We start from the raw sequence: 262,204 nt of genomic DNA on the forward strand, positions 1-262,204 counted from the left end.
AGGAAGAGGGTCTCGAGTGCAGTTTAGATAGGAAGGCCCCTGTGCAGGTCAGGATGTGCTTGCAGAGGTCGCAGCTTTTAGCACTGCTCACTCCTCCCTTCTGGCAAGGCAGAGGCTGAACCCTCCCAGTCTACATTCCCTTGAAATCACATCCTGGAGCCTTTTTGTTCCCTTTATACAACGTGAAACACAGTGAAACCTCCATGTCAGAAACTAGATAGTATTTAGAATTTTGTTAGAATGATAACCAAGTGTGTGTCCACCAGAAAAATGCCTCAAAACTGTACTTTTTCAGTTTGGTCATTTCACCAATCTAGGAGTACATTCAGGATTAGTTCTGTAGATAATATATTCTATAATGACCAATTTGACAGACGTAAATAATACTTTTAATTTATGTATGCTAATTGGATTAACAAGGGAAAAATGTTTGTTTTGCAGTTGAGGACAGAAGTGAATGAGCTCAACTGTGCTTTGCATAACAGGATTTCTTAGAACACATAGTACAAAACAGAAAGTTGTGTCAGATAATGTAGTTTAAAAATACACTGGAATAACTCATTGAGAAATTGTCCCATATTAAAGAAAAATGAAAGTTAAAAAAGGATTTAAAATCTTCATTTAAAGGCAACTCTACCTTTAAAAGGCATGGTATGTACCCTGTATTGGAGACAGATATATATAGATATATGGTTATTTAAGAGATCTTAGCTCTTCCAATAAAGCAATTCCAATAAAACAGAAAAAGACAAGGACATCCTCTGTAAGTAGTCCTGTTGGTTTGTATGTCTTAACTTGTCTTTATAGATACTTCAGTATCTTGAAGCAGTGAGATTTTCCTTCCTTGAAATCTCATCAGTCCAATACATTACTATATTACATTAAGGTCATCAATATCAAATATGCTTGAAATGTATTCCTGAAATCTGACCAGGAAGTTAGTTTTTGCTCTAGTGAGAGACTGAATTACTCTGGAGAGTATACGTGCTGTGTTTCACAGCAAGTGTTTATGAATGAAGCAGATGTTTAGGCAGTTTTATTTCTAACAGATTTTTTTTTATATGTGATATTAGCAAACACTTTCTAGTGATGTTCTATCAGCATGGAATGTAACATTTTTTCCATATGTGCACTCTGTATGTGGAATCACGAGGCTTTACTTTCACAAATTCTAATGTGACTTTCTATCCTCTCACATGCCAAATGACCAATGCATCTTTTTTTACTTTCTGGCATTAATTTTTGCTCATTTGACATCCAATTTGCCAAATGAATTATGACAGTAATCCTTTCTTCTGTGCTGTTGCTTCACTTTATTCCACACTATGTATTCAGGTTTTCTGAGGTCTTTCTTGTCCCCCAGTGCCCCTTGTTTGGGTAATGAAAGACAGGATTTTTTTACACTGATTAAAATAATTTTGAATGGTTTAACATTCATTTTAGCTCAGATAATCTGAATTGCAAAATTTAAATGTATCTTGTAACCACTTATGCAGAATGTAAGGACTTTCAGTGACAGAATTTAATGGCATTTGGATCAGTATAACCCTTCATTTATCGGACTGCAAGATATGCAAACTTTTTATTTAGGGCTGCAATAGATACTCTGGTTTAAAAAATTAACCCTGAACAATCTGAAGCATACAGGGACATAAATCTGTGACATTTGAGCTAGGAATAAGAGAGTCACTGAACTGAGAAGTGATTGCTGTTTGTTCATGGAGCTTTGTACATGGTGAAGTGACGTATGGCTTGGTTTATACAGGACCTAAAACTCTCTTAGAGTAGTATCTCAGAACATTTTACTTTCTTCCCATAAATTCTCAACAATAAATGTTCCATTTCAGTACAAATACAAAAATAAAATTTATTTGGTAAAACCTAATTCAGATGGGCAAGAAAGCAGATAAAAGATGTTATGCCATCAGCAAAATCCGATCACAGGCAATTATGAACTCCATTGACACTGGAGGAAAGAAATGTGGATGATAACTTCTGGTGCATCTCAAAAGGAAGTACTCTTCGATGTTCATTAAAGCACCTGCAAGTGTATTCAGTTTGCAGAAATGGAACTTATGTTCAGATCAGCCCTACTTGGGGAAACCATCTGCAGAGATACTGAAAGTAATTATTTACTGAGAGGGCAGAAGAAATAAAAAAGCCCCTTTAATTTTTCAAATTTCAGATTGGTTTTTTCAAAGAGAGCAGAAAGAGATATGAATATTTTATGTAGGATCTTGAATACTCTTAATAATGTCCAAAATTGCTATTTAGAGCAGAAGCACATATTAAGTCATGCAGGATCAAGGGAGGGTCAGCTCTTAAAATCCATATTTGCAATTAACTTTCAGTAATGCCTCAATTCTTACTCTTCTGTTAAATTCCATCAATTTAATCAGAGGTTGGATGACATGTTAGGCAACAAACGGACAAATTCTGCCAGCAAAATGAAACAGCACACACAGGTCTTCCTGTCAGCAATGTGCAGTCATGTCTTTTCACCAGCTACCTGCCTGGGCTGCAGGAATTGCGTTGGGTAAAGATAAATTCAGTTGCTGGTATGAAGCAAAAAACTTTGCTGCTTTTGTTTCTGTTGATACTGAATTTCAGTTTTAGTATTGTAATTATATTTAGAAGGCTTTCAGAAAATTTTTCAATCACCAGCTGATCTAAGAAAACAAGACTACTCAGAAGCTGAGCTAAAAGTAATGCATTTTGGGGCTAGAAATTAGCAGCAGAACTTCACTGAACATGACATGTATATAATGAGACCCCATGTGTATTGCACATATCACTACAGCCAGATGCAGGTTATCTTTACAACAGTCATCATAAAGGCCTCTGAGCAAGTGAAATATTTAGGACATTTATTTTCATTCATTGATTATCTGAGATTGTTAGATTGATTAAGAAAAAAATAACTGCTTTGCAAAGAGACAGTGGGATCTAATCTTGTGCAGCTGGAGGGAAGATGTCCCTAGGTCTGGTTTTGCTCCCTGTTGGTTCCATGTGTGGCCTTATCTGTTGGTTTCTGAAGGTTTGTAGAGAAAAGTTCATCCATGGAGAATTCTTTGGGAACCACCCGATGAAAAGGGTCAGTACAATGTCAAACATCCCATTATTTTGATCTCAACCCTTACAGTCGGGGTTCCCAAATTCCTGTAAGCTCTCTGGCTCACCAAGGACAACTCCCTCTCACCAGGCAGCCTTTCTTCTTAAAGTGATGGAAGTGTGGGAGGCTCCAAGCAGACACTGATGTTTTTCCAGGAGTAGGGCTGATCTGAGGGATGTTTCAGCACTGATGTTTTCCCAGGGCAGTAGGGCTGAGCTGAGGGGTGTTTCAGCACTGATGTTTTCCCAGGGCAGTAGGGCTGAGCTGAGGGGTGTTTCAGCACTGATGTTTTCCCAGCAGAGCAGGGCTGATCTGAGGGATGTTTCAGCACTGATGTTTTCCCAGGGCAGTAGGGCTGAGCTGAGGGGTGTTTCAGCACTGATGTTTTCCCAGCAGAGCAGGGCTGATCTGAGGGATGTTTCAGCACTGATGTTTTCCCAGCAGAGCGGGGCTGATCTGAGGGGTGTTTCAGCACTGATGTTTTTCCAGGGCAGTAAGGCTGAGCTGAGGGGTATTTCAGCAATGATGTTTATCCAGCAGAGCGGGGCTGAGCTGAGGGGTGTTTCAGCACTGATGTTTTCCCAGGGCAGTAAGGCTGAGCTGAGGGGTGTTTCAGCACTGATGTTTTCCCAGGGCAGTAAGGCTGAGCTGAGGGGTGTTTCAGCAATGATGTTTTCCCAGGGCAGTGGGGCTGATCTGAGGGGTGTTTCAGCAATGATGTTTTCCCAGGAGTAGGGCTGATCTGAGGGGTGTTTCAGCACTGATGTTATCCCAGGGCAGTTGGGCTGATCTGGGGGGTGTTTCAGCACTGATGTTTATCCCAGCAGAGCAGAGCTGATCTGAGGGGTGTTTCAGCACTGATGTTTTCCCAGGAGTAGGGCTGATCTGAGGGGTATTTCAGCACTGATGTTTTCCCAGGGCAGTAGGGCTGAGCTGAGGGGTGTTTCAGCACTGATATTTTCCCAGCAGAGCGGGGCTGATCTGAGGGGTGTTTCAGCACTGCTGGCTGCTGCAGGAGGAGCAATCTCACTGCAGATAAAGGCACAGCTGCACTGAGAGAGAGACAGTGGGCAGAGAGGGACAGAAGTTTCTCTGAGAGATATTCTTGCTAATCCCTCTTCCCACTCTCACTCTGCAGCACTAAACTTTCCTCCAAGTGAAACATTTTTCCTCAGTTATTATTGGAGAGCAGAAGGAGGGAGAGTTTGTTCGCACTTCTGTTGGAAAGAGCAAACATCTCATTTTAATCCTGAATATTATTTACAGGTTTGAAACTCCAATATTATATGATATTATTTTTGGTACTGAACGAAGTAATGGATGCATTCGGAGCATTTGAAAACGGGTCGCTCTTGCCCAGTTACTTTGCTCCTGCCAGATGGGATCCCTTCCGCCGTCCCTTGGACTCCATCCAGCCCTGGCAATTCAGGCTTCTGGCAGCAGCAATGTTGTTGGTGACCTCCCTGTCACTTGCTGAGAACCTGGCTGTAATCCTGGTAACTTGTAAGTTCAAGCAATTGAGACAACCTGTCAATTATATTATAGTCAATTTGTCTGTGGCTGATTTCCTGGTCTCACTGACTGGTGGTACCATCAGCTTTTTAACAAATCTAAAAGGTTATTTTTTTATGGGATACTGGACTTGCGTGTTGGAAGGATTTGCTGTCACATTTTTTGGTAAGCTTGATTTTGTTTGTAGTTTTATGTTCTTTTTTTTCAACTTCCTTCAATGTATTCTACTGTAGCTTCCCAAGTCACTGACTTTGCATGCCTTTGAATTCACTGGTATTTTCCCCTGTTGCATGTATTCTGTAGTGGAGAGTGAAAAATATCTCTCTCTATCCCTGTCATGTACATGGCAAGTTGCATGTGTAGTGATCATTGAATATGTTTCACAGAATGAGGAAAAGCTTTCCAGTAGAATAGCAGTGCTGTGGGGCTTACGGTAAAACAATTTCAGGGAAAACGTCCTTATGTATAGCTATTTTCAATATTTGTATTTAGGTGTGTGCATATATGGATAAATAAGAGAGAGAGAAAAAGAGTGAGTGGCTGCCCATAAACTGTGGAAAATCTCAGGGCACAGAACATCTTGTTTTCTCTGTGCTCCAGGGGCTCTGAGGAGCAGGGACACACCTGTACACCTGTAACAGTCAGTCTGCACACCAACACATTTTTGTGATTTTCTTTTCATGGCTTTGTTCACTTACTACAAAAAATATTAGAAGTACTCTAAGAGGAAAAATCCTCACACACAGTACCCCGTGTAAATACACCTCTGCAGAGTAAACAGGATATTGGTTTAGAACCGGGCATCTACTCACCTGGGACAGACACTCATTCCGGCGTCCTGTCCCTGTCTCTGAAGCTGCATGGAGACAGCCAGCAATGCTTGTCCCTGCTCTAAATCACACAGTGCTGATCCTCAGCCTGAAAAGGGGTCCCAGAGCTGCTCTCTGCCTGTTTAAGCTACACAGAGGGAATGGCACTGAGGAACAATGCTTCTACATCCGTTTGCGGCACATAAGCTCTGTCCTATGGAGAAGGATCAGGCTATTTCAAGATTTTGGTGTCCCACCAGGTAATATGTGCCTAAATTGATAATTTGGTGTTGTGGGCACCTGTCTGCAAGTTTGAGTTTTCTGATAGCCTGAAATAATTTTTGCAAAGATAATATTTTGAAGATTTTAGTTAATTAATTTGGATGCTACACATAATTTGCAGCTTTTCAGTGTAGAACTAAAAGTGCAGGTCCTAATCACTTAACTGGCCTGATCAGCTGCTTGGTTTTGTAGCCCTTATACTGTAGACTGGCAAACTGGACAAACATGAAATGCTCTTCATTAAGTATTGGAAAAATACACATGAATTGCTCATCCTTTCGTAACTTGTGTTGATAGAAAAGGTGTCTGATATTGTGGGTAGTCAAAGAGTGTAACTGGTTGCCCAGAGTTGTTGCAGAGTCTCCATCTCCAAAGATACTCAAAACCCAGCTGGACTTGGTCCTGAACAGGCTGCTAGATGGTGGAGGGGGCGTGATGATCTCCAGAGATGCTTTCCAAAATAAGCAGCCCGGGGATTCTGTGATTTGGGATGGTGTTTGCTGTTCAGGGATGCGCCCACGTTGGATGCTGACTGTGTTCTCTTGCTGCAGGCATCGTGGCTCTCTGGTCCCTCGCTCTGCTGGCCTTTGAGCGCTACGTTCTCATCTGCCGCCCCCTGAGAAACGCGCGCCTGAGCAGGAAGCATGCAGCCCTAGGAATTGTCTTTGTGTGGAGCTTTTCCTTCATTTGGACCATTCCACCAACAACTGGCTGGAGCAGTTACACCCCCAGTAAGATTGGAACTACTTGTGAGCCTAACTGGTAAGGCCACTCTCACAGAGTATGGTAAAAAAATGAAACTTGCAGTTCAGGATGCCTCAGGGCCAGGAATTTAAAGGACAGGGTTAAAGATTATGTAAATCTCTGGAAAAAATCAGATATAAAGGAAGTTGTAATAAAACTGATCAAAATTCTCTGTGGTCAGTTTCTAAGACAAAAATTTCTAGAGGGTGGAGCCTCCATATCTAATGAAAATAATCACTCTAGACCTTATGCTTTTTGTCAGGAGTCAAAGGACAAAGAGATGGATTTTTTTTTTATTTTTTTTTTTTAGAAGACTGGACAAAGACTGAGCCAGCTAGTCTGACCCCATAGCTGGCTCTGCTTGGAGCAGGGTGTTGGACTGCGTGTCCCCTCCCATGTAATGAGCCCCACAGACCTTTGGTACTGTCCCTTCAGTTGTAGGATCCCCTCCAAGCCCCTGGGCAGGGAGATGGCCCAGGGCTCCGTCTGGGGATATGACTGCAGCTGTAAAGGGGCATGTTGAGTAAAAACATCTGACAAAAATGCTAGTGACATCTTTGAAAAGAAAGATTAATGTTCCAAGAAAATAATAAGAACGCGTAGTAGTAATACACACAAAGGTATTTTGTATTTTATACAGGTACTCAGGAGCTTATGCTGACCGTACATACATTATTACGTTCTTCACCACCTGTTTTATAATACCCTTATTGGTGATTTTGGTATCCTATGGAAAACTGGTGCAGAAGTTAAAAAAGGTAAGAAGAAGCACCCACAAGTAACCTTTTAAAATGCGCATGCATGCAAAAGTTTGGAATTACTGTGTTTGATTTTCTATAAAGATCAGACATAAACAGGTCAGATCTGCAGGCAGCAAACATGGTCAATTACATCCCTTGTTATATAATTACCCTTACACACAGAAATTCATGCTACGGTTAGAAGTGATGTTTTAAAGTGTGGAGTTCACATCACTTGTCAGTACATCTCATTAGTCAAACATCATAAAAGTGAAAGAATGTCTACCTCATAAATAAGTACAATGATCCAGTACTGCTTTATTCCCAATTATGCTTCCGTTCAGTGATATTTCATAAGACTCAAACCAGGCAAATTAGAATGCTGCTTTAAATGACTGCAGTTGTAAATTTTAAGAGTGCTGCCTACTACTTAGTAATATGCTGAAAATAAGAGGTAGCCTTTGCAAATAATGCAATGCTGTTTAATAAACAAAATATTAGATTGTCCAGGAATATTTAAAAGACTTAGAAATGCTTTTGAATTTTCTTTAATGGTTGTGTTTATCTGATCCAAAGGAGAAGCTGCAAAATGTGACAAAGACAATAGAACAGGAAAATTCCTATTTGGTCCAGGATTTGGGAACAAGATTTTGGGACAATATTGATATTTCTATTTACTGCAAAGCTCTGAAAAGCCAGTACCTGCAACACATTCTGCCACTCTATACTGAATTGACATATGATTATATCTCACAACTAAGGTAATTTCTAAGATCTGACTACAGAGAGGGATCCAAGCACCAGGCCTGGTGGCTTGGTGTTCCCAACCATCCCTCTTTGTGCATTTTGTTCCACACTTGTCACAGTGCAGGCTTGTTCCTGAGTGGAATAATCTGCCCTTAGTCCCAGTGACCCCAGCTTTACAATGCTAATTGTGGCTTTCACTTCAACATCAAACTTGATGAAAGAAATTAATCTTTGGGAAAATAACAAATTAGCAATTTACAATAGAAGTAAATTATTATGGCAGTATTCCTTTGTATGGAAGATAAAGCACCGGCATGTTTTTCTTTATCAGTATTTAGAGAGAAAGGAAAAGCTATATGTGAAAAAAGACCAGGCTGATACGAGACAAAGATGAAACCTTTGCAAGTGTAATACAGGAGATTGTGTTCCTTTTCCAGGGGACTGCAATTCTGCTGAAAGGGAGGCTGGGCTGCTCTCTGTGTAAGAACAGTATACATTAAAAAATGCTATAGAAATCTCATGTATTGGCAGAGTCTATCTTATGAGTACCAAACACAGCCTTTTTGATGCCTAATAACTTGCTGTTATTGTAGCAATTCTTTGTTGCTGTTGTTGTTATGTTTATATTTGGTAAAAACTGATGTGAATTGCAACTTTCTACAGAGGTAAGGACATTGCCCTTCCTAGGAGGTGCATCTCTACCTCTTTAAGCACAAACATTGAATTCTCCGTGTGCAGTTCAAAAGTATTGGGGAAAATGTCTCCATAGAGTTCTAACATTACTGCAGGAATTAAAAGGCCATGTTATGCAAACAAATCTTATTTTATTAGAACGTAATATTGCAAGACCTGGCATCAGGTTTTTCTGAAGCCATACAGACTTACTAATTATTTCTCGTGTAAAATAGCATTTCATAACAGCGCCATGTTTCGCTAAGTCATCAGAAACCAAACAGGGATGTTTCCAGAAAGACACTGTTTTACATCAGCTAATTTCTGTATGGACATCTGTGCTTAAGCTTCTTGCATGATTGCTGAGGAAAAGAGGGAGAGCCTTCCTACTGAATGCCCCAATCCCACGTAATTCAGATAGCATTAGATCATAAATGCCCTTCTGGGGAAGGCCATCAGGCAGCGCTGAGCCAGAGGAGCGCCCCGGGTGCATCTGCCCCTCGGTGAGGAGGCGGCACGGTGCTGTCTGAGACACCACGCCAGACCCAGCTGTCTGCAAAGCGGCACGGCAGAGAAAGGGCTTGAATTCAGCTCACGGTCTGCTCGTGACTCACCATGGTGTCCTGCTGTTTCACTTTGACAGTAAAAATAGGCAGATACTGAAGCAAAGGAGAACTGACTGCTGCTGGCAGATGGTGATTGGTGTCCCTCACAGTAACTCGGGCCTCTCCTTCCAGCGCGGCCACTGCGCAGCCCACCACTGCTTGCACACCTGGCTCTTGTTTTGCTAGAATCTTTTCTCTTTTCTTTTAAAAGGTGTCAGATGCACAAGGCAGGCTGGGAACTACCAGGAGACCTGAAAGACAAGTGACTAGAATGGTTGTTTTTATGATCATTGCCTTTCTAATCTGCTGGATGCCGTACGCTGCCTTTTCTATCCTAGTCACTGCATATCCCTCCATTGAGCTGGATCCTCGTCTGGCAGCAGTTCCAGCCTTCTTTTCCAAAACAGCTACCGTCTATAATCCAATTATTTATGTCTTTATGAACAAACAGGTACTGTATGCTCTCAGAGTGTCTCTAACACTCATATTTTGCTATTTTATCTTGATTTATAATTAATTATTTCTACCTACCTATGTGTTTCCTAACAAGCATTACAATATCCAGCATTTAGAATGAAAAAAATAATCTGCCTGGTGGAAGATAGTGTAAACCTCTGAACATAACGGAAATATAAATGTTGGTAATTATTAGGTTTAGGAAAATATATTATATTATAATAAATATTAAAAAGGAAATATAAAAATATAAAAAATATTATAAAGGAAAACCAGCCCATAGGGAACATGAGTTAGCTTCCTGTATGAAAATTATGTTCTCAAGACTGTCCCAATATATTTCAATAATTCTTTAAGAACGCGACATCATTAAGTTGATCTTGAGGTGGGGCGCACATTTTCAAAGCTTGATTTTGTCTTGGGAAAATGCAGCATTTGTGGTTCATGTGCAGGGGGGAAAAGCATTGCACATGCCATTTAACAGGGAGCTTTTTTCTCTGGAATGAGGGCAGAGGATTGGATGCAGAAAAAAGGAATTGACATGGGGATGAACCAGAGTGCTGTGTGCTTACAGTGATAACAGGCATGATAATAAACATGGGCAGATTTCTGCAATGAATGCAGCAACTGAGAGTGGTGGCATTAAGCTCATAAATTAAATAAAGAAAAACAGTTAAGTGACTGTTGAATAAGAAACGTTGAATTTATTTATCCAGTCCTGCAGAGAGAGCTGTTGCTTATCTCACATCCCGTGGGCAGCACTCTGATCTCCCAAACCATGTAGATGTGTGCTACACTTTACCCTGTTTGTGGATGAGAACAGCAAAAACCCATCTTTAAATAGCCAGGAATTTAGTATATGAAAGCATGACTCTAGAGAAATGACCAATCATGTCCATTAGATATGATTACCTAGAAGCAGAAAAGAAAAATTGTTTTCTAGATTAAGATTGGCTCTTTTCAGAACACAATTTTTAGGTTTAGAGTTCTTTGTGGCGGCATAGGCAAATCTATTTTATAGGGTTATTTCTTTATATTCCCAACTGATTCATGAGAGAATTTCCAAGACTTTTAGCTAATATGCAGATTGATTTGTAGAATTGTATTTACATTTCTTATGTGTTTTGACTGATCTCCCGTTTTTTTACCTTTTAAGTTCAGGCAGTGTCTGATTGAATTGTTCAGCTGTAATGCCATAGGACCTGCAGAGTCCAACATGAATCTGACTTCAGAGAGAGCAGTGCTAACCCAGGCCAGGAGAGGCAGCGAGATGGCCCCCATGGCAGTCCACAGCACCATTTCTAAGAGGAAAACTGGAGATGGTCACAGAGGCCGACAGCCTTTGGCTCTGTTGACAGCTTCAGAAAACAGCACGTGTCCCGTGTAGAGGGGGAGATGGGGTCATTAAGGCAATGCTGCAGTGTATTTAACGGTTACAATCGCCTGATATTAGTCTGTGTTGTCCCTGGGGACACTGTGCTCCTGTGGACACGAGCTTTTGGGGTCCCGGGCTCCTCGGGGTGTGCAGGAGCTGCCTGGTCTGTGGGTGCAGGCAAACATGCAGCCACGAGGTGAGTGAGTCCCTCCTGCTCTGCATTTCTCCTCCCAGCCCACAGCAGCTTGCAGCAGGTGGTGGCACCTGCTCTGTCTCTCCCTGCACTCCTTAAGCGCCTGTTTCTGCTCAGGTCACATCCTCCCTGCTTTAATTGGGCTGCTGATTCCAGAATAAATTATTGACTTGTTCCTACACCTCTGCTTTCAGAAGCAAGGACTATTACACAAATACCGCTTCTGCAAACAGTGAAAACGAATGGAAGTTGCCAGCTTTCTGTGTCTGTATTCCATCTCATATTTAATTCACACAATGAAGTGCAGCAATATATTTAGCTTTAGTGGAATGTCACTTGCACATGAAAAGCCAAACCAGGTTATGAGTGTAATAAAAACAGACTTCTGTTTTACAAAGTGTTTGGGATCATTGTATGAAATGTTGCTAAGAACTAAGCTTGTGCTAAGGCACATTGGAATTTTAATCCTTTATAAAATCCATCTTTAACAGAATGCATTTTAGGAGAAAAGGCAAAGGCTGACAGTATTTAAATGCTTTAGAATGGAAAACCATTATTTCTAGAGAAGACATTAGAACAATGCCAGCTGGAACAAATGTTGTTCCATAATGGTATAGAGAAGCTACACTAGTTCCACCTCTACAGGCCTTAGCTAAAGAAATGTGATATGGAATGAATCATCCATGGTTCACTTTTACTTCCAAAAAATAGAATTATTTTACACAGAATAGGTAAATTATGTTTCTATCAGATTTTTTTCCTGCTTTCTGTTAAGTTAATGTTGGAAAAACTATATTGCCTTGAAAGAGTGGGACTACCTGAGATACCTGGGGTCAAAGCTAGTCCCTGAGCAGTACCTTGCTTGCCCTGATTTCATTTTGGGATGGTAAAAGCCAAAGAGAGTAGTTAGTCTATGAATAAAATCATGAGCTGAACATGTGAGAACTCACTGCAAAAGACTGTACAGTTTTCCTATTCATCTCACAAAATTTCATGAGGTGACTGCCTTTTAGAGTGTACTTTTGGCTTGAACTTTTGCAGGCCTCAATCTTAAGCACAAATGTTGATCCTTATTCTGACAGGCACATTCTTTAATCCTGTGTTATCTGTAGCAGAGCAATGAACAGATGTGTGTGCCTTTTTAAAATGTTTTGGAAATACTGCAAGATAGGAAGAATACGGTATTCAGTTATTAATTCTCTGCACTTTTCTGTGCTCATTAGCCCGTTAAAACAGCCAGATATGATTTGAAAGTGAAAATTCTTGCATTTAAGACTCAGATTTTTCTCTTTCAAGGATATATTGACCTAGGTTAATCACAAGTTAATGGTATTACATATATTAAATCATGAAGAATTGGCAGAAGTGCTAGCGTTTAATTAAAAGCAACAGAATTATTTTATCTTTGGAGAAGGTGAGGATATGTAAAGTATAGCTCTGTAGTACAAAATAAAGCAACAAAAATTAAGTAATCGCAAAGAAAAAAGGAATGTAGAAACGCATTGAAATTATGTAAAAATATATGAAAAGCAGTAGAAAACAGCAAGCTGTCTCTATGACATGTAGCCATCTCTGATAGAAACAAGGAATAATAGACTCAATGGGTATTTTCATCTTAAAATGTCTTCATTAATGCTTTTCAGGAGGAGGAGGATACCTTTTTCCCTACTTACTGATCAGAAAGTACATTTCAGAAAGTGTGAACACCTTGACACATTGTCATGGTGGGCCAACCAGAACAGCATCAGCCTGTGAGCAAAATATTGCAGGGCTCCCAGGAGCTGGCTGTTGTCTTTTGATGTAACATAATAAAACATTTTTTAGAACTACAAGCAAAACTAGGGGTTCAGAGTTGTGCACAGGGACTAAAGGGACACATTTTTGCAGTATGTGTTAGGAGCGCGACATGAACATTTTACTGTATACAAAAAGTAATTTAGGCAATGGATGGTTTTAAGACCTTAAGATTTCATGAATAAAAGATGTTAACACTGCCAAAGTCAGCTTGCTACACTTGATTGGAAGCTAATGAACAGCATCTTGTGTCCTTGAATTTTCATTTTGCCACCAAGAGTGTGCCTAGAAATCACAACTCTTTAAAAATTTTTGTAGCATTGTCTATTGTTTGCAAAACTAGCAATGTAACAGAACACCACTTTCTGCTTTGTGATCATTGCATTTTAATGATGTAACCTGGAGAAAGATATTGCCCTTCCAACAAATCTTCCATGATATAGGGGGATAATTGCTTTGTGGTTTTTTTTGGTAATGTCAGCAATACTTCATCAATCTACTTGTTTGTAATGGAAATAGGTTTTGGTTTTTTGTTTGTTTGTTTTTTAATATCATTTGATGGTTGCCATAAGAGTTACTGTAGTGCTATGAGGTCATGTTTGCTCCTTTGGGATAACAGTAAGAAAGGCACTGACACCGAAGTCTAGCTAAATGACTCACTGAGTGAAAACCAGAAATTATGGAAAAGATAACAGCAATCTCAGGACTCTTCTGGTGCTGGACAGCTCATGTTTCAGCATGAAATTAATCTCTCCTTTTAGGTGATGACATGCTACCCAGGAGGAAGTATTCCTTGTTCTTGACATCTTTATAATACGTCCCAGTGAACAGAGTTACCCATCTTGTGCCTGCACAATGCTGCACTTTCCAGCTGGCACACCATGGTTGTCTCTCTCTAGGAATGAGCCCACACAGGTGCATTTTCAAGGCAAGTGCATCCTGACATCAAGCCGATGAAGGGGCCTGTGGAGCTGAGGCCTCTGTGCAAACTCTGCTCAGGCTCTGTCTGAAATCACCATCTCCTCATTCCCATGCCTGCTGCTGTGGCTCACCAGAGCTGCTCTGCATTCATAGCTGTGTCAGCTCTTTCTTGTGGAAAAACTAACACACAAATCTGTTGTTAAAGTTGTATATTCTTGAGAAAAAACCCTGAAAAAACAAGTGGATTTGGGCATGGGGGAAAATATTCAAAATAGCTTTCAAAAATCATTTCAGTAAGAGATAAAATACTGAGGTTTGAAAGTACATTGTCCAAGCTATTTTTCATAGCCTCAAATTTAAAGAAAGGATACATATAAAGGTCATAAGATCAGGTCACCTCATCATCCACTTGCAGGTATGATGGTGAAAGCTTAGGATGGAAAGCTGAATGTAGTGTTGGTGCACTTTACAAAATGTTCCTGTTCTTGCTTTGACAACAAACAGCACAGCTTCTCTGGGGATTCCTTACTGCTTTTTGAAGATACAAATGTCTTGACATACAGATTTTGTTTCTCCTAAAGCCACATGTACTGCAGAGCACTGCTGGAGGAGTTCTTGTTCAAAGTGCAATGGCATGGAGAAGGGTGGAGATTGTTATTGAAGATTGCTCTACCAGAAGTTCACCATAAACCAGATTATTCCATCATAGGCTGGATGCAGATTAGCTTCTAAATCATCTATTTGTATCACATTATAAACAGATAAATTAATGTAACATGATAAAGCTATTATAATTGCTCCTTTTGCAAATATTTTTGCCTTGTGTTTTGGTAAAAATGCACTTAACCACATATCTGAGTTTCTTTCGCTTTTGAGTGATAAGACCTTGCCCTTACCCACACTGAACCTTTATTGCCAAGGGCTGTAAAAGCAAAAATGCAACTATCAATCAAGCCAAGTTTGAGAAACACATTTTTCTCTATTTCTGATTTTGGATGAAATATTATTTCCTGCCTTTTTTTTTTGTTTCCTGATTTCTCTTCCATTCATTTCTTCACTGTGTTCAGAGCAACACCTCCAAAATAAAACACTTCTAATGTTCTCCTTCTGGTTGCTCTTACCTGCAGATCTGAAATCCCACTCAGAGGAGACTCCTTCCCCCAACAAATGCCCTTGCAAAGGAGAGAAGGGCTTGACAGTGAGGTGAGGTCTAAGCTTAAGCAGGCTCAGCATTCGCCGATGTTTAGAGTGTCCATGATGTTCCTCCACCACTATTCCAGCCTGAGTGTTCCCACAGATATACACAGGACAAATATATTTGACATATTTTTTCACAGTCTAGCTAGAGGAATAATATCCATATTATATGGCTAGAACATTTCTGTTTAATTATGACCTTAGTGAAACTGATTATCCAAGAAAACAGAGTCATGAACATTAACAATAATTCTCATCTCAATTATTAAGAAATATAATTTTAAATGATTGGTGAAGAGAAGATTCCTAGAACATTTATTATAATGTTCTTTATTATAATACTTAGTATTATAGATTGTACTATTTTTTCTCTTTATTACATTATATTGAAGTCTCCTTTCCTATGTCACAAATAGTTAAAAATCTGTAAGAGAATTTAAGGGCCTTTCAGCAATTTGGCACACCAGTTTTATCTCAACTATTATCTAGCTGCATCAAGATATTAATGTAGTCATCTCTCTTTAGTCTCAATGAATTACTATAAAAATGTCAAACAATTAGATTATATTGGCCAACACAGCCCTGTTTGATTGAGTACAGATGTAGGCCGCGTGCCTTGAATCACACTGATGAAAAAGCAGAAGGGTTTGTGGAATTCCAGTGCAAATTTATTTCAACATGGATCCCACTTCAGATTCTAATGCCATCTTGCAATACTAATAGCAAAAAAATGCTAAATAGGTATTTAGATGAAATAGATGAAATAAAAGTCAGTGTCATTCAGGAGAAATACCAGTGAACTCTGTTAGAGGAGAAAAAACCGAAAACTATAAAACGAGCAAAGAAGCCAGTGTGCTGGTGCAGACACAGATACTGCCCAGGGGCACAGATGTGACCACACCAAAGGAGCAAAACCAACATCTCCTTTGCTTACGGGAATAGCAGTGCTCAAATTCTGTTTCTGTTTTCTGCTGGACCAGAAAATTTAGCATATGCTTTTGTGTCAGGAAGACAACCAGTGTGCAGCGATACCTTGTTCCAAATGTCTCAGTGTTGGCTTCTGTGCCGTTCTGGTGGCCACTAGGACTGTGTGGACTTTTTCTGCATACACAAACTGTGCATCCTGCTGCACATGTGGGCCCACCAGGGAGTGGCAAGGGACAAATCCTTACAGATGAAATAGCTCTCAGTTACCTGGTGCCCACGCACATAACATGTGAAGAAAAGCTAAAGTTATGCTGTTATAATTTAAAAGCTAGAAACAGCTTCTGTTCCATATATGATAAAAATTCGGAAGGCAGTGATGTCAGTGATATTTTGCTGCAGCAGACATACCATAAGAAACGCATGCTGGCAGTGTGCCTCCATGGTGAAATCTGCCTCAGCTGTTCCCACTCTGTGCCTGCACCTCTGTACCCACAGCTATCTGAGCTTCTTGAGCAGCAGTGCAGGAGAAAGCATGCACCTGTGTTCTTATCGACAGTGACAGGACTACTTGCTAATCATCAGAAAAAAATAATGCCCCAGAGAGGCTCAGATGCAGAATGACACGGTAGGAACTCTATGTCAGTACCATGCATAACTTTGGTTAAAGCACTGTCAGGTTTACCCAAAGTACAGGTGGTCATCTGCACACCTCAGCTGCAGTGGACTCCACACTCAGTTTCTGCTCTGTAACCTACCTTGAGTTCCAGGCTCATGTAAATTCTGAGGACATGACAGAACTGCAAATATTTCTGAAACCCATTCTTTGTTCCATCAGGTAATCTTAGTTAATTCTCTTCACTGGCGTATTGACAGGCAATTAATATTCTGAAGTGAAGACTGTTGGCCTGCTACTTTTGAAAATGCTACTATCATGTTCATGAAAGATCCCACATGCTCTCTATCACTGGCTGAGAAGTATTCCATCAATTTATCACCTGAGTACCAATCTGGGTCTTCCACCAACCAGTAAATATTTCAGGGCACATTAGGCATGCCTTCAATTTTAACTTGACCACATCCTTAAAACCCATGCTGATAACTATCTGTCACTATATCCACATGAAGACACTGCATTTGGAGACCTGAATTAATACCCAAAAAGGACTTTAAGGGATGAGAGACTTCCTGGTGACTTCACAGTGATGAGCTGGTCCTTCATCCACATGCAAGAGAAGAAAGGATTTATACTCATATAGGATGGTTGAATTCCCTCTGATACCCTATTTTGGGAGAGCTTCCAGATCAGACAGCGCCAAAGCACAGGCTGGAAGGCTTAGAAGGTTGTAAAACCACAAAATTAGTGTTCAAACTCAAGATGAATGGTCTTAAATAATGATGGGAATGGTGTGTACACCACACTGAAACCTGCTCTGATTTCCCTGCCCATGAACACCTGCAGCAGCAGCAGCAGCTGCTCTGTGGTGGTGCCTGCTCCTCTGCATCCCTGGCAGAGCAGGGACAGCAGCACCAACCACAGCAGCTCTGCAGAGAGGGACGCACATGTGCCATGAAATCCTTGAATCACTGCTTAGGGAAGGATAATTTTAAAGAGGTTAAACCAGGGACTAAGGACAGAGATTCTCTTATTTTTGTTTGTTTTATAATTTTGTAGCAAACTTGCTGCAGCTTTTTACTGCAGACTCTTTAGAACCACACACTTTTCTTGGACAGCTATGTACAACTCAAATGACGTTCTTGTCCTAGAATATCATCAATAAATTCACCATGATTTTTTTCTTCCTCACATTTTTCAGATTACATAAATTTTAGCTGACCAATTCTTTTCATGCTAAAATATATTATGAAATGCCATTTCTGTTATAAAAGCTAATTGATAGTGTGATTTGTTATGTTGCTGAGACATAATTCAGAAAGTTATTTTAAAGCCCTTGATACATGGAATAGCACTAACTGCTTAATATTTCTTCTATGAATGAATACAGTGCATAGGAATGATGTAGTGCCACGTAGATGAAATATTTTCAGAAGCTCTTATTCTTGTTGTTTGGGCTTGTGCCAATGTCATTCGACAAGAGAACTCATACGTCCTAAGGTGTATCTACTCTAATTTATTTCTGGGTCATTAGTTGTAGGATTTTTTTCCTCCAGGTTGCCGAACACTGTGTAATATTGTAAAAATTAAGAGCTCATAGTCAAATAAATGAATACCTTAGAATTATTTTTAAAAATCAGGTAAGTATTTTAAATTTTAAAATATTTTAATATTTTTATTTCATTAAAACAATTGACTGATTCATATAATAAAAATAATTTCTCACTCTTGTGAAAGTCCAGATGGAGAACTGCATCTAGCTCAAGAGTCCCCAGTATAAGAGCAAGTCCAGAGGAGGTCACGGAGATCCTCCAAGGGCTGGAGCCCCTCTGGAGCCAGGCTGGGACACCTGGGGGTGCTCACCTGGACAGGAGCAGCTCCAGGGAGAGCTCAGAGCCCCTGGCAGGGCCTGAAGGGGCTCCAGCAGAGCTGCAGAGGGACTGGGGACAGGGATGGAGGGACAGGACACAGGGAATGGCTCCCAGTGCCAGAGGGCAGGCATGGGTGGGATATTAGGAAGGAATTATGTTGGGAATGTTATTAAAGAAAAACACAGGAAAATAAAGAAAGCAAAAATTATCAACCATTTTATTTAAGACTAATTTGTTTTCTAATTAAACTACAACTACTTCCACATAAAAAGATCAGTTCATTCAGAATAAGGTCACTTGGTAAATTTTCTAGCTATGTTTCTGATGAATTGTCCATGCAAAAATAAAATACATCAAGGAAATGTTTTTCCAAATGGAAGCACTGACATTGATACATTCCAATTCCATTCATGCATCAAGCCCACTTTTCTTTAAAATATGTTGGTACGTACCAAATTTTTGAAGGATTCACTAAGATAAAAAAACCTTAGAGCACTAACTGAAATTTCTGAGCTATATATGCTATTTTCCTGACATGCTAATATCAAACTGTCTACATCTGAAACAGCAACATGCACATTTTCTTAATCTCACCTCCCCTTAGATCAGTATGAAAATATTGACACAAATTACATCAGAATTATGTTGGATAAACCATAGAGCACACAGTTAAAACACGATGGATGACTTGCAGGAGGATCTGAGGAAGTGCAAAGAGTCTGCTCTTCTATTTTGTCTTCAGGAGAGCTGCGAGAATCTGCCTCCACTATAAAAATGTATTAAAAACCATTGTTATTTCTGAATATGACTAAATATAAGAATGCTGTAAATACTATAATTTAACACATCTTCTCTTTGATTAATACTTATGGTTCTTTAACATTATTTTAAAAATATTAACAACGGTCACTATATTGAAGAAGCATTTTCTGAAAAAGAAAAACAGAAAACTAGGAAATATTTCTGATCTGAGTTCTTTCTTCAATTCTATGACAGTTCAAGCTATAAATAAAATTAATTTTATTAAACCTTATTTTAAAAGATAAGTCTTGTACATTGAAAAATAGCAGTACAATTTTATAGACAGTATATTAGAAATTGTTTTACTCAGAAATTCTTCCCCTCTCTCCAACAAGATGCCAGATATTTCTTATGTGTAGTATGCCCTGTACAATGCAGACTGTCTAAAATCACTGGAGATCCTACTGATCTTTTTGCAGTTTATAATCCCATACCATTTATATTGTCTATGTTGTGCTCCTGATTGACCTTGTTAGTAACACTACCTTATTTGTTCAGTGGAGAAAAAATTTTAGCCTTTAGTCAGCTATGTCAAAGCCTCCCCAGAATTTTATTTATATAAAATATGGCTACTCCAATTATGATATTGTATCAGTGGTCTTCTGACTCCCAGCTCTTTTAAGTAGTTTCAGAGAAAATTGTTAATAGCTCATCTGTAAGGTTTCACTTACACCTGTGAACTACCGATCTAAAGGTTCTAGTTAGTGTTTATAGCCAGTCTTTATACTAAGCCTTTTAATGCTTACCTTTCATGGAATGTCTTTTCCCGTGACTTCTACTTTTCTGAAGAACATGAATTGTCTGCCCAGTCGTTCTACCAAATCTTAGCAAATCTGGAAAAAAATGTTAGTTTCTGTGAGTTTTTAATGAAAGTTTTGAAAAACAGGAAAGTATCAACCACACAGTCTGGTGCTTTCACCATGAAATGGTGAAAACCATGAAATGGTTTTCCATTTAAAAGGCAATGAAAAAGGGTATCTTTACAGATTTGAGCAATGTATCTGTGCAGATATAAGTTACATCCAGGGGATTTTTTCCCCATGGTTAATGTAACTAGAGATGGCCATGTCCTGGGGCAGTGATTCTCACCATATAAATCCTATTCTTACCACAAGACCATAAACAACCCCCCACCAAATCTGCTTTAAGTAGGTTATTGTTCTGTGTGAAAGATCAACCTGTCCAGCACACGGTGGCTGCTGCTGCAGTTCACCTCCTACACAAGCTGCAGGCAGAGTTTGGTGAGGAGCAACGAAAGGAGAGACAGGAGACAGGCAGGTACACACAGTCCCTGGAGCGACGCTCACACCAGCTGGGGCAACACGAACACTCACTCTCAAACAAGGACTCCAGCCTTCCTGCATTCTCCTCCAAGTCTGTGTACCACTGCGTGGCGACTACGGAACCAACACCTATCAGGCTTAGAAGCATGGCTGTCTCTGTTGGTCTCTCTAGAGCAATACGTGGACAACTAAAGAAAGAGATCAATAATATATAAAAATACATAATATATAAAAACGCATAGTATATAAAAATATGACTAAATATACAATGTTTTTTGATAGAAGGAGAAAGAATGTCAGAGTATATTTTCTTGTACGCTGATCATCAAGTGTTTTCCAACACTCATACAGCACTTTGAATTTAATACAATGAATTTATGAATTCAGGTAACCTTCTCTCAACATTTTTTCATTATGCAGTTTTATCACAGGATTTACTCTCTTGTCATGTTACTGTAGTTCTGGACATCTCTGGAAATCTGAAAGGAGTAGTATGACCCTAACCTTTACAAAACACTGCAGAATACCTTTTATAAGACAGTCAAAAAATTGAGACTCAGATGTGAAAAGACATGTTTAGACAAAAAATATTGCAGGAACTGAAATCTTGTTCTTTGTTGTAAGTATGGTGTTGACTCAGAGGCTTAATAGCAAATCATGTGCAATGTGGGTTTCGAGTTTTTAATGCTGAATATTTCGGCATCTTTGGCAAAATTATTTTAGTCATAAAAGGGGAGTGATACTCTAACGTTGAAACTGCAGTAAATAGAAGGTTGCACTTTGGTTTTATTCAGACTTGCTTTTTATAGTAACTTTATCAAAACATGATAATGAAAGTTTTCGGCAATCTTTTGGGGTGATGCTATCTGATTGTCTATGGAGTTTATGTGACTCATTTTTAAAATAAATGTTATTCTAAATTTTCAGGAAGCTTTTGGACTTAAACATGTAACTCTTATTGATAAATTCACTAAACTATTGAATTGAGATTTCAAAATCTTTGAGTTTGAAAAACTAGCTTAAGGAATTGTGTTTTGGTTTACTTTAAGAAATGGCTGTTTGGGATCAAAAAGGATATCAAAAAATACCAGGAGTTTGTTTATACACTCAGACATCTGCATATTTACATATGTCGATATGTATGTAAACTACTTTACATATAACTAGATTTAATTTATGCATTGTTGCACTAATTAAACAGTATTTTTTAGACAATTTTTTTCTATTTCTTCTTCACTGAATGAATAGCTAGAACAGTCAATATTTCTGTCCCCAGGATGTGCTCTGCTCGCCTGCTGCCCAGGCACGGTGCTGGCCCAGCCTCAGGGGCCTTTCTGCAGGGCTGTGCTCTGGCTGCCCCTCTCCAGGGTCACACCTGTGTCCAGCATCACCTGGGCACCAGTGAGGAGTCTGTCATTTGCTCTTGCTAAATTTCATGTCACTGCTGATTGCCCAATGCTCCAATCTATCTGCACCCCCCTGCAAGGCATCTCATCCCTCAAGAGTATGATCAGCTTATCTGAAAATTCAGCATGGTCTAAATAATTCATGAATAGAATTAGGACATGCTAGCATCTGTCAAGAATTCACAATGGACATGCAATAAAAGAATGTAAAACCTGCCAACTTAAAAGCAATGATAATAATGAAATGCTTTTAAAGATTAAAAAAAGCTGCAATTCATACAAAAAAAATCTGAACAGGTTATTTTACATGCTATAATAATTTGTTTAAATAAAAATCTGATTGTTAAACTTGTCCATGTATGAACCCTCAGAGGGACTCATAGCAGTTTATCTGTCAAAGGAAAATTTAGGTATTCAATTAGAACATTTTGAGAATCTTGTACTCAGACTTGTGAGGTATGTGTAATATAGCAAGGTTTCTGTGTCATATTTTCTTATCATTGTCTTCTAACAGAGCTTTCATCCTATTTAGTCCTAAAAAGAAGCTCTTTTTCTTGCAGAAGTAAAGGATAATATTCATAAGTCAAAATTTTAACTTTTCTTTGAAATAATCTACTTTATTGTGGACTTTACTGAAACTGACTTTACCTACCTTTTGTGGACATCAGCATTGGCAATTCTTTGGTAACTTTGCTGTGATCTTACCAGATCCAGGAGAATCACCAAACGGCATTCTGGAAAAAAATATAGCAATGGCATTCGCACTGATAATAATGCCCAGCATAATAATTAAAATAAATCAGGCCTTTTGTAAGTTAATTACTTTCTTGAACACAGTCTAAACCACTAGTATAAAACCTAGATATTTCAGCTGCAATTGTCAAGTACTGTGTGAAAGTACACTAATAGTAATCCTAGCATTATTTCATGTAATTTTGCTACACTTTTCCATCATGTTTTGCAGGATTTTTTCCCCTATGCCACATTAGCATAATTGTTAATGAAGTCCACATACCATCTTATTACAGCCAATGACCTGTATGACCCAACTGTAGTTATAAACTCTTGGATGTTTATGGTATGCAGGTATTGAAATTTTTTTGTACCACAGCTCCTCTCCACAAAGTACAACCAAGTTACATCCCTAACATACCTTATTTTCCTTAAAAGTCTCCAGTAAAACAAGTCAGAATCCTCTCAGAATTAAAAGGTTTTGTCTACTGCTTGGTTTGCTGTAGCTTAAATCTGTTCCTTATTCTCCTATCCCAAGCAGATGAGAAGTAAATTACTTCTCTGCCTGCAAAGTCTTTGACACACTTAAAACTTCTATCACATCTCCTCTCAATATGTCAATCTTTCCTCTGAAAGCATGTTTTAAATGCATATGAACATATTAATACCTACATATTTATTAATAAAACTAAGCACAAAAGCTGTGGTACAGCCTTTTGACCACTCCTAGTGTTCTCTAGCAGTAACTTAGTCTATGTGGTTGATGTTTTCCTCCTGGTGAGACCTTAGGAATATTATGTAGAGTGAGAAATTATTTCACACAGCTTGCACGTGACACTCCTCTATAGCTACCCCATACAGACCTTGGGGGTTTTTTAACACTAGCAAGGGTACGTTGCTTAATTTGTGATCCATCTCTTGAGTCTGCTCTGTAACTCTGCCCCTTAAGCAGTCATACCTTATTAATGATTAATTGATTATTTTCCCTCAAGCATAATATCTCCCACTAGACTCTCCCAAATTACACTCCGCATAAATTTGCATCATAATCTTGCATTTCAGGATTTGCTAAACCACTGTATTCTCTTTGTCAGTCTGGTCTCATGCTCAGATTTAGCAATTATCTATTTTATTTCATCATGTACATGACCAAAACAAATACTTCATAATATTTGGTCTAGGTTAGAGCTTTCAGAAATCTCAGACAGAATTAATCCTGGCATATTTTAAGAGTAAGGAAAAGGGCAAGGTTTAACAACTTTCCAAAAGTTGCCAGACCTGTAAATATTTGGTCTATGGACATCTGAAATACCACCTTCAGTCACGATCCACGAATCCAGAGAAAACATATTTTCTTATTTCTTGTAATATTTACATATAGGTAATAAATCACTTTTAAAATCAAAGCTTCATAAAGAAGCTTCCTGTTTCTCTACAGGGCTTCACAATCTGATGTGTACTGTCCTCATGTCTTTCACATGTCAACACAATAGAGCTACCCTGACAAATTCAGCACAACTCTGAAATCAAGCTTCTTCCAGATGTGCAAGGAAAACAGGAGGAGAAATGAAGACTGTTAATCTGAAAAACCAGTCCTGAATCTAAGCCTTAGGTTACAACAGAAGGACTAATTAGTTGTGAAGAAACAGAGAAAAAATACCCTCTACAGAGGGTACAGAGACTTTACAGAATCTACAAATGCTCTGTAATACCAGAGTAATCCTTCAGCACTAACCTAGCCCTGATGGACAATTCTTGCTTGCCCCAGCAGAGACTTACAAATTTTGGCACTTGAAGTGGCACTGCAGAGGTTGTTCTTACCATTAAAAAATATCTTGCAACCAAATACTAAATTCCAAAGAAAATTAGACGGTTTACTGAGAAAACCATTAGATATTGACTTAATTTTTGAAACCTAGGAAGTCCCAACACATGGAAAGGAAGAAGGACTAAGCTTATTTGTGAGGATTTATGAGAAAGCTGTGCAACAGAATAAAACCTACATAATACAAAGGTTTTCTGACTGAAAACCTTGGATCTAGAAAAAAGCCCTTAATTGCCAATATCAATATTGTGATAATGATACAATAGGACACATCTAGGAATAAAAGTTGGTGTAATTAAATATATTTCTCAATTTGCTTAGCTTACTTGGAATGTTCATAGCCACCAACCAATTAAGCAACACATGAGACATGAATCTCTCCATCCCATAGAACAGAAATGCACTGCAGCTTGTCAGCAGCTGCTCCCATTCAGCTTGGCTGAGAGGAAAGAAGGAAGAGAATAAGTTACTTTTATGTTACTCTTTTACAAGCATACTTTTCAGAAATTATCCACAGCAAACAGTTCAGTGTAATTTACTCCAGGAATAATGATAACAAAAGTCACCATGCAAATCAAGAAGATAAACATGGCTGCAGAATTCTGTGCAGTATAATAATTCATATGAATTATTAATACTATGTCCTTGTATTAAAATGATGACTCAGTAACATCTCATAGTGTGCAAGAGGCATAGTGTATTTTTAGATAAATACCAGCCTCTCCATCAAAAAAATAAAATTTTTAAAAATCATCACTGTATGTACGGAACAGCTTTAAAATAGAGTCTTTGTCCAGCATTCAAAGGGAGCAGTCGTGTGTATGCCCACCAGGACATGAGCAATTGGTTTTTAAAAAGAGATGTGGGTAATCAGGCCAGCTGGCAGCAAAAACTGCACTTTGATAATAATGATCTTCGCAATTTTTATGAAAAAATAGTGGAGTACCTACTCAGAGGTAAAATTCCAAAGGACTGACTGCTGAACTAGCAGTTAGGAAGGAAGGTCCAGTGATGGCCACGTTATCTCATAGGGATTGTCACTGTTTGACCTCTTGAGGTCCCTTTTATTCCCCTGTGGCTATGATCTTAAAAGTGAACTATTTCTATAAAGAACAAAGTGTGTTTATGAGCAGACTCGATAGAATGGCAGTAGCTTCATGGTCAATGTTTGAATTTGGAAACTGTGTGCTGTACCTTCACTACTCTGCTTCTGAAATCTGTGCTCTCATTTGCAGTTGGCTGAAGATGCATGGAGATGCTATGGTTTTATGACTCGGATTTGCAAACAATTATGACCAAAGCCAGAAATTACACTTCTGCTCACATATGTGTATTCATCAAAGACTGCACCAGAAGACTTTCCATCAAAATTAGATTATTTACATATATAGCAACTCTGACAAAACCAGCCTGCTTAAATCACTTTGCAGCACTCTGCTTCAGATCCCTAAAATATTCTGTCTACAAACCTAGATCTGTGTTTGATACAACAACAATGGTGTGCTATGTGTTTATCAGCTCAGCGAAATATGATCCTATTTTATGGACAAATTCTCTGAAAATAGGCACAGTTTTAAACAAGAAATATGGATAAAACAAGAAAGCAGACAGAATATTACATACCTTGGAGCACACATATGGCCAATGACACCTTCCCACTGCACTTTAAATAGGGCACGGTATTTTTCTAGTATTTCCTGAATTTTTCGGGAAGGACTTAGAGCTTCTGTAACAACAGAATTTTATCATTATGAATGTAACATACTACAAACTACTTTGGGCAATCTCAATTTCAATAACTTTAAAATGTCACTATCATATTTATGGGGTTTTAAGTCATCATTAGATTTTATGTTTTTTGAAACCTAAGTCTGGCTTTTAAGATTAAAACAATTGTGACATTTTCAGAACAAAATCAGATGCCCATTTGAATGGTGTCTTTTACAGTGAACAAGGATTATTTGGTAGATGGGTTAAGGACACAAAGAAAAACTTTTAGGTATCCTGAAAAAAGGGAAAAGAATTGAAAACCAGTACTGCTCATACAGTTCTGTGGCAGAGGCTCAGAGAGGACTTAAGTGGGTGGATAAACTAACTGAGTTTCTAGAGTCCTGATTTCAGAAAACAAGACTCCAAAATTACCCCTTCTCTCCAAGGACATTGCACATTTAATGATAAACAATCTTCTCCTTTTGACTACATTTTCATACTAGTATAAAAGTTAAAATCAGATATTGAGCACATGAAGTGTTTTATATTGATCTGCTCTGAAGGAGAACTACAAACACATGGAGACACACTCTGTATGATACTGATTGTTCTGTGGCTTCTTTTGCATGGTGTTTAGAGTTAGTAACTATTTCAACATCTGAAGGGAGCCAACAAGACAGATGGAGAAAGGCTATTTACAAGAACATACAGTGACAGGACAAGGGCAAATGGCTTCACACTGAAACATAGTGGGTTTAGGTTAGATATCAGGAAGGAATTGTTCCCTGGCAGGGCTGGATGGGATATTGGGAATTGGGAATTGTTCCCTGGCAGGGTGGGCAGCCCTGGCACAGGTGCCCAGAGCAGCTGTGGCTGCCCCTGGATCCCTGGCAGTGCCCAGGGCTAGGCTGGACACTGGGGCTGGGAGCACCTGGGACAGTGGGAGGTGTCCCTGCCATGGCAGGGGTGGCACTGGGGGGTTTGGGGTCCCTCCCAACCCAAACCAGTCTGTCTTTCTGGAGCTAAAACCCTCCATTAACTGTTGGTTGTGCTGTTGCACACATGCACCATATACAGGTGATAAGCTGTGCTGTTCTGATGAAAAGGAATGCTTTGTTGATGTCATGACTTCATTTTTTGGTACAAAACAATTCTAAATTCCATTGGTAGATCGTAAATAAAATATTATTTAATATATATTACCTGCTTCTCTTCCTTCATTATAGGGGTCCACAATATCTGATAAACAGTTAATCACAAACAATGTATTCAAACAACAAAAGAAGGAAATTTAGCTGATACACTTAGCCAATAGGTTGTGAAAGGATACATTTTAAATTACGTGTATCAACAGACAAGCAATTAGAAGGTAGATCACGATTAATTGATGCCTACAATTAAAAATAATACATATGTTAAATCATCAATTAAATACTAACAGTATTGCATTATTTGTGTCAAACAACTAAGAGAAAGACACATCAAACAATTGACAGAGTTTTGAATCTGGGTTTAAAAGCATCATGGTGTTCAATTATCAGTGGAAATTAATAACTATTCTGCATTAGGTACAATGCATATACATATATTACACATATATACACACGTGTGGGCACATATATAGATATATATGCAAATATAAATATAAATTTATAAAAACATATGCAATAAGTATATAAAATACAATTTTTTTTTGCAGAAATTATTTTCAGTAACTTTAAACAGCTTCCTTTGTGGTTTGTTAAATATGTCCCATTTATAAAGTGTGATTCTTCAAAGAAAAACTCCTTGCAAAATCAACAGGAAGCAAGATTCTTTCAGACTTATGAGACATTCACTCAATTTCAGAATTCTAGCACACATAATGAGCTTTTATGCAACCCACTTTCACACTTTTCTACGCAAGTTCTCTGGTTATTTACAAAAAATGTGAAAAGTTCACCATTTGGACATTCTTTTTCTGTTGAGCTTTTGTGGTTTTTTCTTTAGATGTTTCAACTTTTTTTTTTAATTCAGTTTCTGTGAAAATGAAAAGAAAAAAAATTAATGTATGGGCAGCTTCGCAAATAAATGTCCTTGAAGGACTGTACATATTTAATATCATTAAGTAGTAGTAGTAATAGTACTGCTAGCAGTAATAATAAAAATAATAACAACAATACATTACATAAAAATATAAAAATTCATTTCAAAACACAGCAAGGTAAGGATCCAAGCCTTCTTGCCTAAAAATGAAGGCTTTAAAGTGAAAAACAAGGAGATGTGATCCCTTGGACATGAAATGCTTCATTACACTGCCAGTTTTGGATAGGGTTGAACAATGATCATCAAAGCACTTTCTAAGTAGTTTACCATATCTATTAATTGCTGATGTTAATGTAATCACTGAAGTTTCTGTGGGACATAGATCTAAAGGAAAAAGGAAGTTTCATATTTGAATTGGATTTTTTATTTCTTTAAGGGAATTTTAAAAAGCATAGAAAACTGTCTTATGTTTCTCACTGTATATATGATTATCACCAAGAGTACACCTCAGCCAGTTATTGCTGAGTGCCCTGCAAGTTCATGGAAGCTTGAGATCATACTGTTCATCTGCCACAATTGAAAGAACAGAGACTTTTCAACTCTGCTTCCTCTCATTTATCTACTTCTGAAATTATGTAACCATAAGTTCCACTGTGAAAAAGGGAAAAACAGAAATAGAAAAAACCTACATGTTCTAAAACTTGTATTTCTAAAAGGCCTGTAATAGTACATAAAGTAAAAATATGCTAATCTCACATTACTTACAATTCTTTCCCTTTAGAAAGGAGTGAAATGAAAAAACAGAATAGGTTATACTGGAGGCTAAATATTACTAAATATTACAGATATGGACACAATACAAATACCTCTCTAGAACAGAATAGTTTCATGGTACAGAGTGAGATTTTCTATACTTGGTCTATTTTTTATCATGGACCAACTAGTTTTAATAATTTTATGTGGTTTTCTCTACCTATGAGAAAAATGCAGCTTAAAATTTTTAACTTTATTAATAGAAGGTATCATTGATTCATACAAAAATGGCTTGGTGCATTTATTACTCACTTCTACATCTAAAAAATGAGTTTTAAGATGCCATAAGGAAAAGTTTAGGTGCTGCCACACTACGTTATTTAACCTCAATTTGCTAGAGTTTATGTAGGGTGTAAGTGCCAGCAGTAGGGAAAGTTCCTAAAGCCTGTGGGGATTTGATTTTGCACAGGTGTAGCACAAGAACTGAGAGGAAAGATTTCAGAGAGTAAAATTTTACATTTGGTATTTAAAGCAAAGTCTTAGAGTAGCGATAAAAAAAAAATTACAGAAGTGTGAATTCTTACTTCCTTTTATTCATTGCAGCTGAAAATAGCTTTGAAGATTTAACAACATGCTTGTAAGTTTCTTTACAGTTCTAGATCCCGCTGAGTTTTACATAATTCTGTAATGTGTCATTGTTTTTTTAAATTAGCTATCACTGCTCCTATAATCAGCCTGTACATTACTGAAATAAGTCTACTGCTCTATCTAGTCCACCTAAGATACTGGAAACCTACTGCATGAGCTTGTCTTCCAGTAAAATATACACCACAATTCATATTTAAATTTTAAAGTATCTTTTTTATGCATCATTATGCTAAAGGAAAACATATTTATCTAATAGTACCTGACTCAGCCCAGTGTAGTCGATTGTAGAGAAACTGTAGAGAAAAATCTCTGGAAAGAGAACTTATTCCTTCATCCTTAAATACACTCAGAGCTTCCAAAGGCAACTCCATCAATAATGTGTCCCCTAGTAATACCACAGACAATCCTAAATCCAGGGGTGTATCTAAGGAGATGTGACAGAACATGATCGAGATTTAGTTCTCAGTTTGTCTATAAACAATTGCAGTTAGATGCAAAAACCTGTTTCCTCCATTGTATGACACGTGAACTTCATTGTACTGTGGATTAAGTGCATTAAGAAAAAATATTTCTTTTTATATAATTACTCTTAAGATGTTGTCAAATTTCTATGCACTTGTTAACACCAATTCTTCAGAGGGAATAACATCCCTGAATTAATAACCAACCATCTCAGGTCCAAGTTCAGGTATATAAAATACATTCAGGAAAACAATATTTGGAAATGCAAAACTGCCACAGAAGTGATTGGTTACAAAAAGTAGAGTTGTAAAGGCACTCTTATCCAATACTGTGTTGTTCTGTAGAAAAATTTTGTTTCTGTTATTTAGGGAAAAAAGTACTAAATATTATGATGGCAATATTTCTGCTCTACAGAGAAAGAGCATATGCATGGGAGACAATTTATCCAGTTTTTGCAGATGTGTATTCTTGAGATGTGTTTAGAGACATACTGTAGCATTAGGTTTGTATGCAACTATCATCCTGTGAGAGTCCATAAAGCTAAAAGCAAAAAAAAAAAAAAAAAGGACAAAACAAAGACATTTACTGATCTACAGACTTCAGAAAGTTCTTTATTCCAGATCTTCTCCTGAAAATTGCTTTGTGATAAAGCCATTCACTTAGGTGTCTACAGACTGTATGGTTTGGAAGACTCTAAATAAATGCAGAAGCATTGCTCCAGCATCTAAATCTGTCTTTGAAAGTATACTGAAACATTTGACTTGATATAGAAAATAAAACAGAAAAGAACAATGCTAAAAAGCCTTTGTCCTCTCCTTGTTTTAAATAAAATTCAAATTGAAATTACTGGATTTTAGTATCAGTTCACACACATACACACAGACACACACACAACTCAATGGAAGACATACCCTGCATTCCACCTTGTTTGGTGTCCTTATCTCTCACTTTCTTTTTTCCTGTTTCAGATGCTGAAACTGATACACACTGGGATTCTCTGGGAAGAGGAAATTATTGGAAAATATTACCAGCTTCAATTTCTGCATCACTTTCAATGAAATTTTACATAAAGGACACTCTCCCTTAGAATTTCCTGTCCTTTAGAAATCCCATCTTTAATCATTTTAATTATACTGTTGCATCTTGAGTTTCAACTTAAATATAACTTAAGCTGGAGAACAATGCTTCTCAGAAATGGCCATTTGTCCTTCACATTGCTCAGTCCCTTAGTCTCACATATCCTGACTCTACTCTCTTTCAAGACATGGAACCTTCATTCAACAGAGTATCCTTTCTAAAATCATTCCTTTATTTGAGGGACTTGAGTCACAGGTCTGTTTTCACAAATGATAATCAAAGTCAATATATCTTACCTGATAGCAGAAAAATCAAACTGTGACAAGGTTGGTTTCAGATACTCTTCCATCATTTCTATTATTTCAGAGAAATCTGATGTCAAATCAAGGTCACTATCACCTGCTTTCTCTGTTGGAGTCTTTCACACACACAAAACCAAAAATTAGAATACTTTCAATCTCCATTCTTGTTAAATACCATATTATTATATACACATTTTGTAATATTTTAAATCAGAGACTAAATAAAATAGTGTGAAAGATCATAAAATGGAAAATACAAATATAAGAAGTTGGTTTCAAAACTACTTTATTTCAAAATTTTGTACCAGCATTTTGCAAAATAACATTCGAATTACTAGAAGGTGTCAATACTTACTATTTAAACAATTAATATACTTCAGTAATTTCAATGGAAAATGGCAGAAAACTACAGCAGAAAGAAATTATAATGTGTTCCTTCAAATAGTGAGAAGAAACTGTATAAGGACAACTTTAAGAAGTGAACAGAAACTGTATGATGAATATAGAAGAAGCAAATGAAAGCATATGGAGAGATCAGTGGAGCCAATTTAGGGAAAAATTAATCAGAATGAAGAAAACGGAGAAGAAGAAAATAGAATCATGCCGGAGAGATAGACATTGAAAACTGAGGTTTGTAAAATCAGCCTAGATGGACAAAAATCCACTAACTGAACAAACTCAACTAAATGGTGAAGAATGTTGCTATTAATGAATCAAATCCTCATCCAAGGCTTGTGTGGCTCAGTATAGGGTGCATGCATAAGTTCTGGGAGTTTAATTCATGTGCTTTTTAAAAAGCTAAGTCACTTGTTTTTTTCACCTGTTCAACGTGACACTATCTTAGCACCTTTTTTTTTGACTTACCCAAATACAGCAATCTTTCCAAACTTGCCAGTACAACAAAGTCTGGCCATAGGCAAGAGAAAGTGATCATCAACACTCCAACCACCTGCAGTACTTGGTATCTTAACCGAAAGATGGTAACAGGATGAATAAATCAGAATTATAATTCAAGAACCAGATTCATCAATGTGCAGGGTAACCCAGACTGTTACTGTACCCTGTATCTCTATGTGCCCAAAATCGTCACTGTTCCTTTCAGGCCCTGCAGCCAGAACCAGAACCACAGGGCACGGGAGTGCCAACGCCTGGTAAAAGTCATCACCCAAGCAGAGCTCTCGCGTGCCGCAGCTCTCTCTCGCCTCTCTCCTGCCCCGTGGCCTTTGCTGCGGAGCTGAGGCGGTGCAGGAGGAGGCTCCCTTTTGCATTTTCTCTCGCATTTCTTTGGGAGGTTGCTATGAGAGCCTCCCCTCCCCGAGAGGCTGCATTTCACACCGCAGGAGTGCCAGTCTGCAGCTGGCACCCAGAGAGAGGGGCAGCCTGGCCCTGCTCTGTGTGCCACCCAGAGTGCTCAACAGAGGTGAATCAAATCCTGCATTTCACATCCCGGGAGTGCCAGTCTGCAGCTGGCACCCAGCGAGAGGAGCAGAGTGGCACTGGTCCGTGTGCCACCCAGGGTGCCCAGCAGAGGTGAATCAAATCCTGCATTTCACATCGCAGGAGTGCCAGTCTGCAGCTGGCACCCAGCGAGAGGAGCAGAGTGGCACTGGTCCGTGTGCCACCCAGGGTGCCCAGCAGAGGTGACAAGGCAATGAGCTTCCCCAGCCAGCTGCCCTACTGTCTGCTCTTGAGAGCAAGGCCCAAGTGCCCGTCGCCAGAAATCTCTGAAATTTGGCCCATTTTCAAGTAAACTGATCTCAACTGCACCATTTTAATTCTGATTAACTACCGAACATTCCAAAGATCCTGAATGACAAATGCAGCAACTGTAGCACAGTAAGATTAAATTCGGAAGCAGAGTACCAAGCATACAGTAACTGTGAAGACTAGGGATGCCACACTTGGAACAAACTGAAAAATACTGCATAAAGAATGTCTATCATATTTTTAGTACATGTTTTTCACCTGATTTTAAATATAAAGTACTAAAATATATTACCACATCTGTTTCGGAGACACAGTCTTTCAAGTTGTGAATAAGAGTTTGTTTAAGATGATTCTTCATCCTTTTGTCCTTGTAAAGACGCATTTTTTCCAACAAAATACAAAACACATCAGGATTTACAGGAAATCGAGAAACTTTTGCCTGCACTGTTAAAAGAAGGATAACACCCTTGTAAGAATATATTTGTACTTGAAGAAATGATTGCATAAACACCATCAGTTTCTAGTCATGGCATTATTTGAAAATAAAATCTAGACAGATAAGCAGAAAACATACACAGATATGTACAATGAAAAAATCTTATTTATTTGTAACAACTTCAGCATTGAACTACAAACAAAAGTTATATAAATTGTGACTAGATACATGACATTTGATAATGAGACACATATTTATGAATTTATGTTCCTTGGCAATTAGGAAGAGTTAAAATTCATTTTAAAAGTATCTAAAATGTTTGCTAACTGCAACAGTGAAAGATATGAGCCCTCTCATAACATCAGTGCAATGATTTTTGTCTCTTAAAAGTAAGAGGTACTTACCCATCCGCTGAGGGGGTTTTCCTTTCTGCTTTGCAGTACTTACTTTGGGCACCTCAATCAATGAACTGTACAACTGTGATCTGTGGAAACCAGAAAAGTGCTGAATAGATTATTTGACTGTCTAGCCTTGTTTATATGACTCAGATTTATTAGATGAGTAATTATTGCCCTCTAATTTAATGTGCTCACAAATACTCTCATGATGCAGTAACTACCCCCACCCTGGATGCAAAAACCTGCAAATTCTAGCTGGAACAAACTGAGAGTGGTAAGGGAAATTCTTTTATCACTGTGTAACCAATAAGGTAGATTTCTATTTGTCCCATGACAAGTGTTAAAGACCTTTTAAACTGGTGAATGCTCTCATAGTCAGTTGCTCAATTTATGAGCTCGTTTATTGCAGCTAATTAGGCTGCTATAATCAGATAATTAGTGGCTTTATAAAGCTAAATATGACCCCTTCTAACATTTCCAAGAGCATAAGCAATAAAAGCAGGAAACTCTCAATAGAACTTAGGAATCATATTAAGAATGGCTTGAAACCTTTCAAGTGACTCTGGGGATTTGAGAGATAATTAGGGAAATGGAAAGAACAGAAAACATAACATTGAGCCACAGGCAGTTTTATTTATATATTAATTAGTTCATTATCCTAAAATTCAAGTCCATCAAAATTAGAAGTGAAAGGCAATATTCAACCACAGAAAAAAAGGACTATATTTGTAACAAACAGTGCTAAATCAAAATTATGAAATTTTATACCTGTCTTCTGAATGCTGGAGAATAACTATGCAGAAACTGAATGGCAATTCATCCACTATATTAAAATGTTCAACAGGAATACAGAGGTTTCTCCATGCCTGTACAGTAGTTCAAAAGCACTATTATTTTCATAGACTTTATAAATCCCATTCTCAGTTCTTTCATTAGAAAATTGATAGTTATTCTAGGAAAGAATGTACTCAAAGTCCACACACTCAGCAGAGGTGCCAGGACAGTAGGCTCTGTCTGAGCAACAGGAAATTCTGGCACAAGCTGTGCAAGGAGCTGTGGGGCCTCCATTTCTGGAGATAATGCAAAAGCCATGTGGACATGGTCGTGGGCAACAAGCTCTAGGTGGCCCTTGCTTGAGGAGGAGGGGTTTACAAGATGACCTTCAGAGATTTTCTATAACCTCAACCATTCCACGATCATGTAATTTTTTGTGCAGTGCAGAAGAACTTATAAATATTATTTAAAACAAATAACAAATACTGTACCTTAGTCCACTCTCCATACCAACATGACCTTTACGGCCACTACACAGTTTCTGAAGTTAAAATGCTATCAAACAATAGCAGAGTATTAGCAAAGGAAATGATAGAATAATTCATAGTAACGTTTACTTTTGAAAAAAGTTTTGCTAGAGACAGTTCACCAACAAACACTGTATAAAATTGTATTTGGTTTACATGGCAAGATGTTGATAGCAGGGGAAGGTGCAGGGGTGGCTCTTAGAATCTTAGAATTTTTCAGGTGGGAAAAGCCCTCAGGGACCATCAAGTTCAACCACTCTCAGCACTGCCAACCCACCACCAACTCATGTCCTGTACACACACATGTATCTCTGTGTGCATTTATATAACATATAATAAACCCCTAATAAGTAGCTCAGAAATTACCACTGAATTAGCAGTCAGCTGCTGTTCCACACATTTTAGAAGATCACTTGTGTTTCTGTTTTGTTTTAACTGATTCTGCAGATGCAGCAACGCTGCCAGCTGAGAGCTGCTCGTGTTGGACGTAGCAGTTAGAAGGATATTCTTCATCATCACAGACACTGAACAACTCTGCAAAATTTTTACATCTGTTTATTTGCCTTCACAAAAATAAAATGAATAAATATATAAGCCATGTTTTTATAATATATATTGATGTTGAAGAGAAGCCCTCTACCTTGAAAGGTGAGATGAACCAGCAGAAGACTTCTGTTTGTTTTTACAGATTAATGTAAACAGTCTGACAATAGCTAAGGAAGATTTCTTAAATACAAATAGCTGGAATTAATTTCTTTGTCTGCATTTACCATCAAGGTTCCTGCATTTAGTCATCTAAGGTCTATGTGGAATGGTGAATACTGTGTTCTTAGCTTAGCCTTTCAAGCAAGCTGAGTCTTTTCTGTTTATGTGCTTTTCTGTTTCTGTGCCCATCATAGCACACAGCAGACTTCTACAAAATGCAAAATAATGGGTAAGACGATATAAACTTTTCTTTCAGCAAACATACTAATCCTGTCATTTGAACTAGGAAAGATGGGTTATTTGTTCCTGATACAGGGAATATAAGCCCTACAGATTTTCTGCATCTTTTCTTTGATGGAGGCACATACTCATATGCATACACCTTCAAGCCATCTATGGGACCATGCTGTGCAGGTATCAATCCGAGAAACTGAACGTAAACTGAATTACCCACTGCAAAATAATGATTGAACAAATCCAGAGAAACATTTTTAAAATTATTTGTTAGGGAAGGATGAAATTATTTTGTGGCAATGTCTTATCTTTGCTAATGACAATATAGTAATTTATTCCTAGTAAAATTTTTTTATGTATGCAATCATCAATGAAAATGTCAGGTCAAACACAGCAGGTGATAGAATTGTTAACAAACCACTGATCTGATGTTCTGAGCTTGGCAAATATACCATATATTTGATGACCTATATTACACTCTGGTTCTTACATGTGGAACCCTACATGTGCTCTCTATGGCCAATTTTCAGACTATGCAAATACAGTTTCATTTTTGCAGGTTCAAACATCCTCCCACTGAAAAGCAGCACAAACATTGGCTGCCTTACCTGATGAAGTGCCAAATACTGGCTAGTTAAAATTGGATCAAACTGTCGAAAGCATTCAGCCATTTCCAAACTAGCAAGAGCCAGTACATCAGTAACATTATAAGTGAATGCAATAGCCACAGACTGCAGCAAAGCCTCATTGGATTGAGAAAGATACTTTTGAGCCATCCTTTGTTGCGTCTAGATGACAAAAAATAAAAAGCTTTATTATTAAAATTAGTTAATATTAAGGATTTGTTATACATATACTGATTATAACATGTTAGAGAAGATAAATATTGCTTTTTAATGAGCAATTTTAATTAATTTTCCTTTTAAGGCACTTAATGTATGATCAAAATATGCAAATACAGATTAATTTTTAGCAGACTTGAACATCTGTTTTACAACATTAAAAAATACTTGGAATAACAAAGAAATTTCTTTTAATATAAAAGGTGTACTCAGCAGAAGAGACTTTAAATTCAAGGCAATATGAGCAGTTCAGAACCAAGGATCAATACAATTGTTTCTTGGACGGTTAACATATTTAGTCCAAATGAACCCACACATTTCTTACCCCAGGTATTTATTGATTTTACTAGCAACACAAACTGTACATTCCCAATTCCTTATGTGCTTTCAACAGCAGTAATTAACAGAGATCAGCTCGCTGAATTTCACAAAGGTTTTGTGACTGAAGTAATTTCTTTATTTGTTCCCAGTCTGCAAAATGTTATGCTCCCTTAAGAAGTCATATCTGTGAGGCAGAAAGAAACTGCCTGTGCATTCAGTCCTCGTTGCTACATGCTCAAACAGTGGGAAACCCCTGAAGGAGAAATTATTTCTTTCTGAGAGAAACTGGATAAGCTCTTCTGGAGCTCCCACACAATCGACTGAGGAGCAGGACTGAGCTACACAGCAGAGAGTAATGGAAAGCTGTTTGTTGGAAAGTGTTTCGTAGGTTTTTTGTTTTTAATATCAAGTTTTTGTTACAACATTTCCATTATCAGTTTAAACAGAACTGATAAGTTGAGTATTATTCCATAAAAAGAAAGCACTCAAATTCTAATGCAAGCTCATAAAGTAATATACCTTTAATTCCTGTATTTTCCTCCTATATTCATCATTTTGACATTTATTAGTTGATAAACCACTCTCTGTCATGTCCCGTTCACTGCATTCTGCTGAAGTCAGCGAAGATCTTCTGGTGTCTGATATAGCATCTTCCTACCCATCACAGTTTAAAAAAAAATGAACAATTAATCACTCCATTAAGTAAGGCAGGCTTCATTTCTTTCATGAAAGCTTTTGTGGAAACTGAATTAATCTTAAAAGAAATCACTATCTTAATTCCTTCATGGTAAGAGATTTAGTAATACTATCAACCATCAAAATTTCTTAGTGTGTTATGAAGGCAATATGACCAACATAAACTAAAAAAGCCCCCCCATACAACTTCTGATAGTTTCACTTTCTCATATTTGTCCTCCACTCATTTCTTCTGAAAACTTTAATTCATCACTGAATGTATAATGCCTCTATCAATTCTCCTTTTTTCACAAGGGTTCTTTACAAGGGTTCTTACTGCAACACAGAAGCAACTTGCAAACCCAAACTTTTAACCTGCAAATCAATACCTGATTGCATGGATTCACAGACCGTACCTCACTCACCCTTTAAGGCATTAGAGGAATTTTTCTATCTCTCTTTTGAAAATGTTGTAATTAGCATACCTCACAAACAAATCAAAAATTAGCTGCATGAGGATAGCATGCAGGCAAAAACATGTTTTCGAAATTACTCATTTTACCATCCATTTTTATTATGGCTTGCATGCAGTATATAAAACCTAGCCCTACAAAAAGAGCAGCTTTTATACAAATGTATATAAAAAATATTAGAGCAGATAAACTTTACACAGAAAAATAAATTTAACTGAAGAAAAGAATTCATACCGTAACATTTGGCTTCCAGTAAATCTCTGAATATATGGGATCTACATTGATGGCAAGTAAATGAAGTGTTTTTCCACTTAGATACAGGCATTTGGATTCGATGTTGGGACAGCCTTTGCAAAGATTCTGTATGTTTGCCAACTGAGCCAGTGCAATATGAGCCATGGTGCGTTTCATATACTTCCAATCCTGGTAAAACACATATTCATATTTATTTGCTCATATATCCCCACACAGACAGAAGAATGCATTTTAAAAAAATGCAACACATATGTATTCACATACAAATTCATATGCTAAATGTGATTATACTTTCAACTACAAATGAGCTATCTTTAATAGATGTACAAATTCATTACCAACTGATTAAGAAAAAAAAGTTCAATGTGACATCCATAATCAAAGTTCAACCAGTGCCAAGGAAAATGTGGGATAAGGGCAGGGAGGCCAGCAAACCATCCCCAAGACTGAAACCACACACTTCAACCTCCGTTGCTACAAAACTACATGACTGCTCTGGGAACCCATTTCCTCAGTAGCGGAAGAAGTTGTGCTATGGAAAACCTTGTTATACCTTTTATGCAAGTCATAGGACTAAACATTTTGTATTACCTGTTCTATTGCATCACCTTCAATGATGATTTCCTCCATAAATTCATGAAATGATTCTTCTCCCAGGTTTATAAACTTTTTCTCAGTAATGACAAGATGAAAAATATCCAAAAGAATTTCCACAAGATTTATTTTTCTAAGGGCTAGTTGTCTCATTAATGGGATACTAACATTTTTACTCTGAAATACAAAAGAAAATACAATTTTAATTTCAAATATTTTTGCAAATTAACCTCATAAGAAGTTAGAATATTGTATTTATTTTAACCACAGAAACAAACATTTTAGCATTACCACCTTGACAGAGCAGAAATGTTGCAATGAAGATATTTAAGTAATTTAAAACAAAAATTTCAATGATGTCAAATACATGACAAGGCAATCAAAGTAGCTCCATAGAGTAAGAGCAGCTGGGTTTTTGTTTTTCATGTTTTATATACCTGGTACAAATATGTAATATCTAATAATGCTACATACACACTAGCAAAGTAGGCTGCAGGCTTTCATTATGCAAAATACACTATTTTGAAGACAGATATTCTTTATTTATAATGTTTTGTGAAGATTTTTTGTTTTTCCTGAGAAGAAACACATTTTAAGGAATTTTAAACTTTCAAGTATTTAGCGAATTAAAAATATCTCCAAATTTATACTTTTTGCTTTTGTAGCTATTAGATAAATGCCAGAATTAAATAAACTTGACAAAGACCAAACAAATGCTCTCTTCATAAATTTTCAAGTGTAATTTCTTTTGGCATGCAATTTTTCCTTCTATATACAAAGAATGTTTATCGTTACAAGAAGATAAGTCCTGGAAGCCCCAAATGAGATTATCCAAGAATAAGTGAATATTACAACTAAACTAGGTTTCCTTTCCACTATTAAGGTAAAAAAAGCCAATACCTCATTAAATGCAAATAAACTACAAACGTTATGAAATACTTCTTCTGTTTTGGATACTGCTCTCTGAGCTAAACTATAAGCATCTAAATAGTGACTGTGTTTGTTTCTTTTGTTCCTTTCCTGCTTGGCAGCCTTCCTGTTAAAAAAAAACAAAAAACAACAACACCATAAACTCAAAAGAACTAACATAAGAAAGTGCTTATTTTTACAGTATCAACACTGTTGAACATACATAATAAAATAATGAATCAATTAATAGATCAAATAGCTTAATTATACATTAAAAATATTAAATTTGTATTGTTTGTATTGTATTTGTTTTTGAAATGTTATCTGCTCTCTTCCATCTTAATTAGACCATAAAAAGTAAACAAGACACTTCATGGACTAGTTTAACCTAAATAAATTTTTTCAGTAGAAGTATGTTCGTACCAACAAATATTTGCACATTCCAGCAGTATTTCAGCACTGTAGTTTTTATGCCCATGATGAAGAAAGTCCTTCTCAAGTTGAACTAATTTATTGTAGGCTTCCTGTAGAATGTGTGGCAGCTGAGCAGAATTGGCATCTATTGTCATATGATCCTGGGCAAAATGTATCTGAATAAGTGTTTTTCTGGAAAGAAAAATGAAATACAACATAGCAATCAGAAAGCACAGGCTTTTTGAGAACAAACACATTTCTCTCTGCCTTCCTTTAAATTCTAACAAGTCTACAAAAAGTACCACAGTTGTGTGTTTTAAAATTATAGTAATTCTGAAAAAATGCAAATATTATATTTTGAGATTAGAGAAGAGGTATCACTTGTTCCATGTATTTAATTATTCCATCTTCCTCCTAATCAATCTTCTAAGAACAGATGAACTGAGAAGACTCCAAACAGTCTTCCTTTTCTAGAAAAGCTTCCCATCTATGGAAAGACAGGAGTGTAAGTGTTGTACACTCACCCTTCACCAACACATTTTAAGGTCTCTGTGCTTGGTTTTCAGTATAACTGAAATAATTGTTTAGTTTCACCAAGAACAGGCTTCTTGGTTCATGTTGAGAGCAGAAGTCAATACTGTAGACTGCAGTAGTGTTGTGGGAGTGTTCAAACAGGTACCTCTGCACAGGCAAATATACACTGCACCTTTAGGTAACCTGCACTGCAAGCTATGCACGATAGGCTGTGGTGTCTAATCTACCAACACAACAGGTAGTGGGGCTACATGCAAGCATTTGAGAAGGAAATACGGAATTTAGGAAAGAAATTGAAACTTTAAAAAACCAAACCACTACATAAATTACTTAGAACATAAATATTTGAGAATTCACAGAATTTGCCATACTAAAATAAGAAAGCATTGTAAAAAGTACATATATTTGCAATGTAGCTGCATTTTAGAAGCTGGGCATATTTTCGAGAAAATACAGCTTACCTGGCTTCAAGGGATGCAATCATAAAACCCAATTCTGATTGTCTGCCAGGTCTCTTCAACAAAGTAGATCGAAGCACACTTACAGTATGTTCCAATATCTCACAAGCCTGCAGGTAACACCAGAATTTTCATAATTCTATTTATGTCTACAGATAATAATAAACATTAATTTAGAAAGCTTAAATTTTGTACACAACATGTTAGTTATCCTGAAGATGGCTAGCTCTTGATAACTGTAAAGAAGTCTAGAAAGTTTGAGTTACAGAATCACAGAATCACTGGGTTGGAAGAGACCTTCAAGATCATCAAGTCCAACCCAGCCCCAACACCTCAACCATAGCACCAAGTGCCACATCCAGGCTTTTTTTAAACACATCCAGGGATGGTGACTCCACCCCCTCCCTGGGCAGAACATTTGAGTACTTGATCACTCTTTCCATAAAAAACCTTTTCTTAATATCCAGCCTATATTGCCCTTGGCACAGCTTAAGACTCTGTCCTCTCTGTGTCATGATCATACTTTGATGATTACATGAATGGTGCACATACATACAAGGAGAGAAGATGGAGCCAGATTCATCTTGGAGGTACACAGCAAAAGACAATAGGAGTTTAGTCAAAATCAAAATAATCCCTCTACATGACACAGCCTTGAACAGTTTATCAAGACAGGTTAGATCATCACAGACATAAGATTTTATTTATGCTGAAACTCATGATAGTTAAGGGTTTAACAGTAAATGGATGTTTTGATGCTATAGGGATTTAGTAAAAAAAAAAAAAAAAAAGTGTTACAGAAGTATCTTCCAGAATCTAGAAATAATATTTGTAAAACTATTTGAAACACTTGGGAAGGAAAAGCATAATAGAAAATAATACTGATACAAAACAATCCAGTTAAGAGAATCAGATCTCTGGGAGTTTAGTCATACATAATAGATTATAACTGGTTTTATTGCAATAGGAGAACATACAGCTTATCATAAAAACATTCTAAACTTCTGTGGGTAGAATCTCATTCTGATTGTCCTGCAGCTGTTTGGAACCTGTAATTAATGTCTGTTATATGCTCAGAGAAAACAACAACATTTAACTACATTTAACTATATTTAACACCTAATTTTGCTTTTATTGAAATGGAAAGGCTGTAATATTTCACTGAGAGAGAGCACTGCTGAAAAAAACTCCAAACCACAATCTCCAAACCCAAAAAATTTCCTTACCATGCTCTGTTTTCCTTCCCCCTCTTCCTCTAGAATTGCTTCTGTTAGACTAAGGGTACTGTTATACCAAAACTGTTCATCTCCTCCCAGAAGCTGTGCTTTCTCAAGGAGTGCTTCAGCTTGTCTGTGGTTTCTTTCCAGGTTAGCCAACACAGCAAGTAAGTACAAGCACTTTGACATATCAGATAGGGCCCTCAGCTCCTAGAAAGAGAGAGACGTGTTCTACACACTAAAAATCCACTACTGCTCTTCATATTTTTGTCTGTCCATATTTTGTATTAACCTTAAAGAATTAAAAAGTGAATGCTATTTCCCCAAGAATCTGCTGAACTTCTTAGTTATTCCTTATGGTACATCTACTTCATATTTCTTTCTGTTCCTGTACCTTCTATTTCACCAGTCAAATAAACTGTTTTTCTGCTATTATTTAGTAAGTATATATCTGCTACTGTTTGTCAGTGTCTGATGAAGAAATGTGATGATGAAAGATTTTTTTGTCAACAGTACAGATACACTAGAGATCCAGCAAATTCACAGTGTTGCTTTACAATAGTTATAAGCTATATAACTGGTCCTGTATAAGGAACAAATATTGTATAATATTTGTGTACTAGCATACAGACATATAGGATTCTGTTGACGAATTACGAAATTAAAATTACTGTCCTCACTAATGTTTTTTGAGCTTTCCTCAATATACAATGCTTAATTAATGCTTTATAAAGGGGCATGTATTATTCATGAATATCATTCATATATTATTATTCAAAGTATTCATGATTGTACTAAATTTACATAGGCTGTGTTTTCTTACAGGAGAAAAAATATTACACAAAATAACAGGATATCAATTACACTTTCTTTAAGTAAACGTTTTACTGCAGTTATTATATTTCAAAAACTTTTATAATGATGCACAGGGCTAAAGTGGAAAATGTTAGATATAGGGAAAACATCTGTAATGTATAATCCTTCATAATAATGAGATGATACGAATCTGTTAGGTGGAACATATGGACACTTATTTCAGATCTGCCAGAACTCTAGGAAATAATTTCAGTTTTATCAAAAAATTGCAGTCAATCCATAATGAAGATCAAAATTAAATAATCAGACTTTCAAATGATCAAAATATTGAGAGGATGGGACTAAATGCTCTCTCTCTCTTCTGAACAAACCTTGAACTTTTCCCACCTATTTAAACGAATAAGGTCGAAATATACCCATATCTTCGAAGGCTACTGCAAAGCAGACAGAAAGGCTGACACTACTTCAGAAATTTATATAACCTTCAGACAACTCCGATAAAGTTGGACTGAAATGCCATATATTTAAATGTACATATTACATATGTTGAAATGTAATAAGAAATTGGTTTGGGGTGGTGGGAGAAGGCTTGGCTTTGCAGTTCGATTATTATTACTCCAACAAACAATTGCATTTTCCCTACACATGTTATTAGTGTTTCTTTTTCTATTTAACTTGTATTGTACCTGAGCTGCAGCATGGGCCTCTGAAAGCAGAAGCCTTGCTGGTTGATATAAGCCTAGCTGAATTAGTACTTCAGCTTTTTCAATCCACAAGCGAGGGAAAGAAAGTGCACTCAGTCCTTTTCCTGTTACTGCATTTACCTCAAAACCCTGAAAAAAATCAGAGTATTACATCTTCATAAATGTCAAAAAGCCTAGACAGAATACAAGTTATTAGCTGTGACATCCCACACCTCAGCTGTATTTGTATTTTCTAACTTCAAAATTTAACATTATATTACAAGAACAACAGGTAGTTTATGAGATTTGGATTTTACAATCCTCAAAAGGCACTGAACTAGTAAGCAGATACTATTTAAACTAAGTGAATGACAGATTACCTACTTCAGATATGCTGCTGTCACAAAGTTGACTTTTGGTAATAACTAAAACTAAAAGAGGAATACTATTTACAACAGCTAAAAGAGGTGAATTGAGAGGGATTAGTAATTAGAAATACAATGCACAAGACTGGGAAAAATACACAAAAAGAGCAAAATGGTGTGATGACAATCCAGACAGCATTGCCATAATAAAGAGCAAAGTGAAGGTAAGCGTTAAAGAATCAGTAAGGCAATTATCTTCTTAAAAAAGAGACAGGAAAGAGCTGAAATACTGGCATGCCCTTAAAACAATATGTAAGCAGAAGCAAAACAGTACATGGTGATGAAATGGAGAAAGAAGAGAAAAAACAAGACCAAGAGTGAATACAGTATCTTTTTTGCTTCTCAGTCTTTTTAATCCATTTGCATTAGTCCCTAAATCCATTTGTAGGAAAGTAGTTTTACTTTGTATGAATAAAGATTCCAATCTTGTTTCTCCTTGATATAAATAGTATGCCAGGCAAACCTCAGCTTCAGATGATTGCTAGCAGAATTTAGATAGCATGCACTTTTTTATTATTTTTGTGTTCATATATTTCTCAAGTATTATCTAAAAACAAACTAGCAAGTGCATTAAAAAAGGGAAAGAGTAACTTAGTATAGAAACTGAAGGAGAAATAAAAACCTTTTCCCTTGAAGTAAGGACATTCTCATTCCTACTACCATTAAGCTCAACATTTTCAAATAGTACTTTTCTTTCTTCTGTCTTCATGCATACATTTTTTTCTTTTTCCAGTGCAATCTCTTGCCTACACCTAAATCACAGGAACAAAAAAGTAAACTCAAGTATATTTGAAATAGAATTTCATAACAAAGTATTAGTGTTTTAGGAGTCCTTACCATATACTACCCTGTAGATAAACACTAACCAAACTTGCACAGAATTTTAGGGCATAGCTAATATACCACAGGTGTGTTCCAAGATAATTTTTTGCCCTGTTTTCCCCCAACAACACTCGTTAACTGTAGGGAAAACAGTCCCAAATAAATACCCCCTCAGAAGTGAAAATACATACATTGCTTGCTCTAATTCACTAATGTATACATCTCCAGCAGCTTTCTCATGATACACAGATGCCTGATTTAGTTTTAAATCTGAGCATATCAGGGCAATTCTACAAATAAAAAAGAAGAAATGTTTAAGAAACAACCTGAATCCTTCATATGTTGCTTCATATAAGTACATTATATATACATAGCACATATTCCCCCTTTGACAATCCTACCTTCTCATGTCTCAATTAATGCTGGCAATAACAAAGATTGTAAATAAAGGCAGGGAAAATTACCTATAGACAGAGGTCACAGAATCAAAGAATAGTTTGGGCTGGAAGGAACTTCTAAAGATATCTTATCTGTAGATGATCTTTGTGAAAGATGCCCTTGCATCCAATCTGACCTGGAACACTTCCAGGGATGGGACATCCACCAGTAGGCCCAGTCTAGTTCATCAAACCTGTATCACTCCAGCTTAATGCCAAAAATTATGCACTAAAACTACGAAAATATTTCTATGGTTTCACAATAGCATGCAACCACCTCCACCCTGCCCCTCCATGCGTATGTGCTCATCTACTTTTCTGTCCTGATTAAAGAGTAATATATTCCTACACATCTGTCTAATCATATATAGACATCAGGTCATAGATATATATAAAATACCATGAAATAAACACAAGTCTTGAGGAATCAACAAAAAAAAAACCTGTCTGGCAAATCTTGGGTGAAAATAATTTCCTACCAGAAAGTCCCTTTTAGTCTTGTAAGAAAGCAACTCAGTAATCAATTGGCAGAGAAACAGGTATATTTATATACATGAACATCTACTCTGCTCGATGGGATCAGTTTCAGGCATTTTAAAGGTTCATTATGTGGTATTTCACAAACCATCAGAAAATAAGCAAACAATTATTGCTTATGACCATTACTTATTAAGCAATCATGATTTAATACCTACCAAAAAAGCATTATAAAATGCTTTAACTAAAATAGCAAGAATTTCAATAGCATGCATATTAAATACTTTTAAATCACAACTTTTAGGGGTTAGCATCCATAAAAAATAACATAATTTTGGTCACAAAGACAAATCTCTCTAAAAATGCACTTACCAGGGCAACTTCTTTGCACCCTTATGGTGGAGAATTTATTTTTGATGCAAATAGGGAGTCTGCCTTTTGAATAGTTAACAGATAAGACTTTTACAGAAATTTGACTTTGCTTTTATCAGTTAGATGACAATAAGGCATTTCGAAAATTTTTCACATGAAAGTGGTGTGACTTCATAATCTCATATGCTTTCCACATGGGAGATCATTTTTTGTAACAAACAAATTTAGTGGCTTTGATTCCACAAACCTATTCACCAAAATTCTATTAAAATGCATTAAAAAAGAAAAGAAAATAAATAAAAATCCATTACAAATATAAAACAGTAAGTCACAAAAAATTCTTATTACTATTGTTGAGATATTAATGGATGGTCCGCTCCATTCAGTTTCTCTTTTATTTAAAATAAATAATGGATACAAACCGAAGGTGATAGAGATCAGACAGACTTCTACACTCCAGCACTTCACTAGCAATAACTTCAGCTAGCTGAAAGACTGGAAGAATCAAGTGGGGGCAAAAAATTTTCTGTAGTTCTTTTGATAAAAGGTCCATAAAATACAAAGTGCAAGTCTGAAAAGAAATTTTTTAAAATTCAGTCAGTATAAACTTAATTTTGTAGAAAATAAATTTTAAATTAATGACTACATCTTCAGTTCCAAAATAAACCTGAAAAGAGGCATAAAGAAACTTTCTAGATGAAAGAGCAGCAAGTTACACAGAAAGTTGGCAAATGCCTTCTCGAAGTTAGCTTCATTTCAGCATGCAGAGAACAGGCTAACACCTTGAAGTATTAATGAATACTACAATACAAAAGTATTTGAGACAACTGTCTGAAAACACACAGACAGAAAAACTAAAATAAAATCATTTTCTGATACTGATTTACTCCTAAATAGTAAATGCTCTAGATTTTTGAGGAGTATACTTACAGGTTTTGGGAAATTATCCCAGTGAATACCATAACTATTCGTTTTCTGTTTAAAAGTATCTCTGATTTCATTGGGACAGTCATACTGGGCCCATTCTTCCACATTTTCTGGTAAGTAATCAACTGATTCTTTCCCTTTAGGTTTCTCCTTTGAAACTTCTACCTATAATAAAAGCAAGAACACTTATGAGATCAAACTAACAATCCTATTGGTGTTAAATATTCAGCTAAAAATTGAACACATTTGCTTAATGTCCTTTGAAGTTTTGTCAAATTTGGGGTGGTTTTTGCATCTCTAGACTGTGGGTTTTACAAAACAGCAGCGTCTTGACCAAGGCAACAAACAAAAGAAAAAGTATTTGTAAATTCATGATCTCTCAAGACTGTGATCAAGAGTAGAGGAATGATCAACAGATTCACAGAGAAATTCTCCCCAGGTTATGAGACTGGGCACAGTAAAGCATCTGAACTATTCACCAAATGAGCCCAGGGAAACACCTCTAAGAAAGAGAGGGTTGTTTCAATTCCACATAAACGTGGGTCTTACCTGCTTCTCTTTCTTTTTGTCCTTGTCTTTTTTAGGAGTTTTTGACTGCACTTTCTGTTGACTTGTAGGTTGTGTTAAGAATGCTTTTGTAATAATCCCTGATGCTGACAATGACACCTAGATTATAAAAAAAATACATTAATTTCAATTTGCAATATTAATAACAATAATAATCTCACTTTCCAGTAATAGTTATTATCCACTGCAAGTCAGTATCTACAGCTATTAACAACTGTCACATATAGTCTGCTTGCATAATAGTTTTCTTCAGTAAAATAACAATTTCAGAGACTCCCGGATGCTTGAATTTTTTGTACAAGCATGGCAATGCAATTAAGCAGCAGAACTGTCAAAAGACAAGATCATCTCTTGGATAAATACTACACTACCTTTTTTTAACTTATATGGTTGAAAATGCAATTCTTTTTTTTTCCAAACCATTAGTCTAACCAGCTTCATTTTCTACAAGGGATGAATTTTATAAGGAGGTAATCTGTAAAACAGCAAAGTCACTCTGTACTCCTTCTGGGTCAGTCTTTTACAATGCTACTACTGAACATTATATTAAAAAAAAATCTAAATATTTAAGCATACAAAAGAATCAATCAAAACTTTCTCTGTAGAAGCAGGAGCACAGATTCTAATTTTACCTAAAATTAAAAAGAAACAAAAAAAAAACCCCAACAACAAACAAAACCAAAACCAACCAAACAAAAAACTAACCAAACAACAACAAAACAAAACCAAAAGCCACATTAATTTGAGAAGACTAATATGTTTTGCTGGAGGAATCAAGAGTAGAATACAAAATACGAAGCAAAAAATAATGCTGGATACTCAAAACAAAATAAAATTTCAAATTAAAGGTGACACATCTTTAAAAAGTCAGAGGCAGCTGATTTTTTTGTAAAATATTTTAAAATCTTCTACTGACCTATTTATGGAGTCCTAACACTAAAGAGCCTGCTTTCAAGCAGATGTCTGCAGTCAGACATCTGTAAAGCCAAAACAAGGTATCCTGAAGTACTTTAATTCCCTTAATACCACATGGTTATTTCTTTTCTCATAATATTGTTCAGCTGTAACTATGATTCTTAGAATTACTATCATTATCTTACAACTGGCACTGATGGCAGCATCAACTCTAAGTTTTAGTTTTAATAGCTTATTCAAACATGAGTACTCTCTTCAGATAGTCTTTTCCCCTAGTACGATGCACAGTCAAGGGCTGGATATTAAAAGTTATGCTTGTGTAAATTTGAAAACACCAATATTCCATTTTTACTTTGCAAATTCCTGTCTCACATCACATGTTAAACTGATTTTTATTTTATTTTAAATTCTTGCTCATAATTACCACAAATAAGTGGTAACAGTTGCAGGCTTTCACTAATAATTGGAGTAAAATTATACACAAGCCACAGCTTACCAATCTACTTGGTAGGTCCCAACTGAGACTGTTCCTATAATGATTTGTTGCATTACTATTATCAAGTACATATTTAGTCCCTTCAAATATTTACTTTACTTAACATATAATTGTTTTCCTATGATCATTGCTGTGATTCTGAATAGCCATTTCAATTGGGCATGTCTATGAGAAGTGAAGTAGATTTGATAGATTTGAAATGCTCTAATTATGAAAAAGTAATCAGAGAAATCAATCAGTGAACACTGCCAGATTCCACAATCCTTTTCAGTCAAATGACAGTCCTTCTGACTCAATTTCATGAAGGTCCACCTTCAGAACTGACAGAAACGTCTTCAGTATGTATTCTGCCACTACTGAGATTCCTTAGCAAATTAAAAAATACAAAATTTGAGAACATATTGCACAAAACATATGAATGGACTCCTGAGAAACAACAGCCCACTGCTTTTACCCTTAGTGCTTCCCCTCCATTTTCCTGAGAGAAACAATTTTCTTGTTTAGTCCTTAAACCTGAGAAAATACGCTAACTGCACCATACAACAGAAAACCCTAAGGGCAAAGCTAAGCACCAAATTAATAGCTGCTACCATAATTACACGAGGAAATGTGAAATATACTAGCTACATTATTATAACACAATGCAACATATAATCTCATATAATCGCACCTGCCAGATACGGATGATACAGGCATATGCCATCAAACAGTGCTGCTGATGAAAAGAAGATCCATGACCAGAAAATACAGCCATTAATGTCTGTGCTCTAAACAAAGCTTCCAGTTGTTTAATATTACTCAAATCTTCCAAATTCATTTGGGATGTGGTACCATTTGCTCCATTGTCCATCTTAGCATTTTCTGTAGGCAACAATTCTGGTATAGCATTGCTTTCTGTTAAAAAAAAAAAAAAGCAGCAAACACATGCTCACAGTGACAGCATTGTAAAAATGCATTTAAAAGTTAAAATTTCTGAATTGAAAATGAAAATACTTAGGGGAAAAAAAGAAAAATGGAAATCCATCTGCTGAAGATGTTAAAGTGATGTAATGCTACTTGCGCCATGTTTTTAATCAACAATGTAACAGTTCTGTATAATAAATGATGTAAGCCTGATAGAGAAATTAAATCCAAATGAGGCTGGCCCAGATGATCTTCTGAGGTTCCTTCCAACCTGGGCTGTTTTATATTTAAACCTAATTTCCCTTATTATAGTACTTGAGTTTCCATTAAGAGCTTTGCAATGACAGTAATCATAAGCAAACTGGTGAAAGTGGGTGGGTTACAGAACTAATAAAAAACCACTCTTTGCTGGGCTCACAATGGCCTGGATGGCCAGCCCAGAGAGTGGTGGTGAATGGTGCTGCATCCAGCTGGCAGCCGGGCACCAGGGGTGTCCCTCAGGGCTCTCTGCTGGGGCCAGCTCTGATCAATATCTTCATCAATGGCATGGATGAAGGGATTGAGTCTTTCATCAGTAAGTTCACAGATAACACTAAGCTGGGATCACGTGTTGATCTGCTGGAAGGTAGGAGGGCTCTGCAGAGGGACCTGGAATGGTTGGATGTATAGGCTGAGTCTAACAGGATGAAGTTTAATAAATCCAAGTGCTGAGTACTGCATTTTGGCCACAATAACCCCCTGCAGCATTACAGTTGGGGACAGTGTGGCTGGGCAGGGCCCAGGCACAAAGGGCCCTGGGGTGCTGGTGACAGCCGGCTGAACGTGGGCCAGCAGAGTGCCCTGGGGGCTGAGAAGGCCAATGGCATCCTGGCCCGGATCAGGAATGGTGAGGCCAGCAGGAGCAGGGAGCTCATTCTGCCCCTGTATGGGCACTGCTGAGGCTGCACCTTGAGCGCTGTGCCCAGTTCTGGGCCCTCAGTTTGGGAAGGATCTTGGGACGCTCAAGCATGTCCACAGAAGGGCAACGAGGCTGGTGAGGGGCTTGGAGCACAAACCCTGCGAGGAACCCCTGAGGGAGCTGGGGGTGCTCAGCCTGGAGAAAAGGAGACTCAGGGGTGCCCCCATCACTCTCACAGCTCCTGAAAGGTGCCTGTGCTCAGCTGGGGCTGGGCTCTTTCTGACACACCCAGAGCACACAGCCAGAGCACACAGCCTCAAGCTGCACCAAGGGAATTACAGGTTGGATATTAGGAAAAAAATTTTACAGAAAGGGTGATAAAGTTCTGGAATGTACTCCCCAGGGAGGAGGTGCAGTCCCCATCCCTGGGTGTGCTTAACAAAGCCTGGATGTGGCACTGGGGGCCAGGGTTTAGTTGAGGGCTGGGTTGGACTCTATGATCCTGAAGGTCTCTTCCAACCCAGTGATTCTGGGAATTCTATAAAAACTTAAATTACCATAGGACTGAAAAAAAAAAAAAAAAAAAAAAAAAAAAAAAAAAAAAAAAAACTAACAAAACCACTAACAGAAAAGCATGAAGAGAAGGTTGTAACTGTTACTAATCAACTGTGTGATAGAGACACTGCATATTTATCTTTCTCAATGAAAATACCAGAGGTACTCGTCTGATCCATGTCATGCATCCACACAAGAAAACCCAGCAGAGCAGATGTTCATTAATGCCACACTGGACAGTATGGTTCCAGAAATCAGATACTTTTTTCCCCAAATAAGTATCAGAATTCTATCCTATCAGAATAGGTCACTACGGTCCTACCAGTAAAAGTGGATATTTGTGTGAAAGGAGCAAGGAATTCTTACAGTTACAAAGTAGTTGAAGCCATACATCTCTTTGAAAGTCATTTTTGAAAAATTAATGCTAAGTTACAAAGTAGTTGAAGCCATACATCTCTTTGAAAGTCATTTTTGAAAAATTAATGCTAAGATACAGCCAAGGAAAGGGTAATGGACTTAGATACCCAAATCTTGCCATAGAAACTATTTCCTTCAGTTTCATCTGTCCCTCTATGAGAACTCACTTGAAGCAAACTGTCCAACACTGCTTTCTGGTAGCATCTCACATCTCAGGAATCCCTGTGAATCCCTGTGTTTATTTGTGAATTCACATAGAATTCACAAATAAACTGAACTTGCATCGAATAAATGACAGTAGGTGCACAAGAAAATACAAGCAAACTTGTGCCATTCCTTTTAACAACTAAGCTGCAAATTTAAAATATCACTTGTGTTTCCTGCTGAGAAATTGCTCTGAAGAAGAAACACCCATTACATACCTTCCTCTTGTGAGGATTGCATAGGGAATTTCATACAAAGCAGAAGATCTATTGCCCACTGCAGAGGTTTACTAACATCATTGAGGGGAAACTGATGACAATATAAGCATTCAGCAAATTCCATCAGGTAATCAACTCTCTGCCATTCATCTTCTTGTTTCTATAAAAGTAATAAAGGAGGAGTTAATTTGTATTTGTTTATGTAAACCATCAAAATTATATTCTAAAGTTTCGTGTAGTCTTAACAGAAGCAAAAAATAATAATTTGACATCAAGCAGTTTTATTGGCATCAGAATTATGATAAACAGAATGCAACAGGAAACTCCACCACCAGTTAAATCTTCATTTTATTAAAACCACTTACTACTCTTAGGCATTTTTCTTTGGAAGAAATCAATGAAAATTTTACTGGATATAAACATTCAACCACAGAGAGTTTTCCTACTGAAGAGTAATCTCAAAGTTATAAAAAGCAATTGCCAAGTATATGGCCTCCCTACCCATTCAGGAACTTGCAGTCCTATGAATCACTTGAGAAAAATCATTCTATCAGCACGGGAACAAACAGAAAGAACTGACAAACCTGCAAGGCAATGATCGCATTTTGAAAACAGCTTAACTGTCCAACAATACTTCTGGAGACCGTCACCAAGTGTCGCCACATGTGTGACAAGTAATCTTCACCTTCTTGACTGGCTTTCTGAATGGCCATCGTAAAATTGCACCCTGATCCTGCCCTCACTGTAGCCATAAGTTTGAAAATCAGGCTAGAAAAAAGATCAAACAAATTACAAATTACTTGCATCTGTACCTGTAAAGTTACTTTGTGAGTAAGACACACATACTAGCTCATATCTGTAACAGTACAAAGATGCAAAATTTATAAACTGGCATAAAAGGGCATGAAAACAACTCAGACAAGATTATATAAGCAGTATCCTAGATAATTTTGTTTCCATTTAATGAAGAAGGGTTTGCAGTTAGGAAAACTAAAACTTCTGCTATATAGCCACACTTCATGCATCTATTTGCTTGGGAAGTAAGATACTACTTTTATATAAGTTTTTTAAAAATTAAATATACAAGTATTAAATTTACAAGTATTAGCAGATTAATAATAGGAAGCACTGTTTATGTGTGTTTTTTTCATGGAAAAGACAGAAGAATATTTTGTCTTGCAAAGACAGACTGCTTAAAAGTAATCATAATACTTTCCCAATGTATATAAAATGAAAAATACTCAAAAGTTTTATACTTCTTAAGAACCAAAATGCTTATTTTAATAAAAATAAGTCAACTAGCTTACAGTTTGTGTCTTGTCTGAGGCAAAACTTGGATAGCTTCATCCAGCAGTTTTAGTGCTGTCTCCCAGTCAGCTTTATCAGCATAGATGTGGAATAATAGACCATATAAGGAGGTTCTTAAGGCCAGATCTTGCTCAGCACCTTTGAAGTATATTCAAATTATTTATTAATATACTGCAGAATTAGAATAATGATTACAAAATATTGGGTTTCTTTTATTACCAGATCAACAGAAGGAAGAACATGCCTGGGAGAAAGCATCCAACTGATAACCCAATATTTTGAAAATCCTTTGTAATCCACTGATGCAAAGGACATGTATCTTTCTTTCCCTTAAAAAAAAAAAAACGAAAAACAATAAACATCAAAACACACACACAAAAAAAAAAAAAAAAAAACCACAGAAACCCCTCTATCTTTCAGTTAACATATGTCTCTAAGTATCACTGAACTTTTGTTTTGTCTGTGAACCAGTCCATATCATTGACATGAACAGTATCTTCATAATAGTTACCTATAACTTAAAGTTTCTTCACTAGATGAAAGCCACAAGCATTTCTCCAGAGTGAGTCCTATACTACAAACCCAATACAAAAATAACCAGACTTAGAAATATTAACTTCCTTACACTCATTAAATAACATTAGATCCTGAAGTGCTCTCAGAGAGTCACAGAGCAGCTGAGGTTGGCAGAGATCCTACAGAACTGTCTGCCTACATGCCTGCCTAAAGCAGGCTCCACTCCTCACCTGTGAACATTTGACAATCACAATTCTCACCCAAAGGTCAAAGATCTGCTGTTTCCTTCTCATCTACACCACAATTCTGCATCTTCAAAGAGAAAATAACTGTCCAGTTTCTCCAATAGATTCATATATGACACACTAACCATTAAATACATGTAGGATGATGCTAAATGTTAACTAAGCTGTAGCCACAACATTTGGGAAGTATTACATTAGCATCATCAAAGGTTTATCAGATTTGGTCTAATAAGCATTTACTTCCATGAAGGCACAAAGTTTGTCTAATTCAGTGTGTCACCTAGAGGGATTGACAATGGAGCGGCTGCACCGACGGACACGAACTGCAGACGCCGCCCACTTGGATTTCTGTAAGGCCTTTGATATGGCCTCCATAACCTTGCTGCTACTCAGCTGGACAGATGGAAGTTTGATGGATGGATAAGAATTACAGTCACTGGCTCAATGTCCAAACGGCTCAGCATCCACAGAAACCAGTTACAGGTGGTATGCCTCAAGGGATACCAGTACCAGGGATACTGGAACCAATGTTGTTCAAATCTTCCTTGCTGACACAGCAAGGGGATTGAGTGCACCTCCAGCAATCGGCTGATGACGCCGAGGTGAGTGGTGTGGTAGATTGATGAGAGAGAAGGGATGTCACCTAGAGGGACTGACAGGCTCAATGAGCGGCCCAAGGCAACCTTTAGAAGTTCAACAAGATCAAGTGCAAGGTCCTGCACCTGAGTTAGGGCAAACCCCAGTATCAGTGCAGCCCAGGGGATGAAACAAGAGCAGTCCTGTGGTGAAGGATTTGGGAGTCCTGGTAGATGAGAATCTGGACATCTGCTGGTAGATCCTTCTCCAGATATGACTGCATTTAAAAATTGACTAGTTATCCTGGTCAAGCATCACTGGAGATCAGTTCCTGCCTCTCACAATGGTTCCTACAGTGTATATGTATTTTAAAAACTCAGTAACTCCAGAAATAATCAAATATAGAGCACTCTGTTAACAGGAATTTTTTTCCTTAACTGCTATCAGAAGTCACTCACTTCTAACTCATAAGAATTACTAACATTTGCAGACAAAAAAATACCTATGCTACCTGTAACTGTAAATTTTCATTATCTACATATAATTATTTTTTAATACTACTTTTTAAGGATTCACTCTGAAATTATGCTGCGGTGGAGAAATAACAATATACACATAATGAAGTACTCCTTTTTACTGGTTTTAAATGTATCTCTACAAATAACAAACTTTAGGACTGTCTCTATGGGCAATTACCATTATGTATCTACACACTGTCAAAGTTCCATTAAACTTACAATTATCACTGTGCTTTTAAAATACACATTGTACTCATCAGTTCCTACATACCAAGAATAATCAGGCCAGTCATCATTACTGATTATTTGTGATTTATACACAGCTTGACAAGAAAGCAAGTAAAGGTTTCTATTATTGTATTATCCTGCTTGATGATCTGAGATGCAGACTCATATTTGTACCACTAAGCTTGGATGCAAAAGTCATCAATAATTGTGCCTATGGAAATATACAGCAGCTCCACTGACGTGTAAATCAAATCTAGAAAGAGAAATGGATAAGCTCCATGGAGTTTTAAAGCAAGAAAAGTTGTAAATGCACATGGAAGTTTCAGTGTGCAGAAGAAATTCCACCTGGTGAGATGTCTTATATGACACACATCACTTGCATAGTGTTTCGAGAGGATAACTTCATTGGAATACACACGCTGTTCATCATCAATAAGTATTTAATTTTATCATAAATTCCCAGCACAGTCTAAATTTTGACTCCTTCCTACTGTCAAAGTCCTAAACAGTCTGTTAAAAACCTGAAGACATGAAAAGTAAAACTTTCCTTTTGCAGGTAGAAGAAATTTGAGTCTGCAGGTGGGAGAAACCTTAACTCAGACAGTAACTTTTTTTTTCCTGAGTTAGTGTTTTAGGATCTATTATCGTATTTTCCAAATCTATTATCAAACTTGCCAGAAGTACCTTTTTTTTTCTGGATGTTGAATATTTTCTAAATTTTTTTTTGTAAGCTTAATGAAATGAAACAGTACAGTGAAAATCAGACAGCAAATTACTTTGCAGAAAACTGTTGAGAGTTTGACAATTGCCCAAAACCAAAAGAATCACCAAATCAAATACAAGAGTATGCAACTGCAGGTAAGAAACCAGAAATGTGTTTATGACAAATAAATCACTTTTGCCTTTTAGGAAAATATCTTGAAGTTTCTTTACCATCAGCCCCAATCACTAAAAACAAGCAATACCTATTAGAAATTCTCACCTGTTTGTTTTTAGATTCTGCTTTAATTATACTCTTAAGAATTATTTTGGTAGGTCCTTTAAACTGTTCTCTGTCATGTGGTGAGCCTAGCAAAGGTAAACATGCATTCCAAAAGTGTGCAGCTGCAAACATTACAAGGGAATAATTTCCAGCTTCAGCTGCATGCCTGAAGAAAGGGAAATAGAACTTTATAAGGAAAAACAGCCACACTTTAGCTACAATAAAGAATTTTACTTTTAGGAACATTTGGGTTTAGCTGATCTATGGATCACCTCAGCAATGAGGACTTAGCATGAGAGCTTCATAGAAAAGCTATTTTCCATTTTTATATCCCAAACAATTTCACACACTCAGCAGAACTAGGAATAAATATGTAGCATATTAATGATAATAATTAATTTTACTGTATTTCTGCGTAATCTTAGCTCAGGAGCATTCATTTAAACAATAGCAGAAGCCTCCTCAATATGTTCTCATTGAAATAATGCACTTTATTTGGCTTTCTATAATGTTAATTTCTCATTCAAAAAAAAAATTAAAAAACAAAACATACTAATTATTACTGTACTATGGATTTTGCTTAGTATAGTACCACTGTAACACAAGTACATGGCCCAAATGCCACTAGCTGCATCCAAATTGCTTTGAGCATATTTCTGCAAATGATACTTTGAATTAATAAAAGTTAATAATCCTCCATATTGTGACACACTACTCATCTGAGTGAGAATGAAGCTTGGCATTTCAGTGAAAAATTACAGATTGATGCAATGCAATCACCAATTGAATTAGTGTTACTGTTTTAAAAAAAGAAGTTTTTTGAAACTGTCAATATGATCACCATCTAGACAGCACTCTTTAGATCACATTTAGACTGCTATATCCAGTTTTAGGCCACCCAATACTTGCCAGACACAGAGAAACCACAAGGCGCTGAGTGAAGGGCCACTGAGATGATCTAAGGACTGGACTGCACTTGCCTTGAGAAGAGGGTTAGCTCAAGAGGTCCTTTAGGAGCCCTAGAGGGGAAGTATACCCCTGTAACCTAATTACCTCAATAACCTAATAAAGTTATTGAGAAGCAACAGTCAGGCTCTTCCCAGTGAATGGCAGGACAAGCAAGAACATAAGTTAAACGAGAAAGGTTCAGAAATGTCCCCATGGGTACAACCATGCAGGGGAGCAGGTTACTCACAGAAGTTGCATATCTCCATTCCTTGAGGTTTTCACAGTCAGACTGGATAAAGGCCTGGACTGGCCCTGCTTTGAGCAGGACTCTGAACCAGATCCCTTCTGAAGATGGTGTGATTCTCTGACACTATAAAGTCAGCTATGTGGAAAGCAGTTGATAAATTTACTGAAGTGCAAAAATCTGTCAAATCCTTTGCTAAAGATTCCAATTCGCAATTATGTTGATTTTTATCAGTCTTGTTAGAAAATATGATGATCCCCAAAACTGTAACTAAATTTTAGATTTGTTTAATGTTAGTTTTCTCTCAACAGAAAACACACCTGGCACTCTGAACAAAGGTTTGTGATGCTGCTACACGCAGATGTTTTCTTCCAGACAAGTTCTCCATTATGCTCTTTCCTTTTATACAGGCTGCAATGCTTAACATTTCTTGTCTCACGCTGTTGCCAAGCCTGCATAAAGGCAAACATTTCAAGAAGCGCTAAGTCTTACAGGCTAAGATCATAACAATGCCTATTAATGATGTATTCAAGTTGCTTCTATATAGATGTCCCTTGCTTACAAAGTTACAGATCCTTTTACTGAGTTTTATTTTAAAATTAGAAAACATTTCAAAAACGGAATATTTTGTAAAAAAGTAGACTAAAATATCTTTTTACACCTCTACAGAAAATAACTGTGAAATCATATTTTAAAAAACTATTATCTATATTCAGCAAGGAAAGAACATAGATTTGTCATTTTCTCCCTATTTTTCACTATTGTACATCAAAAAAATATTAGATCTAAGTCGAACTGATACAACAAGCAATTAAAACCAGAAATCAGGAAAATTAGACAATTTTTGATACTTTATTTTGAGATTTGTCATGCTTGTGTCTAGTAAAGTATGCTCAGGGCTCTGGAGAAACTGATATGGATCCCATCCCACTACACGTAGAAGAAAACAATATAGATTTCAGTTCCAGAGTTAATCAGTTAAAAATTAATACAGAAATAAATTGATACCATTGGTTAATATCATTGATTAATAGCAATTTAGTAAGAAAAGAATAAATACGATTTGCAGGAGTTTTCAGCGTCTCTCACCGAGCGCCGCCCCCACAGCAGCGAGGAGCTCGCCCCGGGAGAGCCGCGTGCGGCCGCGGCTGCGTCCACGAGAGGGCGCCCGTGCCCCACAGCAGGAGCTCACCGGTAAAATTCCGCCTTAACCGCCTTGACCACACACCCTGCCCACAGCAGGAGCTCACCGGGTAAATTCCACCTTAACCGCCTTGACTACACACCCTGCCCACAGCAGGAGCTCACCGGTAAAATTCCGCCTTAACCGCCTTGACCACACACCCTGCCCACAGCAGGAGCTCACCGGGTAAATTCCGCCTTTAACCACTTTGACCACACACCCTGCCCACAGCAGGAGCTCACCGGTAAAATTCCGCCTTTAACGGCCTTGACCACACACCCTGCCCACAGCAGGAGCTCACCGGGTAAAATTCCGCCTTAACCGCCTTGACCACACACCCTGCCCACAGCAGGAGCTCACCGGGTAAAATTCCGCCTTTAACCATTTTGACCACACACTGTGCCCACAGCAGGAGGTAACCGGGTAAATTCTGCCTTAACCGCCTTGACCACACACCCTGCCCACAGCAGGAGCTCACCGGTAAAATTCCGCCTTAACTACACACTGTGCCCACAGCAGGAGCTCACCGGTAAAATTCCGCCTTAACCACCTTGACTACACACTGTGCCCACAGCAGGAGCTAACCGGTAAAATTCCGCCTTTAACCACTTTGACCACACACCTTGCCCACAGCAGGAGCTCACCGGTAAAATTCCGCCTTTAACTGCCTTGACCACAACTGTGCCCACAGCAGGAGCCAACCGGGTAAATTCCGCCTTTAACCGCCTTGACCACACACCCTGCCCACAGCAGGAGCTCACCGGTAAAATTCCGCTTTAATCGCCTTGACCACACACCCTGCCCACAGCAGGAGCCAACCGGGTAAATTCCGCCTTAACCACACACCCTGCCCACAGCAGGAGGTAACCTGGTAAAATTCCGCTTTAATCGCCTTGACCAAAACTCTGCCCACAGCAGGAGCTCACCGGGTAAATTCCGCCTTAAACACACACTGTGCCCACAGCAGGAGCTAACCGGTATAATTCTGCCTTTAACCGCCTTGACCACGCACTGTGCGCTTTACCATGGAAAGACTATCCTCTGCTCTCTGGAAATAGCATTGGCAATACATGACTGCACAATCAAACATTTTATCCTTCATTAGTTTGACTTCCTACATTCAGAAAAACTGCTATTTAAATGGAGTTGATTCTTTCCTCTTTGGATAAAATTAAATTCTGCTTTTGGAGGAAATTATTTTTCAAAATAGAGGGCTCAAAGGGTATCACCTTCTTTATAATAAAGGGCTCCACCAATAGATCCATTTATATGTGCCTTTTTTTTTTTTTTTTTTAAGCCAAGGTTCAAAATATCAGTTAAGTTAGAGACTGGGGTTTTAGAGGAATTAGTTACATTCCTATTGTACCCACATGCATAGATGGCAATTTAACACTGTCAGACTACCTGACAGCAGAGCCTGGAATACAGAACTGCTCATATCTTTCATCACCCCCAGCTTCAACGTGGTCCATGAACTACATAGCCTTTCAGTGTACTAGAGCCAGATGAGCACTGAAAGCAATTTGCTTCATCAAAAGAAGTAGAATCACCTATTTTCCGCCTAGAGATTATAAAAGAGTCAAAATACTGTGATTCCCAGAGATCATTTCAGAGCAGCAGTGCTCCCGGAAGACGCCCAAACACAGAAATGTACAAGCTTCTGACTCCCTTGGATAGCAAGCTTCATCTATCTGAATGAGGTCCAGAGCCACAATCTGGATCTCCCACTGCCTTCTACTTTCATTTTCATCTGTAGCAGCACAATTTTTTTTGGAAAAAAGATTCTTCCATTTTTGTTTGTGACCAGACACATTTACCCTCTTTACTTTCTTCAAAACTTCATTCAAGTACATTACCATATCACAGGAAATTCTATGTACTTACATGCCATATTTCTTAATATTTCTATTGAGGACAGAATTCTCATCTGATTCCAAGATCCTTTTGGAACAAGTCATCACTCTTTCATAGTCTTGTGATACATACGCAAAATACGTAAGTCGTGTCAGTGTCTGCAATTCCACTAAGGAATCTGACCAACTGCATTCTAAAGCCAAATCCAGTAACTGGGATTAAAAAAAGAAAGGTTAAAATTTAAGGTTTTTATATGCTTTTTTTTACAACTCACCTGGGCATGGAACAAGTATATATATATGCCACATCCACACAACATAAGCATAAACTGAATATTTATATTCTAATGGTATCTGATCTTTGGATAAATAAAATCATTCTGTCACAAAAATCTCCTCCCTGCCATAAATATTTAATCTCTCGGTTAAAGAAAATAATGGTACAATAAAAGATTCAAAAATAATTTAAACTCTATTTAAAATTGAATTTGAAATCAAATTCATAGTACACAATTTCTTAAAACTCAAGAGCTTATAAAATAAACCCTAAATACCTGAGATAAGCTAGGAAGAGTGAAATCCATTAGACCCAAGCCATTACACGAATACATTTCCAGACCAACAAGAATTCTCGCCTGAAGATTTTGCACTTCATCATTATTCTAAGCAGAAATAAGAAATTAATATTCAGATTTTTTTGCAAGTTAATATTATGAAGGACATTAATTGAGATAATAATAATAATAATAATAATAATAATAATAATAATAATAATAATAATAATAATAATTTTGAAAACCTCAGTTTGCTCTAAGCAATTTCTGCTCTGTACTGTCTCCTTAAAACCCTTGGTTTTTTGTATTTATATATTTTTAATTAACACTGTGAACTCAGAACTAAAGCCCACATAGTTCAGAGCCCAAAACACTAAAAGCCCACATCAAGAACACAATGAAGGCAAATTTCATATACCACTGAAAGTTTCCAGTTTTAAAGACACTATAAGATAAAAATATAAGAATTAAATATTTCTTTCCAGCTTACTAGGTCTATAATGTATATATATAAAAAGAGGCCATAGTAAATGTTGACATTAATATAGCTGATTTTTCTTAACACTTTTAATGCAGCCATTTTATTATTTTACATTTGTGAATTCAAAATCAATTTTGCTCAACAGTCATCATATGACAAACATCACCATGGCAGCTAACATCATAAGGAAGAGTTAAGAAACGTAGACTCACTGCTATACCCAATGTCAAAAATTTGCTGTGTTCTGTAAGGAGCTGCAGACAAAATTTATTTTTACATTACATTCAAATATACAGAAGAAAATGTACCTTGATAATTTCAGTCATTATTAAATCAATTTATTAATTTAACTTCTCTTTGTAAAGTTTCAACACTATGCAGGATTTCAGGGAAATCATACCTCCCCCCGAGTCCCAAGCTGATGTCTGATCTGCTGCTGGTTTAACTGCTTGGCTTTCACCCAGGTAGCAATGATCTGTTGATGTGCAGCAATAGAGACTTTTTCATTAGGTGTGGTCTTAGTCATTGCATTTAGGGCAAATTCACAAATCTAAACACCAAGAAGAGAAAAAAAAAAGTGAAATACAGGGGAATGTGGAAAGTTTCTTGTATGTTTCTTTTATGGAACATGCTATCCATCGGTTATTTTTAGATTATTGCGCACGCATCTCTAAGCCGAACAACAGCTGCTTCCAGGCAGCCCAAGGCAAACAGAAGTTACACTCCTCAGCCCCAAGCTGGTAAGGAGCTCCAACGCGCATTTGGGGAGGATTTGTGGTGACAGAAGCTGTAAAAGAAGGTAGCTTTAAAAAGAAACAAACTTCTACCCTTGAATTTATAGGAATTCATTCTGCTGCAATATATGACAGCCAAATGAAAGGGACTACAAAAAATCCGGGGTTTGCACCTCTAAGGCAGCTTTGATGTCAGGAAGTCCACTAGGATCTACTGAAAAAGACTGGAGGATATTTTCTTTTTCCTGTTTCTTTGCTGCAGCTTTTCTGCTACTCTCTACTGCTGTATCTTCCATCTTCTCAGCAGGTTTTGGCTTTGGAATCCAAGAAATAATTAGGGCTCGAGCCAAAGCATTACATAACATCAGTAAAATTTCAGTACTTCTGTAGAAGAAAACAAAAATCACAAGTGCATACTGCATCAGATCAAAATAAAAAGGCAGGAATAAAGTTATTGATTTCAAGAAGTAAGCATTACTTGAAAATCTAGTTTTTTCATAGAAAGCAAAATTATGGATATTACCCAAAAAAAATCTGCCTGTTGGTAAAGCAGTTTAGTGATTAAAACTACAAAACCCAGAATCAATTTTCAGTTAACATCCATTTTTCTCATATGAAAAGAACAACTATTTTCTAAAAAGTACCCTAAACCAAGCCCTTCACATTTTTTGTGGTTATCATGCCAACCCACTGAAATTTTTTGGGGTTTTGGGTTTTGGGGTTTTTTTTTCAGAAAACATGAACCTACTTATATCTAAGAGATTATTGCTAGTACATATTGATGTAAGTATCAAAATAAATTAGCAGGTATTGCCAGTCTTCAACTCTGCACAAACAGAAATTTTAATTTTATTCCCCAGTACTGTTAAAAGAGACTTCTTTGCTGCTGGTCGTTACTCTACCTAGTGGTGAGGTCACTCCCAAGGAAGTTCCAAAATATCTAGGAATTTGTCCGATAGTCAGATTTTGACTAGAGTATCTACTCCATAATGGTTGATCATTCTCCCATTGCATTTACTGCAGAACAGGATTTCTCTAAACCACTGTGGAATCCATGTTCCCATTTTCATGGTCTACTAATGAGCACATTCCCTTTATTTCCTTTGTCTTCTATTTTCTCATATTTCAGAACCAGTACTAATCTGCTTACACTGGTTAGAACTATTTGCAATGAACTATCGTTACAAAATAATTCAAGATCAGAGAACCGAGAGCAGGCAAATGCATTTTGAGCTGTTGTGCAAATTCAGTCTCAGAGAATTTTCCCAATTTTCTGACTAACTTAACAAAATACTATTTTGCATGCACATGTTCCTATTCCACACTGAAGAGAAAGTAATATTTATTGGTCCAAAGTTAGCATGGTTTACAGTTTATAGTAACAAAGAACAAACAGAAAGGATTAACACCTAATTTTCACAATTTATCTCCTGAGCTACTCTATATATACCAAAACTCCTTCACTGCCAATGAAAGCCAGCAATAAATATTTCACAGCACAAAGTGACTTTTGATATTTGCAATAATATTTTCTGTGTTTTAGAAAAAAGAGTATGTTCATATCCAAGCATCTCAATTTACCCATCATGCCTGACAGTCTTGATGGCTCCAAGAAGAGTCTGCAGATACTCAATAATGTCCCTCTGTCTTCCTGAAGAAATCACATGTCTGTTATAATTTAAGGTATACACCACAGCATTGTGAACAATCCAGGCTTCATTCAATTCTTCTCCTATTTCAGCTGCACGTTGGAAGTTTTCCATAGCATACTGAGATAAGCTGTCTATCCATAAACTATAAAATTAGTATAAAGAAGCTGTTATTCCAAAGCTTCAACATTAAATATGCAGTACTACCAACAACAAGAACAAAAATTTAATCAATTTTCAGTTGCATTTACTAAGTTCTCATCCACTGACTTATACTTTACTTCAATGAGAAGATGGTTCAAAAAGGAAGTAGTATCAACATAAAATGAGTAGTCTCTGAAACTGAAATGCTATTAGCTAAAAAAACAGTGTCTATGGTTCAGGTTTCATCCGCATGTTTGGGTTTTTTAAATGTGTGTGTGAATCCACCCATCAGTGCTAGAAATCAAATAACCATGTCAAGGCTCTACTTGAACATAGATATGAGTGAGGCATGCCATCTGACAGTCAAGGACATGTCTTTTTTACTCAAAACTGCATGTGTTGTTGCACTCAAAGACATTTCCAGGTGCTTTGAAATGCTGTAATATTTTAAAATAGAATAACATTTTCTTCACAGTCTGTGCAATAACTTTCCTTCAATAAATTTATTTTCTTTCTTAATTATCAAAATGTACTATTACTTTGAAAAAAAATACTAAAAACACAGTCTTGAATGATAATACAGAATTGCCATGGTTCCAAAGTCATAAAGTCAAAAGCACAAACTGACAATGGGTATTACTATGTCAGCAGTGGTACAGGACACAGTACCAGACCAAAGTCCTTTTTTTCCATGGGTTTTTAATCTAATTAGATAAACTCAAAACCAGCTAGTAGCAAATTTTGGAACAGAGTTCTCATCTTCTTTGCCCCTTGGCTCTGATCAGTTTATAATTTTTCCCATTCTACTGAACATTTGCAAGCAGACGGTGTGAGAAACTTTACTTAATTTTCAGATTTCATGAACAGACGTAGGGACACAACTCTGCCATCCTGATCTCCCAGGACATGACCACTGTAAGAGTAAGGCTGGTATTACTATGAATGCGAACAGCAGAGAGTCTAAGCATCGTCTTCAGAAATCTCTCTCCTCCTTCTTCTCCTTCGCAAGAAATAATCATGTCAGACTAGTGAAAAACAGTGCTTGCTATATTCTACTCTCCCAAATTCATTTCAGTTGATTGGATGGAGCACGCTAGATTTGCAAACTGAAATAATTCATCGTATGCATTCAGTACTATATAATCATTATATGTATAGGAGCTATAAAGCAAGACAAAAAGAGCTTTTTGATTTGAGAAAACACATTTTTAAATACAGAATTTAATTATTTATGTGTCAATGTACAACAATTATTTTTCAGCTTGGAACACCAGCTTCTATTTTCAGAGAAATAAATGTTAAATGAAAAATAAAATCCACACTCCAGAATGAAAGGAAACCTAAGAAAAATATGTCAAACTATTTTTTAGATCTTTTTCCCGTTTCCCTGACTACCCACAAAAATGAAGAATCTGGTGACAATTTTACTAAGGAGAAACAGTTTTTGCAGTTATCAGCAGTGTCTCATAATAATCACCTGTTAAGAGTTCCTTGGTCTTGATATGTATTACAAAAAAGTACCTGTATGTTTTCCATTCTGGATCACTGTCAGGAAGATATGAAACGTGTCCTGGACGACACTGGTATGCAGCTGCTGGAGGTACAGCATGATCATTCAGTTTGACTCCCTGCAATCTTAATAAATGAACAGTTGCCTGAAAAGACACAGAGAAATAAATTGTCTACCCAGGTTATCATTGTAAAAACAGATTATTTCTTCCTATTAGTGCTGTTACCTCTTCAAAAATTAAAAAAAAAAAAAAAACAAAATGTTTTTTCAAATACTGTACAGGCATGTACAAGTATATGAAATACAATGCTCAGTACTTCATAAGCTTAAAATTGTCTACAGCTAATTTTACTAAATAATTACATGGAGAAAAACCCATAATTTATATATGTAAGTTTTTCGATTATGCTGGAACTTCATGGATCCAGAAATGTAATGTCAGATGTCAAAAATTTACAGTAAAACTCTTGTAAAGAAATGTTATCAGCACTTGCAGTAAAACTGTAGCTACAGTTACTTTCACACATTATTTTGATAAGGTTGCTTCATGAAACCACTTCTTCCTTTACTTCCTATGGAGACAGAAAATAACTAAACTCAAAATTCCGGTGCTTCAAGATTTGTATATAAAACAAAACTAAACAAATATTAATGACAGCTATGCAATTTATTTACCTCTGCATTAATAAATCTTATTTCTGCTAGGATTCTGAGTAAATCTGCTTCAAAAGAAAAGGATTTAGCAGGCAGCAATGATTTTCTTGATGAGCTGCCAGCTCGACCTCGACCATCCATCATCACAGTTGCATTAACTTTATTCTTCTGTGCTAAAAATAAATAAACCCATTATTATTTCCATGCAAATGATTGTCTTCATTTTCCAATTACAAATCCCTACATATTCTTAAATTCACAAGGAATAGTTAGCAAGAAAAGATTTTTAATTATTTCAAGTAACGAACTTTTACATTATTGCCATTTGTTGCACTCAAAGCCTGTTCTCAAGCAGAGCTGAGGCATTTGTTACCTGTGATTTTGCTGCATTTCAATTTATTTATAATCTTCAATATTTGCAGCAAATAACTTGCTCCATAGTACACATACTGAAATTTCAGTGTGAATAGATGAATAGACTCCATGGCCTCTAGTTCAATTTTATTGCATAAATGGAAGTGGAGCATAGAAGTGGATTATGCAGAGGCTAAAGTCTTTTTACATTTAAATCATGGAATGGGTTGACTTTCTGGTAGTGCACACATTATTAAAGAGGAATTTCGTTTAATAATGAAGAGAAAGGACTAAGATTGTTTTAATACAAACACAAATTTTGTAATTCTACCAGTTTCTACTCATGATGCTTTTGGTGCATGGTTGCCTTCAGTTTCTGGTAGTGTATTTATTTTTCCCTTATTTTGTTTGGAAAGAAGACAAAAGACTAAACATGGCTAGTCTGAAGATGCAAAACTTGTGAAAGAAAACCAGCAAATTGATGTGCTGTTTTAAGTGGACTTTGGAAAAAATATGGAATAAGTTCGATTAACGTTGGCTAGTGAAAGAAAAACCATTTCATCTATTCTTAAATATGAGTTTTACAAATTCCCTGACAACTTTAAAAGCCAGTAAGCAGAGAGTGATTTGAAAGTGCTTTGCCCCAAGTTAAAAACCCTTAACGTGCTAGGTTTCCAGCAGACCCTCAAGGAACAAGGCACAATGCTGGATACCTCAGAGGAACCACTCACTAATAGGGGATTAAGGGGTAAAAATGTTAACATGTGAGCCTCATACAAAGTGGCTTACAACCCGTTTTTCTTCAGCTCATCAGACATGAATGATATGGACCTAGATGACCATGAGGGAATTTGCCTGCATTCTTTAGACAGGCAGATGGATTTCACAGAAGCGCTTCTCTACAGCAATGGTGAAACACTCCTGACAGCAGAGTATGGCTTCTACAAAAAAAGTAATATCTGATTTCTAGAAGTTCAACATGTATGCCAACATGCAGTGCCAGAAAAGAAACTCGGGGAACTTTGGGAATGGGAGGAAATAAAATTATATTGTCAGTCTCCTTCTAGTAACTTAAATAAATGATTAAAAAGTTCCTTACAAGACTGAAAATGATTTGTCACTTACTTTGTTTATGCTTTGTTGCCTCTCTAAACAAAATATCATCATACAAGAGGCAAAATCGACATGCTGCACGACAGACATCCCACACTTCCTGTTTACATGCAACTTTTGCCAAATCTGCCCAAAGTATAATTCTACCAAAGAAAAAGCATAAATAAAATTAGTTAATAAGCAGGATTAGGTTCCACAGTTCAGGACTGACAAAAATAATCTTGTCAATAATGATGGCCATCAGGAAAATAAATTACATCTAATAAAAATAATAAAAGGAAGACTTCTTGTCAGTAGCAAAGGTAACACTATTACTTTATCTATTAAAAATAATCTCTTCATTAATAAGAGACAGAATTCTTCTCTTGGATGGTAATTCTACTAAAGTTCAAACCACGTGTGACAACCCTCATTTTCTATCTCATAAAGTAAACTAAATATTTCAAAACTAATGTTGAGAATTTAAAAATAAGTCTTGAAAACTAGTTTGGATTTAGAATCTTTTAAAAAACAACTGCCTTTAAATTTCAGCACAGGAATTTTTAGTGCAGAAAAAAGGTAGACACATCCTTTCAACTAAAGAATGACAAAATTATATATAAATAGAAAAAAGAAACCTGTCATTTTTCTACAGATTAATCTCTCTGACTCTCAGAATGAACTACTTAGGTTTTTTACGAAAAAATTTGTAGTACATGATGTGCTTCTTAGGTACAAGAACTTAAAAAGACACTTGCAAGTATCAACTCTTCATCAAGTACAAGCCTTAATCCACACACCCCTCTGTATGTTGGGCTCATATCAATAGAACAGGTGAGTTTAAGTGTGCATGTGAGAGAGCAGATTAGAAACAGGCAAAGAATAAAATTCTGCATAGCGTGGAAATATAACAGAGCTTTCTGAACACAAAATTATGTTGCCAGAGGCTGAAATATTCAACCTCTTACAAGGTACCATCCACTAAAAACCTCAGAGACAGAACCTTTCCTCTTAAAGACTTCTACAAAAGATGAAAGAGACGCTTCTGGTCCGTAGCAATTACCTTTCTCTGCCATTTCCATTTTTTAAGTGTTTCAAATGTTCATCAACTTTCTTCACACTTTTGGTATGATGTTGGGCTTTTGCACAGAGGTAGCTTATTTGACTATTACTTTTACCTGAGAAAACTTGGTGAAGAAATAAAATTAACGGTAGTTTTTTGTATATTAGAAATTTTTAAATCCACAAGAATGGCAAGGAATTAGACACATAATTCCTTGCTGAAACACTCAAAATCCAGCCCTTTTCTCATTCCTTCAAGCTTTCACCAAACCAACCAACCAACATAAAACCAACCATCATGTATTCTACCAACATCTATTTTGGTTTTTTCCTGTATCTTGAAATACAGTTGTCCCATCCAAAACTGATCTATGCTTGTTTAGTGCCCAAATACCTTAAATAGACCACTTTTCTTACAGGACATGTAGTGCTCTCGTTAGGTTCATTCAAGAGCAAGTGAACCATGTGTGTAAAGTACACACTCAATCTGAAAATCTAAAGTTTTTTCATGCAACTGAAAAGAAAAAATAACCGTATAAATCTGATGCTCTGTCCTATGTACATTTAATGTAATAAATTTGCATATGTATTTTCTTACTCCTTCAATGCACATGTATAAGCTTATGGCAACTTAAGTCATAGAAAAAGCAAAAATTCACTGCTTGGATGACAGCCTAAGAAACAACTGAAAATTTTCAGAACAAAATAATACAAATATTATGTCAAAAGAAGTCTTGTAATAGCTTCAATGTTGTAATAATCTCACTCATTTTAAAGATTCAGCCTGGAAGGCTAATGTGTGCTCAGATTTATTCTCAGAGGAATCTCAAAAGTAATTGTACAGTTTTCAAGTTGAAATTTAACAGCAAGGAGATGTCCACGATTTTAATTCTCTTCATTTCACAAATACGATAAATTATATCACTTTAAATAATCTATGAAAATGTTTTCCAGCACTATAGTTTTCACATTCTTAAAAGGACTGCACAGAGTCGAATGTTGATCTGTAAACATGACTCTGGCTTCTAAGGGATTAGTTGGTCGAGTTTGAAATGGGGATATGAAAGGTGAACTTTGCGACCTGGCTGAACAGAGAGCATGGTGTTCCACAGCACACACATCTGCTCTGGAAGCAACAGAGCTTCCTGTAGCATTCCCTTCCTCCAGCACAATCTCTGCTGGAGGAGTACACCGGTTTTACTCAAAGTTAGTAAAATTAGTCACATACACACACTTGATTTATTGCCACGATAGTACAAAATAGTTTAAGCAATCTGGAAAGTGTGTTCCCTGCCCATTCTTCCTCAACCAGAAGCCGTATAATCACAAACTGATTTTGTTTTTCTGTGTGGGGCGTAAGGAATGTATCCATTTATGTTGCATGTTTTAGAAAGTAATCAATGAATTCCCACCTAAATCTCTGTGCAAAACTAGAGCTCTCAAAGGCAAGATTTTAGAAGAGAAAAACCCGTACAATATAGAAAGAATACCTGGTGTAATTAACATTGGGTATTATTGCATGAAATTTCTGAAAACACCACTTAAAAATGACCTTGGTTAAAAACATTCAGGAATTGTACCTAGTGAAAATAGAACTACTTACACCACACTACAGCACAACAGTGGGATTCAGAGGAAGTTGGAGGGGAAATCAACACCTTTTCCAGTATCACCATACAACATTTTTATCCCTAATGAAAATAATAGGAAGTCTGCCACAGAATTCAGCAGAACTATCACTTCATCTGTATTGTAATATTCCCTCTATGTTGCCACCAGATGCAATGTCCAGCCTTTAAGAATGTGCAAAGCAAAGTTAGAAACTTTTAGTCACACGCACGTACTTTACCTTTAGCTTCATTTTCACTGTCAAGGACTATTTGAAATGTGTCAGGAGCTAATGCAAGACCTGCATGTACCAGAAGTGATCTCTTTTTCCTCATATTATCCTTTTGTTTTCCCCTTTTAGCCTGCAGAAAGAAAAGAACTCATTGTCATAACGCTCATTTTATATTCCAACTAGATCTTATTTACTAAACATAACAGAATACACATCATATAATTTGCAACTACCAAAAAAATACCCATAGACTTGTGTATCTCTAGGTATCTTACACATAATTCTACAGCATGACTGTCATTGAAAGTGACTGTGGAACTTCTGTTGATATTCATAATTACACCACAGATAATTTAATATGAAGTGCCGTTTCTGCTTCTCATGAATCTTTACAATATATTCCTCAGTATATAACCTGACATTATGTTATACCTTTCCAAACAAAGAACATAATTTATTCACAACCAACAGTAACATATCCAGTGTGCAGTGGCTAGGAATTGCTATAAAATAGAAAAAGATCCCTGTCTGCCAAGAACTAACTAAAGTCAGAGGGGGCATGGGGTTTTTGATGCAACATTTAAACTGAGTAAGCTTGCATGGAAAAGCATTTGAACCAGGAAAACAATCATTGCCAGTATGATTTTTGTTCAGGTGCTAAGGCAGCACAACAGAATTAGATGCAGTCACTCTTGACAGTGCCCATATTGTGACTGTAGAGTATATTATTTAGTGGCATTTGTGAGAGTCACATGATATTGATTTATCTCATAGCCAGCAAGGATGTTTAGCAATTTGGACACTGTGCTTCTCATTAAATAAAACGGTTTCATGCAATGAAATCCTAATTATTGACAACTGCTATTTTTTTTTTTTTGCTGATATTTTTGCTAATTAATAGCTCCCTGCCTTTCCCAAGAAATAAACTTTGAAAGAATGGGGGAAAAAATCCTTTACTATGATCTTCAGACTGTGAAGCAGCACAAGGCAACAAAGCAATGACAGTTTGCTGAAAACAAACTGATGCTGGCTCCACGAATATGCAGTTCTACTAAACAGCAGTCTGCTGGAATTTAATAAGCAAGCCTATTCCAGGTACCGAGTTTGTTCTCCATGCTCACCTGCTCAATCAGCATCACTGCCTGATCCTCCAGATGCTCAGGTGACTCGTACAGCATAGCACTCAAACGAATGCGGTTAAAGTTCAGTCTCAGATGCTCTTGGTACTGCCCACTGCTGTTCAGGTGCATAGCTTTTTGCAAATGTTCCAGAGCAGCCTCTAGTCTATCCCCATCTTCTTCAATACGAGCTATTTCCATATGAACTTGACAACGCAGTAAAATCAACATGCTAAGGATTACAAATTTAAGTGTAAACTGTTAAAATAAAGGACACTAAAATTCTTAGACCTAAAACTCACTCGAAGGTGAAACTCAGTAATTAAAAGCAACTCCAGTATCAAAATTGATATTCTCTTTTTAACTGACTTGTTGCTTTAATTTTCACTACCATGCCTTTTTAACTGAAATTAGTAAGAAAATTTAACTGCATATTATTTTCATTGACCCTGTAGGAGAATGCAACACATCTTCTGGACTAACTGGTCTTCATATATCTGTAGAACTCTTTTTCAGTACTGCTTAGGCATGCAAATCAGGTGAAGAGGTTTTCAAAAGTATTTAACTAACAGAGAAACTATAATGTGCTGAATAAGGACTTTTGACAAAAGTTCACTCTCTGCTCCTAACATTTAAGTAGATGCTAATACTCCCGAAACTGGAGCCCTGGTCATATTTGCTCAGCTCTTTCAAAGATGGGGCTCACCTCAGGCACACACATTCACTCTAAGTACGGTCTCTACCCAGGTGTTGTTGACTTCACTCTATGAAGCCAGCATGCCTTCACCAAAAACTGCATGTTCTCCAGCCTCAGGTATGCCCAGCTCCCTATCCATCCCCTGCTCCAGGAGGCTGCTCACGACAGTTCAGACCTCTACATAATACTACTGATTATTTTCAGGAAGAAAAACAAAAAATCAGATAAATTTAAGCAATGTTATGAAAAAGAGAGAGAAAAAAGGTTTTCAAGCCTCTCAAACATCATGCCACAGAACTAATGTCTGTCCACATCAGAGCCAGCCTGACTGAGCAAGTAGCCACAATTAATGTTGCTATCAAACCAAAAATTAAGACAGGCAAATTAATAGACACAAATTACTTCATTCAGTCTCTAGAGACAGTACCACATCAGAATTGAGGCTGAGTCTGCTGGATTGTTAAGAATATACATGTGACATACTCTCAAACCCTCATCTCTCCAAAATCTCCCTGCAGGCTTTCAGAGAAAAACTGCCATTACTAACATTTAGTACAAATTTCAAAGTTGCCTATGCTGATCTTGAATTCTCTATATGAAAACAGAACAACAGCACAGCAATACAATATAGTGCTTTCATGCATGCGTATATCCACTCTTTATACAACTGGAAAAAATTTTTTAAAACACTGAAACTATCAAAGACACAAAGTAGTATCTTGTAAGAGTCTTTTCTGACATATACTATAGAAGCCATGATTTTTTTCAGAAGCAATTTTTAAAATTTTATTTTTGTAACCAACAAAAGCAATGTTAACACAAGAATCTAGACCACAGTCCAACACTTATGCTGCAGCTTTGGAATTTTCTCATATAATTTTGATTTATTAGAGTATTTTTAAATTCCTAAAGTATTTCAATATTTGTTACAGGTCATTAAACAGTGTAAGATTGTGCCTGAAAGGAACCTATATTTAGATGATTAACAGGGAAATGTATGCAACATGCAGGCACGCATTTATTACAAGCTAGTGGAAAATTCTCAAAGACACTTAATATCACAGAACTTGAGGTTTTAAATGAGTTTGATGCTTTGAGACCTTTCAAAATACTACACAGCGTTGAAAATTACCTGTCAATCTCCTCAAGGACATCAGCAACTGAGATCAATGGCTTTCGCAGGTGTTGATGCAAATTGTGTTGTAGTAGTGGCAAGCACAGATTCCACAGGGTTGCACAAACAACCTGAATCACGCCAGGATCTCCCAGCTGAATGGCACGTTTTAGTGTTAATTCAAGATTTTTGATCAATTTCAGCTGAGCCTACATACATGAAGAATTAATTAGCACCACTGCATAAATAAATAGAATTTCTTACATGTTCCTCCAAATTTTAATCTTAGGACTGTTTTCAGTAGAAAGCAGTCCCTCAGTCAGCAAACTTTGGAAAGTATTTCTTTTAGATGCTCCAGGCTGCTATCACATATTTCTGGCAGAAGTCTGTCAGCTATTCCCCATTCTTATTATAAACAAAAATTGATAATTGTGAATATCTGTGAATTCAGAAGGTTTAGCCACTTTGGGGTTTTTTTCAAATTCAACTACAGATGCAGCACCAAAGAGGAAAAAAGAAATATTATGAATGGAATTTGCCATACTGTCAATTAAATTTGGTTCTTATTAAATCTAGAAGCCAATATTACCTACAGTAACAGACTTGTAATTTATTACATTATTTTTAGAGGTTATGCAAGTAAAAAAAAAAAAAATCAGTAAAAAATCAAACAAAATCCCTCTCCAATTGCATACACTGTAGACTTAAAAATTAGAAATACCTAAATATCTTGTTTTACATTTACTATTAGTAGTGCTTCATATTATGAAGAATTCATAACAAGAGGGCGTTCTTTCAAAAGGTCAGTGGAATGTCTGAATCCCAAAATTGTTATAGTCCTAGATAGGAGTAAGTCTTTGCACTACCAAGTTTCATTAAACTTATTCCTACTTCCCACTGAAGGAACTTAAGGTGACTAACAACTGGTGTAAACTGCTTATTGCAGGTATCTCTCTAACACCATTAATAATATTGATATTTAGGCTTCTGACTTTGATGGTCAGAATTACAGCTGAGCCAACCAACCACAGAAATTCAAGAAAATCCTTCCCAGTGTGATCAGGAACAATCCACATTTCTGATGTAAGAATTTGTATTACATTGACCATAACAGGCAATCACAGTTGAGACGGACTCAATGATCCCTAGTGGTCCTTCCCAACCCAAGATGTTCCATGAAAAGAGGCCCCATAAAGGCAAAATATGAAAACATGCCTCAATGCTACCATCTTTGCTCTTGGAAAGCAATATATTACGAACCTTTACAGTCAGACAGAAAACTTAAGGGAGCAACACACAACTATGGTTTATATTTCCCCATTTGCTTATTAAAAATTCAATTTAAAAGAGTATAAAGGTTAAAAGAATTCCTTATCAGTATAATGTAATTAAGAGACACAGTCAAATGCAATATTCCACATTTAACAAATTAAAACTTTTACTTTTTTCTCAAAGTTCAAGAATGTACCTCAACAACTCCTTTGGTATAAGTCACAATTTCAGTGCCATCTTTCTTCATTTCATATTCATATTCCAGACATTCTATCTCAATAAGTTTCCCTTGCTCCTACAAAGTATTAATACACAAAATGCTAATTTTAATAATTAAAAAGAAATACCATAAAGGTTAAACCCATGCAATTACAGTAACACAGCACTGCACTTTCCTACTGAAAATCCCACTATACTAGTGAGTTAACTGCAATGATACAAAGGGAATGGAATTTGTTGTTTGAACTGCAGTCCCTTAATACTCACTGGAAGGTGCAAAATAACTTTTAAGCTGCTCATTGCCAGAATTTGCAGTAAGAAATCAGTGTACACCTGATCCTCCTATGCTGTAATTTGATTTAAGTTCCGATAGAATCGCAGAATGGTTCGGGTTGGAAAGGGCCCCAATCCCCATCCAATTCCAATGCCCTGCTATGGGCAGGGACACCTTCCATTACCCCACTACACCCCAAACCCCTTCCCACCTGACCCTGAACACTTCCAGGCGTGGGGCAGCCACAGCATTTCTGAGCAACCTGTGCCAGGGCCTCACCACTGCCACAATATCTGACTGAAATCTGCCTTCTTCCATTTGCTCATTAATGTTATTAAAAAGGCACATGCTTGGAATAAACAGGCACGAGTCAAGACAGAAACGATTCAGTTTGACGGGCAGTGAAACTTTTAAGCAAAAAATGAGCTTAGACTTCTAACAGCTTAGGAAAAAGCTGACTATTAAATCATATAAATTCTATGTATGGATCATAGAAACACCTAAGTTATGCTGTATTTGGGTTAAATTGGTGTAGTAAGGAAATTTAGACAGCCTCTCCATTCCTAATTCATTATGAGCTATTATCAAATCACTCAGCATGACCTTTGGTAACTGAACATCCCCATGACTCGAAAAGAGATCATGAAAAACTTAATGACAAATACACACCGAGATGGAATTCATGTTATGATTGAGAAATTTGCCAGTACTGGGCAAAAGACAAGGAACTGAAATTTTGACATAAGATTTTCCTTAGTCTACTGTAACAAGAAATCATTGTCAAGTGATGCTGAGCAATCAGATGGTCACTTAAAAACACATTAACTGCAATGTAGAGCACTGAAATAGAAAGCAAGTTTCTCTGTTGCTGCCACACAACAGATATTCCCCACTACTGTCTACAGAAATACTTAGATTAAATCCTTGTGAATCTTTGATCTAGGGGATTTAAACACATCTTCCAGTGGAATGCTATGGATTTGTATATGATTTTAGACTTTCAGGAAATGTTCAGAATAATGAGCCTGAATCAGACACTTGGAATAAAAAAAAAAAAATCTGGGAGGACAACTTAAATTTTATGAGTAACTCTAAGTGGGATCATTATAACAGAAATTGGAGTTTAACTTCTAATCATATTCTTGCATAGGTAGCATTTCAAAAACATAGCAAAAATTTACAGTTAATATTTATTTGCCAAAATAAACTGCACTGCTAATTACCCGAGTCTACCCACGGCCGACTTTCTGACCTTGCATCTACTTCTCTAGTTTAGGAAGACATCAAGTATCACAATAATTATGTATCAATTAATATATAAACAATACACAGATGGACAGAACACCGTAAAATCATTACTACTATTTTTTAAATGTAACCACAAAAGGGGTATGGGAGTGTGGGTGTGTGTATAAAAAAAATCCAAAAATCCAAACCCACATAATTAAAACTTACAGTAATTGGTGCGCTCTTCAAATCAAGTATACAACGAGCTGCAAGGTCAGTGCAGTTTACTTTCAGAGAAAAACGAGCTAATTCCAGAATCAAAGGAATCCTTCAAAAATACAAAAGAAAAAAATTCAGAGAATTTGATATTGCTCTTCCATGGAATTAAAAAAACACTCTTTGAAAGTAACTATGCAATGCATCTGAAAACCTTGAAGTCATATGAATATTAGAGGAATTATTATTATAATGTTAAATATTATAACTATCAATATTATAATTATAATAGCAATGTTCACAGTTAACAAGGAAAAAAGAAAGAGTTCAAAGTTGGCTACATGAAAAATACAAAAGTTAATCTGTTTATGGAAAATAAAATTAGCATACTCCTTTGCAGTCTGCACAAACAGTCCCCGAAGAAGACAAGAAATACAGAATTAAATGCATGAAGCACAGACATGGTGAAGTAAGAAACTTTAGATTGCAGAAAATTTTGGAAATACAATTCAATGAACTGGCCCACATAGGCGTTAAATCCATCAGTCTGCTACTCTGGAACTAAAAACACAGACACAGAGATGGAGAATATTTTGTAACTGTTTGGATGTCTGTAAATAACCAGATGAGCACAGTGCACTGTCTGGAACAGGAGAAGTGATGAGACACCTGGATATTGTCAGAGTGTTTACCTTAAAAAGTAAAAATGTGATATTACTTCCATATGTAACAGCTGTGATGTAACGATTGGAATAGTGATCAGTTTAGTATTTCAAACTTATGCTGAAGAGTTGGGAAGGGCTCCAGGAGAAGTTAAAAATTAACTACAGTCTGAAATACGTGTCAATTTTAAGACCTTCTAAAAATCTCATTTTATCAAAAAGAAATTATTATGGGAAGATTTAATCACTTTATACAAACAGTTGCATGGAGAAAGATATTTAATCTTGGGTTCTGTCATAAAGCTTAATAAGATTTTGTCCTTTTTTAAGATGACCTATGTGTTAACACAACACAAACAACTAAGTAGGAGTTCAATCTCTGCAAGGTCATCAGGAATTTTGACAGACTTCAATGGAAGCAGGATCAGCATCATCATCAATTTCCAAGGAGCTATGACAAATAAAACTCACTTCACATTGAGAACAGACGCTGGAGGTACATCACATTGTTTCAAAAGCACATATAAAGAATTCAGATTTGCGGGGGCGTCACTTGGAAATACATTTGTGTCCCACTTCCTGCAACATATGAGGAATTGGGTCATAATCTTTGTGCGAAATGTTATTGCATTAAATATTTGAAATAACTCTCCTAACTTCAGAATGGATGGCTCTTATTGAAAGGTATCAGTGGCCTACCTGGATATTGAAATATCAAGAAAAAAAATCTATAAAACCTAACTTCAGTATGTGAATTAATATTTCAGACAGAAAATTTTATTTAATTTTTTTTCAGAAGAAAAAAAACAGGTGTGTAAGACTCCATTTCCATAATGTCAGTAGAGGTTAATCCACTGCTAGCAAGAAAATAATCAATATTTTTAAAATGAGGAAATCTTGAGACACTGAAAAAAATTACATGAGATTTTGCTATGAAGTCTAATTTTCAAATTTTTCTTACACCTTTAAAATGTAAAGCATTTTAAAAGCATTATGCTCCATGATTTGTACATTGTATTTTAGGTGATTTCCCCACTTCATCTTTACTTTCTTGTACACAGCTTGGCGATGGAACTGGAGTCCGTTTGATATTAAAATGTCTTTCAGACCCCAAAATTCTTTCTCCTGGCAATATCTGTATAACACACTAATCCTTATATTCCCAAAGAGCTAGCTCACTTTTTTGATGAGACTGTTTAGACAGACTTGGCTGTTACTACCCAAACTGTCGTGATTTTCCTTCTGAGGAATTAAACTCTGCAGTTGATTTTCTCTACAAGCATGTGGGATCCCTGAACCTGATCCTAGCTCTGTAACATGCAGCATCAAAGTACAAGTGAAAGGACACATTTTCATACTTACAACTTTAACACCTGCATTTTATAAATAACTGAAAGACAGGTGGAATTTTGTGTCTCCTTCTCTATCTGGGAAATATCCATTAGTTTGTGATATACCTATAAAATAATTATTTAATTATTATTTGATTAAATTAGCAAAAGACCAACTCTCAACAGGGCTAAAATAGAGCAGGTATGTAGACTGTTTTCATAGACTTTAAGGGCAATGTGGCTACTATCATAATCTATGTTGTTCTGCACAGATAATACAAATATCACCCAGTAGAGCTATATTGACCTCCCAAGAGTCAGGATCAGAACTATAAGCAGAAATATAAATGTGGAACTACCTTCTGAGTTAGAATCCTAATTAATGCATTTTTAACACGCTGTGGTAGAATTCATTCTGAAATCATCTCATCCAGCTGAGACAAACAATTAAATTTTATCTGTACCTATATATTATAGGCGGGGAAAAAATATTATTAAGACTTTACAATAAACTGCAGTTCCTTCAATTCAGCTGTAGTTACACATTAGCAGCACGCAGGTCATTTGCTCTGACTCTCACACTGAGTGCCCACAGCTATCCAAACTGATCACTGAAGCTGCTCTGGAACACTGAGTGTTGCAGCACTCCAGTGTGCCGCCCCTAAAGCACTCCACAGCTTGGACCAGACTTCTGAAGCCCAAGCACAGCTTTACAACCACTTCATTCTTCTCTTTAAGGACATTGTCAAACGGCTCTGCTCCGCTCAATAATTCTTATCAAAATACAAAAGCAATTTCAAGCTTGCCCCAGGGTGATTCTTTCATTATTATCACACCTCTGGGGTGCTGCATATTGGTTCTCTTAATTCAAACGTTAGAGAAATTTGTAATGTAAACATACACTTTTGGAATGCAGTGATTGCGAAGCAGACAGAAAAAGACAACTGACAGTGTAGCAGAATGAAAGAAAATATGCCTGCACACAACTTCTGAGTTTTATTTGCCTTTTTCTGCTTTTGCCACATTTGTTTTTGCCCTCTTATTTCCTAAATTAAGGGCATGCAAGAAAGGTGAACTATTGCCATATCCTCAATTTTCAGAATTATTTGAAGGGTTCAAGGTGAATCAATGAAGTATTTATCAGCATGAGAAATACTAAATAGATACTAACTATGCCCTCAGTGGCATAAGTCAGGTTAAACTGCCCTTACTACACCTTCTCTTTCAACAGTAATTAGTCTCAAACAGAATTTTTAAGGTTAGCCACAGTTATTCCCATTATATTATGATGTGTCAAAAGAACAAGGAGTAGCAAGGAGCTCTTTAGCTTATACTATCAAAAATATACAATTAGTGAAAATCTCTGCATATCTACTGAATTGTTTGGTAGATCACAAAATTTAAATGAAGAAAACATATAACAATTATAACTATGATCTTATGAAACGTAGAGAGAGCTCCTGTCTTAGTGGGAATTTAAAATATTTTTCATCATTACCATTAAAGAAAATATTTGAGAGTATTTATCTGGAACATTTTCCTTAATAAAGGCTGCTGCAGCAGATGAAAACTCTTTTGCTTCTTTCAGTTTTGAAGCATCAAGGAAGCACTCAAGCAAATTTCTGCAGATCAAATAAATGTATTAAACATTTATTAACACTTTCCAAAATAATCCTTAGTTACATTTTTAAACACTCTTTGTACTCAAGATACCTCTTCTAAACGCCCTACAAGCAATTAGTGCTATAAAGCATTGACTCAAGAAAAAAGAGACCTTCTAATTTCTACATTTTTGCTTCTTCCAGATATATACACATATTTAGTGAAGATCACAATAAGAATCTTGGAAAATTTGGAGGTTTTTTTGTGAAAATTTTCTCAACAAGATACCTGGAATTAAAAAATTAATTATTTAAAAGTGTATGAAAAAAAAATTTCTGTGAGACGTATTTTAAGATTCTCCCTTAACTACTGGAAAGGCTGGTATTTCAAAGCCATTTAGCAAAAGAAAACTATTCATACTGGAAACAGCAACATATCTACTGGATTTTCTATACTTTATCTGATTTGACTAAAAAAGAGCCTGTGACTCCACAACATAAATTAACAAAAATAACAATCATAATTTTAAAAAATTTATTAAGAAATACAACTTAAAAAAAAATCAAACCATTAGTTTTATAACACAAACACACTGTGCATTTTTTTGTTTTCATCAATATCCCAGCAAGAGTTTGATACCAGGAAACTGCATGCATGGTATAGTCCTTAGCACACCCCTTGGAATGTTTTGTTAATTCCCTCCAGTTTCAGTTCATAAAGAAAATGCTACATAGCAATAAACCACAGTCACAGACCACAGAAACAGAATATTTCACTGAGAGAAAGGGAAAAAACTGTGGTAGGAGTGCAAGAGGAGCTGGAATCAGTCTGTTGAATAGGGGATCAAAATATCTCTGCCAAAAGGTTGTGGGGCCTTGAAAAATGACATAGACACTGCTCCTTTTGCACATAAAAATGTTTTTTTCAGTACAGTTATCTCAAGGTTTATGCTCCAGCTTTGCTCAGGAAATGTGAGAATAGCAATACATTGCTATTTATACACCATTTATTTCCAATTACTATCAATGACTCAAACACTACATCCAAAATCACTGTGAAACTTCAGACTCGATCTAGGGCACTGCTGTCTCTGTCACTAAAACTTCAAGCTTAAAGTAAAGACAGAAATGAAGCATCTTTTTACGTTCAGTACATTTATGTCTCTTTAAATTAAGCTTTTCACAATAAATACAGCTACAACATGACCAGTGAAATATACCTTATTAAAGGCTACCTCAGCTAGCTGTCCCAAAAGAACTACAGAATGCCCATATGAAAAAATACAATTAAACTTACATCATAAGTTCTGCTCGCCATTCGAGGTCTTGCTCTTCAATTTGGTTTAATGCTGTAACAATCTGTGAAAGGCTGGGAATAAGGCAATAGCGGAATCCGGGCTTTAGAAATGGCCTCACAAGTTGCCAATAAAGAACTGAGGCATTATATACCAAAAAAAAATACCTGGGAAAACAAGAATGAAAAAAATCCAGTATTTCATGAACTTGAATAAACATAAAAGTACAGCTTGAGTACTGTAAGACACTTCTGAGAAGTTAAAAAGAACAACTTTGACTTTTCATTGGAGGCAATCATGACTAGGAACTGAAAAGACAAATACAGCACAAGAAGAATATGGCAACTCTTGCAACTATACTCTACTCAATAATTCACCACTTAAAAATAAGCTAACATGTTGCTTTCATTCTATAGATCATAACTATAAAAGGGTAAGAAATGCTGAGATTTCTAACAGCTTTAAACAGGACTTTACATTTTGTCAATGTAAGACTGCAGTCTCCTTATGTTGTTACAGCACACACAGCAGTAACAGAAGTTACGAAATGGAAGGAAAAATCTAAAGGAAAAACCCAAACAACACAATTCCATGCTACCTAATGAAAATCAAGACAAACAATTGAAAAGACAGATCACTAGCACTTCCTGGGATTTAGAGTTAATCCCGTCAGTAGAGCCTACCTTCTTTCATGGGTTGCAAAATCTATTGCCTTCATAAAAAACAGCACAAACTTTTCAAACTCTTCCTAGAACACAACAAAGAAAAGCAAGTGCAATTTGAATATGGATTTTATAAATCAGTAGATTTTTTTCCTATTTCAATATGAACATATTTCATAAATTTTATTTTCAGACCAATCTCAACTAAAATATACTGCCAAAATAAGTTGTTGATATAGAAACAGAATAACTAAAAACTGGTTAATAGCCTATGTATAAGTTTTCCTGAATTTAAGATGGTATTTTCTACTTACTTTATTTCTGCCAAATATTAATTATCAGGACTGAAATGTTCCAAAACTAGAAAGCTGCATACTTTTTAAGTTTTCAACAAAGAAAGTTCAAAAATATCCAAGAGCAAATCAAGCAGGGAAAAAAGTTATATTCATTTGTCCCATTAAAAATCTCAAGGAATTATTTTCTTCAAAAAGGCTCCAACAGGAGTTTGTCAACAAAAGAAGTTGTGGCAGGCATGCCCTTTTTATTTTTTGTAAGGGATTTTTGTAAGTGCATGAGAAGGATGCAGTGCAAATAGGAAAGCCAAGGTGGAGCTGAATGAGCAGGAATGGGATGACACCAGAGGGGGTCTCCACAGTATGCTAGAAAAGAGAAACTAAAATCTCCAAGAGAATTGGGACTGACTTACTGGGCTTGGGGACACCATAAAAAGGGTACTGAGCAATAAATGGGAGCTGCCTAGATAAAGAGAAAAACAGAGATGCAATATGTACTAAAGTAGAGAAGTTGCATTTGGTCCTTAAGAATACAAGCATCCTAATTAAGAAGGATTCCTTAGGATGAAAATCAAAACTAGGCCAAATTTATCTTTTAAAGTGAATGATGATTACTTAGTCACACAGCATGAGATGTTGTGCCACTCGTACTTTCATAAATCATCTAGGAACACAGCAGTGAAAAACTTTACAACTGATGCAAAGTGGATCTTAAAAGACACAACAAACAACACAAGGAACCAAGCCAGGACAGTACAATTTGGCACCATTTTTAACTTCAAAGAAGTTAGCAAGATCCAAGAAGAGAACAGCAAATATTGATTGAGATTCACAAAACATGACAGAATAGCTTGTTAATTTAGAAACATAACTGAACATTGGATGTTTCAAACACGCATGAAGTTTTGAAGTGACCGCTGACCAGTTATTCTGCATATGTGCTCACAGAAGAAAGACAATACAGAAAATGTAACAGGGTAAAGATTCTAGCTTGAAAGTTAATTCAAACACATTATTCAAAGAAACTACTAAAACTTTTCTTAGGTATATTTGTGAACACAAATAACACAAACGATGAGCTGCAAAGATGGCAAAGGCCTAGTGGGAAAGCCACGTAAGGACTGGGTGAGGTCCCTTGGTTTGCTGAGCCTGGGCAGTCTGAGAGGAGAGCTCATTGCACGCTGCAGCTTCCTCCCCAGAGCAGCGGAGGGGCAGCACCAACCCCGGCTCTCTGCGACCCAGGGAGCCCCTGCAGCTGTGCCAGGCAGCGCTCCGGCTGGGCCTCAGGGAAAGGCTCCTCTCCCAGAGCACGGTCGGGCACCGAACCGGCTCCCCAGAGCAGCGGAGGGGCAGCACCAACCCCGGCTCTCTGCGACCCAGGGAGCCCCTGCAGCTGCGCCAGGCAGCGCTCCGGCCGGGCCTCAGGGAAAGGCTCTTCTCCCAGAGCACGGTCGGGCACCGAACCGGCTTCCCAGAGCAGCGGTCACGGCCCCAAGGCTGACAGAGCTCAAGGAGCATTTGAACAATTCTCTCAGGCACAGGGTGGGATTTTTGGAGTAGTCCTGTGCAGACCCAGGAGTTGAACTTTGATGATCCTTGTGGGTCCCCTCCAACTTGGAATACTCTATGATGGTAAACATCTGTTAAAGCTGTTTTGGGGGGCTAGATATCATTTACAGATGATCAAAGCTGACTGATCACAGTACAAGGACAAATGAAATACTGAAGACAGAAAACAGATCCCGCTCCATTTTAAAAGCAGCGGGAGATAAAAACTACTTTTCATATATAGGGAATTGTAACACCTCAAAGCAATACACAGAAGCAGAAGTATCCTGCTGAGATGCTACCACCTCCCATTACAAAAAGCCACATCCGAGTACTACATGGACGTGTTACTGATCAGTTGTGGAAGTACACTGCCACAGAAATGAGCTGTACAACCTCTCTGAGGGCCTCTTCAGTCCTCCACTTTCCATAAGCCCATGAAATGCTTCCCAAATAAAATCTGTGATTATTTCAACAGTTACAGCTAATTGGTCTGAAGGTATCATATTTAAGTAAAAAGTTAAGAGGGTGACTTAAAACAATCAACCACCTGTACAAGCACTCTTTCTTTTTTTTTGTCTTCTCCAAAATATTTGAAATATTAGTCTGATTCAGATGGTAAGTTTTGTTTACTCCCAAATAACTTGTTAATATATTCCCTTGGATTTTTGCACAGCCCTGATTATCCCTGTGTATTTTAAATGACTGAAAGCAAGACATAAAAACCTACTAGTAAATACCTGTAAAACCAGGCTTAATATAGAAAACCTTCATGATTTCTCACCAAATTATCCGTAGAGCGTGGAGCATGCAACTGGCCTTGGCACAAATATGCTCTGCCAAGAAACTGGTTCACAGGAAATCTTCCTTTAAAATACATCTGTAGACAATCATTGCTAATTTCCAGATATCCCAGCTAAAACCAAAACAAGGCATTTCAATATTTTAAAAATTGCAACAAATAATTAAGAATTGTTAGCTTTTTTAAATGCATGCCTAATCGAGGGTAACATCTAACTCCTTACCAGTATGTAAGCAATATTCCATAGAGATGCATACCAATTGTGATATAAGCCTATTACCATTTATGAAAGGCATAGTTTTGTCATTCCAAATGTATTTGATAGAAAAAGCTTCTTTATTTAACAAAACTACTCATTCAGTCATAGAATTGCTTACAGTATCCAAAAAGTGTTTCCTTTTTAAACACAATTGCTAACATAAAGAAAAAATTCTTAAAATAATTTTAAGGGGTTTTTTTAAAGGAGGCAGAATTTGTTAGTGCTACATCTCAATTTTCAGACCACAGGCAGATTTTGACTGGATTTCAGCTTGGGGAAAAAAAAAGTTTTACTACAAACTGCCTGTTTAAAACCCAATCACTTATGATCATAAATTGAATATTAACAAATACTTCAAATTTTAAAATCTCAACCACATTTTATAGAAGTAATTTCAATTAGCAACAGCCTTTCATCATTAGAATCGACCAGGGTTATGATTACTTTTATTAGGGTTCTTTTGCCAGGTACAGATGTTCACAAATGTATTTTCTTCAGCTGTAACCAAATTGCTTAATGCTTAGTTTTCCATACCAAGAAAGAAACACGCACAGCAAAAAATTTTCTATATATCACAGTACACCTTGCTAATTTGGGTACGATTACAAAATTCACAAATCACAGAGTTTTAATGGAAAATGCATGTTTAAACAATTGCTCTCCAAAACCAGAATGGTGTAGTACTTTTGTTGGGCAGTTCTGAGATGTTTAAAATAGTAACTGTAACAGCTGTAAATGCAGTGCATCATACACAGGTTTTTATTTAATACAGATTAAAGACCTAAATTACAAACCTGAAGTGCTTGTTCAGCACATAAAACATATAAATAGGTGCTGATGTTATCTGTTGAATTAAGTGCAGATTCTCTTTCACTGGCTGATTTGATTAACTTGTAAGCATGCTTCAAAGCCTGAACATCTGAAATTTAAAAAAAGGGAATAAAGAAATCTTAGTTTCCAGGTGTACTGACATGATTGCATTCAAATGAGCTACACGACATCCAGTCTCACCTCTGCAGAAATAAACGAAGAACGTTTAAGGAAAATAATGACACACACACGTTGCTCGAAGTTAGGCATAGTTCTAAGATGAAGCAACATCATAACAACTAACAACTCTCCTACTATTTAAAGTAACCGACGTTAGCACATTAGGAAGAGAATTTAGAAAACAGATTAGGATCAAGCTGTTTTCCTATCTGAAGTCGGATTTTAATTTCACTTCGTTTTAAAGACGGCGGCGCGGCCGCAGGGGCCGGCCGCCCGCTCACCTCCGGCGCTCTCGGCGGCGAGCAGCTGCTCCCGCACGGCCAGGTCCATCCCGCGGCCGGACGGGCCCCGCCGCCAGCGCCGCTCGGAGCTCTCCCGAGGGAGCCGAGCGCCTGCCCGGGCAGCCCGGGGACGCGGCTGCCGGAGGCGCCCGCCCGGCGTCCGCAAGCGGCCCCTCGGCCCCTCGCCGCTCCCGCAGCACCGGCCCGTGTCCCGGCGGCGCTCCCACGGCACCGGCGCTTATCCCAGCGGCGCTCCCGCAGCACCGGCCCGTGTCCCGGCGCCGCTCCCGCGGCACCGGCCCGTGTCCCGGCGGCGCTCCCGCGGCACCGGCCCGTGTCCCGGCGGCGCTCCCGCAGCACCGGCGCTTATCCCAGCGGCGCTCCCGCGGCACCGGCCCGTGTCCCGGCGGCGCTCCCGCAGCACCGGCCCGTGTCCCGGCGGCGCTCCCACAGCACCGGCCCGTATCCCGGCAGCGCTCCCACAACACAGGCGGACCCGCCCGGCCTCTCTCCCTCCCTCCTGGCCTCGCTCCGGGGGCCGGGCCGGCCGGCAGGGACCGCCCCCGCGGCCCCGGCTGCGCTCGCGGGCGGAGCGGCCGTTCGCACAGCGCCGCGGGCACGGCTCACGGGCGGCGGGCGGCGCGGGCACGGTCACGGTCACGGTCACGGTCACGGGCACCGCGGGCACGGCTCACGGGCGGCGCGGGCAGCGACTGACGCCTTCCTGACGATGAACGCAGAGCTAAGAAATGCTGTCACCAGTCATCTTTGTCCCCGTGTTGAGAGCTTCTAACGTGAAACCTTTGGAAATACAGCATACACGACCTAAAGCAGAACAAAATGACCAAGAATGTTGGGATCACATCTGCCAGTGCAGGAAGAAGTGATAGGAAAGGAAAAAGGAAAGGAAAAAGCAAAGCTGCCTGACTGCACTGACATCAACACATACCAAATGAAGTGTCTAGAACCTCACCACTGCCCCTCACCTACTGAGTCATACCAGATTCTGTGAGAGAAATCACTGCGGTCATGAAAACAATTTAAAGACTTTTGTACATAAATTCAATTTTAAACCTAAACCCTTTGCACTTCGAACTAGACTGCAACTCTGTACCAATAGGCTGTTCCAGTACAAGGGTCTGTAAAGAATTCAGGAGTAGACTCAATCCCTACCTGTACTACGTAACTCTTCCCTGGCCACAGTACTCATTTAAATCAAGCAACTGTCTTGCTTCTATGAATATCGATGAACAGAAATAAAACTAATCTTGAAATTACATGGGCAAGAAAAAAAACCTATAGCAAGCCTGTGTTGATTTCTGAAGCGGAAAGCAATATATTGGTCTTGTGTAATCATGTTAGAAACAACAAAGGCTTACTGGGGCTTACTGTGAGATATATATATAAATATATATATGTTATACATGATCAAATCGATAGCCAAATTTATAAAAAATTTAACAACTATTTATTGGGTCAATTACAAAAAATAGAATTTTGAGCAACCACCACAATCGAGACAGTGTCAGTCCTGGAAACAGGCGCTGGGTGAAACCAGAGGTTCGACCGACAGGGTGACAGCTTCCCCTGAAAGGTTCACCCCGAGTGTTTCCAGCGTGCAGCTTATATACAGTTTATTCTGCCTGAGGCACAGATGACTGAAATAAACAGGCCAGGAGACTTTTTCTCCTTTTAATGCCTTTATTAAAAGTGATCAGCTCAGGACTGGGCAGCTCGACAGGTCTGCAGACTCCGTCGTCGCTCCCAGGGCGACGAGGAGGATGATGATGATGATGATGATGATGATGATGAGGATGATGATGATGATGATGATGATGATGATGATGATGATGATGATGATGATGATGATGATGATGATGATATGCGCAGCTTTGTCCACTAGAGGCAGAGCGAGGGGGTCCCGTCCTCGTGGGAGCCTTTCGGGCGTGGCGCCCCCTGTTGTTCAAAAGTTACAAAAACTAGTCAGACCACTCTTGCTGTGCTGCTGAAGCGTTACTTGTTTGTTATGATAATTACAAGTCGTTGTCGTTAATAGCTGTTTTTGTATCAGTAAAGGCCCCGGCTGCGGCTGAGTTAATGGCTCTGCTCTCCAGACAGTGAAGGGCAGGGACCTCCCCAGACAGCGAGGGGAAGAGACGTAGGGGGGCACATGCAAAATAACTCGGGACCAGCATGCCAGGAGAAGCTACTATTCCAAACACACTGAAAAGACCTCCAAAACAACAAGCCAGTACAGAGTTGGGAAATTAGAGTGATGTCTAAACTGAGGAACAGCGTGCTGAGCCTGCAGAGGTGCTGGAGACCTTCTCACCCTGAGCGCGAAAGTCATCCCGAAACCAAGAGCTTTTTCCCGGGGGGAAGGGGCCCTCTGGGCCCTTTTCCCCGGAGCTGGGCTCCTCTGCACAGTGCCGGATGGGCGGTCACTGCGCCTCTGACCAGAGGATTTTCCAACATACACACACACACGCACACACACACACTGAGCCTTTTTCCTCCCAGCCTTTGGTGCGAGGGTCTGTGCGAAGCCTGGCAGCCGATAGCCCTGGGGCTCTGCTCTCCGCCCTGAAGGTGTTAAGGTTGTGCTTTGTGAATGTCCCCAGCCCTGAGTTGTTGCTTCATCTTATCTTCATCAGCGAGCCGTGTAAAGCCTCAGTCAGGGTGCGGTGGTCTTCCCTTCAGCTTTTGTAGTACAGTTCTGCTACAATAGACAAAAGTCTTTAATGAAAAATTTTAAGTCATAAACTATAATATTTCAGTCTCTGACACTGTGCTAAGAGTCTGGATGTATTATCTCCAATTTCAATGGAAAATTACTGGCTGCTATATAATGAAAAGTGGAATTCGTGTGTGACCCTGAGGAGACTAGGCATATAGATTCTGTTTATTCCCCAACTGCATACTAATGTAGAGCCATGAATGCGCATAAAGGGTAATGAAGGGGGAAAACCAAAGTTTGCAAAGAGATTTAGACAAACTGGAAGTATTATCCATAGACACTATGCATCTTATTCTCTTTGTTCAGAAACTGATCATGATCACATAACTTGTATTATTATTTTCCATTATCAATCTGAATAAAAGTTTAAATCAATCTGGTTTTATTTAACTTTAATCACTTGTTCCTAGAAAGCACTTATAACAAAATCACTGAAGCGGTTAATCTACTGAGGAGTGGGTATATTTTATTTAGAATGACAGACAGTAAATGATAAGTAAATATGCAATGAAACAATGCCTCTGTTGTCTGTGCTGTCCTTACTTGCCAAAATGTAATGGCTTAAGGTATCTCTTCTCCATCTTTGCTTCTGATGAAAATTTAGTACACACTGAACGTAGGAATGAAACTAGATCAGAACAAAGGCCTAGCCAGTGAGCTTTCCTTTGGCAGACATGAGCAGCAGAAGGCTAAGGAAGAGTTTCAAACAGGGCATTGCAATGTTTCCAGAGTAAGGAATCCCTGAAGGATCCAACAGCTAAAAACCAGCAAACTTGAGCAGGCCCTGTTACAGTACCTGCATTTTTGATGACCTTTGGCATGCTTCCTTTCATGAATTTGGCTTATTTGACTCCTTGAACACATACTGACTTTTTAATCGCCACTATATTGCGCCAGTCAGATTCAGATGTTAGGTACATATCGCATGAAAAAGAACCTCATAAAAAGTACCTCAAAAAAAGTTTTTATTGAAAAGATACAACTGTAAAAGCCAAACTCCCCTAGGACTTATGGAGATTCCACTCTAATGTGTGGAATTTTAACTAAGCTCTGGCATTTGTTTGGGAAAAATTTTCATGATGTCAAAATTAAGAACCTTCTCCCATCTGGTCCACTGTGTAGAAATGCTTGTGACACAAAGCCTAGAATTAGTGAAACACTGTGTTTTTACCTAGGCAGCTCTGCAGACCAATTTATGCCCTCTAACGTAAGGTAAAGCAGTGATTGCTTAGTGACCCACTCAATTTGTAATTTAACATAAATTATATAAATGATCGCAGAATAGGGTAGCTCCTGTTGAATGTTAGACACAAGTGCTCTTAACGCAGTCATTATGACGTAACATGAATTCATTTATGGTAGATGAGTGCTAGTAGCTGTCACCGCAGATAGCGGCAGTTCCCTGCATTAACGTGAATTACCTGCATTACCTGCATTAACTCTTTCCAACGCGCTGCTTCAGAGGAGCGCCGCCCCGCCCCGCCCCGCCCGGCCCCGCCCCGCCCCGCCCGGCCCCGCCCCTTCGTGCCGCGCAGGCGCAGTGGTTCCGCGGGGTCTCGCGCCCGTGCGCGGCCATGCGCGGGTCCCGCGCGCCGCCGCTGCCGCTCCTGCTGCTGGCGTCGCTGCCCGCCCTCAGCCCCGCGGGCGCGGCCCGGCGCTCCGGCGGCAGCAGGTGGGTAGGGCATGGGCTTCTGCCGCTGCCGGAGCGGGCCCAGCCGGGCCCGGAGACCGGGCTCGGGCCGCGCTCCCGGCGGGAGCTGCGGCTTGGCCGCCTGTGCTTCGCGGTGGTATTGCCGCGCCCCCGGGCCCAGGGTCATCTTAACGCTGGGCCGGGGACTGGGAAAGGCTTCCCAGAGCCCACAGCACAGTGGCCGAGATGAAGCGAGGCTTGGTTACTCCGCAGTGGGACAGTTGGCGGTGGGAGCTGGGAAGTCTGGGTTTAGGTAAAAGGTACTTTAGAGTGCTGTGAGGAGATGGTCAAACAAGCACGGACCGCAAGATGCTGTCAGTGTGGAAGATGGTTTCAGCTATTAGACAGTAAAATCTGTCTTTGTAGATTGGCCTTGTGGTGAGGACCGAGAGGAGCTGTAATATATGGGCACTGATTTTCTTTTCAATCACTTTTTTTCCCAGGAAGTGTCAGAGTGATTTTTAATTACGCTAACAGAGTGTCCACAAAGTTACTGCAATGACAAGAGAGGCTTTCTGTAATTGATTATCAATGCAGATTGCAAAACAGCTCATCTAAACTGATGAAAACTTTGTTTTCGTCAAATAAAACTGTGTTGCGTTCTTCTCGTTATATAATGTAAAAGATGAAATTATGCAAGTATGGTCCATTTTATAGTTTGCTGGGTGGGGTTGGGGGGCTTGTCTTTACAGGTCTGCGAGTCAAGTGTGTGTGGAAAAATCACTGATTTTCAGAAGTAATACCCCTTATTCTACAGACATCGTTTCTGATCCTGATGGACAAGATCCACTGTTCTGTGTGCAGTTGGATGACTGTAAGCAATCTTTCTTTTCGCATCTTTTGATTGCCTTTGCTTAGGGAATATTTTTTTGAACTGCACGTTGTAATTGTGGCTAATTATTTTGACTGTTACAGTTTCGGAGAGACCATAGTGAATCAGGGTCCTGAGCACCAAAGACAAAGATCATTGCACTGTTATTAAGGGTAGGGTTTCTGGCTGAGTACAAATAAGTCTTTATCAATTGCTTATGTATCTGTACCGTACTTAGTGGGCTACACATAGAGCAGCAGATAAGGGTTGATGTTTAAAGTATCCCACTACTATAATTTTCAGAAAGCGTTTTTCTTATTGTGTCTTGGATTCTTTATTATATATACTTATTTTCATCCTTTTTTTCTCTGGTGCTGGTGATTTTTTTTCACTGGTAATCATATATCCTGTAGGATATGCCATTAACATTCTTTTCTCTTTTTGCTTTCCACATTGTACTTCATTTGAGTGATTCAATGTCCAGTTCCTGGCATTCAGTGCAATTGCTGTGGTCTCACATTTGAGCACTTACCATTTTCTCTTTTGAGTTGTCTGGGAATTGTGACCCACAGTTCCATCTGCTTCTGACCTAAATTTTTGAGTATTTTATGTTGGGAGGGGCTCAGGAGATTAACAGGTACAACAGCTGGTCAAAACAAGGTTAGCTTTTTGTTATCTTGTCCTGCTTTCAGCTCTTTACAGATTTTGTCTGAGTGTTTTGCATACAAGGAAGAGCAAAGAAATTATAACAGGATACCGATAGAAAGTCTGGGGTTTTTTTTAGGATGCCTATTGTCTATTCATACTTATCTTGAGTTTTACTTAACTATTTTGAATCCATTTAATATTGCTTTTTGTGAACTCACAAATGGGTGAATAATTTTGTAATTCAGATTTTACATGTGTCTAATATGGGCACCTCACGGAAATTACAGCACGTATTAATATAGCTGTTAAGGAGTCTCATGCTTTTTGGAAAGTTGCTTTGTGTATTAATAGTTGTTTCCTATGAACTGTATTCATGATATCATCCTGTTTTGTAGATCGTAGTAGCCTATTATAAGTGTTACTATGGATTAATTAATATAAGGCACCAAGTAGCTTACAATTGCTAAAGTTATTTCTTTTAAAAATATTGGCACAGTATTTACTCTTATCTTCTCTAGTAACTTAATGTTGGTGGATTTATTTTGTTTCTCTTTTCAAACTCTAGCAAAGCTGAACTATTTTCAACAGCCGCAGGATGTCAAAGAATCTGATTTTGCGGAGTTCTTAGAGAAGTATGGCAGGCACTCTTTCTTAGCACCATCACAAGTTCAGCCATCATTCTCTGCTTTTTACCGCGTGAGTTGAAAAAAAATAGCAATCAATTTGCACATATGCTTTTACTAACCTGTCTGTAATGATGTCTAATGAGAACAGATTGAAAGATTCTTATTTTGTACCTAGAAGCCATATTATCACAGGATCATAGCATATCCTGAGTTGGACGGGACCCACAAGGACCATCAAGTCCAACTGCTGGCCCTGCACAGGATGCCCAGCGATCCCACCCTGTGCCTGAGAGCGTTGTCCAAACGCTTCTTGGGCTCTGTCAGCCTTGGCACTGTGACCCTTACCTGAGGAGCCTGTTCAGGGCCCAGCCACCCTCTGGGGAAGAACCTTTTCCTGATACCCAGCCTGAGCCTCCCCTGACACAGTTCCAGCAGTTTCTTTGAGTCCTGTCCCTTGTCACAGAGAGCAGAGATCAGTGTCTGCTCCTTGGGAGGAAGCTGCAGAGAGCAATGAGATCTCCCCTCAGTCTCCTCCAGGCTCAACAAGCCAAGTGACTTTAGCGATTCCTTGTATGGTTTCCCCTGAAGACCCTTCACCATCTTTGTAACCCTCTTTTGAATGCTCTCCAACAGCTTTATGGCTTGTGTTGTGGCACCCAAAAGTGCCATCAGGGCTCAAGGTGAGGCCGTAGCATGGTGCAGAGCAGAGTGGTAGCACCTGGTGATGCTGAGCCAGATGCACCCTGGACACAGATGGCCCTCCTGGCTACCAGAGCACATTGTTGAACTGTTTATCTCTCAGTACTTTCCATACCTTAGTGTATAAAGTATTTCTGGTCAGTTGCCTGGTATTTAAGAGGTTGGACAACCTTTTAGACAAAACCAGGTGTGCACAAAGAAGTATAGATATGTCTCTTGCCCTTGGCATTAGTATTCCGCTGTAACTTTGTGATTTCTCCAAATTCTCTTTTCAGGCTGGTGATCCAATCCTCATCTACTTTGATTCGTCATCTGTATTGAGCATGCTTAGACAGCCAATAAAAATGGGAGCCAGTGGACTTTGTGTTGATGGGAATCCTGCTGGTTAGTAAAGGGGGAAGAATATCTTAGGGTGGTTTGCTTCTGTTTTATCTGTTGTCATGTCTTAACTCACCCAGGCTTCCTGGACAGTAAAAGCACAAGCTGTACTCGGATTTTTGCCAACTTGAGCAAGAGCTGCATGACTGACCCTGCCCTAGATGCTGCTTCCTACTACCGTGACTTCACTGTGCTAAAGGTGCATTTCAAATTTCTTGCTTTTGTTCAAAATCTTAGTTGTTTGACTTTGCATTGCCTTCCGCTGTGATTTTAGATAACTGTAAAACTGAAGGTCATTTGATATGTCATTCCTGATCTTCCAATAGCTGAGGCCTTCTTCTCTGGCCACAGAGAGCAGCAGGCACAACTTTCCCAGGCATTGTCCCAGGGAAGACTGTGAGAAGATCAGAGAAAAGAATGATAAACAATTCTTATCTTCACTTGCTGTACCTGTTGTTGAGAACATGTGGAATGCGTTATGGAGATTTGTTTACCAGAGGGTGATTTCGTAATTGGCCAATGCTGATAGTGTTTAGATTCAAGGACCAATTAAGAAAAACTGTATTGGACCATCAGTAAGGACGATGAGTTTCTTAATAAGTATAGTATAATAAAGTGATTGATGAGCCTTCTAGAGTCATAGAGTCAATGCTAATTATCACTTCATCAGGGATGCTGTGCTACAACAGGAAGCCTGTTAAAAATGTCATGACTGGTGGTAATCCTTCAATTCAAACTACTTTCCAATAAACTTCCATTATTAGCAAATTCTTAATGTATTTAACAGGTACTTCATTGATACTTCATAGTTCTAATGGCCTATCTAAAATTCTCTCGCATTTTAAACAGGTTGTTTATCAAAGTATATCTTGTCTGTTCCATCAGCTTGATCAACCAAGCAGTACATGTTCTCAGTAAAGAATTAGGGTGATTTTTTTTACATAAAGTGCGATCTCTAAAATCATACTGATACCCCCTTATTAATATTAGCTCTATTTATGTCCATATCAATTCCTCTACTATTTATCCTGACAATAAATTCAAAGTAACCAGTTTACTGTTCTGGGTTCATCCCACTCGTTTTACTGAAAGCTTACATGAAAATGTCTCCTCTCAGCTTGTAGAGTTTTTCTGGTTTTCCAAGAGGAAACAACATTGTAAATAGGAGTACATATTAAGGCTGATGACTCAGTATACCCTTCTACTGGAAATCTAAATCTACTTAACTAGTAGAGAATAGTCTATCGATCAGATTTAATTAATGTTTTCAGGACTTTCTTTGTCGCTGTTGCCAAAGTACAGTTTTTCCTTAACTGGACGCTGAAGTACTTGATTGCAGAAGATGGAGTTTCAGGAATGGATCAGTGATGTGGCACTTAAAAGTACTTGCATTCTGCAGGACATTAACTAGGCCAAGCTTAAATTCGTCTTTTGGTATTTTAAAATGCCTTCTGTGAACTATGTCTGTGATTTATAAATTGCAAAATGATGACGTTTTCACATCTGGAATAAACAAAGTAATTTTGTCAATAACTATTCAGGTTCTTTTGTAGTGATTTTATGGCTTTAGTCACAAACACAGCAATTTACTTCACTTTTTACTGGAATTGTAAAACGGTTTGCTTATTTTCCCCAGGTCCCAATTAATGACACTGTTATGCCATCCATGAAGGTCAGTCTCATTTCTGGTTCTGAAGGGAAAGTGGGAATGTGCTATGTCCAAGACAAGATTTTTCTTGACAAAACTAAGACATTATAGAAAAAAAGGACATAATAAGAGTGTGTTTTTGAATGAATGGGCATAGATAGGACTAACGGCATGGAGGCAGCTTATTTTCCTGGAAAAAGATTGGGGATCTGGAGCAGTGTGATGTGCCCCCCAGATCACAGCAAGGAGGTAAATCTGACTTGGATGTAAAAGCAGTGAAGAAGAGTAAAAAGAGCACTCTCCTTTTGAACAGTTACTGATTGTTAATATACTTACTTTCTGCAGGTAAATGTCACTGCAGTCTCACCACCTGGAGCTCCCCACATGAAAGACAATACATGCATGAATGTTGTTTCTGAGGTATGTGAATCTTCTTTCCTTTTCAAGCAGCTTACCACAAGCTTAAAGCCATTGCCCTATTACCTTACCCTGTCCCCTGTTTTTCTCTAAATTGGACTTTCAGGTGATCTATGAGATAGAATATAGTGGCACAAGTGGGATTCAGAGTGTTTCAGTCCAGTTCAAAGTCAGCAACATCTCTGTGAACTCCAGATCCTCTCTGCAGCAGCACTTCACCATGCACTTCTGGGTTAGTATCCCCATCCTCCTTGGAATTTTACCAAGTTTGTAGTCTAGCTTGTGATTAATTTTTGTACAGAAGATATCTGGAGAGGTTAGAGCAGTTTCACTGTGATATAGTAGTAACAGAGCCCTGGGATACAGATGATTGAAGAGGGGAGGCATTTCTGGTCTCAAATAAAGCATGCTAGTAGAAAGGTCCAGCCTCAACACAAGTATGCAGTCTTTCATTGCAAAAATTTCAAGGAGCTGAGTATTTTTATATGATGATTTTTGCACTTGGTTTGGTTTGGTGGTTGGTTTTAGGTGTTTTCTATTTGTTTGGGGGTTTTTGGTAGTTTTTTGAGGGTGGGATTTTGTTTTTTTTTTTGTTTGGTTGATTTGGTTTTAGGCTTTTTGGCACTGTTTTATTTTGTTTTGGTTTTTTGTTTGTTGGGGGATTTGGGTTTGGTATTTTTGGAGGGGGGTTATTTTTTGTTCTTATTTGTTTGTTTGTTGAGGTAGAATGGAAGATAAGTCATCAGCATGGCCTTGTGAGGGAAGGGGTTGAAGCTAAGGTTGTATGTGATGTGTTTAGTGTTTGTGAAAGAAGTTATTAAATTTATTCCAGGTACTTAACACTTTTGCCTGTGTAGCAGGAAAGAAAGTTACTTTGAAGGGGGTAGAAATCTGGGAAATACTAATGTGTGTTAAGTTCACATAAATCATGTCGCATGATTTATGTAATTCAATGTAAAATTGAATAGGTGATGACCTCAGGGGTCGGTAAGTGTGCAGTGCAACTTTGTTGAAGTTATGCCCAGACTGCCATACAAACATTTAGAAGTAGAATGGTCCACTAAGAATCAGGGTCAAGGCAGAGTTTGTTCTGCAGTTCTTCTGTAGAATTGCCCTGACTGATCTGTTCACTTCCTCGGAGACAAATGTTGAGCAATAGCAATTCATTGTATTGAGGGCTCTCCTGGAATTATCCACATTTCAGGATACTGACATTTAGTTTTTTACCTCCTGGACTGCAAATGAAATTGGCCAGGTAAGAAAGAGTCCTTGGAAACAAATAGTTTAAGTAGTGTATAATGATCTGTCATTCAAAAAACTGCTTACATTTACATTTTTGAGAATGCAGATTTGATCTTTGGGATGAATGGATGTCATTGATGCTAATTTTTTCCTCTATTTCTTCTCTTTGTCGCTTTGTAGACCAGGACTCTATCTCATATGTTGCCTAGAAGCGGAAACCCTGGCTATATCAGTGGAGCACCACTGTTGATTGCAAACAGTGGTGCCAAGCAACATGTATCCTTTTTCTGCTATGAGTTTTTGTTTATCACTGGGGTTTTTTTTATTTCTGTTACTGCACTGTCTGAACTTTTATAGTGCCCTAAGAGGGAAAAGGAGGAATATGGGGTGAGTGGATTGTTAAATGAGATGAGTGTTTTATGCTGTCTGTTTGTACTTTTGTTTGGTTTCTTGATGTGCAGTCTGTCAGATGAGCATATTAAGGAGTGAAAGTGATGGAAGTTGTTCACAATTCCTCAGGCACACAGTACAGTTTGGAAGGAATATGAGAACAGGCTGCAAAATCAGGTAACAACACACTCTGCAGTCATCCTTTCCAACAGTTGGAAGTTGTGGACTCAGAATGTTTTTCTGTAGTCTCTCATGTACTTCTGTGGAGCCTAGGTCCTTCCCTGAGGTCACCAATGTGTCTCTACAGATCTTTCACAAACTCCTAAGAGAACATGAATATAGTAAAGATGGTGGACTGCTAGAATAATCTGAACATTGTGATGGTCTTCTGGGACACTTTGAGGCTCTAGTCTGGCAATATGTCTTGGGCAAGAGTAGAGTTGAGGAGTGAATCTTAAAAAGTGGTTGTTTTGATGATTTAGATTGTTCCTTTGACACGGCAAGTGTAGGACCACTGATGTGATAAGATGGCTGAAGAGCTGTCAGTTTTTCTTATCATTATCCCTGCCGTATTTTTCTCCTTTCTTGTTGCTGAAAGGATTGAAACTGCATCTGTTTAATACCAATACTTGTTGACTCATTATAAGAGCAGAAGAAATACTTCTTGCAAAGAAAGGATGTTGACAGTGGTTTGGATTTTTTTTTCTTGTCCTGGAAATCACTTTCTTAAAGGTGTTCTTTTCTCATTTCCAGCCTATCCCCAATACTGGAAGACAGTAACTGTAGTTACATACAGCAGAAGTTATACAAGGCTTTTCAGGGGATGAACAGAGCAGAAGACTTTGCTGTAACTGGCAGTGCTCATTCAACCCAGGCAGAAGAGTGGATGACCATTCTAATTGAGAACTGCAGTGCGGAGGTAATATGAATGCAGACAGACCGACTGTAAATATTTTTCCTTTCATATCTTTGTATTGCCTCAGGGAGGTGGGGGTATCTGCACTTTTTTTGTATAATGAAACAGGGATCTTAACATGTGAAAGCATCATTATGGTTCATGTTTATATTATTACAGTACTTAGCAAAAAAAAAACCCTCAAACCCAACAAACTCTGACAGATTTCCTATCTCTTGAATCCTGGTCCTGCTATTTAAATGGGCAAAAAGAGTTAAATACTGAATCCAGTGTTATATAATTTTCTGACAGCCTTTTGGAACTGATAGTAGCTGGCTACTTCGTATTAATTATTATTATAATCCTTTCTGCTTTTCCAGAATAGGGAATATTTTTGTAGGGATATTTATATCCTATTATATTTCCTAATAAGGTTAAAGTTTGTGAGCCAATTGCATTGTAATAATTGTTAATGTGTGGGGGAATAGCAAAGTGGAATATGAAGTCCAAGAGGTAAAGCTGAGATTAATTCTAATTGGAACTGAGATGACAATGAGATGTATGTAGCTCCAAAATGGGTGGTTGACATGACCAGAAGTTACAGAGATAGTACTGAAGTGATTGTTTCAGGTTCTGTGACCTGTATTATCCAAAATATTAGACTTTGGCCATAATGGTCCTTTATCACTTTTAAAATACTATATTAAATTGATTAGCTGTCACAGACATCTTTTCATAAAAATCCTTTCTTTTAGGAATTTTCCTCTTCTGGGAAGCTGAGGCGCCAGAAGAAAAATGTAAACAATTGTTATCGGCTGCTGTTGAATGTAGCAGGTGCACCTGTGATTGGCTCATGTTCCATGTTTACAATTAAGGGCCAATCACAGGACCAAGCTCGGGGACAGATTCTCAGAGAACTTTCTTGTTTTTAGATTCCTATTCTATTCTTAGCATAGAAGCTTCTGCAACTTCTCTCTCTATTCCTTTTAGTATAGTCTTAATGTATTATATATCATAAATTAATAAATCCAGCCTTCTGATCATGAGACCAAGATTCTTGTCTATCTCTCTCACCCTGAGGAACCCTCACAAGTCATGCAGTAATTAGCGTGTATTTTATTTTCAGGCTGTGAATTGCACTTCCTGTTGCATGGTTCCTGTGACCCTGGAGATACAGATATTGTGGACTAAAGTGGGCCTCTTGTCCAACCCACAAGCTCAAGTAGTGGGTACACGGCACTTTTACCACTGTCAGCCCCTCAAGGTATGGAGTCAAAAACCCTCCCTCACACACAGAGGTAATTAAAGGGGGTTTGCAATTTTTTTAAGAACCAAGGAATCAAATGGTCTTGAAACTAAGTAAGTTGAGATTTATTGAATTTTAGCAGTTGTCTGGCTGCAATGGTAGCCTTCTACAGAGGAAGGTTGTTTTGTGGTTTTTTCAGTACTGTCCTCACTCAGTTGTATAACTGGAAAAGATACCTTCTTTTCAACCCTGAACTACTTTCTACCACTTAGGACTCAATTTTTAAACTTACAGTTATGGTTGGTATAAAGTTGTACTTACAAACATCCAGTAACTGCATGTTTAATATTTAGTTGTCTCTTAAAGCCTTAATATGGGATTTGAGTTTAGTAATATTTCAGAGACTCCACAGAATGCTGATAATCTGTGCAGAAGATTTCTGTTCCTCCAGAGCTTCTGAAATCACTATCAGGTAGCTGAGGAAGTGACTAATGCTGGTGGCAGCATATTTGGAGAACTGGGGAGGAAGGCAGTAGGCCAGAAAGAGGGTATTCGATGCCAGGTTGGATGGAGTTCCGAATTACCTGATCTAGTTGAAGGCATCCTTGCTCATCATAGAAGGCTTGAACTAGGTGGCCTTTAAAGGTCCCTTCCAGCCCAGACCATTCTGTGATTTTGTGATGTCAGCAGGAATGTGTCAGCTAACATGACCACAGAGGACAATCAGCGGTCTTTTTCAAGCATGTGTCAGTGGATCCCATTGTGATTTTTTTTTTTTGATATCACATAATCTTTTGGGCAGCAGAAATATTTCAAGGTTTACACTTCTCTGTAAGGGCTTAGGGGAAGCAGCTGGCATCCACCCAGGCATCTTCATGACTATGAGGAAGGTATCTGTCTGATGTGTTAACATTCTTTGAACTTCAGACTCAGTCTAAATGAGATTTTACACACTTGTTTGAATGCATATCATGGTACCCTTTTGTTCTCCCTTCTTGCGAAATACATGAAGAGAAGAGGATAGGAAGATGTTAACCACGTAAAACTCATATTGCCCTGAGGCAAAGTGATACTCCCACCCCATGAAAATATTTTTAAAATCACCTGTTACATGGCTTCATTAATAAATAAATGATTATAATATTTATTATAAATATTATAATCATATAATATTATAAATTATTATAATATTTATAATAAATAAAATTAATAAAAAAATCTTCTGTCTGAGGAAGAAGATTTGCATTCCTAGTAAAAGTGTAGGGTGCAAAGCCCTCAGGATTAGCTAATCAAGAAGAATGAGATTCAGATTTGATTTGCTTGAGCAACTGATGCTAATTACTTTACACCCTTTAGGTATATTGCAAGGCTAACTATAAGAAAGCAAGTTTCTGATAGCAAAAACCCCATGTCATTAAAATCAGTACTGACTTCATCAATGACATCACAAATCCACAAATTAGGATTGTTAGTAAAGACATTTTAGGAAAGGACCAACTTGCTCTATAGTCAGCAGTTATGAAGTCCAACTGTTTGCAAGCATACTAGACTGCACATTACTTTCAAATTAGGTCACTTCCCAGCTTTAGCCTACAGATTCTCTATCTGAGAACTACCCTTTAGTTCCTTTAATATTCTTTAGAGAAACCTTTTTTATTTATACAGCACTGTGTCACTGGAAGGTTCCCTAAGTAACTGACCAGAAAACAGAGAATCCAGGAAAGACATCTTGATTTCAACACCCATACACAATATCTGATCACAGTTATATTTGGACTTGATGAAAATACAGGACGTTTTAAAATGATGTGGAGTTCTACAAGAGCATGCTGGAAGTTGCTAATGGTTGCCTTCTCCCAGCTGTTTGGGAGGGATTATGTATGGAGTTTTTTTCCCTGCACTAATCTCTCTGATTTTAAGGCAGTTTTTCAAGGTCCGGACACTTAAATCAATCATCTTGAGGCTTCTTGTTGACTAGGGCAACTTGACCTATTTTTGAGTGTGTTTACTCATTGATAGGAGAACTTGTATCAGAATTGTTTGAAAATTCTATTTGTAACTGCTCAGCAGTGGTGAATTGTGATCAAGGACTGATCTGGCATGGAGGGCAAGAAGGTGGTAAACTGGCTGGAAGGAGGAACATTGGGACACTTTGCAAGTGAGTGAAGTTTCCAGGTGATGACAGAAGAAATAGCCTCAGCATTTTCTTGTAGCCATTCTGGAATGGGAACTGCGCAGGGGCCAGCTTTGGGCAGCAGAGCAGGCCTGGGGAGTGCACCCATGGCACGCTGAAGGGCCGTGTGCTGATGCTCTCATGACTGGTGCTGCAGATGCAAAGGTGCACAAGGAATCTGCTCATGATGCCTCTTTGCACACTCCTGTAGAACCAAGACTGTACTCAATGCATTGTTCATCTTGTGTGGTTGGGGTTTTTTTTTAATTTAGGCACAGACTTATTTTTTTAATTCACCTTGAGGATGCCACAAAAATTCCCCAATAGGAGTCGCAGTATTTTTTCTTAAGAGCCATGAACTCTATCTTGCAAATTTTTTGAGTGCTTCCTACAGAATTTTGCTCTGAAGGCAATCTTTGAAATTCTTCTCAGGGAAGTGATTGAGGTGGTAATTTCAGAGGTTGGCATAAACCAGTGCAAGCACAGAAGGTGTGCTGCCAGTAAATGCCCTCTCAGTGTTAGCATGCAGAGCTAGGAAGTGGGGCAGAGAGTGAGGTTGCTCTTTTGGCAGCAGCATGGTCTTAAAGCAGCCCAAGGTAGCCATGAAACTCCATGCAGTTCAAAGAACTAATGTATTAGTTTTCTTGCTGCATTCCATTAAAACAGAAAAGAACTGAGGCCTTAGAGGCTCAGTCCCCTGTGTGATCTTCACTGGTCTGTCTCCTTCCTGAAACAACATGCTAAAATGTGAGCAATAAATTTATATTGTATTGGGTCCCTGCTTTAGTTTACTGACATTTATTGATAGGATTGCATCTTGTGGCAGTTCTTGCAAGTAGCAAGCACTTGCCCAAGGAGCCAGCTGATCTTTTATAAAAAATAAAGCTAGCTTGTATCTGTTCTTATTACTAACCATTTGGTATGTCTTTCCTCTGAGTAGAAGGCTTACTGTAGCCGAGCTTAAGTCACTGCTGCCATTTTGGAGATCTCTAGCATATGATACACAGTAGCTACTGATCTTTACTACACCCTCAATTTACCGGCTAAGTATCAATTTTGGGAAAGAGGTCTTACTCCTAGGACACTGAACTCTTACCATCCCAAAGACATCATGCTTGCCAGTCATCTACAGTGTGTTCCCCATTAAAAAATTGGGGACGTGTATGCCTGTTGTATTAAGACTGCTAAACTCCTTTTGCTTCCCTTCTTGCTGCAGTTTCTAGACATGAGCATGGTACCTGTGACAACTATTGTTACCTTCACTGACATGACGGATTGGCCAGAAGCTCCGCGAGGCCAGCCCCAAATGCACTGGAAACTCCCATTTGACATCTTTTTTCCATTCAAGGTAGCCCTGAATGTAGAAAGAACTTACAGAGGTGATCTGGCTGGGTATTTATTGTTGATTCTAATAATGTCTAGTATTTTCTGCTTTTGAAATAGATGGAGTCTGTATTTAAAGTGTGGTGAGTGAATTGATATATTCAGGATATGACCCAGACAATGGACTTTTGTCATCAGGTTTTTATACCATTTCTGTGTTACCCGTGTGCCTTCTGTTCTTGGATTAAGCCATGTGGGCTGCTTGTCCTCTCATGTTTCTGTTCTTTGTATGTGAACTATCTGTGAACATCATTGCAGTGACACACTTGGGAAATGTAGAGATCCAGGGACATTGCTTTAATGAGGGACTAGAAAGAGAATGTTAAAACTATTATTCCGTGTTCCCAGAAACCAACAATGCTCTCTAAACCAGGGAGCATGGAGAGAGAAGCAAAGTTCAATCAAAGCATTTCGGAGCTCCTTTCAGTTGGAGAAGCATCTGATTTTGGAGCTGCTTTCCTGTTGGAGAAGCATTTGATTTTTCTATGTGAAACTAACCAAACATTTAAAATACAGGAGCTTGCCCAGGTGGCCTGAATTCTATTTTATGAGTAAGCATGTGTGCCAGTCACCCCTAACCTGTCCTTGTTAGATGATGACAACCGCAACTCTGTGAGATTTTTTGAATCTTGCTTTTTTTGTGTCTTTTCAAATACAGATATTCAATTGAAATTTTCATGGTTTAATCACTTTTTACATTAGCAACACTGTTGCACAGAACAAAGCAATTGTGAATGCTCTGAAATACAGTTGAGTTTTAGTGGTTTGTCAAAACATCTTCCTAATATTTTTCTTCTCCCTGGAAGAAATGGGCCTGAATAGACTTTGTCCTAGATAACAAACATTCTCTTGTTCCAGATAGGAACTGAACTGAAAATGGTAACTACTGAAATTCTAGTAGCACATCAGAGAGACTTGTGAATAGTTCTGAAGCTAAAACTTTGAATATTTTAGGAAAATTTGTAGACGTATTGAGACTGAAGCTTGCTGCGATACCTTACCTCTGGCTTACTCTCTGGGACTAGGAAATAAATTTATTGTTTTTGCTGTTAAAGGTGGTCTGATTATCTAGACTGCCATCTACCATCACGCAGGAAATCTGTGGGCTGCAAATACGTGAAATGCTGTGAGAATACATCACCTTTTATACTGTAATTATCTGACCTCCAACGTCCTAATTTTTAGCTCATGTTTGTCTCCTTTCACATTTTGTCATAGCAAGAAATAAGAGCTGGAAAGAGCCTTGTCCATATTCTGCCTTAAAGCATATTCAAATTCTAGCCACATGACAGCAGCGCTCGTGGGTTTAGAATCTGCAGTTTCCTATGGCAATGCATTTTCGTGTCTACTTTATCATGCTGTGTTTTTCCCCCCTGCCTGATCTGAAATAGCCTGTGTTGCAATTCAGTATCAGGCAACGTTATGACATTACCACACACAAGGCAGACTCATATGTCAGATGTACAGGAATGGAGTGTTTGTACTCCATGTCAAAGGGCTGAGACAAAACTCTTTTTCTGCTGCCAGCATTCTAGCCAGAGCCATCTTTCCAACATCTCCCTTTTTTGAGGCAGTAAGTCTGTTTTTGCACTGTCCGAGTGGAGACGATCTTTTCTAGGTAATTTTTTAAGTCCTTTCCAAACTTACCCCTCGTTTCTTTAGAAGACGTAATTTTAAATTTGAAAGCAGGAGCAATATTCGAAGCCGGGGGCGGGGCGGGTGGGGCCGGAAGCGGCGGGAGGCAGCGGGAAGCCGGGCCGCGCCGTGCGGAGCCGTGCGGGTGAGTGGGGCCGGGCCGGGCCGGGCTGGGCAGCGCCGGGCTGGGCTGGCCGCAGCGGCCTCGGTGGTGCTCGCAGCGGAGAAGGGCGCGGGGCCGCGGCTCGGCTCTGGCCCGCCGGGCGGGGCACGCCCCGGGAGCGCGGGGAGCCTTGGCGGAGGGCCGGGCCGTGCTGCCCGCTCCCTGCCGCGTGGGGAACCGGGAGCGGCTCCTGCGCGGCCCGTGACAGAAGGCTGAGGGCTCTGGCGGAAAGCAGTGAGCTCAGCCTGGCAACTGCCGGGGTGCGCCGCACACCGCCCATCTCCGGAGCCCGCAGGCTCTCCAGATTCGGGGTCGCTTTTTCTCGGCGGTCTCAGAGCGTTACTGCTGCGGGGAGTTACCGGCAGTGTGGAATTGCAGTCTGATCCCCAGCGAGCACCCGACGAACTGGTAAGAGCTGCACGGGCCTCGTCCATCCGGAGATCTGTGAGAGCACATCTGTTGCTCCTCTACGGGTTTCTTTTTCCTTGCCAGAAAAGAAACCTTCTTGTGCCTACTTACAAGATTTCTCCATGCCCAAAGAAAGTATTTAAACCCCCCCGACGCTTGCATAGCAGCTAACAGTCACTCCCTAGGTTTTGACCCAACTTTGTGATAAGCCTGTGTTCTTCACATACTGTTTCTTCACAGTACACAGAACAGGATCAGATTAGAGGTTTTTTTAAGAAACCTGATAGCTTTCTGGAAAGAGTAATCAAACTCTAGATAATGGAGACTTAAGCAAAGTTTAAATGGTTTACCAGAATTATTTGACAACTGTGTCCATATTATGAAGTCAAGAGTTTTAATTTTTTTTAATGAAAAGTAACTCAAATATTTCCATATGCTTATAAAAATTTTCCCCCTGCTTATGCCTATGCCGATGCTGTACCCTAAAACTGATGGATACTTCGAGTGTTTACCTTCTTCCCAGATTTGCTCTTGAGGATACTGAGAAGAAATTTACAAAGGGTTAAAATAAACTTTTCTTCTTTTCTTCTCTGTAGTAAACTATTTTTGTTTAGTCACTTTGGAAACAGTATCGCCTGTTCCATATTTGTGTCAGTCCGTATTTTTTGTTGTGTAAACTGCTTTGCTGGTTTATTTTTTTGCTGTATTTCCTTGCTCTTAAGCTACTGTTTTGTCATGATTGTCATAAAAATTGTGTTCAATAGCAAAGTAAGCATCTTTCAAGCTTAGCTTCAGTAATTGTTCAGCTGTTTTTATTGCACGTTGTTTTACTAGGAATACAAAAACAATGGTATTTTTATGGATTTCTGCAGCATCTGGGGAAGAAAATATCTGAGAGTCACTGTGCATGATACTCTGAAAAGTCAGTTTAAGATGTAGTGGAAAAGAAAAAAGTAAATAGAATAATAGAAATTATCACTTAAGGTATGAAATGCAGAATAAAAGACCGTATTATGCCAGTATATTAATCCTTCATCCAAATATGAGTGCTCTGTTCTCTACTGCCGTTCCGGACTCTCCCTTGGCTGGCATGTGGCACTGTGTTTGCACTAATCAAAGAGGTGGAGGAAGAGCAGTGGAGATCATTACACATATATGCAATAGCCTTGATATAAGGAAAGCAAGAGCATCCTATGCAGATGTCTTAATGGCAGTGTAGTCTAAGGAATTGCTGTGCTTCTCTCTTTCTGGTGCTAATATTCACTTGTATAGATGGGTGGGTCAGTTAGTCTCTGACCAGAGTATGACCATGATCAAGCTGTCTTGCTTGGGGACAGGAATTGCAGCTTTGATCAGAAGGTGGCAAAAGTGGTTGTTCAGGGACAACTGGAGCATGACAGCAGATGGAGGAATGAGGAGGTAGTTGCACTGCAAGTCTGTAAAATCATCAGTCATATGAAGGTGAATAACCCCAGTCTCCACAAAGCTGGAAACTAGGAGAGTATTCTACTAGTTTTGATTGCTTTCTTGTCCTATGCGTGTACTTTATCTGGGCATCTGAAAGAGTGCTGTTCTATCTATGAGTTTGTTTTATTTTATTTGTTTACTTATGCTATGTCTGGCAATTGTACAACCTTCATTTGATGGATGTAGGGAAACTGGAGCAGAATGGGATGCTAGTTGTATCATCTTTATCTTAACAGCTGGTGCAACCTGATGTTTTACTCCTCATGCTCAAAACAGGTGATAGAAGAAAGTTGCAAGATTTAATTGAGGAAAGAGTAAAAAGATGTTAGGAAGAAGGAAATGCTTGAAAGATGCTAATTAATCCTATCTTGAGGTTTATTAGTGGTTTAATCATGCTTGATTAAATTAACCTATCCTTATGTTCCTCACTTAGAAAGTTTGATTAAAGCAGATACTCTATGATTTTTTTTCTTCTTTTTTTTGTCTTTAATTAGCTGGGGAATAAAATATTTGCACAGAGATGTACTCGTGTTTCTTGCAATTATGTCTGGGATGCAGGCAGGTGGACTGAAGCATGTGTGCCTACACGTATGGTATTACCATTAGGATAGTTCCATGCTTTTTCTTGAAGATGGAGCTCTCTTTGGGATTACTGAAGGTTCACTACCTTTAACTGTCTGAAACTGCAGTTTTACATTGCTCACTTCTTAGTATGCTTGCAAAGTACACTAAGGTAAGTAACTGCTGACCACATAGGAAATTTTGGATTCCCTGCCACTAAAAAGGGTCCTTCAATAAAAACTGCTGGTTTCATGTGGCAAATGAAAGTACTGATTTATTTTGTATGCATTTTCTCTTACCAATTCAATATCTATTCAAATATTTGAAAAAGAAAAGCAGCTCTTCAGTATCTGCAATGGTTATGGGGAACCTGTCGCTTTTTATTTGGAAGCACATTTTATAGAAGTTGCACATGCTAAAAATTGGCCAGGTAAGCTTAAAATGAGAGCATTTCCATTTCTTTTTAGCTTTTTGAAATGAATCACAGAATATTCTGTGTTGGAAGGGACCTACAAGGATCAGCAAAGTCCTGAAAGTCTTGACTTAATATAGAAAAAAGGCTTGTCTTAATACAAGAAAAAATAAGTCTACTATTGTGATATACCTTTAGTTACCATTCTAATTTTTTGTGAGTGACCAACATTCTGGTGTTGTCATTTGATTTACTCTGCAATTGCTAATAATTGGAGTGGGGAAGAGGGGAGAGCAGGGCTTACATGCATTATGATGATTAAACCAAATTCCATTTCTGGAAAAGTAAAGATCTCCAAATAGTCTTCTGACAAAGACCTTATGATGACCTTATTTTTGAGGTATGGTTTTTTTGTTTGTTTGGGGTTTTTGGGGGGAGAAGGATGGGGAAGATCTTATGGTTTTGATATTTTTTCTTCTTTTTAGCAGGAGCTGGGGGAGTTGTTTAATTTCCCTTGTTTGGAGAGAGTGATATGTTAATGTCAGATAATTGTGTGTTTGATTTTCTGTTAATTCTTGAGACACTGAAGTTTTTCCAAATGTCTTGAACTCCACTTCCCACCACTTGAATATTCTACATTCTTTGTGAAATTTTCTCTGCAATTTTGAGACCTTCATTTAAGATTGTTACTTGATCCCAGAAGGTGATGTTTACAATTTAAGAAAACAAAACAAAACTAAAAAATAAACAGCCCCCCAAACAAATTAACAGAAATGGCCCACAGAACAACTCCTGTGCAACAATATGGGAATTGATACTGTTGGAATTTATTTGAATTCTAATAGGAATATAGCAGTGGTACTATAACATAGGTGAGGACAGGAAACAGTATAACTAGAGTCTGAATTAAACTGGGGCATTACTGTGGATTTGGTCGTGTCTTTGAAGATGAGAAGCTGTAGATTTGTGCTTTCTACCCATTGCAGTGATGAGTGCTTGAAGATGACGCCAAGTTGGGCAGGAATGCTTGTCTGCTGTTGTGCAGGAAGGCTCTCCAGAAGGATCTGGACAGGCTGGATTGATGGGCCGTGGTACGAGGGCCCACAAGGTGAAGTGCTGGTCCCGCCCGTGGGTGACAGTGGGCCCATGGACTTCTCAAGGCCGGGGGAAGAATGACAAGAAAGGGCAGGGTGTGCTGGTCGACTGGCTGAATATGAGCCCGCAGGACAAAGAACAGCAGTGGCATCTGGCTTGTATCAGCCAGGGTGTGGCCACATGCCCAGGGCAGTGACCACTGCCCTTCACTGGGCACTGGTGAGGCCTGCACCTTTAATCCTGAAGTCAGTTTTGGGGCTCTCCACTGTAAGAAGGACAGTGAGGGACTAGAGTGTGTCCAGAGAAGGGAATGGAGCAAGGGAAGGGTTTGGAGCACAAGTCTCATGAGGAGAAGCTGACGTAGCTGAGGAGGGTCAGCCTGCAGAAAAAGAAGGCCCGGGGGAAACCTTGCTCTGTGCCATCCTCCCTGACAGGAGGATGCAGCCAGGTGGGAGTCTGGCTCTGTTCCCCTGGAACCAGTGATAGGATGAGAGGAAATGGCCTCAAGAAGTGCCAAGGGAGGCTTAGGTTGGATATTAGGAAAAATGTCTTCACAGAAAGGGTGATCAGGCACTGCTGACCGTTGCTCACAGCAGTGATAGACTCGCCATCCCTGGAGGGATCTAAAGCACCAGGCAGTGCCTGTGGCAACTGGCAGGGCTTTTCCTAGCTGTGTAGATGTGATGCTTAGGGTTGCATTAGGGCCACCACGTTGCGGACTGGTTGCATCCAAGGCCACTGCAGTCAGGGATGCGTCCAAAAGAGGACAGCAAAGATGGTGACAGGTCTCCAGGGAAAGCCATAGGAGGAGCTGTTGAGGGCTCTTAGCTTGCTCAGTCTGGAGGAGTCTGAGGGGAGACATCATGGCACTCTGCAGCTTCCTCCCAAGGGGCAGTGGAGGGACAAGACAATGACCTCTGCTCTCTGCGGCCAGTGACAGGACCTGAGGAAACCACTGGAGCTGTGTCAAGGGACATTTAGGCTGGACATCAGGAAAAGGTTCATCCCCTAGAGGGGGTCAGGCCCTGGTCTTGGGCCCAACGCTGACAGAGCTCAAGAAGCATTTGGACGAGTCTCAGGCATGTGGTGTGATGATTGGAGCTGTCCTGTGCAGGGCCAGGAGCGGGACTTTGATGATCTCTGTGAGTCCTTCAGTGCTCAGGATATTCTATGGTTCTAAATTACCCCAATTCCCTTAATTTAAAAGTGACTTCAAATGAGATATGGGAAGTAAGTGGAGAACAAAGCCAGCACTCTTGCACTTGTGAAGAGGTTTGGGCTGCAGTGGAGAAAAGAAAGGATGTAAACGGTTTAAGGAGCTAAAGCCAGTCTCAGAAGATTGGCTGCAGATCCCTTTCATCTGCTGTGCACCAGACGGCAAACATGTGAGAGCAAGGAGAATCCAGGTTAAGGGAGGCCGCTGTGGGAGATGGCTCAGCAGCTTGTGCTTTGGGTGGGGCTGTCTGAACTAGTCTGGGGCTAGACTAAACAGTTGTTAATGCTGTAACTTACAAAGGCCAGGATTTTGTGCTGCAACGTGGAGTGGAATTACATCATCTACCGCTGGCGCCGGGGGGAAGGAGCGCGGGCGGCTACGGCGGGGCGGCGCTCGGTGACGCGACGTGGCTGCTGCCGCGGCCGCGGATTGGCTGCGGCCGAGGCCGCTCCGGGCGGGGATTGGCTGCGGTGGGTCAGCGGGGCCGCGGCGGCGGGAGCGCGCCCGTGTGTGGCCGGGCTGCCTGCGCGTGCTGCTCGGCGGGCCCGCGGAGCCCGCGGGGACCGAGAGCCCCGGGGGGAGCCCCGCGGCCGCCGCTGCCTCCTCAGGGGGGCGCCCAGGGCCCGGCCCTGCCGCCGCCGCCGTACCGCCCCTCCTGTGCTGCGCAGCCCATTACAGGCTGGATCTGGCGGAATGAACTAACACCAGGCTCCTGCGGGTACTGCCTGTGAAGCACTCGGAAGGGTTCCGAGGCCCGGCTCTGCCGCCGTCGCCGTACAGCCCCTCCTGTGCTGCACAACTCTTTATAGGCTGGATCTGGCGGAATGAACTAACACCAGGCCCCTGCGGGTACTGCCTGTGAAGCGCTCGGAAGGGTTCCGAGGCCAGGACAAGGTGCTGCTCTGCCGCGCCAGGCAGTACTGCCGTGACCGCGCTGCACTGCTGGGGTGCGTTCTTGAGAGAAAGGAATCGCATGGTGCTTGCTGCTCTGAATGCCGCTTCTCTGCGCGTTTGCCATCTGCAGAACCCCGGTGAACCTATATGCAAGCTGCTCTAAAGACCATTTATTTGAAATTTTCATTTATTTTAGTCAGTTCTTCTGAACTGGCTTCTCTCTGGGAATGTTTCTAGGGTTAAAGTTTGCAGGAAGAGCTTCAGGTTTGTTTTTTTTCCCCCCTTGCAGTTGGTAAGGTAATGAAGCGGTTTAAATAATAAAAGCCTCTGTATGTTGCCGAAGATTTAAAATTTGTGTTGTGGGAAAGACTTCATAGAAATTGTGTGCATTTCCTTTGAACTTGTTTTATCTCTATTTCTGTGCTTAAGTGTTTCGCAAAATAGTTCTATGGATCAGAGTTTGACTTCCAGATTTTTTCACTTGCGGGATGTTTTAATGCTCAGATATTTGCCTTTATATCTAAAACTGTGAAAACAGCTTATTTAGTTTAGTCAATTTACTAAAAGTAATTGTGGACATGGTATGGCTCTGCAGCCAACAGACTGAACGAGCAGTGTTATAGACTCTGGTTTTCAAGACACAGATTTTAGAATTTGAGATCGCTGGTTGCTTTGGAGGGTAACTAAGTCTCTGTACACTGATCTGGAACAGCATCTAAATGTACTTTGCTACTTAACAGCTGTTTTTATGATAATAAGTACACGAGAAGTAGGTCATGGTATTGCTTTCTGTGAGCAATAGTACAAGGATAACTTTCATTATTTAAAAAGGTAGTAGAAAAATTATATTTTTAAAGGTCACATTTGGAGACTAGTTTGGAAGAATTAGGTTCTTCTGGTAGTGGAAAAAAAATTTAAGCTGATGCTAGGGGGAATACCTGAATAATGCATTTTGCTTTTTTTTATTGCTTCCTCCAAGTAAGGCAGGAAAGTTTTATTTTTCAAAAAAATGTTTTTAATTCTACACCTTTTTTTATTTTTTTTGTCACTGAATCTCAGGACCCTTCCAGCTTTGGAAGTGGTGGAAATGTGAGTGGAATGGAAAATGAGGATTAAAATTAACTTTAAATCCTTGACTGAGTGAAAGGACAGAAGGAGTTTGTTAGCCTGAAAGAAAGGCTGTAGTTACATACCCTAAACTGCGTTCTGTCTGTGGTTTCAGGCACAATCCATTTCCATTTCACATACTGATACTTGCTGCTGTTTTAAACTCTGTTTTCTTGCTAACTTGCTGTCCTTGCCTTGTCTCACAACCCGGTTTCAAAAACATGCTATATTTTGTAATCTTTTTCCTTCAAAAGATCCACACTGACGCTCCTCACTCTTCATTGTCTGCATGCTTTTAGCAAAGTTGTCTCCGGCAGACGGGAGACAGCCTTCCAGAAGGACAAGGTTGCTCTTAGTTGCAAGCAGCCTGTAGTGAGGCTGTGTAGTGGCTCTCAGCAGATCAGCAGGAGCAGCAAAGGAGATGGCACAGTTTGATCGGGCCAGTGCGGGTCTGTATTCTGTGACAGCGAATGCCAGGAGGTTATTACTGTAGCCGGAGCTGAAGGTCTGACAGGAGAGGTAAGAGGAGGTGTCTGGAGGTGAAACTTCAGGTAGCATGCCTGTTTCTGTCCTTTAAGGGGCATAGTCTGCAGAGGGAGCTGAAGGGGACGGGGCAGTTCCGCTCAGGGCGTTTGTTGTGGAAAGGGGTCTGGCTAAAGAACCTGCTGTTTGCCAGCTCATGTCAGGAGTGCTGGATCTCTGAGACCCAGCTAAGACCCCCCAGAGAAGACAATGTCTAACAGAAGAGGTCAAGGTGAGCTTCAAGGTGGAAGGTTGAAACCTGAATAGTGGGAATTGTGCAGCCCCTGAGGCAGGTGCATGAGGTGCCTGGTGAGGGTTCAGAGGGGGAAACCTTTGTCTAGGTACTACTGGTCCCCTGCTTTAAGCTTACCCTGTTACGAGAAGAGAACTTTGTGACAGCGTTGCATGATCTGCTCAGAATCCTTTGTCTGCCTCATCCTGGAAATACAGAACTGTGAAGGACATTGCAGATTAATATTATTAAAGTGCCATGCAATGTAAGCTTTACTAGACAAAACAGGAGGAGCGTTATGTGCTGGTGGCTGCCTTGTCTAATGTAGATGTGTATATTTTGGTAAGGATTTTAATGAGGGATAATAGTACCCTGATGCAGAGTAATGAGGCCTCTTCAAGGGTCCTCTTTTCAATGCTTCCTCTGTATCATAGTTTGTGCAGTTTTTTTACTTTATTTCAATGTTGCTGGAAAATGGATTGAAAGCAGTGAAAGGAAGGAAAATTTTGTAAAAGGGGAAGGAGAGGTTTTGTGGTTTAAATACTGTCTGTCTGGGAGAACTGGGTTCTTCTTAATCTCATTTGTTTCCATGGTGAAACTGGATGCATTACTTGAACTTGACCTGTCATAAGAGATGGGTAATTGTATATCCCTTGTTTGCTGTGTACTTACTCTAGTGAACTTTAGAGTTAGAAGAATCCTGAGTGTTTAAAGGTTCAGTCAAGGGAAACTGATGCCAAGTGCTTGGAAATTTGTGTCTTTACTTGTAATCATGGATAAGTAATTTGATAGTGCTCAGGGAAAAGTGAATGAGCATATTTCCTGTATTGAATAGGGCTGAGATTCATGAAAAATCTAGTAAGATGCTCTGTTGTGAGGTGTACAGAGAAGTCTATATGATAGAACCTCTCTACTTCTATCTTTTTCTTCCAGGCTTCTCCATGATAAAAATATTACTTTTATCCATTGTAGGTACATTCACTAATAGTGGTTTCCCTTCTCAGGGAGCCATGCTTTATTCTTTACCTTTAATAAAGATCTGGCAGCAAGTAAGGAAGAGGGGCCTTCAGTTCTTCTATGTCATAGTCTGTGTGGAAATTCTGCAAAATGGAGAGTTGTCACAAGGAAATTGTATTAAGATGGTACAGGAAAAGAGGAGTTGGACTGAGGGAGTGGGCGAGGAGAAAAATATAGATGAAAAGTCATTGTTATTTAACCATCCTCCCTTCGTTTTAACTTGCAGATATCCTTGATTTGCAGAAGGCATCTCAAAATGTTGTGTCGAGCTGCTCTGAGCCCGCTTGTCCGTTCCCCTGGATGGTGCTTTGTCTCACCGCCACATGTCACCGCAGCCATTTCTCGTTTATGTATGTATGAGAGAAAGCACACATTCCTAAAATGTTGGTCAGTATGTGTCTGGGCATGCCTCTGCTCTTTCCTATGCTGGAAGGAAAACCACCTCATTAACATCATTGAAAACTTACAACCTCTGAAGTGAGCTGTAGTTGAAGCTCTACTTTCTCAATGTTACTTTCTCCCTTAACTCAGTAATATTCAGCTGGATGTCTGTGTATTTTTCATTCTGACGTACATTTCAAGGAAAATAAAGTTGTAAAAGTAATGCTGCTGTATAAGTTCCTTATTTCAACCTCATACATTCCTGGAAAACAAGATCTGATTGTGTCTGCTCCTGCATTTTCAGATGTCTTGAGTAAAGCAAAGGACAAAACTCAAATTTACTTGTATTAAATTCAAGTGGAAAGTGCATGCAGGTTTTATATAGTTTAAATACATAGGTGCCCTGTTAATAGTTCTTCCCTGAAAACCTAATTTAAGAGAACCATTAAATGTCTGCTTGATTAATGGTCTGAAATATGGAAGGTAAGGATAGATAAACTCTATTAGAACAAGAGAGTAGCTGCTTACCATTGCATGCAAGAATTATTTCCCACTGGTCTATCTGCTAATAGTTTTCCTTTATTAATAACTATATGAATTAGATGTTAAAATCTTGAAACTTCTAAACTTTTTATTTATGAGCTACAGCTCTGTTGACTTCTGTATTTGTAACATTTCTAAGTATTCCTCATTTTCTGAAGTCAGTAATTTTCACAGTGCTACCTATGAGAAGTTTGTTCCCAAGTATTGGTAGTATCCAGCAGTGGAGCGACTCCTGTCACTTCATAAGTTGTGGTCTAAAGCTGGAGTCATCATTTATGACAAGGATTTTTTTTTGTTCTCCACTGTTTTCTGTTTGTTCTCCACATTTTTTCCTGTTCTGTTCCACTTGTGTGTTTTGAAATTCTGCTTCTTTACTCCTGAGAAGCAAGCCTTGTGCAGGCTACACAGTGAAGGATCTGCAGTACTGAAGTGTGTTTCATGTGTGTCCCTTTATTAAGGAAGTGAAACTGTTGACAGGTATGGGATATAAAAACTGGAATCCCTTTAAGCCTACTTGTCCAAAACCTGGACTGGATGGCTATGTCAGTTCCTTCCTAATTGCATGTGGAGCAAATTAATGGACTTGCATCTCCATAAATGTTTTACATGTGTAACGTGGGAGACAATTTCACACCTCAGTACAGTGTAAAATGACTAAAAGACGTAGATTTATGTGGCCGTAGAACAAGAGTAATGATTAGGACTTTAGTGAGGATGAATTGAATTCTCTGCTTGTTCTAGAACTGTGGTCTTTTCCTTTATTTTTCTTTGAAAAAGTAAAGGGTTTCTTTTCAGATACTAGTTAGCTCTCAACAGCTACCTTCTTGGAACCTTCTAAACCCTGAAGCCAAGAGAACTGGAAATCCTTTCTGATTATACTGTGTAGGTTAGGCAAATACTAAATAGCAGTACTAAATAGTAGAGTGTAATGTTCACTGACTTGTAAAGATGCCTCTGCATCTTCAGATGATACATTAATTAGGATTGACTAGAATAGAATAGTTAGTTGTAAGACACTTAGAGTGGTCAGCTAGTCCCACAGCCTGATGCCTCAGGACTGCCCAAAGCTAAAGCACACTCTGGGCATTGTCCAAATGCCTCATGAGCATTGACAGGCTTGGAGCACAAACACATCTTCAAGAGGCCTGTTCAAGGACTTGAACGACACCATGTCACCATGTGACTTGGAGTTCATATATCTGTCATGCTCCTTCATTTTCGCTAGTTGAGCAATGTGCAAAAATACCTGGCTTTTACAGTGTCTTTTAGTTTGGTCTTCTAGATTCCCAGAGTCAGAGCTCTGTGTTGCATGGGATATTGCCTTCTATACCTTAGGAATGGTTAATGCTGCTCCGATACTCCTGTTTCTCACTTTGTTTCAGTGAATTAAAGGCTAGCTTCTCATTCTCAGTTACAGGGAAGTTTATTGTGAAGGGTCAAAAGTCTCAGTGAAACACTTAAAACTGGTTTGGTTTTTTTTATTTCTTTCTCTGTCCACAGATCTCCCTTGCCAAAGATTAAGGAATGAATCCATCCGTTGTTGGAGCAACATTCCATTTATCACCGTGCCACTCAGCCGTGCACATGGAAAATCATTTGCTCACCGCAGTGAGCTGAAGCATGCAAAACGGATTGTAGTAAAGCTGGGTAGTGCTGTTGTTACTCGAGGGGATGAGTGTGGCTTGGCCCTTGGGAGGCTGGCTTCTATTGTAGAGCAGGTAATTCCGAACATCTGTGTTTACTTCAGGTATTCAGTGATTGTTGGATGCTACAGGAGATTGTAGTAAACCATCATAAAATATTGATACTCTTTAAAACAATGTGTTAGCCTTTCCCTTTTCAACCCCCTATGCTGCAGTACTATAAACCACGTAACTCAGTAAATTGTTTTTTGAAGGTGTGGTGGGTTGATCCTGACTGTCAGCTAAGCATCCACATAGATTCTTGTTTGCTGCCCTCACCTGTTCCCACCACCAGTGGGATTGGGAAGAAAACAGGAATAGCAAAAGTAAGAAAACTCATGGGTTGAAATAAAGATTGAATAAGTCAAGGAGAGGGGAAAAGAAATCTGTGATGGCAATCTCTGCCTCACACAAGCAGACCAATGCCCTGCTAGTTCCTGAGTCATGGCCACCTTGGAAGATAACCTCCTGCATCTTGCTGTTCTGCAACTCTATTACTGTGTGTGACATTTTATGATGTGAGGAGTCCCTTTGGCCAGTGTAAGGTTAGCTGTCTCAAATGTGTCCTGTCTGAACTTTGTGTCCAGCTGCTACCTTACCTGCTGGGATCGAACATAGTGAAGCAAAGAAAGCCTTGATGACTGTGCTAATGCTGCTCCTCATGGGGGAAAGATGAGGCTTTGATGCTGTGCAAGCACTATTTAGCAACAGGCAAAACATTGGAATGTTACCAAAACTGTTTTAGAACTGGAATCTGAAACACAGTATCATACAGACCCCTGTAAAGAATGTTAACTCCATCTTGGCCAAACCCAGTATAGAGGGAGAAATTTGCGCAGTGATAATTTTGTGCAATAAGTAAGACATGGGGCACTAGTTGTCTGTAGTGGGAAGGTGGCACTGAAGGATGTGAACTCTGCAAAATGAGTCAACCCTTCTTGATCACCTGAGCATTAGCAGAGTTCCTCCAAAGAAAAGCCTGAAACCTCATTACTTGTAGGAAAAACTGATGGGATCAACTCATGTATTTCTTCTCCAAAATGAAAGGATTATCTTGGTGAGCACTGAACATATCCTTTCTGGGAAGTAAAGTTAAGCTAATACATGTAACTCATGTAAGATATTTAGCTTTGGGGCTTTGAAAGGAATCTGGTCCGATAAATGTAAGGAGGAAGTAATCAAAAGCTTTACTATTGGAAGTTGGCCTCTTCACTTCTAGAATTCAGTTACTGTATAATGGTAGCTTTGGGAATGGAGGGAGTCAAGTATTTTTCTGTCACAAAAGCTGATCTTGTGAAAAGAAGGTTTGTAAGAAGTTATAGATTGCATGCAGTCCTTGGCATAGCTTCCAAGTGGCTGAGAAAGTGTGTAGAAGTATCATGAAAGGTGATTGCCTTGCTTTGCACATCCATAGAGAAATCAAAATCCTTGTGTCAGCAGGAATTGGTGAGCACAAGGTTATAGTAGCCAGGACTGTTTTTCTCTCACTGATCATATGCCAGGCACTGTTTCTTATTTCCTGTACTTACAGGTCTCAATGCTGCAAAATCAGGGCCGAGAGATGATGATTGTCACCAGTGGGGCTGTAGCTTTTGGAAAGCAGCGGTTGCGTCATGAGATATTGCTTTCTCAGAGTGTGAGACAAGCACTTCATTCAGGCCAGAGTCAGCTAAAAGATATGGTGAGAGGCTGGTGGCACTCCTGCTTTTCCCTGAGTGTTGGGTACTGCCTGTTCAAGTCCTTGCCTGACAGCTGCTCTTTGTCATTGTAGGCTATTCCGGTCTTGGAGGCCCGAGCCTGTGCAGCAGCTGGGCAGAGTGGATTAATGGCTCTGTATGAGGCCATGTTTACACAGTACAGCATCTGTGCAGCTCAAGTAAGGCACTCCTTCTTTCCTAGATTGACTTGATGCTTTTGGACCTTATTGTTGTCACATAAATGGTAGTATACAAGAATGCCTTGCTAAATATTTTGGAAACTGAGTTATCTATTATTAAGATAAAATGAATATGCTTTTTCTTTTTGGAGTTCAGGTGTGTCCTGCTCTTTTATAGGCAGGGAGGATCTGTTAAGATCTCTTCACAAAACCTGAAGTTGATGGTCCAAAGGGAGGGTTTAAAAACTGCAGGTGGCTAAACTGCAACACCTTTTGTAAAGCTGACAGAAGGACATATCCACACTTCAGATCTTGCTGTCCATCTCCTCTTGGAACCTTTCCAACTTGTGGATGATGTATCCCTGGCCTGGGTCTTATACTGAAGGCTGCAAGTTGAATTACTCTTGTATCAGTTGAATTACTCTTAAACAAGCTTTGCGTATCTTAGATACTCTGAAAATGCAGAATTGCTTTAACTGTAAGGCCTTATTTGTTTAGACACTTTTAACAAATTTAGGAGCCTAGTATGACGTTTTCTTGGAGGAACTCCTTACTGTAATATGGTAGAGCCAATATGTCCAAATTGTTTATAACATAGCTAAAAATCATGATAGGTCATGCTGGATTGTAATCTTGTTCAAATCTGTAGATAACCATAATTCCTTTGATATAAAATAATTCATTGCCCATGCCAAAAGGCTTAGCATACACATTGATTCCAAGTGCTATTGTACATTTGAGTGGTGGAGTTGTTTGCTTAGTTCTCAAATGTCCAACGACAGAGTAAAAACAAAAAATAAATCTCTCCAGAGCAGACATTGAGGGTGTTTTTTGTCTTAAAACAAAGAACAACCAAAAGAAAGGGGTGCTATCTACATGCAGGAGGCAAGATTATTTCAGAAGAGCAAGTGAGTTCTAGTGAGTGGAAGAAAAGTTTTTATATAAAGCACCCCTTCTGCTCGCTACAAGTAGGAGCATTAAAAAGGGAGGAAAAACTGGAAAGGCAGCATCTTGAGCAATCTATTGAATTGTCCATGGCCTTAGTAGTTATCATGAGCATCTATGTTCAATCTTGTTCTCCAAGTTCATTCTTGGAACGTGTGACCTACCAGCTTGAGATAGGCTATTACAGACTTCAGTGGAATTAAGCTTCAGCTCATATTGTGGAAAGAATATTTCTCACTTTTATTCTATATCTTTTAAATGTGGGGCTTTTGTTTCTGTAGTGACCCAAAAGGCATGACTGCTCTGTTATGACATGTAAATACATAGGTTTATATGATGTTCTTACAGGAAAGGTGGTAGGCTAAATAGTTTCTTTTTTCCTCTTAGATTTTAGTCACCAATCTGGATTTCCACGATGAGCAGAAGCGTCGCAACTTAAATGGAACATTACATGAGCTTTTAAGGATGAATATTGTCCCTATAATTAACACTAACGATGCAGTTGTTCCACCTCCAGAGCCAAACAGTGATCTGCAGGGGGTAAATGTGGGTAAAGTATTGCAATGGAGGGGGGTCCTGCTTGCAGATGGTGCAGCACTGATGTGTACTTGACTAATGCCATAACAGGGGACTCTGAAGTCTGCAGCAGAGAAACAAAGATACAGAATTAGTATGTGGACAGAGAGTACTGGAAGACTCTCTGTATTTGGCATGATACAGTGTTGTGGGGTGAAACCACGGCAAATATTGTCTGCTTTACCAAAAGCAAGCATGCCTCTTCAGCACTCCTTCTTAAAACAGCGTCAGTTAGTTTTTAGTAATACAGTTGTCAGTTAGACAGGGCCTCTTGCCCTGTTACTGGGCACCAAGGTGGAGAAATGGAAGTACTGATGACACTGCTTCTCATTTGGATACCACTTTACTGAAGCATATGTACTTTCACACAAAAATCACCTTTGAAGTTTCCAGTGGGTGTGAAAAAAGTAGCACAGAAGGACTTGTTAGTACTGAGGTAAATTGCTTTTATATGTTGGCACCAAATATTTCTTAGTTCCTCACACTATTCACTGCTTCTGATATGCATGTGTATTTCAGGTAATTAGTGTGAAGGATAATGACAGTCTGGCAGCACGACTGGCTGTGGAAATGAAAACCGATCTCCTGATTGTACTTTCAGATGTGGAAGGTTTGTGAGTAATTTCTTTTATTTCTGATTTTAGTGAAACGTCAGATTGTCAAACCAACCTCTTTTCCAGTTTTACTTATCTCTCCAGTTCATCTGTTTTTCAAGGACAATTGCAAAGTACTACAATAACTCCTTAAGGCCTTTACCCAATGTTGATGCCACAGCATCAACACTGGGTATAGGCCTTAAGGAGTTATTGTAGTACGTTGCAAACCAAACACTGTCTGACACACTGTTGAATCTGAGTGGGTGAGAATGCATGTGAACCTGAGACCTGTTCCAGATCCCAGAGTACCACATGTACTATGGTACTTCTGACAGCTTCTCAGAGTTGTATGATAGTCAGGAATAGTATGCAGGATAAAAGCTATGTGTCTTGAATCAGGAGTATAAACCAAATACTATTCTACAATAGTTTTTTTCTTCTGACAGCAGGTTCTGTCAGTGAATTATCGCTGTATAGCAAGTCGTGGTCATTGTTTTCCAGGTACCTGGGTCTTGCTAGCTTTTTCTGTCTCCCTTACTTTTGACTTACACTGCTCTAGTCTTCTGAGCTGTGGTGTTGTGACATAAGCCTGTCACAACACCTATGGATGTTGAACTTCCTGTTCTAGAGAGAGGCGGGTAATGGGTACAGTTTCAGATCAATGCAGTCCGGGTCACCTTAAGTCACATATTCTTTTCATCTTCTCCAGATGGATTTCTTTCAGTAGATCCTGGCCTTCAGCACATGCGTGTGGCCCTGAGGAGGAAAGAGGTGTCTTTCCATAAGCACTGTTTCTTTTAGCAGATACAGCTGGGTTTCATTCTAGTCTAGCTGGTTAATTCTGTTCTAGCTGGTTGATCCTGGTCAAAATGACTGTCTTAGAAATAGTCAAAAGAGTTTGTAAAAAAAACCCAAACCAGCCCACCTCTCCTCCAAGCTTATTCATTCAATGTGACAGCTTGTTTATGGAGAGATGTCCTCTACTTCCCAAGCTATCAAGGATGCACACAGACAGACTGCACGTGTGCTCTCTAGTTTGTTGTGGCAGTATTTGTGCACATAGCATTTCTGGGAAGTGTAGTGGTAGAGCTGAAGTTTAATATGTTGGGTAAATCAAAGTGTCATTCAATTCCAAGCGTAGTGACATTAAATTACTTGATTTTAAAAAATGCTAATAAGAGCATGTCTCTGTATTGTTGTGTTTCTTCTTAGTAGAATTGAATAGTTATCCTTTTTACATGTTTCTGAATTGCTTGTTTTCTCACTGTGCAATCCACCTTTCAAGAATATTGTCTGAGTGTTTGGTGAGGAGGACTATTCTTTGCCAGTTCGGTTTAGGGTTCAGTTGAGGTAAGTTCAGTTGAGGTTTGTGTAAGGCCCGATTTTGAACATCTGAAAGGTGCAAACTGTCTCAAACCTCAACCAAATGTCATTACCTCCCAGCTTGCTTGCTGCTATTCAGCATATGGGCTTTTGGCTTCTTATTTTTAGGTCTTCAATAAACCTATACCTTTTGGGTCTGCCAGTTAAGAATTTTATGCTTTGAGTCCCATGACAAGAAGGATTCAGTGGAAGTTTTCAGTCCTATAAAGCGGAACACAGCTTTTTATCCTCATGTTGGTTGCTTTTGTTCTTTTCTCTTTTTCTCCTTTTTTCATGGGTGAGCTTTCGACATGAAGGTATATAACTGATTTTTATGATTTATTTCAGGACTTTTTGACAGCCCTCCAGGGTCTGATGATGCAAAGCTTATTGACATATTCTACCCAGGAGATCAGCAGTCCGTAACATTTGGAACCAAATCCCGAGTGGGAATGGGTGGCATGGAAGCCAAGGTAGAAATATGGAACAATTACTTCACAGTTGGGAAGGAGAGGGAGCTACATGAGATGGCTGTGCTTTGTGCTGCTGGATGGATCTTGTGCTTCAGATGGATCTTGGCAGGTTGCAGGAATGGGCAGGCAGGAACCTTAGGATTCAATAAAAAGAAATGCTGAGTCTTATGCCTAGGGACACTGGTATGAGCTGGAGAACTGACTGCCTTGAATGCAGGTTCAGTGAAAAGGGCATAGGGATCCTGGTAGACCCCGCATGGGATGGACACCAGCAATATGGCCTTTGGGCAAAGCAAGCTAACCAGGGTTGTATGGAAAAGAGCACAGCCAGCAGGTCGAGGAAAATTATTACTTTCATCTACTCAGCACTAGTGAAACCACATCTGTAGAGTTGTGTGTGGTTCTAGGTACTGCAGTACAGGAAGGGCATGGCATGCTACAGTGAAACCAGCAGAGAGACATGAATATGATTAAGGAATTGGAGCACTGTCACACTAAGAGAGGCTGAGAGCTAGGGTGGTTTACACTGGAAGAGAGAAGGTTTGGCTATAAGTAGCTGAGGGAAGAGTTTACAGAAGGCAGAACAAGATTCTTCTTGGTGGTATCCAGGGAACAGACAAGAGGCCATGGGCTCAGAATGAAATACAAGTGAATTTACTGAAATGTGAGAATTTTACAATGAGGTTGCTGAAGCACTGGAGCAGGTTGCCAAGAGAACTTGTGGATTCTCTATTTGGAGATGTTCAAAACCTGGCTGGATGATGCTTGCTGTAGTTTACCCTGCTGTGAGCAGGCAATTGGACTATATGATTTCCAGGGATCCTTTCCGGCCTCAACTATTCTTTGAGTACCCTGAAATGGTATGTGGATTCCTTTTGCTTTTCTTGTAGGTCAGTGTGAATTGAAAAGAGCAAGTAAAGAATTACACTCAAGTAGATTTTAAAAGGTGACATTTGGATCTGTATTTTTGTGGTTTAAATTAGAGTCCGTCTCAATTCTTTCATGTGTGATAATTCAAAGACTTTGGGAATCCCTGTCTCTTAAATCTGATATGGTACCTCCCTCTCCTTTCTGAGTTTGTACAATGTACTGTTTGCTTCTGAAGGATATATTGGTGGAGACCAAGGTACTTCAGTTTTTGAGCGCAAGATTAGTAGAGGTGGGAGGGCTAATGGGTTTTAGTCCTGTGTACAGTCAGGTGGTCTCAGTATTCATTGCTGTGAGTAGATAAACATGGGTGTGTTTGACTGCAGCATATGTCTCTCATGAGGCTGAGATATGCACTGCTGTAGTATTAATTGCTGCAGGTTTCCCTGGGACGTATCTCAAAGTTGTCTGTAAAAATCAAAGCAGATCTTGACTAAGCAGGAAAAGACCAAAGTAAAATTCTTCACCAGTTATGTTGTTGATTATTCCCTTTTCTGAACACTCAGGTAAGGCACACTCTTAGGTATCAGAGCATGGGCTAGAAGGTGGCAAAAAGAGGAGGCATTTGTAACTATGGAATGTACAAAGCTTATTCAGGAATTACTTTCTTTTATCTGGCTTCTAGGATAGTTCAAATAATTCCAGGTATTGAAGGTAAAGCTGCCAAGGTTAGAGAGTACTTTATTGTGGAAGTAATAATCTGTAAAAGTTACTTGGTGTCTTTTGAGTCACATAGAGGCAAATCTTGATGCAGATGTTGTAACAAAAATTTACTACAGTTGAGAATGTAGGAGACATTTTTGGAAAACTGTAGCATCAATAATAGAAAACAGTGGCTCAAAGAACAAATCTTGTTTTTTAGTGTGAAATTTGAGCAATAATGAAGTGGCTGATGATCTTTTGGTAGCTGAGTTTGATGGAATAGGCCTATCTTACATTTGTGTCTCATAGTGACTGTGGACCGTAATACCAGATTTTAGAATCATATTAGGAAAGCATAGAAGTGAGTAAGCAGAGAAGCTTTTGCAATTAAATAAATGACACATAGTTAAATATAAGTAGTGGATAATATTGCCCATATTGGCAAATACTTGACTGGGAAAATAAATGAAGGAAATCACTGGCAGTACCTCTTCAGCAGATAGCATCTGGGATTTGAGAGAAATAATATTCTGCTCAAAAATGTGCAAAGAGGCTAATCTTAGGACCAGTCAGTACACAGGGATTTCAAAGGACCCTTACTAATGAGCTAATAATTATGTAAACTTAGCATACTGTAGAAGGATTAAGCAAATATCAGTATTCCAGCACTGAAGTTCAGAGATTCCCAAAGTGTGTTGAATGCTCTTTGAAAGCATAAGTGATCAATCTGGCCATCAGAACGGACCAAGAACTCTTGTTGAGAGCCGTGATTGAAATAACCAGTGGATCTCTTGCAACTGGCTCTGTCCTTTCCTGTAGGTGAAAGCAGCTCTGTGGGCCCTGCAAGGAGGCACTTCAGTAGTGATTGCAAATGGAACTCACCCAAAGATCTCAGGTCATGTCATCACAGATATTGTAGAAGGGAAAAAAGTAGGAACTTTTTTTTCAGAGGTAAAACCTGCAGGTGAGTACAGAGTTAATGTGTACCTTGAAGTTGTGGAGATTTCCTGAAAAATTATGCAGGATAAAATTTGTCTAGAGCTGTGCAATAACTGGAAAACCACTCTCTGTTTGCAAAATGGATTTTGAAAGATATTTTCTGAAGTAGGGGTAGAAACTGCTGAATTCCCTGCTCTTCTTCCCTCCAGCTGATAAAGTGGTACATCAGACTTGCATTTGAAGAATGCAGTGAGTAGAGTAGAAGTTTTGCCTTTTGTAGTCTTAAGAGTTATCATCAAGTATCCATGATTTCACTCTGAGAATATGGATATAGAATGTGCTACTTAACTAAGGTAGTGTTTAGGTTTATTTTTTATCATTAATTTCTTTTATGACTCAGTCTTCTAGTATGGTAGGTAGGAGTGTTTTCCTGTCACTGCATTGCTGGAACTGTGTGATAAAATCAGACCAAAGATCCTTCACCTTAGCAGAATAGATACTGGGGTGGTACTTTTGACTTTCACTTTTAGCCAAGTGAATTTCTTTGTGTATAGGAATCCTTAATGGATTCTTGTATAAATATGTCAGATCATCCTTTGAACGCAATTGGTGTTGTTATGCTCAAGTACCTTTTTGGTTAGCCTCACTATAATAAGTTGGTATCAGCAGTAAAGATTCTAATCTTGTGGTCCCGTTCTGAGTCACAAATATTGTAAGTAGCAAAAGTCTGTCCCTGTGGACTGTTGTGGTCTTTATTCCAGTCATCTCTTTGTCTTCTATCTTCCAAAAGCCACACTTTGGAAATTCAAATAACTTTAAAAAGTCAAGTATATCTGCTTTCATACATAATTTTTCTCCAAGAATAATAAAAAATGCTATATTTTGTAATCACTTCAAGAAGCTGGGTTAAGATGTCTTAAATTAGTCCAATTATTCTCATGTCCACGCGTTCTTTTCTTACATTTCCCGCTATACCTCTCTATAATTTCTACTCTGGCAGTTTCCATGGGACTCTTCTTAAATGGAAGTTCGGTTCAAGATACCCGGTTTACAGGCTATTTCAAGAGAGTTGAAAATGGCAGATTTTTCACAAGCTACTTGAGAATTCTTTGCAGAAATGCAGCCTGCACACGGTGACTTGAAACAGAAGCACAATCTATTTTCCGCGCCTTGCTTCTAAAATGCATACATGCAAAGGCAGGGAAAGCAATTTTTCTGCAAGCTGTTACTAGGGTTTTGGTTTCCATTATTGTTTGTGTTCCCATGCATACATTCCTCAGCTGGATACTTAAACTTATCAAAGTTTGCCTCTTTTCTTTCAGTAGCCTACTATGCCCTAGTGACTTAGGTATCCTGTTGTTCTTTTGGCCTTTATCGAGCCTTTTTGATCCATGCTGCACACTTGCTGTTACACAGAGACAGAATCTTTGTGATGATTCTTTATGTAGGGACCATAACAGTATTTTTGTGTCAGGTACAGACTTTTCTGTATTAGGATACAACATTTTTCTTGAATTTGTCTGTTAAAAACTGTTTTATGCTCTAAATATGCTCTGATAAAGAATTGGAAGACAAATGGGCTAGTGCTCAATTCTGCCTGTGCTGTTACTTTGTCTGCATACAATATGGGGTTTTTTTGCAGGCCCTACTGTGGAACAGCAGGCTGAAATGGCTCGAGCTGGTGGCAGGACCTTGGCGGCTCTACAGCCTGAGCAGGTGACAGAACGATATGACCAAATTGTTAATAATGCGCATGTGTGGCAAGTTTTACAACATAGGCTTATAACATAAATGAACCTCTTGGGACAAGAATCTGTTATTTCTGTGTCAGATCCATTGTTTGTATTGTAGCCTGCTTAAAGATGATAAAAGCAAAGATCATGTTCCTTGGGGTTGTGAAGTAATATGAGCTTTCATGTGGGGTTTTTAAAAATTTTGATAGCATCAAGTAACAAACAGAAGTGAATTGTGATTCAAGCTGCTGAAGAATTGGCTGGAATAACTTGCTCCATTCACACCTGAGTTTAGCATACAACATGTATACAAAAGTGGAGCTGTAGACAAATTACTACTCTGCATCTAGGTGAGTATGATGTGGTACAAGGTAGTCTTAAAGGGAGAACATGTGAGTTTGGTGAAGAAGACTGGGAAAGGAAAGCAAGATAATAAAGAGCAAGGTAAAGGCTGAAGCAGTGTTTGGTCTTCTTTTTCAGTGTGATGCTGTCTGGAAAAATCAGCTGCCCAAGTATCAGGAAGGTTAAGATAGTGAGAGGATGTGGTCAGCATAAATGGACTTATAGGAACTAGGTGTCAAACAGCATGGACTTTGAGTAAGGAGTCAGTTTAGAAAATGTTTTCTCTTTCAGAGAGCAGAGATTATTTATCGTCTTGCTGACTTACTAACGGACCAGAGGGAAGAAATTCTCTTGGCAAACAAGAAGGACTTAGAGGAGGCTGAAAATAAAGGTATTGCTTCAAGCCTTCCATAGTAATACTGTCATCTTGGACCTCTCTGGGCCTCAAGACAAATGAGCAGAACTAGAATCTTCTGTCACCTGGGATTGGGCAGTATTGCTGACACAGATTATTGAACCCAGGACTTTGAGAACTTGGCAGTGTAAACAGCCGCAGCCTCCTTCATTCGTAAAACAGATGCCTTCATCAGAGAAGATACCGAGGCAGTGCAAAACACCAAGTGGTGTATTTTAAAAAATTTTTTTAAAAATGGAACAAATATCTCTGTTACTGTCATGAACAAAGTGAGTATCTTCTGGACTGGTTAATGTGATGTTTGGTTCCTGAAGGGAAGGCTGTCATCTCTACATTAAATTGATGCTTGCCAAAGCATCAGTTGTCCCCTTCTGATTGAAGAAGGTTCTCTTTAGGTGCCTCAGATGAAACCCCCTCTTCTGTGTTAGTCTGATACATTCATTGAGAAGCTGGGATTGAGATGCATACTTGGTGGCATAACAAGTATATGAAAAGGACATATCATGAATTCCACTATGTGGAAGGCACCACTGACCAGAGTATTTGAGGGGACATTTGCTGGGTTAACTTACTGTTTGAATGTGTTCAGACTAGAAAATTCAAGTTGTTCTTGCCCAGTCTGCGCAGAAATGCTATGTGTCTGTGCTTTGATGTTTCTGTTTGTAAAACAGAAGGATGCAATTACTGCCTAGACCTTCCAGAAATACTGCAAGGGTAGAAGTTTGTAGGAAATTCAGTCATGCATTCAGTACATTAAATAGGACAAACCTTATCTTTCTGGATGTTGGTAGTTTGTGTGGTTGCTTCATGTACCAAGCACTTAAACCTCATTAATTGAAAATGTGGTGTGTGAGATAGTCATCATATTTGAGGGGTTTTATTGTGACTACTAGACTTGCCGCTGTGCATTTTTAATCTCAGGTAGATTACTTGCTAGGGTGTGGGAAATACCTTAATTTTCCTTAGGTTCAGCACTCATTTAAGTAATTTCTGCTTGAGCCTAGGAAGACCAGTCTATCTTCAGCACAACTTTTTCTTTCTTTTAGGAAGATTAGCCCTCCCTTTGTTGAAACGCCTAAGTCTGTCTACTTCAAAGCTAAACAGCTTGGCTATTGGTCTGCGTCAGATTGCAGCATCCTCGCAGGACAGCGTCGGCCGTGTAATTCGACGAACTCGAATAGCAAAAGACCTGGATTTGGAGCAGGTTACAGTTCCAATTGGTGTCCTTCTCGTCATCTTCGAATCTCGTCCTGACTGTCTTCCACAGGTTTGTAAGCTAGGTAGATTACATTGTTGAGTATTGCTTTTGGCGAGCAAACAAGAGACTACAAAAAGTATTGTTTCAAAGGACTCTTGCTTGGATTCTTCTACAATTGATTTTTTTGGCATCACTGTTTTTTATGTAGAGGTGTTTTCAGGACTTTTCAGGACTTGCTGCAGTGTTCAGTTAATCATTTGTCTTATACCAGGAATAAGGCAGTTATGTTAAGGGCAAATGCTTTCCTCTGCAGCACTGTGTGGAAGTGTTGCGATAAGTAAGTCCTGTTAAAAATGCATGAAAATATGGGTGCTTAACTAATGTTGCAGAGGCAACCTTGGTCTTTCTTTCTAACTCCCGACTACTTTACTGAGCAACTGAAGTAGATTTTAAAATGAAAACAAACAAACAAAAAACCCCCAATTAGCAACATTTCTTTCCACAATTAACATTAGGTATCTAGGAAGCTTGATTGAGGAGTTTTCTAATGAGAAGGTGTTTGAGTAGAAAATGATGGGTACAGCCACTTTGAGGATGTGAGGCTCAATGAGTGGACAGCTTCGTACTTCATGCCAAATTTTTGTGAGTAGTCCCTGCTTACAGTGAAAAGGAGTATGCAGTAAGAAAAGTTCCTATGAAACAAAAAGGCACTAGTCTTCCTTGACTACCAGCACTGTTACAGATAACCAGTATGTTACCTTGTTGAATTTGTGTCTGTCTTCCTGGGCTTCAGCCCAGGTCTCTTGCCTTGCATAGGTGATGCCTTCCTCTTTCTCTTTGTTGTATCTTAAAACTTACACTAGACTGACTCCTGCAGGCTTCCCTGCCCTGCCCTCCCTTCCCCTGCTTTGTTTTACAGACTTGGGATAGCTTGTCTTGGTCGTTGCTTTGCTTCTTGCTAACCTCCTGTCCTCATACTCACATTAGGCTTCCTGATGCAACTTCAGAGGATAATCTTTGATAACTCTGCATTTGAATTGCATGATTTTTGTCCCATCCTGTATCTGATAGTAGGAGGGTCTCTGATTGAGAGGAGCAGTCTCTCCTCTTAGTCTACTACTGCATCTCATGCTTGTTTGGGTTAAGATTTAATAAGCTTCAAGTGAGCATATACAAACAGCATGTTTGCCTCTAAAACTTACAGGGTGAAATTGCAAGCATCCCTCAGAGACTGTATTGCATAGATTCCACCAAATCCAGTTGTTGTTCTGAAGTGTAGTCATGTTCTACTAGTCTTTGAGACTGAACCATTTTGAAACCCCCTTACCTGGTGTTCTACTTTTAATCACAAAAATTTTTGTGTCTTAATTCTTGGTATGTTTTTCATTTTTTCAAACCAGGTCAAAACCTTTCTTTTAATCTTATGCCTCTTTACTTAAATAAGCTTATTTGTTTAGTTTCCTTTTGTGATAGAGATCTGGAGGGCCAGATAGAAGGTACTTTTGAAATACAATCAGATGGCTTTTTAATGTCTAATTATATAAGTTAAAATGACGCATGATGGCTATGTAAGGCAGACTTCCCAGACGGTGACACTTCAGTGTGTTTTTCTAATGTGTTTTTTGTTTTCAATATTCTTTTCAAATGAGGTAGATTATCAAGCATTTTGATTATTATTACCTATTTGATACTAGAAGGGGAAAGATGTATCTGGCTGGTTATTTTATGAATCAGGATCTGAAGTGTGCCACCAAGCTAACTTCTTATTAGATGAGAGCCTGGCTAATTTTGACATCAGCATCTCAACAATATACAATAGATACTTTAATGAGTGTATGTTTGGTGAATATATATATACAGGTGATGATAATGATACATACAGGTGATGATAATGATACTTTCCCAGAAGACAGTAATACAGCAAAATAACTTAAAATACTGAGTTTGTTTATTCTAAAGAGAATAAACTCACCTCTGGAGAGGAGGTGATTTTGTTTTCCAAAGGAGTGCATGCTTTTAAACTTTTTTTAAGTAGGTGGACAAATTGTGAGGCCATAGTAAAGTTGGAATGAGGAATACAAAAAAGAATACAAAAGTAAAATAAGTTTTGAAAAAGAGCTTTTTGCATGGGAAGTACTCCAAGGTGGAAAGGAGCAAAACCCTCTTGCGTGTCTGGACTTAAATGGGTGAAATCTAACACCTTCAACAGGAGGGCAGCAATATCTATCGGTTTCTTCTGGTGATAAACATGGAAGCAAAGATGATCCTGGGCCTATTGTCTCAATTTTTTTATTATTTTTGCTTAGAGCAAGTGTTGTCTGTTTATGACTCCTGTTTTAGACAGCATGATGAAAATGTTTTTCCTGTTCATAGGAAGAGCTTATTTACCACTCTCTGCTGGAATGGTTAGAGACAAGAGTTCTTGCAGCTAAAGTTATTCTCCTTGGGGTAACTGCCCACACAGCTGTGCAATTCATATGAAGCCCTATGTCCGCAGTTTCTTCTGACTTGTTCACTGTAGTCTCTCCATTGCAATAGTACCCTGAAAACTCAAGTTTGTTCTTGAAATTAGCGTATTTAATTTCTGGAGTTAAATGTGCTGCCATGAAAGGAACACTAGATTAATATTTAGTAAATCAACTGAACAAAAAAACATGGTTTTATTTTGTAGGTGTTATTCTGACAAAAGAACCCCAATACATTTAAAGTTGGGGGTTTTTTTCCCAATAATAAACTCCTTTGACAGGTGTCTGCTTTGGCCATAGCCAGTGGAAATGGTTTACTACTTAAAGGAGGGAAAGAGGCAGCACATAGCAATCAAATACTTCATCATCTGACACAAGAAGCACTCTCTATTCATGGAGTCAGAGATGCAGTGCAACTGGTAAGTGCCTAGAGTTAAATCAGTTATTTGTTTGCTATGGTTTGTATAAAAAGTGTGGGCAAAACCTGAGAAGTAAAACTGTAAGCTCTTTGTATTGCAACTCCCACAGGTGAACACAAGAGAGGAAGTAGAAGATCTCTGCCGTTTGGATAAGCTGATAGATCTCATCATTCCACGTGGTTCATCACAGCTAGTCAGAAATATCCAGAAAGCGGCTAAGGGAATCCCAGTGATGGGTCACAGTGAAGGGATCTGTCATGTGTATGTTGACACGGATGCCAGTGTTGAGAAGGTCACACGAATAAGTAAGCTGTGGGAGGGTGACTTGAATCTCATGGGTGTAATTGAACTTTGGAGTATGCAATGTAGTTATGGTAATTTATAATTTATATACTATCCAAAAATCTTTGTTGTAAATGCTGTGTAACTAATGATGTACTCTTAAACCTCAGTCAGAGACTCAAAGTGTGAATATCCTGCTGCCTGTAATGCTCTGGAAACTCTCTTAATTCATCGAGACTTGCTGAGAACCCCGTTGTTTGATCAGATCATAGACATGCTGAGAGTAGAACAGGTTAGTCACTCATATCTGTATTTTGTTTTGTGTTTTTTTGTCTGTTTGTTTTCTAAAACTTTAGAAGCATTTGGTCTGGCTATTGTAGCCCTGTTTCCATGGCACAACATTTTAGTTACCCACCTGTGTCTTTGTTCATGTCAATGAACTTTGGTTCTCCAGACAGCATCAAGTGTTTCTGTAGAAATGATCTGAAAGTAGCTTATTCAGTACAGCTGCAGGCGATTACTGGGATACCTTTGTTATATACTTCCTTGTATATAGCAAAAGTAATCTTCTGCCATAAAAGCATAAACATGCTCTACCTTTTCAAATTTAGTCAGATGCAAAGCCTTGTCTTCCTGAATCTATTAATTTAGCTTCTTACCCAAGTTAATTCCCTTCTGTTTTCATCCTTTCTGAATTTACTTCATATGTGTGTTTTTTAAAATTTTCCTCTTGGATGCCCTTTGTTTCCACCCATTTTCCCTCCTGGTATGTCAAAAGATATCAAAAGGCCAGCATACTAATTAGTTGTCTAGACACAAGCAATGTTTTTTCACTAACGATAGCAGAGATGCATCAGGAAGAAGTATCCAGTAGTATGAATTGCATAATCAAGGGTTTTCACACAGCACTGTATATCTGACAAATACAGTGCACAGGCAGTGATTAATGGAGGATAGAGAGGTCATATGTTTTGATGCTATTAAAAGGGTTATACTAAAAGAGGCTGGTAAGTAGTCAACGAGCAAGTTCTCAATGTTTGGGGCTCTTTAATGTCTAGATTAATTGTTTCTTGGGAAGGGTAGAATGCAAGGTGGATGTTTGTATTTTGGATGGGAGGAATATGTGTACCAGTGCATTTCCACCACCAACCCTAACCGATCTCCTTATACAGTGGGGAAGATATTACCTCTGTCTAATCTAACCTGACAACAAGAAATACGCAAATATTGGGCAGGATTATGCAATTAAAGTAATTCATAGTTGCACAAGAAAATGCTGGTTTACAGATATTGTCTTAAAAGCCTTCATGTTTAGTAGACTTATGCCTTATTTCCCATTTATGCTTCTCTTGTCAAAATTTCCTGTTTGAATGGAAATTCATCTGCATGGAATTTCTGTGCTGTATCTGTTCTAAATTATCTCTCATTGTCTAGGTGTTTTGGCAGAGGTTGATAATGTGTTAAAATTTTCTTTATAACAAATGAAAAATATCTGTGTGAGGTTTTTTGGTTTTGGACCCAGTAACTCCTTTGTGTCTTAGATGTGCTTCAGAGATGGCTGGTATCAATTAATAAAGTAAAAGGACAGAAGTAATTCAAGATCTTAAGATTTCTGTAGGTGCAAACTTGCAAGCATTCCTTTCGTTATTCTCTGCATTGCAGTTGCTGTCTTAAAACAAAGGCTGGTATTTTAGCTGTTTTCCTAGCAGTGCTGTACTGGCATTTTCTGCCTGGTGACTGAGTGATGCAATTGCTTTAAGTAATTTCAAATGAGTCCTGATTAGAGTTTGTCATGGTAGGTAGCCAACCTAGCATGTAATTTGTTGTACCTCGTAACTAATTCACCTATGTGCCAAGTTTCCCAAAGTGTAGGTGTATTTCTCTTACACTGCATGCATGTTGTGGATTAATTGCACTCAGTGACTAAGCATCATCCAGCTGCCTGCTTGCTCTCCCCTGCTCCAAGTGGGACAGGAGGAGAAAATAAGAACAAAACCAAGGAAGCTTGTAGGTTAAAAGATAGCTTAATAAGTGAAGGAAAGAGGATGAAGAAAGGGGACAAAGAGGAGGAAATAACCCAACAAAAAAGTAAACCCTGAAACAAAACTAAAAACCCACCAGCAATACCCACAAGGCAAAGCTAATTACTTGCTGTCTGCCACTAAAAAACAATGCCCATCCAGTCTCTTGGGCAATGCCTACCTTCTTCAAAAGCCCCCTCCCCTCAGTTTGTATTGCAGTACATGACATTATACAGCATGGAACACCCCTTTTGGTCAGTTCTGATCAGCTCTTGGCTGTATCCCCTCCCAAATTCCCACACACTCCCAGTCTTCACACCAGGGGCACAGAGTTGGAACAGGGAGGAAGAGAGAACCTTAATGTTGTGCGAGCCCTGTTCAGCAACAGCCAAAACATCGGTGTGTTTTTAACACTGGTTTAGTCACAAGTCCAAAACAAAACACCACAGGGACTGCTATCCATCCCATATTGAGTACAAGAAGCTACACTTTCACCTGAAAGGCTCTGGTTTGGTCAGTAGCCACAAACAAAATGCTTCTGGTGTTGCAGGTGAAGATTCATGCTGGCCCAAAGTTTGCATCTTACTTGACATTCAGTCCTTCAGAAGTGAAATCTCTGCGCATAGAATATGGGGACCTGGAGTGCTGCATTGAGGTGGTGGACAGCGTTCAAGAGGCTGTTGAACATATCCACAAGTATGGAAGTTCCCATACGGATGTTATTATCACAGAGAATGGTTAGTGACCTGGCTTCTTCTTTAAGCTGCTGTTTTAGTTTGATTGCTAATTCCTGGTGTTAGTGGAACTAACTACATACATTGTAGTAGTTCGTCTCTTGGGTCTGTGCCAGTTCAAAACCTTACTAGAGCTGTGCCAAGACAAAGGTTGACTCTCCAACCAAACCGAGCCCAGAACTTCTGTGAATCAGCTGCTGTTAAAGTCATGTTGATCTGTGGCTGGCCAGTGTGAGTCAAGTAGGCTTCTGTTTCTATACTTCTTGCTGAGCTTAAATGCTTGTCACTAAAAGGCATGCATTTGATACCATAAGTACTGCCACAGGACCTGGTGAACTAGTGATTTATATTGGAAATAGAGTTGCTCTTGAATGTCTGTCTTGTTGCTAAGGGCTACTGACCTCCAAGTTACTTACGTGTGGCATTTCTGCTTAGTAGTTCTCAAATAGTACTTGCAATAGCAATTGAGTTTAGGATTTCTCAGTATTTGGAACAATTCCATGTTTGAGACTAATGGAGAGCTGACTGTAGCTTAACTGTCTCAGAATGCTGTTCGGGGCAACTGTTCTTTCTCCTTGGTCATGCAACTAAACCTCTCTTTAACTAAACGGAATGGAGTTAGAATTAGACATCTTTTTGCTTGCTTCTAATCTTTGTGAGCTTATTCTAAGACTTACAATTGTGTCTAATTGATAACCGTACTGGGAGGAAGGTAAAAATGAGCATGGCTTAGCCCAGGCTGTTTAAGTACTGTCTGATAAGGTCACACGTGAAAGTTGTATTGTTATGTATGTTCACTGTTTTATGCAGTGTTTATGGGCATACACGATCGTTCTATATGTAATGGATTTAATTTTTCTCTGCCTCTTTTCCAGAGAAAACAGCAGAGTTCTTCCTCCAGCATGTGGACAGCGCTTGTGTTTTCTGGAATGCCAGTACCCGATTCTCTGATGGCTATAGGTTTGGACTTGGTAAGAGGGGAGATATTGTAGGGTTGTGACTGCAGAATTTTGTGGTGTGTCAACAATGTGACAGTATGACTCTTGAAAGATAGGATTAGTCTCTTATCTTACTGTCTAATAAAAGGTTTTCAGGAAAGGTACTGTACAAAATGTTGAAGCCTAGAAATTTCATCCACACAAAGATATTTTGGATCCTTTGAAGCTCTATTCAATTGCAATAAAGTATGCTGCATGCGTATAGTGATATAGAACAATTCAATACAGGCTGTGAAACTGCTGAACAGCTTTCCTTTTGTTTCTCCTTCTAATGATGCTGTAAAGAATGCTGTGCTTCAGTCCTGCTGGGCAGATTGAGGTGCTGTCCAGTGTGTGAGTCCTGCTGTGTTAAGGAATGAAGGGTAGGAACTAAACTGAGTATCAACTGATTAAATAACCGCGTGCAGCTTCTGTGAATTGCAGAAGATAAAGGAAACATTCCTTGAAGAAGTAGAAAATCAGAAGTCTCTACTACACGCTATTACTGTGTTACCTGGAACAGTGTTCCATTTGACTGAAAAGTTCCAGTTAAGGTCTTCCAATATCTCCTCAATGTGATAAAAAAGGACGCAAGATCATAATCCTTACTAGTTTAGCTTTTTTTCTTGTTTGAAGGATTATGCCTTAGATCAGTGTAAGAGCAATGTAGGAGATACCTCTCTCTCTCTCTTGCATCTTTCTTTCTGAAAGTAACTGTAGTGGCCAGAAGTATAAGCATTACAATTTATAATTGCATTAATTGCAATTTATAGTAGCATTATAATTTATAGTTAATCTCCTCAAGCTTCTCTATTGGGGAAATGGAACTGGTATTTGGAGAGGAGCAGAGAGAAAATGGCAGTTCCCTGAAAGGCAGGCAGATTTTTCTACTTTGAGGTACAAAAACATTTAGTATGAAGTGGACATCGTCAGAGGATTAACTACCTTTATTTTGGGTGTTTCCTGCAGGTGCTGAAGTGGGAATTAGTACTTCGCGTATCCATGCACGTGGACCAGTGGGAATTGAAGGACTCTTAACAACGAAGTGGTTGCTGAGGGGGGACAATCATGTTGTTTCTGACTTCTCAGAGCATGGGAGCATGAAGTATCTTCATGAAAGCCTCCCTCTCCCTCAGAGAAATGCCAACTGAAAACACTGGGGAGAAAACCCAGGATATAATTATTTCCTGAAATTATTCAGGCTTCAGGATAATCTCTGATGGTGAAGGAGTTTGTTTTTCATCGTCAGAAACATTGTCCTTGGTCATTTTGCAGTGCAATGAATACAAAATTATCCCATCAATGAGAATTCTCTCCCTCCCACCCCTTTCACTTTCTTTAGACAGTATCTGCAAACTGACCTCACTTCTCCCAAAGACAGATTTTTTAAATCATATAGGTAACATAAGGATTTCAGTATCAACTACATTCCTTTTTTATCACAGTGCTCTCTGTAGCAAATATATTTGGTGGTGGAGCTTAATTTTTTTTTTCTGAGTTTTGTTTTATTCAAGTATCTGTTCTGGAGAACAGACTCAGTAGTTTTGGTTTTGAGGGTTTTTTTCTTCAGTCTTAGGATCATGGCCTCTCTTGAGGGCTGGAAAGCTTTATGCTTAATTTCTTTGTATTTGATCAGTCTTGAGATAGGGGGACAGATGTTCCAAATGTATAGTAAACTTTTGACCAAAAAACCTTTTATATCTAATTCTTTGTATTGTTGGCTATTGTAGATAAAAAACATCATTGTATGCTACATTAATTTTGTTACTTATTTGTATCAAAGGTTTATTTTTCTTCGGTTTATATAAAACTTACTCCAACAGCATTTTGATCATGGCTTGACCAGAATGAAGCTCTCCCCTTGCATGAACACTTGTGATGGTGCCCTGCAGCCCCGCCACACGGCTGGCAGCCAGAGCTCCCCTATGGCTGCAGGACATCCCGCTCTCACCTGGGGGGTCCCGGGGTGCTCCTGCCCCATCAGGGCGCTGTTCCTTTCCTGCCAGCTGCTCTCCACTGCTGTCCTGGCACGGGTGGTGGACGCACCGTGCTTGGGATCTGGTGCTGCTGCACCCCTTTCTCCAGTCACAGGGGCATCACGATAGGGCACAGGGTGCGTCTCCTCTCTGAGCAGATGCCGTAGGCTGCTGGACATGGGTGAGGCGAGTGAGGTGCCTCGGTAGGTGTGGATGGCACTTGTTCGCTGAAGGTGGCACGGCAGGAGAGCTCAGATTGGCATCGGAGGGTTGCAATGCAGAGGCCACGATGGGGGTTTTGCCTGGTCATGAGGGCCATGGTGCTGTCATGACCACGGTCAGTGTGTGCAGTGAGCCCCAGGTGCACGGACACCCAGCAGTGGGTGGGCCCCAGAGCAGGGCACTGGTACTGAGGCTCCCCTGCCTGGGCTTGCTGGCGAGTAGCAAGGAAAATGGCTTAAGAGCCCCATTCCTCTGAAGTGAAGGTGAGGGAAGGATGCTGAGGGGGGGTGATGTCTCTGTGGAGAGGGGGCAAAGTTGGGAATTGCAGGGAGGGGTTTAAAGTCAGTGTAGGGGACAGAGCTGTTCAGGAGCAATTCCCTTGGAGCAAGTCAAGGGAGCAGGTTAGTTCTCAGCAGGATGTGAGAACTGTGCCAAGGAAAGCAGTTCCAGCATGTGTCTGCGTTGTATAAACTCTGCTAGTCTGTCTTCTGCATTGTACACTGTACCTTCCTCAGGTCTTGATGTCTCCGTAGCTCTTAGTGATCACTGGGCACCTTGGTAGCCTTCCTGCAAGCCACAAGTGCATTGCCATATCAGCTTAGTGCCTGTCAAGCCTTTCTTGTCTTGCAATTCCAGCTTAAGGTGTGGATCTGTCTGGTGTCTATCATATGGTAGATTTTTCTGAGCAGTCATCCCTCACAGTGGTGAGCCAGGTAGTGCCTTCAGTTCCATTTCTATGAGGGTTTTTTTGACAGAGTTGTCTCCAGGGATTGCATCCCCATGTCCATAATAGTCTTTTGTTAAAGCTTGGCTTCTTGCTCATCCATCATTCTGCTTTTGATGGCTCTCATCCACATCTCTGCTGATGGCCACAGCAGTCACCACTTTCCGGGGCTGCTGTAGAGCACCTGCACTGTCAGGGCGGTGTTGGATCTCTCTGCTGGTGGGTGCCATATTCCCTATGGAAGTCATTGTTGCTTGTGCACTTATTGCAGCTCACAGTCACAGTGCTTGCGGTGTTGGGTGTCTCTGTCACGGTTGCAGCTGCCCTGCCCAAGGGGGGAGCAGTACTAAAGACAGGGTAGCACAGCCTCAGGGTGGTGTATAATAGTATGTTGACCTATGTAGGTACTTTGGTCTACTATGTAGACCATATGGTTAATCTCTGGGCTGTAGACAGCACGCACAGTTATCTTTGTCTTTTGAGGGTGCTAGGCTGTGGCCTTCAGTGAGCAGTAGCTGGTATGGTAGTGGAGTGGCTGGATCTTGAATGTGCCTTGCCTTTTACAGGTGGGGCTCAATATCTGGGTTCTTGGGTTCTTTTAGCTGTGTTAGCAGAGAGTAAGCTAGAACTGGACAAAGTCAATATTTGATAGACCTTTACTTGTCATGGATTTCAAAAACAGAATGTGAATTTGAGTGCTCAAGCATTTCTAATGAATTATTAAAGCCTACAGGCTTTTAGTTAAGGTAAAAACTCTACTCCTTTTAACTGCCCACTTGCCTGATGAATTCTTTGGTCAAATCCTGGAATTTTATCTTTCAAGGTTTGGGGAAAAAGTTAAAAGCCTTACAAAAAAGACCTTGTGTTGAGTGTGAGGGTATGAGAGCACTGATCTTTATTTAACCGTAAAGGTTAACCAACAATTTTAAAGTAATTTTTTAAAATTTCATTATGGTTTTCTTTGCAAGTGCACTTGTTTTCATCCAGGAAAACGCAGTTTAGTAGCTAGTAGTAGATAGCCTGTAAATTAATATGTGGGTGATATTGCACTGCGGTGTAGAACATTTCACTTTAGATTGAAATCCTGTTAATATTATTGGAGTTCTCTGATGAAAATTTGATCAATGTAATTTCCTAAGTCAACTGTGATTTCTAAAGATCTTCTACAATTATAGGTTAAAAAAGGTGTGAGTATATGGAGTGTTTCATAATGCGGGTGTATTTAGTGCCAGAGACAAAATTGTGCCGAGTCAAAATGTGAATTAAAGCATTTTAGTCGTGTATGTTACATGATGGTAATATACAAAGCAGTTGTAGTGTTCTAAAACATTCCTACAAGCAGGTGTTTAAGACAACTGCAGAGGTAAACTAGCTTTGTGGTTATTTTGGGGATCTTTTTGTAACCAAACTCCTGAGCAGGAAGAAAACATTGCTGAAGCTCATGCTAAAGAAGTCTGAATGGTGAAGAATTAATGCCAGGTAAAATACGTTGAAACGCAGTACTCTTGCTTTAAAGAGCAGAGCAAGCATTTCTCTTGCGTGGCTGTGGCCGTTGTATATTTGTAATGATACCCGTTGCAGGGCCAGCAGCTCTGTGCACGGCGGTACCGTTTACAGCCGCAGTAAAGCTCGGCAGCTTTTACCAGCAGAGCCCGTCTCCGGGTGCAGCAGCTCGGGCCCGGGTGCCGCCGTTGCCGGGGGTGGGCGCGGGCCGGGGCAGGCCTGAGGGCTCGCACCATGGCGGGCGCGGGCGGGCGGGCCGCCGCCTCGGCCGCCTCGGAGTCCTACACGGGCCGCGGCTCTTCCACGCCGGGTGTTGGCGGGCGGACAGAGCACACACCCCGCTACACCCTGGGGCTTCTGCAGACGCCACACAGCTCGGAGAGCACCGGAGGCGCCTCCAGCGGCGCGGCACGGCCGGGCGGCTCCAGCGGGGAAGGCCTCGCAGCCCGCCGGGCTGCCGGGAACAGCGCCGTGAAGCCCTCCGTGTCCGAAAGGGGAGGTACGCTCTCTGCCTGGGCCTTTATCTGTTTCTTTCTGCTGCCTTTGCTCGGGTCGGATTCGAAAGAGCTGTTAAAAGCAGTCCTTACTGAGATATGGGGCAGGTGCAGCTATGCTTCATAGCGACCTTTGTCATTTAGCTGGACAGAACTATGGAAATAGTTCCTTGATGTAGCTGAGCTCTCTGGTGGGACCAATAAACGTGTTTGAATTGCTGCACAGCGTTTGCTTTACAGGAGAGAACCGAAACATGGGTTTGTGTTTGATTTATTGGTTGTTTCAGGAGTTTTGTTGCTTTTTGGTTTTGTTTTTATTTTTACGCCTGGCTTTGAAATAGTTTTAAGAACCTGTGGGTGTCGGTGTGCCGTAAGAATGTTGTGTTCCTACAATGCAATACTGCTACTTGCCATTCTTTATAAAAATCTACTATCAAAGTCTGTATCTTGGTGGCAGCAAAAAGAAGTTAAAATTTTGGTGTTTTCAGACGAAAAGAAACTATGAAAAGAGTTGGAAATTATTTTAACGCTGCAATGAATTCTGATGTACGTGTATCTCCATTGTGTATAAATTGGAAATGAGGTAAAATGCGTTTAGGTATTATATATGACTACTGAGGAGTCCTAAAAAAAAAAAAAACCCAAACACAATGCTACTTCAAACAGGACGATCTAAATGTTGGGTTTGAGAAATAGCTGTATATCACTTGGTTCATTTGGTCTTTTTAATTACTGTTTTTCCCCATTATGCCAGATTCAGTGCCTTCTACAGGAAGTCTCTTGTGCCAAAATTCTGACTAAACTTAGGCCAAAATCTGAGTGAGTGCTATTTAAAAAAAAATATGCTGATATGTCCACTCCTAAAGAAGTCCCCAACCAAAGATCTGAGCTAATATTTTTATCGCTTGTCACAATTTTAAGATTAAAAAAAACTCCCAACCAAACAAACACAAAGAAAACCCCACCTCACCTGAACAAACTCCAGAATTCCAGTACAGTAGATATTTTTCTACCAGCCAGCCTCGATAAAGACTCATGCAATTTATTGATCATTGAAAACCATTACTTATGTATTTTGTCTTGTGTGTCAGTTTTTAATGTAATATAAGAAACAGAAACATTTGTGCTTGCATGTTTTATAATACATGGAGTTTTTAAAGTGGATCTGCTGTTTATATTTTCATTCATTTTTTAAATCTTAGAAAACAGTTATCTAAGCTAAGTTAAGAATGTCTTCAGTAATCTCAAGAGAATTAAAAAGAAGTAAATTACTTAAATAATTTATTGAAAATTTAAAGTGTTCTGAGACAAAGATATTTTGCAGGACTTTAAAAACGTAGGTAGATCTCAAATACATGTGTGAAAGAAACTGCTGTTAACAAATACATCCCAGATTACTGTATAAGTTCCGAGAGTTGATCCCCATAAATTCATAGGGTTATCATTCCCAAGTGGTTCTTTTTCTTCTTTTATTGTCCTGCTTTTCAAAAGGAATGTTCAGCTTTTAAAAAAGGATTTCATAAACACATGTGCAGTTTTAGATAATGATTTTTCATATGATGGGTAAATGTGAGATAAAGTTGATTTAAAGCATTCTTTCATAAATTTAGAATTCATTAGCATATGAAATGATACTTAGTAAAGTGACTTCTGTTGTATTATTTCTGTTCAACAATGTAAATAATTTTTTTATTAGCACTGCAGGTAATGTCATTGTAAAAAATAATTTTAATGCAAGCTTGTTTTCAAAGCAGTCTGATTTATTTCGTTTTATACTCTGGAGAGCTTTCATAGAATGACATTTTGTTTGGATATCTCTATTTTTGCTAAAAAAAATTGAAGTTTTGTAAGCTGTTTTTTTGTATATTGCTTTCTGAATAAAAATTTGTTGTGACTGTTTTCATAATTTACTTATTTCTCTCCCCTCAGAATCATATTTTGGGGACAAGAGTTCTTGTGTAGAAAATGCTAACACATTGAATCTCACGAGTTCTTCTTCTGTGCGAGGCCTGAATAGCGCATGTATAGGAAAAACACCTCTCTCTTCTGGTAGATCTGGTTGCAGAAGCCATACCCCACTTATGGGTTATTCGGGTAAGATTACCAGCTCTTAGAGGAAACAGTCCAACTTATATTTCTGATGTTATTTTATTAAACAGTTTAGTTTTCTATGTGATTATATTAAGATACTAAAACAAACTCAAAACACAATGTGTTTTGTACCACAAAGGATACTGCCAAGAAACTATACACAAACAAGAATGCACTACTTTGTGTACTAAGAAGATGTTTTGGTATTGCATCCTCTTACTACTTAGTTTGCATTTATGTATGAATTATCAATGTAGTTAGAATTCAGACTTCTTTCAAATTGTCCAAAACCAAATTTGTGGACATGTAGTGTGGTCACTAAAGAGCCCAAATTCATACACATGTTTAATCAGGGTTCATTTTTAGCCTTGCAATGCATTAGACATCATATATAACATAATTATCAAGTTTCTCGATGCACGTTTTATGTATTTTATGTTGACGTGTTCAGAGGTGTAGAACACTAGTTCTCCTGAATGTTTAGTAGCTAATGGTACATCTTGCAGTGCTTCATATGAGCAAAATGGTGTTACAGGATAATGATGCCTTGTGCCATGTTATATGTATCATATGTGCTCTCATAATGCGAAAGTAATGGGATTTAAAGTTACTTCTTTCACAGTCTAATGATTATCAGTTTAGTCTTTAACGTTCCTAAAGACTGAACTGATAATGATTCCTTCCTGCATCTGTATATTTGTTTATGCTTGCTCTGTCGTTTTTGATGCTCGTTGATCCATCTCTCATTAATCTGTATTGAATATGACTGAATATATATGACTGTTTTACAGTTACATCCTCCTCTGCAGTTTCTGCTCATACTGTTGCGTCAGTTATTGTAGCTGTAGTAGAAGGAAGAGGCCTTGCCAGAGGTGAAGTAGGAATGGCCAGTATAGATTTAAAAAATCCTGAGATGATATTATCACAATTTGCAGACAATACAACTTATGCCAAGGTATTTTATAGTCTCATTATTGTGATTTACTTTCTTGAAAAAAGCTTATGACTAATGGAAAATTAAATTTCTAGTTTGTGGAAGAAATTTCTCAGCAGTGGAAGTAACAAGTTCTAGAAAATGTGCAGTGTTGAAAAGACTGCTCTTTTCCTTGCTGTGCCTCAGATATTAAAGAGGCAAGAATGTTTTTCAAAAGAAAAATAGCATTTCTGCAAAATACACTGTGGGACTGAGATGCCTCGTTTTGAAGAGCATTGGGCAATACATGGTAGTAGAACTTGCAGGTATTCTTCACCAGGCAAAACAACTCTGAGAAGTGCATAAATATCTGCGTGTGTGATAGAGTAGTTATAGTTCTGGCATTGGTTACATAAATACTCCATCTCAGATTGAAAGGAAATTCACTCAATTTACAGCCAGCACTGCATATTTTACTTTAATTTGGTGAGTAATCTCTGGTTTATGCAACAATGGCATTAGTGAAACATCTTATTTCATGGGTTATTTTGTAGGTATGCATGCTAGAAAATAATGTGGCTTGTAGCATCTTTACAATATTCAAAGAAACAAAAGCTCTATTAGGACAGTAAGTAGCTCTGACTCAGAATGTAAATAGCCATCAAATCTGTTTACTAAAACAGGTGTTGTATAATGTTGTACAATGTATATTGTACTACATTGTGTGCGTTACAGTGGTATAATGTACAATGTTGTATAATGGGTTTCTTTATTTTTAAGCATTAGTGCTTATAAAACCTGTTCTGGTCTTAATATACCTAGCTACCTATTGAGCATCCTTTATAGCTGCCTCTCAGGCCATGGTCAGATTGTTCATCATTTTCCTGCCTTACCAATATAAAAGCTGGCATTTTCTTTGTACACATGTATTCCTAATTTTCCATTAAGATTACTGAGTTCTCCGTTCTGTGCTCAGACCTGATACTGCATTCACCATTCAGTCAAAGAAAGAGAGATGCTAGTGTACAACTGCTTTTCCCCTAGCCCAATTTCTTGCCTTAATCTTTCACACCCTTAACAATGTGTGAAAAAATCCATGGTCAGAAGCTGATGTCCACAGAGGAGACAGAGGAGTTCTGTGCCTTTTATTCTTGAACAAAGGGCGAGGCCATGGGGCATTTCCTGATGGGGTCTCTCAAGTTGTTGGAGGACTGCCGCCTGCTTTTTATCCTAATCTTCCTGGCTGCGGAACTTTTGCCTGTCCTCTACTGTCTGAGGTACTTGGGAGGTGCAGACTTCGTGATCTGCCTCCTAAATGTGCTCCTTAATATGCTCCCCCCTGTATAAGACGTGATACATGACCATTAAAGTTAGCTTTAAGTCCACCCTGGCTGGGGAAGTAAATATTCATAACCCTATTAAGTCTTTGTTCTTCTGAAAGTTCAGGAATTGAGCATGACCTTGGCTAAGCAGCAATCCGTGTCAGTTAGTAACATTTTGAAATTAATGGTTTGTCCTGTTACTTCTGTATCTACAAGTCTGGCCCTATCTGCAGGCAGATTCACACAATCTGTTTGTAAAGGCACATTAATCGTATTCCTGTCAACAATTCTGTGTTATCTGCTGATCAGCTGTTTACTTACACTCAGAATCCATGCTCTGCCTAGTGATTGGAATCCAGCCTACTGTATATTCTCTTCCTTGGGCATACTTCTGTTTTTGAATGTTCTGCAGATAATTTCAGGAAAGTTTTCTTGTATTCTTTAAGTTCTTCAAGATCTGCTGAACTGTGATGCTACTGGAAAAAAATTTCCTAGCGGTTAGCAGCTATGAAGGGCAGTGACAGCCTTCTGACCCCAAATGCCCTTAGATAATTTTTTTTTGTGTATTTTTTGTACTTGTTTACCTTTTTACTGGGATGTCATCTGTCCCTTCTTGCACATCTTAACTTGTAAGCAGTTAAATTACAGTCTGTTTTTTCATGTTTCTCCCTTGAGAATTTGTGAATGCTGGTATAAATGAACGTAAACTCATAATGTTGTTTGTCCTTTCTTATACAGTAAAAGATCATATAATCTACTAATAACCCTTACAGGGGGTGTGCGTAACATAAAGCTGGTAAAATATGCACATTTTTAGCTATGTTAATACTGAGATAAATGTTACTAGAGGAGATGAAAACTAAATAAAAATTTAGTCTCAATCAAAAGATTTAGTAGTATTCAGACATGTTTTATTTCTTCATCATCCAGAGCACCATTAACCTTCCATATGCAAACCCAGAAAGCTGCCATCTGTTGAAATAAGTCTTTTTCTCCCATCATAGCTATGGAAGATAGTTTTGAATACTCATTTCTTGCTTCAACAGCAAGCATAATTCTGTGTTCAAATAACAGTGGATAAGCTCTAAATTTTGTTTGTTTGTTTTTAATTTGGTTTCATGTATATTTAGATACATATTAATTTGACTTAATTAATTTGACTCACTACATGCTAGTGTAGAAGTTAGCAGATAATTTGAAACTTGAACTGATTCTAGAATACAGTTATGTATTTTGTTATTGCTGGTCATTATTTAAAATATTTTAGGTTTTGGTTTTTTTTTTTATCGGGTTATTTTGAATTTTTTGTCCAGGTTATTACTAAACTCAAGATTTTAACACCACTAGAAATAATAATGTCAAACACTGCCTGTGATGCAGGGAATACAACAAATTTGTTCGGTCTGATAACGGAGCATTTCAAGGTAATATCTAAAATTTCATTCAATGTTTTTGAGTTCTTGTTGATCACTTTTATATGATGGTTGATTTAAGAGTTTTACACAACTTTCAAAATCTGAAGATGTTGTTTTCTATGATTTTCAGGTCTAATTTTAGAATGGTAGTGAATAAACTAAATGCAGCTCCCCTGCTGCTATTTCTAATACTGACAATAACAGAGATAGGTATATTGCTGATGAAAGCTGAAAGTTTTGAATTTGTGGCATTGGGTAAAACTGAACCTAGGAAAGATACAGAAATGAAAAAATCAAGCATTCTCCCTCGTTCTCTCAACCTGATAAATCAGTGGGGCTGATGTATCATAGAATCGGAAAAAGAGCACTGTCAGGGTAAAAGAGGATAAAATGAACTAGTATAAGTAATTTATGCATATGAAGGCCTCAGAACCTTTAAAAAAAACCTATTAATTACTACTGAATTGCTTCATTGCTGTGGAGCTGATGGCTTCTTCATGAGTGTTCTTCTACTTCCTGACCTCTCTTCTCTTTCTCTCACATAAATCACTTGTGCATCACACACCTCCAGTTATATTGACCTGCTTGTGCTAGTAAGCTAGAATGAATACTTCTATGAAGACAGATTGTAGAATCAATTGATAGATTTCTTGGAAACATGTATCACTAGAAAAATACAGAAGTGTCTCCGATGTAACTTTTAAAACTTCTTGCTGTCATCTCCATCTTCACAGAATGTGACTTTTACAACTGTCCAGAGAAAATACTTCAATGAAACAAAGGGTTTGGAGTACATAGAACAATTGTGTGCATCTGAATTTAGCACCATTTTCATGGAAGTCCAATCAAAGTATGTTTAAATAAGGAAGAGCATACCGTGACCAGATAAGTTTTTAACAAAATCATTTTATGTACTCATTACATATATCTGTGTCATGTTGCAAAAGTTAGAAAACTCTTAACAGATCTTTTTATTTTGCCTTCCAGTGTTCTTGATATATGTAGAAATGTAAATAGAAAGCCTGTTACATAGCCTGTTACAGTTGAGTATTTTTTTGAGCTTTCACAGCTTTCCACTTTGTCTTTTTCATTCTTTTCTTAAAGATACCTTTCAAGAGCTAGCTGTGACTGCCTTTCTTTATGGCCTCAGCAAGCATTTTCTATGTATCAACAATTTTAAGTGCTGATACTTGGTGACCAGGGTCTTCAAATCACATATGTCTGTTGAAATACGTATGTTCACAATATTAGTGATATAGTGGAGGCTGTCAAGTGTACAGAGACTCAAACATTTATGAACATTTGATCTGTATGAATATATGTTCAGTAGGCGTGGGTTTGTGCATATTTGAAATATACTGCCTTTTCTGTGCTATTTATCACAGTAGTTGCCAAGCCACAGTAGTGTAAATGTTATTTCTGTAGTGCACTACTTTTGTGGTATTTCTCTAGCAGTATTCAACATTCATAAAAGATTTTTTTTTCCAAGGTATTACTGTCTTGCAGCTGCAGCAGCTTTGCTAAAATACGTTGAATTTATCCAAAATGCCGTTTATGCTCCTAAATCACTAAAGGTTCGTTTCCAGGGGAGTGAGAAAACAGCTATGATAGATTCATCATCAGCACAAAATCTTGAACTAGTGATTAATAACAGAGATTCTCGGTAAGAATAGCTTTTTCAAGTTACGTTCTTATAAAGATGGATTTCTCTTAAGTTTCCTTGACATTTGTATCAAAGAGCTGACCATTGTATTTATTTCTATATGAGAGAACTTGCATACTATTCAAGCTTCTGTAAAAATATCCTGACAGAGAAATACGTTACAATTCAGCGCAAAATTTCTAGCACAGGAAATCCTAAAGTGAATTGTAGAAAGAGATGATGCATAATCATCTTTACATTGATGTGTATGTTTTATTCAGACTTTAAACATTTATTTATGCAAAATTTTACAGACTGGGAAATGAAAGAGGCAATATTTGTGCAAGTGTCTTATGTTGGATTGAAAGACCTGCCTTTTACTCATTTTACACAAGAGACATGCTTCAGCCTTCAAAGGTTGTTTTGTTTCCTTTTAGATATAATAGTGGGAAAGATGGGAATTTAGCAATGTGGTACTTGGTTGCATGGTGGTTTTCCGCATTGAGATCAATGCTTGGAGCACTTCCTTAATTGGCATTTAGTTGCCGTGTAGGCAGAAGAAATGTCAAGTCTTTCCTTCTCCAGACTATTACACTTAAGGTTAGCAAGAGAAATACCTCGAACTTGTATTTTGCTACCTGTCAGGTTCTGAGATCCACCTCTATTTAGATGTCTTCTTAATCACCCTGTTATAAAAAGGGGAGCCTGGAGATTCCTCACTCTCCAAGTACTGTTCATAAGAGCTTTCCCCTTGGGGAGATACAGTAGAACACAGAATGCCTTGCATAGGAAGGTACTTCTGGAGCAATATTTTTCTGAAAAAATCTTTTTCTGTTCTTAATTTCACAGGTGGTTTTGGTTACATGAGGAACTGAGCAAACTTTAAGTTTCTCTGTTTTTGTTTTTTTTTAGCATTATTGATGCAGAATTTTTGCTGATCCATTCATTGGCAAGTTTGAATCAGCCAGACATAGCTGATATATTTTTATAACATAGATCTTACCCCCCAAGCCTGATGAGATATCTTTGTAGAGGTATCAGCAGGTAAAAGTTAATAGCACAGGCGCACACCAGAAATACCTAAGTCAAATTTGGGTGCCAGTCTTAATTTTGGAGGGACTTGTCTCTTCATTTAACTGTGCAGGGAAATAAGTCCTCAACTGCATAAAGACAGGCACTGTGGATACTCTCCCAAATATAGAGTTGCAGTTAAGTGTTGTCACGGGTTGCGTCATGCAGTAAATGCAGGCTTGATACAAGTGGGTATTTCCCCATTTTTTAAAAATTCTCTTGACTGTTGCTTTACTTTTTTTATACCATGGTATTTCAGGGTGTTTCTGCTCACTCTGTTTACCTACCTACCTACTTACCTACCTATCTTACTACCTGCCTACCTATCTACCTATCTGACTTCATGGTGTGTGTTTTGTGTATTTGTATCAGGCTTCTTCCTGTTCAAGTTCTGGTTTAAATCAATGTGTTGTTATGGCCCTGGTATTTTGTGGGTCATCTTCCAGCCAATAGCATAGAAGATTTCAGGTTTCTAAAACTATTTGACTGTGTAGTAGGTGTAAATATTATAGATGGCTTATTCTGCATAAATGCAATCACCTTTAAGTGTGAAACCCTAGGATATGTACCGTGTAAAAGCCATAAAGCTGAAACTAATATGTAGAAATTATGAGCATGTTATTTAGCTCCTATATTGACTGAAATATGTGTTTTTAAATAATAAAAAATGATTTCTCTTTTTGATTTCTGAGTGTTTTAAATTATTTTCAGATATATATTTCAAGTAAATTATTCCTATTAATATTTGATCTCTGATTATAACTTGATAATCTGCCTCCTTGTGTAGGGTTCGTTTGTTCATTTTAATTAATCTAATTGAGAGGGAAAATGTGAACTTTACCATAGCAGTAGCAATGAAATACTACTACAAAATATGAATAAAATACCACGTTCAAATGTATTTCTATACTTACATAATTGAGGGCTAATATTATATTAAATTACATTGAATTACCTAGCTTCCTAAACTGCTGGAGTTCATATAATACATGGCAAACAGGGGGATGCTAAGCATGCCAAAGCATGCCTCAGATTTGTAGGATAGTCTAGCCTTTAAATGTCTCCTGACACTTACCATCTCTTTTTTTGGTGTATGTATTCTTCACATCTATTTTATTTTCAAAGGAATGGTCACACACTTCTTGGTGTTCTAAATTACACTAAAACTCCTGGTGGAAGTCGGAGACTTAGATCCAATATCCTGGAACCTCTAGTTGATGCTGAAACAATTAACACAAGACTGGACTGTGTTCAGGAATTACTCCAGGATGAGGAGCTCTTTTTTGGTCTTCAAGGAGGTAGTAGTTTATATTGTAACAACTAATACTGTATTTCTTTTTAAACATTGTTTTTCTAATATAGGAAAGTACGTAGTGTGCCTCAGTATGTTTGAAAAGTATTTTTTAATGGTTTGTTAGGTGACATAGTAAGCGCTTAATTTTTTAAAGTCATCTATATTATAGCAATACTTTTCTCAAGTACTTTGATTAGAAAAGTTGAATTTCTCTGAAACAGTGTACAGAAGTCTGTGAGCCAACAGCTTTCTAAAAGAGTTGGAGTTTGTCTCTTTACCTCTATGGCTGGGTATGCATTATGTTTGATGTATACAAGTATATATAATGTATAAATGAAAAAGCAGACATATTGCTTAAGTAATACTTGCGTATAAATATTTCTTCCTGTTGCTTCATAAAACATATGATCCAGAGGAAGGCAAAATACAATACTAGAATTAGTCCACCTGAAACTGGATCATATAATCTTCATCTGTGTCACAAGAGAAGCACAATTCAGTCTAAGAAACAAAAAGTATTTCTGAACTGACATATTCACTGCATGCTTAGGTGTACTAAGTCGTAAGTATAGTTATGACAAAATAATTCAGATGTTAGCTATTTTAAAGCTAGTTTTACCCTGTAAATAATTTGTGACAGTAGAATGTAAGAAAAAGATTTAGCATTAGTATAGCTAATTAATTGTGTCCTTTCAAAGAAAATACATCTTATAATTTCAGTTTAATTTCTGATGTGTATACTTTTGTTTTACAGTTATCTCAAAATTCCTGGATACAGAACAACTACTTTCAGTTTTGGTACAGATTCCAAAGCAGGATACAGTATGTTTCAAAATACACCTTGGAAAAATCAATTATCTGTCCATAACATGCAATATATAAATGTGATGTCTATAATTCATCCTGATTTATGCAAATGTACTTCCAAAAATGTTTGCTCTTTCATCACTCCCCACCTTTATTCTTCCTAAGTGTACATGTTATTCAACAGTACTCAGATGAGAGAGAGGAATTTTCTTCACATCAGCATAAATGGAAAAAATGTTTAGTGACTTACAGTCTTGGTGACTGTTATGTCTAAGAGCAAGATTATTTTTTCATTAGACCTTGCCTCATATATCGGTCTGCATGTTAACACATGTAATACAAATATCAAAATGGAATAAATACATGTAGTTCACCAGTGAATCTTGGTTGAGACGAGATTCAGCAGTTAACTACAGTGGGATTGGGGTTACTGAACCTCAGATCTGTTTCCACTAAGCATATTGAAACCATGGTGTTAAAAGTTACATTTGCCTACTGTACTTGAGTTGGATATGTCTGCCACTGCTTTTGAGCTTATATTTATGCTTGTGTGCCAGCATCTTAGATATTCTCAACTCTTTCACCATTCAGTGTCTTCTCACATGCTGATTTACCTGCTTAGATAAAGGATTTGTCTACTTCTAGTTAAAGAAATCAGGTACAGACTCAAACAGGACAGTAGTAATAAATGCAGATAAATCTCTTTAATGACATAATCAAAACCCAGAATGTTTATTTTTTGCAGCTTTCCTTGTAGTAATGTGTAGCATGAATTAATGAGTTCTTCTTAATGACTAAAACTGGCTCACAGGATGCTTTTATGTATGCATAGGACCATGTCACCAAACATTTTTACTGCAGTGTTTTCACTGTTGACTGGTTCCAGTATAGCAGAGCATACTATGCACAAAACAGACATGCTTGTTCAAATGCTAGTTCAGTTGCTTTTGTCAAATGCTATATACTAGGCTATTCACTAGGTTTCATTTCTACTCTCCATAAAAATTTTCATTGTAAATCTTCCACCAGTCAGCAGATGAGCTGCACATCTGAAAAGCCTACAGTTTCAGTTACTAAATGTGTGAGTGGTATGTTCAGCATGAACATTCTTTTATCTGAAGGAGGCTGTCACTCACACAGAATCACCAGGTTGGAAGAGACCTTCGAGATCATTGGCTTTAACGCATGCCCTAACATCTCAACCTAACCCTGGCACCAAGTGCCACATCCAGGCTTTTTTTAAACACATCCAGGGACGGTGAATCCACCACCTCCCCAGGCAGTACTTTAAAAAATAGGTTGGGAAAGGTCAGGTTTTTTTAAATTACTGCTCTCTCTCCAGGTTATGTCATGCAGTTACAAAGTAGTTAGGAAAAAGCATTGTTTCTTGAGGGACTAAGTGTCTTTTTTGAAAAAAATTAATATTCATTGCATAAATAACATCTTGCACTTCAAGGAGACTCCAAGGCAGAAAAGCCTTAAACTTCAAAAACTGCTTGATCCAGTCTTGTTGAGATGTGTGCTTGAAAAATCATGTCAATGGTGAAATAATTTACTGCCTTTGGGTTGGAGTCTATCATGTGCAGTGATTCACTTGTAACCCTAGTTCAGTTAAAATTCCTGTAAAAACTAGTTAGTCAAAGATCCATTCTAGTACCACTTTTTTATGTTTGACCACATCAGTTCTTTTGATATCCGATTCCTTCATGGGACTTAGACCCCATATTTATTTGGAGATTAGCATTCTTTCATTCATGCATTTAGCATTGTTTAGTTTTGTCTTTACAAAAAAAACTTTTATATGACTAAGTTATGAGATGCCTTCAGCCACAAGAGTAAAGAGATATTATATATGAATGAGAAAAGATTTCACATGGGGTCATGCTGCTATGTTCATGTGCTTATCTACATTTATCTGTGTTATTTCCTTAAAATTCTTTCGCACAGCGTATGTGTGCCACATATGTTATACCCTAATGTCAGCAGCAAAATTCTTTATCGTGAGTGTTAGTGTAGGGGCCTACAAAACAAGGTCGGTCAAGGGCTTCTGTGAATGAAAGATTTTGAAGAACAGTCATTACTGTGAAAAAAATCTTAAAGTATTTACTGGATTTTTTTTTTATCATATGAGCAGATGTCTAAGATACATGTTTATTAACCAAAGAGAAATCAACAAAACTGGGTTATGTTGTGTTTAACAGCATTAATGGAAAAGGTTGTGGGCTTCATTATAATACATAATGTATTTGCTTTGAAAAAATCTACAAATTGTGTAGAGCTTGTATAGAGTTAAGTATACACAGAAGATTAAAAGTTTTCACAACTTGGGCTAGCAGGGTATTCTTAGAGTCAGTTATTATCAGTTCAAACATAGGAAAATCTTAACTACCGATGGACAAACTATCACACCAGGCACTGTAAAATTTAGGTAAACATTTATTGTGCAGATGCAAAGTTGTCAAAGTGAGCTTATGAAGTGTTTCAGGAATTTTTATTAAATCTGTAAGCCTCTTACTGGTAAGAATATGAGTTCTTCTAGTTCTTAAGTACTTTTTAGAACAGTCATACAGATGCCTTCAATATTCAGAAAATTTTTCAACAGGTTAAAACTGCTGAATCAAAAATAACTAATTTAATCTACCTGAAGCATACCTTAGAACTTGTGGAGCCTCTGAAAGTAAGTGGCCTTTGGTTTTTTTGTTGTTTTTTTTGGGGTTTTTTGGTTGTTGTTTGTCTTTTGTTTTTTGTTTTTTAATGAACTACAGGCCATTTTTCCCTTTTGTGAAGTGCAATTTATTAAATTTCATAGAGTATCTCAAGTTGGAAGGGATCGATACAGTAAAAAAATAATATGATTACAGAACACAATACTGCCAACATACTGCCAACGTTGATTCTTAATGCCAGTCAGAAGTACGCATTTGTGTCTATGCTCTGAAGAGCAGGATTCCTACCATTACCTGAATAGTGGATTATATACCAAACATTTAACTGAAACTCCTGTTCAGATTCCACTGACTATTTACAAAAGTGCTGGTTAGCCTCACTGAATCTAAAAACTTTCAGTCATTTAAAAAGGCTGCAAAAAGAAGTAACTGTCATGTCCATGTTTTAATATTCAACAGGCTGCTTTAAGAAGCTGTAACACACAGCTGCTAAAGGCTTATTACAATTCTCTTGAAGATACAAGGTATTTCTCATAATACTTAGCTACTGTGTTGGAAACTTTCATCTCAAAAGTGCCTGTAAGATAAAAGATGTTGCATGTTGCATCTTTGCCTGTTTATAGTTATGAGTATAGCTCAATTCTTTTGCTTAAAGCTGATTTTAATTATCAGAAAATCTTAATTTTCAGCTAATGAATACAGGGATAAAAGCAAGAGAGCTGGCCGTGATAGTGAAGTTGCTGCTAAACTAAACTCCCTTAGAAATAATTCTGAAAAGACAAGAGTATTGGTTTCCTAGTCTCCATAATATTGCAAAAATCAAGTGTTGTGTATTTGAAAAAAATGTACATTTGAGAAATAATTTATATCTCCCAAAGATGTGAATAGTATTTTTATTCAGACTTCGGTACAGTCAGGATTCATTCTGAGGTGAAAATATAAATGTAATGTAGTGTTTTGTTTTAACAGTAGAAAAGGAGCTTCACTTACTTGTAATACTGCTGCTTGTAATTTGGGGATGGTACTGCAAGTAAAAATCATAAAGTATTATGTATCTAATTCTTAATACAACTGATATTGCAGATTTGGAATTATACTTGAAAAGATTACAAGTGTAATTAATGATGATACAAGATACACAAAAGGATGTCTGAGTATGAGGACCCAGAAGTGCTACGCTGTTAAGCCTAACATCAATGAATTCCTCGACATAGCTCGTAGAACATACACAGAAATTGTTGATGACATAGCAGGTATTTCTAAACTAAAATTTGTATTTATTTGGAGTTTAAAGTAGATTGCACTTGACGTATAGAAGCCATGTAATTGTATGTGTTATAACCTCCTCACATGTAAAAAGTATTTAGTATTGGTATGGATGGATTGTCATTGATAAGCAACTGAGATTCTCCATTTCTGGATAAAACCTCAGTTTTATCTTAATAAAATTGAACAATTATATGGTGATTCCTGTATTCAAAGCTCTGCTAGTCCTTGTTCTCTTGAAATGCAAAAAAGTTGAAGTAATGGAACAGAATTACTCCATCTAAAACATTCTGCTTAAAACATGTAAATCTTTGGTTTAGTTTCTTCATTTAAAGTATCTGTGTTCAATGTTCTTTATATTTTAAGCAGTCTTGATCTATCTATGGACTACCTTTTACCTAAGGTATTAAGAGTTGGAAAACATGAACAAAAGGAGTTTTAGCATGATGTGCATTTCTGCATTTTACTAACGTTGTTGTTAATCATTATGTCAAAATAGAAGAAAAAAGTTTTGTCTGAAAATTATTTCCTTTTTTTAGTTTAAATTATTGATTTCTAGAAAGGACCATCTTAGTTTAGTCTATAGTTGGAAACCTTAAAGAGCATCAGAAACTTTAGCACCTGTCATATGTCATGAAGTTCCTGTTTTATTCTAATCCTATATTCATACATAGTGAAAAATAGAGATGGTACTAGTTTTGTGTTTCTGAAACCTTCCATTAGCAGTTTCCATCTTTGTACCACCACAAGGAGGAGAGGGAGAGGCATGTACCTGAATGTACGTAATTTGGGTTAAATCTTTGTATGTGGTATGTAGGTATGATAACGCAACTTGCTGAAAAGTACAGCCTGCCCATGAAAACAAGTTTCAGCTCTGCTCGTGGATTTTTTATCCAGATGAATGCTGATTGTTCAACATTACCTAATGGCCAGCTTCCTTCAGAATTTACAAAGGTATATGTACAAAATATATTTTAGCATAATATATTTACTTTATTTACTATACTTTGTGTACTTTGTATAATATATCAATAAACTGCACATTATGTAGTAAATAACAATAAAAATAATTTCACTGAAGATATTTAGAAGTAAATGAAGTTTTAATTGGGATCTTTTTATAACTATCCTGTATTCAGTTGTATAATCAAAAAATGTGCAAGTACATGCAATTATGTTTTGCGCAAGAATAAAGCTGTGTATCTTGCTAATTGTTATCTTAAATGGAATTTTTATAAAAAATTATGTAGTGAAAATGAAACTGGACATTGTTTTTTCTCTTTTGTTTCCCCATATGGTTCCTAATTCTGGTTTTAGAAGCTGTTTTTCTTGCTGATAATGAGGCAAGCTCTTACTGTTGGTTTCAATTCCCCCTAGATCACGAAAATGAAAAACACATACAGCTTCACTTCAGCAGATTTAATAAAAATGAATGAAAGATGTCAGGAGTCCCTGAGAGAAATATATCACATGACCTACTTGTAAGACCTCTTAAAACTATTATATAAATAGACTTATTTATATAAATATACTTATTTGATAAATATACTATATTTATTAATAAATAAATATACTTTGCTAAGTATATTTATTTTCTCCAATTATCTGTACACGGGCTTTTAAAGCTCTCTTTCTGTTAAATTATGGCCATATTCTAAAGCAACACTGTTCAACTGTACCTCCTGAGACAAACCCCCTCCCTGTAAATCGTGTATTGTATTAAACATGTTTGCAAATATATTGGCATTTATTAATAGAAGTGGTCATCGTGTAAATTTTTAATGCATGAATTGCCTGCACAAAATGGCACAATGAATGCATTAGTTTTGAATCTGTAATGCAGAATTGGTATTTTTAGTCAGTTCCTTATATTTAGAGCAGAACTGTCTATTTCTATATCTTGTCCTTGCTGCATGTCATAGTGCTCTCCTCTGATTCACAACTTTGTAGGTGTAATGTTACCTGTCAGTTGAATGGAAATTCTTTCTAGCAACCATGTAGGGTTTTTTTAACATGAAGATCTAAGGGAATTAGAGTCATATTTCCCATGTTAATACAACATACTTGATTCCATAGCTATGTTTTTAGTTCATTCTCTGTGTGAAGCTTTCATGTGAGCTGTTGGTATTTGAGATGTGTGTCTTACGTCTCATCAGCAGAAGGTTAGCTTGAGATGATGGTACAAGATCTTAATTTACTTCCAAGAAATTTATACATTTGTTCGCATCTGGTATACATGATTGCATTTTATGAGTGACCTTTTATCCTAAGGTATGCAGCATGGACATTATAAATCCTTTATTTCTGTAAGTTTTATAAAGTGACAGATGTGCCCTGCAACAGCTGAATCCATGTCTTATTTCAGAATAGTGTGTAAATTACTGAATGAGATCTATGAACACATTCATTGCTTATACAAGCTGTCCGACATTGTGTCTATGCTGGATATGCTGCTTTCCTTTGCCCATGCCTGCACTCTTTCTGATTATGGTAAGTTTCTTCCTTGATTCTGTTATGGGTTAGATCAAGAGCCTTCTGATGGAGAATAACCAGACTATTTTGTTTGGTTCTATTCTTTTTCTGTCTCAGTAGTCTTTAGGTGGATGTCTCTGCTCTGTCTTTGCCAGGTTTATGCTGATTTTCTTTCTGCTTCCATTCATCGAAATTAAATTCTGCTAGTTAGCTGCCATAAACCTTCCCAGTCACTCTTCTTGAAATGGACAGTTTAAGCATATTCCACTCAAAAGCATGAAGTGTATGGACGCTCTCTGTTTATGCTTTTTTCTGTTCCATTAATGCTGGTAGATAAAGGAGCCATGTGTAATTGGTTCAGAAAAGAACTGTATTCTGACAGAGATCCGCAGAGATAGTTCTCTGGCATCAAATGGATCTTTGTAGGCATGGTACATTTCCAAATAATCAGTATGGTAACATATAACAAAAATAGAAGGAATGCTACTTTCATGTTTAGCATGCAAATACAGAGTACATACCTAGAAGTAACAGGAGTCCACAACCCTTGTACTTTATAAAAATACTTCAGTTCTTTGCATTTTTATTACTGGAGTTTAGTCCTACTTACTAGGGAACAAAACCACAGAAAATTAATTTAGAAATAAAGTTTCAGTCATGGGTTTCTTTTTATAGTCATAAATCATGAAGGCTTGCATGGTAATGAGAATCTGTGCCTGAAAGTGGCTGGTAATTCTTCCCAAGAGCTCTGCTCTGGAAGAATTAACTTTATTTCAAGACAGACTAGCTTAGTAATGTAAAGGTTCCCACACTAACTCCTCAGTGTTTTACATCTTTTTTCTTCATTTAGTTCGTCCAGAATTTACTGATACTTTAGCAATCAAGCAAGGATGGCATCCCATTCTTGAAAAGATAGCTATGGAAAAACCTGTGTCTAACAACACGTACCTGACAGAGGGCAACAATTTTGTCATTATTACAGGACCAAATATGAGTGGAAAATCAACATACTTGAAACAGATTGCTCTCTGTCAAATTATGGCACAGATTGGTGAGTAAGAGTGTACAGTATTAATCGTCTTCTGCAGCACATTTTTTTTCTGGTTAAAATTACTTATAAAAGTTGAGTGATTTAGCTTCCAGAATAACATTTTAGCTAAATAAAATATTAACAGGTAATTTGTAGAATATTTTCTTCTACCAGCTCTTGCATTGCTTACAGAGGCAACTGGTTTTTCATCTGCTGCTGGAAACATATGGGGCCTCATCTCTGTGTCTTGAAGCCCCCCTCTGTCTGTCTTCAGAGAAGCACAATTGCATGCCCTAATTCTTTGGAGCACCCTAATCCAATCTAGCACCCTCTGCTAGATTGATAGTGAATGTACTTCAAGTATGCTGATCAGACACGTGTTAGTCATCCAAAAGAAACACATGACTCTTAGCATACTTAAATTCCATAGAGAAACATGTCTCCAGACAAGTACAATTAGTAGATAAATAATCAACTACTTCAAATACAAGTAGTAACAAATATTTCAAGGTTCTGTTACTAAAGTTGTAAAAGGAAACCAGCTATTCGTAATGTCTAACTGAGATTCGTTCCCTTATTCAGGAATTCCTCAGGACTTTTTTTTTTTAAAGTAAGTCTGGGTAGCACATGTCAAAGACCTAACTCTATAGAATGAAGCTACTTAGTAGTGGAGAATAAAATTTATCCATCACACATTTGTGGGTTCAGTCCCCAATAACTGCAAGTTCTTGAGGAATTGCTCTCAAAACTGTGAGTTTAATATGAATAAAGCAGACTGTGAAGTTTTTGGCAGAAGGTTCCTGTTTTTTCCTGTTCAGTAAAACTACTATGCTTTGAAGTCTGATAAAGGCAACATCATCTTGATTTTGGGAAACTAACATTTCCTAGGATTAGTAAATCAGTGGCCGCAGAAATGTAAAACAATCCTAGAGTTCTGCAACCCTTTAGGCTGACAAACAGCTTCAGGCATATGATTTCTTACAAGTTTCACTAATAAGCCTCCAAATTATCCTATCTATATAATAACTTTTTTCTTATAAATTAATGGCAGAACATCATTTACAAAACTTTATCAAGTGAGATGCTTTCTCTGCTGTGCACAAAAACCAAGTGTAAAAGTAATTTTTTTTCCCAGTGACGTATTCAGGCATATGTTTTAGTGATGAGAGAAACTTGTATTTTATTTGTTTTGTAGGTTCTTATGTCCCAGCAGAGTATTGTTCTTTTCGAATCGCAGAGCAGATTTTTACCAGAATAGGTATGGATGATGATATTGAAACAAATGCATCAACATTCATGAAGGAAATGAAAGAGGTATGAAATATAGCTATCCAGGTCCAAGGCCCATTTGTACTGTTAAGCTAGTAGAAATTGTTCTAGTCTGTTTCCACTGGAAGTGTGTACTTTGAAAAACAGTAAAAAATTCAGCCTTCCTCTCTTTTATGATAAACTGTGGAAAACTAAGCATCTCTTAAATAGAAAGATATTCCAGTGTGAATAAAAATCAGTGCTTTGTTGGATAGTACTTCCAATATATTTGGGTCAGCTTAAATTATCATTTGTTGGGGCCTAAGCTCTCTCAGTTTCCTCTCACAAACTGATATAATTTTGACGGTAAGTGATATGTTCAGCAAAAAAAGAGAAAGAATTCTGTAGTGTCACTCTGCTTGATTAGAATTGACAGCTGTTTGATAGCTTTGAGAAGGTAAAATTGCTGTATCTTAAGAGATTTTTTTTTAATTTCTGCATTATGTTCCATCTGAATAACATAAAAAATTCCTTTTTAAAGATCCACATTTGTAGGAATGATAACACTTTGAATATTTTTCTAGATAACGTACATCATACAAAATGCTAATGATAAGTCACTTATCATTATTGATGAACTTGGCAGAGGTACCAGTGCTGAAGAAGGTATTGGAATTTGTTATGCTGCCTGTGAATATCTGTTAAACTTAAAGGTAATTCTGTTTTAGAGGAATTTAAGCCTTAGAATTGTTTTGTCATCCTGAAAGTAAATACAGTATTTTCTCATAATTTAACAACAGTTTTGCAAAGATTTCTTGGCTAGATATGTGTTTTGCATAACCAGTGAATAGTAAGAATTGCAGTGATAGAGGAAACATGCTGACATAAGATGCAGTTCTGTTCACTGATTGTTGTGATTTAGCCCCAGTCAGTTGCTAAACACCACGCAGCTGCTTGCTTGCTCCCAAGCAAGAGCCCAAGCCCAAGGACTTGTGGGCTGAAGTAAAGATGGTTTAGTAAGTAAGGAAAGCCATATGCAGAAGCAAAATAAAGAATTCTTTCACTGCTTCCTATTGGCAGGCAGTTGTTCAGTCGTTTTCTGCCCAGGAATGCCATTTCGTCACAGTGACTGTTACCAGAACGCCAAATGTCCCTCCTTCCTCACAGTTCTTATTGTGGTGGTGTAGTATGGTGTGGGATATCCCTGGGGTGAGTTTGGGTCAGCCATCCTGGCTGTGTCCCCCGACAGCTCCATGAACACCCCCGAGCCTGCTTGCTGGTGGGACAGGGTGAGGAGCAGAACAGCCCTTGGTGCTGTGCAAACGCTGCTCTGCAGTAGCTAAAACACGGGTGAGTTAGTAGTACTGTCTTGGTCACAAATCCAAAGCAGCCCAACACAAACTACTGTGAAGAAAACTAGCTCTAGTGCATTTAAAACTAAAACACCGGTCACCATATCTTTTCAGCTTGCTTGCAAGCTTGTAACTCTGTCTAGAAAGAGAATAACCCAGTCTGTTTAGTTTTACTTATTTAGTTTAGTTTTAGTTTTGCTTTATGCTTGAATGTTAAAAGTGAACCTCTTTACCTGGTGGCTACCTTTCAAAGTACAGTGGTAGTTCCACCCAACTTATGAATTGGTCACAGAGGTTAGAAACTTGTTTAGAAAAGTGGCAGGTAATTTTAGATGGATTGCAAGTTTCACCTCTGTTGCTAGTTATGTGATCAGTCTCGGGGGCTGTTATGAACATTTTCAGTGTGCAGGTGTTTGTTTCTCCTCAGACTTTATTCAGAGTACTTATGAGGGGGTTTTGGTTTGAAAAGCTCAGATACTTTCTGTCACTTGTACTTTTAATAAAGAATTCATTGAGAGAATTAAGCAACCATTTGACAGTTGTTCGAGTCCACACCAGTCAGATTTTATAAGCATAGTGGATTCTTCTTTGTTTCTGATACTGTTTTCCTTCTTTTGAGAAATGAGCAGAAGAATTCTCAGTTGGAAAAGATGTACTTGGCAGTGCTAGAATGCATCCCTTAAGGATTTTTGTTTGCTTTAGTAGTGTAAAGACAGCTTTTCAGTGTTGTGGAGGAAAACCTGGACATCTGAGAGATTATTTAATTTTTCTTATTTATTTTAATTTATTTCTGGATCATTGCCAAAATAAATTTTCTTTCTTGTTTCCTTATTTAGGCATTTACACTGTTTGCTACGCATTTCCTGGAACTATGTCATATAGACGCTTTATATCCCAATGTGGAAAACTACCATTTTGAAGTGCAACATGTGAGAAGCAGTGCTGGAAATAAGGAGAAAATTGCTTACACTTACACACTTTCTAAAGGGTACACAGAGGAAAAGAACTATGGTAATGGATTCCTGTGACTTACAGTTAGCAAAAGTTACACAAGATACTATTTCAGTTATTAGGCATCGAACAGTGTTTTTTCTGATGACAGGTTTCTCTTGAGTTTGTGTCTCTCTCAAAGAGAGAGAGTGATATGCTGGTCTATCATTTGTTCCAAATAATTACGTGTTTTAGGTAACCACATAGTGAGATAGCTGTTTAGGGTAGTATAAAGAACTTATATGGTGTTTTGTAGTGAAAAAAAAAATCTTACTGATGTCTTACTGATGCTGGTATTTCCTCGATTCATGTCTATTTGAATGAGTTGGGTAATTCTGAGTATATACTGCTTGAGTTCATTTTATCTGCACTTAGGGAAGTGAACAAATGTATGTATGGCAGACACATCTTTAAGTTCTGTAGTTACTTGAAGATGTGTCTGCCATAAGCAGTGATATGACTGGTTAGCAGCAGGTTGGCCCTTTTTGATTAGCAAAAAAGAACCAAGTTTCTTTAAAAAAGGAGAGGAATTTTACAGGATATTAGGCTAAGACAATTTTGAGAGGGTCTACAAAAGCATCAGTGTTCTCTGAAAAGTGGATTTACTTATTTTTTAACTTCAGAATAAATTAAAGTATAGATTGTACAGATTGATTAATTATGGGTCAAGAGTGAATGACAAAGATTTAAAGAAATCTGTATGTTCCCAAATACTAGATTCAGATGTTGATTGCTTGATTTAGGTAAAATTTAAGCAAGAGGAAATTAGCTACACGTGACAAGCTCAATTTTAGATGCTAGACCAACATTAACTCCACTGAATTGTATGTTTAGAGAGTAATTTCTGAGAACAGGAGACCTTTAGAAACTCAGTGTTCATGTCTTGGCTTTACCTTACTTTGAGTAAAGTCACATTCTAAGAAAGGATGCAAGGGCTCTTCATGACCCTTCTCCATCTTTAAACCTGTAGTATTAAACCACCCAATGAACCACAGATTTTCCAGGGGTGCAGATAAAGGAAGAAGTTAAAAAATCATGTTAGGGCAGGAAAAAATATCTACATCTCTTTCTTACCATCAGTATCTGGAAGTGTGCCTGTTGGCAACAAAGAAGTTGAAAAATTACATCCCTGTCCACTGGATGTCTGGATATAATTGAGAGTGCAATTAGCAAAACCACTGTATTTTCTGCCAAATTAAAAAACCTAAACCGAGAAAGCTGTTAACACCATGGTGCCTTTTTTTTTTTCTTTTAACCCCCTAATATGTCTCATTCTACCCATTTACGGTATTACCGGCAGTAGCTTGATGTTGAGGTGTGTTTCAGAGATAGCATTAAAATAAAGTCGACATTTAATTTTGTATCTCTCCAAACCTTATTGTTCATTAACAAAAACAAAAAATCCAAAACAAGAAAAACCCAAAACCACCTCCCCCCCAACAAAAAAAGCCCCTAAAAAAACCCCCACACACAAAGAGAAAATACACTGAAATTATTTTAATAAAAATTAAAATTAAATCTTTACCCCTTAGAAAAACAGGCTAAGTTAATTCTGGAAGGCGTAAAATGGAAGGTAGGGATAAAAATTATATTAAAAAATCCTGATTTGTGTTTTATATGTTTAGGACTAAAAGCTGCAGAAGTGTCCTCCCTACCATCATCCATAATTTTGGATGCAAAGGAAATCACAAGTCACATTGCACAACAAATTTTGGTATGTAGTAGAAAATTTTAATGCTGTATTTCACAGTTTTTATACTATTGAAATCTATTTTCAGTTTCTGAAAGGTTACAGGATAAGTGCTGCCTATGTTTTAATGAAAATAGATTTCATTAAACTTTGTATTTCTGGAGCCAGTTCTTAAAGATTATACTGAAGGTCACTGTTAGCTGACAACACAAAATGTCCCTGTGGGTAAAGGAGTACAGGTGTAATGTTTGTATGTAAACCAAGAATTGGGAGATCAAAAACAGGCTAGAAAATAGCTAATACTAGTGTTTGGTTTTTTTAAAATGGAACATAATTTCGTGTTTTAATGTATGTATATTTTTAAGAACAGCACAGACAGAAGAGCACTCCTGAGATGATGAAACAGAGAGCTGCATACCAGTTAGCAATGAGATTGGTTCAGACTGCCAGAAATTCTCGACTGGACCCTGACAGTTTGCGTGTATATTTGAAAGCCCTGAAGAAAAAATATGAAGCCAGTTGTCCCACACCCAGAGAAAATGATGAGCAACAGTAACATGTAACATAGGCTGTTCTAAATTTTATGACTGCAAGATGATTCTGTTTTTTCCCACAGTATTAGTACAGTCTTTTCACATGGTGTTACATTTTTAATTATTAGTCTAAATTACATTCAGGTAATGGATGACCATATCCTTTATGGGTTTCCCCTACCCTGACATACCTGGAATAAAAGCATTTGTCCTCTCTGAGGAACAAAATTCTTTTTGACAAAAAATACAAATCATTTTAGAGCAGCACTGAGAGGGAAGGACTGGGGCAACTCTAAGGAACTCAGAATTTCAGGCATGATAAAAAAGAAAGCTCAGATTGCAAAAAGGGAAACGTGTGCCCAAATTGCTTCAAAGCAGTTTTGCTGTCTGTTCTTGTTCAGTTGTGTTTTCTGAAAATGAGACCATTTTATTCACTTTGCTGTGCTAAACACTTCTCACAATGCCAGGAAACATGATACTGAAACTTGAAGGAATTTGGATGTGTAAAAACAAGCTGTTCTCTCTTCTCCAGAGTAAGGTGTTTGGTATTAGTTGGCGGTAAAGGATCCCGTTTTTCTCATACTCCTCTTGCTCAGTCTCGAAGTCACTGCAGGATTTCCAAAGACCCTGCAATGGAGAAGCCTCTCATCAGGTTCATTCTGATCACACAGAGATACTGGGAGGGGAAGAGAATGGATAAAGGTGAAATATCCCCAAGAAAAGGCTCAGAGATCAGGGTGTTCACTGGTGGCATGGGCTGGGATTAGGGTTGAGCAGCACCAAAATTGGAGCACATCAACCATTCAGTTTTCCCTCATGTTTTATCAGAGGGTTTATGGTCCTGCCAAGAGACAGACGTTAATTAAAGGGTCCCAGCCGAGCCATGACAGTAATCTGTTCTATTCAAGCTGGTGATTTTTTGACACCTTCATTAGTCACACTCTCCAATACTTAGTCCTGGGGTTTGTTCCTGTTTTTCTTTCAGCCTTATATCCAACTTTCTACCCCTTTTCTTCTCTCTGTCTGGTGTGTCTTTTGTGTTCCTTTCTTGTTCTGTGTGCTCCCTCTTCTGTTCCTACTTCACTCTCTTGTTCTTGTTTTTTTTTTTCAAGAAATAAACACTCAATATTTATTTACTAAATATTACTCAATCCCTATCCTCTACTTTTTGTCTCTGTCTCCCTCTCTGCCCGCATCTTCATTTCTCCTACTTTCTTCCTCTCTTTTTTATCTTGTCCTGCACTGTGACTGTATTTCTTTGTCTCTCTCACTGTCCTTTGGCTGGCCTGTACCTGTTTGCAGCTGCGGCCCAGCCCTTGTCGCTCATTGTACCCTTCTCTTGGTAAGCCTCTGACCTGCTGGCCATGCCTCTCTCTCCATTCCTCTGCTGCGCCTTGCCCACCTTCCCCCACCTGCATTTGCCATGGTCACTTCCTCTCTGTCTGTTTCCCTCTTTATCTCTGTAACCCTCTGTCCTTACTATGTGTGTAGGACTCAGTCTTTTTCTCTGTCCCCCTCCATGCCTCACTCGTGTTCCTTTTTTATTCTCTGCGGCTCTGTGGTGCTCCCTGTGCCATTGTTCCTCACAGAACCCTTGGGTCACGTTCGCTGTCCCTGTTCTTTTTTAATCCATCTCTGTCATGCTACCCATCCCAGGGGTGTTTTGTTTGGTTGGGACTTTTTTGGGGTTTTTTTTTTTTTGGTCAATTTCATCTTACACCCTGTTCTTTCTTCCTGTGTCCTCTCCACTGTCAGTTCCTGTTTCTGCGTCTTGCCTGTGACAGCGAGGCTGGGGAGAAACTTCAGCCCTTCTGGGGGTTGCCCCCCCTTTCTTGTTGCATCAGAGTCACCTTCTTGGGGGGATGTACATGAGGAAAGGGCTTGAAAGAAGTGCTGCGCTGCTGTCCAGGGCAGTTAGACTCGTTCTGTGCCTTCTCTGGGGGTAAGGAAAAGGGGGTGAAGACTCGGGGCTCTGATGCCATTGGGGGCACCCCATTGTCCCTAGGAGAGGGAGCCCCACTGCAGTGGGAGAGCAGGTGAGTGGGAAACGAGGGGGGAGTCAAAGTGAGTTGCCCTCCCCCAGAGGGACCCAAAACTGCCATAAATTTCACAGGGAGGGGTGGGTGTAGAATGCTAAAACCTGTCAAGTTTTTCATTTTTATAGGTATTGGCAAATAATAGGAATTTATCTCTAAATTCATTTGGAAAGAAACCCTCTCTCTATCCACTCATTTGTATACAGGAAACTCTGACTAGAGATGGGTAGTAGTTTTGAAAATGAAGACATAACGTTTTCATCTAGGAATGAACCAATCAAGTGCCCTGAAAGCATAAGAACAGCTGCAGGGGCTGAAGGGAATGGAAAGGGCTCTCTGGCACCTTTTGCCTCCGTTCTGTCTGCCCCTAAAGGCCTGAGCTCGGCGGCATTGCTGCTGCCTTGTGGACAAAGAGCGGTACTGCCGCCCCCCGACCCAGTGCCAGTTTTCCTTCCAGTTGTAGAACTGCAAACATCGCAGTATTCCTCTGACACCAGCGGTTCTAGGAAGTAGAGGTGTAGGTGGCCTTGGCCTCCCACAGGCCCTCATGTCAACTTACTCTGAAACATTAGGGTGGAAGTTACTCTATCTCACGAACAGAGGTACCTTTTCCTTACAGGTGCTTGTGCTGTAGTTTGGATTCTGCTTCCTACCATTTCTAGTGTGACAGAGTTTACCATAGAGACAATCTGCTCGGAGATAACACTTTGCGGGGCATGGCAGTCCTGGGTGTGTATTCTGAACTCCTTCCAAATGTTAGGTTTGAAGTATTTCTTAGGAAAAAAGATAACGCCCTGATAACGCCGATAAGAGTCGATAAATCCTTCCTGGATGCTTAAGCTCTGTTTTTGTCACTGTTATCACTTGGTAGGGCCAGTCCGCAGATAGAAGAAACAGAATAATTGTTTTACACCATTCTCTGAGTTAGTTACATAGAAGTATTTTAGTTTCTATTTTAATATTTTGCTAAAGCCTACGATATATTTATCACACTACTATTCATATGAAATACACAGTGCATCTATACACTGGCATATTACACTATACAAAGCAGTAAAAAGTTAAGTACGAGTTGTACCGTATCAAAATACTTGTGATGCAAAAAGCTAATCTATGAATGGGAAAGCCAATATTGTTTTATTGTCTATAACATCCGACCATTGTGGGGGAGAAGGAGGGTGAGCAGCGGGCCCGCAGCAGGCGGAGGGCGGGCAGGGGGACGCGGGCACTTAACTTTGGCCAGGGTGCTGATCTCGGCCAGGCGGGGCAGGCCAAGTCCCCGCAGAAGCGGAAGCACTGCGGTGGAAGAGGCACCCAGAGCCCGCAGCGGGCTCTAGACGCCCTCCCCACTCGCCGCTGCCGAGCCCCCTCCTCACCATGTCACCGCCGCTCCCTAGTCCGTGCTGCTGCCGCAGAGTCCGCCTTTGCGACCCGGAACCCCTCCCGGGCTACACTCCTCTCCGCCTCCTGCCCCGAGTGCCGACCTGTGAACGGGGCTGTGGGCATCCAGGACAACTTATGCAGGGTCTGGCGCAGTGACTGGGGATTCTTGGGTGGGAGCTAAAACTCCTGCGGGGCTGGAATATTGATGGTGGAATGAGAATTTGAAATGGTTATCAATGGAGACGGTGAAGAATTTTTATCACATGTTTCTGATAGAAGTTATAATGATACCTAAATATTAATTTTATACTCTGTTTGAGATTTATCCATCAATGAGCCCAAATAAAACAAGACAGAAATCCTGTTGAGAATTTCCTAATTTTTTGAGGAAAGTCAGTTTTCAGATGACATACCATATTTATCAGATAGAATCACTAGTGTTACACACTGTTCTTGGTGACAGTGAATTCTGACAAAAGCTCAATAAAATGTACTTGAAAAGAAAATGCAGTAGTGTAATTAGAAAAATTTAGGGAACTCCCGAGAAAAACAATCTAAATAATTTCTTTCAACAGGAAATTTACATCATGGTGATAATTTTAAATTTAAATTTACCTTTCCTATTTTTTTTCTTTTCAGGGAAAAGTTAGTGCACCTAGCCTGTAAATGTGAAAAAAAATCAACTTTTAAGGCTGTTGCAGTTACTTGTTTATTTTGCATAATTAGCGGGAGTAATGGTGTAGCGAGGATTCACCTCCTCACATGAAAATATTAAAGGAATTTTGTTGACAAGTGTTGGGTTTACTGCCCCTTCTTTGTTTAAAATTAGGAAAAAAGTTAAATCTGTTACGTATAATTACCTTATAGTTTTCATGTACAGTAGCATTGCCCATATAGTCTAAATGACTGGACCATGTTCTAGTGTTTGAGAAAGTCAGTTCCACAGCTGAACCCACTCTGTTTGCGGGTGGCATTTTCTCTGAGGATTAGATCTATTGTGCATATTCACATACCCCTTAAAAAGCTCTCTTTCACCTCCATGAAAGTTCCGTATTTTCTGGGAATGTTGCCAAACCTGATCTCCTTTTATGAGCGGGTGACCTGCCTAGTACATGAGAGAAAGGCAGTGGATATGTGTCACCCAGACTCGAGTAAAGCTTTTGACATGCTTTCCCACAGAATTCTCCTGGAGAGGCTGCAGCCCATGGCTTGGACAGGGTGCAGTCTTGGCTGCATGGTCGGACCCAGGGAGTATTGGGGAGTGATGTTAAATCCAGTTGGCGAAGGGTCACAAATGGGATTCTCCAGGGCTCAGTTTTCGGGCCAGTCCTTTTTGATATCCTCATCATGTGGTCTGGAAAAAGGAATCAAGTGCATCCTCAGTAAGTCACAGGAAGGACCAGTTTGTTGTGTGAATTTTGATTAATGGGCAGAAGGCTCTGCAAAGCCTGGATCCATGGGCCAAGGCCAGCTGTGTGATGTCCAACAAGGCCAAGTACCAGGCCCTGCGCTTGTATGGCAACAACCTTGTGGAATGCTCCAGGTTTGGGCAAGAGTGGCTGGAAGGCTGCCCAGCAGGAAAGGACTTAGGGGTGCTGGTCGACAGGAGCTGTATATCAGCCCAGGTGTGCACAGGTGGGCAAGAAGGCCATTGGCACCTGTACCAGCCACAGTAGAGTAGATGAATGCTTATGGGCGTACTGGACATGTTGTTTCTTTACTTTTTTGGGTGCCACTGGAGATGGTGTGCAACAGGTGAGTATAGTCCACTACTGAGGACAGAATTTTTGTGGAAGAGGTCCGTGTTGGCTGGCATGATCTCCAGCCCTGTGTTACAAATCATGAAGAGGCATCTACTGCTGATGGCAGCAGCATCCCAGTTAAATCGATGTTCCAGTGTGTGTGCGACCTCCTCCGGCCGCATCTTTACAGAGGAAGAGTTATTTTTTCTGTGTATGGTGGTCTCGCATCCTGCGGTCACGCCGTGTTACGTTAGCCTGTCAGCGCTCGGGGTGGAGCTACAGAAGCTCTGAGCACTCCGGCTACTGCGGCCCCGCTGGGCCCCGCCCCAGCGTGCCCCATGCCACCACGGGCCGGCTCAGCCGCGCCATCCGCCCGCCCGCTGCTGTCGGTCAGGGATCCCGCGGCCGCCCCCTGCGCAGCCCTGTCCCTCCTCAGCGCGGCCCGCGGCGGCAGCTCTGAGGCGCGGGCCGGGCCGGGGCGGTTCTGCGGGCGGGGCGGGGCGGCCTGGGGGCGGGGCGGGGCCGCCCTGTCTGCCGCCTTTCCGTGGCGAGAGTGGCCCTTGGGCGCGCGAGCGTTTCCGGGGCAGCGTCGTCATCGTCACGCTCAGCGTCAGCGTCGCGATCACCGTCATTATGACAACGCTCCGCGCCTTCACCTGCGACGACCTCTTCCGATTCAACAACATGTGAGCGCCGGCCGCCCCCTCTTCCTGCCCCCGAGCCCCTGCGCGCTTCCCCACCCCGCGGGGTCCCCGCGGCGCCCCGCCCGCCGGCCGGCCGGCCGGGCGGGCGGGCCCAGGCCCGGGCCCGTACTGAGCGCTGCACTCTCTTCCTCCGCAGCAATCTGGACCCGCTGACGGAGACCGTATCCTTCCCGCCGGGGCAGGGGCGCGGGGTCGGGCGCGGGCGGCGCAGCCTTGGCGGCCGCAGTTACTCCTTAACCAAGCGCCCAGTACGGGATTCCCTTCTACTTGCAGTACCTCGCCCACTGGCCCGAGTATTTCATCGTCGCCGAGGCGCCCGGCGGGGAGCTGATGGGTTACAGTGAGTGCCGGGTGTCCCGGCGGTAACGTCTCCCTTCGTTGCCTCTTTCGGGGATTATAACGCGGGAGCTTTTCTTACTCTTCGCGTTGACCAAATGTCCAACATAGAGGAGCCTCGCGTTCCATCTTCCCGTGTCTTAAATGTCTTAGGGTATTATGCAGGACTCATGGCCATAGCTTCCAGTTTGATGTTTCTAGCGCAGCGAGGAGCCTTGGCTGTGGTAACATCCACCCGTATTTGGCGAACGGGTATTTCTGTAATCTGGGAGATTAAGTCCCTACCCGCAGTCAGTAAAAGTGCTGGGCTTGCATTTTGCATTGCCCTGTAAAGGAAGGCTCTGGGCCTGGATGTTATTTGCTAATTTGCTGTGGAATATTTGTGTTTTTCAGAAATCATGCCAAAGAGAACTGCCAGGAGACAGGGTGGGGCAGAGAAATGGTTTTTGCAGGGACCCAAGAACTAAAAGTATTTGACATACTAAAGCAGAAAGTATGTGTGCTGTATAGAACGTTTCTCTGTATCCACCACACTTGTTGCTTATTAGCAGTGACTGCAATATCTATTAAAAGCACAGGGTGGAAATTTGAATGTTCATTAATAAACTAACATTGGATTGAAAGGAGAGAAACTAGAAAAAAGACCCCCAAAACACCATCCCCACCTCCACTTTTTTTTTTTTTCTTTTTTTTTTTCCTTCAACACATTGTGTTTGCAGGGCCTTAGCTTTCTATTGCCAGACTGGCAAAGCTTCCCAAGCTCTATTCCCTCATAATCTCCAAAAGTCTCAAATAGTTGCTGGGATGGTAGTTTTGGGTTTCTAGCCCTCTGTTCCTCCTTTATTTTAGTCAGATTTTAAATTTTGGTTCAGTGAGACTTATGAGAATTGCTTAAAATTTGCATTTAGAAGTCATCTCAAGCAAGGAATTTGCAAACTTGTTTGGTGGTTTTTTACACTAGTCAAGAAACTGCTGTAATATTTGAGTAAAATGACATTTTTAGTGGCTGCTGAATATAGAGTAAAAAGGTAGACATCCCTGTTTTAGCCTTTACCACAACCATTGTATCATGTGTTTATCCATGGCTTATTCCTCTTGTGAAGTTGTCTGGCTGCAGGCAGTGCACTACTCCAAAGGTGCTGCTGCGCTGATGCTCTGTGTGTTCACAGTCATGGGCAAAGCTGAAGGCTCTGTGGCCAGGGAAGAATGGCACGGACACGTTACTGCTCTCTCTGTTGCACCAGAATTTCGACGGCTGGGTTTGGCTGCTAAATTGATGGAGCTTCTGGAAGAAATTTCAGAAAAGTGAGTAGTATGGCTATCTTTAAATTTATCTTTTAAAGTAACATTTAAAAGTAGTATTTCTACAGAAATCTGTCTCTGTTTTACCTGGCAGAATTTTGCTTTAGCTGTTGTTCTGATTTTCTGAAATACCTCATAGTTGGAGAAAAAGAGTTGCTTAGCAGTTTAAAATCCAGGGTTTCTCTGAAAGCTAGCTTGCCAGAAGGAGGAGGAAATAGCCTGAATTCCAGTAGAGATAGTGTATAAAAGAATATTCCTTGACAGAAAAGGAGCTTTGTGAAACATCAGCACTGTTTCCTGTAGGGCCTCCAACATACTTGGTCAGTAACTGTGGGCTTTGTGCAATGCCCTCAGGCACAGTCCTGAACAAATTTTGTACTCCAGAGAGTATCTTAGTTTTCTTGCCATCCCCTGCTTGGTTACTTGTACCTTAGAAGATTTAATTTGGTGTCAGATGGACCCACTGGGAAATGTCCTTAACTGATTCTAGTAGGGCAACCCCACTATGGTTGATAAGACTGGAAAGTAGTATGATGCTTTGAAAAATTTGCCTTGTGGCATTAAGAGTCTATCATCTCCTGTTAGGCGACTGAATTTTGTGACTGATTCCACTTCTCCTAATCCAAGCAATGCAAAATGTGGATACTTTTAAAATTGGATTTAGGCCTGTGGGGGCATTTAACTCATCTTGTTCTTTCTGATCAAATTTCTGAACCCACTGACTGGTGAAAAATGGCCACGTGATAAAAATAAAATTAAATCCTTGTCTATGATTGAATTTTCCCTTGGTAAATGAATGTATCTGTTATTACATTGGGAAAGATGTTTAATTAGTATACTACATTGGACTTGCTTGTGTTGCATTACAATTTATGTGTTGTTATTTAGAAGTACATTTACCTTCTATTCCTTAATGTGGTTTTGTTTGTTTGTTTCTTTTCCTCCCCTGCTAAAGAAAGGGTGGATTTTTTGTCGATCTCTTTGTGAGAGTATCAAATCAGGTTGCTGTAAATATGTATAAGCAACTAGGCTACAGTGTGTACCGAACAGTTTTAGAGTACTACTCAGCTAGCAGTGGGGAGCCAGATGAAGATGCTTATGGTAAGTTCTTGTTCGGTCTTGAATGGAACTATTCTCATGTTGAAAGTTGCTGGGATTTTTTGTAAAACCGTTACTATTTTTTTATATGAAACACATTAAAAACATGAAACAATTTGAAACAATTATATGAAACAATTTGAGATAGTTGCTGATTAATGGGATTTTTGTATTTTTGCAAATTTTCCTAATTAAGATTATATCAGTTACAAAACTTAATCTTGCCACTTACACATTTTGTAACATCTCTGGCAAAATCAACCACAGAACAAGAATAAATGAGAAGGAATGTCAGTGCTTTCTTCCTTTCATCCCGTAACAGGGACTTGAAACTTTGTTTTTCTCAGATGTCTATGTATAAATTAACAATTGTCAGCATTCAGCAATGGCAAAGAATTGGGTAGCATTTTCAATTTAAAAGGGAAGGAAAATTGAAATTCAAGTATGTTAATGTTAATTATGTTAACAGTGAACTACCAAGTGCTTTCTCTTTCTTGGTCCTTTTTAAAATTATCCTCCCAAAGGGTTACATGGCCAGGCTGTGTATCGTTTCTGTTCTTGCACTGTTTATTTGATACGTAGGAGCCCTGTGAAATACAAGGGCTCACACAGGCACCTGCCATTGCCGCATGTGACTTAAGTCATGTATTTATCTCTTTAGCTTGTCATTTCCTTTCCATTTGGCTGAGTTTCATGCAGTATTTTATATCAATTGATATTATTGCCATTGAGCAATATTAAGGACAGCAGTGTGTCCCGAGGAGAGCAACCAAGATGGTGAGAGGTCTCAAGAACAAGATTTAGGAGGAGCAGCTTATGTCCATGAGTTTGTGCCACTTGGAGAAGAGAAAGCTGATGCAAGCCCTTGTCACAGTCTGTAACTTCTGAGGACAGCAGAGAGGGGTGCTGATCTCTCCCTCCAGTGACCAGTGACAGGACGTGAGGAGATGGAGCACAGCTGTGTCAGGGCATGTTCAGAGTGCGCGTTAGAGGGCTCTTCACCGAGAGGGTGGTGGGTAACTGCCGTGGTCTCTCCAGGGAAAGGGTCATGACACCAAGCTCATCAGAGTTCAAGGAATATCTGCACAATGCTCCTAATCATACAGTATAATTTTAGGTAGTACTGTGTGGAGCAGGGAGTTGCACCCTTATGGGTCCTTTCAAACTTGAGGTAGTCTTATAATTCTAGGAAATTTTCTTGATTAAAAATTATTTTAATGGAGAATTCACTTAATATGGCTTTGTACAATGAATTACTATAATAGAATTTTTTCCTGTTGCTATAGATATGAGAAAAGCTCTTTCCAGAGATACAGAGAAGAAATCAGTTATACCTCTGCCTCATCCTGTAAGACCAGAAGACATTGAATAACTTTAAGCTGCAGTTCTCATGCAATGTACCAAGGGTCAGGTTCCATCTCCTATAACCCGCAACAACTTATGCATAAGAAGTTTTATGCCAAATGTTTTTCCCGTAAAATACATAAAAGCAACGTTGAGAAGCTGACTAACATTGCTTCTATTGGTAATGCCTGTATACTGCCACACTTACTCTATTTTTCCTTTCACATGTTGGAGATTGGGAGACTATTAAAATGGAATTACTTCCTGTATGGTCTTTTCTGGGTTTTCTTGCTGCAGCTAAAATTTATTTCTCTTTTAGGAAGCATCTCATTGTATAGTCTGTGATTTAACAGTTCCCATGCCAAGTTAATTGTGGTGGAAGAAGGAAAATGAAGCCAGGACATTCAACTAGGATGCCCCAAACCCCTGGCAATCACAGGTTGCCAAAAAAACCCCACCCCGGGTTACAAAAATACTGGAAACTCAGGTACAAAAATACCAAATCCCCAGCCTACAAAAATACCAAAAACTCTCCCTGCAAAAAACTAGGTTCCAAAATACAGCCCTAGGTGTATTTTTGTTCAAAACCCTAGTTTTGAGCCCTAGTTTGAAAATAATAGAAAATCAAATTTCAAAATACTAAAGAAAACCTGGTTTCAAAATCACAGATTTAAAATACCAGAATTTTAACCTAACCCAAGTTCCAAAATACAAAAGCAACCCAATTTCAAAATACCAGAATAGCAAGTTCAGAAATATCAAAGTAACACAGTTTCAAAACTAGAATACCAAGTTCCAAAGCACCAAAATAATTCCATTTCAAAATACCAGAATATCAATTTCCAAAATATCAAAATTGTCTCATTTCAAAATATCAAACTGCAAAATACCAATTTTTGGATCTCTTATGTGGTCAGGATTCCCAAACCCAAAAAATGCAATATTCTCAAAATGGAATCTGTGCTACCAAAATGGATATCTTCTTGTCTGAAAAGCTTTCCTCTGGTCACCATCAATACATGTATTTATTCTAATTGCACAGCCATATGTAATAAGAATTTTACTTTGAAAGCAAACACTTTTAGTAGCTGTCTGCTTAGTTTGTGTCTGTGAGAGCTGGCATTTGGGCCAGAGAACTGTGGTCAGGATCAAAGGATGGAGTGAATGTTTTCCCTGCACATGCACAGCAAAAGACTGCGCAGCAGGCAAAGGGAGCATTTATGTATTTCACTGAAATTCAGGGCACAGCACCATGGGGGTGCTCAGGTTCATCAGGATTAGCCATAAACAACATAGCCAAACCCATGACTCCTCAAGGAACTTGTCAAATGCTTCGACAGAAACACAGGTTAGTAATGATTACAGAAGAAAAATTACCCGTAATTACTTACGATCCATGGAGAATTTCCTCAGTAATTACAAAGCTAGGACATACGGAATTTTGGAGGCAGAATGCACAATTTTGGCCACGGGCATCAGGATGAGAAGGCCAGTTCTTTTCCACGGAAAGGAAAGCCCAGCACCCTGGTGTTTCAGGGGCAGACAAGGGGCTGTGTAAGGAAGGGAATGACAGCCGGGGCTTTTCTCCACCTCAGCCCCCCCACTCAGAGGTGCGGCAGCCCCAGGTGTGACCAGTGAGGATGAGGAGGGAGCAGCTCTTGCCAGACGCTGCTTTCAGAGGGTTACACGGGCACACCTGCACAGGGAGCTGAGAGGGGGCAGCACAGGCATCCCAAGAGTCCCTCCAGGATCAGTGTTTACAGGATCCATCATTTCCTGTCGAGAAGGGAAAAGGAATCTTGCGATTTCAATGGGGACCAAGAGAGGAATCTTTGGTGCATGTCCCTGCCCTTGATGGCATGCCATGCCTTTTGACGGCTTTGACTTAGGAAAAATTTGTTTGTTTTTTTTTTAAAGTATCTATGCCAAGTCCCTCATATCTTCCCCTCCAGGTTTTGTCTTCCTCCTCGACTTTTTCTCCTGCTTTTGCAACATCTGTGAGCTTAGTTTTGGCATCTTTTGGTCCTTTGCAATGCAGCTCATTTTCTCACAGCCTACTTTTTTGGACTTTGTAAAAATTTGGGGGTTTTTTGTTTTTTTTTTTTTTTTTTAAAGTATCCATGCCATGTCCCTTATATCTAGCCCTCCAAGTTTTGTCTTCCTCCTTGACTTTTTCCCCTGCTTATGCAACATCTGTGAGCTTAGTTTTCACATGTTTTGTTCCTTGCAATGCAGCTCATTTTATCACAGCCTATTTTTGGAAGACACTAAAACTCCTCATTTGCTGGTTTTTTTTAGGTTTTTTTCAATTGCATTTCATTTGGTCCTATCTCCTTTCTAGAGTGTTTGTAAGCCTTTCTTTTTGGTTCGCAAGATTCTTTTTCCCTTCCTAAAAGGAAATTTCAGGCAGAGCTGAAGAACTGATTGTAGCCGAAAATAACCGAGTTTATTGAAGAGCCGAGTGTAGCCGAAAACTGCCGAGGTTACACCAAGAGCCGATGATAGCCCGACTGTATCCGACATTGGCCGCGTTTAGACAAAGAACCCAATATGACCGTGTTGAGCCGAACCGTACCGATTTCAGCCGAAGAGCCGAAAAAGCCGAATGTAGATGAAAAGCCAAAATGAAAGGAGTTTATACTAAGAGCCGAACCAAGCGAATTCAGCCGAGTTTAATTAAACAGAAGCAAACGACGCCGCCCGTACTCTTCCTGCAGCGCGCCGGGGCAGACGACATGGGGCTCTGTACAAAGAAAGTATAAATTATAAACTATATGTAAGAAGGAATAAAGCTTTATGTCACGTGCCGGAGTAGAAAATTTCAAGCTCCCAGGGAATAAATAGTTTACTTTCAATCATTATAGTTTTGGAGTTTTTTTTACTCACAAGTAACCTGAAAGTTACTACTGCTGCTTTTTTATTCTAAAGCTAGAAAACAAAACGAAGATTAGAAATACAGGGAAAGAAAGAAAGAAGAAGAAAGAAAGAAAGAAAGAAAGAAAGAAAGAAAGAAAGAAAGAAAGAAAGAAAGAAAGAAAAGAAAGAAAGAAAGAAAGAAAGAAAGAAAGAAAGAAAGAAAAGAAAGAAAGAAAGAAAAGAAAGAAAGAAAGAAAGAAAGAAAGAAAGAAAAGAAAGAAAGAAAGAAAGAAAGAAAGAAAGAAAGAAAAGAAAGAAAGAAAGAAAGAAAAGAAAGAAAGAAAGAAAGAAAGAAAAGGAAAAAAGAAAAGGAAAAAAGAGGAAAGGAAAGTGAAAGGTAAGTGAAAAAGGAAAAGGGTGAGAGTGTAAAAGGAAGCGTGAGAGTGCAAAAGCGGGTGAAAAGCAGAGTAAAAAAAAGAAAAAAAGAGTTGGAGTGAAAAAGGAAGGACATTCGGGAGGAGCGGTGCTGCCTCAGGTGCTTCCCCGCCCTGGGGCGAAGGACCCGTTTGATGCCCGGGAGGGACTGCAGCTGCCGGTGGCGGGGGACGGAGCCGTGGCTGTCAGCCCGAGACTACAACTCCCGGCAGGCCGTGCTGCCGGCGCGGCGTGTGACGCAACGGCCGACGCGGCACATGAGTGGCTGGCGTGCCAGGCGGTCGTGCGGGGTTGTGCGCGCGCAGCTGCCGGCGCCTCTCCCGCGCGGGGACGGCGACGCTGGAGGGGCGAAGCCTCCGTCTGGCCGCCCGCACGGAGCTGAGCAGCGCGGAATGAGCGTCCGCCCGGTTCCTCGGCCTCCCTCAGCGGGGCGGGGGCGGGGGCGCTGCCGCACGCCGATGCCGGAGGGCGAGGCGGTGCTTTGCTGCCGCGGGCCGGGAGCTGCAGGAGCCGCCCCGGGCCAGCACGGCGAGCACCCGTGACTTTTTTTCTTCTCTAAATCGGGAGTAATTATAGCTGAGTAAAATTAGCTTGGTTTTCTTCCTTCTTTTTTAACTGAATTGTTTTTATTAAAAAATCCTATTTGAATATGTAGAAAAAGTGGGGATGTCCCGTAATATATCGTAGCTTTTCTTGTTTACAGGGTGCTCAGAAAGCATGCGTCCCTTAGAGTCCCAGGGAAAGGTTCTCAGTGCTCTCTCTATCAAGGTATGTATTTACAAGTAAGTGGTCTCTTTAGATATTTGCCTGTGAATTACCTTTTCCTGTAATTCAGAGCTTGCGTTCTGTGGGTTGTATGATAAACCTGTAAAACATGTAAAAATGGTTTTGCAAGTCTGAATCATTGAAGGCAGCAATAAGTGGATTTAGAGCCTGTTCTTGACCAGACAAAGGGAAAAAGTGTGACTCTGATGCTGAACTTGTCATTTTTCATTTGACTTGTCTTGAATGATTTAAGAATAGAGAGAACTAGAAAAAGAGAGAAATAAAATTGATTATTGAGCACTCCTCAATGCTCACCATGGTTCAGTGTAGAGCCAAAGGGAAGGGTGATGGAACAGAGCTCTGTGCTTTAAAAGGAAATAAATTTAAAGCTGACCTCCACACAGAGTCTCACTAACTTCTGTTGTTTTAAAATACAAAATACGTTTAGGAAGTGTTGGAAGTTAGTATTTTGGGAAAGAAATGGCAGTTCCACAGAACATTCCATTGAACAGAGGCTCTGGGAACGATTCATGTTGTAAGTGCTGTCACTGCAGTCAGTTGGTGGTTCAGCCTTGAAATGTGCACTTGGCCTTCTATAAAGCACTGTTTTGTTTGCCTTTCAGTGCTATGAGTCTTGATAAATGGGAGAAGAGCCCAAGAGAAATTCATCATCCTGAGATACAAAAGGTAGGAAGTGACTTTTTTTGGTTTGGTTCTTTTTCTTTATTATTTTCTGGAAATAAAAGTAATAATGTATAGGTACTACTGTTTGTTTCTTCCAGTAGCAGAGGATAATAATAGTAGTAGTAATAGTAAAAATAATAATAGAAATAATAATAATAGTAATGTAATACTACTTAAACTGTCTTTATCCATTGAACTGGCCATTTCAAATCAAAACTTCTAAACACAAATCAAACCATCATCCTTGTAGAATCTTTCACAGCAGCGGGCTAAAGATCCTGTTTTGTTGAGAGAATTTATTGGTTCTGGAAGAGCAAGAGGGAAGTACAAGCCTAACTACTTCTAGCTCACAGACCCGTCCAGTGAACCCAGCTTTTGTGTTTTGGTGGGCTTGTGATGACTTTGAAATCAATTGCTCATTCCAGTAAAAAAAAAATTCATGTTTTTTTGAACGTGACAGCAGAAATAACTTTAGGCACCAACTTAATAATAACAGATCACCAATTGAAGTTCATAATTTTATGCTATACTATCAAAGTTTAAAGGTAAATTTTTACGTATTAGGAGATGGTATAAAGTGTATGTTCTAACATGGAGGATGTATGCAAAGATACATACATACCTGAAAGTCCTTAGAGGAAACACATTTTTACATCTGCTGTTTGACTGTTTATCATATAATATTTGGTTTTATTTCCCAGGGATCGGTGAATTTTAACTTTGGAGTCCTCTATGCTAAGGATGGTCAACTTACAGATATTCAGTATTGGTGAGTTTTTCACATTCTCCTTAATTGTTGTGTTCATCTGCATTAAAAAAAAAACAAGAGTAAAAAAAAAAAGCACATGTATTATTATTTTTTACCCTGTTATGTCTGTTTCCTCAGTATTTGCTGGAGCTGTGCTTACCGAAGCTTTGGGTAAAACAAGCTTTGGGTTCCCTCTGTCTCACTGGGAGTTGCCCAATCTGGTTGCATCTGGTGAAATTCACCCTGAGACCTTACAGAACCAGCTCCAACTACGTGAGAGCCATTTGCAGTTCTCTCCAGACGCCTGGAGAATGGGCGACGTTTCTGAGGATCCGGCGAGCGTGCTTCTATCAAAACTCAGTCTGTGAAATTGCTGGGGAAAACCCTTCTGTGTCCTGAAGGGTTCAAACTCTGGTGAGGATCCAGTTATCAGGTGCTCACCTGATGGTTCCAGCTTCCAAAGTGAACACTTGTACTCTTGCCCTGTAGTTTACATCTATTGTATTTTTGTTATTTTGCAAGATTTTTTGTCTTTGCAAAATATTGTGCATTTCACTCTTTGGAACCTCTCAGATGGTTCTTTGGTGCAGCACCACCCAGGGGACACTTGGCTGCTGTCCTGAAGGGGTTGGTCGCTAGAATTGTGAATCCTGGAGAGTTTGTGAGTCTTCTGTCCCCAGGGAGGTGTCGTGCTTTGTTTACTTTGTTCTGTTGGTTAGGCGGCTGCTTCTCGTTGCAAGTATGAATTTCAAACTGCCCTGTTCTTTTTTTAACTGTTTTCCTGTTCTCTCCGTCTGGCCGGGAAAGACTCTCGTATCCTTTGTCGTCAGGCCTCGGTGCTGTCCAAGAAGATACAGAGACTAAAAAAATCATAAGAAGCAAAATATCGACTGCAGGGGAAAAGAAGCTGAGAGAGAACAGAAGGTGATATTGTTATCCTTACCCTGTATTAGAAACATCCGCTGTGCTTTGATTGCTGGCAGCTGCCAGGGTGCCTTGTTAGCTCTTTGTAGGCAGGTGTAGGTGTTCACTTGTAGTTTTTTTCTCTGGACAAGGCAATTCAAACTTTGCTAAGGCTTTATATTTGCAGATTACTCTCTAGCACAGTCCAGCACTGACATTTTTGAATGTTGTAAAAATACCATGTTACTTGGAAATTGCTAATGATGAGAAGCTTTATGGAAAAATAAGATTTCAGGTTGGGAGATGTGAGAAGAATTGTTGTGGGGATGTTAGACTGAAGTAAAGCACACTTGAAGCTGGACTGGCACGCTGCAGGTCCCCTATTAAACAGTAGTGCTGAGATTAGCCTGGGGGTTGCCCATTGTTTCTGTAGAAATCAATGTTTCCTGGTCTTCAGAGGGAAGCTGCTTGAAAAGCTGGAAGGTGCAGCATGCTGACAATCCCCGTGCTTTGGATTAAAAGTAGATTTCAGAGGGTCCTAGGCTTTTGTCTTTTCCTAGAAGTCGATGTAATCCTATCGAGGAGTTTTTAGTTCTGTGTTGCCATGTCATCCATCAGAGCCCTGTGTACTAATCATCATACAGATACAAAACAAAAAATCAGACCCTGTCCCAACCACTTAGAGCCCAGAACACGATTTCCTCAGGCTGCCCCCCATTTGTGTGCCATCGGTACTCACCACGGAAGGGAGCTGGGGATTGTTGCAGCTGTTGGGAACAAACCGCATTCTCGTCACACAGCAATGGAATTGGGACGACGCCTCGGCCAGCCCCTCTCTGCCATCATCTCCTGAATCTGCAGCAGAGCAGTTCCAGTCCATCCGCGCACGTGTAATCCAGTTCCTGATGATCTGAGCACACGGAGCAGCGCTCAGCTGCCTGTGGGGGCTCAGGGAAGGCAGAGTGTGCATTGTCATCTTCCTGAACCTACAGACGAATCAAAGTGAGAAGCCACAGCGTGGAAATCAGTCGCATATATGCTAAATAAAACTTGCAGGTTTTTTTAAGAATTGTTTTTGCTTGTTCTTTGTTGTGCTTCTGTGCTTAGAAAACCTCCCTTTAAAATCAGTTCAGTTCATCAGTTGAACCTTTGTTTGCAGACCTTCACTGAGCAGAATTCATTGCTGACTCAGTGCACGCTGTGCTGGCCTCCCGGGGAGTGTGAGGAGCTCATGTGTGCTACTTTTTGCTTTAAGGACGCTCTGAGGTATTTATTCCTTTCGGATACATGATGAGAATTCCCAAGAGAGGTAGTTATAAGGTATGACATTGGGAAAAAGCCTGTGTGGTTGGAATGTTGTTGCTGTCAAAAGTTAATTTTTCCTTCATTCTCAGCCAGTAGTTAGCTTTTTGCTTTATTTTTTGTGGTATCAGTATTTTAGTGTTTAAAAAATTCCTTCAAAATAACTTCAGTGGTCGCCCACCAGTACCTTGTTCAGATTCGCCTATTTGCTTGTAGCTGAAATGTTCACATCTTGTTTATCATTCTATTTAAGAAACTGCTGCCCAGCCAACTAATAACTGAATATCTATCTGTCTGGGACACGGGGAGAGGATTTAGGTAATGTCTTTGTTTCCAGAAAGAAGTTCCAGTGTAGTTTCTAAATAGAGGAGAAGGGGGTGAAGACTCGGGGCTCTGATGCCGTTGGGGCACCCCAAGGTCCCAAGGAGAAGGAGCCCCACTGGGGTGCAGGAGCAGGTGTGTTCTCATCTAATATTGAACAAATTATAAATATAAATATGAAAATTATAAACATGAAAATATTTTTAAAATACTTAAATAAAGCAGGTTTTCTTTATTGGTCAATAGGCAGGGTTTTGATTGTAAAAATTATAAATACAAATAATATAAAGGTAGAAATCTAAGTTTAGAAATATATAATAAATACATACAGATAAATATAAAAATTAAAAATATAAGAAAAAATTAGTTGTAGCAGTAGATATTATACATAATTTAAATACTAATTTAAATCTATTTTAAAATTGTATATATATATCATTATTAATGTAATACATCCAAAGAAACGATAAATTAAAATATGAATGTATAATTATACAAAGTATAAATAAAAAAAATTTCAATATCCTTTAAAAGAAGGGGTTTTTTTATATATTTGGTTAGAGACGGGGTTTTTATTTGGAATAATGGAAGTATTATAGAAGTATAAAACTAAATATAGAAATATACAGTCAATATAGAAAGATATTTATAAAAACACGAGCGAACGACGCCTCCTTCGGCCGAATGGAACGAGCTCAGCCGAACCAAGGCGAGACCGGCCGAACCTGACGGCCTCGAGCGAACCGAGGCCAGGCTTGCGAGGCTGCCTGAACCGAGCCGAGCTCAGCCGAACCGAGCCCGCTGCTCTCGTGCGCGCTAATTAGCGCGAGTGCGGTCACAGCCTAATGAGCTCCTGTGCCACGCCGCGCTCCCGATCGTGTCCGTGCGATGGCCGGGCCGCCCGCGGGACGCGGCAGCAGGAGAGCCCCGAGCCGGGCGAGTTTAACGTGAGGCGGCGCCGCTTGCCCGCCCTCAGGGAGCCGAGCCGAGCCGCGCTCAGCCGAACGCGCAGAGAGCGGCTCCGAGTTGGGCCGAAGCGAGCCGGGCCGCGCCGAGCACACAGAGCGGCTCCGAGTTCGGCCGAAGCGAGCCGAGGCGCGCCGAGCGCACTGAGCGGCACCGAGTTCGGCCGAATGAAGCCGGGCCGCGCCGAGCGCACTGAGCGGCTCCGAGTTCGGCCGAAGCGAGCCGAGCCGCGCCGAGCGCAGAGAGCGGCTCCGAGTTGGGCCGAAGCGAGCCTCGCCTCGCCGAGCGCAGAGAGTGGCTCCGAGTTCGGCCGAATGAAGCCGGGCCGCGCCGAGCGCAGAGAACGGCTCCGAGTTGGGCCGAAGCGAGCCGAGCCTCGCCGAGCGCACAGAGCGGCTCCGAGTTCGGCCGAAGCGAGCCGAGCCGCGCAGAGCGCACAGAGCGGCTCCGAGTTCGGCCGAAGCGAGCCGAGCCGCGCCGAAGAGCCGAGCCGCGCCGAATGCAGATGACAATGGCCGAGTTTAGCCGATTACAGCCGAATTTAGCCGAGCAGCTGTGAGCCTTGAGGTGAGCGTGCATCGTTGCCGGCTTGGGATTGAGTGAAATGCACTAAGGAAACCAGCTCTGGGGAGGGAGGCAGGGAAATCCTCTCTTAACGTTTACCAATTCTTCCGTCAAACTCATCACGGCAGGACAGCGTGAGGACTGAAAGTGTAAGAAGATGTGGAGGGAAACAGAATCTGACAGGAGCATGAAATGCACAAGTGCACGAATTTTGCTTTTTGCTTGGATGGAAACTCAGAAGTTGTAAGGAATTTGAGAATGAGAAAGGACATTTCAGAAGTAGAAGAAGTTGTTGTTACAGTCCTGGCAAAAGCTTTTGTTCTAGCTAATAAAAGAAGTTAGTTTAAATTAAAAAAAAAAAAAAAGTGTTTTTTTTTTTCTTCACTATTATATTCATTGGTGGTATATGGTGTGTTGTTTTATTTCTTGGTATTATTAACTCTGTGTAAATTGTTTTTTGAGTGAAGCTAACTTTCTGGATGGGTTGGTTTCTATTTGAGGTAGGATTAATTTCAAGAGGTTTCTTTCACAGACTTCTGATAGGCATTACTGGGATTTTGGTTTTGTTTACTGTATGCATAAACATAGAGATTTGGTAGGGCCAGCTGGGCTGCTGGAGTTTTGGGTGTGAATTTATTAGATGGCTTTTGTTAAACACAGAATAATTATGTAAGGTAACAGCAAATTACCCAATTACCCAATTGATCTAGCTATGTAAGCTTACCACAAAGTTTTATATCTTGCCAGTTTTCTGTTCTTCTGCTCCAAGTAGTTGTTGTAAAAAAGAAAGCACTGTTACTTTTCTGAAGAACTTGTTTCTATGACAAGCCCTTTACTGCCCTTGAATGTGAGTCAGAGGAGCTAAACAGCTGCAGCTGCTCTGAGGGCTTGGTGGGATTAGCCCCCTCCCTTTTCCTGGGTGCCATGGGAACGAGAGGCGGGCACCATCAGGGGTATATTAACCCCAGCCGTGGCTGAGGGGCTTCATTACCTCTCGGGGATGTGCTGGGGTAAGAGCTCTCCTCTCATTTCAGTGAAGAGGCTCTTTCAGCTCGTCTCAGCTTGTTTTCAGCAGGTGTTTCTGGGCATCTAAAGCCCAGAGGCTTGGAAGATTCTGTGAAGAAAACAGCATAGAACACAGGCAATATTTAGGTTTGTGATTTTGGGTTTTGTGTTTAGGGGTGGTAAAGTGCGTTTGTAATTTTTGGTTTTGCTCTGTTTTTTTTTTTGTTGTTGTTGGATTTTTTTTGGTGGAAATTTTGGTTTCTTATGTTTTCTTTTTGGGGTTTTTGGTTGGTTTTCGTTGCTTTCTTTGATTTTTTGGTGGTTTCTGTATTTTTTTTTTTGTGGGGATTTAGGTGTTTTGGGTTTTTTATTTCTGTTTTCTGGTTTAGTTGGGGGGTTTTTTTTCGGTTTTTTTTTTTTTTGGTTTTTTTTGTTTGTTTTTTTTTAGGTTTTTTTTGGTTTTTTTTTTTTTTTTGTTTTTTTGGGGATTTTTTTTTTTGGTTTTTTTTTTGTTTTGTTTTTTTTTTGTTTGTTTGTTTTTTTTTTTTTTGTTTTGTTTTGTTTTTTTTTTTTGTTTTTGTTTAATTGAGGAGTGAGACTCCCTGAAATTCCAAGCTGTGTCAAGCACAACAAATTCTCAGCAGATTCATCATGTCTTCAGAGGGATCTGCCCAGTGTCCAAGATGATGTTTGAGACTCAGGCTTCTGATGAGTTGAGGATTGTGACTGGGAGAGGGAGGGTGATCAGGTATCCAGTTAGGAGTTATTGTGGAAGGGGGGAGGTTTGCAGGCAGCAGGGTGAGAAAGGGTGTTTATTTGTTTATTTGAGGGCCCCCCACACAAGGCTGTTCAGAAGCCTAGCAGAGGCATTCCCGTGTCTTACAGCACACAAGGTCATCCACTGCACTCACAGCAATGCCATTTAACTTTGCCTTTCTCTTACCCAGGTGCCACCCCTAATGAAGGCCACAGCCTTGGAATCAGGATGAAGCTGGAGCCTGAGGGAGCCAGGCACACTCAGGAAAGGGCAAGTAGCTGCCTTGCAGGGATTTGGCCCACATAACTCTGGACTCACACTTTGGTTTTGGTTTTTTTTATTGTAGCTGACACCTGAGAGACACCAGCCCCGGTGCCAGCAGGACCTTCCCAGGTGACGAGGTGGCCTTTCTATGCACCTGACACAGACTGGCATCCCCTGATGTCTGAGAGATAAGTAGAGGGCTGTGGCCCAGAGTGGGGGTGAAGGCATGGTGCTGGTTTGGGAATTACTGGGAGGGGTTTTTGAGTCCAATTTGGAGGTGGGGGGTGTTCATGAAGTGGCCCCTTAGGCCCCATAGAAGCCACGTCTCACTTTTGATCCCAGTGCTGCAGTGCGCAGGGCAGAGCAGTCCCGGTGTGTCTCGTGTCCTTTGTCTGTTGTGCACTATGTGTTGTTTGTGTATGCCATGTCTTTTACCTTAGGGGGGCCTGTCAGAAACCTTGGCATCATTGTTAGCATCTGTGATCTCTGCATTCCTTGGCCTGGCACCCGGGCCACAGAACTTATGACTGGGGAGCTCAGACAGGCATCAGACTCTCTTCTCTCTTTGGAAGCATCCAGTCAGGTGTCTTGTCAGGTCTTGTTCTGAGCTGTAGGGACAGCTATGCCCCACCTGGATCCATTATGGTGGATTAGGACTTGTAAAAATGTGAGGGCAGGCAGAGGATTCTGACCATAGGATTCCTAGGCATCGATCTTTGCTGTTCTTGGAATAAGTCCTTCAGTTAGCATCTTCTTCCTTCAGGGTTTTCTGAGCCTCATCAGCTGACCATCAGTTTGAACTCAGTCATCTCCTTTTGCATTCTCTCAGTCCTTGCAGCCATTTTCCTTGCCAAGAGATTTCTGTTCTTGTTGTGTCCCCGTTGTCTGTCCTGTCCTGCCTGTCCTGTGTCACGGGTGTCTGCACACATTTGTGCCGGAGCTGCTCTGCCCTGCCGCACAGCCTGGTGCGATAGGAGAGGGCCCGGGGACCCGGAATTGGTAGTGTTGGATGTAGTTGGACTCTAGATGGGATTTGTAGATGGACACAGGATATCTGGAGCACCTCAGTTATCCTGCAACAGTTTGACTCTTGTCCTAACTTTTTTTTTCAGATTGAGATGGATTAAATCTGTGCCAGAGGGCCCCATCCTGTTGAGGGGATTGCCCCGAGCAGGTGAGGCCCCATTTGTCTCTGCAGCAGAAGTGTGTATGGTGACTGTGTTACAGCACTGTTCTTTGTCTTTCTTTTTAGGAAATCAATCTGGATACCAGCAGCCAAGATGAGCAGTGGAGAGAAGTGGTTGTTATTGCTCAGCTCTCAAGCACAACAATTTTTCAGTAGATTCATCGTGTCGCAAGAGAGATCTGCCCAGTGTCAAGGATAATGTTTGAGATTGAGGCTTCAGGTGAGTTGGGGATGGTGACTGGGAGAGGGAGGGTGATCAGGTATCCAGTTAGGAGTTCTTGGGAGGGGGTTTGCAGGCAGCAGGGTGAGAAAGGGTGTTTATTTGTGTATTTGTGGGCCCCCCCACAAGGCTGTTCAGAAGCCTAGCAGAGGCATTCCCATGTCTTAGAGCACACAAGGTCCTCCACTGCACTCACAGCAATGCTATTTACCTTTGCCTTTCTCTAACCCAGGTGCCACTCCTAATGAAGGCCACAGCCTTGGAATCAGGATGAAGCTGGAGCCTGAAGGAGCCAGGCACACTCAGGAAAGGGCAAGTAGCTGCCTTGCAGGGATTTGGCCCACATAACTCTGGACTCACACTTTGGTTTTGGTTTTCTTTATTGCAGCTGACTGAGAGGCTCACAGGCCATCACGAGGCCCTCCAAGGCAAACTCATTTCAGGTGCAGCGTGGATTCCCATCACCGATCATCCAAAAGATAAGTCGGGGGCCACGGCCTGGAGATGGGAGAGTATCAGGTTGGGAATCCCTGGGACAGATTCAAAAATGAGCAGAGGGAAAATCAATCTTCTGCAAGGGCCTCTTAGGACAGCTAAAGGGAGAGGCTCTACTTTTGATGGCAGCTTTCAGGCGGGCAGTGCAGAACAGCTCCGGTCTGTGCCGTGTTCCCTGGTGTGTCTTTGGGATCCCTTTTGCCTTCCCCCCTCGAGGCCCTCACCACAAGCATGATGTGTCATGTTTCACGTCCCCCCTGTTTGTCACGTTCTGTGTCACGGGTGTGTGCTCACATTTGTGCCGGAGGTGTTCTGCCCTGCCCATGGCCTGCTGCAGTAGGACAAACCATGGGGAGTTGGAATTTGTCATGTGGGCTGTACTTGGGCTCTAGATGCTGTTCCTAGATTGACATAAGGTGTTTGCCGCTTGTGAGTTACCCTGGTGGTGTTTGACATATGTTCTAACTTTCTTTCAGGTGCAGATGCATTCCATGTGTGGCAGAGGGTCCGGGTTAGGGGGTGCCGGGCCTTCTTAGGAGCGCGGTGAGTAGCAGAGTGGTGGGGTTGTGGCCGATGCGGTGCCAAGGTCAGGCACTGATGTTTGGTTCTCTTTAATCTAGCTGTCTGAGAGACACCAGCCCGGTGCCAGCAGGACCTTCCCAGGTGACGAGGTGGCCTTTCTTTGCACCTGACAGGGACCAGCATCCCCTGATGTCTGAGAGATAAGTAGAGGGCTGTGACCCACAGAGGGGATGAACGTGGGGTGCTGGGTCAGGACTCCCTGAGGTGGGGGTCTGAGTTGGCTCTGGCAATGAGGTTAGCCAAGATGCTGCCCCTTAGGCCCCATAAAAGCAAAGTCTCCCTTTTCATCACAGTGCTGAGGTGCGCAGCAGGGCAGAGCAGTCCTGGTGTGTCTCGTGTCACTTGTCTTTTGTGTATTGTGTGTTGCCCGGATATCTCATGTCTCTTATCTTAGCCCTGTGAGGGGCCTCTCAGAAACCTTTCCTAGCATCTGTGATCTCAGCGTTCCTCGCCCTGGCACCCATGCCATAGATCTTTTGACTGGGGAGCTCACACAGGCATCAGAAATGCATCTCGCTTTAGAAGCATCCAGTCAGATGTCTTGTCATGTCTTGTTCTGAGCTGTACGGACTGCCATGCTGCGCAATGATCCATCATAGCAGGCTAGGACTTGTAAGGATGTGAGGTTAGGGAGAGGATTCTGACTGTAGGATTCCCGAGCCTCCATCTTTGCAGTTTTTGGAATAAATCCTTCAGTTTGCATCTTCCTCCTGCAGGGTTCTCTGAGCCTCATCAGCTCACCATTAGCTTCAACTCTTCTTCCTTTGCCTTCTCTCAGTCCTTGCAGCTATTTTCCTTGCCAAGAGATTTCTGTTCCTGTTGTGTCCCCGTTGTCTGTCCTGTCCTGTCCTGCCTGTCCTGTGTCACGAGTGTCTGCACACATTTGTGCCGGAGCTGCTCTGCCCTGCCGCACAGCCTGGTGCAATAGGAGAAGTCCCGGGGACTTGGAATGTGTAATGTGGGGTGTAGTTGGACTCTAGATGGGATTTGTAGATGGGCACAGGATATCTGGAGCTCCTCAGTTATCCTGCAACAGTTTGACTCTTGTCCTACCTTTTTTTTCAGATTGAGATGGATGAAATCTGTGCCAGAGGACCCCATCCCAGGTGAGGGGATTGCCCCGAGCAGGTGAGGCCCCATTTGTCTCTGCAGCAGAAGTGTGTATGGTGACTGTGTTACAGCTCTGTTCTTTGTCTTTCTTTTTAGGAAGTCAGCCAAGGTGGGCAGCGGAGAGAAGTGGTTGTTATTGCTCAGCTCTCAAGCACAACAATTTTTCAGTAGATTCACCGTGTCGCAAGAGAGATCTGCCCAGTGTCAAGGATGATGTTTGAGATTGAGGCTTCAGGTGAGTTGGGGATTGTGACTGGGAGAGGGAGGGTGTTCAGGTATCCAGTTAGGAGTTCTTGGGAGGGGGTTTGAAGGCAGCAGGGTGAGAAAGGGTGTTTATTTGAGGGCCCCCCCACACAAGGCTCTTCAGAAGCCTAGCAGAGGCATTCCCATGTCTTGCAGCACACAAGGTCCTCCACTGCACTCACAGCAATGCCATTTACCTTTGCCTTTTTCTTACCCAGGTACCACCCCTAATGAAGGCCACAGCCTTGGAATCAGGATGAAGCTGGAGCCTGAAGGAGCCAGGCACACTCAGGAAAGGGCAAGTAGCTGCCTTGCTGGGATTTGGCCCACGTAACTCTGGACTCACACTTTGGTTTTGGTTTTCTTCATTGCAGCTGACTGAGAGGCTCACAGGCCATCACGGGGCCCTCCGAGGCAGACTCATTTCAGGTGCAGCGTGGATTCCCATCACCGATCATCCAAAAGATAAGTCGGGGGCCACGGCCTGGAGATGGGGGAGTAGCAGTTTGGGCGTTCTTGGGGCAGATTTAGAAATTAGCAAAGGGAAAAGCATTCTTCTCCAAGGGCCTCTTAGGACAGCTAAAGGGAGAGGCTCTACTTTTGATGGCAGCTTTCAGGCGGGCAGTGCAGAACAGCTCCGGTCTGTGTCGCGTTGTCCGGTGTGCCGTGTTCCCTAGTGTGTCTTTGGGGTCCCTTTTGCCTTCCCCCCTCAAACCCCTCACCACAAGCATGATGTGTCATGTTTCACGTCCCCGTTTGTCACGTTCTGTGTCACGGGTGTCTGCGGGTATTTGTGCCGGAGCTGTTCTGCCCTGCAGCATGGCCTGCTGCAGTAGGACAAACCATGGGGAGTTGGAATTTGTGATGTGGGCTGTACTTGGGCTCTAGATGCTCTTCCTAGATTGACATAAGGTGTTTGCAGCTTGTGAGTTACCCTGGTGGTGTTTGACATATGTTCTAACTTTCTTTCAGGTGCAGATGCATTCCATGTGTGGCAGAGGGTCAGGGATAGGAGGTGCCGGGCCTCTTTTGGAGCACAGTGAGTAGCAGAGTGGTGGGGTTTTGGCCGATGCGGTGCCAAGGTCAGGCCTTTATGTTTGGTTCTCTATAATCTAGCTGTCTGAGAGACACCAGCCCGGTGGCAGCAGGACCTTCCCAGCTGACGAGGTGGCCTTTCTATGCACCTGACACAGACTGGCATCCCCAGATGTCCGAGAGATAAGTAGAGGGCTGTGACCCACAGAGGGGATGAAGGCATGGTGCTAGTTTGGGAATTACTGGGAGGGGTTTTTGAGTCCAATTTGGAGGTGGGGGGTGTTCATGAAGTGGCCCCTTAGGCCCCATGAAAGCCACGTCTCACTTTTGATCCCAGTGCTGAGGTGTGCAGGGCAGAGCAGTCCCGGTGTGTCTCGTGTCCTTTGTCTGTTGTGCATTATGTGTTGTTGGTGTATCCCATGTCTTTTACTTTAGGGGGGCCTGTCAGAAACCTCGGCATCATTGTTAGCCTCTGTGATCTCTGCATTCCTTGGCCTGGCACCCAGGCCATAGATGCGATTCTGACACCTGTCTGAGCTCCCCAGTCAAAAGCTCTGTCTTTGGAAGCATCCAGTCAGGTGTCTTTTCAGGTCTTGTTCTGAGCTGTACGGAAAGCTGTGCCCCACAATGATCCGTTATGGCAGTTCAGGACTTGAAAGAATGTGAGGTTAGGTAGAGAATCTTGACTGTAGGATTCCTGGGTACCATCTTTTCTGTTCTTGGAGTAAATCATTCAGTTAGCATCTTCTTCCTTCAGGGTTCTCTGAGCCTCATCAGCTCACCATCGGTCTCACCTCGGTCATCTCCTTTTGCATTCTCTCAGTCCTTGCAGCCATTTTCCTTGCCAAGAGATTTGTGTTCTTGTTGTGTCCCCGTTGTCTGTCCTGTCCTGTCTGTCCTGTGTCACGGGTGTCTGCACACACTTGGGACGGAGCTGCTCTGCCCTGCTGCACAGCCTGGTGCAATAGGAGAAGTCTTGGAGACTTGGAATTTGTAATGTGGGGTGTAGCTGGACTCTAGATGGGATTTGTAGGTGGACACAGGATATCTGGAGCTCCTCAGTTATCCTGCAACAGTTTGACTCTTGTCCTACCTTTTTTCTCAGATTGAGATGGATTAAATCTGTGCCAGAGGGCCCCATCCTGTTGAGGGGATTGCCCCGAGCAGGTGAGGCCCCGTTTGTCTCTGCAGCAGAAGTGTGTATGGTGACTGTGTTACAGCACTGTTCTTTGTCTTTCTTTTTAGGAAGTCCATCTGGATGCCAGCAGTCAAGGTGGGCAGCGGGGAGAAGTGGTTGTTATTGCTCAGCTCTCAAGCACAACAATTTTTCAGCAGATTCATCGTGTCACAAGAGAGATCTGCCCAGTGTCAAGGATGATGTTTGAGATTGAGGCTTCAGGTGAGTTGGGGATTGTGACTGGGAGCGGGAGGGTGTTCAGGTATCCAGTTAGGAGTTCTTGGGAGGGGGTTTGCAGGCAGCAGGGTGAGAAAGGGTGTTTATTTGTTTATTTGAGGGGCCCCCCACAGAAGGCTGTTCAGCAGCCTAGCAGAGGCATTCCCATGTCTTGCAGCACACACGGTCATCCACTGCACTCACAGCAATGCCATTTAACTTTGCCTTTCTCTAACCCAGGTGCCACTCCTAATGAAGGCCACAGCCTTGGAATCAGGATGAAGCTGGAGCCTGAGGGAGCCAGGCACGCTCAGGAAAGGGCAAGTAGCTGACTTGCAGGGATTTGGCCCACGTAACTCTGGTCTCACACTTTGGTTTTGGTTTTCTTTATTGCAGCTGACTGAGAGGCTCACAGGCCATCACGGGGCCCTCCAAGGCAAACTCATTTCAGGTGCAGCGTGGGTTCCCATCACTGATCATCCAAAAGATAAGTTGGGGGCTACGGCCTGGAGATGGGAGACTAGCAGGTTGGGAATCCCTGGGACAGATTCAAAAATGAGCAGAGGGAAAAGCAATCTTCTCCAAGGGCCTCTTAGGACAGCTAAAGGGAGAGGCTCTACTTTTGATGGCAGCTTTCAGGTGGGCAGTGCAGAACAGCTCCGGTCTGTGCCGTGTTCCCTGGTGTGTCTTTGGGGTCCCTTTTGCCTTCTCCCCTCGAGGCCCTCACCACAAGCATGATGTGTCATGTTTCACGTCCCCCCTGTTTGTCACGTTCTGTGTCACGGGTGTGTGCTCACGTTTGTGCCGGAGGTGTTCTGCCCTGCCCATGGCCTGCTGCAGTAGGACAAACCATGGGGAGTTGGAATTTGTGATGTGGGCTGTACTTGGGCTCTAGATGCTCTTCCTAGATTGACATAAGGTGTTTGCAGCTTGTGAGTTACCCTGGTGGTGTTTGACATATGTTCTAACTTTCTTTCAGGTGCAGATGCATTCCGTGTGTGGCAGAGGGTCCGGGTTAGGGGGTGCCGGGCCTTCTTAGGAGCGCGGTGAGTAGCAGAGTGGTGGGGTTGTGGCCGATGCGGTGCCAAGGTCAGGCACTGATGTTTGGTTCTCTTTAATCTAGCTGTCTGAGAGACACCAGCCCGGTGCCAGCAGGACCTTCCCAGGTGACGAGGTGGCCTTTCTTTGCACCTGACAGGGACCAGCATCCCCTGATGTCTGAGAGATAAGTAGAGGGCTGTGACCCACAGAGGGGATGAACGTGGGGTGCTGGGTCAGGACTCCCTGAGGTGGGGGTCTGAGTTGGCTCTGGCAATGAGGTTAGCCAAGATGCTGCCCCTTGGGCCCCATAAAAGCAAAGTCTCCCTTTTCATCACAGTGCTGAGGTGCGCAGCAGGGCAGAGCAGTCCTGGTGTGTCTCGTGTCACTTGTCTTTTGTGTATTGTGTGTTGCCCGGATATCTCATGTCTCTTATCTTAGCCCTGTGAGGGGCCTCTCAGAAACCTTTCCTAGCATCTGTGATCTCAGCGTTCCTCGCCCTGGCACCCATGCCATAGATCTTTTGACTGGGGAGCTCACACAGGCATCAGAAATGCATCTCGCTTTAGAAGCATCCAGTCAGATGTCTTGTCATGTCTTGTTCTGAGCTGTACGGACTGCCATGCTGCGCAATGATCCATCATAGCAGGCTAGGACTTGTAAGGATGTGAGGTTAGGGAGAGGATTCTGACTGTAGGATTCCCGAGCCTCCATCTTTGCAGTTTTTGGAATAAATCCTTCAGTTTGCATCTTCCTCCTGCAGGGTTCTCTGAGCCTCATCAGCTCACCATTAGCTTCAACTCTTCTTCCTTTGCCTTCTCTCAGTCCTTGCAGCTATTTTCCTTGCCAAGAGATTTCTGTTCCTGTTGTGTCCCCGTTGTCTGTCCTGTCCTGTCCTGCCTGTCCTGTGTCACGAGTGTCTGCACACATTTGTGCCGGAGCTGCTCTGCCCTGCCGCACAGCCTGGTGCAATAGGAGAAGTCCCGGGGACTTGGAATGTGTAATGTGGGGTGTAGTTGGACTCTAGATGGGATTTGTAGATGGGCACAGGATATCTGGAGCTCCTCAGTTATCCTGCAACAGTTTGACTCTTGTCCTACCTTTTTTTTCAGATTGAGATGGATGAAATCTGTGCCAGAGGACCCCATCCCAGGTGAGGGGATTGCCCCGAGCAGGTGAGGCCCCATTTGTCTCTGCAGCAGAAGTGTGTATGGTGACTGTGTTACAGCTCTGTTCTTTGTCTTTCTTTTTAGGAAGTCAGCCAAGGTGGGCAGCGGAGAGAAGTGGTTGTTATTGCTCAGCTCTCAAGCACAACAATTTTTCAGTAGATTCACCGTGTCGCAAGAGAGATCTGCCCAGTGTCAAGGATGATGTTTGAGATTGAGGCTTCAGGTGAGTTGGGGATTGTGACTGGGAGAGGGAGGGTGTTCAGGTATCCAGTTAGGAGTTCTTGGGAGGGGGTTTGAAGGCAGCAGGGTGAGAAAGGGTGTTTATTTGAGGGCCCCCCCACACAAGGCTCTTCAGAAGCCTAGCAGAGGCATTCCCATGTCTTGCAGCACACAAGGTCCTCCACTGCACTCACAGCAATGCCATTTACCTTTGCCTTTCTCTTACCCAGGTACCACCCCTAATGAAGGCCACAGCCTTGGAATCAGGATGAAGCTGGAGCCTGAAGGAGCCAGGCACACTCAGGAAAGGGCAAGTAGCTGCCTTGCTGGGATTTGGCCCACGTAACTCTGGACTCACACTTTGGTTTTGGTTTTCTTCATTGCAGCTGACTGAGAGGCTCACAGGCCATCACGGGGCCCTCCGAGGCAGACTCATTTCAGGTGCAACGTGGATTCCCATCACCGATCATCCAAAAGATAAGTCGGGGGCCACGGCCTGGAGATGGGGGAGTAGCAGTTTGGGCGTTCTTGGGGCAGATTTAGAAATTAGCAAAGGGAAAAGCATTCTTCTCCAAGGGCCTCTTAGGACAGCTAAAGGGAGAGGCTCTACTTTTGATGGCAGCTTTCAGGCGGACAGTGCAGAACAGCTCCGGTCTGTGTCGCGTTGTCCGGTGTGCCGTGTTCCCTAGTGTGTCTTTGGGGTCCCTTTTGCCTTCCCCCCTCAAACCCCTCACCACAAGCATGATGTGTCATGTTTCACGTCCCCGTTTGTCACGTTCTGTGTCACGGGTGTCTGCGGGTATTTGTGCCGGAGCTGTTCTGCCCTGCAGCATGGCCTGCTGCAGTAGGACAAACCATGGGGAGTTGGAATTTGTGATGTGGGCTGTACTTGGGCTCTAGATGCTCTTCCTAGATTGACATAAGGTGTTTGCAGCTTGTGAGTTACCCTGGTGGTGTTTGACATATGTTCTAACTTTCTTTCAGGTGCAGATGCATTCCATGTGTGGCAGAGGGTCAGGGATAGGAGGTGCCGGGCCTCTTTTGGAGCACAGTGAGTAGCAGAGTGGTGGGGTTTTGGCCGATGCGGTGCCAAGGTCAGGCCTTTATGTTTGGTTCTCTATAATCTAGCTGTCTGAGAGACACCAGCCCGGTGGCAGCAGGACCTTCCCAGCTGACGAGGTGGCCTTTCTATGCACCTGACACAGACTGGCATCCCCAGATGTCCGAGAGATAAGTAGAGGGCTGTGACCCACAGAGGGGATGAAGGCATGGTGCTAGTTTGGGAATTACTGGGAGGGGTTTTTGAGTCCAATTTGGAGGTGGGGGGTGTTCATGAAGTGGCCCCTTAGGCCCCATGAAAGCCACGTCTCACTTTTGATCCCAGTGCTGAGGTGTGCAGGGCAGAGCAGTCCCGGTGTGTCTCGTGTCCTTTGTCTGTTGTGCATTATGTGTTGTTGGTGTATCCCATGTCTTTTACTTTAGGGGGGCCTGTCAGAAACCTCGGCATCATTGTTAGCCTCTGTGATCTCTGCATTCCTTGGCCTGGCACCCAGGCCATAGATGCGATTCTGACACCTGTCTGAGCTCCCCAGTCAAAAGCTCTGTCTTTGGAAGCATCCAGTCAGGTGTCTTTTCAGGTCTTGTTCTGAGCTGTACGGAAAGCTGTGCCCCACAATGATCCGTTATGGCAGTTCAGGACTTGAAAGAATGTGAGGTTAGGTAGAGGATCTTGACTGTAGGATTCCTGGGTACCATCTTTTCTGTTCTTGGAGTAAATCATTCAGTTAGCATCTTCTTCCTTCAGGGTTCTCTGAGCCTCATCAGCTCACCATCGGTCTCACCTCGGTCATCTCCTTTTGCATTCTCTCAGTCCTTGCAGCCATTTTCCTTGCCAAGAGATTTGTGTTCTTGTTGTGTCCCCATTGTCTGTCCTGTCCTGTCTGTCCTGTGTCACGGGTGTCTGCACACACTTGGGACGGAGCTGCTCTGCCCTGCTGCACAGCCTGGTGCAATAGGAGAAGTCTTGGAGACTTGGAATTTGTAATGTGGGGTGTAGCTGGACTCTAGATGGGATTTGTAGGTGGACACAGGATATCTGGAGCTCCTCAGTTATCCTGCAACAGTTTGACTCTTGTCCTAACTTTTTTCTCAGATTGAGATGGATTAAATCTGTGCCAGAGGACCCCGTCCCGGGTGAGGGGATTGCCCCGAGCAGGTGAGGCCCCATTTGTCTCTGCAGCAGAAGTGTGTATGGTGACTGTGTTACAGCACTGTTCTTTGTCTTTCTTTTTAGGAAGTCCATCTGGATGCCAGCAGTCAAGGTGGGCAGCGGAGAGAAGTGGTTGTTATTGCTCAGCTCTCAAGCACAACAATTTTTCAGCAGATTCATCGTGTCACAAGAGAGATCTGCCCAGTGTCAAGGATGATGTTTGAGATTGAGGCTTCAGGTGAGTTGGGGATTGTGACTGGGAGCGGGAGGGTGTTCAGGTATCCAGTTAGGAGTTCTTGGGAGGGGGTTTGCAGGCAGCAGGGTGAGAAAGGGTGTTTATTTGTTTATTTGAGGGGCCCCCCACAGAAGGCTGTTCAGCAGCCTAGCAGAGGCATTCCCATGTCTTGCAGCACACACGGTCATCCACTGCACTCACAGCAATGCCATTTAACTTTGCCTTTCTCTAACCCAGGTGCCACTCCTAAGGAAGGCCACAGCCTTGGAATCAGGATGAAGCTGGAGCCTGAGGGAGCCAGGCACGCTCAGGAAAGGGCAAGTAGCTGACTTGCAGGGATTTGGCCCACGTAACTCTGGTCTCACACTTTGGTTTTGCTTTTCTTTATTGCAGCTGACTGAGAGGCTCACAGGCCATCACGGGGCCCTCCAAGGCAAACTCATTTCAGGTGCAGCGTGGGTTCCCATCACTGATCATCCAAAAGATAAGTTGGGGGCTACGGCCTGGAGATGGGAGACTAGCAGGTTGGGAATCCCTGGGACAGATTCAAAAATGAGCAGAGGGAAAAGCAATCTTTTTCAAGGGCCTCTTAGGACAGCTAAAGGGAGAGGCTCTACTTTTGATGGCAGCTTTCAGGTGGGCAGTGCAGAACAGCTCCGGTCTGTGCCGTGTTCCCTGGTGTGTCTTTGGGGTCCCTTTTGCCTTCTCCCCTCGAGGCCCTCACCACAAGCATGATGTGTCATGTTTCACGTCCCCCCTGTTTGTCACGTTCTGTGTCACGGGTGTGTGCTCACGTTTGTGCCGGAGGTGTTCTGCCCTGCCCATGGCCTGCTGCAGTAGGACAAACCATGGGGAGTTGGAATTTGTCATGTGGGCTGTACTTGGGCTCTAGATGCTCTTCCTAGATTGACATAAGGTGTTTGCAGCTTGTGAGTTACCCTGGTGGTGTTTGACATATGTTCTAACTTTCTTTCAGGTGCAGATGCATTCCGTGTGTGGCAGAGGGTCAGGGATAGGAGGTGCCGGGCCTTCTTAGGAGCGCGGTGAGTAGCAGAGTGGTGGGGTTGTGGCCGATGCGGTGCCAAGGTCAGGCACTGATGTTTGGTTCTCTTTAATCTAGCTGTCTGAGAGACACCAGCCCGGTGCCAGGAGGACCTTCCCAGGTGACGAGGTGGCCTTTCTTTGCACCTGACAGGGACCAGCATCCCCTGATGTCTGAGAGATAAGTAGAGGGCTGTGACCCACAGAGGGGATGAACGTGGGGTGCTGGGTCAGGACTCCCTGAGGTGGGGGTCTGAGTTGGCTCTGGCAATGAGGTTAGCCAAGATGTTGCCCCTTAGGCCCCATAAAAGCAAAGTCTCCCTTTTGATCCCAGTGCTGAGTGCGCAGCAGGGCAGAGCAGTCCTGGTGTGTCTCGTGTCACTTGTCTTTTGTGTATTGTGTGTTGTCTGGATATCTCATGTCTCTTATCTTAGCCCTGTGAGGGGCCTCTCAGAACCCTTTCCTAGCATCCGTGATCTCAGTGTTCCTCGCCCTGGCACCCATGCCATAGATCTTTTGACTGGGGAGCTCACACAGGCATCAGAAATGCATCTCATTTTAGAAGCGTCCAGTCAAATGTCTTGTCATGTCTTGTTCTGAGCTGTACGGACTGCCATGCTGCGCAATGATCCATTATAGCAGACTAGGACTTGTAAGGATGTGAGGTTAGGGAGAGGATTCTGACTGTAGGATTCCCGAGCCTCCATCTTTTCTGTTCTTGGAATAAATCATTCAGTTTGCATCTTCTTCCTTCAGGGTTCTCTGAGCCTCATCAGCTCACTATTAGCTTCAACTCTTCTTCTTTTGCCTTCTCTCAGTCCTTGCAGCCATTTTCCTTGCCAAGAGATTTCTGTTCCTGTTGTGTCCCCGTTGTCTGTCCTGTCCTGCCTGTCCTGTGTCACGCGTGTCTGCACACATTTGTGCCGGAGCTGCTCTGCCCTGCCGCACAGCCTGGTGCGATAGGAGAAGTCCCGGGGACTTGGAATGTGTAATGTGGGGTGTAGTTGGACTCTAGATGGGATTTGTAGATGGGCACAGGATATCTGGAGCTCCTCAGTTATCCTGCAACAGTTTGACTCTTGTCCTACCTTTTTTTTCAGATTGAGATGGATGAAATCTGTGCCAGAGGACCCCATCCCAGGTGAGGGGATTGCCCCGAGCAGGTGAGGCCCCATTTGTCTCTGCAGCAGAAGTGTGTATGGTGACTGTGTTACAGCACTGTTCTTTGTCTTTCTTTTTAGGAAGTCCACCTGGATGCCAGCAGTCAAGGTGGGCAGCGGAGAGAAGTGGTTGTTATTGCTCAGCTCTCAAGCACAACAAATTTTTAGCAGATTCATCGTGTCACAAGAGGGATCTGCCCCGTGTCAAGGATGATGTTTGAGATTGAGGCTTCAGGTGAGTTGAGGATTGTGACTGGGAGAGGGAGGGTGATCAGGTATCCAGTTAGGAGTTCTTGGGAGGGGGTTTGAAGGCAGCAGGGTGAGAAAGGGTGTTTATTTGAGGGCCCCCCCCCACAAGGCTGTTCAGAAGCCTAGCAGAGGCATTGCCATGCCTTGCAGCACACAAGGTCCTCCACTGCACTCACAGCAATGCCATTTACCTTTGCCTTTCTCTTACCCAGGTGCCACTCCTAAGGAAGGCCACAGCCTTGGAATCAGGATGAAGCTGGAGCCTGAGGGAGCCAGGCACGCTCAGGAAAGGGCAAGTAGCTGCCTTGCTGGGATTTGGCCCACATAACTCTGGACTCACACTTTGGTTTTGGTTTTCTTCATTGCAGCTGACCGAGGGGGTCACAGGCCATCCCAGAGCCCTCCGAGGCAGACTCATTTCAGGTGCAGCGTGGATTCCCATCACCGATCATCCAAAAGATAAGTTGGGGGCCATGGCCTGGAGATGAGAGAATAGTGGGTTGGGAGTTCTTGGGGCAGATTTAGAAATTAGCAAAGGGAAAAGCATTCTTCTCCAAGGGCCTCTTAGGACAGCTAAAGGGAGAGGCTCTACTTTTGATGGCAGCTTTCAGGTGGGCAGTGCGGAACAGCTCCGGTGTGTGCCGTGTTCCCTAGTGTGTCTTTGGGGTCCCTTTTGCCTTTTCCCCTCAAACCCCTTACCACAAGCATGATGTGTCGTGTTTCTTGTCCCCCCTGTTTGTCACGTTCTGTGTCACGGGTGTCTGCGGGTATTTGTGCCGGAGCTGTTCTGCCCTGCTGCATGGCCTGCTGCAGTAGGACAAACCATGGGGAGTTGGAATTTGTGATGTGGGCTGTACTTGGGCTCTAGATGCTCTTCCTAGATTGACATAAGGTATTTGCAGCTTGTGAGTTATCCTGGTGTTGTTTGACATATGTTCTAACTTTCTTTCAGGTGCAGATGCATTCCGTGTGTGTCAGAGGGTCAGAGTCAGGAGGTGCCGGGCCTTCTTAGGAGCGCGGTGAGTAGCAGAGTGGTGGGGTTTTGGCCGATGCGGTGCCAAGGTCAGGCGCTGATGTTTGGTTCTCTTTAATCTAGCTGTCTGAGAGACCCCAGCCCCGGTGCCAGCAGGACCTTCCCAGGTGACGAGGTGGCCTTTCTATGCACCTGACACAGACTGGCATCCCCTGATGTCTGAGAGATAAGTAGAGGGCTGTGACCCACAGAGGGGATGAAGGCATGGTGCTGGTTTGGGAATTACTGGGAGGGGTTTTTGAGTCCAATTTGGAGGTGGGGGGTGTTCATGAAGTGGCCCCTTAGGCCCCATGAAAGCCACTTCTCACTTTTGATCCCAGTGCTGAGGTGTGCAGGGCAGAGCAGTCCCAGTGTGTCTCGTGTCACTTGTCTGTTGTGCATTATGTGTTGTTGGTGTATCCAATGTCTTTTACCTTAGGGGGGCCTTTCAGAAACCTTGGCATCATTGTTAGCATCTCTGATCTCTGCATTCCTAGGCCTGGCACCCAGGCCATAGATGCGATTCTGACACCTGTCTGAGCTCCCCAGTCAAAAGTTCTCTCTTTGGAAGCATCCAGTCAGGTGTCTTTTCAGGTCTTGTTCTGAGCTGTACGGACAGCTATGCCCCACCTGGATCCATTATGGTGGATTAGGACTTGTAATAATATGAGGTTAGGTACAGCATTCTGACAGTAGGATTCCTAGGCATCCATCTTTGCTGTTCTTGGAATAAATCCTTCAGTTAGCATCTTCTTCCTTCAGGGTTCTCTGAGCCTCATCAGCTCACCATCGGTCTCACCTCGGTCATCTCCTTTTGCATTCTCTCAGTCCTGGCAGCCATTTCCTTGCCAAGAGGTTTCTGTCCGTGTCTTGTGGCCTTTGTTCCGTCCTGTCCTGTCCTGTCCTGTGTCACGGGTGTCTGCACACATTTGGGACGGGGCTGCTCTGCCCTGCTGTACAGCCTGGTGCGATAGGAGAGGGCCCGGGGACTTGGAATTTGTAATGTGGGGTGTAGTTGGACTCTAGATGGGATTTGTAGATGGACACAGGATATCTGGAGCTCCTCAGTTTGTCACTTGCAAGAGTTTGACTCTTGTCCTAACTTTCTTTTCAGATTCAGATGGATTAAATCTGTGCCAGAGGGCCCCGTCCCGGGTGAGGGGATTGCCCCGAGCAGGTGAGGCCCCGTTTGTCTCTGCAGCAGAAGTGTGTATGGTGACTGTGTTACAGCACTGTTCTTTGTCTTTCTTTTTAGGAAGTCAATCTGGATACCAGCAGCCAAGGTGAGCAGTGGAGAGAAGTGGTTGTTATTGCTCAGCTCTCAAGCACAACAATTTTTCAGCAGATTGATCGTGTTGCAAGAGAGATCTGCCCAGTGTCAAGGATGATGTTTGAGATTGAAGCTTCAGGTGATTGAGGATTGTGAGTAGGAGAGGGAGGGTGAGCAGGTATCCAGTTCAGAGTTATTGTGGTCAGGGGGCTTTGAAGACAGCAGAGTGAGAAAGGGTGTTTATTTGAGGGGCCCCCACAAGGCTGTTCAGAAGCCTAGCAGAGGCATTGCCATGTCTTGCAGCACACAAGGTCATCCACTGCACTCACAGCAATGCCATTTAACTTTGCCTTTCTCTTACCCAGGTGCCACCCCTAATGAAGGCCACAGCCTTGGAATCAGGATGAAGCTGGAGCCAGAGGGAGCCAGGCACGCTCAGGAAAGGGCAAGTAGCTGCCTTGCTGGGATTTGGCCCACATAACTCTGGACTCACACTTTGGTTTTGGTTTTCTTTATTGTAGCTGACCTCGGCGCTCACGAGGCCCTCCGAGGCAGACTCATTTCAGGTGCAACGTGGATCCACATCGCCGATCATCCAAAAGATAAGTTTGGGGCCCCGGCCTGGAGATGAGAGAGTAGCAGGTTGGGAATCCCTGGGACAGATTTAAAAATTGGCAGTGGGAAAAGCAATCTTCTCCAAGGGCTTCTTAGGACAGCTAAAGGGAGAGGCTCTACTTTTGATGGCAGCTTTCAGGCAGAACAGCTCCGGTCTGTGTTGTGTTTTCTGGTGTACTGTGTTCCCTAGTGTGTCTTTGGGGTCCCTTTTGCCTTCCCCCCTCAAACCCCTTACCACAAGCATGATGTGTCGTGTTTAATGTCCCCCCTGTTTGTCACGTTCTGTGTCACGGGTGTGTGCACACATTTGTGCTGGAGCTGTTCTGCCCTGCTGCATGGCCTGCTGCAGTAGTAAAAATTCCGGAAGTAAAAGTCTTAACGCAGAGATATTTAATCAAGTATAAAAAAATATGAATAAAAAGATATAGAAAATATGAAAAACTACTCGCATCAGATGTAATATAGAATATAAATTTAGTTTTAAATTGACATTGGCGAAGATAAATGTGTATGTAAGCAAAATACAATAATATACATTATAAATACAAATATGAATATAAAAATTGAACATTAGGATAAAACCTATTTAAATTTTGTTTAAAATAAAGGGTTGGGGTTTTTTTATTCTTATTGTGTTAGAGGCAGGGTTTTTATTTTAAATAATATGAATGTAGATATTATTGTTATATATTTCTAAATATTGAGATATACTATCAAGATATAAATATATATGTAAGCACAAAATACAAAGAAACACAAATAATAGGAAGAGATGCAATGAAGAATACAAAGAACAGTATACATAAGTATACATTTTAAATGTACATGTGAATATGAACCTGAAAAATAGAGTTTTAAAAAATATTTAAATACTCTTTAGAAAAAAGGGATTCTGTTTGGCTTTAATTTGGATGGAGGTAAAGGTTTTATTTTAAATAATCCAAATGTTACAGAAGTAAAAATCGTAACAGAAATATATACTTACTATGTAAAAATATGTTTAAAAATACACAAATAAATTTAAGTTTTAGGGATATATGCAATATGGAATAGAAATGTATTTATAAAAAGAAATGTATAAATGGACAGTGTACATCAATATACATTGTTAATAGAAATGTGAATATTAATATGAAAAAATACTTAAAAAAATATTTAAATATTTTTAAAATAATTTCATGTATTTTGGTTGGTTTTTTTTTTTTTTTTTTTTTTTTTTTGGTCATGTTTTGTTTTGTCTTTTATCCTATTAGATTAGAGCCAGGAGTTTATTTTCCCTCTTCCCGGTTGTTTTGGGGCATTTATTTCAGAGCAGTTTTCGGCGGGGGTCGCCCCTGTTCTTTTTTGCCGCCTTCCCTGCCCGCAGCCCCGAGGCGCGCTGCGCCCCCGGCTGGGGCGGGCGGCAGTGCTGCCGCCTTGTGGGCAGAGCGCAGTACTGCAGCCCTGCACCGAGAGGCCGCCACCTTGGGAGTGGCGCGTCGCGGAGTTTTAATTGACCTTCTCAACAGGGCGGCGAAAAGGGCGGGGAAGTGGAGGACCGGGGTGGGTGTAACTGGACTGCCTGCACGGAATACCGATGTCAGGGCAGCCCCGACGGATTTTTCTGTGGCGTTTCATGTGTACCCGAGACATGCTGTGGGCTCAGGGGCGCCGCGGGCGTGCGTATTTCAGCGGGTTTGTGACAGGCATCTGGGTAAACGCCTTGCTGTGCCGGGGTCCTCTCGCATCCACTTTCCCGCCCTGAGGGAGCCTAGCCGGGCCGAATTGTTCTGAAGAGCCGAGTGTGGCCGGAAACAGCCAAGTTTCCCCGAAGAGCCAAGTGTGGCCGAAAAGAGCCGAGTTTACACCAAGAGCCGATGATAGCCGTCTGGAACCAATAGCCGAGTGTAGCCGACTTGAGCCGCATTTAGACAACGTGCCGAATACAACCGAGTTTAGCCGAAGAGCCGAACTGAAACGAGTTTAGACCAAGAGCCGAACCAAGCCGAATTCAGCCGAGTTTAATTAAACAGAACCGAACGACGCTGCAGCGCTCTGCATGCAGTGCGCCTGTGCAGACGGCAGGGGGCGCTGTGCCTGCAGTGCGCCGGTGCACACGGCAGGGGGCGCTGTATAAAGTATAAAATATCAACTATCTATAAGAAGGAATAAAAGCTCTATGTCATGTGCAGCAGTAGAAAATTTCAGGCTCCCAGGGAATGAATAGTTCTCTTTAAATCATTTTTGTTTTGGAGTTTTTTTTACTCCTAGGTAGCCTGAAAGTTACTACTGCTGCTCTTTTATTCTGAAGCTATAAAGGAAAAGCAAGATTAGAAATGCAGGGAAAGAAAGAAAGAAAGGAAAAGAAAAAAAGAAAATAAGGAAAAGAAATGAAAGGAAGGACAGGAAGGAAGGGAGGAAGGAAGGATGGAAGACAGCCAAAAAAACCCAAAAACCGGGAGGGCAAGGAGAAACCTAGGGAAAAAAAAAAAAAAAGAAAAAGAAAAGAAAAAAAAAAACAAAAAAAACCAAAGAAAACAAACCCCCAGAAAAAAACCTCGGGATGGGTGAGAAAACCCCCCCCCCCCCCCCAAAAAATCCAAGATGGGCAAGAAAAATCCCAGAAATACCACAGAAAAAAAAAACAGGAAAAAAACAAAATGAAGACAAAACCAAAAATACCCAAAGAACAACAACAAGGGCAAGAAAAAAACGCAGAAGAAAATCCCAAGATGGGCATGAAAAAGCCCAGAAAAAAAAAAAACAAAACAACAGAAAAATACGTAAGAAAGGCAGAGGAAAAAAAAAAAACACAGAAAAAAACCCAAGATGGGCAAGAAAAATCCCTGAAAACAGACCAGAGAAAAATCCCAAGATGGGCAAGAAAAAAAATCACAACAAAAAACCAAGATGGGGAAGAAAAAATCCAGGAAAGAAAAACCCAGGAAAAAAAAAAAACAAAAACTGAAAAAAAAAAACCCAAGGGGGCCAAGGAAAAACCAGAAAAAACACCAAGATGGGCAAGATGAATCCCAGAAAAAAAATGCTAGATGGGCCAGAAGAAACCCCGGAAAAACCAGGAAAAAAAAAACAGGGAAAAAAAACGGAAAAAAATCGCAAGATGGGCAAGGAAAAACCCAGAAAAAAACCAAGGAAAAAAACCCCAGACGGGCAGGAAAAAACCCCCAAAAAAAAAAAACCAAGATGGGCAAGGAGCAGATCTACAAGAACCCCAGAAAAGCACAGAAAAAACCCCCAAGAAGGGCAAGAAAAAACCCAGAAAACACCCACAGAAAACCAAGGAAAAAACCCCAAGAGGGCTGAGAAAACTTCCAGGAAAAACAACCAAGATGGACCAGAGAAAAACCTTAAAAAAACAAGAAAAAAAAAAATAACCAGGAAAAAAAAACCGGAAAAAAACCCAAGGATGGGCAAGAACAATCCAGAAAAAAATTCAGAAAAAATCCCCCAAGATGGGCAAGAAAAAACACAGAAAGAAACACAGAAAAAAAAGCCCAAGATAGGCAAGAAGAAATCTGGAAATAACCCCCCAAAACTGGCAAGAAAAAAACAGAAAAAACGCCAAGATGGGCAAGAAAAAACTCTCGAAAAGACTGCCGTAAAGCGCGACTGTCGTAAAAGGTGCCGTAAAGCGCGACTGTCGTAAAAGGTGCCGTAAAGCGCGACTGTCGTAAAAGGTGCCGTAAAGCGCGACTGTCGTAAAGACTGTCGTAAAGCGCGACTGTCGTAAAGACTGTCGTAAAGCGCGACTGTCGTAAAGACTGTCGTAAAGCGCGACTGTCGTAAAAGGTGCCGTAAAGCGCGACTGTCGTAAAAGGTGCCGTAAAGCGCGACTGTCGTAAAGACTGCCGTAAAGCGCGACTGTCGTAAAAGGTGCCGTAAAGCGCGACTGTCGTAAAAGGTGCCGTAAAGCCCGACTGTCGTAAAGACTGCCGTAAAGCGCGACTGTCGTAAAAGGTGCCGTAAAGCGCGACTGTCGTAAAGACTGTCGTAAAGCGCGACTGTCGTAAAGACTGCCGTAAAGCGCGACTGTCGTAAAAGGTGCCGTAAAGCGCGACTGTCGTAAAGAGTGCCGTAAAGCGCGACTGTCGTAAAAGGTGCCGTAAAGCCCGACTGTCGTAAAGACTGCCGTAAAGCGCGACTGTCGTAAAGACTGTCGTAAAGCGCGACTGTCGTAAAGACTGCCGTAAAGCGCGACTGTCGTAAAAGGTGCCGTAAAGCGCGACTGTCGTAAAGACTGTCGTAAAGCGCGACTGTCGTAAAAGGGGCCGTAAAGCGCGACTGTCGTAAAGACTGTCGTAAAGCGCGACTGTCGTAAAAGGTGCCGTAAAGCGCGACTGCCGCAAAGACTGTCGTAAAGCGCGACTGTCGTAAAGTCTGCCGTAAAGCGCGACTGTCGTAAAGACTGCCGTAAAGCGCGACTGTCGTAAAAGGTGCCGTAAAGCGCGACTGTCGTAAAAGGTGCCGTAAAGCGCGACTGTCGTAAAGACTGCCGTAAAGCGCGACTGTCGTAAAAGGTGCCGTAAAGCGCGACTGTCGTAAAGACTGCCGTAAAGCGCGACTGTCGTAAAAGGTGCCGTAAAGCGCGACTGTCGTAAAGACTGTCGTAAAGCGCGACTGTCGTAAAAGGTGCCGTAAAGCGCGACTGTCGTAAAGACTGTCGTAAAGCGCGACTGTCGTAAAAGGTGCCGTAAAGCGCGACTGTCGTAAAAGGTGCCGTAAAGCGCGACTGTCGTAAAGACTGTCGTAAAGCGCGACTGTCGTAAAAGGTGCCGTAAAGCGCGACTGCCGTAAAGACTGTCGTAAAGGGCGACTGTCGTAAAAGGTGCCGTAAAGCGCGACTGTCGTAAAGAGTGCCGTAAAGCGCGACTGTCGTAAAAGGTGCCGTAAAGCGCGACTGTCGTAAAGACTGCCGTAAAGCGCGACTGTCGTAAAAGGTGCCGTAAAGCGCGACTGCCGCAAAGACTGTCGTAAAGCGCGACTGTCGTAAAGTCTGCCGTAAAGCGCGACTGTCGTAAAGACTGCCGTAAAGCGCGACTGTCGTAAAAGGTGCCGTAAAGCGCGACTGTCGTAAAGACTGTCGTAAAAGGTGCCGTAAAGCGCGACTGTCGTAAAGACTGCCGTAAAGCGCGACTGTCGTAAAGACTGTCGTAAAGCGCGACTGTCGTAAAAGGTGCCGTAAAGCGCGACTGTCGTAAAGACTGTCGTAAAGCGCGACTGTCGTAAAAGGTGCCGTAAAGCGCGACTGTCGTAAAAGGTGCCGTAAAGCGCGACTGCCGTAAAGACTGTCGTAAAGCGCGACTGTCGTAAAGACTGTCGTAAAGCGCGGCTGTCGTAAAAGGTGCCGTAAAGCGCGACTGTCGTAAAAGGTGCAGTAAAGCGCGACTGTCGTAAAGACTGCCGTAAAGCGCGACTGTCGTAAAAGGTGCCGTAAAGCGCGACTGTCGTAAAGCGCGACTGTCGTAAAAGGTGCCGTAAAGCGCGACTGTCGTAAAGACTGCCGTAAAGGGCGACTGTCGTAAAGCGCGACTGTGGAAATTGTCCTGAAGAGCCGAAGAGCCGAGTGTGGCGGAAAACAGCCGAGTTTCACCGAACAGCCGAGTGTAGCCGGAAATAGCTGAGTTTACACCAAGAGCCGATGATAGCCGACTGAAACCGATAGCCGAGTGTAGCCGACTTGAGCCGCATTTAGACAACGTGCCGAATACGACCGAGTTTAGCCGAAGAGCCGAACTGAAACGAGTTTAGACCAAGAGCCGAAACAAGCCGAATTCAGCTGAGTTTAATTAAACAGAACCGAACGACGCCGCAGCGCTCTGGATGCAGTGCGCCTGTGCAGACGGCAGGGGGCGCTGTGCCTGCAGTGCGCCGGTGCACACGGCAGGGGGCGCTGTATAAAGTAAGTATAAAATATCAACTATCTATAAGAAGAAATAAAAGCTCTATGTCATGTGCAGCAGTAGAAAATATCGGGCTCCCAGGGAATAAATCGTTTTCTTTAAATCATTTTCGTTTTGGGGGTTTTTTTTACTCCCAGGTAGCCTGAAAGTTACTACTGCTGCTTTTTTCTTCTAAAGCTCGAAAGGAAAACCAAGATTAGATATACAGGGAAAGAAAGAAAGAAAGAAAGCGAGAGAAAGAAAAAAAGAAAATAATGAAAGGAACTGAAAGGAAGAAAGAAGGAAGGAAGACAGACAAAAAAAACCACCAAAAACCAGGAGGGCAAGGAGAAACCTAGTGGGAAAAAAAGAAAAAGAAAAAAACCCAACAAAAAACAAACCCACAGAAAAAAACCTCGAGATGGGCGAGAAAACCACCCCCCCCCCCCAAAAAAACCCCAAGATGGGCAAGAAAAATCTCAGAAATACCACAGAAAAAAAAAAAAACCCAGGAAAAAACAAAACCAAAACCAAACAAACAAAAAAACCCAAACAACAAGAAGATGGGCAAGAAAAAAACGCAGAAAAACACCCCAAGATGGGCAAGAAAAAGCCCAGAATATAACCCTAAGATGGGCGAGAAAAATCCCAGAAAAAAAAAAAACGGAAAAAAACCCTAAGAAAAACCCAGAAAAAAAAAACAGAAAAGAACCCAAGATGGGCAAGAAAAATCCCTGAAAACAGACCAGAGAAAAAACCCAAGATGGGCAAGAAATAAAATCAGAACCAAATACCAAGATGGGGACGAAAAATCCAGAAAAAAAAAAAAAAAAAAAAAAAACCCAAAAAAACCAAAATGGCAAAGAAAAACCCAGGGAAAAAAAAAAACAAACAAACAAAAAAAAAAACAAAAACAAAAACAAAAACCAGAAAAAAAAAACCCCAAGGGGGGCAAGGAAAAACCAGAAAAAACACCAAAATGGGCAAGAAGAAACGAAGAAAAAACCCCAAGAAATGCCAGAAAAAAGTCAAGGAAAAAGGGATTAAAAGCCCCAAGAAACAAGGCAAGAGAGGCAATAAAGGCCACAAAAACTCAAGACAAAAAAAAACCAAAAACAAGACATGCCAGAAAAAGGTACGAAAATGGTTCTGCCAGGTGCGATCAAGGTGAGCGGGTTCAGATTCAGGTCCAGGAGATGAATAAGTGTCAGATTAGTTTGGGGCACTGCTGTGCAATGCCACCGTGACAGGATTTATGTTTAAATATAGTTTAAATAAATTGGGGATTGTTTGGCTTTTGTTGGGGTATGGGCTGGAGATTTCATAAAAAATATAAAACTAGAAATGCAAATATATCATATATATGTCGATATCAAGAAATATTTAATAAATATAAATAGAAGTAAAAGAAATCTATTGTGTCAAAAAAATATATATATTATTATATAAAAAGGTATTCTCTCCAATATATATAATATCTATAAATATAACAAATGAAAATTACAAATATAGATGTGAATAGAATTATGACAAACAAATTTATTTTTAAAATTTTAAATGTGTTTTAAATAAAGGGGTGTCTTTGCTTTTTATTTGGTTAGAGGCAGGGGTTTTATTTTAAATAATATAAGCACTATAGAAATGTAAATCGACATACAGAAATATATAATAAATATAAAGAGATACAAAGATATAATGCCAAACTATGAATAGAAATCTATGTAAGTAACATGAGGAGATGCAATATATAATAAAATTTTTATTATAGAGTAATATAAATTCTAAATATAAATGCGAATATAATTGTGAAAAATATATGATGGGGGCTTGGAGCAAGCCAGGTGTGAGCTGTGAGGATGATGGGGGCTCAGAGCAGCCCAGGTATGGGCTGTGAGGATGATGGGGGCTCAGATCAGCACCAGGTGTGAGTGTGAGGATGATGGGGGCTTGGAGCAGCCCAGGTGTGAGCTGTAATGATGATGGGGGCTCGGAGCAGCCCAGGTGTGAGTGTGAGGATGATGAGGGCTCGGAGCAGCCCAGGTGTGAGTGTGAGGATGATGAGGGGCCGGCTCCTGCCGGGGCGAGGCTGTTTTAGGGGGAGGCTTTGCCTCAGCTCCCTTTTGCATGGAGCTGCTGAGTGGAGGGGTTTATGGGCCGCTCCCGGCGCTGTCTCATGGAAGGACTGCGAGAGCTTCCCACAGGGTCGGGGGCAACGCCTGGATACCCACGCGCTTGGGTACGTGGAGCATCGCTTAAAGGAGGCGCCGAGGGACGAATCCTTGTGCCCGGGAGCAGCAGCCGAACAGGTGAGCCCGTGTGGGTTTGGAGCGGGGAATTTTCTCCTTCCCCTTTGCAATTTCATCTTGCCAGTCCCTCCCCGGATCCCCAGGAACAAAAATGGAGCTTATGAAGACAAAAGGAATTAAGGAGAAGGAAGCAGCTGTTCTTCTTTCATTGTCTGCGTTTGACCTGAGGGGATCCCTCTTGACTTGTGGTTTTAAGGGTGTTGATTGCAGGAAAAGCTGCCTTTTCCAGGCTGTTAGGGGTATCCCGGGGGTGACAGGGAATCCCTGCGTTCTATTCTAAGGGGAATGGGAAAAGTATTCTTGTGGTGTTATTGGTTTGATTTGAAGGCAGCCACCCCATTTTCATCACCCTCGGGTTTAAATAGAGGGGGCAGCCCTGGTGTCCCTCCTTTTCATGGGTTTGAATGGAGGTGGAAATCGCCCTTTCCCATCAGTCAAAGGCTTTCATTTGGGGAGCGCCCCTTCTTTTCTGCTCTCCTAGGGGGTGAAATTGGAGGGGAGAACGCATTTCTTTGCCCTTGTTGAAGTGAGGTGCGCCCCGTCTGCGGTTTCGGGGTTGGCTTGCGGGAAGCCGCAGCTCCGGCAGCGTTTGCAGGGCTGCAATGGGGCTGTGCCGCTGCATTGGAGGGCGCTCCCCGTGCCCGCGGCCTGGCGCGGAACGTTCCCGCTCGGGAGCGCTGCTGGCATGGCCCGGGCAGCTGCCGGGGCGCACGGGGGATTCGGCGCGGCCGGGCCGGCCAAGGGCGGCAGTGGCGGAGCCGCGCCGGTGCGAGCCGTGCGGAGCCGAGCGGAGCCGGGCCGGGCCGACCAAGGGCGGCAGAGGCGGCGCGGGCGCTGCTGCACCGGCCCGGGCGGTGCCGGCCGCTCCGTCCGCTCCGGGCGCGGGGCTCGGGCGCCGCCGGTAGCCCCAGGCCCGGTGCTGGCCCCGCCGGGCAGGGGCAGCGGGCGGGGCTCCCCGGGACGGCGCCGGCCCCGCGCGCCGGAGCAGCCGCCGCAGGAGCCGCTTTCCTGCCGGGAGCCGCGCTCCGTCCGGGGCCGGCAGCGAGCGCGGGGTTCGGCCGCTCCAAGTTCGGCGGTGCCGTGGCTCGGAGGCGCTTTGGAGGCGTTGATTGCATCGCTGGGTTCGGTTTGCAGCGGGTGTCCGCTAAGGGATACGGTGTTCTTCCTGAGTGGGCACGGTTCTTGGTGCCGGTAGGGATGATAATGGTTTGTTTTGGATTGAGTTTTGTAGTCGGATTTTTTTTTTTTTTTCCGGGTATTATGTTTAGAAGGGCGCGCAATGGTTTTTACGGGTCGTAGCGCGAAGCAGCGGTTCGCATTTTAATTCTGTTGCGGTGGCTTTTATTAGCGTGAGTGTGTAGTGTTTGTTTTGGGCGGCTTGGGGTAGCGTCGTGTCGTTCATAGCAGCGGGTTTTTAATCTCGATAATTGCATGTGTGTTTATCGTCTTCCAGGGCTTTTATTTGTTTGGTTTGTTTGATTGTAGTGTATGTTTTATGGTTACGGGTAATTTGGGGGACGTTGTTTATGGTTACGTTTGTCTTTAGTCTTTGTGTTTGTTTCTAGGTGGTATTTTTATTTTGATAGCTTGAGGCACTATGGGTTTATTCAGTGGGGAATAATTTTTTGTTGCAGATTTCAGTTTATCTGGTTTTTTTTGTATTATTCTTGTTGTTGGTTTCTTTATTTTCTTGTTGTTGTTGTTGTTGTCTTTTAATGTATTTGAGTATTGTTTATCAGGGTTTTTTTTGGGAACATGGGTATTTATATGGTGGGTTTTTAAAGTATTTATTTATTTGGGTAGTTAATTTCTTAGTTTTTAGTGGTTGAGATGGTTTCCCATTTTGTTAATTAGTTCCGGTTTTAAAGTTATTTTTACAGAGGATTGTTTATTCCTTGAGTTAGTGTAGAGGTAGAATTTTGTTGGGTTTTTTTTTAGTAACGTCGTTCAGGGTGAGTGGCACTGGCTTGAGTTTAGTAGATTGGTTTGACTTTTTTTTAGTACTTTTTGTAATTTGCTGTGTGTGTTTCTAGAGGATTTTCTTTTATTTTGGTTCCATTTTTCTGTCGTGATGAGAATTGTTATTGAAAAGAGTGTTCTTTGTTTTTTCGCTGACACTTGTTTGGCTGTTGGAGGTATCTTGATGTTTTTGGAAGACATTGGTGGGAATTTGATGCTGTTTGTTTCATCATTTCATTTAGGAATTGGATTTTAAATATGCAATTATGACTCTAACGATATTGAAACAAAAGAAATAGATGTGTAGCAATGGGAATGAGCCAATTTTATTTTTATATATTCGGTCAATTTTTAAAATTTAACACGTAACATAAGTCATTATATGTTACAATAAGTTATTCTAATTTTAATAGAGTATTGTGTATGTTTTTAGATATATGAATAGAGAATATAAATGTAAATACAACCCAAACAAAAATACAAATATATAAATGTATTGCAACTATATGCAGACAGATAAAAAATTAATAATAAGTTGTAAATGTAAAATAACATAAATTGATACAATATATAATACAAGTAATACTGCATATATTTTATGAAAAATATTATAGGAAATGGATATAAAATAGATATAAATACGGATGTGATATATCTATCTATCTATATCTATCATTTGTTGTATATTATGATAAATATAAATATAAAAAAACATTTAGGTAGTTTAAAATAATGGATGGTTTTGTTTTTTCTTTGCCAAAGCAGGGGTTTTCGTGTAAAAATTACAAATACAAATAATATAAAGGTAGAAATATAAGTATAGAAATATATCATAAACACATTAAAGATTTATATAAAAATTAGAAATATAAGGAAAAATAAGTTGTAGCAGTAGATGTGGTAAATAATTTAAAAAATATTTCCCGTATATTTTTTGAATAAGGTGCATATTATATATAGTTATTAATATAATACATCAATAAAAACGATAAATATATATAAAATATCAACTATCTATAAGAAGGAATAAAAGCTCTATGTCATGTGCAGCAGTAGAAAATTTCAGGCTCCCAGGGAATAAATAGTTTTCTTTAAATCATTTTCGTTTTGAAGTTTTTTTTTTTACTCTCGGGTAGCCTGAAAGTTTCTACTGCTGCTTTTTTATTCTAAAGGTAGAAAGGTAAACCAAGATTAGAAATACAAGAAAGGGGAAGGGAAAGGAAAGGAAAGGGAAAAGGAAAAGGGAAGGGAAGTGGTGAAAAACAGAGTGAAAAAAGTAAAAAGAGTTGGAGGGAAAAAGAGAGGACATTCGGGAGGAGCGGTGCTGCCTCAGGTGCTTCCCCGCCGTGGGGCGAAGGACCCGTTTGATGCCCGGGAAGGACTGCAGCTGCCGGTGGCTCCCGGGGGACGGAGCTGTGGCTGTCAGCCCGAGACTACAACTCCCGGCAGGCCGTGCTTCCGGCGCGGCGTGTGACGCAACGGCTGACGCGGCACATGAGTGGCTGGCGTGCCAGGCGGCCGCGCGGGGCTGTGCGCGGGCAGCTGCCGGCGCCTCTCCCGCGCGGGACAGCGACGCTGGAGGGGCGAAGCCTCCGTCTGGCCGCCCGCCCGGAGCTGAGCAGCGCGGAATGAGCGTCCGCCCGGTTCCTCGGCCTCCCTCAGCGGTGCCGGGGGCGGGGGCGCTGCCGCCCGCCGATGGCGGAGGGCGAGGCGGTGCTTTGCTGCCGCGGGCCGGGAGCTGCAGGAGCCGCCCCGGGCGAGCGGCGCCGGGCGCTGCCGCGGTCCCGGTGGGGCGGCCGCCCTCGGGCTGGCGGAGGCGCCGGAGGAGCCCCCGAGCTGCAGCCGTCTCCCTCGGGCTGCTGCCGGTGCTGCGGGCGGAGGCGGCTCCGCCGCGTGTTGGGCGCTGCGAGCAGGGAGCGCTGAGGTATCGCCGGCATGACGGGGCTGCTGCCTGCGTTAGTGCTCGTGGCTCTTTGTGCCGTGACAGCGGATGGAGCGGCGCTGGGCGGTAAAGCCAGAGATGGCCGGGAGAATGCCCAGCGCAGGGAGCAGGCGGGCTGTCTGCTTCGGATGGCACAGGTGCGAGCTGCAAAGCCACCCCCCCTTCCGCCCCTGCCCTCCCGAGCCCCGGGGAAAATGCTTTCCAGCATTGTCGAGCTTCTGAGAGACAAAACTTGTGATTTGACACTAGCATCCAGAAAAGGTTTCTGTCTAGATTAGCAAAATGCCTAAATTGTTCTTGGTTACATCCCATGACCGGTTTTAGGCAGTGACTTCATACTGCTTTTAGGATTTTCTTGTACACTGGTGAGAAAATAGGCAGGTCTGATAGTGGTTTCACTTTTTTTCTACTTCACGTTCCATAAGATTCTTTTATCCAAGCGATTGTTTTAAAATTCTACTGTAAGCGTTTGTGGTTCACTTTTTTTTACTTTGCAGCACCCGGGCCTTTTTTTTTTTCTCTAAATCGGGAGTAAATATAGCTGAGTAAAATTACCTTGGTTATCTTCCTTCTTTTTAAACTTAATTGTTTTTATTAATAATTCTATTTGAATATGCAGAAAAAGTGGGTATGTCCTGTAATCTATGCTAGCTTTTCTCGTTTACAGGGTACTCACAAAATATGTCTCCCTTAGTGTCCCACAGAAACATTCTGGGTGAAATCTGAATTAAGGTATGTGTTTTCAAATAAGTAATCAGTTTAGATATTTGCCTGTGTACCTTTTCCTGTAATTCAGAGCTTGTGTTCTGTGGGTTTTATGATAAACCTGTAAAACATGTAAGAATGGTTTTGCAAGTCTGAATCGTTGAAGGCAGCAATAAGTGGATTTAAAGCCTGTTCTTGAGCAGACAAAGGGGAAAAGTGTGACTCTGATGCTGAACTTGTCATTTTTCATTTGACTTGCCTTTAATTATTGAAGAAGAGAGAGAACTAGGAAAAGAAATAGAATTGATTATTGAGCACTCCTAAAAAGCTCACCATGATTCTGTGTAGAGCCAAAGTGAAGGATGATGGAACAGAGCTCTGTGCATTAGAAGGAAATAAACCTGATGTCCACACAGAGTCTTACTAATTTCTGTTTTTAAAATGCAAAATAAGTTTAGGAAGTGTTGGAAGTTAGTATTTTGGGAAAGAAATGGCAGTTCCACAAAACATTCCATTCCATTTAAGAGAGGCCCTTGGACTGATTCATGTTGTAAGTGCTGTCACTGCAATCAGTTGGTGGTTCAGCCTTGAAACGTGCACTTGGCCTTCTATAAAGCACTGTTTTGTTTGCCTTTCAGTGCTATGAGTCTTGATAAATTGGAGAAGTGCCCAAGAGAAATTCATCATCCTGAGATACAAAAGGTAGGAAGTGACTTTTTTTGGTTTGGTTCTTTTTCTTTATTGTTTTCTGGAAATAGAAGTAATTAAGTATAGATACTACTGGTTTGTTTCTTCCAGTAGCTGATAATAGTCATACCAATAATAATAATAATAAGAGTAAAGTAATACTACTTAAACTGTCTTTATTTATCCATTGAACTGGCCATTTTAAATCTAAACTTCTAAACACATATCAAAGCATCATCCTTGTAGAATCTTTAATAGGAGTGGGCTAAAGATCCTGGTTTTGTTGACAGGATTTATTGGTTCATGAAGAGCAAGAGGTAAGTACAAGCCTAAGTACCCTCTAGATCACAGACCTGCCCGGTGAATAGAGCTTTGTTTTTTTGATGGGCTTGTGATGACTTTGAGATCAATTGCTCATTCATTACAGTAAAAAAAAAAAAAATGTTTTGAACATGACAGCAAAAATAACTTTAAGCACAACTTAATAATAATAGATCACCAATTTTAGTTAATAATTTTATGCTATACTCTTGGGTGAGGGAAGACTCGGACACTCAATATGAGATCAGCAAGCTATGTTTATTGCAGAGAGTATCAGACACTTATACAGCACATAATAAGCTTATGAATATTCTGTAAGCCAAGCGATCTATTGGTTAAACTATACCATCAACTCTTCCTCATTCCTTTGGGCCTACATTCCCTATTTCCCACGTCTCTCTGTCTACTTGTTATCCTACCCAGCTAGGCCCAGGCACACGCTATCTTGCAGGTGCAAAACTCAAAAATACCTGTGTTCGGTACTTTGCAAGCTCCTGGTCGGCTAACGAGAGAATGTCTGCGTGACCTCTGTCATGGAGCCATTTCTCCACACTATACTATCAAAGTTTAAAGGTAAATTATTATATATTAGGAGATGGTGTAAAGTGTATGTTGTAATGTGTAGGATATATACAAAGATACATTCTTGAAAGTCTGTAGAGGAAACAAATTTTTACGCCTTCTGTTTGACTGTTTGTCATATATTTGGTTTTATTTCCCAGGGATCAGTGAATTTTAACTCTGGAGTCCTCTATGCTAAGGATGCTCAGCTTACAGATGATGAAATGTTCAGTAATGGTGAGTTTTTCACCTTCTCCTTCATTGTTTTGCGCATCTGAATAAAAAAAAAAAAAAAGGCAAGATTAAAGAAAAAGCAATAGTTTTATTATTTTTACCCTGTTATGTCTGTTTCCTCAGTATTTGCTGCAGCTCTGCTTACCCAAGGTTTGGGTAAAACAAGCTTTGGGTTCCCTCTGTCTCACTGGGAGTTGCCCAATTCAGTTGCATCTGGTGAAATTCACCCTGAGACCTTACAGAACCAGCTCCAACTACGTGAGAGCCATTTGCAGTTCTCTCCAGACGCCTGGAGAATGGGCGACGTTTCTGAGGATCCGGCGAGCGTGCTTCTGTCAAAACTCAGTCTGTGAAATTCCTGGGGAAAACCCTTCTGTGTCCTGAAGGGTTCAAACTCTGGCGAGGATCCAGTTATCAGGTGCTCACCTGGATGGTTCCAGCTGCCAAAGGTAACACTTGTACTCTTGCCCTGTAGTTTACATCTATTGTATTTTTGTTATTTTCAAGATTTTTTGTCTTTGCAAAATATTGTGCATTTCACTCTTTGGAACCTCTCAGATGGTTCTTTGGTGCAGCACCACCCCATGGGACACTTGGCTGCTGTCCTGAAGGGTTTGGTCGCTAGAATTGTGAATCCTGGAGAGTTTGTAAGTCTTCTGTCCCCAGGGAGGTGTCATGCTTGGTTTACTTTTGTTCTGTTGGTTAGGCGCTGCTTCTCGTTGCAAGTACGAATTTCAAACTGCCCTGTTCTTATTTTAACTGTTTTCCTGGTTCTCTCCGCCCGGCAGGGAAAGACTCTCGTATCCTTGTCGTCGGGCTCGGTGCTGTCCAAAAAGATACAGAGACTAAAAAAATCATAAGAAGCAAAATATGACTGCAGGGAAAAGAAGCTGGAGAGAACAGAAGGTGATATTGTTATCCTTACCCTGTATTAGAAACATCCGCTGTGCTTTGATGCTGGCAGCTGCCAGGGGCTTGTTAGCTCTTTGTAGGCAGGTGTAGGTGTTCACTTGTAGTTTTTTTCTCTGTTCAAGTCAATTCAAACTTTGCTAAGCTTATATTTGCAGATTACTCTCTAGCACAGTCCAGCATGACATTTTTGAATGTTGTAAAAATACCATGTTACTTGGAAATTGCTAATGAAGAGAAGCTTTAGGGGAAAATAAGATTTTAGGGTTGGGAGATGTGAGAAGAATTGTGTGGGGATGTTAGACTGAAGTAAAGCACTCTTGAAGCTGGACTGGCACGCTGGCAGGTCCCCTATTAAACAGTAGTGCTGAGATTAGCCTGGGGGTTGCCCATTGTTTCTGTAGAAATCAATGTTTCCTGGTCTTCAGAGGTAAGCTGCTTTGAAAAGCTGGAAGGTGCAGCATGCTGACAATCCCCGTGCTTTGGATTAAAAGTAGATTTCAGAAGGGTCCTAAGCTTTTGTCTTTTCCTAGAAGTCGATGTAATCCTATCGAGGAGTTTTTAGTTCTGTGTTGCCATGTCATCCATCAGAGCCCTGTTGTACTAATCATCATACAAGTACAAAACAAAAAATCAGACCCTGTCCCAAGCACTTAGAGGCCAGAACACGATTTCCTCGGGCTGCCATTTGCGTGCCATCGGTACTCACCATGAATTGAGCCCTCTGGCTCTGACAGAGCCCCTGGATGCTGACGGAAGGGGGCTGGTCACAGACTCTGGAGGTGCCTTTCCCCCAGGGAGGGAGAGGACGAGGCAGTGTGGCCTGCAGGGAGGGTCTCGTCCCCAGAGAGCAGCCGGTGACTCCATCCCTGCCCGGGGCTGCGGGTGCCCCCTCGGGGTGGACGCCTGCCCTCAGGTTTCCCTCTGGGCACCCGGGAAGGGAACCAGGTCCATCCGTGTGGCAGCTGCAGGGCCTGCAGGCTCTGGGCCCTGGAGCCGAGTGAGCCTGAGCTGCTGCATGCTTGCTGTGAGCTTTGGGGTGAGCGTGCATCACTGCAGGCCTGGGATGGATTGAAATGCGCTGAGGAAAGCAGAGGGAGGGAGGGAGGGAGGGAAATGCTCTGTTAACATGTGCCAATTCTTCTGTCAGACTCATCACGGCGGGACAGCGTGAGGACTGAAAGTGTAAGAAGATGTGGAGGGAAACAGAGAATCTGACAGGAGCAGCGAACGCACGAGTGCACGAATTTTGCTTTTTGCTTGGATGTAAACTCAGGAGTTGAAAGGAATTTGGGAGTGAGAAGGGACATTTCAGAAGGAGAAGAAGAAAAAGAAGTTGTTGTTGTTGCTACAGTCCTGGCAAAAGCTTTTGTTCTAGCTAATAAAAGAAGTTAGTTTAAAAAACAAAAAGGAAAAAATGTAGTGTTTTTTTTTTCCTTCACTATGATATGCATTGGTGGTATATGGTGTGTTGTTTTATTTCTTGGTATTATTAACTCTGTGTAAATTGTTTTTTGAGTGAAGCTGACTTTCTGGATGGGTTGGTTTGTATTTGAGGCAGGATTAATTTCAGTAGGGTTCTTTCATAGATTTCTGATGGGTATTACTAGGATTTTGGTTTTGTTTACTGTATGTATAAACCTAGAGCTTTGGTAGGGCCAGCTGGGCTGCTGGAGTTTTGGGTGTGAATTTATTAGATGGCTTTTGTTAAATGCAGTTTTTAATTTTTGAAATGTTTTTCAGTGTAGTGGTTTTAAGGTGGTTTTTAAGAATTCATTGTATTGTTTTCTGTTGTTTGTAGTTGGTGTATGATAAGGGATGTGGTGTGACCTTTTGGACATTATGGTTTTGGTGTTCCTAAGTTCTGATTTCTTTCTGGTTGGATAGTTTTTTTTATTTTTATTTTTTGGGACAGGAGCATTTATATGGTGGGTTTTTATAGGCAATATGTTTTTTAATTTAGGTAGTGATATTTTTTAGTATTTTAATAGTTTAGGTTTTTTATTTTCATGGTTTTAATTATTTTTTTAATTTTTTCAAATAACTTTGATAGATCATAGGTTATTATTTGTGCATTAGCATAAAGGTAGAGCTTTGGGGACTTTTTTTAGTAATGTTTAGGGTCAGTTGTGCAGTTTTGAGTCTAGTGCGTTGGTTTGATTTAATTTTTATTGGGTGTTTGTTTTTATTAGCAGTTGTGTCATTTTCAAGGTGTGTTTGAGTTTTTTGGGGTTTTTGAGATACTGGTTTAGGAGGAAGTTTATGATGAGAATGTGCGGAGGTTTTGGGCTACTTTATAGTGGGATTTAAAATTTATTTACAGTTAGGTTTATTTGAGTTTTTATTAGGGTTCAATGACGTTGTGGGATGTTTGTTCCATTAGTAACAGAAATAGGTTTTGTTTTGCTGTGCTGCGATGGGATGGGCGTGTGCTGCGTGCCGGTGCTGACAAAGGTACAGTATTGTTGTGGCTCTGGTGTGTCGGGTTAATGAACTTACATGGGTTAATATAGAGATGAAAATAGAAATAAATATAAATTTAAAAGTAAATATAAAATTAGAGTGGTAAACATAAATATAGATAACAGATACATACATAAAACTATAATACATGGTATATAATTGCAACATGTTATCATATAGATAAATGATAGTCTATTATATATAGATATATATACACCAAGATATATAAATATAGATTGTAAATATAAAAGTATTTAAATAGAGTTAAAGTAAATTGGGGGGTTTTATTAGGGTATAGGCTGGGGTTTTTAAAAGATAGAAATAAAATATAAATTCAGATATACAAATATATATAGAAATACAAATATCTATACATATTTAATTTAAAGAAATATAAGTAAAAAATAAATATATAATACAGAAAATATATATCTATGATTATATTAGAAGGTATTCTCTCTAATATATATAATATCTATGAATAGAATAAATAAAAATATCCATATAAATATCATTATAATTTTGAAAAATAAATTTACTTCCTAAATTTTAAATCTGATTCAAATAAAGGGGTGTCCTTGGTTTTTATTTGGTTAGAGGCAGGAGTTTTATTTTAAATAATATAAGTAATATAGAAATGTGGATCTTAAGATAGAAATATATAATGAATATATAAAGAGAAATTGCTAAACTATGCCTATAAATTTAAATATAAAGATATGTAAGTAATATGAAGAGTTGTAGTATAGAATATAAATAACATTATATGGCAATATAAATTATAAATGGGAATATAAATATAAAAATATGTAAATATAGTTTAAGAGAAAGGGAATGTTTTGGCTTTTATTTAAGTAGAGGCAGGGTTTTTATTTTGAATATTATAAGTGTTCCAGAAATAAAAATCTTGACGCAGAAATATTTAATCAATATAAAAAACATGAATAAAAATATATGAAAAATATAAATACCTACTCGCATCGGATGTAATATAGAATATAAATTTATTTATAAATTGACATTGGTAAAGATAAATGCATAAGTAAGCAATAGACATTAAAATACATTAATTATATATATTATATATTATATATATATAATATATATTAATATACAATAATTTATTATATTACATTATATATACATTATATATTATATATATAAATATATATATTATATAAATTAATATACATTATAAATATGAATATAAAAATTGAACATGAGGATAAAATCTATTTAAATATTATTTAAAACAAAGGTTGGGCTTTTTTATTCTTGTGTTAGAGGCAGGGTTTTTATTTTAAATAATATGAATGTAGATATTATTGTTATATATTTCTAAATATTGAGATATACAATCAAGATATAAATATATAACCGCAAAATATAAATAAATACAAATAATAGGAAGAGATGTAATGAAGAATACAAATAACAGTATACATAAGTATACATTTTAAATGTAAATGTGAATATGAACCTGAAAAATAGAATTTAAAAAAATATTTAAATACAGTTTTGAAGAAAGGGGTTCTTTTTGGCTTTAATGTGGATGGAGGCAAAGGTTTTATTTTAAATAATCCAAGTGTTAGAGAAGTAAAAATAGTAACAGAAATACATACTTACTATGTAAAAATATTTATAAAAATATACAAATAAAGTTTTAGGGATATATGCAATATGGAATAGAAATGTATTTATAAAAACAAATGTATAAATGGACAGTGTACATCAATATACATTGTAAATAGAAATGTGAATATTAATATGAAAAAATATTTTTAAAAATATTTAATTATTTTTTTAATTTTTTTTTTTTTTTTGTGTTTTGTTTGGTTTTGTTTTGTCTTTTATCCTATTAGATTAGAGGCAGAAGTTTTTTTTTCCCTCTTCCCGGTTGTTTTGGGGCATTTATTTCAGAGCAGTTTTCGGCGGGGGTCGCCCCTGTTCTTTTTTGCCGCCTTCGCTGCCGCAGCCCCGAGGCGCGCTGCGCCCCCGGCTGGGGCGGGCGGCAGTGCTGCCGCCTTGTGGGCAGACGCGGTACTGCAGGCGTGCAGCGAGAGGCGGCCAGCTTGGGAGTGGCGCGTGGGCGATGTCGCGGAGTTTTGGTTGACCTTCTCAACAGGGCGGCAAAAAGGGCGGGAAAGTGGAGGACCGGGTGGGTGTAACTGCACTGCCTGCACGGAATACCGACGTCATGGCGGCCCCGACGGATTTTTCTGTGGCGTTTCATGTGTACCCGAGACATGCTGTGGGCTCAGCGGCGCCGCGGGCGGGCGTATTTTGGCGGGTTTGTAAAAGGCATCTGGGTAAACGCCTCGCTGTGCCGGGGTCCTCTCACGTCGGCTTTCCCGCCCTGAGGGAGCCTAGCCGGGCCGAATAGTTCCGAAGAGCCGAAGAGCCGAGTGTGGCCGGAAACAGCCGAGTTTCCCCGAAGACCGAGTGTGGCCGAAAAGAGCCGAGTTTCCCCGAAGAGCCCAGTGTGGCCGCAAACAGCCGACTGGAACCGAAGAGCCCAGTGCGGCCGGAAACAGCCCAGTTTACACCAAGAGCCGATGATAGCCGACTGCAACCGATAGCCGACTGTAGCCGACTTGAGCCGCATTTAGACAATGTGCCGAATACGACCGAGTTTAGCCGAACTGAAACGAGTTTAGACCAAGAGCCGAACCAAGCCGAATTCAGCCGAGTTTCATTAAACAGAACCGAACGACGCCGCAGCGCTCTGGATGCAGTGCGCCTGTGCAGACGGCAGGGGGCGCTGTGCCTGCAGTGCGCCGGTGCAGACGGCAGGGATCGCTGTGCCTGCAGTGCGCCGGTGCACACGGCAGGGGGCGCTGTATAAAGTATAAAATATCAACTATCGATAAGAAGGGATAAAAGCTCTCTGTCAAGTGCAGCTGTAGAAAATTTCAGGCTCCCAGGGAATAAATCGTTTTCTTTAAATCATTTTCGTTTTGGAGTTTTTTTTACTCCCAGGTAGCCTGAAAGTTACTACTGCTGCTTTTTTATTCTAAAGCTAGAAAGGAAAACCAAGATTAGAAATGCAGGGAAAGAAAGAAAGAAAGTAAGTAAGAAAAAGAAAAAAAGGAAATAAGGAAAGGAAATGAAAGGAAGAAAGAAGGAAGGACAGGAAGGAAGGGAGGAAAGAAGGAAGACAGACAAAAAAACCCCAAAAACCAGGAGGGCAAGGAGAAACCTGGAGAAAAAAAATAAAAAGAAAAGAAAAAAGAAACCAACAAAAAAAAAAGCCACAGAAAAAAACCTCGGGATGGGCGAGAAACACCCCCCCTCCCTGAAAAATCCAAGCTGGGCAAGAAACATCCCAGAAATACCACAAAAAAAAAAAAAACAAACAGGGGGGAAAAAAAAAAAAACCTGAAAAAAAAACCAAGGGGGGCAAGGAAAAACCAGAAAAAACACCAAGATGGGCAAGAAGAAACGAAGAAAAAAACCCAAGAAGTGCCAGAAAAAAAAATCAAGAAACAAGGCAAGAAAGAGAGGCAATATAGGCCACAAAAAATTCAAGAAAAAACCCAAGACATGCCAGAAAAAGGTACGAAAATGGTTCTGCCAGGTGCGATCAAGGTGAGCGGGGTCAGATTCAGGTCCAGGAGATGAACAAGTGTCAGATTAGTTTGGGGCACTGCTGTGCAATGCAGCTGTGACAGGATTTATGTTTAAATATAGTTTAAATAAATTGGGGATTGTTTGGCTTTTATTGGGGTATAGGCTGGAGATTTCATAAAAAATATAAAACTAGAAATCCAAATATATCATCTATATGTCGATATCAATAAATATTTAATATATATAAATATCAGTAAAAGAAATCTATTGTGTCAAAAGAATATACCTATTATTATATAAAAAGGTATTCTCTCCAATATACATAATATCTATAAATATAACAAATGAAAATTACAAATATAGATGTGAATAGAATTATGACAAACAAAATTATTTTTAAAATTTTAAATGTGTTTTAAATAAAGGGGTGTCTTTGCTTTTTATTTCGTTAGAGGCAGGGGTTTTAATTCTAAATAATATAAGTACTATAGAAATGTAAATCGACATACAGAAATATATAATAAATATATAGAGATACAAAGATATAATGCCAAACTATGAATAGAAATCTATGTAAGTAACATGAAGAGATGCAATATATAATACAATTTTTATTATACAGTAATTTAAATTCTAAATATAAATGCGAATATAATTGTGAAAAATATATGATGGGGGCTCGGAGCAGCCCAGGTGTGAGCTGTAATGATGATGGGGGCTCGGAGCAGCCCAGGTGTGAGTGTGAGGATGATGAGGGCTCGGAGCAGCCCAGGTGTGAGTGTGAGGATGATGAGGGGCCGGCTCCTGCCGGGGCGAGGCTGTTTTAGGGGGAGGCTTTGCCTCAGCTCCCTTTTGCATGGAGCTGCTGAGTGGAGGGGTTTATGGGCCGCTCCCGGCGCTGTCTCATGGAAGGACTGCGAGAGCTTCCCACAGGGTCGGGGGCAACACCTGGATTCGCGCTTGGGTACGTGGAGCATCGCTTAAAGGAGGTGCCGAGGGACGAATCTTTGTGCCGGGGAGCAGCGGCCGAACAGGTGAGCCCGTGTGGGTTCGGAGCGGGGAATTTTCTCCTTCCCCTTTGCAATTTCATCTTGCCAGTCCCTCCCCGGGTCCCCAGGAACAAAAATGGAGCTTATGAAGACAAAAGGAATTAAGGAGAAGGAAGCAGCTCCTCTTCTTTTATTGTCTGCGTTTGACCTGAGGGGATCCCTCTTGACTTGTGGTTTTAAGGGTGTTGATTGCAGGAAAAGCTGCCTTTTCCAGGCTGTTAGGGGTATCCCGGGGGTGACAGGGAATCCCTGCGTTCTATTCTAAGGGGAATGGGAAAAGTATTCTTGTGGTATTCTGGGTTTGATTTGAAGGCAGCCACCCCATTTGCACCACCCTCGGGTTTAAATGGAGGGGGCAGCCCTGGTGTCCCTCCTTTTCAAGGGTTTGAATGGAGGTGGAAATCGCCCTTTCCCATCAGTCAAAGGCTTTCATTTGGGGAGCGCCCCTTCTTTTCTGCTCTCCTAGGGGGTGAAATTGGAGGGGAGAACGCATTTCTTTGCCCTTGTTGAAGTGAGGTGCGCCCCGTCTGCGGTTTCGGGGTTGGCTTGCGGGAAGCCGCAGCTCCGGCAGCGTTTGCAGGGCTGCAATGGGGCTGTGCCGCTGCATTGGAGGGCGCTCCCCGTGCCCGCGGCCCGGCGCGGAACGTTCCCGCTCGGGAGCGCTGCTGGCACGGCCCGGGCAGCTGCCGGGGCGCACGGGGGATTCGGCGCGGCCGGGCCGGCCGAGGGCGGCAGTGGCGGAGCCGCGCCGGTGCGAGCCGTGCGGAGCCGAGCGGAGCCGGGCCGGGCCGGCCAAGGGCGGCAGAGGCGGCGCGGGCGCTGCTGCGCCGGCCCGGGCGGTGCCGGCCGCTCCGTCCGCTCCGGGCGCGGGGCTCGGGCGCCGCCGGTAGCCCCGGGCCCGGTGCCGGCCCCGCCGGGCAGGGGCAGCGGGCGGGGCTCCCCGGGACGGCGCCGGCCCCGCGCGCCGGAGCAGCCGCCGCAGGAGCCGCTTTCCTGCCGGGAGCCGCGCTCCGTCCGGGGCCGGCAGCGAGCGCGGGGTTCGGCCGCTCCAAGTTCGGCGGTGCCGTGGCTCGGAGGCGCTTTGGAGGCGTTGATGGCATCGCTGGGTTCGGTTTGCAGCGGGTGTCCGCTAAGGGATACGGTGTTCTTCCTGAGCGGCACGGTTCTCGGTGCCGGTAGGGATGATAAAGGTTCGTTTCGGATTGGGTTTTGTAGTCGGATATATATTTTTTTGCCGGGGTATTATGTTTAGAAGGGCGCGCAATGTTTTTTACGGGTCGTAGCGCGAAGCACCGGTTCGCATTTTAATTCTGTTGCGGTGGCTTTTATTAGCGTGAGTGTGTAGTGTTTGTTTTGGGGGGCTTGGGGAAGCGTCCTGTCGTTCATAGCAGCGGGTTTTTAATCTCGATAATTGCATGTGTGTTTATCGTCTTCCAGGGCTTTTATTTGTTTGGTTTGTTTGATTGTAGTGTATGTTTTATGGTTACGGGTAATTTGGGGGACATTGTTTATGGTTACGTTTGTCTTTAGTCTTTGTGTTTGTTTCTAGGTGGTATTTTTATTTTGATAGCTTGAGGCACTATGGGTTTATTCAGTTGGGAATAAGTTTTTTGTTGCAGATTTCAGTTTATTTGGTTTTTGGTATTATTCTTGTTGTTGCTTTCTTTATTTTCTTTTTTTGGTTGTTGTTGTTGTTGTCTTTTAATGTATTTGAGTATTGTTTATCAGGGTTTATTTTGGGAACGTGGGTATTTATATGGTGGGTTTTTAAAGTATGTATTTATTTGGGTAGTTAATTTCTTAGTTTTTAGTGGTTGAGATGTTTTTCCATTTTGTTAATTAGTTCAGGTTTAAAGTTATTTTTACAGAGGATTGTTTATTCTTTGAGTTAGTGTAGAGGTAGAATTGCGTTGGTTTTTTCTTTTTTAGTAACGTTCAGGGTCAGTGGCACTGGCTTGAGTTTAGTAGATTGGTTTGACTTTTTTTTAGTACTTTTTGTAATTTGCTGTGTGTATTTCTAGAGGATTTTCTTTTATTTTGGTTCCATTTTTCTGTCGTGATGAGAATTGTTATTGAAAAGAGTGTTCTTTGTTTGTTCGCTGACACTTGTTTGGCTGTTGGAGGTATCTTGATGTTTTTGGAAGATATTGGTGGGAATTTGATGCTGTTTGTTCCATCATTTCATTTAGGAATTGGATTTTAAATATACAATTATGACTCTAACTATATTGAAACAAAAGAAATAGATGTGTAGCAATGGGAATGAGCCAATTTTATTTTTATATATTCGGTCAATTTTTAAAATTTAACATGTAACATGAGTCATTATATGTTACAATAAGTTATTCTAATTTTAATAGAGTATTGTGTATGTTTTTAGATATATGAATAGAGAATATAAATGTAAATACAACCCAAACAAAAATACAAATATATAAATGTATTGCAACTATATGCAGATATATAAAAAATTAATAATAAATTGTAAATATAAAATAACATAAATTGATACAATATATAATACAAGTGATACTGCATATATTTTATGAAAAAATATTATAGGAAATGGATATAAAATAGATATAAATACGGATGTGATATATCTATCTATCTATATCTATCATTTGTTGTATATTATGGTAAATACAACTATAAAAAAACATTTAGGTAGTTTAAAATAATGGATGGTTTTGTTTTTTCTTTGCCAACGCAGGGGTTTTCGTGTAAAAATTACAAATACAAATAATATAAAGGTAGAAATATGAGTATAGAAATATATCATAAACACGTTAAAGATTTATATAAAAATTAGAAATATAAGGAAAAATAAGTTGTAGCAGTAGATATGGTAAATAATTTAAAAAATATTTCCCGTATATTTTTTGAATAAGGTGCATATTATATATAGTTATTAATATAATACATCAATAAAAACGATAAATATATATAAAATATCAACTATCTATAAGAAGGAATAAAAGCTCTATGTCACGTGCAGCAGTAGAAAATTTCAGGCTCCCAGGGAATAAATAGTTTTCTTTAAATCATTTTCGTTTTGGAGTTTTTTTTTTTTTACTCTCGGGTAGCCTGAAAGTTTCTACTGCTGCTTTTTTATTCTAAAGGTGGAAAGGTAAACCAAGATTAGAAATATAACAAAGGGGAAGGGAAAGGAAAGGAAAGGGAAAGGGAAAAGGAAAAGGGAAGGGAAGTGGTGAAAAACAGAGTGAAAAAAGTAAAAAGAGTTGGAGGGAAAAAGAGAGGGCATTGGGGAGGAGCGGTGCTGCCTCAGGTGCTTCCCCGCCCTGGGGCGAAGGAGCCGTTTGATGCCCGGGAAGGACTGCAGCTCGCGGTGGCGGGGGACGGAGCCGTGGCTGTAAGCCCGAGACTACAGCTCCCGGCAGGCCGTGCTGCCGGCGCGGCGTGTGACGCAACGGCTGACGCGGCACATGAGTGGCTGGCGTGCCAGGCGGCCGCGCGGGGCTGTGCGCAGGCAGCTGCCGGCGCCTCTCCCGCGCGGGTCAGCGACGCTGGAGGGGCGAAGCCTCCGTCTGGCCGCCCGCACGGAGCTGAGCAGCGCGGAATGAGCGTCCGCCCGGTTCCTCGGCCTCCCTCAGCGGTGCCGGGGGCGGGGGCGCTGCCGCCCGCCGATGGCGGAGGGCGAGGCGGTGCTTTGCTGCCGCGGGCCGGGAGCTGCAGGAGCCGCCCTGGGCGAGCGGCGCCGGGCGCTGCCGCGGTCCCGGTGGGGCGGCCGCCCTCGGGCTGGCGGAGGCGCCGGAGGAGCCCCCGAGCTGCAGCCGTCTCCCTCGGGCTGCTGCCGGTGCTGCGGGAGGAGGCGGCTCCGCCGCGTGTTGGGCGCTGCGAGCAGGGAGCGCTGCGGTATCGCCGGCATGACGGGGCTGCTGCCTGCGTTAGTGCTCGTGGCTCTTTGTGCCGTGACAGCGGATGGAGCGGCGCTGGGCGGTAAAGCCAGAGATGGCCGGGAGAATGCCCAGCGCAGGGAGCAGGCGGGCTGTCTGCTTCGGATGGCACAGGTGCGAGCTGCAAAGTCACCCCCCCTTCCGCCCCTGCCCTCCCGAGCCCCGGGGAAAATGCTTTCCAGCATTGTCGAGCTTCTGAAAGACAAAACTTGTGATTTGACACTAGCATCCAGAAAAGGTTTCTGTCTAGATTAGCAAATGCCTAAATTGTTCTTGGTTACATCCCATGACCGGTTTTAGGCAGTGACTTCATACTGCTTTTAGGATTTTCTTGTACACTGGTGAGAAAATAGGCAGGTCTGATAGTGGTTTCACTTTTTTTCTACTTCACGTTCCATAAGATTCTTTTATCCAAGCGATTGTTTTAAAATTCTACTGTAAGCGTTTGTGGTTCACTTTTTTTTTCTTTGCAGCACCCGGGCCTTTTTTTTTTTTCTCTAAATCGGGAGTAAATATAGCTGAGTAAAATTACCTTGGTTATCTTCCTTCTTTTTAAACTTAATTGTTTTTATTAATAATTCTATTTGAATATGCAGAAAAAGTGGGTATGTCCTGTAATCTATGCTAGCTTTTCTCGTTTACAGGGTACTCACAAAATATGTCTCCCTTAGTGTCCCACAGAAACATTCTGGGTGAAATCTGAATTAAGGTATGTGTTTTCAAATAAGTAATCAGTTTAGATATTTGCCTGTGTACCTTTTCCTGTAATTCAGAGCTTGTGTTCTGTGGGTTTTATGATAAACCTGTAAAACATGTAAGAATGGTTTTGCAAGTCTGAATCGTTGAAGGCAGCAATAAGTGGATTTAAAGCCTGTTCTTGAGCAGACAAAGGGGAAAAGTGTGACTCTGATGCTGAACTTGTCATTTTTCATTTGACTTGCCTTTAATTATTGAAGAAGAGAGAGAACTAGGAAAAGAAATAGAATTGATTATTGAGCACTCCTAAAAAGCTCACCATGATTCTGTGTAGAGCCAAAGTGAAGGATGATGGAACAGAGCTCTGTGCATTAGAAGGAAATAAACCTGATGTCCACACAGAGTCTTACTAATTTCTGTTTTTAAAATGCAAAATAAGTTTAGGAAGTGTTGGAAGTTAGTATTTTGGGAAAGAAATGGCAGTTCCACAAAACATTCCATTCCATTTAAGAGAGGCCCTTGGACTGATTCATGTTGTAACTGCTGTCACTGCAATCAGTTGGTGGTTCAGCCTTGAAACGTGCACTTGGCCTTCTATAAAGCACTGTTTTGTTTGCCTTTCAGTGCTATGAGTCTTGATAAATTGGAGAAGTGCCCAAGAGAAATTCATCATCCTGAGATACAAAAGGTAGGAAGTGACTTTTTTTGGTTTGGTTCTTTTTCTTTATTGTTTCTGGAAATAGAAGTAATTAAGTATAGATACTACTGGTTTGTTTCTTCCAGTAGCTGATAATACTAATACCAATAATAATAATAATAAGAGTAAAGTAATACTACTTAAACTGTCTTTATTTATCCATTGAACTGGCCATTTCAAATCTAAACTTCTAAACACAAATCAAACCATCATCCTTGTAGAATCTTTAATAGGAGTGGGCTAAAGATCCTGGTTTTGTTGACAGGATTTATTGGTTCATGAAGAGCAAGAGGTAAGTACAAGCCTAACTACCCTCTAGCTCACAGACCTGCCCAGTGAATAGAGCTTTGTTTTTTTGATGGGCTTGTGATGACTTTGAGATCAATTGCTCATTCATTACAGTAAAAAAAAAAATTGTTTTGAACATGACAGCAAAAATAACTTTAAGCACAACTTAATAATAATAGATCACCAATTTTAGTTAATAATTTTATGCTATACTCTTGGGTGAGGGAAGACTCGGACACTCAATATGAGATCAGCAAGCTATGTTTATTGCAGAGAGTATCAGACACTTATATAGCACATAATAAGCTTATGAATGTTCTGTAAGCCAAGCGATCTATTGGTTAAACTATACCATCAACTCTTCCTCATTCCTTTGGGCCTACATTCCCTATTTCCCACGTCTCTCTGTCTACTTGTTATCCTACCCAGCTAGGCCCAGGCACACGCTATCTTGCAGGTGCAAAACTCAAAAATACCTGTGTTCGGTACTTTCCCAGCTCCTGGTCGGCTAACGAGCGAATGTCTGCGTGACCTCTGTCATGGAGCCATTTCTCCACACTATACTATCAAAGTTTAAAGGTAAATTATTATATATTAGGAGATGGTGTAAAGTGCATGTTGTAATGTGTAGGATATATACAAAGATACGTACTTGAAAGTCCGTAGAGGAAACAAATTTTTACACCTTCTGTTTGACTGTTTGTCATATATTTGGTTTTATTTCCCAGGGATCAGTGAATTTTAACTCTGGAGTCCTCTATGCTAAGGATGCTCAGCTTACAGATGATGAAATGTTCAGTAATGGTGAGTTTTTCACCTTCTCCTTCATTGTTTTGCTCATCTGAATAAAAAAAAAAAAAAAGGCAAGATTAAAGAAAAAGCAATAGTTTTATTATTTTTACTCTGTTATGTCTGTTTCCTCAGTATTTGCTGGAGCTGTGCTTACCCAAGGTTTGGGTAAAACAAGCTTTGGGTTCCTTCTGTCTCACTGGGAGTTGCCCAATTCAGTTGCATCTGGTGAAATTCACCCTGAGACCTTACAGAACCAGCTCCAACTACGTGAGAGCCATTTGCAGTTCTCTCCAGACGCCTGGAGAATGGGCGACGTTTCTGAGGATCCGGCGAGCGTGCTTCTGTCAAAACTCAGTCTGTGAAATTCCTGGGGAAAACCCTTCTGTGTCCTGAAGGGTTCAAACTCTGGTGAGGATCCAGTTATCAGGTGCTCACCTGGATGGTTCCAGCTCCCAAAGGTAACACTTGTACTCTTGCCCTGTAGTTTACATCTATTGTATTTTTGTTATTTTGCAGGATTTTTTGTCTTTGCAAAATATTGTGCATTTCACTCTTTGGAACCTCTCAGATGGTTCTTTGGTGCAGCACCACCCCATGGGACACTTGGCTGCTGTCCTGAAGGGGTTGGTCGCTAGAATTGTGAATCCTGGAGAGTTTATAAGTCTTCTGTCCCCAGGGAGGTATCATGCTTTGTTTACTTTTGTTCTGTTGGTTAGGTGCTGCTTCTCGTTGCAAGTACGAATTTCAAACTGCCCTGTTCTTTTTTTAACTGTTTTCCTGGTTCTCTCTGTCCGGCAGGGAAAGACTCTCGTATCCTTGTCGTCGGGCTCGGTGGTGTCCAAGAAGATACAGAGACTAAAAAAATCATAAGAAGCAAAATATGACTGCAGGGAAAAGAAGCTGGAGAGAACAGAAGGTGATATTGTTATCCTTACCCTGTATTAGAGACATCCGCTGTGCTTTGATGCTGGCAGCTGCCAGGGGCTTGTTAGCTCTTTGTAGGCAGGTGTAGGTGTTCACTTGTAGGTTTTTTCTCTGGACAAGTCAATTTAAACTTTGCTAAGCTTACATTTGAAAATTACTCTCTAGAACAGTCCAGCATGACATGCTGGATGTCGTCTCCCAGAGGGACCCAAAACTGCCATAAATTTCACAGGGAGGGATGGGTGTAGAATACTAAAACCTGTCAAGGTTTTCATTTTTATAGGTATTGGCAAAGAAAAGGAATTTATCTCTAAATTCATTTGGAAAGAAACCCTCTCTCTATCCACTTATTTGTATACAGGAATGTAGGAAACTCTGACTAGAGATGGGTAATAGCTTTGAAAATAAAGACATAAGTTTTATCTAGGAATGAACCAATCAAGTGCCCTGAAAGCATGAGAACAGCTGCAGGGGCTGAAGGGAACAGAAAGGGTTCTATCTCATGAACAGAGGTACCTTTTCCTTACAGGTGCTTGTGCTGTAGTTTGGATTCTGCTTCCTAACATTTCTAGTGGGACAGGGTTTACCATAGAGACAATCTGCCAGGAGGTAGCGCTTTGGGGGGTATGGCAGTCCTGGGTGTGTATTCTGAACTCCTTCAGAATGTTAGGTTTGGAGTATTTCTTATCTCAGGAAAACAGCAGTCTTTTGCATCTGCATATCAGCTGTTGAAATTTTGGGTTCAATTTCTTGAATCACAAATGTCATAGGATTCCTCCCAGATGGCAGCTGTCATGAAGTATGGCTCTTCTTGGTCTTGGGTTTCAGGGGCTGTTTCCAAAGTGACCTACAGACATTGGAATGAAATCATTATTTACTGTGTAAAAGAATCACTCTCCAAAGCATCAGCCAGGGTCTAAATGTGCCATTCTGCCTTTTAAAAGTACCAACATCACAGGATTTTTCTCAGATTAAAGCTTCCATGGAGTCGGATCTCTCAAGCCTGGCCCTTGAGAATTGTGGGCCTCCTGTGAACTGGTCTTGCCAGAAGGGCTTGCTGAGTTTTCCATTGTGTGGAAAAGAGATCCCATTTGCAGCCTGAAGCCTCGTGTTTCCTGTAGGATTTCCACTCCTAGAATTGCACACTTTGAAGGATTTCTTATAGCAGAAGTTTTTTGGGAACTAGGACTCTGGCTGGATTTGGGTCTCTGGACTCTCAGGTGAAGTGACCTTGAGACACTAGGGCATGCAGATTTCCTTGCTGTTGAAAAGAGCTATTGTTCGCACCCAGGAGCCATGGTCTGAATGGGGGTGTCACCTCTTAAATTTGCAAATGTCACAGGATTTCTTCTAAATGAATGGTGCTAAGAACATAAGGTCTGGCTGGCTTTTGACTTAGAGGCGCCTCCTCTAAATTGGTCTTCAGACGCTAGGTTGGAAAGTGTTCCTACATATGCCAAATAGCCCTTGCTATGCAATTAATAAGCTTCAAATTACCATGGAGTTGCTGCCCCTGCAAAGATTTTGGCAGAGCCTGGTTGTGGTGCCCCACTCCACTCCACCCCCCTTAGCAGGTCCTTATGGTTGCATGGGGAATCATCGTGGAGCTTGCCAACCCAGCTCCATCCTGGGAACAGCACCTGTATTTTACCCTAAAATTTCTGTCCCATTATAGCTCCTGTTAGGATACAAATGTAACTTCTCGGTTTCCACTGATTTTACCCCCAGTCATCTTTCCATACAGACATTGCTCCACTCCCCAGAGGATTATTGTGAGCAGATGTGAGCTCTGCTGTCCCTTTGGACTGACAAAGACAGAGGTTTTGTCCCAAGTTGCTTTTGAACCTGTCCTGCACCTGTTACGAGTCCTCAGTCTCCTGCAATTTTGTGGGTCAGTGACATGTAAAACAGCACAGCTGGCTGGCATGCTTTGCTTATGAGGGGAGACAAGAGAAGAATCCCTCTGCTCACACCAGACCTGCAGCTGCCAAACCTCACCAAAGCACCTGAGGAGCCCCCAGGGACTGATGGTACAGAAGGGAGGTGATGGAGGACAGCACAGCAGGCAGCCTGCCCTCCATCTGGGTGTGAAGAAGGCAGGGCTGGGAACTGTAAGCAACATCCCAGCAGGTCTGGCTGATGGTGCCACCCTGAGGGCTTCCCCTGCCTTTGGGCAGTCCCAGCTGCTGCAGCTCACTTGACAGACTCATTGTCTATACTGTGCTTGGCTGCACTGGAGATGATGAAGCCGAGGACAGCAATGGTTGCCTTCACATCCCCTGACTGCAGATGGGAAGGAGGGCGAGCTCTGTCACCTTGGGAAGGCGTCTGCAGAGTCACTGCTGCCCGTCTCTGGAGCGTGGCTCCATTGGGGGACCGTGGTAAGGACAGCAGTGCTCACTTAACTGTGCACCTGAGGACAGCTTCAGGACCTTGTCATACTGTGGGAGAGCAGAGCTTCACAGTAAACACCAGCTAACACACTGACTGCCAGTGTTAACACTAACAGTTCTTACCTAAATATTAATTCTAGTAACACTTACTATGCGTATTATTAATCCTAGTAGAGGCTGGTAGCGTTCTTTAGGCTGAGGCTTGCATGAAGAACACAAAATTAATTAACGTTGCTGATTATGCTATTGTGTTGAAATACTTGGCCTCCACTGCGGTAGCCCCACGCTTACCTCGATGGCCTGCCCCAGCAGGTCCCAAAACACCTGGATGCAGATCAGCTTAAGCTTCACTGATGTGATAAACAGAGTTCACTCTTTATAATTTTTAAAATTTTAATAAAGGATAAAAGGACAAAATAATCCAGCACTGGGATGCTTTTAGCACACAGCCAAAGAGCACAGAGGTAGCTTAAAAACATGTTCACTATATACTGTTACATTGCTGAGGTTACAGGCATATTCATTAACTTACACATTATTCAAACATTCCTTTGACTTTTTGATGTTCCAGGAACTCTCTTGTTTGGTTTTAACCTCTGACTTGTCTGCAGAACGTTCTGTAAATTAGGTCTACATATTTTATTTCTTCCTGTAGTTTTATCCTGTTGCTTCACACTCCCTGATAACACTGGTAAGAGTCGATAAATCCTTCCTGGATGCTTAAGCTCTTTTTGTGTCACTATTATCTTATCACTTGGTAGGGGCAGTCTGCAGTTATAAGAAGCAGAATAATTGCTTTACACCATTTTCTGAGTTAGTTACATAGAAGTATTTTAGTTTCTATTTTAACATTTTGCTAAAGCCTACCATATATTTATCATGCTACTATTCATATGAAATATACAGTGCATACATAAACTGGCATATTACACTATACAAAGCAGTTCAAAGTAAGAATAAGTTTTACCACATCAAAATACTTGTAATGCAAAAAGCTAATCTATGAATGTGAAAGCCAGTATTGTTTTATCATCTATAACATCCGACGACGAGGGTGAGCAGCGGGCCCGCAGCAGGCGGAGGGCGGGCAGGGGGACGCGGGCACTTAACTTTGGCCAGGGTGCTGATCTCGGCCAGGCGGGGCAGGCCAAGTCCCCGCAGAAGCGGAAGCACTGCGGTAGAAGAGGCACCCAGAGCCCGCAGCGGGCGCTGCACGCCCTCCCCGCTCCCGAGCCCTCTCCTCACCAAATCGCCGCCGCTCCCTAGTCCGCCCTGCTGTCGCAAAGACGACCCGGAACCCCTCCCGGGCTACACTCCTCTCCGCCTCCTGCCCCGAGTGCCGATGGGGCGCTCCGGTAGGGGCTCTGCGGGGGTCCTTTCGCCGGGACCTGGGCACGAGAGAAGGCCGGAGAAGGGGACGGGGGTTTCGCGAGCGCCGCCGCCGCCGCCGCCGCCGCCGCCGCCGCCGCCGCCGCCGCCGCCGCCGCCGCCGCCGCCGCCGCCGCCGCCGCCGCCGCCGCCGCCGCCGCCGCCGCCGCCTGCGAGCCCTTCGGGCAGCCCGAGCTCCGCCCCACGCTCCCACGGGCCGCAGCCTGACGGCTCCTAAGCCTGCCAATCACGGCCCGCCTTTCTCCGTCCGCCCTGTCCAATCACAGCCGCCCTTTCAAACCCGAAGCGGTCCCGCCAATCTCAGCCCGCTCAGTCGCGGCTCGCCGCCTCAGACTGGCCCCGCTCGCCCGTACGTCTGAGGCGCCGCTCCCGCCACCGCCGCTTTGGGAGCCGGCGGAGCAGCGTCCCCGCTGCCGCTGCCTCGGCAGGCGCTGTTGCGGACGGGAAGGGCGGCCGGGAGCTTCCAGTTCAGGTCCTGGTCGGGATCAGGTTCTGGTCCAGGGAAACGGGCAGGCGGCGGGGAGCGGGCGGACGCGGCCACAGCAATGGCGGCGGCGGGAGCAGCGGTTGAGGGGACCGCGGGGAGTCGCGGATCCGAGCGCGGCGGGAATGGGCGGGCTGGGATTGGTGGAGCCGGCAGGCGCTGCTTCGGGTTGTGATTGGCTGGCTGTCCGCCCGTGGGGCATAAATAGCGGGCGTTGGGGCGGCAGCGCCGTCAGTTCGGCGGTGAAGCTGGGAGAGGCGGGAGCTGCGGATTCGCGGTCCGAGGAGCGGCGCTGCGCCAGGACGGGACCCCCGCGGCAGCTGATCCGGGGAGCGCCGGTGAGCACGGGCGCGACGCCTGCGGCAGTATCTGGGGCCGGCCGTGTCCAGTTCTTTCTGCCGCGCCCTGCGTGGCTCGGGTAGCCGGCGGCTGGTGTGGGGCCTGGAGTGGCGCGGTGGGGGGGGGCGCCGCCTGCTGTCACTGAGGGCTGGGAAGTAGCTGCTTTGCGGTTTCTGGATTTAAAGAAATGTTCAGAATACGAGGAATAAAGCTTGCTTTTTGTATTTTTATTACTTTATTTTCTTTTTACTTGTAATGTTTTTTTTCTTAATTGTGTTATTTTAATATTGCCCGTTTTAATACATCTTTTTGGTTTGATTTGTTTTCTTTACTAGATATCTCATGTTAATTCGGTAAGGGTTGTGGGACTGGGGCTGAAACACCAGTTGTGAGAGCAGTGGGGACATGAAACCCCAGGGTGTGGAATAATGATTTTGGCATGAGTCAGGCCCAAAACAATGTGGAGGGGTGGAAATGCTGAGGCCAGATAAATGCCATGGGAGGAAGGCATGGAGCTGCAGCACAGGGCCTGCAGGTTATGCCTGGGGGTTCCCAGCCCCTGCCCTATGGTACCAACGAGGGGCTGAGGGTGTGGGGGCTCAGAGGGTTCTAGGGCTCAAGAACCAGCCCAAGAGTGCCTTTTGGGATGGGGGGGCAGGAGTCCAGTGGCTGTTCCCAGCCCCCAGAGCTGCCTGAGGGGAGGTGAGGGGGCCTTTGTGCAGGTGCTGGGCTGAGAGCCAGGGTGAGGGGGAGGGTGGACGTTGAGCTTCAGGCTTCCAGTGTCCCCAGAGTTGGGATGCCACTTAGGGCTGGGTGGGTGGATGGGACAGCTTCTAGAGATACTGAAATTGTAATGATGGCAGTAACTGATTTGTGGCCTTATCAACAGCCCCAAGGTGCAGTGAGAAGCATGAGCAGCTTTTAGCTGCAGCCAGTAGGAAGCTGAGGAGCTGGAGCTGAGGCAGCAGAGCTGGAGGAGACAGAAATATGGTAGGGTTTGATGTAAAACCTCTGTGGGGCTGGGATAGGGATTGTGGAGTGGGGAGGTGAACTGCATGGTTGGAATTGAAATTGCTGTGAGGGCTGTGATCTGAGCTCCAGAACTAGAGCTAAAACAAAGATCCTGTCCTGAGAAGCACAAGTAGTATCGTGTGGCACTACTGTGAAGATGCTGAGCAGGAAGTGCAAGAGAAGAGCTGGCAGTTAAATAAAGCTTGTGGGACTGGAGTTGAAATCACTGGGGACGGGGTGGGGACTGCAGTGCTGCAGAAACAGTCACTGCTGAAAGGGATACTCACTGTGGATCTCAGGACTAAACGCAGAATGGGACACAGAGCTGGAAGAAGAGAGCTGGCAGTAAAATAAAGCTTGTGGGTCAAGAACTGAAAGGGCTGGAATCACTGGGTCTGGTCTTATCATTGTGGGACTGGGATCGGGTCTGCACACAACACGGGAACTATAGGGCTGGCACAAAGACGATAAAATAAAGCTTATGGAACAAGAGCTGAAAGAGCCTAAATCACTGGGCCTGCTATTGTCATAATTGTGCACTGGTATTTTGTGTGTTAATGTGTAAATTGCAGCTTAACACATGACAGCCACCTTAGGGCTGCTAAAGGCAGTGTATTGTTCTTGCGCCGAGATCACTGTAGGCCTGTGACATGGATGCAGGGGCTGGGTATTGCCGCTAATAGTAGAACAGGATGTGTGGAGTGGGGAAAGGGGGCGGCAAGCTCGCGCCTGAAAACCCCGTCGATGCTAGAATATTGCCTGCGCCTGTGATGGCACCTCTTGGGGTGCGGCTGAAATCTCTGTGGGGCTGGGAAGTGGACTGCGGGGCTGGCAATTTGAATGAAAATGGCAAAGGCACTAGACCTGTGAACGGGGCCGTGGGCATCCAGGACAACTTAGGCAGGGGTGTGCAAAGTGACTGGGGACTGCTCGGTGGGAGCTAAAATCACTGCAGGGCTAGCATATGGATGGTGGGGTGGGCTTCCAGAGGCTCGTGCCAGAGCTGAATTGTTGCCCAGCTGGAGCCAAGAGCCAGATGCTGCCATTTGAAGCTGGAGAAACACAGAGCTGGAGCTGGAAGAAGAGAGCTGGCAGTAAAATAAAGCTTGTGGGTCAAGAGCTGAAATCACTGGGCCTGGTCTCAATCACTGTGGGACTGGGATTGCAGCTTAACACACGACAGCAACCTTAGGGCTGGTAAAGGCAGTGTATTGTTCTTGCGCCGAGATCACTGTAGGCCTGTGACATGGATGCAGGGGCTGGGTATTGCCGCTAATAGTAGAACAGGATGTGTGGGGTGGGGAAAGGGGGTGGCAAGCTCGCGCCTGAAAACCCCGTCGATGCTAGAATATTGCCTGCGCCTGTGATGGCACCTCTTGGGGTGCGGCTGAAATCTCTGTGGGGCTGGGAAGTGGACTGCGGGGCTGGCAATTTGAATGAAAATGGCAAAGGCACTAGACCTGTGAACGGGGCCGTGGGCATCCAGGACAACTTAGGCAGGGGTGTGCAAAGTGACTGGGGACTGCTCGGTGGGAGCTAAAATCACTGCAGGGCTAGCATATGGATGGTGGGGTGGGCTTCCAGAGGCTCGTGCCAGAGCTGAATTGTTGCCCAGCTGGAGCCAAGAGCCAGATGCTGCCATTTGAAGCTGGAGAAACACAGAGCTGGAGCTGGAAGAAGAGAGCTGGCAGTAAAATAAAGCTTGTGGGTCAAGAGCTGAAATCACTGGGCCTGGTCTCAATCATTGTGGGACTGGCATTGCAGCTTAACACATGACAGCCACCTTAGGGCTGCTAAAGGCAGTGTATTGTTCTTGCGCCGAGATCACTGTAGGCCTGTGACATGGATGCAGGGGCTGGGTATTGCCGCTAATAGTAGAACAGGATGTGTGGAGTGGGGAAAGGGGGCGGCGAGCTCGCACCTGAAAACCCCGTCGATGCTAGAACATTGCCTGCGCCTGTGATGGCACCTCTTGGGGTGCGGCTGAAATCTCTGTGGGGCTGGGAAGTGGACTGCGGGGCTGGCAATTTGAATGAAAATGGCAAAGGCACTAGACCTGGGAACGGGGCTGTGAGCATCCAGGACAACTTATGCAGGGGTGTGCAAAGTGACTGGGGACTGCTCGGTGGGAGCTAAAATCACTGCAGGGCTAGCATATGGATGGTGGGGTGGGCTTCCAGAGGCTCGTGCCAGAGCTGAATTGTTGCCCAGCTGGAGCCAAGAGCCAGATGCTGCCATTTGAAGCTGGAGAAACACAGAGCTGGAGCTGGAAGAAGAGAGCTGGCAGTAAAATAAAGCTTGTGGGTCAAGAGCTGAAATCACTGGGCCTGGTCTCAATCACTGTGGGACTGGGATTGCAGCTTAACACATGACAGCCACCTTAGGGCTGGTAAAGGCAGTGTATTGTTCTTGCGCCGAGATCACTGTAGGCCTGTGACATGGATGCAGGGGCTGGGTATTGCCGCTAATAGTAGAACAGGATGTGTGGGGTGGGGAAAGGGGGCGGCGAGCTCGCGCCTGAAAACCCCGTCGATGCTAGAATATTGCCTGCGCCTGTGATGGCACCTCTTGGGGTGTGGCTGAAATCTCTGTGGGGCTGGGAAGTGGACTGCGGGGCTGGCAATTTGAATGAAAATGGCAAAGGCACTAGACCTGTGAACGGGGCTGTGAGCATCCAGGACAACTTATGCAGGGGTGTGCAAAGTGACTGGGGACTGCTCGGTGGGAGCTAAAATCACTGCAGGGCTAGCATATGGATGGTGGGGTGGGCTTCCAGAGGCTCGTGCCAGAGCTGAATTGTTGCCCAGCTGGAGCCAAGAGCCAGATGCTGCCATTTGAAGCTGGAGAAACACAGAGCTGGAGCTGGAAGAAGAGAGCTGGCAGTAAAATAAAGCTTGTGGGTCAAGAGCTGAAATCACTGGGCCTGGTCTCAATCACTGTGGGATGGGATTGCAGCTTAACACACGACAGCAACCTTAGGGCTGGTAAAGGCAGTGTATTGTTCTTGCGCCGAGATCACTGTAGGCCTGTGACATGGATGCAGGGGCTGGGTATTGCCGCTAATAGTAGAACAGGATGTGTGGAGTGGGGAAAGGGGGCGGCAAGCTCGCGCCTGAAAACCCCGTCGATGCTAGAATATTGCCTGCGCCTGTGATGGCACCTCTTGGGGTGCGGCTGAAATCTCTGTGGGGCTGGGAAGTGGACTGCGGGGCTGGCAATTTGAATGAAAATGGCAAAGGCACTAGACCTGTGAACGGGGCCGTGGGCATCCAGGACAACTTAGGCAGGGGTGTGCAAAGTGACTGGGGACTGCTCGGTGGGAGCTAAAATCACTGCAGGGCTAGCATATGGATGGTGGGGTGGGCTTCCAGAGGCTCGTGCCAGAGCTGAATTGTTGCCCAGCTGGAGCCAAGAGCCAGATGCTGCCATTTGAAGCTGGAGAAACACAGAGCTGGAGCTGGAAGAAGAGAGCTGGCAGTAAAATAAAGCTTGTGGGTCAAGAGCTGAAATCACTGGGCCTGGTCTCAATCACTGTGGGACTGGGATTGCAGCTTAACACACGACAGCAACCTTAGGGCTGGTAAAGGCAGTGTATTGTTCTTGCGCCGAGATCACTGTAGGCCTGTGACATGGATGCAGGGGCTGGGTATTGCCGCTAATAGTAGAACAGGATGTGTGGAGTGGGGAAAGGGGGCGGCGAGCTCGCGCCTGAAAACCCCGTCGATGCTAGAATATTGCCTGCGCCTGTGATGGCACCTCTTGGGGTGTGGCTGAAATCTCTGTGGGGCTGGGAAGTGGACTGCGGGGCTGGCAATTTGAATGAAAATGGCAAAGGCACTAGACCTGTGAACGGGGCCGTGGGCATCCAGGACAACTTAGGCAGGGGTGTGCAAAGTGACTGGGGACTGCTCGGTGGGAGCTAAAATCACTGCAGGGCTAGCATATGGATGGTGGGGTGGGCTTCCAGAGGCTCGTGCCAGAGCTGAATTGTTGCCCAGCTGGAGCCAAGAGCCAGATGCTGCCATTTGAAGCTGGAGAAACACAGAGCTGGAGCTGGAAGAAGAGAGCTGGCAGTAAAATAAAGCTTGTGGGTCAAGAGCTGAAATCACTGGGCCTGGTCTCAATCATTGTGGGACTGGCATTGCAGCTTAACACATGACAGCCACCTTAGGGCTGCTAAAGGCAGTGTATTGTTCTTGCGCCGAGATCACTGTAGGCCTGTGACATGGATGCAGGGGCTGGGTATTGCCGCTAATAGTAGAACAGGATGTGTGGAGTGGGGAAAGGGGGCGGCGAGCTCGCACCTGAAAACCCCGTCGATGCTAGAACATTGCCTGCGCCTGTGATGGCACCTCTTGGGGTGCGGCTGAAATCTCTGTGGGGCTGGGAAGTGGACTGCGGGGCTGGCAATTTGAATGAAAATGGCAAAGGCACTAGACCTGGGAACGGGGCTGTGAGCATCCAGGACAACTTATGCAGGGGTGTGCAAAGTGACTGGGGACTGCTCGGTGGGAGCTAAAATCACTGCAGGGCTAGCATATGGATGGTGGGGTGGGCTTCCAGAGGCTCGTGCCAGAGCTGAATTGTTGCCCAGCTGGAGCCAAGAGCCAGATGCTGCCATTTGAAGCTGGAGAAACACAGAGCTGGAGCTGGAAGAAGGGAGCTGGCAGTAAAATAAAGCTTGTGGGTCAAGAGCTGAAATCACTGGGCCTGGTCTCAATCATTGTGGGACTGGCATTGCAGCTTAACACATGACAGCCACCTTAGGGCTGCTAAAGGCAGTGTATTGTTCTTGCGCCGAGATCACTGTAGGCCTGTGACATGGATGCAGGGGCTGGGTATTGCCGCTAATAGTAGAACAGGATGTGTGGAGTGGGGAAAGGGGGCGGCGAGCTCGCGCCTGAAAACCCCGTCGATGCCAGAACATTGCCTGCGCCTGTGATGGCACCTCTTGGGGTGTGGCTGAAATCTCTGTGGGGCTGGGAAGTGGACTGCGGGGCTGGCAATTTGAATGAAAATGGCAAAGGCATTTGATGGGGGTGTCAGAGCAGCACCAGGTGTGAGTGTGGGGATGATGGGGGCTCGGAGCAGCCCAGGTGTGAGTGTGAGGATGATGGGGGCTCGGAGCAGCCCAGGTGTGAGTGTGTGGATGATGAGGGGCCGGCTCCTGCCGGGGCGAGGCTGTTTTAGGGGAAGGCTTTGCCTCAGCTCCCTTTTGCATGGAGCTGCTGAGTGGAGGGGTTTATGGGGCGCTCCCGGCGCTGTCTCATGGTAGGACTGCGAGAGCTTCTCACAGGGTCGGGGGGACACCTGGATCCGCGCTTGGGTACGTGGAGCATCGCTTAAAGGAGGTGTCGAGGGACGAATCTTTGTGCCCAGGGAGCAGCAGCCGAACAGGTGAGCCTGTATGGGTTTGGGGTGGGGAATTTTGTCCTTCCCCTTTGCAATTTCATCTTGCCAGTCCCTCCCCGGATCCCCAGGAACAAAAATGGAGCTGATGAGCACAAAAGGAATTACGGAGAAGGAAGCAGCTGTTCTTCTTTTATTGTCTGCTTTTGACCTGAGGGGATCCCTCTTCACTTGTGGTTTTAAGGGTGTTGATTGCAGGAAAAGCTGCCTTTTCAAGGGTGTTAGGGGTATCCTGGAGGTGACAGGGAATCCCTGCGTTCTATTCTAAGGTGAATGGGAAAAGTATTCTTGTGGTGTTATGGGTTTGATTTGAAGGCAGCCCACCCCTTTTTCATCATCCTAAGGTTTAAATGGAGGGGAGAGCCCTGGTGTCCTTCCTTTTCAAGGGTTTGAAATGGAGGTCGAAATCGCCCTTTCCCATCAGTCGAAGGCTTTCATTTGAGGACCACCCCTTCTTTTCTGCTGTCGTAGGGGGTGAAATTTTAGGGGAGAAGGCATTTCTTTGCCCTTGTTGAAGTGAGGTGAGCCCCGCCTGCGGCGTAAGTTTCGGGGTTGGGTTGGGGGAAGCCACAGCTCCGGCAGCGTTTGCAGGGCTGCAATGGGGCTGTGCTGCTGCATTGGAGGGCGCTCCCCATGCCCGCGGCCTGGCCCGGAACGTTCCCGCTCGGGAGCGCTGCTGGCATGGCCCGGGCAGCTGCCGGGGCGCACGGGGGATTCGGCGCGGCCGGGCCGGCCAAGGGCGGCAGGGGCGGAGCCGCGCCGGTGTGAGCCGTGCGGAGCCAAGTGGAGCCGGGCCGGGCCGGCCAAGGGCGGCAGAGGCGGCGCGGGCGCTGCTGCGCCGGCCCGGGCGGTGCCGGCCGCTCCGTCCGCTCCGGGCGCGGGGCTCGGGCGCCGCCGGTAGCCCCGGGCCCGGTGCCGGCCCCGCCGGGCAGGGGCAGCGGGCGGGGCTCGCCGGGATGGCGCTGGCCCCATGTGCCAGAGCAGCCGCCACGCGAGCCGCTTTCCTGCCGGGAGCCGCGCTCTGTCCGGGGCCGGCAGCGAGCATGGGGTTCGGCCGCTCCAAGTTCGGCGGTGCCGTGGCTTGGAGGCGCTTTGGAGGCGTTGATGGCATCACTGGGTTCGGTTTGCAGCGGCTGTCCGCTAAGGGATATGGGGTTCTTCCTGAGTGGGCACGGTTCTCGGTGCCGGTAGGGATGGTAATGGTTTGTTTTGGATTGGGTTTTGTAGTCGGATTTATTTTTCCCCGGGGTGTTATGTTTAGTAGGGCGCGCAACGGTTTTTACGGGTCGTAGCGTGAAGCAGCGGTTCGCATTTTAATTCTGTTGCGGTGGCTTTTATTAGCGTGAGTGTGTAATGTTTGTTTTGGGGGGCTTGGGGTAGCGTCCTGTCGTTCATAGCAGCGGGTTTTTAATCTCGATAATTGCATGTGTGTTTATCGTCTTCCAGGGCTTTTATTTGTTTGGTTTGTTTGATTGTAGTGTATGTTTTATGGTTACGGGTAATTTGGGGGACATTGTTTATGGTTACGTTTGTCTTTAGTCTTTGTGTTTGTACCTACGTGGTATTTTTATTTTGATAGCTTGAGGCACTATGGGTTTATTCAGTTGGGAATTATTTTTTTGTTGCAGATTTAAGTTTATCTGTTTTTTGGTATTATTCTCGTTGTTGGTTTCTTTATTTTCTTTTTTTTTTTGTTATTGTTGTTGTCTTTTAATGTATTTGAGTATTGTTTATCAGGGTTTTTTTTGGGAACATGGGTATTTACATGGTGAGTTTTTTAAGTATTTATTAATTTTGGGTAGTTAATTTCTTAGTTTTTAGTGGTTGAGATGTTTTTCCATTTTGTTAATTAGTTCAGGTTTTAAAGTTATTTTTACAGAGGATTGTTTATTCTTTGAGTTAGTGTAGAGGTAGAATTTTGTTTTTTTATTTTTTTTTTTAGTAACGTCGTTCAGGGTGAGTGGCATTGGCTTGAGTTTAGTAGATTGGTTTGACATTTTTTTAGTACTTTTTGTAATTTGCTGTGTGTGTTTCTAGAGGATTTTCTTTTATTTTGGTTCCATTTTTCTGTCGTGATGAGAATTGTTATTGAGAAGAGTGTTCTTTGTTTTTTCGCTGACACTTGTTTGGCTGTTGGAGGTCTCTTGATGTTTTTGGAAGATATTGGTGGGAATTTGATGCTGTTTGTTTTGTCATTTCATTTAGGAATTGGATTTTAAATATGCAATTATGACTCTAACTATATTGAAACGAAAGAAATAGATGTGTAGAAATGGGAATGGGCCAATTTTATTTTTATATATTCGGTCAATTTTTAAAATTTAACATGTAACATAAGTCATTATATGTTACGATAAGTTACTCTAATTTTAATAGAGTATTGTGTATGTTTATAGATATATGAATAGAGAATATAAATGTAAATACAACCCAAAAAAATACAAATATATAAATGTATTGCAACTACATGGAGATCTATAAAAAATTAATAATAAATTGTAAATGTAAAATAACATAAATTGATACAATATATAATACACGTAATACTGCATATATTTTTTGAAAAATATTAGAGGAAATGGATATAAAATAGATATAAATACTGATGTGATATACCTATCTATTTATATCTATCATTTGTTGTATATTATGATAAATATAAATATAAAAAAAAATTAGGTAGTTTAAAATAATGGATGGTTTTGTTTTTTCTTTGCCAAAGCAGGGGTTTTAGTGTAAAAATTACAAATACAAATAATATAAAGGTAGAAATATAAGTATAGAAATATATCATAAACACATTAAAGATTTATATAAAAATTAGAAATATAAGGAAAAATAAGTTGTAGCAGTAGTTATGGTAAATAATTTAAAAAATAATTTCCGTATATTTTTGAATAAGGTGCATATTAAGTATAGTTATTAATATAATGAATCAATATAAACTATAAATATATATAAAATATCAACAATCTATAAGAAGGAATAAAAGCTCTGTGTCACGTGCAGCAGTAGAAAATTTCAGGCTCCCAGGGAATAAATAGTTTTCTTTAAATCATTTTCGTTTTGGATTTTTTTTTTTACTCCCGGGTCGCCTGAAAGTTTCTACTGCTGTACGTGACACAGAACTGCTGCTTTTTTATTCTAAAGGTGGAAATGTAAACCAAGATCAGAAATACAAGAAAGGGGAAAGGGAAGGGGAAGGGGAAAGGGAAAGGGAAAGGGAAAGGGAAAGGGAAGGGAAAGGAAAGGAAAGGAAAGGAAAGGAAAGGAAAGGAAAGGAAAGGAAAGGAAAGGAAAGGAAAGGAAAGGAAAGGAAAGGAAAGGAAAGGAAAGGAAAGGAAAGGAAGCAGGAGAGCAAGAAGGAAGGGAAGTGGTGAAAAAAAAAAACCGAGTGAAAAAAGTAAAAAGAGTTGGAGGGAAAAAGAGAGGACATTCGGGAGGAGCGGTGCTGCCTCAGGTCCTTCCCCGCCGTGGGGCGAAGCACCGGTTTGATGCCCAGGAGGGACTGCAGCTGCCGGTGGCTCCCGGGGGACGGAGCTGTGGCTGTCAGCCCGAGACTACAACTCCCGGCAGGCCGTGCTGCTGCCGCGGCGTGTGACGCAACGGCCGACGCGGCACATGAGTGGCTGGCGTGCCAGGCGGTCGCGCGGGGCTGTGCGCGGGCAGCTGCCGGCGCCTCTCCCGCGCGGGACGGCGACGCTGGAGGGGCGCAGCCTCCGTCTGGCCGCCCGCCCGGTGCTGAGCAGCGCGGAATGAGCGTCCGCCCGGTTCCTCGGCCTCCCTCAGCGGGGGCGGGGGCGCTGCCGCACGCCGATGCCAGAGGGCGAGGCGGTGCTTTGCTGCCGCGGGCCGGGAGCTGCAGGAGCCGCCCCGGGCGAGCGGCGCCGGGCGCTGCCGCGGTCCCGGTGGGGCGGCCGTCCTCGGGCTGGCGGAGGCGCCGGAGGAGCCCCCGAGCTGCAGCCGTCTCCCTCGGGCTGCTGCCGGTGCTGCGGGCGGAGGCGGCTCCGCCGCGTGTTGGGCGCTGCGAGCAGGGAGCGCTGCGGTATCGCCGGCATGACGGGGCTGCTGCCTGCGTTAGTGCCCGTGGCTCTTTGTGCCGTGACAGCGGATGGAGCGGCGCTGGGCGGTAAAGCCAGAGATGGCCGGGAGAATGCCCAGCGCAGGGAGCGGCCGGGCTGTGTGCTTCGGATGGCACAGGTGCGAGCTGCAAAGTCACCCCCCCTTCCGCCCCTGCCCTCCCGAGCCCCGGGGAAAATGCTTTCCAGCATTGTCGAGCTTCTGAAAGACAAAACTTGTGATTTGACACTAGCATCCAGAAAAGGTTTCTGTCTAGATTAGCAAATGCCTAAATTGTTCTTGGTTACATCCCATGACCGGTTTTAGGCAGTGACTTCATACTGCTTTTAGGATTTTCTTGTACACTGGTGAGAAAATAGGCAGGTCTGATAGTGGTTTCACTTTTTTTCTACTTCACGTTCCATAAGATTCTTTTATCCAAGCGATTGTTTTAAAATTCTACTGTAAGCGTTTGTGGTTCACTTTTTTTTTCTTTGCAGCACCCGGGCCTTTTTTTTTTTCTCTAAATCGGGAGTAAATATAGCTGAGTAAAATTACCTTGGTTATCTTCCTTCTTTTTAAACTTAATTGTTTTTATTAATAATTCTATTTGAATATGCAGAAAAAGTGGGTATGTCCTGTAATCTATGCTAGCTTTTCTCGTTTACAGGGTACTCACAAAATATGTCTCCCTTAGTGTCCCACAGAAACATTCTGGGTGAAATCTGAATTAAGGTATGTGTTTTCAAATAAGTAATCAGTTTAGATATTTGCCTGTGTACCTTTTCCTGTAATTCAGAGCTTGTGTTCTGTGGGTTTTATGATAAACCTGTAAAACATGTAAGAATGGTTTTGCAAGTCTGAATCGTTGAAGGCAGCAATAAGTGGATTTAAAGCCTGTTCTTGAGCAGACAAAGGGGAAAAGTGTGACTCTGATGCTGAACTTGTCATTTTTCATTTGACTTGCCTTGAATTATTGAAGAAGAGAGAGAACTAGGAAAAGAAATAGAATTGATTATTGAGCACTCCTAAAAAGCTCACCATGATTCTGTGTAGAGCCAAAGTGAAGGATGATGGAACAGAGCTCTGTGCATTAGAAGGAAATAAACCTGATGTCCACACAGAGTCTTACTAATTTCTGTTTTTAAAATGCAAAATAAGTTTAGGAAGTGTTGGAAGTTAGTATTTTGGGAAAGAAATGGCAGTTCCACAAAACATTCCATTCCATTTAAGAGAGGCCCTTGGACTGATTCATGTTGTAACTGCTGTCACTGCAATCAGTTGGTGGTTCAGCCTTGAAACGTGCACTTGGCCTTCTATAAAGCACTGTTTTGTTTGCCTTTCAGTGCTATGAGTCTTGATAAATTGGAGAAGTGCCCAAGAGAAATTCATCATCCTGAGATACAAAAGGTAGGAAGTGACTTTTTTTGGTTTGGTTCTTTTTCTTTATTGTTTTCTGGAAATAGAAGTAATTAAGTATAGATACTACTGGTTTGTTTCTTCCAGTAGCTGATAATACTAATACCAATAATAATAATAATAAGAGTAAAGTAATACTACTTAAATTGTCTTTATTTATCCATTGAACTGGCCATTTTAAATCTAAACTTCTAAACACAAATCAAACCATCATCCTTGTAGAATCTTTAATAGGAGTGGGCTAAAGATCCTGGTTTTGTTGACAGGATTTATTGGTTCATGAAGAGCAAGAGGTAAGTACAAGCCTAACTACCCTCTAGCTCACAGACCTGCCCGGTGAATAGAGCTTTGTTTTTTTGATGGGCTTGTGATGACTTTGAGATCAATTGCTCATTCATTACAGTAAAAAAAAAAAAATTGTTTTGAACATGACAGCAAAAATAACTTTAAGCACAACTTAATAATAATAGATCACCAATTTTAGTTAATAATTTTATGCTATACTCTTGGGTGAGGGAAGACTCGGACACTCAATATGAGATCAGCAAGCTATGTTTATTGCAGAGAGTATCAGACACTTATACAGCACATAATAAGCTTATGAATATTCTGTAAGCCAAGCGATCTATTGGTTAAACTATACCATCAACTCTTCCTCATTCCTTTGGGCCTACATTCCCTATTTCCCACGTCTCTCTGTCTACTTGTTATCCTACCCAGCTAGGCCCAGGCACACGCTATCTTGCAGGTGCAAAACTCAAAAATACCTGTGTTCGGTACTTTCCCAGCTCCTGGTCGGCTAACGAGCGAATGTCTGCGTGACCTCTGTCATGGAGCCATTTCTCCACACTATACTATCAAAGTTTAAAGGTAAATTATTATATATTAGGAGATGGTGTAAAGTGTATGTTGTAATGTGTAGGATATATACAAAGATACGTACTTGAAAGTCCGTAGAGGAAACAAATTTTTACGCCTTCTGTTTGACTGTTTGTCATATATTTGGTTTTATTTCCCAGGGATCAGTGAATTTTAACTCTGGAGTCCTCTATGCTAAGGATGCTCAGCTTACAGATGATGAAATGTTCAGTAATGGTGAGTTTTTCACCTTCTCCTTCATTGTTTTGCTCATCTGAATAAAAAAAAAAAAAAGGCAAGATTAAAGAAAAAGCAATAGTTTTATTATTTTTACCCTGTTATGTCTGTTTCCTCAGTATTTGCTGGAGCTGTGCTTACCCAAGGTTTGGGTAAAACAAGCTTTGGGTTCCCTCTGTCTCACTGGGAGTTGCCCAATTCAGTTGCATCTGGTGAAATTCACCCTGAGACCTTACAGAACCAGCTCCAACTACGTGAGAGCCATTTGCAGTTCTCTCCAGACGCCTGGAGAATGGGCGACGTTTCTGAGGATCCGGCGAGCGTGCTTCTGTCAAAACTCAGTCTGTGAAATTTCTGGGGAAAACCCTTCTGTGTCCTGAAGGGTTCAAACTCTGGTGAGGATCCAGTTATCAGGTGCTCACCTGGATGGTTCCAGCTCCCAAAGGTAACACTTGTACTCTTGCCCTGTAGTTTACATCTATTGTATTTTTGTTATTTTGCAGGATTTTTTGTCTTTGCAAAATATTGTGCATTTCACTCTTTGGAACCTCTCAGATGGTTCTTTGGTGCAGCACCACCCCATGGGACACTTGGCTGCTGTCCTGAAGGGGTTGGTGGCTAGAATTGTGAATCCTGGAGAGTTTATAAGTCTTCTGTCCCCAGGGAGGTATCATGCTTTGTTTACTTTTGTTCTGTTGGTTAGGTGCTGCTTCTCGTTGCAAGTACGAATTTCAAACTGCCCTGTTCTTATTTTAACTGTTTTCCTGGTTCTCTCCGTCCGGCAGGGAAAGACTCTCGTATCCTTGTCGTCGGGCTCGGTGCTGTCCAAGAAGATACAGAGACTAAAAAAATCATAAGAAGCAAAATATGACTGCAGGGAAAAGAAGCTGGAGAGAACAGAAGGTGATATTGTTATCCTTACCCTGTATTAGAGACATCCGCTGTGCTTTGATGCTGGCAGCTGCCAGGGGCTTGTTAGCTCTTTGTAGGCAGGTGTAGGTGTTCACTTGTAGGTTTTTTCTCTGGACAAGTCAATTCAAACTTTGCTAAGCTTATATTTGCAGATTACTCTCTAGCACAGTCCAGCATGACATTTTTGAATGTTGTAAAAATACCATGTTACTTGGAAATTGCTAATGAAGAGAAGCTTTAGGGGAAAGTAAGATTTCAGGGTTGGGAGATGTGAGAAGAATTGTGTGGGGATGTTAGACTGAAGTAAAGCACACTTGAAGCTGGACTGGCACGCTGGCAGGTCCCCTATTAAACAGTAGTGCTGAGATTAGCCTGGGGGTTGCCCATTGTTTCTGTAGAAATCAATGTTTCCTGGTCTTCAGAGGGAAGCTGCTTTGAAAAGCTGGAAGGTGCAGCATGCTGACAATCCCCGTGCTTTGGATTAAAAGTAGATTTCAGAAGGGTCCTAGGCTTTTGTCTTTTCCTGGAAGTCGATGTAATCCTGTCGAGGAGTTTTTAGTTCTGTGTTGCCATGTCATCCATCAGAGCCCTGCTGTACTAATCATCATACAAGTACAAAACAAAAAATCAGACCCTGTCCCAAGCACTTAGAGCCCAGAACACGATTTCCTCGGGCTGCCATTTGTGTGCCATCGGTACTCACCACGAATTGAGCCCTCTGGCTCTGACAGAGCCCCTGGATGCTGACGGAAGGGGGCTGGTCACAGACCCTGGAGGTGCCTGTCCCCCAGGGAGGGAGAGGACGAGGCAGTGTGGCCTGCAGGGAGGGTGTCGTCCCCAGAGAGCAGCCGGCGACTCCATGCCTGCCCGGGGCTGCGGGTGCACCCTCGGGGTGGACGCCTGCCCTCAGGTTTCCCTCTGGGCACCCGGGGAGGGAACCAGGTCCATCCGTGTGGCAGCTGCAGGGCCTGCAGGCTCTGGGCCCTGGAGCCGAGTGAGCCTGAGCTGCTGCATGCTTGCTGTGAGCTTTGGGGTGAGCGTGCATCACTGCAGGCCTGGGATGGATTGAAATGCGCTGAGGAAAGCGGAGGGAGGGAGGGAGGGAAATGCTCTGTTAACATGTGCTAATTCTTCTGTCAGACTCATCACGGCGGGACAGCGTGAGGACTGAAAGTGTAAGAAGATGTGGAGGGAAACAGAGAATCTGACAGGAGCAGCGAACGCACGAGTGCACGAATTTTGCTTTTTGCTTGGATGTAAACTCAGGAGTTGAAAGGAATTTGGGAGTGAGAAGGGACATTTCAGAAGGAGAAGAAGAAAAAGAAGTTGTTGTTGTTGCTACAGTCCTGGCAAAAGCTTTTGTTCTAGCTAATAAAAGAAGTTAGTTTAAAAAACAAAAAGGAAAAAATGTAGTGGTTTTTTTTTCCTTCACTATGATATGCATTGGTGGTATATGGTGTGTTGTTTTATTTCTTGGTATTATTAACTCTGTGTAAATTGTTTTTTGAGTGAAGCTGACTTTCTGGATGGGTTGGTTTGTATTTGAGGCAGGATTAATTTCAGTAGGGTTCTTTCATAGATTTCTGATGGGTATTACTGGGATTTTGGTTTTGTTTACTGTATGTATGAACCTAGAGCTTTGGTAGGGCCAGCTGGGCTGCTGGAGTTTTGGGTGTGAATTTATTAGATGGCTTTTGTTAAATGCAGTTTTTAATTTTTGAAATGTTTTTCAGTGTAGTGGTTTTAAGGTGGTTTTTAAGAATTCATTGTATTGTTTTATCTTGTTTGTAGTTGGTGTATGATAAGGGATGTGGTGTGACCTTTTGGACATTATAGTTTTGGTGTTCCTAAGTTCTGATTTCTTTCTGGTTGGATAGTTTTTTTTATTTTTATTTTTTGGGACAGGAGCATTTATATGGTGGGTTTTTATAGGCAATATGTTTTTTAATTTAGGTAGTGATATTTTTTAGTATTTTAATAGTTTAGGTTTTTTATTTTCATGGTTTTAATTATTTTTTTAAATTTTTTCAAATAACTTTGATAGATCATAGGTTATTATTTGTGCATTAGCATAAAGGTAGAGCTTTGGGGACTTTTTTTAGTAATGTTTAGGGTCAGTTGTGCAGTTTTGAGTCTAGTGAGTTGGTTTGATTTAATTTTTATTGGGTGTTAGTTTTTATTAGCAGTTGTGTCATTTTCAAGGTGTGTTTGAGTTTTTTGGGGTTTTTGAGATATCATTTTAGGAGGAAGTTTATGATGAGCATGTGCGGAGGTTTTGGGCCACTTTATAGTGGGATTTAACATTTATTTACAGTTAGGTTTATTTGAGTTTTTATTAGGGTTCAATGACGTTGTGGGATGTTTGTTCCGTTAGTAATAGAAATAGGTTTTGTTTTGCTGTGCTGCGATGGGATGGGCGTGTGCTGCGTGCCGGTGCTGACAAAGGTACAGTATTGTTGTGGCTCTGGTGTGTCGGGTTAATGAACTGACATGGTTTAATATAGAGATGAAAACAGAAATAAATATACATTTAAAAATAAATATAACATTAGAGTGGTAAACATAAATATAGATAACAGATACATACATAAAACTATAATACATAGTATATAATTGTAACATATTATCATATAGATAAATGATAGTCTATTTTATATATATATATATACACAAAGATAAATATAGATTGTAGATATAAAAATATTTAAATAGAGTTAAAGTAAATTGGGTTTTTTTTTTAGGTTATAGGCTGGGAATTTTAAATAAATGATAGAAATAAAATATAAATTCAGATATACAAATATATATAGAAATACAAATATCTATACATATTTAATTTAAATAAATATAAGTAAAAATATATATAATACGGAAAATATATATCTATGATTATATTAGAAGGTATTGTCTCTAATATATATAATATCTATGAATAAAATAAATAAAAATATCCATATAAATATCATTATAATTTTGAAAAATAAATTTACTTCCTAAATTTTAAATCTGGTTCAAATAATGGGGTATCCTTGGTTTTTATTTGGTTAGAGGCAGGAGTTTTATTTTAAATAATATAAGTAATATAGAAATGTGGATCTTAAGATAGAAATATATAGTAAATATATCAAGAGAAATTGCTAAACTATGACTATTAATTTAAATATAAATATATGTAAGTAATATGAAGAGTTGTAGTATAGAATATAAATAACATTATATGCCAATATAAATTATAAATGGGAATATAAATATAAAAATATGTAAATATAGTTTAAGAGAAAGGGAATGTTTTGGCTTTTATTTAAGTAGAGGCAGGGTTTTTATTTTGAATAATATAAGTGTTCCAGAAGTAAAAATCTTGACGCAGAAATATTTAATCAATATAAAAAATATGAATAAAAATATATAAAAGATATAAATACCTACTCCCATCGGATGTAATATAGAATATAAATTTATTAATAAATTGACATTGGTAAAGATAAATGTATAAGTAAGCAATAGACATTAATATACATTATAAATACAAATATGAATATAAAAATTGAACATGAGGATAAAATCTATTTAAATATTGTTTAAAACAAAGAGTTGGGTTTTTTTTTATTCTTCTTGTGTTAGAGGCAGGGTTTTTATTTTAAATAATATGAATGTAGATATTATTGTTATATATTTCTAAATATTGAGATATACAATCAAGATATAAATATATATATAAACACAAAATATAAATAAATACAAATAATAGGAAGAGATGTAATGAAGAATACAAATAACAGTATACATAAGTATACATTTTAAATGTAAATGTGAATATGAACCTGAAAAATAGAATTTAAAAAAATATTTAAATACAGTTTTGAAGAAAGGGGTTCTTTTTGGCTTTAATGTGGATGGAGGCAAAGGTTTTATTTTAAATAATCCAAGTGTTACAGAAGTAAAAATCGTAACAGAAATATATACTTACAATGTAAAAATATTTATAAAAATATACAAATAAATTTAAGTTGTAGGGATATATGCAATATCGAATAGAAATGTATTTATAAAAAGAAATGTGTAAATGGACAGTGTACATCAATATACATTGTAAATAGAAATGTGAATATCAATATGAAAAAATATTTTAAAAATATTTAAATATTTTTTTAAAGAAATTGTTGGGGTTTTTTTTTTCTTTGTTTTTTTTTTTTTTTTTTTTTGTGTTGTGTTTTGTTTTGTTTTGTTTTGTCTTTTATCCTATTAGGCTAGAGGCAGAAGTTTTTTTCCCCTCTTCCCGGTTTTGGGGCATTTATTTCAGAGCAGTTTTCGGCGGGGATCGCCCCTGTTCTTTTTTGCCGCCTTCGCTGCCGCAGCCCCGAGGCGCGCTGCGCCCCCGGCTGGGGCGGGCGGCAGTGCTGCCGCCTTGTGGGCAGTGCGCGGTACTGCAGCCGTGCAGCGAGAGGCCGCCACCTTGGGAGTGGCGCGTGGGCGATGTCGCGGAGTTTTGGTTGACCTTCTAAGCAGGGCGGCGAAAAGGGCGGGGAAGTGGAGGACCGGGTGGGTGTAACTGCACTGCCTGCACGGAATACCGACCTCATGGCAGCCCCGACGGATTTTTCTGTGGCGTTTCATGTGTACTCGAGACATGCTGTGGGCTCAGGGGCGCCGCGGGCGGGCGTATTTCGGCGGGTTTGTGAGAGGCATCTGGGTAAACGCCTCGCTGTGCTGGGGTCCTCTCACGTCCGCTTTCCCGCCCTGAGGGAGCCGAGCCGGGCCGAATAGTTCCGAAGAGCCGAAGAGCCGAGTGTGGGCGAAAACAGCCGAGTTTCCCCGAAGAGCCGAGTGTGGCCGGAAACAGCCGAGTTTCCCCGAAGAGCCGACTGCGGCCGGGAACAGCCGAGTTTCCCCGAAGAGCCGACTGCGGCCGAAAACAGCCGACTTGAACCGAAGAGCCCAGTGCGGCCGAAAACAGCCGAGTTTACACCAAGAGCCGATGATAGCCGACTGGAACCGATAGCCGAGTGCAGCCGACTTGAGCCGCATTTAGACAACGTGCCGAATACGACCAAATTTAGCCGAAGAGCCGAACTGAAACGAGTTTAGACCAAGAGCCGAAGCAAGCCGAATTCAGCCGAGTTTCATTAAACAGAACCGAACGACGCCGCAGCGCTCTGCATGCAGTGCGCCTGTGCAGACGGCAGGGGGCGCTGTATAAAGTATAAAATATCAACTATCTATAAGAGGGAATAAAAGCTCTATGTCATGTGCAGCAGTAGAAAATTTCAGGCTCCCAGGGAATAAATCGTTTTCTTTAAATCATTTTCGTTTTGGAGTTTTTTTTACTCCCAGGTAGCCTGAAAGTTACTACTGCTGCTTTTTTATTCTAAAGCTAGAAAGGAAAACCAAGATTAGAAATGCAGGGAAAGAAAGAAAGAAAAAGAAAAAAAGAAAATAAGGAAAGGAAATGAAAGGAAGAAAGAAGGAAGGACAGGAAGGAAGGAAGGAAGACAGACAAAAAACCCAAAAACCAGGAGGGCAAGGAGAAACCTACGGGAAAAAAAAAAAAAAACCAAAAAAACCCCAAAAAAACAAAACAAAAAAAAAAACCAAAAAAACAAACCCACATTAAAAAAAAAAAAAAACCTCGGGATGGGTGAGAAACCCCCCTCCCCGAAAAATCCAAGATGAGCAAGAAAAATCCCAGAAATACCACAGAAATAAAAACAGGAATAAAACAAAATAAAGACAAAAAAAAAAAAAAAAAGAAAGAAAAAAGAAAAAGAAAAAAAAAAACGAAAACCAAGAACAAGATGGGCAAGAAAAAAACGCAGAAGAAAACCCCAAGATGGGCATGAAAAAGCCCAGAATAAACCCCCAAGATGGGCGAGAAAAATCCCAGAAAAAAAAATAAACCAGAAAAAACCGTAAGAAAGGCAGAGAAAAAAAAAAAAAAAAAAAAAAAAACAAAACAGAAAAGTACCCAAGATGGGCAAGAAAAATCCCTGAAAACAGACCAGAGAAAAACCCCAAAATGGGCAAGAAATAAAATCAGAACTAAAAACCAAGATGGGGAAGAAAAAATCCAGAAAAGAAAAAAAAAGAAGGCCAAGAAAATCCAAGGAAAAAAAAAAAAAAAAAACAAAACACCTGAAAAAAAAACCCCAAGGGGGGCAAGGAAAAACCAAAAAAACCCAACAAGATGGGCAAGAAGAAACGAAGAAAAAACCCCAAGAAGTGCCAGAAAAAAATCAAGGAAAAAGGGAGTAAAAGCCCCAAAAAACAAGGCAAGAAAGAGAGGCAATAAAGGCCACAAAAACTCAAGACAAAAAAAAACAAAAACAAGACATGCCAGAAAAAGGTACGAAAATGGTTCTGCCAGGTGCGATCAAGGTGAGCGGGTTCAGATTCAGGTCCAGGAGATGAACAAGTGTCAGATTAGCTTGGGGCACTGCTGTGCAATGCAGCTGTGACACGATTTATGTTTAAATATAGTTTAAATAAATTGGGGATAGTTTGGCTTTTATTGGGGTATAGGCTGGAGATTTCATAAAAAATATAAAACTAGAAATCCAAATATATCATATATATATGTCGATATCAATAAATATTTAATACATATAAATATAAGTAAAAAAAATCTATTGTGTCAAAAGAATATATCTATTATTATATAAAAAGGTATTCTCTCCAATATATATAATATCTATAAATATAACAAATGAAAATTACAAATATAGATGTGAATAAAATTATGACAAACAAAATTATTTTTAAAATTCTAAATGTGTTTTAAAGAAAGGGTTGTCTTTGCTTTTTATTTCGTTAGAGGCAGGGGTTTTATTTTAAATAATATAAGTACTATAGAAATGTAAATCGACATACAGAAATATATAATAAATATATAGAGATATAAAGATATAATAACAAACGATGAATAGAAATAGAAACGTATGTAAGTAACATGAAGAGATGCAATATATAATATAATTTTTATTATACAGTAATATAATTTCTAAATATACATGCGACTATAAATATGAAAAATATATGATGGGGGCTCGGAGCAGCCCAGGTGTGAGTGTGAGGGTGATGGGGGCTCGGAGCAGCCCAGGTGTGACCTGTGAGGATGAAGGGGGTTCCGAGCAGCCCAGGTGTGATTGTGAGGATGATGAGGGGCCGGCTCCTGCCGGGGCGAGGCTGTTTTAGGGGGAGGCTTTGCCTCAGCTCCCTTTTGCATGGAGCTGCTGAGTGGAGGGGTTTATGGGCGGCTCCCGGCGCTGTCTCATGGAAGGACTGCGGGAGCTTCCCACAGGGTCGGGGGCAACACCTGGATCCGCGCTTGGGTACGTGGAGCATCGCTTAAAGGAGGCGCCGAGGGACGAATCCTTGTGCCCGGGAGCAGCAGCCGAACAGGTGAGCCCGTGTGGGTTTGGAGCGGGGAATTTTGTCCTTCCCCTTTGCAATTTCATCTTGCCAGTCCCTCCCCGGATCCCCAGGAACAAAAGTGGAGCTTGTGAGGACAAAAGGGATTAAGGAGAAGGAAGCAGCTCCTCTTCTTTTATTGTCTGCGTTTGACCTGAGGGGATCCCTCTTGACTTGTGGTTTTAAGGGTGTTGATTGCAGGAAAAGCTGCCTTTTCCAGGCTGTTAGGGGTATCCCGGGGGTGACAGGGAATCCCTGCGTTCTATTCTAAGGGGAATGGGAAAAGTATTCTTGTGGTATTATGGGTTTGATTTGAAGGCAGCCACCCCATTTGCACCACCCTCGGGTTTAAATGGAGGCGGCAGCCCTGGTGTCCCTCCTTTTGAAGGGTTTGAATGGAGGTCGAAATCGCCCTTTCCCATCAGTCGAAGGCTTTCATTTGGGGAGCACCCCTTCTTTTCTGCTGTCGTAGGGGGTGAAATTTTAGGGGAGAACACATTTCTTTGCCCTTGTTGAAGTGAGGTGCGCCCCGTCTGCGGTTTCAGGGCTGGCTTGCGGGAAGCCGCAGCTCCGGCAGCGTTTGCAGGGCTGCAATGGGGCTGTGCCGCTGCATTGGAGGGCGCTCCCCGTGCCCGCGGCCCGGCCCGGAACGTTCCCGCTCGGGAGCGCTGCTGGCATGGCCCGGGCAGCTGCCGGAGCGCACGGGGGATTCGGCGCGGCCGGGCCGGCCGAGGGCGGCAGTGGCGGAGCCGCGCCGGTGCGAGCCGTGCGGAGCCGAGCGGAGCCGGGCCGGGCCGGCCAAGGGCGGCAGAGGCGGCGCGGGCGCTGCTGCGCCGGCCCGGGCGGTGCCGGCCGCTCCGTCCGCTCCGGGCGCGGGGCTCGGGCGCCGCCGGTAGCCCCGGGCCCGGTGCCGGCCCCGCCGGGCAGGGGCAGCGGGCGGGGCTCCCCGGGACGGCGCCGGCCCCGCGCGCCGGAGCAGCCGCCGCAGGAGCCGCTTTCCTGCCGGGAGCCGCGCTCCGTCCGGGGCCGGCAGCGAGCGCGGGGTTCGGCCGCTCCACGTTCGGCGGTGCCGTGGCTCGGAGGCGCTTTGGAGGCGTTGATTGCATCGCTGGGTTCGGTTTGCAGCGGCTGTCCGCTAAGGGTTACGGTGTTCTTCCTGAGCGGCACGGTTCTCGGTGCCGGTAGGGATGATAAAGGTTCGTTTCGGATTGGGTTTTGTAGTCGGATATATATTTTTTTGCCGGGGTGTTATTTTTAGAAGGGCGCGCAGTGGTTTTTACGGGTCGTAGCGCGAAGCACCGGTTCGCATTTTAATTCTGTTGCGGTGGCTTTTATTAGCGTGAGTGTGTAGTGTTTGTTTTGGGGGGCTTGGGGAAGCGTCCTGTCGTTCATAGCAGCGGGTTTTTAATCTCGATAATTGCATGTGTGTTTATCGTCTTCCAGGGCTTTTATTTGTTTGGTTTGCTTGATTGTAGTGTATGTTGTATGGTTACGGGTAATTTGGGGGACATTGTTTATGGTTACGTTTGTCTTTAGTCTTTGTGTTTGTTTCTAGGTGGTATTTTTATTTTGATAGCTTGAGGCACTATGGGTTTATTCAGTGGGGAATAATTTTTTTGTTGCAGATTTATCTGGTTTTTGGTATTATTCTTGTTGTTGGTTTCTTTATTTTCCTTTTTTGTTGTTGTTGTTGTCTTTTAATGTATTTGAGTATTGTTTATCAGGGTTTTTTTTGGGAACATGGGTATTTATATGGTGGGTTTTTAAGGTATTTATTTATTTGGGTAGTTAATTTCTTAGTTTTTAGTGGTTGAGATGTTTTCCCATTTTGTTAATTAGTTCAGGTTTTAAAGTTATTTTTACAGAGGATTGTTTATTCTTTGAGTTAGTGTAGAGGTAGAATTTTGTTGTTTTTTATTTTTTTTTAGTAACGTCGTTCAGGGTGAGTGGCACTGGCTTGAGTTTAGTAGATTGGTTTGACATTTTTTTAGTACTTTTTGTAATTTGCTGTGTGTGTTTCTAGAGGATTTTCTTTTATTTTGGTTCCATTTTTCTGTCGTGATGAGAATTGTTATTGAAAAGAGTGTTCTTTGTTTTTTTGCTGACACTTGTTTGGCTGTTGGAGGTCTCTTGATGTTTTTGGAAGATATTGGTGGGAATTTGATGCTGTTTGTTCTGTCATTTCATTTAGGAATTGGATTTTAAATATGCAATTATGACTCTAACTATATTGAAACAAAAGAAATAGATGTGTAGCAATGGGAATGGGCCAATTTTATTTTTATATATTCGGTCAATTTTTGAAATTTAACATGTAACATAAGTCATTATATGTTACAATAAGTTACTCTAATTTTAATAGAGTATTGTGTATGTTTATAGATATATGAATAGAGAATATAAATGTAAATACAACCCAAATAAAAATACAAATATATAAATGTATTGCAACTATATGCAGATATATAAAAAATTAATAATAAATTGTAAATGTAAAATAACATGAATTGTAAAGTATATAATACACGTAATACTGCATATATTTTATTAAATATATTATAGGAAATGGATATAAAATAGATATAAATATGGATGTGATATATGTATTTATCTATCTATATCTATCATGTGTTGTATATTATGATAAATATAAATATAAAAAAAAATTAGGTAGTTTAAAATAATGGATGGTTTTGTTT

At 41.0% G+C, this 262,204-nt stretch overlaps 6 protein-coding genes and 4 long non-coding RNA genes across 33 annotated transcripts; 9 read left to right on the forward strand and 1 right to left on the reverse strand.

Moving 5' to 3' along the window:
• The first annotated feature begins 4,428 nt into the window (after nt 1-4,428).
• LOC131086426 (vertebrate ancient opsin-like) lies at nt 4,429-11,081 on the forward strand. Its single transcript, XM_058029434.1, has 5 exons — nt 4,429-4,789; nt 6,267-6,477; nt 7,100-7,217; nt 9,435-9,674; nt 10,836-11,081. Exons 1-5 carry the CDS (start codon nt 4,429-4,431, stop codon nt 11,064-11,066), a joined length of 1,161 nt encoding a protein of 386 aa, XP_057885417.1. The 3' UTR covers nt 11,067-11,081.
• Nucleotides 11,082-18,791: 7,710 nt separating this feature from the next.
• CFAP46 (cilia and flagella associated protein 46) lies at nt 18,792-87,465 on the reverse strand. Its single transcript, XM_058029713.1, has 59 exons — nt 87,459-87,465; nt 87,259-87,383; nt 86,188-86,319; nt 83,584-83,648; nt 82,903-83,067; nt 81,503-81,626; nt 80,036-80,130; nt 79,145-79,252; nt 78,024-78,123; nt 76,272-76,370; nt 74,822-75,012; nt 72,996-73,224; nt 71,884-72,004; nt 70,036-70,159; nt 69,006-69,136; nt 67,548-67,699; nt 66,884-67,017; nt 65,151-65,363; nt 63,743-63,953; nt 63,236-63,385; nt 62,355-62,462; nt 61,832-62,013; nt 59,085-59,216; nt 57,573-57,738; nt 54,752-54,836; nt 54,507-54,645; nt 53,784-53,967; nt 53,200-53,359; nt 50,675-50,898; nt 48,576-48,692; nt 48,030-48,191; nt 47,522-47,670; nt 46,005-46,103; nt 45,614-45,743; nt 44,570-44,716; nt 43,077-43,277; nt 41,854-41,960; nt 40,868-41,050; nt 40,436-40,571; nt 39,533-39,712; nt 38,921-39,109; nt 38,058-38,192; nt 36,984-37,163; nt 35,803-35,970; nt 34,904-35,001; nt 34,142-34,221; nt 33,594-33,745; nt 31,589-31,710; nt 31,127-31,212; nt 30,013-30,177; nt 28,270-28,346; nt 27,658-27,718; nt 27,531-27,566; nt 26,241-26,343; nt 24,944-25,056; nt 22,713-22,794; nt 20,706-20,842; nt 20,118-20,204; nt 18,792-19,336 (listed from the first exon to the last, which is right to left on the reverse strand). Exons 1-59 carry the CDS (start codon nt 87,463-87,465, stop codon nt 19,200-19,202), a joined length of 7,875 nt encoding a protein of 2,624 aa, XP_057885696.1. The 3' UTR covers nt 18,792-19,199.
• A 4,636-nt stretch (nt 87,466-92,101) lies between these two features.
• Nucleotides 92,102-105,394, forward strand: TCTN3 (tectonic family member 3). Of its 3 annotated transcripts, XM_058029492.1 has the most exons (13): nt 92,102-92,144; nt 92,920-92,976; nt 94,187-94,317; nt 95,222-95,330; nt 95,405-95,523; nt 96,961-96,996; nt 97,318-97,392; nt 97,496-97,621; nt 98,812-98,907; nt 99,101-99,198; nt 99,775-99,940; nt 101,043-101,180; nt 104,552-105,394. In XM_058029492.1, exons 4-13 carry the CDS (start codon nt 95,270-95,272, stop codon nt 104,771-104,773), a joined length of 1,137 nt encoding a protein of 378 aa, XP_057885475.1. In that variant the 5' UTR covers nt 92,102-92,144; nt 92,920-92,976; nt 94,187-94,317; nt 95,222-95,269; the 3' UTR covers nt 104,774-105,394. The 3 variants fall into 3 exon arrangements, with proteins under 3 accessions (XP_057885475.1, XP_057885473.1, XP_057885474.1); XM_058029490.1 differs by lacking the exons at nt 92,102-92,144; nt 92,920-92,976; nt 95,222-95,330 and having other exon boundaries at nt 94,236-94,317; XM_058029491.1 differs by lacking the exons at nt 92,102-92,144; nt 92,920-92,976; nt 94,187-94,317 and having other exon boundaries at nt 95,241-95,330; nt 95,418-95,523.
• Nucleotides 105,395-106,465: 1,071 nt separating this feature from the next.
• ALDH18A1 (aldehyde dehydrogenase 18 family member A1) lies at nt 106,466-138,800 on the forward strand. Of its 8 annotated transcripts, none has more exons than XM_058029485.1 (18): nt 106,653-106,924; nt 115,674-115,797; nt 117,872-118,089; nt 119,585-119,734; nt 119,825-119,929; nt 121,262-121,420; nt 121,970-122,060; nt 123,757-123,881; nt 126,270-126,414; nt 128,032-128,105; nt 128,756-128,855; nt 129,926-130,146; nt 132,824-132,961; nt 133,071-133,266; nt 133,414-133,535; nt 135,815-136,001; nt 136,874-136,969; nt 137,945-138,800. In XM_058029485.1, the coding sequence occupies exons 2-18, from the start codon at nt 115,704-115,706 to the stop codon at nt 138,124-138,126; spliced, it is 2,403 nt and encodes an 800-aa protein (XP_057885468.1). In that variant the 5' UTR covers nt 106,653-106,924; nt 115,674-115,703; the 3' UTR covers nt 138,127-138,800. The 8 variants fall into 8 exon arrangements, with proteins under 8 accessions (XP_057885471.1, XP_057885468.1, XP_057885464.1 ...); XM_058029481.1 differs by lacking the exon at nt 106,653-106,924 and adding an exon at nt 109,650-110,472; XM_058029482.1 differs by lacking the exon at nt 106,653-106,924 and adding an exon at nt 109,650-110,472 and having other exon boundaries at nt 121,262-121,414.
• Nucleotides 138,801-140,499: 1,699 nt separating this feature from the next.
• MSH4 (mutS homolog 4) lies at nt 140,500-165,927 on the forward strand. 8 transcript variants are annotated; one of them, XM_058028655.1, is made up of 20 exons: nt 140,500-141,376; nt 143,824-143,988; nt 144,777-144,940; nt 147,534-147,644; nt 148,370-148,485; nt 149,125-149,298; nt 151,474-151,649; nt 152,397-152,464; nt 155,052-155,126; nt 155,575-155,639; nt 156,199-156,368; nt 157,199-157,335; nt 157,759-157,862; nt 158,747-158,871; nt 159,704-159,904; nt 161,079-161,197; nt 161,716-161,844; nt 163,320-163,494; nt 165,099-165,187; nt 165,534-165,927. In XM_058028655.1, exons 1-20 carry the CDS (start codon nt 141,370-141,372, stop codon nt 165,717-165,719), a joined length of 2,556 nt encoding a protein of 851 aa, XP_057884638.1. In that variant the 5' UTR covers nt 140,500-141,369; the 3' UTR covers nt 165,720-165,927. The 8 variants fall into 8 exon arrangements, with proteins under 8 accessions (XP_057884638.1, XP_057884631.1, XP_057884635.1 ...); XM_058028648.1 differs by lacking the exon at nt 140,500-141,376 and adding an exon at nt 141,633-141,899; XM_058028652.1 differs by lacking the exon at nt 140,500-141,376 and adding an exon at nt 141,633-141,899 and having other exon boundaries at nt 159,836-159,904.
• A 5,462-nt stretch (nt 165,928-171,389) lies between these two features.
• Nucleotides 171,390-175,914, forward strand: NAA20 (N-alpha-acetyltransferase 20, NatB catalytic subunit). Its single transcript, XM_058029187.1, has 6 exons — nt 171,390-171,543; nt 171,698-171,722; nt 171,811-171,901; nt 173,067-173,202; nt 174,155-174,300; nt 175,584-175,914. Exons 1-6 carry the CDS (start codon nt 171,491-171,493, stop codon nt 175,667-175,669), a joined length of 537 nt encoding a protein of 178 aa, XP_057885170.1. The 5' UTR covers nt 171,390-171,490; the 3' UTR covers nt 175,670-175,914.
• A 39,855-nt stretch (nt 175,915-215,769) lies between these two features.
• On the forward strand, nt 215,770-220,603 carry LOC131086254 (uncharacterized). 2 transcript variants are annotated; one of them, XR_009114732.1, is made up of 8 exons: nt 215,770-215,915; nt 216,446-216,510; nt 217,122-217,185; nt 217,983-218,064; nt 218,214-218,289; nt 218,410-218,735; nt 219,075-219,192; nt 220,346-220,603. It is a non-coding gene; the product is annotated as an uncharacterized LOC131086254 (long non-coding RNA). The 2 variants fall into 2 exon arrangements; XR_009114731.1 differs by lacking the exon at nt 215,770-215,915 and having other exon boundaries at nt 216,066-216,510.
• An 11,027-nt stretch (nt 220,604-231,630) lies between these two features.
• LOC131086257 (uncharacterized) lies at nt 231,631-232,833 on the forward strand. 2 transcript variants are annotated; one of them, XR_009114741.1, is made up of 3 exons: nt 231,631-232,454; nt 232,604-232,679; nt 232,800-232,833. It is a non-coding gene; the product is annotated as an uncharacterized LOC131086257 (long non-coding RNA). The 2 variants fall into 2 exon arrangements; XR_009114740.1 differs by lacking the exon at nt 232,800-232,833 and having other exon boundaries at nt 232,604-232,755.
• Nucleotides 232,834-232,844: 11 nt separating this feature from the next.
• Nucleotides 232,845-236,708, forward strand: LOC131086256 (uncharacterized). Of its 2 annotated transcripts, none has more exons than XR_009114738.1 (2): nt 232,845-233,583; nt 234,420-236,708. It is a non-coding gene; the product is annotated as an uncharacterized LOC131086256 (long non-coding RNA). The 2 variants fall into 2 exon arrangements; XR_009114739.1 differs by having other exon boundaries at nt 235,336-236,708.
• An 11,836-nt stretch (nt 236,709-248,544) lies between these two features.
• LOC131086255 (uncharacterized) lies at nt 248,545-253,504 on the forward strand. Of its 5 annotated transcripts, XR_009114737.1 has the most exons (4): nt 248,545-248,816; nt 249,346-249,410; nt 250,022-252,092; nt 253,242-253,504. It is a non-coding gene; the product is annotated as an uncharacterized LOC131086255 (long non-coding RNA). The 5 variants fall into 5 exon arrangements; XR_009114735.1 differs by having other exon boundaries at nt 248,545-251,584; nt 251,693-252,092; XR_009114734.1 differs by having other exon boundaries at nt 248,545-251,189; nt 251,309-252,092.
• Nucleotides 253,505-262,204: the final 8,700 nt, after the last annotated feature.

The sequence above is a fragment of the Melospiza georgiana genome, chromosome 8, assembly GCF_028018845.1.
Source record: "Melospiza georgiana isolate bMelGeo1 chromosome 8, bMelGeo1.pri, whole genome shotgun sequence".
In the NCBI taxonomy this organism is placed as follows: Eukaryota; Metazoa; Chordata; class Aves; order Passeriformes; family Passerellidae; genus Melospiza; species Melospiza georgiana.

Coding starts and splice junctions, on each gene's coding strand:
- LOC131086426 (XM_058029434.1), top strand. CDS start 4,429: ATGGATGCATTCGGAGCATTTGAAAACGGGTCGCTCTTGCCCAGTTAC. Junction 7,218..9,434: donor TGGTGCAGAAGTTAAAAAAG/GTAAGAAGAAGC, acceptor TTCTTTTAAAAG/GTGTCAGATGCACAAGGCAG. Junction 9,675..10,835: donor ATGTCTTTATGAACAAACAG/GTACTGTATGCT, acceptor TTACCTTTTAAG/TTCAGGCAGTGTCTGATTGA.
- CFAP46 (XM_058029713.1), bottom strand. Junction 54,837..57,572: donor CAGAATCTAAAAACAAACAG/GTGAGAATTTCT, acceptor TTTTTTTTTAAG/GGAAAGAAAGATACATGTCC. Junction 31,711..33,593: donor GTGTCTCCGAAACAGATGTG/GTAATATATTTT, acceptor TGTGTGTGAAAG/ACTCCAACAGAGAAAGCAGG.
- TCTN3 (XM_058029492.1), top strand. CDS start 95,270: ATGCTTAGACAGCCAATAAAAATGGGAGCCAGTGGACTTTGTGTTGAT. Junction 96,997..97,317: donor CTGTTATGCCATCCATGAAG/GTCAGTCTCATT, acceptor TACTTTCTGCAG/GTAAATGTCACTGCAGTCTC. Junction 97,393..97,495: donor GCATGAATGTTGTTTCTGAG/GTATGTGAATCT, acceptor TTGGACTTTCAG/GTGATCTATGAGATAGAATA.
- ALDH18A1 (XM_058029481.1), top strand. CDS start 110,446: ATGGGCCGTGGTACGAGGGCCCACAAG. Junction 118,090..119,584: donor TGGCTTCTATTGTAGAGCAG/GTAATTCCGAAC, acceptor CTGTACTTACAG/GTCTCAATGCTGCAAAATCA. Junction 136,970..137,944: donor TGGCTATAGGTTTGGACTTG/GTAAGAGGGGAG, acceptor TGTTTCCTGCAG/GTGCTGAAGTGGGAATTAGT.
- MSH4 (XM_058028648.1), top strand. CDS start 141,635: ATGGCGGGCGCGGGCGGGCGGGCCGCCGCCTCGGCCGCCTCGGAGTCC. Junction 143,989..144,776: donor CCCACTTATGGGTTATTCGG/GTAAGATTACCA, acceptor ACTGTTTTACAG/TTACATCCTCCTCTGCAGTT. Junction 161,845..163,319: donor AATATCTGTTAAACTTAAAG/GTAATTCTGTTT, acceptor TTCCTTATTTAG/GCATTTACACTGTTTGCTAC.
- NAA20 (XM_058029187.1), top strand. CDS start 171,491: ATGACAACGCTCCGCGCCTTCACCTGCGACGACCTCTTCCGATTCAAC. Junction 171,544..171,697: donor CTCTTCCGATTCAACAACAT/GTGAGCGCCGGC, acceptor CTTCCTCCGCAG/CAATCTGGACCCGCTGACGG. Junction 174,301..175,583: donor GCCAGATGAAGATGCTTATG/GTAAGTTCTTGT, acceptor CTGTTGCTATAG/ATATGAGAAAAGCTCTTTCC.